This window comes from Podarcis erhardii, assembly GCF_964252035.2.
Source record: "Podarcis erhardii genome assembly, chromosome: 5".
In the NCBI taxonomy this organism is placed as follows: Eukaryota; Metazoa; Chordata; class Lepidosauria; order Squamata; family Lacertidae; genus Podarcis; species Podarcis erhardii.
Genome location: NC_138509.1, coordinates 2,559,052 through 2,847,409, shown reverse-complemented (window position 1 = coordinate 2,847,409; position 288,358 = coordinate 2,559,052). Strand labels below are relative to the sequence as shown.

The window sequence follows — 288,358 nt, the reverse complement described above, 5'->3', positions numbered from 1 at the left end:
AGTTCTGAAATCAGTGTCTGATGTCAATAATGGACTGGATGAGGGTGAACAAACTAAAACTTAATCCAAAAAATACCATGATACTCGTGGCCAGCAGAAAAGCAAACCTGGGTGAAGGGATTCAGCATGTCTTGGATGGGATTGAACTCCTCTTGAAGAATGAAGTTTCCATCTGGGATGTCTTCTTGAATTCAGCCCTGAACCTGGATGTCCAGGTTTGGTGGTGGCCAGGACTCAGAGCACTTTTGCATAGCTAAGATCAGTATGTCAACTTTGCTCATTCTTGGAAATGATGTGGCATTGGGGACACTATGACTTAGTTACATTTCATTTGGACCATTGTAGCAGCCTCTGGGCTGGGCTGCACTTTCACTGTTGCAGAAGGCCATTGAGCAGGGTTGATTACAGGGAACACGTCACTCCCGTGTTAGAATAGCTTCATTGGCTACTGGTCTGTTTCTGGGCATAAGTCAATGTTCTGGTTCCATTAATATACATTTTGGTAAGTGGTTTGTTCCTTTGTCTGTCTGTCTGTTTTCTATAGCAATGTTTCCCAACCGTGCCCCCCTTCTGACCATGTTTCCTTCCTGTGCCCCACATGGGCATAGCAAGGAGAGCAGGGGCTCAGATGCCTCCCAGTAAGTAAAAATCAATACAAGTCAATACAAATCTGAGGTTCTGACCCCCCCCCCAACAAAATCCTGACCTCCCTAACAAAAATCCTGACTATGCCCATGCCCCCTCCCATCCTACAGGTGGAAAGGTAGCTATTTAAATGTTTTGTTTGTAAATAGAACATCTTTTATATATAATTTTCATAATTTTTACAAAATACAATTATATAAAATGATAGAAACATAATGAAATATTGTTGAAGCAGAAAAACATAGAATCATCATTCTTGTGCAACCCCCTGCAATGTAGGAAACTCAGCTAAAGCATCCATGACAGATGGAGAACCAACCTCTGCTTAGAAACCTCCAAGGAAGGAGAGTCCACCACCTCCAGAGGGAGATCCATCTTCCATGTATTATAAAAAGTAAACAACACTTATTTGACCCCAGTTATTTGACCCCAGTTATTTGACACAGAGGGAGAAACCTACAGATTCAGTCCAAAAGGTGCACAGGGAGTTCTGTATATAGGGGAGAATTTTTAAAAGCAAGTGGTCCTCACTGACCTGGTGCAAAAAGATCTTGTCATCTGGAGGAGCCCTGGCTGCCTAGATAAAACACTATAGCTCCACACTCACTTACCTGGGAGCAAGGCCCACTGAACTCAGTGCAGTTTTCTTCTAAGTAGATGCAAGTCAGCAGCACCAGACAACCCCACTCAGCTAGGCTTTGAAGTGGATTTCACCCCACGGCTTCCAGAGCCAGGCCTACGCTGCCTATGGGCCCTGCACCCCTTGGCAACATCCGAAGGCCCTGATCCACTAGGCACTGAGGTGGATTGCAACCCACACCTTGCAGAGTCAGACCCACGCTGCCACCGGACCAAGCATTGGCGGCAGCAACAAGCAGCTCCGGCTCGCCCAGCCCTACCCATTGCCACCCCACCACCCCACTTACCTGACTTGGGGATTCTGGATCACAGGCCCTACTGGTCAACATGGGAGGCCCAGCAATCACCCTCTCCCTCCAGAAACAAACCAGGACTGCTCCAAGAAAATGCATGTGGCAAAAAGAAGCATTAGGCCCTGGTGGGTCACCCCCTTACCCACTTTTGATTGGCCAAGTGGATAGCCAGTCAATCAGGATTAAAAATAAATCCCCCCTCACTTCTCACTTCCCTCTGTGTTGTGGCCCCCATTTATGTGATTTTCACCTGGGGGCCCCCAGGGGGCCTTATGGCCCCCCGGTTGGGAAACGCTGCTCTATTGTTTCTGCTTCCTCTCAAGATATCATCACCAAACTTGGCACAGGGTTCCCAAGGTGGGGGCAGCAGTAATCATAAATGTTTGGGTGCTGGGCACCATTTTGAATTAAGATTGTGGACCAAAATGTGACCTTGCCCCTCCCCCCTTTTTTTTGCATAGGTTCAGTCGCCTCTTGAGATATTGTTGTCAAACTCAGTACAATGGCTCCTGAGGTGCAGGCAACAGTTTTCATCAGGCTTGGATGTGACTTCTGCACGAATATGGTTGTGCCAGGTACAAATACACAAACAACACCATCTGTTTTTTAAAAATCACAATATTTTGGGTTTCTACAAAGTCCTGGGCAGCACAGTAACATATAAAACCCTACATGACTTGACACCAAGCTATCTGAAAGACCATCGTCTCCCATACAAGCCTGCCTGGGTTTTTATGATATTTGGCAGAGCCCCTTCTTTCCACTCCACCAACAACAGAGGTGCATCTGGTGTGAACGCTCAGACAGCTTTCTTGGTTGTTGCCTCTAGGCTTTGCCTCAAGCAACATTAGAGACGTCGCCATTGTTTCACTGTTGTGGTGATGGCCACTACCTCAGATGGATTTTGGACTAACCTTACTTCTGTGCTTGTAACTTGTTTTAAATACTGTGTTCTAAAATCTTGTACCCTGCCCTGAGACCTTAGGGTGAAGGGTGGTAATAAACAACAACAATAATTTAAAAAACCAATGAACACCACCATTAGACAACTTCATGGAAGATAGACCTATGGACAGCCTATAGCCCTGGAATCTAAGTGGAACTCTTGATGCAGACTATTTCTGAATAAACCACAAGGAACTGCCATCATATTGGGAGAGAGCGATGGACCAGGTGGTCATCTGGTCGAATCCAAGTTCTTCATTAAATTCAACTCTTGTCCCTTTCTGCCCTGCTTGATTCCAGTAAGGGACCAAGGCTCAGCTGGATCCCTCAACTCCCCCAGCCCATGTTGGGCGGGGAGGACTAATGATGAGTTGGGAAAGTGCGGGGCGGGAAGCATCTGGGCCGCGCTGGGCTGAAGGGAGACGGGGGAGGGGATCCGGATTAATTTTCCCACCACAAATTCTCACTGCCCCAGAAATCTGCGCTCTGCAGCCAGTCTCCGCGAAGCGAGCTCTAAATAAAGCCTGCGCTTGTGTTTCCCCCATCAGCAGAGCTGCCTTCGTATTATTATTATACATCCATAGCTTTTGCCTTCGGACCTTATAATTATGTCACACTGCAAGGGAAACCACCAGCATCTGGTGTGTGGTTGAGAAAACTTTTGTTTCAAGACTCGGAACTATTTATAGAAAGAAAAAATTGGTGGGGATAGTCATTTCCTAAAGTTTTTCAAGAAAATACGGCTAGGTTTCTATTAAAGCGGGTTCTTCTCCTACACACACATGCCTACATATAGATATAGATATAAAAAATAAAGGCTCCCTTTTACAAAAGAGGGAAGCGGTAAGCAACTCGCTCCGGCTGTTTCGCTGCGCCCCGCGTTGCGCAGAGTCGGCAGCCGGAGCGATTCCATTTAATCCCCGCGAACAGCAATGCAAGCGCAACGCGGTTCCATAAATCAGACTTCTCTGAAAATAGGTGGCCAAGGCATATGTATTTCATTAAGAATTAAGAAGGAAGAAATAGACGCGTTTCTTTTCTGCCTTTCCTCTTTCCTTGTTTTTTAAAGGGTAGATTTCTAACTTGAGTGGGGATCGAGGGCGCGTTTCCCACAACAGAAGTAGAAAGCTGCAGACCCACTGAAGCAGACAGGGGTGGGGTGGGGTGCAGATGGATGGGGAGATGAATAATAGGCCACTGGTCGCTCGCACATGGGAGAGAGAAAAACAAGACAAGGCCACCATCTCCCAGAAGTTCCGCACTATATAGTTCGAGTCTATGCGTGTTTACACAGAAGTAGAGTCAATGGGACTTACTCCCAGGTAAGGATGCATAGCATTTTGCGACCAGAAAGTCCCCATTGGTTTCGATGGCAGTGACTGAGGAGGAAAAGCCCCAGTTCTCCAGCTGAAATGAACAGGTTTTGACATGCTGAGCTTTTTGACACATTGCGCTCCGGTGGGGTGGGGTGCAAGTTAAGCAAATGCTTAAGCCATAAATACGTTTCATGTGCCGAATGCAGCAGTGGGGAGTCCCCGGTTCAAATCCCACCTCAACTAAGAGCTTCTGTACACTGCAGCCCTCCGCGAGATCCTCAGCCGCCAATCCCCCCGGGGTCCAACAGGGCGCACTCCCAGGGGAGCCGAAAACTGCGCCCCTTTACTCAGCAATAAGCTCGTTGTATCTCTGCCCAAGCGAGACTTAGGCGAAGGGCACCGTTATTCTTTCACCATCGCCCCCTCCCCTAATAAAAGCAGCCTACCTGACACGGCTGTTGGCAGCATGGCTGGCATATTATGGGCGCGGGAGCACTTCGCATAGGGAAGCTGGAAGCTGGCCAAGCCTTCTCTAGAGGACAGCCTGAACCATCCTCATCGCCCTTGAACGCCGCACTGCACTGATGGAGCCCAATGCGAGATCCACTTGCTGGGCCTGAATCCGAGCTTCCTGCCTCAAATCAGCCTCGCTTCGCTCATTTTGAATAAATTAGTCCTCACTCCTCCAGGAAGCCTGACTTCGGAGTCGATCTCCAGCATCAAAATAAAGGGGCTTGCTTGGAGCTGGGGGTCCGTCCCTCTGCCCCTCGGCTCCCCTAACCTCCATCCCTTCCTGCACCCAGATCCTCATTTCCCAGATAAAATCGTTTGGTAACCTTCGCGATCCCGGTGATGTGGGAATGGCGTGCGCGTCTTGGCCTGAATCGAGAGGAGAGACGGAGCGAACCGGGCAGCCCTTGCGCGGGGAAAAAGCGAACGAGGGCGAGCCGCTCCAGCCAAGAGTGAGGGGCAGAAAGCATACATTTGAGTTCAGAGTTCAAATTTAAGTGCCATCTCGGTCAAGGAGAGCGAGGAGAGTCAGAAGGGTCTTGTCTTCTCGCTGAAACCAATGGGACTCTAACAAGTTTCTCTGCGGCCGGATCATGTCATAGATACAATACAATTATTATTTTTAGGGGGGATATGCCTGTAATTTAGGAGTACAGTATTACACTACCAGTTCCTCATCGCCAAAACTTCTGATAAGTACCTGGACATCAATACTTATCTTACTTTGGGGGGGGGGGTAAAATCTTATTTTGATTCAAACACAAACCCCTTGACGTCTAAAACCAAACTTCCTTTTCTTTAATAGAGTGGAATTGCAGCCACGCATCCCGAGTCACGCTTGTTCCGAAGTTAGCCCCACCACAATCCCATGGGACTTATGCCCGAGTCACTGTGCCTAGCGGAGCAACCCACTTAATGCCTTTGGGTGCTTCTCCTGTTAGCAGTCTTTCTTCAGGACAAGGAGCCCCAAGTCCCCGGCATAACTACCCGAAAGGAAGCCCCCCCCCCCCGCTTCTGCCCTCGCTGGCTCCGCCACCCGATCCCTCCTCACGGAGCACCTGTTCGCAGCAGCATCTCTCGCCGGAGCACCTCAGCCACAACCTTCCCCAAAAGCCTCTGATTCCTCTGAGGGCGCCTCTGAACTCCAGAGAGCCAAGCCTGCCGCAGGTAACTTGTTTTCGGAAGAAACTTTCTCTCTCACACGCACACCCCACTCCCGACAGCCCCCATACCTGCCCCCCCCCCTGCCTTGCAACCATCTTTGGGGCGCGCGTCTCTTTCCCCCACTTTCCCAGCTCCTAGAAGGCGCCCTTTAGGAAACCAGCAAACATCTAAGTAAGGGGTTTAAAAGAAAAGAAGTCTTGATCACTTACAAGTAACTTCCACTGGTGAGGATGAGGAAAATCTGAGGGTAATAGACTGAGAGTAAAACGCTGCGCGGTGAGAAAAGGATCATGGTCGTTATCCAGCTCTGAGCACTCTCGAAAGGTCTGTTCCTTGGCTTAGGATGGATGTCTTCCTTGGGGGACCACAAAGGGTTAACTGCTCCCTCCCCCGGTTGGTGTCCCCCCCCCCTCACTTTGGGTGGGAGGGTGTCTGGGGGGAGAGGCTCAGATGGGGAACTTGAGTTTGGATCCGGATTGGGCTGGGGGGAAGGAGCAAGAGAGGGGTTTGTTGGCTCAGTTTTGCTGCGTCTGGTTAATTTCCTGGGTGGTGGTGGTGCTGTCTGTCTGTCTGTCTGTCTGTCTGTCTGTCTGTCTGTCTCTCTACAGAGCGGTGGTCGCTGCTCCTCCAGCTCCTGCTGCTGCTGCTGCTGCTGCTGCCTCTGGCTCAGCTCCCCTGCCAGTCATCTCGCAGTGGTTGGAAGCTTGTTGGAAAGTGGCTTCTCTCGGCGGAATGATGATGCTCCCAGGGATTTGGAGGGCAGACTGCGCCTCTCTCCCTCTCTCCTCGCCAACTCTCCAGAGACTGCAAGCTGCCATTGGGCGAGCGGTGCCGGCAAACCGCCTCCTCTGTGTGTGTGTGTGTGTGTGTGTGTGTGTGTGTGTGTTGGTGGCGGCGGCGGTGTTGTAACGATGACAATGGCATGACACTGATCCGGCAAGCTGGAGAGCTCCCTTTCGGTGGCGGAGCAGCGCTTTCCAAATTGGCTGGCTTGAAAAACGAGCGCCCAAGCGCCGGGCAGGATGGGACGCCCTGACTTCCCTTTTGCTCTTCGCTCTTCGCCGTTATCCTGAGGGCAGCTCTTCAGCATCAGCCATGAGCATGGCACTTGGCAGAGGTTCAGGAGCGGAAGGGAACGAAATCTCTGCCCCACAGAGCTTACAATTCCTCTGCAATGAAAGCAATTCCACTGACCCTTTTATTTCCCTTCCCTCCTTCTTTTGAATATTTAAATATCCCGTAGAAGTTTAAATTAGAGACTCCTCGGGGAAGGAATCTGCCATCAGAAGCACTATATAAATAAATTTATAAAAGTATTGTTGTCGTCGTCAGTACTGCCAGATGTGACTAGCTTAGAAAGGATAGCTCCTGGCTTCATAACACCGCCAGAAACATTAAATGAAACCTTCCTGAGACAGACAGGGAGGTTCCCGAGCCACAAGGTGTTGTGCGTAGCCAGAGAGGGAGCGAGACATCCGAGGCTGCGCCATGGCACAATGCGGGAGCCCGGTTCAAATCTCGCTAACCACGCGTTCTTGGTCCTCCGCCAAGAGGAGGGGTAACAGTGGCATCGCTGCAAGGGTGGCTTCAAATCGCCTGAGAAGCGCCCAGGACAAAGTGCTTCGTTATCTTTGGCCTCCACTAAAATCGAGGCATGTCAGATTACCATTTCCATGCACTGTAACTGGCTGGGGGTCCTTCAGCCAAAACCGGCTGCCAAAGCGGCTCACAGCAGTGAAAATCTGCAACAGGAAAGGAGGGATTCCTCGGTACTTGTAAATGTGGCTGCCTCTTTCGGCCCCTGGGAGCTGGTAATCCACCACCAGGCCTGCTCCTCCATTACTCTGCAGACTTTAGAACAGGGTTGGGAAAGCCCTGACTGAACTCTCAACTCCCATCATTAATTGTTTTTTAATAATTGCACTTTTTCTATGTTTTTAGCGGGTTCTATTTTAGCTATTTAGGGGGAAAGGAGGTACACGAATAAATATAATCATCATCATTCCTGGCCCTTGGGCATACTGGCTCGGACTCATGGGATATATAAGGGGCGTGGCCAAGGGGAGGCGGGCAGCTGGCCCCCATCAAGTAAAAAAATAAAAAAATACTGAACTAAAAGTAGAAAATGGAGAAGGATTTTGACATTTTTCTGAGCGCCTGGGGTCAAAAGAAAGTAATTTAAAACAACTGTTGCTGTGACATTTCATTCCGAATCTGCTAGATGGAGCCAGACAGAGGTTGATGTTAGGTGGGTGTCCTGCCCTTGCGAACATAAATCTTGGCTACGCCCGTGGATTTATATACTAAGGACACCCGCAAGGTCCGCAAGTCCCCATCCCTGCTCTAGAACAGGGGAAGGCAACTTAAGGCCCGGGGCGGATGCGGCCCAAACACCTTCTCAATCTGGCCTGGGGACCGTCCGGGAACCAGCGTGTTTTTACATGAGTAGAATGTGTGCTTTTATATAAAATGCATCTCTGGGTTATTTGTGGGGCATAAGAATTCGTTCATGGTTTGTTTTTTCCCCCAAAATATAGTCCGGCCCCCCACATGGCCTGAGGGACAGTGGACCGGCCCCCTGCTGAAAAAGGCTGCTTTTTCTAGAAGAAAGCAGAGCCACAGCCCTGCTCCGAAAGGAAGGAAGCGTCATCCCTCGTGGCTTTGAATACCATCGGTCTCTGCAATCCTAGACTCGGGAAGATCCCTGCTCTCGGTGGTTTCACGAGGTGTGCCCGCTATAACACTGAAATGAAATTTGTCAAGGATCCTCCTGTAATTCCCCACTCCCCCACAAACCGTTTAAAGCTCTTTCCTCTTTATACATGGCACTATATAAAGAGGTGCGTGAACTGCCCCTCAAGCAGACAGATTAGATTAAAACAGAATTTTGGGGAACAGGACAGCTGCAGATATCGACTCCTTCCGTAGTAAAGCGTGGGGGTCTTGCCTCTAGTGTCTCTCTATATAAGGGTCACCGTTCAGAGAGCTTCGTTTACATTCCCCTGTTATAACCCTTACAACAACCCTGCGAGGTAGCAGGTCTCTCAGAATTCTCTCCTTCTGAGCTGAAGCGGAGAGGTTGTGGCGCCAGGTTGATGGCACCGGGGGAATCCCCCTTCCAGGGACTCCTGATTCGCAGCTCACCGTGCGAGCCTCTCCGTTCTGACTGCGGAATAAGCCTCAGGCAGCTCCACGGGGCTTTCTCCTAGGTGAGTGCGGTGGAGTCGTTAGTGCTGGACGAGGACCGAGTGAATGAAGAACTAAGTGGACCAGAATCAGTCATGAAACGCGGGGCTGGAAGCCAAGAGCCTGAGACTCAGTCACAGCAGCCCGTTAGCCTCAGCTCCCTCACAGGGTTATTGTAAGGATATAACAGAGAGGAGGAGACCCAGACCCGACACCCTGAGCTCCTTGCAGGAAAGGTGGGATGTAAATGGAATGGATGCGAAAGTATTTGGACTGCAGCCAGCCTTCCTCTCTTGGACAAAACCTGGCTCCCTCCCTCTACGGCCAGAGGAAAGCTGATTCCCAGAACTGCCTTTCCTCCATTTCTGAACTCCCCATTTTGATTCCTGGGCGGGGGGCGGCGATGCACGACCACCACAAATGGAGCGAGTGACATATCCCCGTGGACAACGGCTTCTGGCGACCCTCACCCCGTGCGACCCTCCCGGAGGGTTTTTAGCTGGTCGTTTGAATCCGGGACTCGGTCAGGACACCTGGCCGCCGTCAAAGCGGGCGTAAAACCTGAAGACTCTTTAATTCTAACCTCTCCCGACATAAGTGAATCTCCCAGGGGGCGAAATGTTAATTATTATTCTCTCTCCAAGCAGAAAGATTAAATTTCGTCTCGTCTGTCAGTGATTCCCCTCACCACCCAGAAACGGGATAAGGGGGTGTGTGCATATTTGCAAATATCGAGAAAGGTGGAAGGGACATCAGCCGTGGCTTCCCAACGGGCAGGGAAGGCAGTTTGGTACCTGAAGAGGGAGCTCAGCAGCCCCGCCCAAGGAGTTACTTGCCCCTTCTAAATCCCACGGAGACTATTTTTAATAGTTGCAAGGTACTTTGAATGAACTCAAATCCATCCTAAATGACCCAAGGGTCACCATCAAGGTCCTGTGCACTCTTACTTGAAACGGAGCTGGAACGGGACTGGCTTCCCATTGCTGGCATAGGATCGGACCACGAAGCTGTAATTCCAAACATGCTTATTAAGAAACGTCGCATTGGCCTCGGCCAAACTGGCTGCAGAGCAAACGCGTCAAAGCTCCAGCTGAACAATGAATTCACACGATCCTTACCGTCCTCCCTTCCTCCAGGGATCTCGGGGCAATCTGCAGGGGTCCGCCCTCCACAAAATACTGTACAATTGTTGCACAATTTTAGAAATTTCAGTTTAAAAAAAGTCAAAAATACCAGTAGCTTTTGATGAGTGGTGGGGACTGGCTTAAGGTAAGGAAGTTTTATGGTAGGGGAGCTAGAATTAAGGACCTCTTCCCCCACTCCAAGTGACGCGCAACCCGATCCTATGGAACTTTGGCTTGGAAGAGAACTCCATGCCAAATCAGCAGGATTAGGCTTACTCGGAGGTAAATTCCACTGACTTTAATGGGACTTTCAATTGAATAAGAATTTAGGAAGAGGAACAAACTCTCCTCCTCCTGCACGCGCACACAATTAGACCAAATCACACCAAATAACTGATCTGTTGCTTTCTTTAAAGAGAAAAACAAATGTCGGGAACACTTCGATTTTATGACAGCAGACATGCGGTAAGTTGAAGTGTCCTGTTTTAGCGGCCGAATTCTCTTCAAAGACTTGACAATGAGAGAGACCGATTTCGTGGCAGTCCTTTATTACTAGAAAGTGAACGTCTCGTTTCCGCAGAAATGACAGTGGCAGACGGAGCGTGTACCTGACATGCTGGTGCGATGAGCTGATACCGTTAAGACGAGCGAACAGATTTGTACATATGGGATCTTAACGAGATCTGGAGCTGCGCTCCAAGGCGAAGCCGGCTGGAAGTTTTGTCCTGTTTGATGGACAAGGGTATCCGGAGACCGAGCCTCGGCCCTCAACAGATTCCCAGAGCAATGTTCAAAAATATGTTCTTGCGTCACCTTCCGAAAGCAAGCTTACATTCTGCGTTTTGTTACTATTTTGGCATAGCCCTGAATGTGTGCAAGGGAACGCAACGAAATCCATTTTAGAAAGAAAACCTCAGGTGGCTCCTGTGGGTGTGGGTGGGTGTAAGTCTTTTTAAAGTAATAATAATAATAATAATAATCTGCATTGATCTGCCTGGTAATATTTATAAGCCTGTATCGTAAGGCTGTCATTCTAGACTAACTTGCCTGGGAGAAATCCCTGAGTAGGGACTATGCTCCTGTATAGACAGTGTAAGCCTGAAAGGTGAAGTGCCGCTGTTGAAAACTGTTGAGATCTGTTCGAGTGCTGCGACGGAAAAGAAGAGATACAATTTCGTTGGTGGATTCTAAGGCGTTGATCCCTTTAAATGATGCACATTGTGATTTACCCAAATTCCCACCAAGGCGGGCGAGGCGTGGAGCAGGTGGGCGAGAGAATAACCAAAAGTGGCGCCTCCCCCCCCCCCAGCCCTGATCATTTGGTTCATCCTGTCTCTAGGACTGCAGTATTTTAACCTGTGTGAGTTATTCCCAGGGCAGAAGGACGCGCCTCTATTGTATCTGGAGTCAGTCGGTCTGGAGTAAAGAGCAGAGGGGGCAGCCAGCTGCACCGGGCCCCGCGTCCTTCCTCCCTCGATCCAGAGTCTACTTCACCATCGCTCCCTTCCCATTCAGAACCGAATAGTGACGTGTTTCACTCCGGATTGCTGTTCACAGTGCTCTTCAGGGATTCCGGAAAGGAGTACCCTGGAAATGCAGCAGCCAATGGGAAATCAGAGTTTTTACTGCCTCTCTCTCTCTCTCTCTCTCTCTCTCTCACACACACACACACACACATACACACAGCGCTGTGAAATATATAGAGTTCATATGTGTGTAGGACTGAATATAGTTCTCTCTCAGAGAGAGAGAGAGAGAGAGAGAGAGAGAGAGAGCGCTATCTTCTCTTACACACACACACGGCTACCTGTCAGTATCTTATACACTCCGGATCTGTCCCTGCGCTGAAGATCCTGGTCTTCCATTCCGGACATCACCCCGCCAAATCTGGAGTTTGGGCAGGGGCCGCTCATCCAGGAAGACCGCCTGGCGAACTACTGTCTGAAGCCCATGAACACTTTCATTCAGCTCCTAGCAGGAGTATTTTCATGGAAAGGGAAGCCGCAGCAGAAACCTTTAATTATCACTGTTACTATTACTATTACTATTATTATTATTATTATTATTATTATTATTATTATTTCCATTCTATTACTATTACTATTACTATTATTATTATTATTATTATTATTATTTCCATTCTATTATTATTATTATTATTATTATTATTATTATTATTTCTATTCTATTACTATTATTACTATTACCATTACTATTACTATTACTATTATTATTTCTATTCTATTTCTAAAAAGCGTGGTGGGGGGTATCTATATTCCCCCTGGGGCTGCATTTAGCTCTTGTTCATCAGATGATGAGCAGGATTTACTACACGCCCCCTTCCCTCCTAAGAACAGGTCACACAGCCAACGCAGGGTTTCACCTTGCCTCCCTCCTGCCCTGGCCCCTAGGGGGCTTGGAGGGAAAGGCCTTGCAAGCCGACTTGAACCCACTATATTATTATTGGCATTGGCATTGGTATTATTTTATTAAAATTTCTATACCGCCATTCATTCGAAGATCACAGGGAAGTTTGTAATATAAAAAACATCGGAAATACATACCATAATAACAAACAACAACAACAACTCCCCCTTTCCAGGGAGATGACAATCTGAGCATCGCAACCGCGGTGGGCAAAGAGAGACAGAGGAAGGAGACCGGAAGCGCAGAGCCTGAAACTGGGTTTGCATCGTTCTGAATCTAACTTTCCTCCTCCAAAGCCAACAGGCTGACCCAGGAAATGGAGTGTTTAATAGAGCGGGTTTAACAGCGCGATTTATATTCTTATTTGTGGGAAATACGACTGGGTTCAAGGGAAGGATGCGGAGCCTGAAGTCACTGGGAAGTAAGGCTCTGCGACCCGCGACCCAAGATCCACGAGGATTTACTCTCGAGTAAACGATGAGAGGCTCGGGTTGCGCGACCGTGGGCTGGAGCCGGGAAGGTTCATAGAAAACTTCCGCCACCATCGCAATATGGAGCTAATATTGACCAGCCTTTCAGAGTTGCTGTCAGGAAAACGGAGGCCGTGTGGTGGGGTACTTTAGGGGTGCTAAAGACCAGCAAGGAATCCCTCCTTAAAAGCTACCTTTTCCATAAAACTGAGTTTAGGAAGGGGCAACGACTTTTCTCCGTCCTCATCCCACACTACTCTGACTTCTCCTTTCCCTTATCTCTACCAAAACCATTTAGACTGTAATCTCTTCATGGCGGGGGCCTATTTTGCACCTTGATGGAATTGCTCACTATTCCATAATACAATAATAATAATAATAATAATAATAATAATAATAATAATAATAATAACAGTTAATGAAATAAAGATGATTATAGGAGAGATCTTGAATTCATTCATCCATTTTGCTGGCGTTCTCCACCACAGCTGAAGGTCGAGACTGAACGCTATCTTCATCTTCACTAATTCCAAAAATATGGACCAAAAATATGGCCAAAATACAAAACTCACCCATACCTAAAACACACACTTCATTCTGCAAATCAAAGACCGAGGTGGGGGTGGAGTGTGGAATAAACAGGAGGATGGAGAGGAGAGAGAGACTGGAAGCCAGGCCATGCTGTATTATCATTTTCCCCTCTCCTTTTTTTGTATAGGGGAAAAAAAACTGGTAGAGGGAGGGAGAGAGAGAGAGAGAGAAGGAAAGAAAGAAGAAGAGGTATCACTGCATTCAAAAGGATATGATTTCACTGGGGTGGGGAGAATTGGTCTTTCCAAGGCTCGATGAAAGAGGGAATAATTGCCTCTCCCCCCCAGTCTAGCCTCCAAGCAGCCCGAGTCAATTACACCCGCTATTGTTTAGGGAAAGTGAAGGATCTTCATCTCTCTCTCCTAGGCTTCCTGAAGGATCTAGTGCTCTCTCTCTCTTTCTTTTCTGGTTATTATTTTTTATTACCGTACATTTGCAGTTGCAGACTAAAGAGGAGGTCATCATTCATCAGTATTCACCTGTCTGGGGCTCTGAATCGCCCTCTCAGTCTCACCTGCGTCCTTTGCAAGGAGGACGACACAAAGCAGCCTGCTCTCCTTTCTCTGGACTTCCGCGCGCCCCGCTTTCCTCGTTTCATTTTGCTCCCCAACCCAAAACGAGGGATAACAACATGGGCAAGGAACGAAGCTAGGAGAGAGAGATTTTTCTCTGACTCGCAAACTGTTTTTCCCAACTCGCCAGTATAGTTTCTGCAGCGGCTGCCTCCTGCTTTCTGAAGCTGCCCCGTCGCCTTCCCTGCTCCCTCTGGAACCCGCTTCCCACAGCGTGATTTCAAATATGCCAAGCCAGGCTGCGTGCGTGTCGCACAATACATTTCCTAGGGAATGACTGCAGCTCTTGGCTGATTCACACAAGCTTGATCCTTAAGTGATGCACATCAGGTAATGCACGTGTCAATTTGCATTGCACATATAAATCCAGGGGGAAAGCCTTTATCACCTGCATGCATCGCTGCCTGTTCTCCATTTAGCTAAAAGAGGGCAAGGGCAGATTCAGGTGCATCACTTGGTTTTTCCTTTAAAAGGTGACTGCACCATGACAGGTAGCAGAGAGCACTGTACTGAACTGGCTTTTTGAAAAACCATTTTCTTGGAAGCCATGTGGGCCTTTTTTCATACTTGCAAGTCACCACAATGTTGCAGACAAATAAATCAAGGACTAGTTTACACATTGCATGCTCAGGTTACTATAAGACTGACTGATGAATATGTGAATTAGACTTCACAGAGATAACTTTTTATTCACCTCAAACTTCATGCTTATCAGTGGATACAGTTCACACATTCAGTTTCCAATAATCAATCAAGTGTTGTGCTTGCTAGTTTGGACCAATTTTCCAATTGTCACCTGTTTGGGTGTGGTGTGGTTTTTCATTATTATTGATCTATGCTCTTCTTTAGTGCAGCATATTCTCCTTGCATGCCTCTCCCATGTATCTCCCTCACCTACAGTGACCTCTGCACTGCCTATGGCTCAATTTTCCGCTTAAATGGTGGAATTCCCACCAGGTAGCTGGCTGGGCTCATGACATTCTTTACTCTCTGAGCTCCAGACTCTCCTCCCCTCCTTCCTCCAATTACAGATACATGGGAACAAGTTGTAGTGAGAAAAATGAGTTTTGCACATGTTACAGTGCTATTAGTTCACATGTTTGAGTGCTAAATCTGTGTGATTCACATTAAGGTTCAGATTTCAGTGCGCTGGTCCTCTGTATCCTCCTTCTAAATGCTGGAGAAAAATTTGCCATCCAGTCAGTAGTTCAGATAAGATGCAAACATGTAGTAAATACATTTCTTCTCTGCTTGACAGAAGAGCACCCTTCTCAAATGGTTGTATCACATGCACACATATACGTTGGGTAAGTCGTCATCTGCAATCATAGAATCATAGAACTATAAAGTTTGAGGGGACCATGAGGGTCATATAGTCCAAGCACCTGCAATGTAGAAATCTTTTGCCCAATGTCGGGTTTGAACCCACATCCCCTGAGTTCAAGAGACTCATCCCACCCCGTGAAACTCCATCTGGATTCAATAGGAGCAACTACTTGCAGGCAGAAGCTGCAGTAAATAGTTGGGATGAACTCCCTGAAACGGAAGAAAACACAGGTGTGCGGGGGGAGACCTTTCTGTCTGGCTTTGTAATTCTTGGAAAATCCAGATTTCTGGACACACATATCAACTTAGAAGCCAAATAGAAAGCTACAACTGTGTGCCAATGTGTCGGCAATATGACTGATCATATTGATACCAGGAGAGGATATATTGATTGTATATTATCCTTCCTCATTCACGCTAGTGAGCTGGTAGCAGAGCACATTCCCCTGTGTATTGCAGGAAGCTAGTTGGGAGATTCGTTTGAATCTCTTGAGTTAAGCAATCCAGTCTGGCTTGTCCAGATTGGATTTGTTCCTGGTAAATCCCCTTTGTTCCCTCTTAAAAAGAATAAAGACACAACTGTCTTCTCTTAAAAGTAATAAGAAGTTTACTCACATTCAGTTCACAGTATGATCCTGAAGGCAAGCTTTAGCTTGTAGCTACAGAAGAGAGTGTGGGTTTATCCCATATGGGAATTGAGCCCATGTGCTGCTGACTGAGAGCCAGCAGACAGCAAAAGCATCAAGAGCAGCATCAAGAGAGAGGGAGAGGGAAGGTGGCTTCATGAACAGCCCTTTTACGGGGTCTCCCAGGGTCGCACCCATCTACCTGGTCACACGCAGGGGGGAATGTTCCAGACCAAGTGTCACAGGAAGTCCTCCTGGCTGGAGTAACATCCCCCTGTGTGTTCACTCTGGGCAAACAGGAAATGTTGTATTTGACTGCTTTCTGTGATGTTACATCCCATATAATTGACATAGATTTGGTAAGGCATTTTGAGAATTCTCATGCAAATGCTAAATATAAACTTTCAGAAAACAAAAAAGGAAATCCATTCACATTCAGCTGCAATTCATCAAAGGCTGGCCAGTCCTGAGATGTGCAGACATGTGTGAACTGTCCCTTAGCCCCCTAAAACAAAAAGAAGAGAGTTCTGGAACCCTTGAGATGCTGGTAGCATCCCTAGGCAAAGAGGCTACTTCAACATAAATGTATCTGATGCCTTGGGAACACAGTGGTGAGATGCAGCAGGATGAAGATGAGTAAGAAAGAGTTAGTTTATCTGGTTACTGCAAGAACATACTTTTGCAGTTGGCCCTGAACTGTTCATAAGTCGCTTTCATCTCTTTGATTATACAATACACAAACTAACCACCATCAGCTCTGGGCACACCAGTTAAATGCTGCACTTTGCTAAAGAACAATAACACAGTCTCAGAGGGAAAAAGCAACCCTGTGCTTAAACATCTCAGCATCTTATTTGGAAACAGGGCTGGCTCACAGATATTCATCACTTAATGACTGCATCATTGGGGGAGGGGTTCACTTGCAAGTGTGAGTGGTCTATCACAGGTATAATGCCATATAGGACCTTCATATCTCCTTAAAAAACAAATACACAAGAGCAGTATCAGGAAGTGCAGAACAATGGATATTCGTGAATGTGTGGACTAGTCCCTACAGCACCAAGGAACAGACGCAAAGTTAAAGAGAAACACATTTATGCACAGGAAAACTCTTTTCATCAGTGACATAGTCTAATGCATCTGAAGTGAATCCCATTTATCTCATTCAAATTTATTCCAAAGTATGAAACGTTCCCAGTGTAAGCAGAGCGTAGGGTTGGATGTACATCCATTTGAAATAATTGTGACTTGCTTCTGCTAAACAGCGTGATAGAGTTTACGGCAGGGTCAGCTGTTGTGTGGGCTCTAGACACCACTGCTCCCACAATGCTATCTGAGCAGAACACAAGACTTCTGATGTGGCAGGAACCCCATAAGACACAGAGACCTTTGGTTGAAACTTAGGCTCAATACAAACAAACCAGTGACTGAGAGCAAAATGTGACAGAGGATGTGTGGGATGTTTTTCCTCTTTCCTAATACTAGAACTTAGGTCATCCTATGAAACTGATTAGCAGGAGATTCAGGATAGACAGCATTTAATGCAGGTATGGAATGCATTGCCAGAGCCAGAAAATGTGATGACAGCCACTGAATTAGGTGGTCTCAAAGGAGTATAGGCACATAATGGCTACTAGTCATGATGGGAAAAGGAAGCCTTCAGGCTCGAAGGCCTTTGGATACCATTTGCTGGGAACCTCAATGACAGATGGCAGATGCCTTCGTGTCCTGCATGCGAGCTCTCTGAGGTGAGGTATCTGGTTAACCACCGTGGGAGAACAGGTTGATGAGCTAGGTCCACCTGGACTCTCTCTCCTTAAGTTCTTATTTGGCTTGGGCTTAAATTGGTGTGAGGGCCTGGAACATCTGCTCAGTCCATCTTCTTCATTCTCTCTTGTATTAGGTGCACTTTGACATGGTGGCAGCAAGAGATGAACCTTTGTCCAATATGAAAAAAACTGGTTCCTGTGTGCATGTTGGGCATTGGTCGGCTGCAACATCAGATGTGCTGCACATGTGGAATGGCTCCTCCCAAATCATAGGTGGAACCTATAGCTGCCTGGGATGTTTCCACAGGACGCGTTCACACATTCTGCTAGGGCCATGGTCTGAACATGAATTTTTCCACAAAATCAAATCACCAGAGGCATTTTGTGATTCAGCCCTTCCTAAAACTCTGTGTGAAAGTGACAGACTTTCAGAGAAGCCACAGTCCCTCTTTGCAGTCCCCCACACACATTCTTAGGTGCAAGCCTCATTGAACTTACTCCTGGCGAGAAATAGCTACAGCCCTATGTACGCTGGCAAGTTGAAACCCACATTTACTAGGAAATAAAGGCCACTGAGTTAAGCAGGGCTCCTTCCCGACTCCAGCAACTGTGCACAGGGTTCAGGTCCTGTACATTTACTTCAGTGTGTACAGGACCTCAACCCTGTTCAATGCCTGCTTTAACCCTCTTCAATGTGGCATAAATGAGCAGAAGATCAGGGCTGCAAGCTTCCAAGCCCAGACTCCCCAAGCAAGGTTACTCAGCTCAAGGAGGTCCTGCAAGAGAAATATGTGCTTGGTGGCCTATATCGCAGGGGCTAGTGCTTGGGAGAGAGCCCACAGCGAGACTTCACCCTCAGCTCATACGATGGCAGGGTCTGATGATTGTCAGTCGGGAAGGGGGTTCCGGGTTCGAATCCCGACTCCACCTTGAAGCGGCTCTGGCTAAACGGCTAGTCCAGGACCTCTCAAACTCGGGCCTTCAGCTGTTGTTGGACTACAACTCCCATTATCCCTGGCTAGCAGGACTAGTCCCTGGGCCCACACGCCCGGCCCCGCGACTGCGCCGCACCGCACCTGATCGCGCCATTCTGCCTTGCAGGGTTGGTGCAAAGCCGTCTCGGGCTTCCCTAAAGCACCTGCTCCAGTCTGCCAGCCCGACTGCGCCTTCGCGCAGCAAGCGCCCCCCGCCCCTCGCCCGGCCCATTGGCAAGTGAAGCTTCAAAGGGTCAGGATTGCAGCTCCGCACTCACTCTGTGCATTTTGGACCGTAAAAGAGAGAGAGAGAGAGAAGGGGGGGGGGAGGAATAATCCCGCAGCTATGCAAAAGGAGGGGGGCGGAATAAAAGACAGGGATCTTTAACATGCGGTTCAACAGGTAGAAACTCGGCTGGAGCAAAGGAATGTGGAAATACAACTCGCGGCAGGCAAGCAGGCAGGCAGGCAGGAGGGGGGAGGCAGGGCGAGCAGAGCGGCCGGCCTGGTCTGCGGAAGGAAAGCCCCCGCCTCTGCCCCCCGCCCCCCCGCCACTCCCCCCCCCGCTCTGCCCTGCAGCCCGCTGCCCCCCTCCAGGCGCCCAGCAGGTGCCTCCTCGGATCCCGTCTCGGGGGGGGGGGCGAGATAGCGACCCTGGCGCGGTGGGTCGAGGGAGGGCCGCCTCCGCCGCTGCCGGCCAGGGGCGGATCCCCCTCTCCCGGGGACGAGGAGGGATGCTTCGGAGGGTCGGTGGGGCCCGGCTAGCAACTGGGAGCTGACACCCCCTCCCCAATGCAAACACACACACATCCCTTCCACGGATTTTAATTGTGGGAGGAGGGAGACAGGATCGCACCCTCAGAAGCTTCCCTACACCCACCTCTCCGCTTCCGAGTTTACATTGCTTCCCAGGAAATGGGCTCAGGGATCTGGCGCTGGGCGCAGCCGGATCCTGCTCACGGGGCGGTGAGTCTTGCTGATCGTCGGGTCCGCAGGGAAGCAGCGATCCTATGCCCTCGCTCTCTCTGGGCAGGATGGACCCGCTCCGGATTCCGCGGGAGCGACTCCGGAATAGGCTCCCGACCTTAGGCTGCGGTTCCCAAGCCCGTTGCCGAAGGAGGAAGCCGGCTGCTCCGGAGTTAACCCCTGCGAGCCTGCAGCCTCGGCAGCTTGACCCGAGCTCTGCGTTCTGGGAAAGGGAGACCCACTGGGTTCAGCTGCTGGCTTTCCTCCCCAGTCAGCGTGCTCAGGAGGCTGCAGCGATCCTGTGCACCTTTACTCAGAAGTAAGTCTTGCCGAGTTCCAAAGGAAACGCAAGCTTCTTCTTTATGGTCTCACCCACAGTGTCTACCTTTACTCTGAAGAAAGTTCCTCTCATTGCAATGGCGTTTACTTCTAAGTAAATCTGTACTTGGAATTGCAGCCTGAGCTACCTAGGGATGTGTTGCTGGGTTATTGTTTTTAAAAAAACACACAAAACAAAACCACAGTTATTCAATCCCTCTTTTTCCTACACCAGTTAACAAACGAAACAACAATATGTAAAATGTCCCTTTTTGGCAGACTCAGGCACGTAGACCAGACAGTGCGCGACGCAGCAACGTTTTGCAAATTGCTGTGCTCACATGACCAGCGCCTCCAAACTGGTGGGAGGGAGGAAGAAATCGATAATTCTTTTAGCTGACCGACGCGCGGCTTGGATTCACAAGCCCTTTCTCTCTAAAGGCGAGCTCCGGGCTGGAACAGGCAGCAGACATCCAGGTCCCCGCCACCCCTTCCAGAGATCTCATATTTGGTGCCCGAAAACCTGCCTGCGAGTTTGCAACAACCCGTTTCCAGAAGCGGTGCAAAGAAGGGCAATGACTTAACCAACAAAATGCAGTATGTGGCATTGTTGACACACAACTTCAGAAACCTCTCCTCGGATCCCGACACCCCCCTCGCCGCCGCCCCCGATGCAACCCGGTCTCGTACTCACCCTAGTTTGACATAGATGACTCCGAAGCAGAGAAACACGTAGAAAATCCACTTTCGGAAGTTTCTGTGCATGATCTAGGAGGGCATGGAGTGAGCCATATAATATAAAATTGTGCGGGGGGAGGGGGCCGAGAGAGCGGAGCGGTCGCAAAAGGGATCTTTGCCGATTAAATCCCAGCAGCAGGAAGCCTTTGGGGGATTCCTCCAAAGACCCGGCAGGGGGGCACCAAGGCAGCGTTCAAACGATCGGCTCCCCCTGCAACCATGGGGGCCAAAAAACAACAAAGGGGGAAGAGAGAGAGAAGGGCTTTTGCATTTTTTTTAATTGCAAAAAGCAACCACATCGAGGATCGCGAGGGGAGTCTCCCGGAGAGGAGAGCAGGCGTCGCTGGGGATCGACTGCCTCGCCGCAGCCTGGAAGTTCAATGCGTTTCTACTTGTTCTGACTTCTCCAGGTAGCACCACGTATCTTGCGATCTGTAGCTGCAGGTAGGAGGATCTCTCGCTCTCTCGCTCTCGCTCTCTCGCACACACACTTCGCGCGCACACCTCCTCTGCTGCCTTTTGCATTTCCAACGCTCATCTCTCCAGTTCCACATACAAAATAAAGGGGAGGGGGATTCACAGATAATTATAGGGTCTGCAAACGAAGCATTTGTCTTCGGCAAACTTTTATACACACACACACACACACACACACAGACAGACACACTCTTCAGCAGACATAGTAACATTAAAAGCAAGCTAAAAACTAATCCTGGGTCTGTAATCCGATTAAAACCCAAACGTGCATCCCGATCCGTAGAAGGAAGTCCCACTGCTTTTATTTCATTTATTAAATTTGTATATCGCCCTTCATCCGAAGAGCTCACAGCATAAAAATACACAAAATGCATAATGCACAATAAAAAATAAGAGCAAGAACAAACTCCCCCTCCCACAAACTCATTTAAAATGATATGGGATGTTAATAAGCCCAGAGGTTGGTGGAAGAGGATCGTTTTCGCCTAAAGGAAGGCGTGTATTCCTGGAATCCGGAGCAGACCTACCTGTTAACATTGAGCTTGGTGAGGCTTGCTACTGAGTGAACATAGGAATGGGTTATTCAATCGAACAGCATAGTTATACACATGGGAAGTGACTTTAAAAAAAAGTGATTAAATTTACATATTTTTCATATGCAAATTCCATCAGTAAAAAAACTTAGGATGGGTGAAGACTTCCTTTGGTTTTAGAACCTTAAGGAGGCCATTTTTCTCAGGGTCATCACAAGAGTAAATAAATCATAGTCAATAAAGCATAATTATTATAGAGATGAATTAACCAATTAAATGTGTATCTGGTGGAAATCAACTTAACAATCCACTTTCAAAGCAATGCATGTGCAGGTCACAGTAGTCTTTGCAGGCTTGTGGGAGGGCACTTTGAAGATGGCACCTAATGCGCACCATTTTGTGGGATATCCAGAAAGAGAAATCAAGCCCAACATTTCCTGTTTGCTAGATGGGCAGTCAGAGGAATGTGGGGCCAACAGGGAGGACTTCCTGTCAAACCTGTGGGAGCCGCTTCCCCCTGGATAGAGATGGGCATAACTCATAAAAGGCTAGTGATGTCGCGCCCCCCCTTACTCTCTTGCCTCTTCCTTTGCTTCCTGCAATCTAGTCTGATCTCTCATACCTCATCCATAGTTCAGACTTCACTTTAATCTAAACTGCAATATGTACCTGTAACTGCAGCCTAAGCCTGCCACCAGATTGCTACTGAATGTGAACTTTGAGTAAACTCTATTTTATTCTATAAGACTGTTTTGTACTGTTATTGTTTTAAGTGGGATAAAAGGGGGGAAATACCAGGAAGAATCCTGGCTGCACCAAGGCATCCTGGTTGCTTCACAAAAAAGGCTGAAACCAGCTGAATCAACAGCTTCCTATCTTGCTGCAAAGGGATGCACTCTGCTGTACTCACAAACTTGAGCAAGGAAGGATAATATCTGAAATATCCTCTCCTACCTTCCATACACATCCCTACACATTTTTGTAAGTATGTGTATTAAAAATAGTTTGAGAAATCCACTGCCTAGTTAATCAGAGCATCTTTTTATTTCCTCATGATGTTATTTATTGATCTAATTAATTAATTAACAATTGCCTACATTGTGTAACCCTATTTACAGGCAACTCTCAAGCTGCACGTTTGATGCACGTGTGCCCATGCACCAGAAAGGGGGTGGGAGGAATGGAGCTGGGCAGGCCAATGTGCACAGTGACCCAGAACGTAACCCACACGTGGGGGTGGGTCCCTGTATTACCTTAACAGAATAAGAGGGACCCAGCATGAAAATAGAAAGCTGACCTCCTGCAGCCAGCCTTGCAAGTTCAGATTTGTAGAATGTAGCGTGTGTGTGTGTGTGTGTGTGTGTACCTACCTGCCTGCGTGCCTGCCTGCTTACCCTTAGCAGTTGCCCTACCTAACTGTTGATAGTATTTAATGCTGCTTCCCTTCCCACTGCTCTGGAGTGCAATATGGGGGAGCCAGGTAAAATACTTGCTTTATACAAATAACAGCCTGCTTCCTTGATTAATCAGGGGTCCACCTTTCAAATTAATCAAAAAGGTTATGATAAATTAACTGCTGCTTTTAATCCTCCTCTTTTCCTTCAAACCTTGGAATAGTATTTCTTCAATAACTATGTGTGAATGTGTATGCTTAGCTATTGCTTGGGCCTAATAAAGGCATTACTTCATTAATATATATTCTAATGGCCCAACACACACAATGTTCACATCATAAATCTAGCATGGCCCATTCATATTTTGGCAGGAGTCTGCACTTACAGGCGTCACCTTCTGTCCATCTGTTCACACTTCAGTCCATTTTCTATAGAAATAGAACGAGGGCTGCTGTAAACCATGACAATTCAAATTCTACACTGAGAAAAGCTGAAGTCCACAACCTCTAAATTAGGTAACCTGAGCAAATTTTAGTAATGCCTCTTACTTTTGTATCTGCTTGTCTGCAATGTTTTGTTGTTGCATAATCTGTTCTAGCTCTTGCTATCCAGGACCTCAGGCCAAAACTCAGCTTCCATCTTTCATCAACAAGAGCCCCTTGCTGTTATTTCAGCATTCCCTGATATACGCAAGTCCTTCCCTCACAATCACCTTGTCACAATCATGGGCATTTTGCTAACAAATAATCGAAACTGCAAATGCCCTCTTTCCAAAATGTCTACTATTTATGATTGCTATTCCTACAGCCTGCCTCACAACTGTTTCTGTCTTCCTAATCTTTAAAAATCATAATCACCATGCAACCTTCTGGCTCTCCTGAACATAGAATAAGTGGTATAATAAAGTGATTCCACTAAACACACACCCCAACACACACACACACAATCCTTGCTCAACACCTGCACAATGGCAGGAAAGGGATGGAAGGATTTGTGAGGGTCTACTCCACTTCTTCTCTTAGTGAGTGTGAGTATACCCAGAAGCAGGAAAGATCTGATGCCAGGGATAGCAGGGCTGTTGAGTGAGGGCCACTCCATTCTTGTTAGGAACCAAATTTGGAAAGGGTTTGTGTGGAGAGTGGTTGCCCAGACCATCTTGGGGGCATAATCTTCTGCTAAGTCTCTCTCTTTGTCTTCTCTAACCCCTTCCTTCCTTAGGAGGCAAGAGTAGTGCTTAGCATGGGAGGCAGATGGGCAACACTGCTGACAATGGACTCATCCAGGGGTGCCAACTTGAATAAAATATTGGGGGACAGCATGGGTGTACAAGGGGCAGCTGCCTGCCTAAATCAAGCAAATAAATAAAAATACTTAACTGAAGCTTGGTTCTGCCCCCTCCCCCCAAATCCTGGCTATGTCCATGGGGAGCAGATATGCCCCATCCCATAATTGATCATATGGCACAATTGGAATGGCAATGACCATTCACTTTGGGAGGGTGGCCCCCTCAAACATTTTATGGGGGGTGAAGGGACCTCACCTATAGGAGTTGGCTCCAGGACTCATCCACACTGTCTTTTAATGTGGACAGTCAGCATAACAGTCCTGCACCACCATTAATTTTCTGTTATACATACAGCATTCTCCTCCAAATCACTGCCTTCCCACACTTACCCGTCCCTCAACCCCAGTTTTCTTATACCAGGGATATACCAAAAAGGAGAAAGCGGGGGGGGGGGCAGGAAAGGAATGTGTTGGGAAGGCAGTGATTTGGAGGCGAACATCATATGGGACGCAAAGAATCCATCTGCATTGATGATATGAATGAGCCTAATATTCCTCCCACCATCATTGCACATCAGGGCTAATAAAAAGGGGAGTCCACATTGCTGCTTTAGGAGGGCAGGGGGGCTAAAGTCCCTTTGAGCCCAAAGAGACTTTCATTGAGTTCTCCCCGGACCCCGACTGACCCAAATGCCATGGTGAGACTGAAAATGTGTGCTTCAACAAGCAAACAAGTGATTGAGCCCTGAAACAGGATACATTACAGCAAAGTTTCAGATTTCCATCTCATTGGAATCAGGGTATAATAATACCATTCTTCAAATCTATGGTGCAACTGTGTACAGTTTTGGTCACAGTGCCTCATAAAAGATAGTGTAGAACTAGGAGCACAATTATTAATGGGTTGGAGCATCTCTCCTATGAGAGGAGGTTACAACTGTTTAGAAAAGGGGTGCATGTCTGTGGCGTGACACAACCATGGCGCATGTGTCTGGCATGGAGACAGTTGATAGGGGAAGTTTTGCCCCTCTTTCCTAAGGCTACAACCCAGGATCATGCAAGGAAGTTGAGTGGTATCAGATTCAGGACAGACAAAAGGAAGCACTTCTTCACACAGCACATTGCTAAACTAGGGAATTTGGCCTCCAGCCCTGGTGGCTTTAAAATGGGATTAGAAAAATTCATGGAGGATAAAGCTACTAGTCATGATAGCTTTAGTCTCCCTCCAGGATCAGAGGCACCATATCTCTGAAAACTAGTTGCTGGAAATCAATAGTGGGGGAGAGCTATGGTGCTCACGTCCTCCTTAGAAGCTTCTGCAGTGGGAAAACTAGAGAGGCCTGTGAGTTGATCTAACAGGGCTGATCTCATGGCAGCCTTTGCACATACAGCTCTGCACTTTGTGCTTCCCAAGCAATCTTCTAAACTCTACTGCTTGGCCCCTGTTTTGATGCTGCTGAAAAAGTTCAAAGAAAAGGTAATGGGAACTGTTGACTCAGCCAGAAGAAATGTAGTTTTTCATATAGAGCTTCCAGTTCTACCAGGTGGTTCAGCATTTCTTTCTCCCTGCTTCATGAGAATAGTACTGCTTTAATCCCCCTTTACAGCTGGGAAACTCAGTGACACTGGTTTGCTCAAGGCTATCCCAGAGTTGAGGAAAAAATGGTGCGTCATTCCAGATGCAAGCACAACTCTCTCTCCTAGAAACTACAATTATTCAAAGCTTTCTGCATATTTCTAACCCACTTCTCAACATTCCATCACACTCCAGTAAGACCAAGAAGCAGAACTTAGGGTGCGGCTATGTGGAATGGAAGTGGCGGGTCTCTGCAGAGAGAGTCCTGCTTGGTTTGCAGTGGCTTGCTCCAAGTTCCTTGCGATGGAACACAACTGATGGAAGAAACCTGCTCCAGCAAGTGAGGAGACCGGGGGCAAGGACATGGGAATAGCCGGGGGGCAGGTAAATTAGATAAATAAATAAAAATACTTAACTAACTGACCAGTTGTGTTGCAGATAGCCTGGTTCTGCTCCCCCCCCCCCATTGATCCTGATCTAATCATACATAACTGATTCCTTGGGGTGTGCAATTCACATTGGGGAGCATATGCACACCTATTCTGGAAAGAAACAGTACAGTAGGCACTTTATATGTAGCAGGACTGCACTTCCCCCCCCCCCAAATTGTTGCCATTTCATGTTCATATAACACTTCCTTGTAGCTATTCTGCTGCATCAGTTGTTCCTTTGGCCCCATTTTTTAAGCTGAAAAGAGCTTTCCCACCCTTAGATCTCACTGAGTAAGAGATTCTGTGGTGAACACAATAACACCATAGCACCACCCAGTCAGGTGAGTTTATGTGATAACGTCACAGAAGGCAAATGAAATTATGGAAGACTTGCACTCGGTTGGGTGGGCTGAAAGTCTTGCTTCACACACCAATAAACACCCTCATGTGAAATGGCAACAATTTGCAAAAAAAGTAGTGCAGTGCTGTTACATATAAAGTGCCTACTGTACTGTTTCTTTCCAGAATAGGTATGCATGTGCTTGCATGTCTATATAAGAACAAATATGTCAAGCTGGCTTAGAGCAATGGTGCATTTAGTCTGATATGCCCTCTCCAGCAATGATGAAAATTCCCTCTGTGCTCAAGTCCTTGTCACTCAGTATCTTAGAAATTATTCTTCAGTTCCACCTTCCACACGTCTGTGGACTGTATTCCGCAGTCATATGAATACCATGATACTTTCCCAAACTTTACTCTTCTTCCTGACTGTGTGATGATACAGCCCATAAGGCACCAAACTGTTAGCCCCATTGTTGGGGCAGCATGGGGAGAATCCACAGGGAGGTCGTTCCCATGGTACTTCTGCTAATTTAGGAATGATTCCTCAAGAGCCAAGCTGCAGTATCAGTAGATTCTTGAATAGCTCAGTCAGTAGAGCATGAGACTCTTAATCTCAGGGTTGTGGGTTTGAGACCCACATTGGGCAAAAGGTTCCTGCATCGCAGGGGGTTGGACTAGATGACCCTCGTGGCTCCTTCCAAGTCTACAATTCTATTATTCTATGTGATGCAGCTCTTACTGAATTTTAGCACTGGATTGTACCACTTGTAGGTGGAGTATTCACCCATGGGAAACTGGCATATTAGAAAGAATAATCTTACAATGTGCTTCTCCATAGTGTGCTAGTTTTCTACAGTATGTGCAGGGAGGGTGTTCTTGCATTCAGTCCTGGAGCATTCAGATATACAATGTCTGAAGTGTTATGGGGTAGAATATGTGTAAATCTTTCCATTTATTGTTGCTCTCTGTGTTTGTAGGGGGAAGTGCTAGCATATTCTTTAAAGGTCTGGTATTGTTCATAGGCCAGGGATGCGGGTGGCGCTGTGGGTTAAACCACAGAGCCTAGGACTTGCAAGCACACTATGTAGACACAAAGTCAGAAAAGCTAAAGCACAGAATGAACTCAGGCTTGCTAGAGAGGTTAAAAGCAACAAAAAAGGCTTTTATGGGTATGTTCGTAGCAAAAGGAAGAACAAAGAAACAGTGGGGTCACTCAGAGGAGAAGATGGTGAAATGCAAACAGGAGACACAGAAAGGGCTGAACTCCTCAATGCCTTCTTTGCCTCAGTCTTCTCCGATAAAGAAAACAATGCCCGACCTGAAGAATTTGGAGCAAATGATTCAGCAGAGGAAACACAGCCCAGAATAACTAAGGAGATAGTACAAGAATACTTGGCTAGTTTAGATGTATTCAAGTCTCCAGGGCCAGATGAACTGCATCCAAGAGTATTAAAAGAACTGGCAGATGTGATCTCAGAACCACTGGCAGTCATCTTTGAGAATTCCTGGAGAACAGGCGAAGTCCCGGCAGACTGGAGGAGGGCAAATGTTGTCCCTTTTTCAAAAAGGGGAAAAGAGAGGACCCAAATAATTACCGCCCAGTCAGTCTGACATCAATACCAGGGAAGATTCTGGAGCAGATCATTAAGCAAACAGTCTGTGAGCACCTAGAAAGGAATACTGTGATCACCAATAGTCAGCATGGATTTCTGAAAAATAAGTCATGTCAGACTAACCTGATCTCGTTTTTTGACAGAATTACAACCCTGGTAGATGAAGGGAACGCAGTGGATGTAGCCTACCTTGATTTCAGCAAGGCATTTGACAAGGTGACCCATGATATTCTTGTAAAGAAGCTGGTAAAATGTGGACTTGACTATGCTACCACTCAGTGGATTTGTAACTGGCTGTCTGACCGAACCCAAAGGGTGCTCATCAATGGTTCCTCTTCATCCTGGAGAAGAGTGACTAGTGGGGTGCCACAGGGTTCTGTCTTGGGCCCCGTCTTATTCAACATCTTTATCAATGACTTGGATGATGGACTCAAGGGCATCCTGATCAAATTTGCAGATGACACCAAACTGGGAGGGGTGGCTAACACCCCAGAGGACAGGATCACACTTCAAAATGACCTTGACAGATTAGAGAACTGGGCCAAAACAAACAAGATGAATTTTAATAGGGAGAAATGTAAAGTATTGCACTTGGGCAAAAAAAATGAGAGGCACAAATACAAGATGGGTGACACCTGGCTTGAGAGCAGTACATGTGAAAAGGATCTAGGAGTCTTGGTTGACCACAAACTTGACATGAGCCAACAGTGTGACGCGGCAGCTAAAAAAGCCAATGCAATTCTGGGCTGCATCAATAGGAGTATTGCATCTAGATCAAGGGAAGTAATAGTGCCACTGTATTCTGCTCTGGTCAGACCTCACCTGGAGTACTGTGTCCAGTTCTGGGCACCACAGTTCAAGAAGGACATGGACAAACTGGAACGTGTCCAGAGGAGGGCAACCAAAATGGTCAAAGGCCTGGAAACGATGCCTTATGAAGAACGGCTAAGGGAGCTGGGCATGTTTAGCCTGGAGAAGAGGAGGTTAAGGGGTGATATGATAGCCATGTTCAAATATATAAAAGGATGTCACATAGAGGAGGGAGAAAGGTTGTTTTCTGCTGCTCCAGAGAAGCGGACACGGAGCAATGGTTCCAAACTACAAGAAAGAAGATTCCACCTAAACATTCGGAAGAGCTTCCTGACAGTAAGAGCTGTTCGACAGTGGAATTTGCTGCCAAGGAGTGTGGTGGAGTCTCCTTCTTTGGAGGTCTTTAAGCAGAGGCTTGACAACCATATGTCAGGAGTGCTCTGATGGTGTTTCCTGCTTGGCAGGGGGTTGGACTCGATGGCCCTTGTGGTCTCTTCCAACTCTATGATTCTATGATTCTATGCTGATTGAATCCCCGCGATGGGGTGAGCTCCCCTTGCTCGGTCCCTGCTCCTACCCACCTAGCAGTTCGAAAGCATGTCAAAGTGCAAGTAGATAAATAGGTACTGCTTCGGTGGGAAGGTAAACGGCATTTCCGTGCGCTGCTCTGGTTTGCCAGAAGCGGCTTAGTCATGCTGGTCACATGACCCCGAAGCTGTACGCCGGCTCCCTCGGCCAGTAACGCAAGATGAGCACCACAACCCCAGAGTCGGCCACGACTGGACCTAATGGTCAGGGGTCCCTTTACCTTTACCTTATCCTGATGGAGGGATACGAGTGGTGCTGTGGGTTAAACCACAGAGCCTAGGACTTGCCGATCAGAAGGTCGGCGGTTCGAATCCCCGCAACAGGGTGAGCTCCCGTTGCTTGGTCCCTGCTCCTGCCCACCTAGCAGTTCGAAAGCATGTCAAAGTGCAAGTAGGTAAATAGGCAGGAGGTAAACGGCGTTTCCGTGCGCTGCTCTGGTTCACCAGAAGTGGCTTAGTCATGCTGGCCACATGACCCGGAAGCTGTATGCCGGCTCCCTTGGCTAGTTAAGCGAGATGCGTTCCGCAACCCCAGAGTCAGGCATGACTGGACCTAATGGTCAGGGGTCCCTTTACATTTTATTGTTTAGGGTTGTAGCATCAAGTCTGGTTATTACACAAATTTTTCAGCTCCTGTAAATTTAAATGTGGACAATTGGTACAGGAAACCAGTAAATTGCAGAAGCTGAAAAACTAACCCACTACAAGGGAAGTGCAAGGGAAAACCACCGGAAGCCTCTCCAGGCAATGTATGGTGGACCTTTATTATGTTTGCTAATACATAGACTACTGGGGTGGGGGTGGGGAGGAAGATCTGGAGCATGGAGAGAGTTATTGGAAGTGTTGAGAGGCAACTTATCTTTAGTTTAGTGGGTTTGCCTGGGGAAAAGCAGAGAGGTAAGCCTGGTCCTCCAAGGGATTTCTATACACAGTTTAAACTGCTGCTAATGCCTATAAGCGCCATATGCTGATCTCCATGGCCCGTTTGTATCCTTGAGGACATGGGCATGGATACCCAGAGAAGCTGGATAGCTCAGTTGGCTAGAGCACAGGGCTGGTAATGTCAAGGTTGCAGATGTGACAGGACAGCTGCATAGTCCAAGACTAGATGATCCTCAGGGTGCCTCCCAACTTTATGATCCTGAAACCTTTGTTTGTTCAAGCTTTCTTGTACTTTGCACAGAAGAAGCAGAGCAATTTGGTTGTTTTGTATACTTTTCTTACCTTTACATATTCTATGGTATAAATGAGGAGAATTACTTAAAACAAAAGAAGGTGGCATTTCCTCCTGAAGTGTAAAAATATAGTATCATGACAACTGTAAGAAACCCATATTCACTAGTATGTCAATTACAAGAAACACATATCAGAACGTCAGTAGAAAAGAAGTAAAAAAATAGAGATACCAGCAAGCCTTCTTTCATTATGGGACAGACATAAAATAAGACTGCCTATGAAAGTCTTTGTTCACTTTCAGAATGTAGTACAGATTTATGAAAATATGAGGAGAAAGGGGCTGTTTAGGTATATCCATTTTAAATGAGAACAATAGATTGAACAGTAAAACCAAACACAAATTAGGAGGCATAAATCTTCCTTGGTCTGAATTTTATCAGATTCCATATTATTTGAATAATTTTTGAGATCAGATATGCAGCTAAGAAATATGACCAGTTTTAGAGAGAATTTAATGAGAAGCAGGTTCTACCCAAAGCTTGTAAAATATTGCAACACTATGAATGTGAATTTGATGGGGTAAAGCATTTTAAAATGGACCTAAGATGGGAGAGACAGTAGACCTATGGGGCAAATATGAGGACACTTTGGGAGAACTGTCCACTCCATTTCATTGTTTCCTGCTTGGCAGGGGGTTGGACTCGATGGCCCTTGTGGTCTCTTCCAACTCTATGATTCTATGATTCTATGATTAAAGATGAAGAAAATTGCTGCAAGCTGTTAATGGGGTGAAATGTTACTCTACTATCTATAAGTAAAATATGATCAAGAATTTCATTTCAAATGGTTGGAATTGTCAGACAATTAAAAGTGTTTTTACTGAAGGGCAGGGAAGCTATGGAGGAAGATTTAAAAATGCAATGGAAAAATGCTGAACTATAAAATATGTTTTGACCCACTGTTTTTTCTCCTAAAATATGACAACAGAATACCCCTTAAGGATAGAGAATTAATATGTGATTATTACAGCAATAGTTGCTTGATATAAAATAATGGTGGCAAATGGAAACACTATCTTTGAAGGAATTGCTAGATAATTTGTAGGAGTGTGCAATAAACAAACCAAAAAACCAAGCCCCACAAAATTATATAAAAGTCACAGAAGGCCAGTAAAAATGATATTGATTCATTCATTTACAACTGGTGACATCTTATTCATTTTTATAATGAAGAGGTCACTAGCTTTTCTGGGCTCATGGTCCTATTTGCAAACCCGATAAACTGTTATGAGTACAATACATACACCACAATCATGCAGCACATGCACACATAGTGCAGCCAGACATGTACCCTCAAAAAAGTCATTTTGAAGTGAACGGAATATGGTTTTCAAGGGGCAATTTCCTTCTCTCCCCAGCAATGACACCACCAACTCATCAATTGGTCTCCATTCCAGTTAGGCTTTTGAGAAGCTTCTTTGAATTGTAATTGGGACATGAGGGTGTTTTTTAAGGGGTTACGGCTGAGGAAAGGAACTTCCCCCTCATCACCTGCAACCCTCCCAATTACTCCCTCACATTGCAGTTAGAGGGGGGATGGGACATTATATTGGCTGAAATATATTTCTTTCCCCCCTTCAAATCTAATTTCAGCAAGAGTCAAGAACGGGGAAGGGAGGGGACCCTGTGGATGTCAGGGAAGGCCTTTGCATGCATATCTGTGCCCATGGGCACCACACGGGCAACCCAGACTTTAATTCCAATCAGTTATAGACAGAAGCTTCCAGTTACTGTGAGTTTATGCATAACAGGCTGTAGCAGTACTGTAGTATGAATTCTCCAGAGCGGAGTAAATGACTGTGTTTGTAAGCTGCCAGGACAACAGATCTGTACACTGTTGCCATGTGTGTAAAGATCTGTTGTCTGTACAGATTAGTGGATTCTCTGGTCTTTGAGGTATTCTTAGGTTTCTGAGGTGACAGTGCCCAGGCAGGTAGCTGACTGAATCACACTGTTCACTTCTCTAGAGCTGGGGTGGGGGTAGAAGAGGCAACCCATTCTTACTGGTTTCCTTTCAAGTTTGGAAACCGTGGGAAGCATGGCTGCTACCTGGAATCTCCCTTCTTCCACCCATGTTAGACCATCCAAGGTTCTGCTATACAGACAAGTATATAAACAAAGGTCAGGAACAGGAACATTCAGGATGCAGGACATTCAATTACTGAGGAAAATTGAAAGAAACAACTTGAGAATATTAGAACTAATTGAATCCAAATATGCCAGATTTGTTTGTTTGGTCATTCCCTTTTTCACAAAAACAAAGGGCTTCAATCCCTAATGATGCTGGAATCCTTAGGAATTAGATCTAATGTCAAGGACTGGCTGGATGCAGAGGAGTGGTGGAAGGCACCAGCTAGAGAACCCCCAGAGGAAGAAGGCTCAGAGCCAGGGGATTGGTGGTGGGATGACAATGAGTGGTCAGAGGGAGAAGAGGGGGCAGATAAAGAGGAGGTGTCAGAAGCTGAAGGCGCAACAGGGTTTAGTGAGCAGGAAGAGTCTGGGGCAGAGAGCAGCCCAGAATCAGAGGCAGGAGAGGAGGGAGGCCAGGAGACAGAGATGAGGCAGGCTGCTGAAGAAGCCAGAGAGTCTTCTCCTCCTGCTGCGACTGGGTCCCCTCCCCACTGGTCTCCCCAAACACAAAAGAAGAAGAAGAAGAGTTTGGATTTGATATCCCACTTTATCACTACCCAAAGGAGTCTCAAAGCGGCCAACAATCTCCTTTCCCTTCCTCCCCCACAACAAACACTCTGTGAGGTGAGTGGGGCTGAGAGACTTCAGAGAAGTGTGACTAGCCCAAGGTCACCCAGCAGCTGCATGTGGAGGAGTGGGGAATCGAACCCAGTTCACCAGATTATGAGTCCACCGCTCTTAACCACTACACCACAGGTGAAGAGGGCAGAGCAACATGGGAATAGATGAAGGAGCCTGAGATTGCTTGTGAAGGATCCAGGGGAGGAGGAGTATTAGGGAGCAGAGGGAAGGGGGACCTTCAGTCCTCACAGCTGCCTCATTGGAGCAAGACCTTCTAGGAAGAGTTGCTGTGATCACGAGGCCTGTGCTGTTTTGGTTGTTTTGAATAAAAAGTTAACTTCACTGACACTGGTGGTTTTTTATTGTTGACCTAATCCTGACTTCGGCTCCTGACATCTAATATAGAGCTTAAAGGTTAAGCTTCTTTACTTAATAAAGCACCATTGGACCTACTAATGGGCAATGGGTAGAATTTTAGAGAAGCGTGGGACTTAGGTCAATTAACTGATGAACGCAAATGGAGCTCTTTATGTTCTAAACCCCACTTCATATCATTTTGGCTAAACTTCAGGAAGCCTCTAAAGGTGAGATGGCATGGGGCATTCCTACACCTTTCCAGAGTTAATGGCACTCTCTCAGCTTTATGCTGGAGAGGATGTGAGATTAACGGTGCTTTCCTCCACATGTGGTGGGAGTGTCCACCAGTTAAAGATTTCTAGACTGTTTGCCATTATGGGGCAACATCTTGTACCTGAACCCCTGTTAGCTCTGCTGTCAATGGAAAATGATATTAATTCAAATGTCAAGCATAAAGAGTTAGTCCTTTTTCTTATGACAGCAGTAAGACAAATAGCTGCTTCCAACTGGGGAAAAACCCCTCCCACCACAGAAACCTGGAGCCAATATTTGTGGAATATAGCACTTATGGAGCACTTAATTCACCATCAGAGGGTGATCAGAGGAATAACAAAGAAACATGGGTTTGACTCAGTATGCTCTTGATTTATATCATTTATTAACAATAAATGATAAGTGGTTGCCACTTATGCTGTGGATGTGAACTGAATTCATAATGTAAAAGGTTTTCATAGTTGCTGCCATGTGGATGCCTGCATACAAGTACAAGCCCCAGTATGCACATATATGTCTTGGAAGACACTTTGAGTTTGGTCATTGTTTTTAAAATGTTCAATAAAGTTTATACGGAAAGTTTATACTATCAACCAGTTATTAATTAATTAACAAGGCATTAAACTCATCTTGAGAAGAAAACATATACCGTATATGTCCTTTTGATTTCAGTTAAAACACACGCCCCTTTAGGATTCCATCCTTTGTTTATTGGGAATGTGTGCTATAAACAAATGTAAAGAAGGAATGTGCACTTATGGCATGAAGTACAACAGGAGGGCTAATCACATACTGAAATCTTCCTCAATGACATATCCGGCCAGATTGTGCAACTATCATTATGCACATATTAAGTACATGCTTAAGGGGGAAGCTGCATTGATTTCTTTTTTCAAAAAAATCATTTTATTAAAAGTTTTCAATATATGACACAGTTAAAACCAAACTGGTCTAAAAGAGAAATACTGGGGGAGGAAAAGACTACATAGCAAGAAAGGAAAAAATATAAGAGGAGAAGAAGAAGAAGAAGAAGGAGAGAGAGAGAGAGAGAGAGAGAGAGATGAAATAAATTAGTAATAATGATAATAATAATAATAAAACACACACACACATTCCTCTATCACCATTATATCCTAATCTAATCTTCAATCCACATACAGAGAAGGGAATTCTTTCAGCTGCATTGATTCCAATGCACAAAGCACATCTGTGTGTTCATTCCATTGTGGCAGCACATGGCAGAGATGCCCTACCTGGGACCTGGGAGTTTTATGACAACATTTGCAAGCATTTTAAATCAGACTTTTGTGGTATAATTTTAGACTACCGAGGGTCTTTGTTACAGTAGTTGAGCACTATGGAATAATAACGCCAGATATGTGATTCTTAAACTGACGGCAATGGACATAAAATGCTTGGCAAGGAATGTGATAAATGCAGTTACAATTCCTCCAGTGGTCGTCATCATCATTCATCTAAATTCAAACAGTTCTGTCTCATGGATTTCAACTGGACAGCTGTAGGTGTTTTTAAAAGAAAATAAATTGATTAACTGTCCGGCTTTGGCATGAATGATTAACTTATGCTCATTGAATTAATGAGTTAAATGTAAATTTATGCAGATAGATAGTTCTCAGTGAATGTTCTCTACTGAAGCTGCAGGAAGCTCTTTTTGTTTTTGTTTTTTAGGTTCTAAAGTTAGCTTATAATTTTACTTACTTTATCAAACCTTTATTAGGCATTATGGAAATAAAACCTTAAAAGAGAAAATAACATGTAAAAGCCTTAAAATATATATAAAAAGTTAGTCACAACAACAACTAACCTCTAAAGTTAGCATTCTTTCAGACTGCTATTCAAATAACTGCTATCGTTCATTTCTTCAGCTATCTGTGCAACATTTCCAGTAGCATACAAAGCTTTGTGGATCCCAATGTAATATTATGGAATACTCATAATGTTTAGGATGTGGGACTTTGCAGCAGAGGTAGGAAATGGGTGACTGCACTTGACGACTCTGAAACAGTCTCTTGTTTTGATCTGCAAACATAAACAGAAGTCTTAAAATAGGCTTGGGTGGATGAAGTAAAGGTGATTGAGATGTTTGGAGGATTGTGACAGGAGCAGAGATGGTGAGCAGAGATAGCACACAAGGGCTCTTATTTTCCCAGCAGCCCAAACTACGTAATTCCATCCTTCGCAGCCGAGGCGGGGCAGCGCGGAGTCCCGGAGAGGAGCACGGCACCATCTGGGGGCAGCAAACGCAAGCACAGGAAAGAGCATTCGGGTTTCATTCCTTAGTCGCCGTATTTGTGACCTCCAGGATAGCACTGCCATCTAGAGGTTAAGAATAGCAACAGACTTGAATTAATTTCCCCCTTAAAGAAAGGAGAATGTTTTCTCTTGGCTTTGTTTTGTCATCATGAGCCAGTTGGAGAGACACGCACACTCGTCGCTCAAAGACTGCAACATCAAGTGACAGCTTCTATGTGTGAAGAAGCCACTCCAGAGACAGTTTCCATACCATGTGCTAACATCTCCTCAAACATCAAGAGTCAGTACTACGGTGTGGTGTATGTGTGCATCAATAATATTTTGGGAGGAAATATGGTATCTCAGGGAACTGAAAGCTGAGGAAAACCTGTATTTATTTACAAAGCCCTGGACAACTTAGATCTAGGGGACCTCAGGGACTGCCTAAACTCATACTATACCAGCTTGATCACTGTATCATTTGCAACAGTGTTGTTGATTGTCGCCCCCCCCCCCCAAATTGGCAAGGTTCATTTGACATCAACACAAAACTGAGCCTTGAGTGCCATCAGCCCAGTCTTGTGAAATAAATATTCAGAAGGTGCTTTCTGCTTCAGCTTTTAAATTCCTGCTGAAAATGTTTCTATGCCTCCAAGCTTATGCAGGCAATTGAAAAAATATATTTCCATAAGTTAGTTGATGGTCTCTGGTTTTTAATTTTTTGGTGTTACTATTATATAAAGATATTATTGTGAACTAAGATATAGCAGAGTATAAATATTGGAATAAATAAATAAAATAAAAACTGCACAAGCACAATGCTCTGCATAGCAGTCATAAAATATGGTGCAATGAAGGATTTATAATTATAATGCATTGGTTCTACTTTGGAAATAATTAGTTAATTTAGTACTCAAACTTTTTTGGCATCTGCCTGTCTCAAGAGACAATGAAGTGCTCCTCTGGGGGTGCTCCAAAATACAGGGAGAAATTTTGATGAAGAAAATTTTGGAAGCATCCCTATTCTATTCTAAAATGTATCTTGCTAGGCCATGAGTAGTAGACTGTAGCAAGCTGAAACTGAAAGGCAGTTGGGATCAGAAGGCAACTAGAGGGCAGGAGCAAGAGAATGAGTCAGAACCAAAGAGCAAGACTAGAATCACAAGAAACAGCAGAGTTCTTGTTGCTTAAGCAATATCAAATTCCAGTAGTAGTCTCCCCTAAGCTTTTGGCTGATGCAATTGGTTTCAGCTTGCAGCAGCAATGGGTAAATGTTTCTTCAATCTTCTCCTAGCTTTCAATGTTCCTGTGCTGATGCTCACTCTTACTGTTCTCAGGAGCAAAGCAAGAGCAGGCTCAGGCTAACACAGCCACTCCCAGAATTTGCTGGCTTCAGCCTGTGGTTCCTGGTATGGACTCTAGTCAAAGGCTGCTAGCACCACCGGCAAACCACCGCGAAGAGACCTTTGCCTCTTGCTGTTCAGGTCACATCTCAGACAAACCCAGTGGCTTATGGACCAGTAGAGATGGCAGGAGACAAAGACACACTGGACAGCTACAAGCAATTTCTCCAGCCTTCAGCAAGAGGCTGCAGGTGTGTTTCTGGAGAACTATGGACATTAGTGGGGCAATGGCCCACACAGTTTCCACATAGTAAATGTGGGACATGACCACAACAAAGGGCTGTAACCACAGCAAAGACATCAGGCCTTGCCTCTCTCTTTCCAAATTATTTTTATTAATTTTTTGACATAATAATGGCTGCAGAAGATACTGAAAATACAAAAAAATCAAATAAAAACAGAATCAACAGGATCATGAGATATCACAAAGGAACTACTTTTATACATGAGACCAACAGCAATTTTAAATCAAGTAACTTATCATACACTGATTTCCTATTGTTGCAGCTATATCATTATTGATTTGTTTCTCTACTACCTTTATCACAGGAATCGGATGGCAATGAATCAAAACTAACATGGCTGGTTTATACAAGGCAGGTCATTTTCTATACTGAAGGCATGGGAGGTTTGTAAAGCAGCAACAGATCCAGAACATTGATGCCTGTTGCTAGTCATCCAGGATAAGAGGGCTATCTGGTTCTCAGTGGGCGCCATTGCTATTCTGAGAGAACAAGGGAGGTGTTCAGGGTGAGTTCCTACACCTCTTGTGCTAGAAAAATAGCACTGCATGATAAACAATACAAACTGGAGGTTAAAGTCTCTCTTTTCCCTCCCTACAACCGTACTCTCTCTCATTAATTTGCCATCTCTAGAATTTCCTACCAAAATTATGCATTCCATATTATTTGGAGTTAGATAGTTTTGCCACTTGAAGACAACCAAATCTCTTCCTCCTCCTTGGGCATTGCTCTTATTCAGGCCATAAGCCTGTGTTTGGGGTGTGCCACTTTAAACACAGAGAATAATATACTTATAGAATTGTACAGTTGGGAGGGACCCCAAGGGTCATCTAGTCCAGCCCCCTGCAATTCAGGAATCTCAGCTAGATCAGATGACCATCAAATGCATTTGAATACAAAAAAAAAAAATCCCTGCACATAGAAACTAGCATGTCAGGGCTAGCATCTAGTCATGACTAGAATATTTCTTTCATACATCCACCTTTCTGTGCAGAGGAAATGTCTGGGGCAACGAGTGAACCTGTAAGCCCCACAGTGGCCGTCTGAAATGGTGCAGCCCAGACACACGTTTTACCACTTCAGAGAGAACTAAGCTTTAGTCTGTTGGGGCAAAAATAACACACCCAGCTACCCCTCTCAAACAATCCAGCGTGATCATCCAAGTATCTATATATTTTGATAGGACCAAATAAGGCACAATGATAAATTCTAAGTAGACTGTGAAGAGCTCCAGAAGAATCTTACCAAATTAGGAAAACTGACAATTCCTGCTGCACATATATAGCAAGAAGTTATAAATGGGAAAAATATCCTGATCATAGTGGGAAACTGACTGATAACATCTGTTCATTGAGCTGCATCAGTGAAAAAAGGGGGGGGAATTATATATTCTTTAGGGATGATTGGGAATGGAATTCAAAATAAAACAGCAAGTATTTTAATGGCAGCATTTTAATGCCAAGATCTATTGCACACTCCAATTTAGAACAGTATGTACAGTTCAGGTTGCACCTGCCTAAAATGTAGTTTATAACTGAATTCACAAGGCTAGGAAAAGGAGAACTGAAACAGTTGGGGCATAGAACATATTCCTTTGAAGAAAGCCAGTTAGTCCATTGCATCTTCAAGCTGGATTCCAGACGGAATTTTAGTAACCCCTTTTCCCATCAGGGGGCAGTATACTCCTTCTAAAATTGCTGCTTCATATTCCTCCGAAAGGGTTCCTTCCAATATTCATGGTGAACTCTTAGGAGCTGACTTTAAGTTACCGACCCCATGTTTAAATTATTTTTCTTGTTTTAAAAATCCATTTTATGAGTTCCATTTTAATACTTTCTTTTTAAAAAAATGTATACTTATCAATAATATTTTGCTCTTTCCTAAACAGCACAAGAAAAATCTGGATTATTTGTTTCCTGTTAATCTAACTGACATACTAGAACAATGTGCAAAATTGTGTTGCTAAGCCTGGACACAGAAGGGTGTGATCTGCTTGTCTCCTCACTGTGGTGATAAAAGGCTCTCAGCATTTTCACATCCTCAGAGGCACTTCCGACTAGCTTCCAAGGCTTTTCTGGCACTGAAAATACATTTCAGATCTGGGTTGTGTTGAGATCTGGCTCAGACTGAATTCTGGATTTATCTTGACACCGTAATTAAAACAACAACATCAGTTTATCCGAGGTGTGTGTACAGCTGAACCATTTCGTTACTTGGCTGCCTGTTTATTTCTGCCCCACTGAAAACCCTTCCAAGTGGCACCAAGTAGACATATTATTTATTGGATTCATTGGATATGTAAAACAACACATTTAGTAGGACCAATTCAAAATGCAGTACGCAAGCTTCCTAATTATACAGAACTAGGGTTGCAGGGGGGGGGGGATTCAATTCAGTTTCTTTTTAAAAGCAAACCTACCTAATTCACATGTTCTGAAACAAAACAAGAACCGGAACACAGCTGTCCTTCAGAAGTCACACTTCTCTGAATATTTCAGTCAAGTAATGTGTACAAAAATGCATATACCAGAGTAAGCGTTCCTAAAAATGCATGTGTTAATGGGGGAAAAGAAGATAAAAATGCATTATTTTAGGAGAAATCACTTTGTAAAAAATTGTATATTGGGCAAAAGGGGGTGACATGAAGCTGCCTTGTATTCGTTCAGAGTACTGGTTCATCTAACCAGCTATTGTCTGCTTTGACTGACAACTACAGAGGGATTTAGCCAAGGCAAAGCAGGATCTGCACAAGGCCTCACAAGCTAAATCATGTCCTCCCTCAAAGAGGGCACGTGTTGTGGTGAGACGTGGAGACTGACCTCCAGTGTTGTGGGTGGGTTGGATTGGTTAGCCACAACACCCAATTGGCAGGTCCCTTGATGTTGGGTTCAATCTGGCCAATGGGACGCAGTCTAAATGGATAGAGGGACCTATATATGCCCATGCACGTGACCCAGAGCTTCCTCTTTCGGCTCGTGCATTCGGAACAAGCTGACAGCGTGTCCTTTGTGCAGCCGAGAGACTTACTTTCGACAGATCGTCCCAGTGATTTCTTTCCATTATTCTTCCCCTTTCGTTAATGCTTCCTTTAGTTTTCCCCTTTTGAGTTGTCCTCTCCCCCCCCTTCTCCTTCCCTTTTCTAGCAGGGCTTTGTCCCACAGGGGCTCCAGCCCCTGAGCGCTCCCAGTTGCGGGGCTTGCCGCTCCAGTCGGCTCCCCTTACAGCAGCTGGTGTCCCTGTAATTTGGCTGTGGCTGCAGCTTTGGGTTTTTTCAGCTAACGCAATTTGGGGAATTTGCGTTTGTCACTCTCTGGGCACTTTCGTTCAGTGCTTTGACTAGTTTCACTGCATCAAGAGTTCCCTCTCCATTGCAATATTGATTTCTGTGTGTCCCTTTTGAGGAAAGGATGGTTGGGTATTTGTCTGAGGGTGGGGAAACCCCCTTCTTTTCATTCCAGCCGCCATTTTGGGTTCCTTTTGCAAGGAGAGGTTCGTAATTGCCTAGTTTTGGTGGGAGCGCCATCTTGTTTTGGCGGGAGAGCCATCTTAGTCTGCCTGGGTCCCATTGGTATTGTGTGAAGATGACTATTAAAAGGAATCCCAGTCCTTCTTTCCCTTCTAAGAGCTTAATTAGAGGTCCATCTCAGTCACTGCGTTCAGCTTCGGCCCCTGCAGTCCCTCAGCTGGATCGCTTGAGCGCAATTATGGCTAATATTGGTTCAGCCCCTGCTGCTATGACTAGGTTCAATTCAGAACTTGAGTTGCTGGCCCAGCAATTTGGGAGGCAGCCTGATTCTCAGCCTGGCCCCTCCACATCTTCTACTGTTTTTGAGGCTCATGGTCTTTCGGAAGGGAGTGAAGGGAGCGAGGTTATAACCCTTCTGGGGCTTTGCTTTCCCAATTTCAGCCTTCCAGAATCCCAGTCCCAGCTAGTCCTAGGGGTCATCCTAGGAGTATGGGTGCTATGATACCTCAGGCCTTTCATTCAGGGCTGCCTCGTTCACAGTCAGCACCCCCAGGGTCTGGGAGCTCAGGGCCTCAGCCCACACAGCAGGTGGGAGGGGGAATTTTCTCCCAGCCAAGCTCCTCACATGTTTTTAGTTCTGTGCAGGTTCGGTCGGCCCTTTTGAGGGAGGCGCTCAGTGTCCAGTCTTCGAAGGAGGATCTCCCAGTGCCTAGAGTCCCTTCATCTGGTGGCAAGCAACAGAGGAGTCATTGCTCCAGATGCAGGGTAAGAGGCGCAGAGATGGCAATTCCTCTTCATCTACTGGTACGTCTTCTCAGACCTCTGATGATGATTCAGACACAGCTCTGGGTCTGTATTGGGGCCACAGTGAGGAGGCTTCAGGCCTTCCCTGGTCGGCATGGCAGCATAGAGCCAACACACACAGGGCCAGATACGGCCTTCCTCTGGAATGCTTGGATGGTGAGCCAGTCAAGGACGTTAAAGTTTCGACCAATGTGGTCAGGGATATTATTCCTGCGTAATCGGATCCTCAACGGTTGCTATGTTGATATCTTTCAGCTCCTTTCCCCTAATGAAGGCCCGGATAAGGATAAGCAGGTTGCAACAGGCAAGGGTAAGGCCAGCTCCCACAAGGTGGAAAGAAACTTTGAGAAGTGGCTTGATGCCTTTCAGGTATTTGCTGGGGTTATTTCTGCTGTGTATCCCAAGAGAAGTCTGCACCTGTGGATTTATCAATCTTTGGTGCATAAGGCCTTTGCATTGGCCGGAGAGGTGGCAGCTATAAGCTACGACGAGAGCTTTAGATGTCGGGCCGCCAGGATCCCTTCTGCTCAATGGAATCATAAGGATCTGGATGTGTAGACTACTTATGTCTCACCTAATTCTGAGAATAAATCCACTGAGCAGCCAAAATCCAAGCAAGACGTTAAGAAGCCAGGGAGGCGCCTTTTTTGCTGGGAATACAAGAAAGGGTCCTGCCAACGTCAGGGTTGTAGGTATTCCCATGCTTGTGACAAGTGTTTTGGGGGTCACCCTGCCACTTCATGTGGGGCCAAGTGGCCCTTTTGTGGGGCAAGGAGGAGCTCCCAGCAGGAGCAGAAGGGAGCCTCTCCTCAAGCAGCCCGTGATGTTAAGGGATATCTTACTGACCCAAGCTCGCACCCCCATTAAGTGGCCTGCCTTGAGGGCATGGCTGCGCAACTACCCCGACATGGGAGCTGCCTCATATTTGTGGCTTGGATTTTCAGAAGGCTTTAGTATCCCAGTGGTGTTCCCACCCAGGGCCACGAAAGTTGAAAATCAAAAATCAGTGAGAGATGCCTGATAAAGCCAGGAAAAAGATCAGGAAGGAACTATCGTTAGGAAGGATGGCTGGGCCATTTGAGCGCCCTCCTTACCCGGATTTGCACCTTTCCCCATTGGGTGTGGTGCCCAAGAAGGCCCCTGGGGAATTTCGTTTAATTCACAATTTATCTTACCACGGGGTTCATCAGTAAGGTTAAGCAAGTTAAGGTCTACTTATGAGTCAAGACTCTTTGTGGCAGCATTTTCAATTGCCTTTTTCGGTGCACTGCGTGTGGGCAAAGTGGTGCTGGAGTCAGCACAGGGAAGGGCTCCCAGGGGCTTGCTTTTGCAGGACGTTCAGCTTTCTGATGCTGAACTGGTGCTAACTATTCGAAATTCCAAAACGGACCAGCTGGGCAGAGACACCTTGATGAGGCTGCCTGCCACTGGTGAGCCTGGCCCTTGTCCAGTGAAAGATGTCAAGAGATATTTGTCACTTCGCCCGCCTGGAGATGGTCCCTTCCTGGCTCATGAGGATGGGTTCCTGTTAAGGAGGCATCAATTGCTGCAGTAATGCGCAAGGCGCTGGCAGCGTGTGGCCTGCTGGCCAGTGAGTTTGCACCTCATTCTTTCCGCATTGGTGCAGCTACTACCACTACGCACTGGGGCCTGTCCATCAACAGGATCAAGGATCTGGGCCGCTGGAAATCTAACGCATACAGGGGTTATATTCGGATGCGGCGCTGAGGTGTAGTTATTAATGCTGTTTTGTTCATTCCTAAGTTCATTCCCTGCACGTCTGGATAGTCAGGCACAGCATTGGCCACTGGGCTGGCAGGAGGGCGGCGGATCTGGATTCGGATGCAGGCTTGGATTCCTTGGCCATGTGTGCATTTCCTGGGTGTCCAGATAAGGAATGCGTTGGGAGGAGCTTCTCCCGATGGTGCAGGCGAAGGTGTCTGTGGAAGGCATGCCCGCGGTGATGGTGGTGCAGCTGGGTGAGAAGGATTTGCCGGAAGCTCCCGGCTTGAGCCTGGAGACCTGCATGCAGGAGGACTTGGAAGAGTTGAATGCAGCTCTTCCTGCACGCAAAATATTTTGGTCACAGCTGTTGCAGCGACATGTGTGGTGTGGTAGCCGATGCCCAGCTGCCACCGAGAGGGCCAGGAGGCGCGTGCAGAGCGTAGTGGCCAAGAAGGTTCTGGCCTTGGTCAGGACAGTGATCCGTCACTTGGGCATTACCTTCCGTGATGCGTCCCTTTACAGGCTTGATGGGGTTCATCTGTCTGTAATTGGGAATGATTTGTGGCTGACCTCCGTGTCAGCGGGGTTAAGGGATTGGTTACAGGTGTGAGTGGTTGGCAGCGAGTGCGGTGCTCGTGTGGCGGATAGGCACTGGTTCAGGTGATAGGGATGGAAGAGCGGTCTCGCCATCCCTATGTGAAGGGTATTCTGTTAAAGGAATCCAGGGACTCAATGCCCGAGAGGGAGTTGTGCCCGTGCCTGAGTCCAGGGGGGCACCTGGGTGATGAACATAGTCTGTTCCCGGCTTTTCACTTTCCGAGGTGTTCACCCTTGGCTGACCTATGCTGGTGCCCGGGGTCAGTGCTGCCTGCAAGGGTGCAGGGAGCTAATCGAACCAGAGCCTATGCAACCACTCACATTCTGTGATCAATAAAGTTGTGGCCTAAATTCTGCCAAAAACCAAAACTAAAATTTGAGTCAAGTGTGAATTTATTTAGGCGGGAGGTCTCTGGGTCTGAACATGCAAAACAGGGATCCCTGAAGCATTTCAGCAGCACCTCAGCAATCCAGACATTTTTGAAAAATGCTGCAGAGAAGCTCCTATAAAAGTGAACCTATGGGTGCAACTTTGCTGTTCCACTAGTGGAAGCCGGAGCGAGGCCTCCTGCTAGTGCAGTGGTGTTTCCCCTTCTCCCTGCCCCACGTGCCCCTCATGCCTCCCCCAAATCTGGAGGGTCCAGAGATCACCCAGAACAGTGTGCAGGAAGAGGACAGGACAGGGGAGATTGTTCCATCAGGCAACCTTGTGGCGATGAAACAATCTCCTTTGTAATATATTTAATTCCACCCAATGTCCCTAAGCTTACCATAGCAGGGGACAGTGGGAAGGGGCAGACACAGGGAGCAGCTTTTGTGGAGAAGACTCTGCCCAGTGACCTTTTTAAAATCACTATTATTATTTTTATTCATAATTTAAGAAAATAAGGGAAAAGAGAACAAGATGAAATAAAATTAAAGGAGGAGGAGGAGGAAGAGAAAGCAACAAATTAATAATAAGAAAAGTAATAATAACAGTAGACCCCCGTCAGTTCACCTGGCTGACCAGGTGGCCTGTGTGTGCAGTCGCTTGTCCTGGTGCCAGTTGTTGATGGGCAACCTCAGGCTTCCTGCTCTCCCTCCTAGGGATTCTGCATCTTGGACCAGACAGCAGTGCAAACAGAAGACCTGTCATCTGTCAAGTAAGACCCTGGACCACCCTCAAAGCCACTAGAGGGAGTCACTGGATGGTGCAGGTGGTATATAAAGCCTGGGAACTAAATATTAAACATGTTGCAGTTAATACTTCAGGTTTTGCTAGGGTATATTGAGTTTTGACAAACGTAACAGAAGCTGTCGCCGCCGCCACCCCCCCCCCTTTTAAGTAAAATAACTAACTTCAGACAAAGCACTCTTTTTGTGTTTCAACTCTGTCTGCAGGAGCAACAAAAGATGCTGAGCCCCAGGTAACTATTTTGGGGTCACACTCCCCTGTTAAAAAGTCAGTAGCCAGGAGGTGGTCATAAATAACTTTATATATAGTCCCGTAAAATCTGAATGAGCTGTTGGAGGGGCAGCCAACTGTACATTGCAGAGTGGAGAAGCTTCTCCCATTAAAAGGGCTCCCATCCTTGGTCTCTGAGCGGCTGCCAAGAGAGCCTTTCAAAGGCAGCAGCACCCGCCCCATGCCAATGCGTGGAGGGCATGGGCTTGGTCTTCAAAGGAATCGCTGTCTCCTGCTAGCTTTTCTATTAAAAGTTGAGGCTGCAGTAGCAGCTGCTGGGGGTGGGGAGGGGGGGAAGGGAAGAGACTAAGGGAAAAAGAATAAAACATAAATCAGAGGGAATGTTATTTACTATTTGAACGCCTTCTCTGGCCCATCCAAATGGGTGGAGGTGGGAGATTTTTCATTTTATAAAGATCTCAGAAAACCCCAATATTTTTCATTTAAGAAGAAGAAAGAAGAAAGAAGAAGAAGAGCATGTATTCACAAAATAAGAGCAAAGACATCCAGTGACAAGAGCAAATTCTAAACCTTAAAATGGTTTAAAGAGCCAAGATCCTTATGTACATTCTTATGTAGCTTTTCATCTCAAACTGTCTGCCTCCCTTCTCTCAGATGTCTTACCATTGTGACTGATCTTGTTCTAGACCTTAAACAGCCAGTCCTGGGACTTCTGCATGCAGAGTGCATGCTCTGCCGCTATCCTGGGAACTAAGGTCCTACCTTCCGAGGCTGAACCTTCACTATGTTGCCACAAAAGCCAGCCTCCATAACCTCAAGACTGGGCCATGTGGGAGTGACGCTGGATGGCCACTGGAAGTGTGTTTGGGTCTGGATAGGGCCTGGATGCGAGTGTGCTGGGAGAGGTCCTGACTTACTCTGCATCCACAGTAAGGCCCGCCCCTGTTGGGACCACAGCAGGGCTAAAGGGTTAAATCCATTCTCCCACCCACCCACCACATGCCCCATTTCTACTCTGGACTGCCTTTTCAACAAAGAAACACACACACACACACACTGCCTAATTATGTGCTAATATAAGGTCACCAGACGTCCCTGTTTCCCAGGGACAGTCCCCAGATTTACAAATCAGTCCCCTGACAAAATCCATCTATTTAGCAGGAAGTTGAAAAGCATCCCCAAATTCATTGAAAAAAATCTGGTAACCTAATGCTAATGTAACATACAGCTTGGCGCTTTGTCTTTCCTCACCTTCCCTTCTTGTCTCCTTGTTCATCCACTATTCCTGTGTTGCCAAAGTAGACTGCAATATAAGCCTAATTGTGTGAATATGAGTTCCAGATGTATGGCTCTGTCACACACTGGGGTAAGCAATCTAGGATGGGCCAGGAGGAGGCTTTGTCCTTGAGTCATCACCTACCTCTACTTTTCTCACAAAACCATGCCAGGTTGCATTCACTACAATTGTAGAGGGATGTGTGGACTGCTTTTCCTGTGAGGACTAAAGCTGTTTCTTGCCTCTGTTACTCGCTGTTTTCACATCAGTGAGATAGGGGGTGACTGAATGGGGTCACACCCCTTTCCTGCTCCTGACCTGCATAGGTTCAGTGTCCCCTTGTGTGAGCATTAGCCCATGTGCACACAAGTTGTATATAAGCATAGGCCCTCTCCATTTGATCAGGAACATTGTGCAAGGCCCCCAGTTGGGTGGAGAGTCTGTGATAAGCATGCATGCTCTACAGGCATAAGTGCTGTTCAGAAGGGGGGCACGGGGTGCTTGAAGGTTAGGAGCCGGGACAATGGACATGGACTTGCTCCACAGCATCTCCAGTGGGACGGAAACGTGATTTTGTGTACCCCAGTCCTCATGGTGCACAATTCCTATAAAGGTAAGAACAAAGCGACCAGAATACCCTCTAAAATTTCAGGGTTCCCTAAATATTTCCCCCCAAAATATATACCCATTTATCTCTCATCGTAATCTTGGGAGTTTTAATTGCCAATCATCAGTGTGAGAACTCCTTCCCTTGCTGTGGCCTTGACTTCCCCCGGTCCTGCCTTTCCCAGGAAACACCAGCATGCACTTAGGCTTCAGCTGGCTTCCAAATTTGTTTTCCCCACATTAAAATCTCGAGGGTGGCTGTGTCTCCATCTGGAATCCTGTTTTCCCTTCGGTCTCTCTCTAGTCATGTAGGCTCAGGGGTGAATAGCCGTCAGAGCAGCTAGTTAATTCTGCTCTCAATACTCTCCCTGAACAGGCAGACACGGATGTCTGGCTGCCCAACTTTCTCTACCCATCTGTTCACATGGCATGGTGCCCGGTGAGAGGCTGGTGAGACCTTTGTTCTGAGGGCATACAAAGGAGGCAATAACGGATTTAGAGGGTGCACATGCAGAACAATGCAAGTGTCATCTCTTCAGCAGGAAGTCCCTTTCACTCAGATGATTAGTGGGGCTTCCTGCCGCGTCCTCCTGCAAACCTGCTTGCGAAGAGGAGACAGGCAGAATTGTACTGCTTTGCAAGCTGTGAGGGTTTTGTGTTTTGTCTACAGGTTTCAGTCCTGGCCAGTGGTGGTGACACTTAAGCAGATATACAACCATATCATGGTGAGGATATTCTTTTTAAAAATAAAATTGAAAAACGATACTATCCAGAGCCATGGTTATCAGTGAATTTCTGCCACAGACTGTTGCAGAATCTACCACATATACAAGATTATGAGTAGGCATGTGTTTGGGGTGGGTACATATTCCCCCTCTCTTTGCGGCACATACGATGCCCACATATGTCTGATGCTTAAACCTCAAAAAAGCAGATAGGTTTCCCCCCTCCTTGCAGGAAGATAAAGTGGCAGGAAAAAGTTCCATCTGTTTAATCTCTTCAGGTCAGCTGTTATTAAAGCGCAGGAGCAGGGCCTGAGGAATGGTGGCAACCCTAAAGGCAAGAGGGATGTGGAAGCCAGAGAGGGCTGCTCTGTCTTTCTGAGACGCAGAACTGGGCCATCTTGCCGTGTATAATGCTGTGATAAGCAAAGCCATACTTGGTGAACCACAACCACATTTTCCACCTGTACTCCAAGGAGCTTCTTGCAATCCCGTTTTTGTTTCAACCCCCCCTGAACAATTTGTTCTTATAAGCAAAATGGAACTCTCCACTGGGTGAATGGGAAATAAACTGGCCAATTCAATGTAAGGAGGTGTAATGCAATGCAATTGGAGCAATAAAATATATGAATTTCACATATACACTAATGGGGTCAGAACTGGCAGTGAGTGACAAGGAATGAGATATTGGGTCAGAGTGGAGAGCTGAATGAAGACGTTGGCCCAGGGTGTGACAGCTTTGTAAAAGGCCAATTCCATGTTAGGGATCCTTAGGAAAGGAACTGTAGATAAAACTTCCAGAAACGTAATGCTGTTGTACAAATCTATGATGCAACCCCACTTGGAATATTGTGCACATTTCTTATCACTGGACTCCAGAAACAATATTTCTGGAAACTATTTGGAAAAGGGCAGTTCAAATAATGTAGTGGATGAAGCAACTTCCCCCTGGGGAAAGGTGACAGTGTATGGTGTGTTCAGTTTAGAGAAAGGGCAAGTAAGATGAGACACGACAGAGGTATGTATAATTATGCAAGGCATGGAGAAAGCATCAACAGAGAGGCATTAGATCAGGGGTCAGCAAACATTTTCAGCAGGGGGCCGGTCCACTGTCCCTTAGACCTTGTGGGGGGCCAGACTATATTTTTTGGGGAGCGAATGAACAAATTCCTATGCCCCACAAATACCCCAGAGATGCATTTTAAATAAAAGAACACATTCTACTCATGTAAAAGCACACTGATTCCCGGACCGTCCGTGGGTGGATTTAGAAGGCGATTGGGGCCTTAGTTTGCCTACCCATGCAGATGAACAGCAGGCAGAGAAGAAATTCCATTAAAAAACAGAGAAATTCTACTAAAAACATTTGAAGGACTTTTTTGATCCCCTAATGAGAACAATAAATGCAACCATTAAAGAAAGTGGGATCCCTGACACTTGGAAAGAAGCCACACACACGCGCGCACACACACGCGATAGATCCCCGTACCCCCCAACCAATAGTGGACTCTTGGGGCGGAACTGCAGCAATAGCCTCCTGGCACCACTGCCCCTGACCAGGAGTGAGGAGAGGTCAACAATGTGCAGGCTGCGCAGGTGTGCTTTTGGGAGGGCTGGATATTTTGGGAGAAGCATAAACTGATGCTTTCTAAAGCATAGGACATTAATTATTATGAGAAGCATATAGATCCAGATTATGTAAGTAACTCCCACAAAAATGCTTTTGGAAATATATTTGGTCACATATACATAAGCATTACTGTCTACATTCTCAGTAGAGGTTCCTATCAAATTATTAACATAATGGCATTTGACTCTAGTTAGGTTAGCAAAAATGTGTAGGGATAATTGCTGGAAGCAGAGGAGGAGAAAGGATTTTTTTTTTGTCATGGTTGGTGGACTTGCCTAGAAGCCAAACAGTTGTGGCCAAATAAATAAATAAATAAAAATCAGTAAATCAATACTATTCTTTAGGCTGACATACCCTAAGACTCAAAAGTCTACCTATCAATGTCTCTCAAAGTATCAGTTCCATAACATTGATTACAGTAATTATAGTGGCTCAATACTGCAGGCCAACTAGAAGAAACACACCTATTCAAAAACAGCACATTAAACTATGAGATCTAGCAATACTAAGTAAAATTACACGGACCCTGTAGGTCAAGCAAGGAAGAAATCAAGCAAATACTTTTGAGGAGGAATTGCAATCTTTCAGGGCAGGGATGGTCCATGTCAGCGCCCCCAGAGGCCTTTCCTGGTGCCCACAGGGTCCTCAGCACCCTAGCAGAAATTAGGCTTGAAACAAGTATCCCATTGCAGCTAACAGAATAGTTTGTCGTGTGTGCTTGGTTGTAGGATAAGTGTGGTGCCCACAACAGTTTCTCTAATTTGCAAAATTGTTCACTGACCCCCCCCCCCAAGGCTGGAGATCACTATTTTAGAGTGTTATTGACCACTAAATGAAAAAGCGGATTGTGGCAACCCTCTCCCCTTGCTATAAGCTAAAAAGAAGAAGAAGAAGAAAAATGACTTATTTTCCTCTTTTCTGTTTTTGTCTCTTTTATTTCCATTTTGTTTTGCTCTCTGCAAGACATTGGATGCTATATATTAAATATAATTTACACAACAAACAGCTGAATCACAAAGATTAGGTATTTAATAGGTTCCATATTTAAATTATGTCCATCATTTATTTAGCTGAAGTTGAAATGTGATCTGCTTCTTTTTAATATTTGTACAACAATAAGTTTTTCCATATTGTAGGGTAGTTAAATTTTATTACTTAACAACTTAAGATTACTAAACAATTTCAGTTAATATTTGTAAAGTTGATTACTGTTATTTTTCTGTGTTCTAAATTATATGTATTACATGTACAACCAATGTATTTTTTAAAGGAGAGGACTATTCCAATGGGACATCTATCCCACTGAACACCAGGGGGCACAAACTTGATCGTCCGGTGGGGTGTCAAATCCTATGTTAATTCAGAAGCCTCCAGTTACCGCCTAATGCCCTTCATGGTGCTCTGGCTGCTGCTTGAACTCTTTCCTGCTCCTGTTTGGAAGGCAGGGGAATTATTGTGATGCAATAATATAGGCTTTGCACTTCAACCTAAAAGATTAGCATCCAGAGCCAGCCCACCAAGGGGGCGGGATGAAGGACACGTCTCAGGCAGCGAAGCGGAAGAGTCGGCGCCACCCCCCCCTCACCACTTGTTTCCTGTCCCTCAGCCATTAGGCCCAGTTCCAAATACCAGCACACAGAAAACTAACAGGCTGTGGAGAAGACTAAGCTAGAAGCCCTGTCCTTAACATGCTATTTTTCCATGTTGATTTTTTTAAAAATTAAAATGGAGGGACAATTCAGTCATATGAGCCCCTTCCTACAGTATCCTGGAGGTTTAGCACTTCTGTGGAGGTTTAGCACTTTTGCTTTCCCTCCACAGGAAGCCTGTTCTCATTTTAGTTGGCGTAATGTATCCTGTATCTGTTTCCAGTCTAGTGGCGTAGTGTGAGGGGTGCCAGTGAGGCCCCGGGCGCACAGTCTGGGTCTGTGTGAACAAGGTGCTCCCTCCCCCCAGAGAACCCCATTGCGTGCCCAGCTTGCAAGAGGGCTGGGGAGGGGAGGGTGAAGAGCCCCCTCCGTGCCCGCCCCGTGGCAAAGGAAGCTCTTCATCCTCCAAGCCCCACCCCCACCCAGTGTGCGAGCGCCTGCCTGGCAGTTATGTGGGCTGAGGAGTGTGGAGGGGGAAGAGCACCCCCCATGGGCCGCCAGCAGCGAGGGCTGGGCGGGGGCACCCATCCTGGGCACTGGCGAACAAGGCCCCTGTTCCCGTCTTATAATTATCTTCTTCAGGTGACTAGATGGTGACTAGAGCCATATTCAGTAGGGCAGACCCAGCAGTGCCAGAGGTCCATATCAGCACAGTTACCTCTGGGAGTTTGCTGTTGATCCCTTTGCTGTTGGGCTATACAGAAAACTGTACTGAGACATTTCCTTTTAAGGAGCAGCATTGCTGTTTTGTGGTTTCTCCCTCGTTTTCCATGCCAAGTTTGCCTGAAGCAACTACTTTCATTCACACAAAACAAAAGACCATCTGAATGACATATTCATTAGTATGTGAATCATTTCACTTTCCCCACAAAGTAAACAAAGTCATGTGCAGGCTTTTCTCCTATATGATGAAGGAAATATCTGATTCCCACAAACATTGTGGGAATAGCAGGCCTCCACAAACTGTGACCTGCAAAGACAAGTATAGTCCACCTGCTATGTCCAGCAGCCCCTGCTCTGTGTGTGTGTGTGTGTGTGTGTCTGTCTGTCTGTCTGTCTGTCTGTCTGCCTCTGTGTGTGTCTCTCTCACACAGTTGCCACAGTTCACATATGTAGTCAATAGACACTATATTTTAGATCCATACTTAAAGTATCTTAGCTGTAAACCAAAATATATGTAAAGTGGCCTATAGATTCAACACAAAAAGTCCCAAAGCAGTTGGTATATTTGCCTGCACATGAAACTGACAAGATAGTCAATAAACTGTCTTGAGGTTAATGAGTTTCAACACCATGGAGAACATCTGCTCTAGACAGGGCAAGATTTTAAATTTGTCTCTCAATCTGACACTGGGTATGCTCACATTAAGGGATTCTACACATGGCTGTAATCTGCAAATGCCTAGTGTTGTATCAGGAGCCATTTGTAGCAACAACCTCAACCTCTGCAATGGAAATGGGGAGCTGCCATGCTGGCTGGCAGAGTGGGGTGGGCTTTAACTCCAGATAACTGGCGGGGTGGGGGGGGCAATAAAATTGCTGGAGATCTACATTCAAGCATTGGGTGAGAGGAGTGCAGAGGCTCCAGATTCAGCGAGAGAAGAAAAAGAAATAAAACCAAGGTAAAAAATAGAGAATCCTTTTGTAAAAAAAATCACAATTAAAAAAAAAGTGGTGCAGCAAAGTGCCCAAGAGTGAACTACACACAGCCAAGGACTCAATAGGTGGCCTTAATTGTGTGTGCAGGTCCTTTTCTCCAGGCACTTTTATCCATTCCTGACTCAGGTCAGATGCAGGATGGTTGAGGGTTCAGGACCCTGTTTTTGAAGCAAGACACACATCCCATCCTGCTTTATATGTAAATAGGGCAGATGCATGAATGATGACTCCATTCCATCTGGCATGTCCCTCTGCAGTATGTTGGTCTGCCCCTCTCAAACGCCCATCTGTAACATGGGGGAAACAATACTGGGCAGAGCCTGTGCACTAGCAAGATGCTGTACATACAGTGTGTTAAGTATAATTGCTTAACTGTACATTGAAATTGAAAACAACTCTGCATGCATACTGCTAAATGCATAGCATGGAAACTTCTACTGTAGCTAAACAAAGGTGTTGCAGAAAGCCTAACAGATTGATAATTATCTTAGAATGTATCTCTGCTACTCTGTCATGAAGTGTTTAACTTTAGATCACATGAGAAAGGTATTCAGTTGCAAATATCCATTTTGTGGGACTTGGCATTTGTAAGAATTTAAATATAACAGGACTAAAGCTACTTGGCATTGCTAATCTCTACATGTTTACTCAGAAGTAACTTCCACTATACTCAATAGGACTTATTCTTAAGTAAGTGTCTAAAGCAGTGTTTCCCAGCTGGGGGGCCATATTGCCTCCTGCCCCCCCCCGGATATTCCAAGGGGGCCATAGGTGAAAATCACATAAATAGGTGGACACAGCACGAGTCTTGGGGGGCACAGAGGGAACTGAGAAGTGAAGGGGGGAAATCCACCCCAGCATCTAACCGAGTGGGGTCATCTGGTGCTGCTGACCTGCATCTAGTAAATAACTAAGTGTCTACTCAGAAGAAAACTGCACTGAGTTCAGTGGGCCTTGCTCCCAGGTAAGGGTGTATGGGCCTTTGTGTTTTATCTAGGCAGCCAAGGATCCTCCAGATGACAAGATCTTTTTGCACCAGGTCAGTGAGGACCACTTACTTAAAAAAATTATCCCATATATACAGAACTCCCTGTGCATCTTTTGGACTGAATCTGTAGGTTTCTCCCTCTGTGTCAGATAACTGGGGTCAAATAAATGTTGTTTACTTTTTATAATACATGGAAGACAGAGCTCCCTCATGAGGTTCTGGACTCTCCTTCTTTGGAGGTTTCTAAGCAGAGGCTGGATGTCGATCTGTCATGGATGCTTTGGTTGAGTTTCCTACGTTGGAGGGCGTTGCACTAGAAAGATGACCCTTGAAGTCCCTTCCAGCTCCAAGATTCCATGCTTTTCTGCTTCAACAATATTTCATTATGTTCTTATCATTTTAAGTAATTGTATTTTGTATACATTATATAAATTATAAATAAAAAATGTTCTATTTACAAACAAAATATTTAAATAGCTACCTTTCTACTGGTAGAATGGGGGAGGGCATGGGCATAGCCAGGATTTTTTTAGGGGCAGGCTTTTGTTGGGGGGGGGGAGAACCTCAGATTTGTATTGATTTTTTCTTATGGGGGGGCAGCTGCCTCTCGGCCCCCCCTAGGCTATGTCCATGCAGGGGGCACAGGAAGGAAACAAGGATAGAAGGGGACCACAGTCAGAAAAAGGTTGGAGGGAAAGTTGGTATAGAGGAATGTAGCTTCAGTTAACTTAAGCTAAGTGTATCTGACCCAAAATGACACATGTCTTCAGGAGCAGATCTACTATTAAACTAATGAAGCTCAAGCTTCAGGACTCCTAACCCCAGAAGGGCCCCAGAAATGACTTTAGTCCACATTTGGGGTCTAGTAGACCCAATCTGAGTCACTCAACTCAGATTGATCAAGTTTTCATTGTATATATTTCAATAATCCCAAAGTTTGAAAGTCAGTAGCACAGATGTTGTAAGGGTGTGGTGATCTGTCATGGAAGAACCCCATTGAAGAAGAGAACAGTGGTTACCTAGAGCTTGTTGCAAAAGGGCCCCCTTAACAGCTCCAGCTTCAGGGCCCCAGAGATGTAGGTCCACTACTGCATGTCTTTCATAGGAAAAATGCAGAGACAAAACTGCTTCTTTATCATTTTATTCCTAGAAAGCAAACCAGGTTCCCCACTGAGCTGTTTTAGATCTTTTTAACCTCTCTCCCCTTGTTCCAAAGTCTAGCCTAAAATTATAAAGTTGGTTTCAATTTAAAATTCTCATACATGTAAGTGAGTATGGAAATAAGCAGTGGCTTCCATACTCTCCCATGCCTTTACTCTAAAATAAAGGGGCGCAGGTGACGCTGTGGTCTAAACCACTGAGCCTCTTGGGCTTGCCAGTCAGAAGGTCGGCGGTTCAAATCCCCACGACGGGGTGAGCTCCCGTTGCTCTGTCCCAGCTCCTGCCAACCTAGGAGTTCAAAAGCACGTCAAAGTGCAAGTAGATAAATAGGTACCGCTCCAGCGGGAAGGTAAACGGCATTTCTGTGCGCTCTGGTTTCTGTCACAGTGTTATGTTGCGCCAGAAGCTGTTTAGTCTTGCTGGCCACATGACCCATGAACCTGTCTGTGGACAAACACTGGCTCCCTCAGCCTGAAAGCGAGATGAGCGCCGCACCCCACAGTTGCCTTTGACTGGACTTAACCGTCCAGGAGTCCTTTACCTTTTTTACATTTTCCCTCTAAATGTATTGCCATTCCTAAAGTTTCCAAATCATAACCATAGTCATTACCACCCTCAAAATGTTATATGTTTTTGACTTTTAAAAAACAAATTCAGTCATTAAATCAAACAGCATATTTTCTCAAGAGGTAAACCTCACAAATCAAGGAGGTTGTTTGCTTTCACAAAAGGGGCATAAGACTAAAATGTCCACACCACCAATGTGTCCTGCATACACAGAAAGGCACGAAGAACAAAATATGCTGTTCTTCCATGCATTTCAGGGGACTGTATGTTCCACACACCCTCCCAAGAACTTTGTGGAACAAGTTAATCGGAGGTGTTTGTGACTGGCACAAGGCCATCCCGTGAATGTTGTGTCCAAACTGACATTTGAACCCAGATCTCTGGAGCTGACACCAAACACTCCTGGGGTCAGCAGCTGAATGTCTCTGGGCCAAGTCCCTCTCCCTCAGGGATGCCAACTGCCCACCAGTTGCTGGTAAAGAGGAGAAAGTGACATCCATAGTCACAGAAAGTCCTGGGTGGGCCAAGTTAGAGTTCATGTGTTAGCCTAGTCACTCCCCAAAGTGGGGCTTCCGGAAAACTAGTTGTTAAGAAGGGCTGTACCTTCTATACACCATGTTAGACCTCAGTGTAATTGGCTGAATCCATGTCCTGGGATTCTTCTGCTCTGTCTTGGTCTTATGCAGGGGTCGGCAAAATTTTTGTGGCTTGGGCCAGTTCACGGCCCCGCAGATGCTGCGAGTGTGAGTGCGTGCTTGTGCAAATGCTATTTCCGGTGCAGAGGAGATGTGCACAGCTTCCCATTGGCTGCAGGAGCTTCCTGCAGCCAATGGGAAGCTGGCCAGCATCGTGGAAGGGGGTCCCCACTCTGCTCTGCAGAGTGCGGTGCACGGGAGCTGACGGAGCGGGTGGCAGGGGTCCCTGAGTGGGCGGCAGGGGTCCATGGGTCAGTTAAATGACCCCCATGGGCTGCTTGTGGCCCATGGGCCTTAGGTTGCCAACCCCTGCTCTTAAGCTCTTGAGCAAGACCCCTGCTCTTGAGCAAAGAGGGAGCATTTCCTATCAATGTCAGGGGAAGGGGAGACAGACAAGGCCGAAGAATAGAGCTGTCTTCCAGACCAGTGCCGACTTTTTTCCAGTTGAAAGGAAAACATCAAGATGTTCGTTTCAATATAACATTAACTCCCTCCCACCCACCCCCCTTTGAGAGGGGTATTCCAGGCTCATTGGCAAGTGACTAGAAGGAAGAATTTATAGTGTTGGCCTAGGAGATTTGTTGCTTGTTGTTTTTGTTTATCCACCTGTTTTCTGACTCCTTGAATAACTTTTCTCTCTGTCTCTCTCTCCCCGAGAAAGACAGGCGTGCAGTTACTGAAACAAGTTGGTACTGTCGAGCATCTGAGACCCCCTCTTTGTTTCACTGCTTGTGCGTTAGGTGGGTTTAGTGGCCAGATGCACTGAAGTTTGCAACAGACAGTCCTTAGACCATCTGTGCATTGTTTGGGTGGGTGGGGGGAGTGGACGAGTGGGGGGCGTGAAAGAAAGGCTGTTTGTGCAAGTCGTGGGAAATCTAGTGGCTGGCCTTGCCAGCATGCTCTATGAATTGAACTAATTGAAGATTAGGCTCGAGAGCTGGCCATAGCTGAGGGAGAGGATAATCCTTCATCAGTCCCAGTCGAAGGCCAGTAATTGGAGCTTATTGCAGGGCGGGGTTTCCCTCCAGTGCTGAAGAAACTGAGAAGCTTTTGCTGTTTAACTATGAATTCTCAACAGAAATTGAGGTTATGGGCTCTGTGCATGTGGAAGAATTTAAAGCAAGGGGGGGGGCCTGCAAGAGGGGAGAAGTGGGTGGGAAGCCTAATGCAATTTTGATAGTCTAGGCTCAACTTTCAGAAAACAAAAGAAATGAAGGCTTCTTTTGTTGCCCAAACCAACATTTTTGCATACATAATGAGCCCTTGGGTTGTGTGTAATTAACCCTTAAACCTGTCTCCAGGAATTTGTGTGTTTTAAAAAAGCTGCCTAACCTTAAAATAGGAGGCATTACCCCACAATCAACACAGGGAGGGAGACTTTAAAGGGATGCTAATCTGCTCTTGCTACATTTTCTCTGCCTTTAGATTTATACTGCATGTGATGTTCTTATTACTGGTATTCACATGAGTGGCTGTTTCAGTTCAGGACAGAACAAGAACCTTTGCTGGGACTCCATTTATTTGAGCCAAAAACTCCAGTAATTCTGTCACAGAATCAAGCTGCGGCATCAATTTAGTTGCTATTACCAGTGCTTTTTTTCTGGGGGTACGCAGGGGGATGCATACCCCTAAACATTTTGTGAATCCAAGTTTGGCCTCATTGAGGGGCAGTATTTCAATATGAGTAGGAAAATGAGAGTACACCTAAACCTTTTTAAAAGAAAAAACACACTGGCTATTACAGATGTGCTTTAAAAAAAGCTTTATAAGGGGGACGGTGACTCTAGCTCTCCAGATGTTGTTCGGTATCAATTCCCAACAGCACAGCCAGCATAACCAATGGTCAGGGATGACAGGAGGTGAAGGTCAGCAACAAGTGGAGGCTTACGGGTTCTCTATTATTTTATAAGTAAACCTTCTAAAAATAAGAATGTATGGGGAACTTAAGATTTGAGGTTACACTTTTTACTGGCCAAAACAAAAACACAAGAAGATAATATGGGCTTATGATATCTCAGAATTTGTTTTCAAACATCAGTGGAGCAATGCAATGGATATGCAAAGTCATGATTGGAAAACATTATTGTGACTTTCAGAGGATTTTTCATTATGCTGAAATGCTTATATGTAATGGTTTTATTTTGATTTCATTTTACTGGCATTGCAGGGTTTGTTGTATTTGTATTCTGTTTTTACATGTTATGCTAGAAACCACACAGTGATGACCATGGAATGAAGGGAAGTCAAGAGATCTGGTTAATAAATAAAATAAAAACTACCCAATAGCACATTTTTTTAAGGCCCTCTGAAAGAACCATTCTAGGTGGAGGCCGGGGGGGGGGGGGCAGCGGGATTGTGGAAGAGGCAGCGTCTCGATACTGCTGTTAATACATCTTCCCCCACTTCAACCTAGCAGCATAACTTGCGAAGGCCCAAATAACTTGCTCAGTTTCAAGAGCTGGGAAAAGCAAGGTTTCCTTCTCCTCCTGGGATTGTTGATTAAGGTTAGAGCACTGTCAGTCTCCCAGCTGGAGAGACCTTCCTAATTTAGCAAAGGGAGCACACTTTGAGACACTGTCACCACTGCCAGGCAAGGAATGTCCAAAGTGAGGAATTAACTCTTTTTTTGACAAAAGTACACTTACGTTAGGAAAAGGCATGTCCGTGAGTCCTAAGCCTCTCAGCTATTCCTAGGTTTGCACCCAATGAGGCCCCTGCAGCAACAGAGAGGCCTGGCCCCAAACACAACTTATGTCCCTTCCCCACCTGAGCTGCGTGCAAAGACTCCATCTCTGTGTCCCCTGTTTCTGTTCCTCCCACCTCAATCCTCTCCTGGAGCAGTAAGTGATGCTCCTTTGAAAGATAAATCCTATGTTTATTATGTGTTATCTTCCACTTCACTTTAGAAGTGAAGGCCTGTTGAAGAAAGGCAAGGTAAGACTATTAAATGAATAAACCAGCTAGCCAGTAACTCTTTTCAATTGCATCAGGCCTGCCTGGCCCCCCATGAGTGAAAAGTTTATTTCCTTAGTCAGCAACTAGAGTTCCTTGAGATGGGACTGAGTGTAAAGAGCCAATCACAACCATTTAGAAAACAGAGCGAAGACTTTTGTGCTTCGACTGGGCCACTTCACCACAGCAAGAGATTCAGAGTTTCGTCTTCAGTCCACCAAAGGGCATATATTGATTCTATATGTTGCATTGACAGCCAACGGCTTTTTGTGGAAATTTAAATAGGAATAGGCAAATATTGTTTTGACTAATTTCAAATCCACTTCAAATTTAATAGGTTTGAGATCTGAACAGGTTTTGTTCTGTGTTGGGAACTGGGACTTGGCCAAAGTGTATCTGTACATTTAACCTGAACTTTCCAAGCCAAGTACGGTACATATTGGTTTCTCATTATAGGTCATTTACATTTCTTTATGTTTCCCGTTGCCTTCTGTTCCAGCTGCTTCATTGGCAGCAAATTTCGGAATAAATATGTCATTAATTTCCTGTAGGACTATGTTATGTAGCTCCTTCTATGTGATCATATGGGGGGAAATGGTAGCAAATAGCATAGTGAGTGGTTGGGAACTCTTTGATAGTTGAAATTAAGCATGTGAAGAGCTTAACTGGGAAGACCCACATTATTTGTTTGTTTAAATTTGTATACCATTCTTCATTCAGAGATCGCAAGATAAAAATACAAAATTAGAACACAATGAAAGAAAACAAAATAAGCCAATAACCCCCTTCCCACAAATACATTTAAAAGATTGTTTAATCAGCCAAAGGCCTGGCTATAGAGAAACATTTTCACCTGATGCCTAAAAATGTGTAAAGAAGTTGCCAGGAAGGCCTCCCTGGGGTGAGCACCCCCCAAGAGGGAAGCCACAGCAGAAGAGGCCCATGCTTGTGCCCAGGGTGCCATGGGGGGGGGCGGGCAGAGAGGCCAGTTAATGAGGAAGCAAGACTGGAATTGGCACAGACAGTAACACATTGATCCACCATCTGTCTTTCATATGAACTATTCCAGAGATGATTCTGAGGCCCTCATAAATGTTCCCTCACCAATGTAGGTCTGGTTGGTGGGGAGGAGGGAATACTTTTTTTGGCTGTGATTTTTGCTTTTAAAATGAGGGTTTCCCACACCACAAATCAACTGAACACCTCATTGCAGAAGAATACATAGAATATGAAGTGGCATAGATTAAGAAGGAAAGTTTTACATTTCTACATCCCTCAGGATCCTGTCATGCTACCAGACGTAAAGCAGGGCTAAGATTACACAAAATTATTATGGAATGTTTCTCTGCTAAATTTTCTCCAACATTTTTGACTCTTGATTTTTTTATTAGCACCAGAAATATTTTCTGTATTAGGACCAGCTAACGTTTCAATGCAGTATGTGAACTTTTGAGTTACACAGAACTCTTCCTCAGGCTTTAAAAAGGGGGGAGATAGAGGGTGTTTATGGTTAAGTGCATGGCCTTAAGCTCATCTGCAGTTTTTTCCTCTCTTCATGGAAATGAACTGTAAAGGCTGCACCTTGAGTAAAGGCTTTTGGGCTAGGCAGAGGCATGCTGGGACAGAGGCACAGATGAGACTATATCACTTTGGAAAAAGAAAAGGAGAACAAGCTGTCTAACTGATACTTCCATAGGTGTTCATAAATCCTTACCCACCAAGCTAAGCATAGTTCACTGGGCATGTGTTTTGGCCTGGTATTATATTGGCAACACCCCTCTTTTCACACTGCTGGGTAGGCAGGTGGCCAAATGTATCAAGTACATACCCTCCAACATTTATCTGATGAAAATAGGGGCATCCCATTCCATAATGATAATTTTACTATTTATATCACACACATCTTTCCCCCCCAAAATAATATTTATTACTTTTTAAAAGAAAAAGGACAGAAGAGAAAAAACAAAAGAGAAAAAGAAAAAAAGACAATACAAAAAAAGACAATACAATACAATATATAAACAATACAAAACACAACCTAAACCCATTAAACTAAACACATTAAACTAAACTAAACCAAACCCACTCCCTAACCCTAACCCTAAATAAAACAAAACAAAACAAAAACTATTAAATAATAATAATAATAATACATCCCCCCTTTTCGATACTCTTTCTTTCATTCCCTTGTTTCCTCGACCTCCTCTCACCTCCCTTTTTGTATTCCACTTCTACTAGTTATTTCAGCAAATCCTTTCCATCTTTCTCTATTCTCTATCATATTATAAATAACATATTTTTTAACCTTATTTTAACATTAAAACTAAAATACTTATATATGCTTAGCTCCTTATAACATTTCTGCTAAATCCATAAAATATCAATCCACCATTTTTCTATCACTCATTAATTTTGCGATATTTCTATATATAAACTTTAAATTTTCCAATCTTCTTCCATCAACTCTTCTCCCTGGTTTCGGATTCTGCCAGTCCTTTCCGTCAATTCCATATAGTCCATCAACCTGGAGATCTTATGTCCGAGGCTCTTAACTTTTTTCCAGGTCCCTTCTGCAGATCTTCTTCATATTCTTTAATGCTAGAGAGCAAATCTCGAGAGAACTCCATCCTAACAATACTTTTATTCCTTCTGGACAATTCAGCCAAATTTCCATAGTTGAAGCTAGGGTCTATACAGTGTTTCAGGACGTATTTCAAGATTCCTCCAAATCCAAAGGCCCCCAAAACTTCAATCTCCTCCAAATCCAAGTCCATGTCCCAAAAGTCAATTAATCCCTGGATAGAGGGATCTTTCCAACTTTCCTTCTTCAGTCCAAGCCGGGTTCCAATCCTCAAAATCTGGCTTTTTCTAGATTCAATCATAAAAGACCTCAATTTATAGTCCTCAATTTGCTTCTGTAAAACTAAGGGTCCCGCTTGTGTTATTTTAGGTTCAAAAACAACGACTTTCTCCTTTTCCTCCACCATTTGTTCTGCCAGAATATGTTCCTGTGCCAGGTCCTGAATTATTTCTGTGTTGGTGCTCGCTTTTTGTCTCAAATTAGTCACTTTCTGTTCCAAATTATCAATTTTAAAAGTCATGTCATCTGTCTTTTTATGAAGCTCTTCTAGCAAATAGTTTATCTTACATAATGCAGTCACAATAACTTCTCCTATCAACATTTGTCCAAGGTCAATCTCTGGCTCTCAGAATCCTTATCTTGCAGCTGGAGACCTCCTAGTTGCACTCCTATAACAATTTCAAAGGCTCCCTCTAGAGGGAAACAGTCTCCACTTGTATCAGTTCTTTCAAGCACAACTCAAGCAATAAACATAGTTTCGATTTTCAGTTACTTTTTCCTCCATTTTAAATGCAGAAGAGGACAATGGAAACAGTATCTTACTCTTATTTTAGCTAGCTGTCAAATCCGTTCTGTCAATAAACTTTCCCCAAACGTCATCTGGCAGCCCGTTCCCAGGTTCGGAGCTGTGGTAATTTGATTTTCCCCTCACTCCTACAGGCTTACTAAGTTCAAAATTTCCCCCCCTCTTCACCTGCTTCCAAGGGGGGTTTTGTATTTTTAACCGATGGAGATTTAATCCTTTGTCAAAAGCTTTCAAAGACTTTAGCTTGTAACGTCTTTGCTTCAGTCTATTTACAAAAGCGGAAGGTGGACTTCCTGTTTATGACCTTCCCGCTTCGGCGCCAAATTAAGGTATTTAAAGATCCAATTTTCCGTTCTACTCACGGGTAGTTGTTTAAAATCCAATTATCCACAGGAAAAAGTCAGCGCTCTCCAGCAACAGCAATGCGGCTTCACTCCGTGAAAGAAGCAGTTGATTCAAAGCACCACGCCACTCACCCCACGTCGCTCCGGATCCCCTAAACAGGGTTTCCCCGCGAGTAGGGGAGGCGCAAAAGGTGCCAGCCGAATCCCAGGTTCACAAGCTTCTCCCACTTGTGATTTCAATGGGTCTCCACCTTCGCCGTGGCGGTCAGACCCTGTTTTTCACGGAGTAAGTTCCTCCCGATCGGAGGAGCTCAGCAATTGCCGGAGGCGCCAACCCGGAAGTCCCACACACATCTTACTGGGTTGCCCCAGCCACTCTGGGTAGCTTCCAACATACAAAAAACCATAATAAAACATTAGACATCTAAAGAACCTTCCCTATACAGTGGTACCTTGAGTTACAAACGCCTCAGGTTACAAACGCTTAAGGTTACAAACTCCGCTAACCTGGAAGAGTTACCTCGAGTTGAGAACTTTGCCCCAGGATGAGAACGGAAATCGTGTGCCAGTAGTGCAGCGGCAGCAAGAGTCCCCATTAGCGAAAGGATGCCTCTAGTTAAGAACAGTTTCAGGTTAAGAACAGACTTCTGGAACTAATTAAGTTCATAACTAGAGGTACCACTGTACAGGATTGCCTTCAGACACCTCGCGGGTTGGATAACTCAATACCCTCCATCAGGATGCTGGGCGAGATGGGCCCATGGACTGACCCAGCAAGCTATTCTTACCTTCTTAGTTTCTTACCCCCCTCAGAGCTACAATTCCCAGCAGCCCTTGAAAAACTACAGTGCCCAATAAGCCATGTGTTCCCCAGCAACTCGTGTCTCTGGTCTTGCAGACTGTGTGTTGCCACCATGACTGGCAGCTGTTGACAGCACTCACAGGTGTAAACATGCAGACACTCTCCTCTGCAGGCTCCTCACACATTAAAAGCAACATCACTATGAAAACATTAAATACTTAAAAATATCACTTCCCTACATGTAATAAATTAGCATGTCAGAGATTTTTTTTATGTGTGAGGCATTCAAAGATATATACCCACAGTCCCAAATTATACCACCTCATTCTGCAAGACCTGTACAATGGATTGGCCTACATATTATTTTAAAATGCTTTTATTTGCCCTTAAAAATAAAAAAAATAAAAGAATCTAGTAAAAGTGCATTTAAATAGAACTAATAAAGTGTTCAAGGTTCTTCACATTCATTATTATCATCATTATTTTTCTGTAATCCTTACAAGGTAGTTTGGTTGGCTCTGTATTATTAAATGAGGGGTTGAGGTTGAGAGACAATGGCTTCACTAAATCTAGAGGGTTTTCAGGTGAAGTAAGATCTGACTGCTGTGCTCCTCTCCTGATATTTTACAGCAAAACAGTTTGCCAGCCCTGATAAACAAAAATGCTCAGACCGTGCAGTTTCACAGGATCACTAAAATGTGACAAATAAAATTGTGTCTGCTACATACAAAGGTTAATTTATTCACTTCCTTGTTAAAAAAGGAAAGGAAAAGAAAGCAGCTTTGGGAGAAGCAAGAAGAAGCAGAGAGGAAGTGGTATTTAACTCTTGGAATGGGAAAGTCTGCAGTTCCTCCACGGTTTCCCCACCTCACAGATTTTCAAATGTGAGGAAAGCAGGGGGAGGGAGGTGTTTTGGAGCAGAGAAGAGGCCGTGGGGGATGGTTTTGCTACAACTTTCCCCCTCCCTGTTTCACACGGTCCCCACTGGAAGCTTTTTGTGTGGGAAAAGACAGAGAACAAGTGCCACTGATTGTGAGTTTCACACATTACATGCGTACATGTAAAGCCTGGTTTAGCTTAGAGGCAAAGTTTGAGTTTACAAAATCATAAACTGCATGGAAAGAAAGCATCAAACACCACTTGTCAACTTCTCACATAACAGCAGGGCCAAATTCACCCACTTGCCAAGTTGATTGGCAGTTAGAAGGAAGTGCTTCTCTACACAAACAGGAGATGATGACTGCCATCTTTGTGTCCTGCTAGTAGAGATGGGAAAGAAATTTGATTCTGCTTGTATTTTAATAAGAAACTACCTCATTCACACTTCTTGAATCAAAACGTGAACTGAAACCCAGCTGTCCTTCAATATTTGCACTTCTCCAAATTTTGCAGTGCTATTCTCCAACCACTCTTTACAAAAATGTGTATGTTGGGGGAAAGGGTGAATATGAAGGCATATATTTATGAAAAAAAGCATACAAAAATGCTGTATATTGTGGGATTATTTTGGCAGTAATGTGTACATTAGTCAAAACTGCATACAAAAATGTGTTCATTAGGAGAAATTAACACAAAAATGCAGATTGTTGCGTAAATGTGGAGAAATAAACTCACATTTGCAAAAAAAAAAGAAGATACCAAGAGAACCTGAAGCTGGCACATTTGTCCAACCCGACATGCTCAGGACCCCTGGGAAGCTGACCTGACTAGCTGTGGCTGGAAACAGAATCCTGGACCACAACAATATTCCCCCACCTGTTGCCCTCCACATACTCTGGAGTACAACTCTCATCAGCATCAATCAGCATGCCTGTGCTGGATGGGCCTGACGGGAATTACAGTGTGTGTGTCTCGTTGACTTATGACCACACACATGCTCATTGCCACGGACTTGGAAGTGGCCAGAAAAGGGGGCATAACGAGGTAGGGCATGGATGGGAGGGGCTTATGCATACAGGGGAGCATGGGGGGGCAGGAATGCAACATCTGGCTAGGGATGACTAGACTAGATGGATCTTGGTAGAATCTACAAAGCTCTTCTTCTGTTCTTAAAGCATTCACAGTCCCTGCATTTTATTGTGCGTTATTGCCAGGTTCCTAAATGCCAGTATAAACAGTTACTGGTACCCTGTATAGAGAAATAAACCAGTATATTTCACTCTGGTTAAGCTGAAAAAGTTAGATAGCTAAACACTGTTTATTTAATCTCCACACTGTGCTGAGTTAGAAATATGGGGATAATTATTGCATTCAAAAGTTAGCGCTCTCTGCTTCAAAAGAAACAAATGAAAGAACATATGGATTTCTTTAAAACTTCTCTTTGAAATAGTTTAACTTCACTGGGCTAATTTACAAGCAGTTTTAACATATGAAGAGTTCATTTCAGGACATAAGTTTTCCTGTGTGTGTGTGTGTTTTAAAATGTCTTCCTGTGTAAATCATGGGGGGGGGGGGGAGAGAATTAGGCGCTGGACTCTGATGCTGTTGTATTTTGGCATTCTGCCTCTTGACTGTTTTATTGTCTACTTTGGCTGGACTCAAAGTTCCAGTTAGAGTTGCCTGCCAAAAAGAAAGGGGGGAAATGTTAGGTCCTTTAAGGATACTGAAAAATAAAGCCAGTTTTTAAATCTGCCACGTCCTGTAGGCAAATAAAAACCAAATCTCTATGGAGCTCAGACGTTCTTTCCTGTTCTCCTTTCTGGATTCCAAGTAGGAATAAAACCGTTTTCCTTTGCATCAAGTAAAAGGGTTCAAGTGCCTCACAGCTCTCTTACCATGCATGCCGCCCCCTTCCCCTCATTCAGTCAAGTCAAGGTGCAGATTTACAGCCTCCAGTGGGAAAATTATTCGTCAGTTCAGGTTTTTGCACATTTTAAACAAGACAAACAATGTAAAATCTATATATCACTCTTGCACATCTGAGCTGCTCAGTGTGGTTTTGCTCTCAGGCTATTGCCATATAGGACGTTAAACCTATAAATGCTTCAGGGTTTTTAAGAATTATGAGTCCAATCCTACCAACAGTTAAGCACTTTGAAAGCCCACTGATTTCAACTGAAATTTCTCCTCACTGAAATCACTGGGGCTTAAAAACTGTCACCTTTGCTTCTTTGTTACCTTTGTTTGATTATGACCTTTCTTTTATTACACTTCTGTAAGGAAGGAGGTGAAATGAACAAAGTCCCAAAACATAGGGTCAGGGGTACTCAAGGGTACGCAGTTCCAGCACCTCATTTGTTCAATATATATAATTTTCTTGGTTTACAAAAGTACACACCTTGTCTCTTTTTTCAGGTTGTAGTCCTTCTTACAAATCAGTTACATTTGCTGTGAGACATTAGTGTTGAATACAGTATAAGGTTGGGGAAGTAGAGGGGGGAGGGGGAGGCTTATATTCTTTTGTATGGTGTCCGTGTGGGGTTTTGTGTCAGCGTCAACTGGGTAAGTTCTCTTTCTATTCGTTTATTACATTTCCTTGGTAGTGAGAGGTATTGGGGGCCAGGGTGTGGGTGGTTGTCTGTGGTTGTCTGCTGTGAGGTTTGCATTTACAAGCGGGGGGTGGGGGGGCCTTGTTAGGTCAGGTAAGCCAGATTGATTCGTATGCTGTTGATGGATTCTTGTCATTGTCTTGTTGGGCTGTGTATGTGATAAAGGGGAGCCATACCCTTCTTCTATTTGTTCCCATGTCACTTTCAATTTATTGGTTAGTTTTTCTAATAAGGCTGTTTCCCATACAATTTGATACCATTGGTTCGTGTTTACTCCTGACAGGTCTCTCCACTGTCTGACTATGAGGTTTCTGGCTGCTGAGAGTAGGTGGGTTATAAACTCTCTATACTGTGAGTGGTGATTATGATCTTGGAAGATGTTCAGTAGGGCCAGTTCTGGGTGAGTTCTAATACCTGTTTAGTTATTTTGCATATCTCTTGTAGTACTGCTGTCCAGAAGGGTTGGATTTTAGGGCATTCCTACCACATGTGGAGGGATGTGCCTGTGGAGGTGCGGCCCCTCCTTGGTGAGGTTCCTGGGCGTATCAGCGCCAGTGTCTGTGGTGCTAAGTACCACCTGTAGGTGAGCTTCAGCGTGAGTTCCCTTCTTTTGGCTGATATGGACTTAAAGGGAAGTTTAGACCACATTCTAGTCCATTTGGTGGGGTTAATTTCATAGCCAATGTCATGCTCCCATTGTTCTTCGATTGCGTCAAGGGGGATTGTGGGATTCTGGAGCAGTATTTTGTACATTGTGGATGCCATCCCTTTGCTGTGTCCCTCTGCTGTCAGGAGAAGGTTTTTGAAGGTGCTCCAGGGCCTAGTGGCTGCTGATTTTACTGCTGGATTGTTGAAGAAGCGTATAGTTGACAATGTGTTAGCCAAGGTATTTGGGTGTCCCCTAGTTTGTCTTGTATTTCTTGTGTTGGTATGGATTTGTTGTTTTTGTAGAAGTCTTTTAGGCAGTGCAGGCCTTCGGCTTGCCAGGTGTTTATCTGGAGGTTTTGTGCTGTGTGTTGGAATAGTGGGTGTTAGGCCAGGGGGTTAGTGGGGATGGGGATAGTTTGCCTACTTTTCACTTCCTGTCTGAATCTGTTCAGTATTGTGGGGATTTTCTTTAGTTTGTTTTGGAGAAATGGGTGTGCTGTTGTGGAGATGTTTCAATGGTGTCTCTCTCCAAGACCCGTCCAAGACTCGTTTTCTAGAATATACGGGATTATGTGGTATACTTGGTTGCCGATGTAACATAATTCTATGTTGGGGATTCCATATCCTCCTTCTGAGGAGGGGAGGTGCAGGTATTTAGGGCTTATTCTTGGCTCTTTGTGTGATAAAATAAATGAGTGTAGTTTTTTCTGCCACTTCTGGAGTTGGTTGGAGGAATCCAGATTGGGAGGATTTGGAATCAATAGGTTAGCTTTGAGAGAGTGATCATTTTGATCATGGCTATTTTGTCTGAGAAGGTGAAGTTGGCACGGTTCCATTTCCTCAACTAACTGTTGATTTGTCGCCACAGGGGCTTGTAATTGTGGAGGTATAATTTGCTGAGGTTTCTGGTTATTTGAACCCCTAGGTACCTCAATTTGGTGCGGCAAAGTTTTATCTTTGTGATGTTGGTGAATTCCTTTTGGGTATGTGTGTGTGTGTGTGTGTGTGTGTGTGTGTGTGTTTAAGCACATAGCCTCAGTTTTTGCAAAGTTTACTTGCAGGCCCGACCCCATTGTGGATGTGTTGAGTTGCTGTGTTTATGGGGTCTGGTGTCGTGACCATCAGGTTGACCTGCGACCCTAGTTTATAGGTTTTACCTTTTATTTCCACACCCTTGATATCTGGGGCTGCTCAGAGTTCCAGGGCCAAGAGGAATAGGAAGGGAGACAGTGGGCATCCTTGTCTTGTGCCTCTTTGGATTGCTATGGTATTGGAGTCCATATTGTTAATTCTGCATTTTGCTTAGGTTTGGGAGTAAATTTGTAGGAAGTTGGGCCCAAATTTCATGTTAGTTAATACTGCTAATAGATATTTCAATTCTAAGCAATCAAAGGCTTTAAAGATGTCTAGGGACCTGATCGCTAGTGGGAATTTGGTCCTTTTGCTGTGTTCTATCAGATTCAGTAGTTTCCTCCTGGGGTCTGTTACGTTGCAACCAGGAACAAAGCCTGCCTGGTCTGGAGTGATAAGTTTGTGTAGGAAGATCTTTAGGCGATTAGCCAGGATTGATGTGACTATCTTGTAGTTTTGGTTTATCAATGAGATTGGTTTGTATGATTCTATTTTGAGGCTATCTTTGAGTGCTTTGGGGATAGAGACTATTTTGGAAGAGGCCCAGGTTCTGGGGATGAGGGCCCCTTTTATGATGTTGTTAAATAGGCGGGTCATGTAAGGCATCAGGGGTTCTTTGATTCCCCCCCCCCCCTATAATTCTGCTGTACAGCCATCCGGGCCTGGGGCTTTGTGTGGTTTCAGGTTTTTGAGTACTGTCTCTATTGCCTCTGGGGTGAGAGGGCTATCCGTGAATTCTTGTTCCTCTGCAGATAAGGTTGGCATGGTCAGCCCTGCTAGGAGTCTTCTGATTTCCTGTTCAGGTTTAGTATCATTTAAAAAATAATAATTGCCTGCTTTTAATTTTTATTTTCTCATTAAAAAATTGCCTTCTCACTATTACTATCATACATCTTATTTCTATCTTTTATTTTTTAGATTCCAACACCTAGGCAAGCTGGTGCTCAGCTGAGGAAGAGTCCTTTTTGCCCCCCCCCCCCCCCCGTTCAACTCCGGAGGCCTTCAGGCCTTGAAGCTTCACTGGGCTGTCGGTGGGGTGCTCCCGGTCTCAGCGGAGTTGAGGCCAGTGGGAGGGGGGTAGAAGTCCGGCACCTCTTTTTGTTGTTGTTAAAAAGTGTGGTACGTAGTTGTCAGGCCTGCCGCTAGGTCCCAGCTCACAGAGGACCAGCGCCCAGTGGATGTCATATACAAAAGTCTTTATTGAAGTTTAGTTTCCATTTCCAAGCTCTGGGCGCGCAGACCCACGTCTTGACGCTAGACCGGCTAAGTTCCCTCTGACTCGCTGCTGAACCCACACCAGTTTAAGATTCTAGCCTTGCTCCACCTCCTACGCTGTTCTTTCCTCCTCTGGGTCCTTCTGCCCTCTGATCTTACCTCCTTCCTGGATTCCTCTGACGCTGACCCCCCTTGGTCTTCCCCTTCCTTCCGGCGGGCTTTAGGACCTGGCTCCCTATCAGGACTCCCTGCTGTGCCGCTCTCCTGTACATTTGAACTTGGCGCGCGCGCCCAGCCGGTAACTTTCCTTCTGACCGTTTCCCCGCTCCCTGATGTGGGCGTTGCCAAGCCTGACTCCTCTCCTCCCGCTGGAGATGAGAACACTGGTCCCGACTCCTGGGACTCCCCCTCCCCACTGCGCTCTGGTGGAGAAGCTGGTCCTGATTTCCAACTGCTGCTCAGGGACTCCCCGCTGGCCCCTCCCTCCTGGGGCTTCCCCCCTGGAACCCCCCTCGCTCTGGCCATCGGTGCTCCCTTCTGTGAGTCCTCCGATTCGCTAGAGAGGCTTGTGGATTGACTCTGCCCACTGTCACTGCCTGCTCCCCCTTCGTACTCCTCCTCCTCACTTTCAATTTGCTCACTCTGCTTTGCCTCTGCTCCTGAACCCCTGACAGTAGTGTAACAACTTCATGGCAAGTACCAGCACCTATTTTTCTTTTTTAAAAAAGAAGCACTGGTGAGTGGGGACACTGCTCTCCTGCCCTGTAGTTTCCCAAGATGGATATTCTGCTATTGCATCCCAAGGCAGGGAACTTTGGGATTTTACCTTCCAGGTTTTCAGTGCAGCAGCCAGAAACCACAGCACACTCCACCTTGCTGGTTCAAGAGGTCCATTGACCCATTGACCATCCCAATGAAGCTGCAACACTTTTGCAACAGCACAAAAAGAAAAGAAAAGAAATGCATCCATTTCACTATGGAGAACTGGTCCCGCGACAAAGTTAGCATATATTGTGCCCATACAAGGTGACCAACAGAGATAGAACTTCATTGGATGTATGTCTCTCATACATCTTTCTCATTTAGTTATCACATTTATATCCTGTATTTTCCCCAAGGTGGTCAAAGCAGCCTATGTGAGGTGGGGGAGCGGCTGGATGCTATCCTTACAATAACCCTGAGTGGTCCAGGGGAACTTTGTGGCTGAGTGCACATTAGGTCTCCCTGATCTGTCACACCACATTGGCTCTTGTATATTAAAATGACAAATGCTGAATGATATTCAGCTAGAACTGAAACAAATATCGTTGCCACAAAATTATCTTCAACATTCTCCTCTTTGAAAATCATGGATAGTAAATCCAATAAGTATAAAAAATATTCTTATACACCTTAGAATATATATATTATTATATATGTTATAAATACTAACATAGCCCTAGGCTACCTGTCTTGAACTGGCAGAATTTTGGGGAGGAACAGGATTTCGCTGAGAGGTGCAGCTGGGACTGGGTCACACGGGAGCAGGCTAGGGATGGGGAAGGAGAGGTTGTTGTAGACAATACTCACAGGGTGACAGAAGATGATGAGGGCGCAGGGGGCAGTGCACAGGAAGCCGAGCAGCGGGACCCAGAGCCAGAGAGGCCCCCGTCCCCATGAACACGACAGGTCCTAAGACATAGGGAACAGCGGGCAGAGCACTCCAGGATGCAGAGTCAGGCCAGGGCCTGCAGCCCGGTTCACTAGCTGGCCAGGTGGGGAAGGAGGCATAGACTCCTCAGCTGGGGCAAGCTGGAGCAGGCGAGGGTCACATGCTTATCAAGCCCAGATGCTGCAGTCAGCAGACACAGTATCAGAAGGCAGCAGAGCTGAGGGGCTGTGGCTGCTAAACTGCTGACATTAAGGGATCTTGTCTGGGATTCGCCTTGGACCTTCACAGGTTTCTACTTTGAGATTGCCTGCTGAGCTACTTACTGCTTACTTGGACTGACTCTGGACTGCATTTCCTGACTTGGCTTGTGTGGATTGGCATCTGGGACTTGGAACTTCGTCTTGGCACACTGTCTGCCAGGTAGGCCAGGGGATCAGGACACTACCTCACCTTTGAGCTTCAATGGTTCTCATTAAACCCATAGAAGGTGCTATGAGAGGGAACTGATAAGGGATGATGGATTTCCTGGTCGTCTTGTGCATTTGTAAATTAAACCTTGGGTGACCAAAATGTCATAAGTCTTCCCAAAGTCAAACTCTGGCAAGTGCAGCCTGCAGAACTTCTCAGTGCTTGGGGAATGGGGAGCCTGTATATTTACTTTCACATGTTATGCCATTGTTCCCCAATCTGGTGCTCTCCAGATGTTTTGGGCTAAAGTGCCAACTGTTCTATCCTAACCATTGACTATGCTGGCCAGAACTGATGGAAATGGTAGTTCAAAACATCTGAAGGGTGGCTGCTTGGAGAAGGCTGCTTTAGGCACAGAAGGAGAACATTCTGTTAGACACAACAGTGGTCCAAGGGACAGCTCAGCATCCTGGCGACTGCCGTCCCCTCCAAGTTGTAGGTCAACCTGTGTGGAGTGAGATATTGGGCAGGGGTTGCAATCTGGATTTAAGAGGGTCAGGATTTCTGCTGGCAGAAATTTCTTCCACTTTGATCATGCCATGTAAGTTCTGTATAGATACTTTGCTCAGAATTCATGCTGGTTCTTGAGACGTTGATCCGTTAACATGCTGAGGCTTCCCTCTCAGCCTTGTGGTTCTCCTTCTGTGATTTCAGCCAGCAATTGGAAAGAAGTCTTCAGTGCCTTCTTAAACTTCCTGCGACATTCCCCTTTGCTCCTCCGGGCTAATTTGGCGATTAGGAGGGGATTTAGGCTAGGAGTCCTCCCGGCTTGGACTGCATGCCCTGACACTGCTCCTGCCTTTAGGAGGCTACTGCTCAGTCTTCTGTTTCTTCCCTCAGAGTTTAACGCATATATCAAATTTTCCTGGCAGGAACAATGGCTTTTGCTTTAAAGGGAGTGGGGAGCTTAACTTTGTGTTCTCTAGAAGCCTGCATGCTCTTATTAGAAATAAAAATTTTAGTCTTTCAGGTAGAACAGAGGGAAGACCAGTAGGGTTGCTCCTCGCTCATAACTGTATGGCCTGGTCCCATTTCAGGAGCAATATCCATAATAATGAGAAATGTTATGAGAAAAGTTTACTTACACAGTAGGTTTTTTTTCTGGGAAAAATTTTGTCCAAGCAAATTTCAGTCACCATGGTGACTGCAGGGGAAAGGGACTGTTTTTTAAAGGAAAAAAAGAAATAAGAAAATTCTACTTACAATTAGTGGCTGGATGGTATGGAAGATATACAGTGCTCTGTGATTATGTATGGTGAAGCAGCCTACCATATGTAGCAGATGTTAATATTAAATTATTTATAGGTACATGTTCAGCAGAAGGGACGCGGGTGTCCTGTGTGTCTGGGCAAAGAAGTGAAAAAGCCGACACGTGTGCAAAACAGTTCATAGCTAAGGCCTTCTCCATGCCACCACTTTGTACTACATCATACCAGGTAAATTTCAACAAGCCTAACCCACTCCTAGTATCAGCCTGGCTGGGGGGAGGGTATCAGGTGCATAATGGGAGCAACTCAGTGCTTTTTTTCTAAAAAAATGTTTAGGGGTACTCTCATTGTGACTCAAGAAAATCACTGGGAAAGGAAAGGAAGCCACCATCGGAGGTGGTAACAACGAAACTGATCAATCACTGTGCTAGATTCCAGCTCCTACTTCACACATTAAATGCTTGCTTCCATCTGTGACTCAGGAAACACCATGAGAGGAAATGAGGCCGCCATTGGGGGTAGCAGCGGAACTGATGATTCACCGTGCTAGAGAAGAAACTAACAATTTTAAAATTTTAGTTTCTTCTCCCGTTAGATTCACAAAATGTTTATGGGTATGTGTCCCCCTACGTTCCCCCAGAAAAAAAGCACTGGAGCAACATCACCTTGCCAACAAAGGTCCGTATAGTTAAAGCCATGGTTTTCCCAGTAGTGATGTATGGAAGTGAGAGCTGGACCATAAAGAAGGTTGATCGCCAAAGAATTGATGCTTTTGAATTATGGTGCTGGAGGAGACTCTTGAGAGTCCCATGGACTGCAAGAAGATCCAACCTCTCCATTCTGAAGGAAATCAGCCCTGAGCGCTCACTGGAAGGACAGATCCTGAAGCTGAGGCTCCAATACTTTGGCTACCTCATGATAATAATAATAATAATAATAATTTATTATTTATACCCCGCCCATCTGGCTGAGTTTCCCCAGCCACTCTGGGCGGCTCCCAATCAGTGTTAAAAACAGTACAGCATTACATATTAAAAACTTCCCTGAACAGGGCTGCCTTAAGATGTCTTCTCATGAGAAGAGAAGACTCCCTGGAAAAGACCCTGATGTTGGGAAAGATGGAGGGCACAAAGAGACGACAGAGGACGAGATGGTTGGACAGTGTTCTCGAAGCTACCAGCATGAGTTTGACCAAACTGCGGGAGGCAGTGGAAGACAGGAGTGCCTGGCGCGCTCTGGTCCAGGGGGTCACGAAGAGGCGGAAATGACTAAATGACTAAACAACAACAACAACAACACACCCACAAAGCAGCACCCAGCAAACGGAGCCGTCCTGCTCTTTGCAGTGTGGTCACAAGGAGGAAATGAGATGGAGTGCCGCCTTCCTCTGCCTTCCTCCTGACTGTGTGTAGAACTTGCATCTTATGCTTATTTTACAAGGGCTCTGTGGAATATTCATTGCAGTCAAACCAACAAATCATGTTTTGGCAGATAGGCACATGTAGGGGCTGAGGCTCGTAGGGATCACTTCCCTATTGTGGCCTGAGGGCATAGCTATATATCTGCTGCTCCTTGCCTGAGCACACCCCCACCCCCGCTCTTCTCCATCATACCTATGGCTACAACATTAGAACAACTGCAAATAGGAGCTCAAGCTCAGACTCCATTTTTAAGCTAGACCTTAGTACCGTATGTCTTAGTAACTCAGTCTTCTCCGATAAAGAAAACAATGCCTGACCTGAAGAATTTGGAGCAAATGATTCAGCAGAGGAAACACAGCCCAGAATAACTAAGGAGATAGTACAAGAATACTTGGCTAGTTTAGATGTATTCAAGTCTCCAGGGCCAGATGAACTGCATCCAAGAGTATTAAAAGAACTGGCAGATGTGATCTCAGAACCACTGGCAGTCATCTTTGAGAATTCCTGGAGAACAGGCGAAGTCCCGGCAGACTGGAGGAGGGCAAATGTTGTCCCTATTTTCAAAAAGGGGAAAAGAGAGGACCCAAATAATTACCGCCCAGTCAGTCTGACATCAATACCAGGGAAGATTCTGGAGCAGATCATTAAGCAAACAGTCTGTGAGCACCTAGAAAGAAATACTGTGATCACCAATAGTCAGCATGGATTTCTGAAAAATAAGTCATGTCAGACTAACCTGATCTCGTTTTTTGACAGAATTACAAGCCTGGTAGATGAAGGGAACGCAGTGGATGTAGCCTACCTTGATTTCAGCAAGGCATTTGACAAGGTGCCCCATGATATTCTTGTAAAGAAGCTGGTAAAATGCGGTCTTGACTATGCTACCACTCAGTGGATTTGTAACTGTCTGACTGACCGAACCCAAAGGGTGCTCATCAATGGTTCCTCTTCATCCTGGAGAAGAGTGACTAGTGGGGTGCCACAGGGTTCTGTCTTGGGCCCGGTCTTATTCAACATCTTTATCAACGACTTGGATGATGGACTCAAGGGCATCCTGATCAAATTTGCAGATGACACCAAACTGGGAGGGGTGGCTAACAGCCCAGAGGACAGGATCACACTTCAAAACGACCTTGACAGATTAGAGAACTGGGCCAAAACAAACAAGATGAATTTTAACAGGGAGAAATGTAAAGTATTGCACTTGGGCAAAAAAAATGAGAGGCACAAATGGGTGGGTGACACCTGGCTTGAGAGCAGTACATGTGAAAAGGATCTAGGAGTCTTGGTTGACCACAAACTTGACATGAGCCAACAGTGTGACGCGGCAGCTAAAAAAGCCAATGCAATTCTGGGCTGCATCAATAGGAGTATAGCATCTAGATCAAGGGAAGTAATAGTGCCACCGTATTCTGCTCTGGTCAGACCTCACCTGGAGTACTGTGTCCAGTTCTGGGACCACAGTTCAAGAAGGACACTGACAAACTGGAACGTGTCCAGAGGAGGGCAACCAAAATGGTCAAAGGCCTGGAAACGATGCCTTATGAGGAACGGCTAAGGGAGCTGGGCATGTTTAGCCTGTAGAAGAGGAGGTTAAGGGGTGATATGATAGCCATGTTCAAATATATAAAAGGATGTCACATAGAGGAGGGAGAAAGGTTGTTTTCTGCTGCTCCAGAGAAGCGGACACGGAGCAATGGTTCCAAACTACAAGAAAGAAGATTCCACCTAAACATTAGGAAGAACTTCCTGACAGTAAGAGCTGTTCGACAGTGGAATTTGCTGCCAAGGAGTGTGGTGGAGTCTCCTTCTTTGGAGGTCTTTAAGCAGAGGCTTGACAACCATATGTCAGGAGTGCTCTGATGGTGTTTCCTGCTTGGCAGGGGGTTGGACTCGATGGCCCTTGTGGTCTCTTCCAACTCTATGATTCTATGATTCTATGATTCTAACTCAATTAGCATTTTAAGCCTGCCTGCACAAATCTGCTGAATCTGCTATTCAAGATGTATACTGAGTGAGTAAATGTTTTTTCTACCTTTTACAAGACTTGTTTCTGTGTGGTTATTATTTTAAGGGAGAAAAAAGGAGATAATACCAGGGAGATCCAGTTCACCTCAAAGCATTCTGGATTATTAATACCAAAAGGCTAAAACTAGCCTATCTAATCCATCTGACTGGGTTGCCCCAGCCACTTTGATGAAGAAAGGATAATAAGGCAGGATGGATTCATTGAAGTGTCAGGAAATCCTAGGAGGAAACATCATGCTGTCTGTGAGGAAGCTGAAGCTTGGGTGTCATTGGACCTTCCAACAGGACAATGATCCCAAGCACCCCTCAAATTCCACCAAGGCTTGGTTGCAGAAGAAGTCTTGGAAGGTTCTACAGTGGCCATCACAGTCGTCTGACTTGAACCCCAATGTCTGGTGAGATTTGAAGAAGGCAAATGCAAGAATATTATTGAACTGGAGGCCATTGCTCATGCGGAATGGGCTAAGATTCCTCAGGAACGCTGCCGGAAGCTGTTGTCTGGCTATGCATCAGGTTTGCAGCAGGTCATAGCAGCAAAAGGCTGCTCTACTAAGTACTAAAGATGCTTGCCATGAAGGGGTTGAATAATAGTGACACTGGAGAAGCCAGTGTAAGTTGCAATTTCAGCTGAATTTGAACCTGAAGCATCCATTGTGTTGAGCTATTTCATTTTTAAAAATAATAATTTTTAATTTTTCCATTTTAACAATCCAATCAAATCACATTAAATATTCCAAATTATACAAATATATATCATGAAGTCCAAATATTTTGACAAATTATAAATTTTTTGTTGGGGGTTCCCATGCTTCAAGTTCAGTGGCGTCCAATCATCTCATATTTCTGCTGCTTTAAGTGTCCACTAGTCCCATCTTTAAATCTTCTTGTTATTATCCTTCGTTTTTCATAGCCTCTGAGTTGTTTCCACAGGCGAGCTGAAATGAACAATATTATGCTTCTGTGTGAACTTTGTATGACTCCCCCCCCCCTTTTTTTTTTTTTTTGCAGCTGATAAGTCTTTTATTTGCAATATGTCCTCACATGCTGGTATTTATGCTGAATCCATCCCAAAGTCCTTCTCGGATGGCAGACGCCATCTTTCCTCAATTCCGATGAAATTGAATCTAGGCGTTTGCTCATTAATTTTCTCCGACAGGTTGCACCAAACATTAGTCTTTCCAGGGGAGGATTGCCAAATCAAACTTAAGATACTGATATAATAACAAAGTAAGGGTTCGCCTCCACCTATGACTATTAATCTCTGCAACACAGTCTGTCTCATAATGGCGGATCCTGATTAAATAGTGCGTCACAAGAGAGTCTTTTATCTTCTTCCAAATATTCTTCCAGGTAGTATCATAGTAGAAAAAGAAAAAGTTTTATCCCCCCTCCTTTCCGTTCCATTTCAACATACCGGCTTAGATGTTATTCTTTGATGTTATCTTTCTTCCAATCCGTCACTCTTAGCATCTCAGTGGCTGGCTTAATTAGCAGATAAAATACCCTTTCTTCACTCAAAGCATGTCCATAAATCTTATATCCAATCTTTTATCTTAAGAAATGGAACTTGGAGCGCTCATAGAGACAGCGTCCAGGAGATCTGAGCTCACTTGAGGGCTTTCCATCCAGTGCCCTCACCCCCCCTTCTTTTTGAACTCGGGGGTGGTTCGTGGGCAGCCGCAGATGAGACTGCATCTTCCCTTCCACCGGGAAGAAACCTGGGAAGCTGATTACTCCCATCTCAGCCTCTTAATTACCTCATGTGAGCTGGAGAGATGGTATTGTCGGCCATCTTCCGTGGCGCCCCTAGCGGAGCCCCCGTGTTGAGCTATTTCAATCGCTTTTGTTTGATTTGCTCATTGCAGACAGCTGAAATTTTGATAATAAACACAATTTACAGTGGGGGTTGAATAATTTTGATTGCAACTGTATATACTGTCCTAGTATCCATGAGCATGATGACCAGCCTAAAAATATTTTTAAAATAAAAATAAAGAAAAATATGTGAAGAATTGGCTATTATTTATTAAATGTCTTTACCACCCTTCATCCGAGGATCACAGGGCAGGTTACAATATATATACTTCCTTTTGTAATTTCTGAAGCTATTGCCAATAAACTTAATTGGGTACACTTGGATTCTAGTATTCTAGGGAGGAAGAAACATTTATTTTTATCAGAAGTTTCCATACTAATTGTAATTGTGTATAATATGTTCCAGCATGTTCTTCCTTGTAGTGCCCTCTCATACCCGCCAACATTTCTCAGATGAAAATAAGGGCATTCTATTCTACACCAGGAAGCTTTTCCCGCGGTTGATCTTGCTGCACACATAGACATCATGTATGGTACATCTGTCACCTTGAGCCAGTTGCAACCTCTCCACCGAACCTACCTCACAGGATAAATGGAATGAAATAAATTTTCAGAGGTAAGCCGTCTTAAGTCCCTGTCAGGGAAAAAGGCAGGTAACAATAATAACAACAAAAAAAAATAGAAATTGTCAGAATGATCAGAAACACACCAGAGAGTAAATCCTACTGCACTCAGTGGGATTTACTTCTGAGTAAAAATGCTTAGGATTGCAGTATAAGGCTGCCCAGTCTTTACCCAGTTACCTGGGAGTAGGTTCCACTGAATACCGTAGGACTTCTGAGGAGAGATGTAAAGGCTTGCTGTGTAAGGCTCCATTTGCGATAAGCTTCACATATTTCCTAAGTAATGCTGAAACATTGCAATTGAAGAGTTTAAAGTGAATTAATGACATTTTCCTTCAAAAGTATAGGAAGGGCTTCATATGCCAGCTTCACCATTTCCTTCATTTGAGGCTAGGACTTTATTTTCGGTTTAAACAGGACTCTGTTTTTGCACCTACAAACACAAACACACCACTTTCAATTGTTGACTGTGATGGGGAGGGGAGGAAAAAGGAAAACTGGGACATTATGGGATCAATCAGAAACTGGGGTGGCTTCTGTAATTCTGAGACTGTCCTTGGAAAATTGGGACATTTGGAGGATCTGCACCCTGAAGTGGGACGCACAGTGGTAGATCCACTTCTGCTTCCAAAATTCTTGCTGGTCAGGGCAGGAGCTGGTGGGGGGAGGGGCAGAGTTCTTCTCTTTGCCTGTGTCCCCCCCCCCCCCTTGCCAGAATTCTCAGTCTGCAGGTGTAAGGTTAGTTACTTCCACAAGCAGCAGCTTTCTGCCTGTGAAGTGATCCACTTCATTGCTGGCACAGTTCTCTGCCAGAGGAGGTGCAGCAGTTTTCCTTCTGAACCTTCTCCAGCCTGTGGATCTGGGGCCTAGAATTGCATTGCTTACAATACAATACGATAATTTTTATTGTCATTGCCCCATGCAGAACAATGAAATTGAAAATCTACATCAGACATTCAGAAACCAACAAGCCTGCTATCCCAGCTATCCCAGCCTGGTTAACCCCCTAAAAATTCTGATACCCCATAATTAAATACAATATACTCCCATAGAGACTACCTTACACTGCGTTTAAAACCTGTGCTTATCAACCTGTGCCTGAATAAAAATGCTCCAAATGCTTTGGCCTTTCTTCATAGGGAATCGCCCCTCTCCCAGCTCTACAACAGCATTATAGAGCATAGTCAGACCACAGAGTTGCACAGTAGCATTAAGTATTATTTTCAGGCCCTTTTATTATCATTACTAAGGTTGAAGTTTGTTTGTTTAGTTACTGCATTTTAGACCACTCAACAGCAGAAGCTTCTTTGTTAAACCAAAACAAATAAAATCATAAAGCAAATACAGATTAAAGTCAGCAACTGTAGGTAAAGTTATGATAGCAAAAACCACATCAGCTCTGTAAAATTCTACAGATCTGAATACTTTAATAAATATCTTTAGTCACTAAAAGTTTTTAAAGTTTAAAAAGCCTGGGCCCAGAAATGGACAGGAAGCCACTGCTAGTGAAAAAGCACTGGTTTCATATATGACCATATTCTGTTGTCTTGTGGCCCTATTCTGGACCAATTGAAGTGTCTGGAGCATTTTCAAAGGCAGGCCCATGTATGATGCACTGCTGCAATCCAAGTGAGAGGTTATCAGCGTGGATAACTAGAGGAAGGCTGGTGCAATATACGTATCAATCAAGTACTACAGTTCAATTTCCCTATGTTCTGAGCTGGTTGGGTGAGCGCTTGGATTGTCCCCAGACCTGCTGGCCTCCAACTACAGTGACACCAGCATAATTGAGCAGGCATGGACCTCTTTCTGTTCCATCTGCCAAACAGGCAGATTCCCACCGGGTGGCAGCCTGCAAAAATCCCCCAAATGGGTGAGGAGTGGGCAGGTCTCAGCTGGCCCAAGATCGGCTGTATCCTCAGTCAGCCACAATCACAGAGCCAGCTCCAGGTTTAGATTACACAGTATCCTGGTAAAAAAAACACTCTGAGACATAGAAGCTGCTCATTCTCTCCAGCAACAAGACTGAGGATGAGTGCAAGTCCTCCAGAACAAAATGAACACCACTTAGCTGGCAATCTGCCCATTAACAGTACCTCCATCTTAATGGGATTGAGTGCCAGTTTATTTGTCTTTGACGGGTATGTTACCATGTCCTGAGACCGATTTAAAAACACCATCATCTGGATTTGATAAAAAGGAGAGCTTCAGCTGTTCCCTAGGCATATATTAGTGACATCTTGCAATAGGACATCCTTCAGCAGCTTCATGTAGATGCACTACCACTGCGCAACCATACAATATTTTCTGCAAACTGTTCCACTGCTGTATTGAGATATTTCCTTAGGTAGCCACCACCAGTTCAAACTCCAACAAGGCAAGTTTGGGATTTTATTCATTGATTCATTTTTACTATTTAATAAAACAAGATTTCTAAGCCGTTTACACAAGTTACACAAGTTAAAATCACAAACAAAAAGTAAATGCACAACGCAAAATCAAAATATCACAAAAAGCTGATAAAACATTAAAATAGAAATACTGAGCAGTGTCATCTGAAAGTTGAGATAGTGGGGTGTGTGTTTTTTTGTTTTGTTTTTTATGCCAATATTTGTCACAAATCTAATGGAAATGGCCCTTGGTGCATTTTTGGCCCCAGTTCATGTCTGCCCTGTGGGTTGTTTTGCCCATTACACAGCAACAAGCCACAACCAGTCAGGGCTTCTGATGAGCATGTACATAGGTGTGCTTGAAAAACAATAGGTTGTACAGCTAGAAATTATAATATAAGAGGCGGCCCTGTTAGAAGTAACTCTCCAAGACCTTAAGAGGTGTTTCCCCATCCCATAATCCGAGACCCTTTAAGGAGAGATGCCAGGGAATGAACTTGGTGCCTTTTACAGGCACAGAGCCATAACCAGCAGGAAATTTTTGTTAAATGAGAAATATAATATGACATCTAGTTCAGAGATCTGATGATGTGCTATGATGGAGAAAGCACAAGGCATTTTTAAAATTCCTGCACCTGCCTTCCCCTCATCCCCTCCCAACAGTGCAGAGATTTTTAAAATATTAATGGTTCTGGCAATAGCAATTTATCTGCTTATCATATGCTGCCTTCTCTGTGCCATGTTTAAGTAAGTGTAAAAGCCACTTATTTCCAGTAACATTAATTTTTTTAATGGATTCATTTAGGGTCATGTATTTCAGCAAAAATAGATACCTTTATTTCATTTCGCACCCAGCATGTCGGCTGTTGTAACATTTGACCAGTTATTAATCAAGGAGCTAAAAGGTTGACTGTTCCAATTGAGATACATTAGCTTGCATTCAATATTAATAGCTTCTGCCAATATTTATTTTGCCCATTATTTAAGTGGCTGGTGTCATTAATACTCCAGTCTTTCACTTGATGTCAGCATTTTGAAGCAAAGCTACTGGGAGTGCAGGGGGCACGAGATGGACTGAACTCCACCTGTGGACCCACCTGAGTGCTTGGGGAATGCATGGAGACTCCTTTGGCACTGCCCTTTGTGGGGAGTGAAATCCCCATAGTGGGTGCTATGCGGCCACCATGGTTTCCTTGAGTGTCCTTGTCCTTTCCTTCATGGTGACTGCAGAACCAAAGTATCCATGAAGGTACTGTCCATGTAGAGCACAGAATCACACTAATGGCTGTTTTGTGTCATGTGGAGATGACTGCACTGGCACAAATAGATTTAACACACATATGTGCACACAACATATTCAGAGGCATGCCCGTCTGCTTGCCCATGGTTTGGGACACCAGCTGCATGAATGACTGTGCCCGATCCTCTCTGCAATAGGAGCGCCTGGGTGTGTGTGTCAAACATTGGGAATCTTCACTTGTGTTTAACCATGTAGCTTAACCCCTGCAGCACATACATGATGTTCTGTCATGATCTTTGTGTTGAAGCCTTTTGCAGAAACAGAGTCGAGAGACCTACTCATCTATACAGCTGCAAATAAAATGTTTTCACTGTGTTGTGAAGTGCAATTTACAAATGTGAGCTATGGCAAATTCAATATATTTTTCAGAACGTTTTTTAAAAAGCATTTTCACAGTGTTTTTTTGTATGTGTAGATTCCACCCTAGTGCTGTGTCCACAAGTGAGAGCCAGAGCAAATACTTACAATATTGTCTTGTTGCATGGATTGCTTTGAATTGAATGTTTTTGGAGAGAAATAAGATTTGGACTATTCCTTGAATTTTAAGGCTGACAAGATACTGGAAAGCATCAAATAGATTTCGCAGGTTCTTGAATCAAGGAACAGAAAACCTGCAAACCCCTCTTTACAAGAGTCAAAAGCATACCCACCATGAGCAGCAATTATTTCTACAGTATATGAAAAAAGTGAACTATCGTTTATCTCTAGTCCTTATATTTCTCCCCAAGTCCCATAGAAAGCTTTGTTAGTACTCTTACGAATGCAACTGTAATATGCCTGGAAGCCTCAACTAATGCCTCATCGTTTAAAAATCCTTGCAGTTTGAATTGGAAATGAAGAAGCCTAATGCATTTTGCAAACGCTGCTTTTCCACACTGAGCTGCTGCTAAAGCAGAGCCAAGAGAAATCATATGTCGACCTCTGTATCCATTCTGCTGTATTTCAAAATATATGAACTGGAACTGTAGGCGTCTCTGATTGGTTGGCCATGAAAACATAGAATGTGAAGGGGGGGGGGCTGCGATCTCCCACATTTGTACTGTATGATAGTTGTGTAATCCAATTTTATGTACTGCAGTAAAGCAGTGCAGAAGATGCTGCCTGCCAGCAGATGGCACCAAAACGGAAAAAGTCGGCACAAAGTCAGACTACAGTGGACAAAAGGCTTCAGATTTCTAGCGCTCTTAGTTCCACTAGCCTGTTTTTGATATGCAAGGTAAGTTAGGAGAGGGTTCGGTGTTCCTCAGTGCTGGACTGCGTACATCTGTCACGTACTGTGTAAATGTAAGATTTCTGGTGATGATGACATGTGGTTAATTTATAGTAATTGTTTCATACCACTGTGCTTTCTTAACAACTTCTGTTTCAGATTGTATAATTTGCAGAGCAATATCCATCTCTGAACACACTCACACACACAACTTTTGGTAGATACCCAGAGTAAACTGCCCTAAGGTGATCTCCCCCCCCCCCAATGGAATATAAAGTTGAGCCTCTCTAGATTTTAAACATGCTAATAATTTAAGGCTGCATGGTTGCAATTTTAATTTATTCATTCATTTATTTATTTACACTGATACTGAAGCCTCGGTAGTTGCAGATAAGGCCACTGTGAGCAAGTTGCTAAGAACTGTACTGTACTCATGGCAAACAGACAGATTTGTACATGATTCATTTTGTGACTGAGAAAGGTTGGATTGCACGTTCAGATGTGTGTGTTGCAGGATAGCATATTCTTGCTTTTAAAATCAAACTTTTTCCAGTGAATTTTACATTTTAAAACAAGGTCTGTGGTTGGCTAATTTGAACTGTCACCCATTTCATATTATATTCTGTGCTTAACTGGCAATAATTTCTTCCAAACTAACATTTATTTTCTTTTAAATACAGGATCAAAGCAAGAGAAGGTACCAGGTGCCAGTTATTATAATTCTTGTCCAGAAATAACACAAAAGGTAAGGAATTGGCTTCATATCTAATCTGTTTTGGGATTTATTTATTTTTCAAAAACAAAATTTAAAATTAGACTTTGAAAGGCTTTCTGTTTTTGACTAGATAACTGGCACTTTTTCTTAAACTGTTATCTGCTACATAAATTGTATTCCAAATGTGTGGTTAAGTATGTACCAGATATTGCTATGTTTCCTGACATTCATTGAAGTGTGGAGTGTGGAGTATGGAGTGTGTGTGTGTGTGTGTGTGTGTGTACACACATATTTTAAACCTTATTGAAAAGATGCCAGACATTGCCAGCAAAGGAGTAGTGGCTAGTGAATCTTCATCGTCATACTGATTTTGGATCTTTTTGCATATTTCTTTAAAAATGTTCTTTTTCTTGCCCTCTTTTACCTCTCCAGCAAATATTTTAACAGTTGTAGTAGCAGCATAACCCCATCCCCCCCCTCAAAACACCAGCCAGTTTTAATGATGGGCTCCAGAGATCTTTGATTGCAATAGCCCAAGGGTTAGTTCAAATATGTCTTTACTCAATGCAGAGCCTGTTTGTTTCGAGAATTATTGAAGGCAAAACATCTCTCAGTGATCAGAAACAGAATCTTGAATTTGCAGATGGTGCCTGGAAGATGCAAGGAAGGGAAATTGCGAAGGCCTTGTGTGTCGGTGCCTTGAGTGGACACCACACTGGGCAAGTCTTTAGTTAGGCTGAAGATAAGAAGCTGGCAGGGCCCCACGCAGCAGCATCCGTCATATGGCACATCCTTCTAAGAGGCAAAATCCTTTCAGTCAAGTATTTTCTGGGGTTAACTTGAAACACTGCATATCGATGCCTTGCATTACTGAGAACCTGGAACTTCTAGAGCAAAAGTCATAGAAGTGAAGCAGTTCTGTCAACCTAGTTAATGTAATTAAGGAGGTTCAAATCCGGGCCAAGTTATCTGCATTCCCTACATAGCATCTTGGTCTTTTTTGAATGCCATTATTTCATCAGGAATCCATCCAGGCAAAAAAAAAATGCAATTCTCAGGAGAACAGATTTGCATTAGCCAGGGTTATAGCGCAAACACAATATCTAACCAATAACATTTTCCCCTTCCATTTTCAAGGGGAAATGTTCCTCTTTTTAGGATGGATTTCAGTGTATCCTTCAGTACAAGGAGGGCAGTTTTCCTAAGCAAGCTTTCCTGGGGGTAAATTTCATTGAAATTAGTAAGATTTACTTCTGAGTTAATGTGGTTAGATCAGGCCATACGTTTCTGTGGGAAAAGGGGGGGGGGAGATTGTAGTGAGGTAAAATAATATTTTTTAACATGAGTAAATGACATCAGATTGAACAAAATACTCATTGCTTCCACTGAAGTCTTTCTCAAAGCTTGGGTTAACAATGAATTCATTCTCTATGAGGTTTTCACTTGCAGTAAGTTATTTTTTAAAATTTTACAATTAAAATTAATAATTTATATTACATCGTGTTAATGCAGACCAGACAATTGCAAAAGCAGATGCACAATCCATTCTGAGATAATAGAAAGCCCCCTCCACTATCTCATTGAATTGAATGAGAGAATTCAGTGCATCCAACAGTGGTTTTGATTTAAAACAACTATATTTTCTCTACTTTGGTTTAGCATAAAACTTGAGGCAGCTGTCAGTTTCTTCCCTTGTCATTTGAATTTATAAAAGAAGGAAGAGAAAACTTTGCGTAGCTTTGAAGTGTTTATAAAGCATTTAGCTTTAGCACAAATCTAAACAAATGCACAGCGCAGTCTGTTTTTCCAGTTCGTAAGAGCTGAGCTGGGGGAAATCATGTTATTTGATATGTGATTACTCCAAATGACAAGAAAGTATGAAAACAGCAAAAATAAGGTTGCTAGTTTCAATGTATCTACTTTATGCACTAATCCTAACTTCATTACTTATGTGGAGACATGTCATAGGCAAATGACTATTGATCTCTAAAGCAACAGTGTCTACTGTTCTTAAGACATGTTTTAGGAAGTATGCTTCTTTTCACAACAGTTGAAAATGTTAGCTCCTCTTTACATGATGCACAGTATTTACAGAGATCAATGCATTAGATTAGCAAAGGGGAATTTAAGCAAAAATGATACCGTAGTAAAATAACATTCATCACACGTAGGGGTTGAATATTAATTTTTTAGGTTAGTTATTGTATATAGGCTTATTCCCTCTATAAAGATGATTCTCCCATTTAAATAAGGTTTTATATTTCTGAAGAGTGTTTTGCAATCCTGTGCATAATTACATGGGAGTAAGTCCCACTAATGCCAAAGAGGTTAACTGCCAAGTAAACATGTACAGGCTCAGCTGTGAGGGCAAATTAACAACCTGTAAATGCAGCTGAAAATAACTCATATACAAGATTTCAAGTCTCTGTATTTTCAGTTTATTTGTTTTTACAGGTCCAAAGAGATCTGTTTTCTTAACAGGTTCCAGAGATCAGTTATGAACTAGAGATCTTGTTCATTTACAGTTTTAATAACTATTATGTTGCATAATAAAAGCATGGTGCTTTGCCCTCCAGAAAATTCATCTCTTTTTCGTTAGGTAACATTAGTGTAACATTTTTTGTATTATTTTCAAACGTAAAAACTTGGAAGCCTTCACTTCTGTATTCAGAGAAATCATTTGGTAAATGTGAATGCGGATGCAGTTTCAATAGCCTCGTGAAGCAACTTTGCAAAGTAAGAGAAAGCAATACTAGTAAGTACCAGTGAAGTGTGTGTGTGTTTGTGTTTTAAAAGGGGGAAAGCTTAAAACAAATAGGAATGTGGTTGACTGTATAAAACCTGCCTCCGTTTTTAATTAGCAAATAACACCTCTGAGGGAAAATGCTTGTCTTCTACTTTTCTTTATAAATCTAAATAATGTAATGCTTTCATATTTCAACCTGAAATACAGTATGGAAATTGATATGTACAAAGTTGAGGCCTGAGTATATAATTTCTGCATTTCAAACTTCTTGTTTTCCATAGGCAACAAAACAGAAAACATCAAATAAACTCATCCCCTTTTGTTCAAAAATAATTACAATTACCCTACCCAGTTGCTTACTTTAATTTTGCTTCACTTCATGTTAAATATTTAGTTAAGCACTTTGCCTCCCATTGATTTCAATGCTGCCCTTGGTTTTCAGGTTACTGGTATCTAGTATCAACAGCATTATTTTCTATTTTATATCGTTACAGAGAAATAAGAATACTGCAGTTGTGCGCATTTGTGTGTCTTGTTACTGAATCAGTATCTGTGCAAACATTCAAATAAATAGACACACGCACAGGTTTTGTGATGCCTTAAATGCTAACCAGTTTTAGATATATTTGATGCATCGGATGAAGTGGACTCTAGCCCACAAATGCTTGTGTCTCATTAAATTTTTCAGTCTTTAGGGTGCCACAAGACTTTCTGTAAAAGCCAAGGGCTGCAATTCAATGCATATTTAGCCTAGGCTCTGGGGCGAGGGTCACTAGCCCATCACCCTTGGGTGCAATGGCATTCTTGAGGCTGTCTCCTGGATCCCATGGGTTTCTGAGCCCCCCTCCCTTCTTCACTTCAGCCTTTGTCATGAGAAGGTGAGACTGGATACATGTTTTCTTTCTAAGAAATGATGTCCCTTCCCACATCCCCTGTCAGTTGCAACCACTTTTCAAGGCTTAGGTTGGCACCTGAGCAGCTGCAGAGAGTGAAGTGACCAAGAGGAGAGGAGGGAAAGGAGGAGAGGGTAGAAAAAGGAGTGGTGTGGGAGACGGAGACGGAGGGGAGGGGATGTCACAGGAGCTGGGACAGAGGGGGAGCAGAGGGAGGATAAAGTAGCAGCTGCAGTAGAGAGAAGTGGGTTGGGCCACTCTGCTTACCTGACCTCCCTCCAGCGAAGGGAGTGGTGGCAGCGGCGGCAAGTTGTGCTGGCAGGAGCACCAGATTGACTCCCCCGATGTGTGTTTACATTGTGCCCACCTCAGTCCCAGTATGTGGCAATGACTGGAGGGAGGTCAGGTAGGAGGCACAGCCCTGCAGTGTCATCTTTTACTGAGTAGCAGGGGGAGAATGGACGTATTTGCGCATGCGCATGCGCGCGTGCACACACACACACACACACACGTGTGTGTGCACACATACTGGATCCATTAAAAGTGATCCTCTTGAAATTGCGCCGGTTTCCCACTACCACCAGAACCATCAGATTGCAGATCACATCTGTCTCCACTGCTGATTCATAAAAATTGTAGATTTGGTGCTTTCCCGTACTGCCGTGGTGCACAGACATGGATCTGCATCACTCAGAGATACTTATACATCCTCATAGTTGTTTTTACAACGGATCTGCTCAAAACCACTATCAAATCATAGATCACCTCTCTGCACACAGATATCCTCTGTGACACATGAAGATCTGTGCCTCGGATCAACATTTTCCTAGTGGTTGCAAGCATTGGATATGTAAATTTAACACTGTAAACTTAATTTTGTACAATCGGGCAAATTCAAGAAACTCTGTTTTAATTCTCCTCTATCCAACTTTTACTGAAACAATAGTTGACAACAGAACTCTGCAAGTGAAAGGGATGCAGCTTTATGCTGTTCTCTGTAGTCCTTGTGGGCTTACATGCCTTAATAAATTACTTCCAGTTTAGGGGTTTAGACTGAGCTGTTTGTGTTTTTCCATTCACAATATATTTCCAACAAGTGTAGCCAACAGAGACTTTGGTATTTTTCATTGTGAAATAGTTATGGAACATGCTTTCTCCCATGTGCTGCATCTTGACCTCTGTCATGAACCAAGGCCACCATCGTAAGGATGGAACTAGAAAGGAGAATAGCAGCTCACTAAATCCCACTTCCTGTCACGATAACAAGAAGTTATGAGAGCACTTTGCAGGATGACACCAATGTAATTTCCATTGCCATTCCTGTTCCATGTTATCAACTACTGGTCAGTACTGGGGAAGCACAGCCCCACTTTCTCTCTTGACATATTTGTTAATAGAGGGGGCGGGGACATCCAAAATGGGCTTTCCCTAAATATAGGAAGTAAGGGCAAAACACAGCAGTCGATGCTGGGAAGTGATTGGTCTTCATCCCATAGCAACAGAAGAAGGCAGGTTGAGCAACCTGGGTTGAGCAACAGCAGCCATAGAATGAGGCAAAGCCAGCCACAATCATCTACACCACTTTTTAGCACACATTTATGAAGCAGGCAAACTTCCTCGCATTCACTGTCCACTGTCCATGTTCAGCCATAGTTTTAGCCCTCAGGAAAATGTGTAGTTGGATTTTTTTAAAAGAAGAAGAAGGATAGCACACCACCATTAGAGCAGTTTCCAATGATTTCTTGTTGTGCAGAAATAGGATGTGTAACTTTCCTCCTCCTTCCTGTCCCTTTGCCTGAAATTCCAATATATCTCTGTATGAGGAACTTGTGCATTTCTTAGGCAGGAGGGATGCAAATACCACATTTAAGACACAAGTTAGAGGTACCTGGCCCCTAGTCCCCCTGCCCGGACCCTGGATAGACAGGCCTCTACAGTGGTGATGCCAAAGATGTTCTATGTCTCACACATTGCCACCATCCACTGCCCCCTGCAGGATACAGGTCCTTTTCCTGCTCCACCCTTCAAAATTGTGACCATTTTCCTTGTATAAAAGTAAATGGCAAAAATAGAATTTGCTGGGAAAGGTCTCTAACCAAGAAACTTTCTCATGCAGGAATAAATTATGTATTCTGTCTGTAGCCCCTTCATAAAGCCTACAGTAGAAGCACACACAAGACACTCTGGTTGCAAGGACAGAACCTGGCCTTGAAGGTAACTTTAGCAATTGTGCCATCTAGGATCTTGGAGGGTAAAATATTAAAACATGCAAACAAAATCTCTACATAGGCATTTTTATATTTTTTTAAAATAAGGCTCAGTTCAGAAAATCATCTTACCTTTAAAAGTTGACATTTGCCTTCACTTTTTCCACTTTACTACTCTTAGCCACTCAAATGTCAATGGCGCTGCCCATTCCTCCTTGTTGTAACAGCTGTGTGGTGTCACCTCTTTGCTTCTCTTCCTTCAAACCCAAATGAAAACCCTGCATTTCCTGTGTAGCTTCACTTTAAGCCACTAGGGCCCATCTACATGGAACAGAAACATACACAACAAATGTTGCTGCCCCATCGTCTGCTATATCTGTAGTACTAGTAATAGTAACAGTAGCAGCAGCAATATATAATTACACCCCACATTTTCCCCAATACCTCATGGTAGCAAATTTATCTCCTTTCCTCTGAGGGTTAGGCTGAGAGATAGTGACTGGCCCAGGATTATCCAGTGAGCTTCATGGCTGAGTGACGATTTGAATCCTGGTCTCCCAGGTCCTAGACCAGCACAAAATGGTGAATGTTTGTGTAGTGTTTTGCACATGAAAGTATCGCTCCGCTAACTCAAGGACAGCCTGGGTTTTGGTCCTAGGGCACCCCACCTCAACCAATGTTGCTACCAAAATTGAACATTGCTACAGAAATTGGCTAGAAGTAATAACTTTTAAGATCCACTACTTTTGGCTATAAGCTTGTTTTCCTTTCCCATATAAATCCATGAGACTTAAGTGAGTCTAACAAGCTGGATTGTGTCTATAATGGCCTTTCAGGATCAGCGAAGGTCGGCCTCATTCAGCCTTCCATTTCTAGTGGTGACTAGCCAGATAATCTGGGCACTCAGAAACAGGACATGAAAGTGATCGACTTTCCCCTGTGGTTTGTCCCTAGCATCTGGTAAGCAGAGTAAATGCCGCCTCTGTGCATGCACAACCCATTTAGCAATCATAGCTAATAGCTGTTGATTGCCTCATCTTCTCATTCATTTTAGGGGGATTAATTTGGACATGAGCAAGCAATTCCAAGAACTGTGCTCTTTGTACACAATCCAAAACACTTTTAATATTGAAAATACAGAATAGGTGTGGAATGATAGATAAAGATATGTTTTCTTTACATTTGCTTTTCACGCCCTTCACAAACTCCCTCAAAATTATTATTTCTCAGAGGCCACAGAAGGAAAGTCGATGGTTTAAAAAGCCATAAACTAGACCAAAGTGTCATATGGTCCATCTGAGGCTGGCAGTAGACAAAAGGTCTATTTATATGATGAGAAAGGGGTCCTAGAAGACAAAGGCATGCAGTGATTCTGATGGCAAAATAAATAATCAGACCACTAAATAGATCAAGCATCTTACTCCTACAACAATTATACCAATTCAGTCAATCTAGTGAGATTCTGAGTCGACTTTGTAGAAGCTCAGTGTCAAGGGAGGACAAGCAGATATGTTTGTCTGGTCCAGTGAGACCGTTAAAGATGCACCAGGCCCATCAAATGTTGTTCAGCTGACAATTGCCACTGTTAAAAGTGTGGTGCCTATTTCTCATGAAATTTAAGAAGGTGCTGTAAGTCTGCGTTCCTCAGTGCACACAGAAACACATTGCACCTTCCCTTGGGACCCTTGTCAGGTCTGCCAGTGACTGGGATGGAGGGGAATGTGGTCCTCCTCACTAGGCCCACTCTCCTCCATGTGGAGTGCCTTACTTTTCTCCATAGGAATGTAGGATTGAACTGCAAGAAAACTGGAGAGAAGCAGCTGCATCCTCAAAAATCTTTGGTTGTGGGAGAAGTCTATTGCCACCAGAAACCCTTAAAGAAACATATCTGTGATTCCTATTGCTCCCATGCCAAAATGGTAGAATCTGCCCTCGCAAGAGGATCACCCCAGCTATCATTCTGAAGTTTGTTAGGCTCCTGAAAACCCCTTAATGTATCTGCCTACAGTTTTGCAGGCTTAATCCAGCGTGGAGGGGTTCTGCAATGCCGGCATATTTCATTGATTTCTATGAAAAGTGGGGAGGGCTCTATAGCCATTTTTTAGATTCCTCATTATAGTGAACAGAGAAAAACATAGCTTCATTGTTAACATATCTAATTTAAAAAAATTCCTTCCAGTAGCACCTTAAAGACCAACTGAGTTAGTTCTAGGTATGAGCTTTCGTGTGCATGCACACTTCTTCAGATACACTGAAACAGAAGTCACCGGACCTTTCTATATAGTGAGAAGGTGGGGAGGGGTATTACTCAGAAGGGTGGTGGGAATGGGTGATTGGCAGATAGCTGCGATGAGCCTGTTGACGACTCTTAACGACTGCAATAGGTCTAACAGGAAAAAGCAAGGGGTGAGAAGGTGAAAAATGGTTCCAGTTACAGATAGGTAGCCGTGTTGGTCTGCCATGGTCAAAACAAAATAAAAAAATTCCTTCCAGTAGCACCTTTTTTTATTTGGTGAAAAATGGCTTTGTCATGTATAATGAGATAAGAATCCAATGTCTTTGTTCAAACCAGGTCTCTCCATAGTTTTAAGTTTGGTGATAAGTTGCAATTCAGCAGCTTCTCTTTCCAGTCTATTTCTGAAATTCCTTTGTAATAGAACAGCTACTTTGAGATCTTGTATAGAATGTCCTGGGAGATTGAAGTGTTCTCCTACTGGTTTTTCTGTCTTGTGGTTCCTGATGTCGGATTTATGTCCGTTTATTCTTTGGCGTAAGGTCTGGCCTGTTTGTCCAATATAGAGAGCTGAAGGACACTGTTGGCATTTTATGGCATACACAATGTTAGACGATGAGCAATTAAATAGTCCCGAGATGGTATGTGTGATGTTGTTGGGGCCTGTTAGACCTATTGCAGTCGTTAAGAGTCGTCAACAGGCTCATCGCAGCTATCTGCCAATCACCCATTCCCACCACCCTTCTGAGCAATACCCCTCCCCACCTTCTCACTATATAGAAGGGTCTGGTGACTTCTGTTTCAGTGTATCTGAAGAAGTGTGCATGCACACGAAAGCTCATACCTAGAACTAACTCAGTTGGTCTTTAAGGTGCTACTGGAAGGAATTTTTTTATTTTGTTTTGACCATGGCAGACCAACACGGCTACCTATCTGTAACTATATCTAATTTAGTTCTGAATAATGAGTTGAATTGGAAAGATATAGAGCAGCTCCAAAACAGTTTGGGCTGCTTCCAAACCCACAGTAGATTTCTGTGTTTGTATTGTGATGACTTCTTTTGTAATCATGCAGTGTCATAGGATTGTAGAGTTGTAAGGGCCCTGAGGCTTCCCTAGTTCAACCTCTTGCGATGCAGAATTTGATTTATATATCCTCCAGCAAAAACTATTCATTTGGTTCAGGTTCAGTTTAAGTGATAAGACATCTGCTTCTTCTGTAGAAAAGCACTGAAGCCAGTCTCTGCCTCATGTGTTAAAACTTTAATTCCATATGTGTGTGTGCGTGCTAATAATTAGAAAGGTGATTCATAATAACATTTAGCCATATTGTGTCTGTACTTCACATTCCGAATGACTTCTGTATCCATTTTCCTCAACCAGATTTTTATGCTTCTTTAATGCCAAGGCTTGCAGTTTTAGAGAGGAATTAAGTAGCATAGGATACAAAAATGTCTTCAGTAATTATTCCTGACCAGCATTTTGGCTCTAAAGTACAGTACAGTAGTACCTCAGGTTACATACGCTTCAGGTTACATATGCTTCAGGTTACAGACTCCGCTAACCCAGAAATAGTGCTTCAGGTTAAGAACTTTGCTTCAGGTTGAGAACAGAAATCATGCTCCAGCGACGCGGCAGCAGCAGGAGGCCCCATTAGCTAAAGTGGTGCTTCAGGTTAAGAACAGTTTCAGGTTAAGTATGGACCTCCAGAAATAATTAAGTACTTAACCCGAGGTACCACTGTAATGATCTCAAATTGTACTGCCCACAGAAAGTTTGTCTGCTAACAAACCAATGGACCTTTTACAGAACTGCTGTGTGTGGTAGAGGATTCTGAATTCTTTTTCAGAGTACCCACAGACAGTTTAGGAGGTATAGTCTCCAGGTTTCTTGGGCCTCATCAAAATCCTGTGTGACCTAGAACATACAAAATATTATTCTGCAGCAACATTTTGCATTTGGGGCCTATGTGTCTCTGAGGGGGCAAACCTGTGCCTGTGTGTTGTTTTTTCCTGACGCGCTAATTTTCTATTTGGAAGGATTTACTTGTATGTAGGAACATTCAATTGTGTGCCATCGCCTTTCACTCTGAAATGGTACAGCTGAGACATTGTTTTACTACCTCAGTGAGAACTAGGACATCATCTCTGACCATAAAGAGCATTTGTGTTCACCAAACTGTCTTTCAGAGAAATTTAGCTGCCGTTGCTAAACTTCTCATTGAATAAATCTTAGTAAGTGTCTAGGGAAATCCTGTGTTCTTTGGAGTACTGTTTAAAATCCTTGCAATGCCCAAACAGCATTATTTTTTTGTCATGGAGGTAAAAGTCCACTCAACTTGTTTCAGTTTGCTAGGCTGCACTGTTTCTCTTATTTGTTTCATGGTACTATTTTTACTATATTATATTTAGTGATGTTCTAACTATGTTAGCCAGTCTGAGCATCCTTGGACAGAAGAGCAGAGTAGAAATATATAGAAATAAAAATGATGGAAAAAGATTTGTGCTTACAAGATCCATTGCAAATGGGCAAGGGTGTTTCATTTTGCTGCTTCATTCCATAAAATTCCGGTGGTTTACAAGTCCTTCTCCATCCCTGGGATGGGCAAAAGAAGCTGAAGAGCTCGCATGGTGGTGTCGCCTGTGTGCAACCTGAAGCTGACCCAGGAAATGTCAAAGGCAGATGAGGCAAGAGGGAAGAAGTTCCATGCAATGTCAATTTTCTTTTCGGTAGCTTGAGAGAGAGAACAAAGACCAACTCCCACAAAATGGATATTTGCAACTGAAAACCTTTCTCATGGGATCTAAGTTAAACACCACATGAAAGCTAGCAGAGATACATTCTAAGTTAACGTACTTAAGAACTTTTAGGCACTCTGCTGCTCTTGCTTAGCGTCAATGGAATTTTCCGATGTTACACCTCTAGCAATAGCATTTCAATGTACAATTTAACAGTTATACTTAACATGGATGAGCCCTTGGATAGGCTTTTGATGGTTGAGCTAAAGCACATGTGTAATCTTGATACTGTAGGTTATTTACACTGACATACAGTTCTGATATTCTGTGTTAATAAGAATTTTATCTATTAGCTTACCTGAAACCTGGTTTAGAACTTGCCTGTGGCACTTCAACAGCTACAGTGGCTTTATGAGAAAATATTCACCAAGCGTTTAACAGGGGACAAATGCATCCACTGTCATTGTGCACTGAATACATTTCATTTTTTAGCATCCGTCTCTACTGTGATTTATATTTTTATCACACTTACAGGATCGTATTTGAACAGTTCAGTTTGTTCCCATCAGCAAGGTTCCTGGAATAAAAAACACCAATCCCTGTGCCCTTACCTTTTGGGTCCATCTAATTCCATCTACATTTTAGCAGTCTACAGGTTTCATTGTCGAAATGTAATGCAATAACTGGATTGTTGGGCTTGAACTTGGGGTTCAGATTCCTAGCCAGGTATGAAGCTCTGTGGGTGGCTTTGGACAAGTCAATGTTTATTACCATCATCTACCTCACAGAGTTGACCTGGGGTCTATGTAAGGAAGAAAGCTAATACTACTTCTAATGAATGGTGGTGGTTAATAGACAAGAATGAATTATGTACCACATATGCAGTGGGTTCAGATGAGAGAGAAAGATGGCTATATAGTTTGAATCAAATATTTGTACAGTGGTACCTCGGTTTACGAACTTAATCAGTTCCGGAAGTCCGTTCTTAAACCGAAACTGTTCTTAAACCGAGGCTCACTTTCCCTAATGAGGCCTCCCACTGCTGGTGCCCTTCCACCGTTCGGTTCCCTTCTTAGACTGAGGTAAAGTTCGCTAACAACTTCCAGTTTTGTGGAGTTCGTATACCGAATAGTTCGTAAACAGGGCTGTTCCTAAACCGAGGTACCACTGTACTTGGGAAAATCTTGTGTTTCAGTTATATTTCATGCACAATGTCCATGTGTAGTTTGGTTGACAAGAATGCAGTTTGCGTAGTGGTTAGCTCAATGAATGTGGGTTGTTCTTTCACATGCTTTCTGTAAATAACACGTTCGGATTTACTATAAGAGGCAATAACCTGATTCAGCAAACAAAGGAAGAGCAGGAACAGAAAATTCTTTCCCAAGCAGTTGGGGTAGTCTTGGATGCAAGATAAATACTGTACCTCTTACATAGCTTGATGGTCACTCACTATACCTGATCTGTGGCTGCATTATGGCTCAGTTGATTCATGGGGAATTTGAGTGAATGTACAGAGTCTATTTAGAAGAATAGCTTATGCAGGCCAATAACTTTGAGGTCTTGGTGGAGACAAGCAATTTTATCCTCAAAATGCTTTGCAAACAAGTCACAGCGAGCTACCGTTGGTTCTACCACCTCCTTGGGCTGGTCTGTAAAAGGCCCCATACATCCCGGAAAAGCTCTGCTGGACGACATAATGAGGATGGTCTTCACTGCCACTAGCTAGGTAAGCTCGATAATGAGCCCTGACCAGTGTATTCATTCAGCTCTTTCCTCCACTTTCCTAAAATGAAGTCTTTACACATCAGTGAATCTCTTTTTCATGATACATCAGTACTTGCAGAACTTCTTAGGAATGTTTAATTCATAGTCAATGAAAACTGAATGTGGGAAAAGAAAAATATCCACTAAACCTGTATGCCAGGAAAAATCTAAGGAACTTATTGCACACACACAGCATAATATTTTTATTTTAAGTTATGAATAATATATGAATAATAAAGAATGTTAAGTTACAATCAAGAGAGCTTTATTACATTGCAACACAGATTTTTATTAGAAGAGGTATTTGTAATTAGATCAAATACTTTTTAAAATGTATCGCTATAAGTCGGGATCAGATTATATGGGGATAACAAGGTAAAGGAGTCCCCTCAGGAGTGACGAAGCAAGTACTGGCACCGTTGAGATGTGCAGATGGTAGGTGATGTCCAGCTTATCACAACTTTTGCATTCCCCCCCTTCACTTTTTAGTTAGCTGAAGCCTGAGGTTTTCTGATGTGTGCGTTGTCAACCCATCAGAAAATAGCAAGTAGTTCAAAGCAGCTGGTGCACGAATTACTTACATGTCACCACCAGTGTCTGCTATTTAGCACAGTGTCTTTAGCTATTTTAACTGCCCCCACCCCAATGTTTCAGATTGGTCTATACCTCTGGATCTTCACTAATACTCATATTTCTTCAGAACAGAAAAAGGTGTAGATTCCTTTAGTCAGCCTGGACAATGTCACACTGCCTCCCTGCTATGCACGCTGCCTTTCTGTTGTCTGTCCAGCCAGGAGCTGTGAGGATCAGGCAGTTTATGATTACAGTATTCTGCAGCCTACTGCAGCTTGCCCGTGTGAGATCAGAATTTTCTAACATGCTGATAGCGTAGGAAGAGGATTAGTCTACCGTATGTAGATGACAAACAGACTCACTGTGCATTGATAGAGCCTCTTCCTTATTGCTGATCTCAATGGAATGTGGCATTAGTTGGGACAGCTTGCCCAAATTACTTTCCTGTTCCAGTTGACTTTCTGATTGTGTCTCTTTTCTGCCCACCCTGGTGAAGCAGGAGAAAAATCTGGAGAGATTCAGTCGTTCAGTCATACACTTGCCCAGCGATATCTGCAATATTATAGATTGCTTCCTGTGGCCTATTGTATTGACCATTAAAGAAGATGTTTGTTGGCTATGACTATGACAGAATGGATAACCTTTTCCACCCTGGGGCAGTAAATGCCTTCCACGTGTGACACCATAATAAGCATTATTTTTAGGCATGGCTATAGCTGGCCAATATGGTGTGTCCTTCTTGAAAACGGACTTTCATGCTCCCTCCTTAGTGATTTATACCATACAGCAGGGAGGACATGAAGTGCAACATGTTTTCCTATTTGTACTTGTAGCTCTAAATGAGCATTTTGTAATTTGCCACTTATCTTTAAGATTCACAGATAAAAGTGTCAAGAATGCTAAGTTGCAACCCCCAGATCTGGACTCTGTGCCACTGGCTCACACAGGCAGGATAGATCTGCCTGGCTATGTAGCCGCAAATGTTCTGGCTCATTACTTGAAAGAGCTCTGTGGTGCCTGTGTATTGCTGATTCAGTAGTTGGGTTAATACTCTGGCAGGTGGGGGGGGGTGGAGGGGGGAGAGAGATGATAAGAAAAACTGACTATAATACCCTGGAGTAGATGAGGTCATTGATGGATATGATGAATACTAATATTAGGTGACTGCTTATGATCACATCTTCCCCAGTGTAGAAGCCATGATTCAGCTCTGCCCTGCTAGGAGTTGGGTGGGTGGGAGGCAGATATTATTGAATCCTAACCATAAAGTGGGTTAAATCATAATTGGCAGTTGGCCAAGCTGCTCAAGGTCCCAAATAGAATTTATAAAAGGGTTTTAAAGCCGGGAAAGGAAGCTCTGAATTTATGCCAAATCTACATTCCTGAAACAAAAGCTTCATACATTAGCTATGTGTTTATTTAATAAGTTCTGAATTTTGGTTATGCTGTGAGTGTATGAGGGTGGGCAGACTTAATTGGTATACACCCTTGAATGGAGTTGCCACATAGAGTAATATTCAAGTGAATTTGGAGGGGCTCCTACTATAATGCGGGGAGAGGGAGACCTTTTTTCAACCTGAGGGCTACATTCACTTCTGGGTAACTTTCTGGGAAGGATCAGAGGCAAGAATGGGCCAAGCAATTTATCTTTGTACAGTAGGCTAGTTTCTTTTCCCCCTCGCACACCCTTTCCGTCCTCCAGAGAGGGAAGCGAGAGTTCATGGTCACTTTCTGGCCAGGAATAAAAACCTCAAGGCTGATCCATCTACCTCTGAGTTTCACAGAATTCCTGCTGCTGCTTTCAGTCTGCTCCGCCATGGGTCAAGGAAAGATTGTATTGTAGGAACCAAACCAGGGCAATCAATCCTCAGGTGAAATGTCTGAGGAATTTCAGGGAGAAAGCAAAAGAAGAACAAGAAGAGGGGCAAGCTCTGAATTAGAATTTAATATAGGAAAGAGATGCAGCACTCCACATATACATATACATATCCATTTCTACTTATTATAGACCATTTGTTTGCTGCACATTTACTTTTAAAAATGTAAATGTTTTTCTTAATATTAGACATTTTTAGGGTAATGGTGGATAATGAAAATGGCAACTCGGTTTGCGGGAAGTGAAGAAGAGGCAAAAAAGAGAAAACCATGTTATGGAAATTGCCTTAAATCTCTCAGGTGCAACCAGGACAGATCCTAATCCTAACCTCAACTCACCTGAAAGTGATTCCCATTGAATTCAATGAGTAGGATTTCACTCTGGTTGTAAAAAGAAGAACTGGTGTGTGTTTAAAAAGAAAAAAAATGTAACTGAAATGATATCAGATTAGTTTTTGAACTACTTTAGAATCAGAGAAAGAGGAAATCAGACACAGGGAATTTTTATTTATATGTTATGAGACTGAGATTTCCTGTTACAACACTTAGCCATTGTCTTTATTTTGTTGCAGTTGTGAATTTCTATTGTTCTTCATAATGCTGCTGTTAGAATTTATGATGGTAAAGTTTCCCAAGGAGCGTCATATAAAGGTTGATTCATCAGGAACAAGGGGAGAGGAATCAAATCAACCTTACTCAGTGTAGCATGGGAGGTGCAGGGGGGGCCAGCCGCACCGGGCGCAACATTTTTTGGGGGGGGCGCTCGCACTTGCAGCTCTCTGCCCCTACCTGGCTCACTCACTCTCTCTCACTGCAGTGCTGGCTGTGCGAATCCGATCCGAGCTGCCGGGTCGCCGCCCACTGTGGAGGGGGAGGGTGCCAGGCGTGCGGTGTGGTGCGGAGCGGGGAGAGAGCGAGGGACAGACTATCTGGGGGAGGGACAGTGCAGCGGCCGCCCAGCGCAGCATTGAGCGCGGGAGAGAACCACACCCGACCAGCCCAGGCAGCAGCAAGAAGAAGCTGGCAGCGGCGGCAGGTTAGGGGTTAGGGGCGCAAATTACTTGCCTTGCCCCGGGTGCTGACAACCCACACTACGCCGCTGACCTTACTCAATGGTTGAAGTGGGAATGAAAGCCTGTAACGGGGCGGGGGGGTGCTCTGAATTACTTCAGGCAGCAGTGGCATAGCGTGGGTTGCTGGCGCCCGGGGCAGGGCAAGTCTTGTGCCCCCTAATGGATTGGGCAGCTGGGGTGGAGGCGCGTGTTCCCCCCTTGGGTGCTTTTCTGCCTCCCTCACTCCTTGGTGGAAGGTGGCGTCACCACCCTCCCCCTCCATCCCTCTCAGCCATGCAGGTGGTGGCGGCAGGCGGGGGGGCAGGCTGGTGAGCACCTGTGCTGGGAGAGCTTGGGGCTGCCCTTGGGAGCATTGGCTGCTGGCCATATCCCCCCCCCCCGCCACTGCTGCTGCCGGCAAGACCAGCACCAGGAGCACTGAGTGGCGCTGCTGCTCTGACTGCAGTGACCCTGGTGACTCAGCCTCCGCTGCAGCCTCCTTCCCCCCCCCCCCCCTTGGGAGCAGGCTCCTCCCCAACCTACGCTTTGGGCACTGCAGCGTTCCCCAGGGCCTGCTGCCTGCATCCTCAGCACCTTGCAGGCTGGGTGAACCCTCAGCACTCGGCCAGCCCGGGACAGGCAGGTGTCCAAGGAGAAGGAGGCAGTCCTGAAGCTGGCCTGCCCATGCCTCCGGAAAGCTGCGGGAGCTCAGCAGGGAATCTGTTGTGGGCATGCCTGGTTGCACCCCTCTCAGGATTTTATGCCTTGGGCCACAGCCCCCTTGCCCCCCCCCCCACTCCACTGCCAGGAGAGCAGCCCCTGAAATTTCCTCCTTAGGGGTGGGAGGAGGCCAGCAGTGCCTCCTATTCGCTGCATGGAGGGGGGGGGCTGCTGAGGAGGCGGCTCATTTGGCCTCCAAGGAGTGTGCCACAGCTGTAAAATTAATTCTCATCTACTTTACAAATAATCTTTGTGAAATACTTTGAACACTCAAAATTGCTATACAATTGCTAAATATCCTCCTCATCCTTTTGAGAGTAATTTAGAGTTGTGGGCATTTTCTAACAAATTACCTCCCATGTGCATTTTATGTGGTAGAATAGTGTACAGGGCTGGTACCACAGGGCTCTTACTCAGACATTTGAATGGACTCATTGCACCCATAGCTGAGAACCTTATCAGATGTGCCCTGGAAGGTGGATTGTTGGTGATTTGGAATCTATCCTTGAAGATTCAGGATGCTAATCTTCACCCAGGGATTCCCTTTTACCATCTTATCACATTTTACCTTTGGGATATTGGGAGCCAGTAACTCATTCTGCTGCACCCTCTTCTAGTGTTTGAAGTCATTTCTTGATGCGCAGTTGCATGCTCCCAAATGAATAGAGCCATTCCGCTTTTCCTATCAATTCATAATTATTTATCACAGCTATAGGCAAACTATTCTTCACATTTGGTTGAATAATTTAGTTTAAAAATTACTTTATAGACCTATCAAAAGAATTATTAGTTGATACCATTTGGAGAAGCACTGTGACATATTTTGGGATGACCTTTTTATTATTGCCTTCCGGGCATATTACACAAAACTGATTTTGTATTTGGAATTATTTTGCTAACAAAAACTATGTTATCTTTGGGATAGGCAACTGGTTGTCCACGTGTCCAATCCAGCCAACATGGGCTTCCGTTCTGGCTCCTGCATGATCTCATTAGGAACATCAACCAATTTCTTCCAAGCCAAGATCCAAGCTAAGGGCTCTTTAGCCCATTCCCTTCGTCTATGAACAGCAACATGGGCTCTGACAGTATTCTCCTCTCTTGTACTCCAACTGCTTGCCCTTGCGTATGAGCCAAGATGTGGGGATGAGCAGCAAAGGTGTAGACCAGGGGTTGTTAACCTGGTCCCTACCACCCACTAGCAGGCATTTCAGGATTCTAGGTGGGCAGTAGGGGGTTCTAGGGCACAAGCTGAATCCTCCTTCCACCGAGCGCTGGGGGGTGGCAAGGAAATTTTACCATCAAGGGGCGGTAGGTATAAAAAGGTTGACTACCCCTGGTGTAGACAAAAAAGGACATTTCTGCTAGTGCTCCAGCTTCAACTTGTGCTCACACTGGGGAGGAAAAAGCTTTTACTTGTGGAAGAACCGATGCTGTTTGCCCTTTTGTCATTGTTTAGTGCAGAATGTGGTGATTATTAAAAAGCAGTTATCAACCAGGCAAGTCTGTCTTACCTCTATGGCTACTTGCTATTCAGTGGTGAGAAAAGCTATGACTTCTGAATACTCTCATATCCACAACAAAGGAGCCATCTCCTCCTTTGTAGACGGTCACCTATCACTTTCATCCTAGTCTGTATGTCTCCCCCCATCCCACAAAAACCCTTCCCATAAAGTATCTTCATCTAAAATTAGCGAAGGACAATCAGCATATTCACATTAGATGAGCATGCAAAATCTTTTCACCCAATAAAATATGACTATGTAGTATTCATTTTGCTGATATATGGAAAAGTTGAAATATTTTGCAAAATTAAATAGTAGTAAATTAAACGATATGAAGACACAGCTGAAGAACTGTGTCTAGTTTGGTGATGTATTTTGTTTTTCAATCTAATCATTTCAGATGATGGTCAGTGGGTTCATCTGCACGTGTAAGTAGTTAATTCTGAACTTGGTTTTATCATTTGCAATTTTCGCTCCCTCTCTGTTGTGTAAAGCATTTATTAGCACTTGAAGGGAACACTTTGTCATTTACAAATGGAATGATACATATTCAGTGAAGGGTCATGTTTAATTGGAAAGGGAGGAGACAAGCAGTGAGGGGTCCAAACAATGTCCTCCATCATGCAGATTCGATAATTAGCAGAAATATGCTGGCAAATTGTGAAATGGGGGCAGTTATGTGAGATGGACCAGCATTTTGGCATACTTGAAACATGCCTGCAAGTGTAAACCTCACACAGTTCATGGTCTGGAAAGCTGATTTTTGGACACCGAACTTAAGTTAGTGTTACCTAAACTTCTGAAACCTAGTGCACAACACATACACACTGATTAAAATTGTAAGCAGGCTTAATTCACACATGAAAAGATTATTCAGAGAGAGAGAGAAATGAGAATAATGGGCAGATATATACCTTGCAACTGCAAAGAACCCAGTTAATATTGTCAAGCATTGAAAATTAACCTATTGTGCTGGATTCAACTGCTACCCAGTGTCTCTTAATGCTTTGATTCTCTCTTGCTCCGCTTCTTACAAATATACAGGGCAACCCTGTATTTCACTCTGTGCATGCAGGAAACATATTTTCTGAGTTGTTGTTTTCTATTCCACCTTTTATCTTACAGGAATCCAGGGTAGTTTATAACATAATAAAAGAAAGCCCAAACAATCCAACAATTAAAATATTAAAACCACATATATAAACAAACAAAAAACCACCCAATGTAGGAAAGCATAATCAGCGGTGAAGCTTCTGGTAACCCCCCCCCCCACATACCCTTCAGGGTAGTGTCACCAAGTGAGGTGGCATTGATGCCCTATGGAACTTCCAACAGGCCAAGACTGGTAGCTGAGCCCAACATGGTGGCTTAATTTTTCAAGGCTCACTTCAGCCTCCGTTGGAGCACCTGGGGTGTTCTAGTTCTGGTATTCAGTTTGGGAATCGTAGGCTGAACAGCAAATGCATGAAATTAAAAAGGTAGCTTATTGTACAAAAACCTTAAGTCTTCTGACATAGCTGATATTTGCTAAAAGAAGCACTTTTGGTTTTATTTATATCTTAATTAAAATATTTATAACCCCACCCTTCATCTGTAGTACAGATTCTTTACAGATACCAGGGCAGTGTAGGCAGTGGCGTCGCAACGGGGGGGGGGGGGCGCCCCAGGTGCCATGTCTGCGAGGGTGACAAGAAGGCATGACTAAGCCACTTCTGGCGAACCAGAGCAGCGCACGGAAACATCATTTACCTTCCCGCCGGAGCGGTACCTATTTATCTACTTGCATTTTGACGTGCTTTCGAACTGCTAGGTGGGCAGGAGCAGGGACCGAGCAACGGGAGCTCACCCCATCACAGGGATTCGAACCATCAACCTTCTGATCTGCAAGTCCTAGGCTCTGTGGTTTAACCCACAGCGCCACCCACGTCCCTGCTCCTGGGTGTAGGAGACGTAAAATGAACAAACTGTACAGTCATCAAATATAAAATAATAAAACATGTAATAAAAATAAAAGTTGGTAAAAGCACCAGCACTAGAGCAGGTTAAACAATTGCTCATGTAAAACCCTTTGAGATATTTAAAATGTCTGGGCAAAGAAGTATGTCTTAGCCTGGCTCCAAAATGATTACAGGGTTGGCATGAGACACACTTTTGGCGGGGAGGGAGAGGTCCACAAAGAGGGCACAGCTACAGAGAAGACTGTCTTGTGTCACCAGATTGTGAATTTCCCTTAATGATGGAACATAGAAAAAAGCCCCCCCCCCCCGGAGTTCTTAAGGCACAGGCAGATTGCTATAGGGAGAAGCGTTCTTTCAGGTATTTGGGTCCCAAAGCATCTAGAGCTCTAAAAGTAAGTGTCAGCATCTAGAATCGGTCTGTGTTATGTGACTCTGCCTGCACTGGTTAAAATTATGGCAGCTGTGTTCTGTAGTAAGTGAAGGTTGAGATGCCTTCAAGGGCAGCCCTTGAGCAATACATTACAGTAACCCCATTGGGGGGGTTTCCAAACCATGGCTCCTCTTAGAAATACCATCCTTGTGCAGGAATAGTTGTGGCTAGTGAACCAGCTCAAGCTGTTAAAATGTGCTTTGCACCACTGAGGCTTCTAGTAGTGACAGTGCTGGTTCTAGGATTACTGTGCCCCCAAGACTACATGTACCTTTTCCTCCAAGGGGAGCAGAAGACCACTGAGAGCAGGCCTTACACTTGATTCTCAGACAGAAGGACCAGCTGCCCACAGCATTTCTGCCTCCTCAGGATTCAGCTTCAGTTTATTGGCAGTTGATTTCCAAATCCAAGCAGCAATGCAACACCTGTACAGCCTCACTAGACTCAGATGACAAAAAGAAATAGAGATGAAGATCATCAGGATACTGATCCTATCTTAGCAAACCATGCAAATCTATTAAAACAGCTTTTCAGCAAGAGTTTAGTTATTTATGTTTCCATAAATAGCTATTGGCACAAGCAACTGACACCACAACAAGTTTAATAATCAGTTGTGTATGTTTGTTTTATATTAGGAACGATTTGTGCAAAAATAGGCAGAGGGCATAGTATGTCAGTTTATCTTCAATATGTGAAATGCAGGGAAAATACCAGCTGGCACAAGAATATGGTCCAGGTGAATGGAAGCCAAGAGGGAGGGGGGAAATGGGTGGCGAGTGTGGACAGCTTGAAGGGCAGAGTTTGAGAAAACTAATGTAGTTAACAGCATCCTTGGTTCTTAATTGTCACGATGGCATTTGTTACCATATAGGTGTGTTGGTGTGAAGTCTGCTGGGGACAGTGCCTGCTCAAGTGACTGCTCACTGAAGTTGTCTACCTGCCCTCCGCCAAGTCACATTGAAGGGAGAGATAGTCACAGTGCCTTCTTTGAGATAGTTGCATCTCCCTCCCCCAAGGTAGCATCAGGGAGTGGCTTGCCCAGTGGGGTGGGCCCACAGCAATAGCCCCCTGGCAGAAGCACTGCCATTTATGATAGGGGAAGGGGCATGAAAGTGGCAAGGTGGGTGTTGGGCAGATACACCTATGGGACCACTCGGTGGGCTCCACTGGTGGCGCCTTCACAACTCAAACCTTGCCACTGCCTCACCTTCCCCTCCTGGTAAGTAGCAGTGACACCAATAATAATAATGCCCCACCCATCTTGCTGAGTTTCCCCAGCCACTCTGGGCAGCTTACAGCACAACATAATAAAAACATCAAGCATTAAAAACTTCCTGATACAGGGCTGCCTTCAGATGTCTTCTAAAAGTTGTGTAACTCTTTTATCTCCTTGACATCTTATTGGAGGGCATTCCATGGGGTGGGTGCCACTACCAAGAAGGCCCTCTGCCTGGTTCTCTGTAACCACACTTCTTGCAGTGAGGGAACTGCCAGAAGGCCCTCGGAGCTGGAACTCAGTGTCCGGGCAGAACGATGGGGGTGGAGATGCTCCTTCAGGCTGTTTAGGGCTTTAAAGGTCAGCACCAACACTCTGAATTGTGTTCAGAAACATACTAGGAGCTTACTGCCAGGAGGCTATTATTGCAGTTCCGTCCTACTAGGCGAGCTACTCCTGGGTAGCACCTTGGCAGAGTTGTGAACTTGTATCTTGTATCAATAATATTGCCACACTCAGAATAAGGTTTACCGAGAGAGAGAGAGAGAGAGAGAGAGAGAGAGAGATTAGTGTTACATTATTTGATGCATGTGTTTTCAAAATTCCAGGCAATACAGATACAATTCATCAGAAAGAAAAGAAGATATCAGTAAAGCTTTATAGGACTCTTTTTTAGCAAAAGGAGGGGGCCGAGTCTGTTTTGGAACACGGTAGAAAAGTCCAAGTGAGAACCACATAGTAATTTAAGAAATACAGTAGATTTTAGACTTATTAGATCATTTGTGTGGGATAGGATCATGGTATGTGCATGTTTTGCTACATGTTTGGACTGGGTTCAAAAAATTCCTTTATTATTTTATTTATGATTTTCAATTTTATACATGTCAATAATTATATAATCATTTTATCATTTCAAAACTTATTATAATAATCCTGCCAATGTTCTTATCTGTTTACAATTTATTTGTAAATAATCAGTAAACCGTTTCCATTCTTTTATAAAAAGTTTGCTATATTGATTTCTTATTTTTCCAGTAAGTTTCGCAATTTCTGCATTTTCCATAAGTTTTTGTATCCATTCTTCCTTTGCTGGGACTTCTACTTCTTTCCATTTTTGAGCAAGTAACATTCTTGCTGCTGTAGTAGCATACGTGAATAAATTTCTATACAGTTTGGGTAGTTCTGTCCCTATAATTCCCAAAAGGAAAGCTTCTGGGGTGTTTGTTTTTTTAACAAATGTTATTTTAAACATCTTTTTCAATTTATTCTTTATCATTTCCCAGTAACCTTTAAGCTTACTACAAGACCAGCACATATGATGAAAAGAACCTTCTTTCTATTTACATTTCTGGTTTTTACTTTTTGAAATATGGCAACCCTAAAAATAAGCACTGAGACAAAGTGCTTTTTAAAATAGTTTACCCTTCTTCCTCCCAAGCACTAGGGTTAGAGAAGGTTGGGTGAGATTCCAGCCCTGGATTGGAAGCTGGATCTATCAAGGAGCAAAGTCCAGCTTTCCTCCTCTGCCTCACCCTCTTAAATGGTTTTGTTTTGCATTTTTGCAACACTTGGGAGGCAGGCCTTTGTGCTTTTTTAGAAAGTGTTTTGAGTTCTGGGTTGGTCTGAATAAATATGGATTAATTTGACGAAATTCAGAGCTGCCTTGACCCACTTTGAACCAAGTCCAGTTGGCTTGTTTCGGTTCAGAATTTGGATTTAATCCAAAGAGGTTGCACAACTCTCCCTGCTCCTTATATGGAGAGTTTGGAGAAATTTTTCTGTTTGAAAGAATGTGAATTGCTTGGGTGTATAATTTTATTTTATCATTATTTCTGTGTACATAGGCTTGGATATGGTGCTTGAATGGATCAGTGTACAGTTCAGTTCATTTAAAATGGTATATTATGCTTCATCAAGTATTATACTTTGGAAAATTCCATAGTGACTTGCATTCTGATGCCATAAGTGTTTGTTGAGTCCATGCTTCTTAACTGAAAATTAAACAAATAGCTGTTACTGCCTATTTTGTACACGCACCTGCATTTATCTGAACAGAAAGAATCAAATCATTATACGAATGAACCCAGGTGCACAGAGTTGAAATGTTGCTCACTCAGAGAATCCGTTCAGCACACCTGAATGCATTTGCAAGTGTAATAATTTAATAAACACCTTTAACATTAAGAAGTAATGACTTTTAAATATTTTTTACATTTTTCAATGTTGCTAAATTACTGAGTCTAGGGTTTACAAATTGAAAGAGGTCTAACAAGAGGACCATAGTACATAATGTAACTAAAATCAAGAGAGCAAGAGACTTTTGAGTGACTGGAGAGCAGTAAAGTTGAAAAAGCAGGATTCCTGGGCAGAGATACTTCATTTACGAGATAATTTCTGTATTCCTGTGAACTTTCCCCACAAAATGGTGCTCAAAGCAGTTCAAAACATATCAAATGAAGAGTGGTAAAGACAATAGTCAAAAAGCATGAGCACAAATCCCCATACTATTACCAAATAAATGCACCATTAAAGAATTTAAACAATTCAGTACAACTGAAGCAGCATGTAAAACAAGGCAAATAAACTGATCTACATGGCAGCACGAGAACGGGCCTTCTCTGCAGTGGCTCCCCGTCTGTGGAATGCTCTCCCCAGGGAAGTTCGCCTGGTGATTATACACCATTAGGCACCAGGCAAAAGTGGTCCTTTTTAACCAGGCCTTGGGTGGACCTGATCAACATCTCATAGCCTTTTAAAATGTGGTTCTTTTGTTTTTATTTAATTTAATATACTGTGATCCTTTTATGTGAATCGCCCTGAGACCTCCGGGTATAGGGCAGTACAGTGGCACCTCTGGTTGGGAATGGGATCCATTCCAGAGGCCCATTCGCAACATGAAAAGAACGCAACCCGCGTCTGCATGTCTGCGCATGCGCGGGTTGCGATTTGCCACTTCTGCGCATGTGCATGACGTCATTTTGCATGTCTGCGCATGTGCGAGCAGCGAAACCTGGAAGTAACCCTTTCCAGTACTTCCGGGTCACCGTGGGACGTATCCTGAAAGAACATAACATGAAGCAGACGTAACATGAGGTATGACTGTATATAAATTCAATAAATCATCATCATCATCATCATCTAATCTAACACCTTAAAACCAAACGGGGAGAGTTTAAAGCCTAAGAGAAATGGCATACAGGACCTTGGAGGCCAAGCCCATTATTCCATTCTGAAGTACTGGCATGGGGTTTGCCACTCTTCAGCTGCACACATTAGATGTTAGCAACCCTTTGGTCTCTCCTCTCAGCCCCTTTCCTGCTCTGTGCACCTGGGAGATAAAGATTGCCGCTCCTCCTCCAAACCCCACATATGCTTGCATTTCACCGCAAGGCAGTCTCCCCCCTCCCCAGCATTGCTTCATATTTGCAGACACTTCTGTTTTAAAAAAGACCCTGAGCTTGGTTTTTCTTTCTGGGCACTGTCATGCTGTCCCAGTGTGCTGGGCCAGCCTCTTGTCTTTCCCTGGCATGCCCACGCAGGCATTTGATGCAAAGAAACGTGAATGAAGAAAGATGGCTGTTCCCTTGTAAGATTGTGGTTTCATGTCTCAGTCAAGTGCTTTTCTAAAGCTGTTCACCCCCACCCCTCCTGCCCCAGACCATGTATTTTGCATGCGTGGGACAGTGGGCTATTGTTAGTCTGTGAGACACAACTCCGTCTCAGAGCCGTTCAGGAGTAGCTTGTGAAGCAAGTCAGCTTGATTTGCATTTGTTCCAGTCACAAAGGTTTATAGGTCAGTGGAGGCTGGCTGGAAAAAAAAATCACCATGCTTTTGCACCATTCTTCTATGGTTGTCAGGAATTCAAACAGGCTGGTTTGTATATTTCTTCTCGGCCATGAATATATGATGGCGCAGTCTGGAGCTGCTTTGTTCCTTGGGAGCTTGGTACCAGCTGGGACTAAGATGGAGGACATGGCTTGATGCCAGCCTGCCGTCCCGTCCCCCCCCCCCCGCTTCTCTGCCTCTCACCCTCTTCCTTTTGCCCATACTAATCTGCATCTGCTTGGATGTCAGTACAGCCAGAGACAGTGAGAGGGCACTGCTCACCTGTGTGCTGTGCCTCCTACATTTCTTCTCTTCTGAGAAAAGAACCCAGATGAATAAAAGGCAACATTTGCCGTTTTCATTGGGAGCTTTGCAGGAGCTTAATCTCCATGCTGTTGTTGTCACTGTGTATTTCAGTTCATGCAGGTTTAAAAGCTGAACCGGGGGCTGCTTAGCTATGTAGGAAGAAAAGCCATGCTTCTGTCTCACAAGCCAGATAAATAGCACGTTTTATTTAAGGCATTCATTAATTCAGACAGCCTTTTGTTTTTGGCATTGGAGGTGGAGGAGGAACCCCTTACAATACAAGATTTTTGTGGAATATAATGATATAAATGTACCATTTATATAATGGTGTTAAGTTTTGCTGTGTTGGATATAGAGGGTTCCTAGATAGAAAGAAAATATATATTTTAAACATTACTAGACTTTAATTTTAGATAAAGCAAGAGGTTTTGAAAGAAAAATCTGCAGTTTGAAACTGTGAAGTGTCACACAGATTAAAGGAGACCATGGCAAGATGCTATCCTATTAAATGCTGGCAACTCTGCTTCCAGGAGGCTTAGCCTGAGCTTGAAATGCATTTTGCATTGGTTTTGATGTCAGATCGCCCTCCCTCTCCTGAGTTGATGAGAAGATCAGTTTCAGTTGCAAAAACCAGTTCATCCCATAACTGTCTGAAATCTGCAGTCCAGAGATTTTCCTTACAGATACCTGAAAATGTGCCAAGCATGGTGTTTTAATGCCTCTATTTAAATGCAAGCGGTGATTCTCCCATTCTGAATCTACTTGAAAGAGGCTTTCTGTAGAATATGAATTGTTTTCCAGCCAGCGAGACTTCACTTGGTAGGGTGGCTGCTTCTGTAAACGAGTGAGACCCTGGCTGAATATCACATTGATGCCTCCATTTGAAACGGCCAGGGAAACCCATTTGAATATATGAATCGCTGCCAGGTTGGCACTGCCTTTCATTCACAGATTAGAATTCAGCCCATGTCTTTAACTCTTCAGCTGCACAGGCTGCAAAACAACATTGCCCTAAACAAATGTTCAGGTACAATTGCTTTATTCTCCTGCTGTCTCAATCAGGTCCTGTTACACTATTCACTTAGGAACATGCACCATTTACGTATTTAATACACATGCAAACAAATGCATCATAACTTTTTAAAGGATCAAACATCAGATTCTGCTATTGAAAAAATACAGTTCCCAATTTTGTTATTGCTTTTTAAAATTGGTGCTTTATTTTTACAGTATTTTAAACACACACTTGTGTATGTGTTACTTTATAGTCAGACTGCAATATTTAGCAGATTAATCAATGCCTAGCATAATCCTATACATATCTGCTCAGAAGTAAGCCCCACTGAGTACAGGAGCACAACCCTGTTCTTGCTTGCCTTGGAGTGAGTCCCGTTGAACGCCGTGGGACTTACTTTGAGTAGGCATGTATTGTATGGAACCCCATGATTAGTTGCTGGATGCCAATTTTAATCAATGAAATGAGGTTAAGGGCCGTCTTGTTAAATTTTTAAAGCTATTTTGGTAGTGTTGTATAATGCAATAGAGAAAAATGAAAATTTTAAGAGATGGCATTTTCTTGTGATAGTAAATTGTAGCCTTTGTTTATTAAATTTTAAGTTGTGTTAAGCTTTCTTCAGTCTCTCAAAAAGTGCTGATGTTTAGGGATTGGTAATGTACCAGTTTATTTACATTTCATGCTTTTAGTGACAATGTGGAAAATTAATCAAAGTAAAAATAATGTTGGTGAACGTTCCTAGTTATAATTACTTCAATGCAAACCACTTGTTTTAATGTCCTTATTCGCTCTCTTATCCATCAGATCTACAGTAGTAACCTCCCATAACAAGCCCATAACATTAATTTCTGCCAAATGATAAATAATGCAAGTTATTGATATGTTGATATTAAGAATTCCTGCAGTGGTGTCCAAACTTTTTTCAAAGAGGGCCAGATTTGATGAAGTGAAGGGCCGTGAGGGCCGACCAAAGGAAATAAACTGCCACAGGAGACGAATTAAACCAACCGGCGGGCCGGATTAGGCCCCCGAAATGGACTTTGGACATGCCTGCTAGCATCATGAGCAGCAAATTCTCATAAAATATGTATAAATGGAGAGCGGGGTGATATAAAATCGAGAGGGTGAAAGAATGCTTGGATTGTGCTAAAAATACATTTTGTAGCTATGAGACTGAAATTTAACTTATAAACTTATTGGGACTGGGACTTATATGCGTTTTTATAATATTTTGTAAAGCAATGCATGCATAATGCTAATACTAATGATGTGACAATATATTGTAGCTAATTAGTTAAACTATAAATATTTGATTTGAAATAGTGACAGTACAAAATAAAAATTGTTTTTAAGAGTAATAAATAATAGTATGACCCAGTCAAAATTAAGAACATATTTAGTCACACTACAGTCAGGTGGAGAGTTATATATTTGCCTCTTGTTTGCTATGTTGGCCCTGATGCAGCCTTCTATTGCCTCCCCCACATCCTCAAGCTACAGAGTGGCCTGGCGGTGGCTTTGTGAACATGGTTTTGCTGCCCATCTGTGACTGTGCAGGAATTAAGGTCATGGTGATATAAGTCGTCATGGCAGGCCAGCAGACCTGTCCGATAGACCACAAGTTGTGGAGGCCGGAGTTAAATTCTGTCATTTCACCTTTTCTTATGGAGATCTCTTAAAACACTCTGTTCTGTGGAACATATCTGATTTTGGTCATGGTGGCATATATCCTGCTTTACAGTCCTCAATTCAAAGACATACTCTGCTTGATGGCCTGTCCAATCCATATCACTGTAAGAACCATAAGAATGGAATTCAGTATATTCAACAGTTAATATGTCAATGGACAGTACCATAGATTGAATAGGCACATAGGTCATCTGGTTATAGTCTTCCCAATTATAGTAACAGATATTGTACTTCTGTTTAAATTTTAGTACTGCTTTGATGCATGTAAATTAACACATACAGTCATACCTCGGGTTGAATGTGCTTCGGGATGAGCGTGTTTGAGTTGCGCTCCACGGCAACCCGGAAGTAATGGAGCACGTTACTTCTGGGTTTCGCTGCTTGCGCATGCACAGATGCTCAAAATGATGTCACACGCATGCGCAGAAGCGGCGAAAAGCGACGCGTGCGTGTGCAGATGTGCTGTCGTTAGTTACATTTGCTTCTAGATGTGAACGGGGCTCTGGAACGGATCCCGTTCGCATCTAGAGGTACCACTGTATATATTACGCAAAACTGTCCTCCTTTTTGATGATGGGTAGCTGCCATAACATTTGGTGGGGTGGGAGCACTGATCTCATCTTTCAGCAGTGCCGCTGTGGCTTACTAGGAGGGGTAAGGTCGGCATGGTGCAAACACATTGGCAGGATCAGTGGATTGGCTCTGCTGGTGCTTTTGTACTGTGCTGACCTTGAAGGCACCTCCCTCCTTTCCCTCCTGCTAAGCCACAGTTGGCAATGGGCAGTCAAGTACATGCCCTTGCCCCACTGACCACTAATGGCCACTCTGCATGACCCACACTCATTGGAAATCAATGGGAAGTGCAAAAGAGCCCTTCAAGAATTGCACTGTGCTCTCCAGTGAAACTTGTGTAGGAGCACTTATTGCTGGATTCCACCCCATGTAGCTGATTCGTGCTTCTTTTTGACATAATTGCACTTTCTTCCATAGGAAGATATAGGATACAGAATATTTCATCTGCTGTTGGAATGCATTATGCATTGTTGGCTGTTTCTGAGTACAATATCAAAAAGTTCTAGGAGCAGCTATCCAGGGCTTGGTTTCCTTTGAATAGGAGAGCCCTGGAGATTTACAGAGTCTTCATATATTTGCTTTATTTACAAATATAATACAAAGCATAGTTTGTCAGTCCTAGAGATTCCCGGAGAATAAACTGTGCAGCCACATACCCCACCCCCTACTTCTAAGGCTGCCCCCCCCCCAGTTTCCTACTAACTCCAGCCAGCAACGCTCAGTCTCAGTCTATGTTCATGCAATTGACAATTTGTATTTAACTCACACAGTCACACACACACCACCCTGCAGAGCAGTATATCTGACAAACCGCCTCTGCAAGTAACTTGTCTCGTCAAGAAGCATCCAGATCCATTAAAGGAAGATCTAGGATGGAATTCTGCACCCTTTGGGAGTCAGCCCCATTCAATGCAGTCAGGCCTACTGCTGAATACTATAGAATTATTCTGCATTCCAGGAGAACCAGAGCAAGACAAACCCAACACACCATGGTATTACCATATTTTGAGATTAGAGGAAAACAATTTGTAAAAAAGTCTGCTATTCCATTTTTAATTTTGTTTAGTTTGAAGTCATATGTACTTTCTGTGGTTGGAAATACTTTCATAATCACAAGTGTATTTTAGGGAGCTGGAGGCTTTAGATGCTGCATCAGATCAAAAGAAATCTTAGACTGTGATCCAAGCATAGGCAGACCTTGCTTTCTTCTCACATTTCCCCCCTTTACATATTTCTTTTTTTATTCTTAATGGCTTTTTGAGGCAAAGGAGGGTGTTAATTGTCCAATGTAAACATGATATTGATATGATTATAAATCATATTTCCCTCTCAAGTCATGTTGACTTTATCATAGAAGCAGCTTTTCTTGGCAGAAATGGGCTCCTAGAGCTGCAGATGATTCCTGCTTATTGTGCACGATATGCAAAGTTAATAATTTTTTGCTGTTAATTCCTTAAATAAAACACATATCTTTTTATCCACTCTGTTATTCCTCAACCCCAACTGAAGCAAAGCCTAACTAGGTATAAAAGCATTTTCTGCTATCCATACCTCTCTCTTTCCTCCCCTCCTTTGTTCTAGGAAGGGGGCATGATGAAGCACCCCCTCTCTATGCTGGTCTCTGGCCTTTCCTCCACCTGAATGGACAGGACACTACCATATGGGGAGCCTCCTCCGGTTGTAACCAGTGTAAGGCTCAAAGTGGGACGCTTGAGGAATGGACACGGGGTGGCCAAGTATCCACTGTAGTCTTGGCCAGCCTGTTGCCTAATTCGGGCCCCTCTGCTGCGGCCGCCTGGAGGTTGTGCAGCAAGAACTGTCCTGACTTCCTCCCCGGCTGGCAGACACCAACCAGCAGGGCTTGGGATGAGGTGGTGGCTGTGCCACTGGGATCGCTTCCTCTCTTTCCTCCTCCCCAGGCAGGGTTAGGTTTGCTCTGCTGGTCTACTTAAAACTGGGAATTGTTATGACTTAGTATTTTTCCCTTTTCATCTACAACTATCGCTTGCACCGTTTCAGCTTTCAGTGTTGTAAGAAGAGGTTTTGCCGGGGAGGAGACAGGATTCTTAGAAAGATAAAAAGTCATTCTGTTCATATTCAAAAATGGCAGGAAAGCCTTCTAAAGAGCATTGGTTGCATACCCTTCAACATTTCTCTGAAGAAAATATGTGGTTACATTTTAATACCTCAAAATATCCAGAAATATAGATGTTGCTAGATAATAACTTGCTCAAAAACATGGGGGTGGGGGTGGGGGTCGGCTTCCTGCCTTTCCCCAAGTGATGTTTCAATGGAATGAATCCATTGCTCGGTGGTAGAGCTCATATTTGGCAGAAAACAAACCTATTTTCTCTTACCTATCTCTTCTAAAGCACTAGCATCATTTTGACGTTTTGCCTTTTGGGGAGAGGTTGCGTGTCTAGAAATCAAATCTTTGATTGATACTTTTTGACTGTAGTGCACATGTGCGCAAATGTGTGCTTGTGGACCCAAAATGGCAGCAGATAGCTTCCCTTCCACCCTCACACATGTGTGTGAGTAGCAGCTAAGTAAAGCCAGATCCACTGTAAATTGAAACGTTTAGTCGAACACCCTTGTGGTGGTTGTCTTTTTTAACAAAAGTAAGCTGCTATTTTTAGTTTGATAAGCAACAGCCAGAAAAGCATATTTAGTAATGTGTGAGTGGAGGAGGAATGCCCTTGCATTGGTGTGAAAATATGGGTGCTATAACTATCCAACTCATGCACCCCATTTTTTATATATTAATGCCAGAGCGTTAAGAGGATGGAGGGTGGGGTAGGGCAGAGCCTGAGATTTAACAGAGCTTCTGCCAGTCAGGTAAAGCAGTGCTGGATTAAATGGTCTCCCTCAAGGATCAGCAGATCCCCTTAAGTCTGTCCAATCTCATTTTTCTGGCAATCATAGATCTATTTTGTCCTGCTTTGCATTTTTTAGTATGCATTGCCCCCAAAGTATGCATTTTCCAATGTGCTTTTTGTGTGTGTTAAAAACACATTTTACATGCACTTTAATCATAATGTGCATATTTTTGTGTGCACCTTTGTGCACCGAAATTGCATTGCAAAATCCAGAGATGTGTGTCATCTGATTGGGAGCTGTATTCTGATCCATAAGCAAGTGTAGGGCTGCTGCAAAAAGCGGGCTGAACAAGGTCCTCCTCCACCAACAACTGACTCAGAATAAGGTGACTGCGTACACTCATAGCTCTGATTAACCTTTGCTGAATTATGCTCATTAATAATAAAGAATACACATATATACAGCAGCGCTTTTAGGAACACTTAGGTTGAAACATTTATCGCACAGTAAATAAGGTAATGCTGACTATCAGGGTGTTTTTTTAATATTGTGCTTTTTTAATGTAGTGCTTTCTCCCCTTCATCTAAATCAAGAATTTAATAAACTAGAATAGAAAAAATATTGTTTTCATGACCGCATGGAACATGTATAAAAAAAATACAAAGCACAAAACCCCAGACATTCAATTCATTGCACGCAGACAGGTTCTGTCAGTTGCCAACCTCTTTGGGAAAATGTTGAATGGAAGGTGAAATTGCAGACAGAAGCCATTTGGATGCCAAAACTTCAACTGGGTGCTCTGGAATTAGCATATCCGTCTGGCCACCAGTGCCAAGCTGTAGTTTTTATGGTGTTGATAATCGATGGGCAGAGGAGAACAACAAAAGACGCTCCTTGCAGTTGGTTGGCAGCAGAAAACAAGTGGTGAGAATGAGGGAGGGGGGAGGGAGAGACCCAAGAGCATTTGTATGCAGTCTGCTTGGGAAAGACTGGGCTGCATTGAAACTGTGTTTGTGTGTGCTATGGGGGTGACTCTGGTGACACCACCATCGACTTTATTAGTCCTGTTTCTTTCTTCCTAGAAGAAACAATTAACTCAAGTTTTGTTGCAGCAGCTAATGACCATTAGCCAGGTGGAGTGGTTGTGTGCTTGTGTGCGCACATGTGCAGGCATGTGCACACTTTACATTGTTCCAAAAGCAATGGAAGCAAAGAAACAAGTCATTGATTTTAAAAACTGATTAATAAAAACACAGAGTATATCATTCCCAGGGAAATTCTTAATCTCAGTAGCACAGACCAGTACATTTAAGCCTCCATGGCTTCAAAGGAAATGCCGTATTTTTTGCTCTATAAGACTCACTTTTTCCCTCCTAAAAAGTAAGGGGAAATGTGTGTGCATCTTATGGAATGAATGCAGGCTGCGCAGCTATCCCAGAAGCCAGAACAGCAAGAGGGATCACTGCTTTCGCTGCGCAGTGGTCCCTCTTGTTTCTTCTGGCTTCTGAGATTCAGAATATTTTTTTTCTTGTTTTCCTCCTCCAAAAACTAGGTGCGTGTAATGGTTCTAGGGGTTGCTCGTGCGTAAAATCGACGCCACACCTGGCTGGGTTGCCTGAGTGAACCCTTTCTGTCCGGACAGCCACTCACCCGTGGCTGTCTCCATCGCTGGCAGAATCTGTCAGTGGGCGTTTCTTGAACCTCTTCCAGCAAAGAAGCTCTTTGACGCCTAGTCTCCGCCTACTCTCCCTGCGCGGAAGCCTTCTGCGCAGGGAGGGTGTGGGCAGCGGAGGAACTGTGCTCTCCCCGCTGGTCCCCGGTGAGGAGTCATGGAGCCACCTTGCCGATTCCCCCATCTGCCCCCCTTCTCCACTGGTGCTACGCTGATTTCCTTCCCCAGAAGATGGGCTGCTTCTCTCCCTCCCGGGACGCTCTCCGGAATCCCTCTGGAGCCCTCCCTCTCCCTCTGGCTCCGATGGCAGTTACCTGACAGTGCGTCTTATGGTCTGGTGCATCTTATAGAGCGAAAAATATGGTAGTTTCTTCCAGAGAAATCCAATGTTTAAATTCAGCTTGATTGTGATTTAGGACTAAAACTCTCACTAACATATTTCTGTTGGATTTTACTTATTGGATATTATGTGTGGCCACTATAAAAGAAGCTGTTGGTGGATTTTTCTAGAAGCCTTTTTCACACATAAACCAAACATTTTTTTAGAGTGTGTGGTTTACCTGTTGACATGTAGAACATTTTTGTGCTTCTGAACCTGTTGGCTAGCGTCCCATGCAGTTTTGGGAGGACAATGGGGTTGGGGAGGAAAATCACTGGATGTCAGTATCTGTCATGTATTTGCACACCTGAGTGCCTTCAAATTGTGTCTTCTTTATCACTTGTCACAAAGCACAGTTCACCGCAGCTTTCCTTGCTCATTCAAAGCACTCTTCCCTTTGACCGCAGAAGCTGGGTAAAGGGAGACACAGGATTAGTGGTAGAAAGGGGTTGCTGTTGTGACACCCAGGGAACCAGCTAAGACTGGAGAAAGGACAATAGTTGCCTCTCCCCCCCCCCCCGCCACTCCAAGTGTTTAAGGTGACATGATTGAGTCATAACTGGCACACTTTCCCTGCCTCGCCTTCTATACTTCTAGGCTGTGCTATACACAATTGACCTGCAGGGCTGAGCAGTACTATAGGATTCAGGCATGTAGTTCACAGTTGGCAAAGAATCACAGAGACTCTGTCAATTGGGAACTATGGGCAGGAATATATTTCCATTATGCAACACAGCAGTATCAGTGCATGACATTTTCTTTAAGCTGTTCCTTTCCAGAAATAGTTTCTGTTGTATTTGAGAAAATATGTGTTTGCCTCAATAAGCTGCCGTGTTTCCGGTGAACTTTGAGGTTCCTTCCATCTTCTGTTCCATGTGTCTGATGCAGGTTTTACAGCAGCAACTGCTATGAGTCCCATGGCAATCAGTGTGTCTACATGTACTTAACAGCTCATGCCCAGTATTCAGAGTTTCATGTGCAAGTAAAGTTCCTCTTGCTGTCAACCTATGAATGGCTAGAGTTTGTCTGTTTACCTTCTGCTCATAGGAGTGCACAGGCCATGCTTCATTTAAAACAGAGAAAGTGTTCTCACCAATGTGCAGTCTTTTACCAGTGTACTTGTGCATTTGTGTGCATTCAAGAAACACTGCAAAAGCAGCGTATGTACATAAAGTTTATTTTTGTTTGGCATTTTACCAGTGCACAAGATTGGTAAAAAAGGTAAAGGTAAAGGACCCCTGACAGTAAAGTCCAGTCACAGACATCTCTGGGGTTGCGGCGCTCATCTCGCTTTACTCGCTGAGTTAGCCAATGTTTGTCCTCAGACAGTTTTTCCAGGTCATGTGGCCAGCATGACTAAGCCACTTCTGGCGAACCAGAGCAGCACGTGAAAACGCCGTTTACCTTCCCACCGGAGCAGTACCTATTTACCTACTTGCACTTTGACATGCTTTCAAACTGCTAGGTTGACAGGAGCAGGGACCAAACAACGGGAGCTCACTCTGCTTCGAACCGCCGACCTTCTTGATCGGCAAGCCCTAGACTCAGTGGTTTAGACCACAGCGTCACCTGTGTCCCTACAAGATTGGTAGTATTACACAAATGAATCTTGATGCAATTCTACATAGATCACACTGAGGTTGTTGTTGTTTTTGCAGTGCTTTTTCGCAGCACACACATGTGCATCGATATTGTAGAGGTAAAAATATGGTCTTCACCAAGGCTAGTAGTAGCTGTGGGAGGGGGGATTTTGATCAGAGAAACAGGTGAGTGAAAGGGGTTAAGCCTTCACCCACACAGTACAGTATCCCTGGTCAAATTAGCATCAACCTGCAGCTCCTTTGGAGGGATGAAAAATACATCAGATCTTGTAGTATGTAGTTTGTCCCTTATTTTGATTCATCTATGATGTATCACAAAATTCAATAGGAGAACATAATACAGAAGAACTTCATTTTTTTTTATTTTTTTTTGCTTAAATATAGCCTGTATCATTAGCCCTGGTTCTTGGCTATACTTTTCTTGGGACAACTGTTCTAAAATTGTACTTTCCATTAGAGAGTGTTGATATCAATAACAATATAAATAGTTCCTGGCAATGTAAAAGAAGCACACACACACACACACACACACATTCTTATTTTGCATTTTTGTGCAGAATGGTTAAAACAATAAAATGTTAGCTATGCATCAGTGCAGAAGATAAGTAGTCATGCATAGAAATGCAGGTAACATAAAGATATGCAATTAGAGCAACTTCCAGAAAATCTCAGGCATGAAAACTAAGTGGTGATACAGGCTAGAGAACCTGTTGCTACAAGCAATGGTTTCCATGGAAACAAATGGTTTCCAGCATGTAGAGATGATGGAGTCATATTTTTCAGATAATAGACAGTCATTCTTTTATGCCATGTGCTACAAAAAGCAATTGCTGAAGAGTCTCCACTACAAATCAATGCCTGAAGTAAAATTTAAAAAATTAAAAAATGAAGAAAGGTCCTACAAACACTGCTCATCTTTTAGCCTCACCATTCCTTTTTTATTATTCATGTCCATTTAAGGCTATCCCTCCTATCCTTGGCCATGCCCCTTCTGTAAATAAATGAGTAATATTTCTAAGAAATTAAAAACCTTACAGACTATGATGGTATTCCTGGACCATCATCAAACCTTGTGACAGCACACTTCACACCTGACCTTACCTTCCCTGCTGTAAAGAATACAATGGAATAAATGATTGTTCATTTCGGGAAAACTGTTTGCTCCCAGTTTCTTTCCATCATTCATGAAATAGGCAATGGTATCAAGCGACCCACTGTGTGAATAACATCTGCCAGTCAAGAAAATAAGAAAAGGGTTTACTGCTAGATACCACTCTCTGTCCTGTGTGTGTGCAGCTTCTAACCTCTGTTGAAAAGCCTTCAATGAAAAAGAGTCCACTACCTCCGGAATAAGTGGAGGTTCTAAGGGGCAAGGCCCATCTTGGAGAGCTCCCATTCATTTTTATGGGTCTTGCGAAAGAAAATCATCTCATGGATTGTGCCTATGGCTCAGATCTGCCCATTACTCCCAATAGCCCCTTGATTTGTCACCCGACAGCTGCTTCCACTAGTCTCGTGGTCAGAGAAACTGTTCTGGTTTCCTCTTCTACACTCTATAGCCATTGCTCTGTCTCTATACTGAGAATATCAGATGATAAAAATATTTGTATTTTAAACATGGTTTGTAGAGATGAATGGTCTTTTAAGTGTGTTCAAATTCCACTGTATTAACAAGCATCCAAAGATGGTGAGCCTACAACCCTATGCACACCTACCTGGCAGTAAGCTACAGTGAACACAGTGGGACTTACTCATGAGTAGGATCAGGCTGTGGCTGCACAAGAGCTCGTGCAAAGCAATAGTTTAGAAATGTCAGAGAGGTGCATAAAAGCATTAGTCACACAAGATTATACAGTTCAATTGCAGCCACTTTAAAGGAAAAAAGTGGAGGAGTAAAATACTTTTGAGTAATTTGTGACTTTAATTTTGATTAAACCCACCTTTTCCTATTCAAATACAACGAAAGAGTAGATTAGCTGGAAAATGATGTTTTCCATCGTAACTTGTAAGTTAGGGATGAGTAATCCCCAGTTTGAGGCATACGCTTACAAAAAGAGCCCACCAATTTTGGCAGCAGTGACAAAAAAGGGAAAGGATTTACACTGCTCCCAGTACGTTTCCAAGCACAATTCAAAATGTTGGAACTGACCTTTAGAGCCCTAAACGGCCTCAAAGGCCCAGTATACCTGAAGGCGAGTCCCGCCCCCATATCATTCAGCCTGGACACCGGGGTCCACCTCTGAGGGTCTTCTGGATGCTCTCTCAATGCGAGAACTGAAGCCACAGGGGATGAGACAAGTGTGGTGCCCACCCTGTGGAACATCCTCCTGTCAGATGTCTTTTGTTTAAATTAGTTTTTCCTTTATTACTCACAAGTATATCTTTACATCATAACTTTACATCTTACAATTATACATATTCTTTTTTTCAAAGTATGTTCATAAGTATTATCATAGATCTACACAAAAAAGAAAAAAGGTATAATTTTAAAATCGTAATATTCCTCATAAATAAATGACTTCCCGTCTCTTCCATTTTGTACTAATAAACTTATTGCCTATATTTGTCCTATGTCTTTTTATTTATAATATTTTCTTATCTATTGATTTTCCTTTTAAAATTGTTATCCACAGAAACTACTCAAAGGCCGTCACCGTTTTCAGATTGCAGCAATTACTCTTCAAGTATTCCTTAAAACAATTCCAATTTGCGACAAACTCCTCTTTGGATTTATCTTCGATTCTTTCTGATAAGTAGTCTAACTCCGCATGCTCTGTTAGCTTTTGTATCCAATTATATCTGGTGGGTACAGACCTGCTTTCCCAATGTGTAGCTATTATAACCCTCGCAGCTGTGGTGGCATACAGAAAGGTTTTCCTGGTTTTGGGGGGGATATCCAAACTAGTAATACCTAATAAGAATGTTTCAGGGGTTTTTTTTTTAATATTCCCTCCTGTCAGATGTCAAGGAAATAAACAATTATCTGACTTTTAGAAGACATCTGAAGGCAGCACTGTATGGGCTGGGAATAAGAATAAGAATAAAGCATTGAAAAACTGTCAAAGTCACTTGAATCAGTTTACATCTGAGAATCAGGATCACCTGGCTATCTCCTGATATATCTCCACCCAAACATCTTCTCCTCCAGCACAGTCAGCCTAATCTATTTGAGTATCTCCCGCTCTTAGCAGATTCAACCCTATTTTTGCTTCTGGCTCCAGGAACACGAGGCCACCTCTTTATCTTTCTTCCCTTTCTGTGACATCTTTGGTAGAACTTGTTAGAACTCTCTATGTGCTAATACATAGTATAACCGAAGACATGTTCTTTGGTTTAACATTGCCTCCATCTTGTCCTCTCCCTCGCTTGCCTCCCTGGTGTCACATTTTAGACTGTAAGTGTTTTGGGGCAGGGAAGTCAATAAACATATGCAGCTCTCAGCTATATCTAATAAAACTGGTGATTCTTGCAGTGAAGAGGGAAAAGAAAACAAGATTTTGTTGTTGTTTTTACATTAAGGATGTTCCCAAATTCCATCCAATATCAGGTTGGGCCCATGGGTTTCAGTTAGAGTGCACTGATTTCCAGACTGGACACAAGTAACATGCATAGCAGGCAGCCTAAATCAGTTGTTCTGCCCATCCTGTGTTGCAACGTACAAAAATAAGAGGTAAGAAAAGAACAAGGCAAGAGTGACGAGGATCTAGGAAGGCCTCCTCATGGAAGAACCTTTACATGCTAACTTGGCAGAGATTTTCAAGGTATGGGAGTATATCACAGAGCTAAAAATTCATGAAGTTAAGCAGTGACAGTGAGAAACCTGGATACTTGCCGTTAAATTAACTGCAGTTAAATTAAAAATTCAGAAAGGTCTGAATTTTACAAATTGAATAGCAGCTGGTTGATGGTGTTGGCAGAGTGGTGGTGGCAGTGCTGGGGTTACCTCTTTTCTCCCATGCTATTTTCCCACTGAAAATCGCTTTGCCTGTGCTGCTATTTTCTCTGTGATTGGAAGCATGTAGGTAATTACTCTTTCTAATAGTATTATATAACAATATTTGTTCTATACAAGTGAGCCAGCTCAAGATGCTCATGAGGATTAATCAGATGTGATCCAAACACAGTAAATGTTGTCTTCTTTTTGGAAATATACTTAATTGGAGAGACTGAATTATCTTGAGAAAAAATGAAACAAGTAGTTGCAAAGAACTTTGGTTTGGAAGATAATAACAGCCTCTGCAATTTGTCACTTATTGCAATTAAGATGTCATTGGATCCAAGAACACAGGGAACAAGAGAAAAAATATATTTTGTATATCTTATACATATTTGCCTCAGCCTGGAGGATAATAACTGGACATCACTCAGCTAGGACAAATGCCACCCTTCTGAACACTCTGTCCTCCTCCGTGTCCCAGAATTGCCACCTTGGCTACCTTTTGAAAATTCAGATTGGTCAGAAGCCTTGCCTCTCCCCTTCTCCCTCTCGGTGTGCTTGGGAAGGGGGAAGGGAGGGGTGTTTTCTGCTGCTTAATTAACCATACACTGCTCCGCCATTTAAATATGGAAATGGCAAGCCATCCGCAATTATTAATGAGCCTCCAGGCTGTCCTGTGGCGTTTTGAAGCCAAGGCTTGCCGGCCCCTCAGCACCTCACGGGCAGCCTCTCCCTTTTCGTTCTTAGGAAGCGCTTGCGCGTGTGAAGCACGGAGGGGTCTGTGTGTGTGCGTGTGCGCGCACCCTCCGCCCGCCGCCGCCGCCCAGGCCCCGAGGAACCAAAGACAGACAGCTTCCCCCGGCAGAGCGCATGACTGGACCATTTCCCTCATGTCTGTGTTTTCCACCACGCTGAGGGGAGAGGGAGGGAGGGAGGGAGGGAGCCTAGAAGTGTGTTTGGGTCCAGGGCGAGGCCAGCCAGCAAACTTCCGAAGGGTCGGGGGGGGGGCGGATTTTCTGCCCGGGTGACAGCGCCGCCTTGGCCGCCCGCCCGCCCGCCCGCCCGCCAGGTTCCCAGCCCGGGACGAGGCCGGGCGGCCCGACCACCCTGCGCCTCGTGGCGCCCGAGACCTTTGAGGAGGAAAGAGCCAGGCGCGGGGGGCGGAAGAGGCTGGGCCCGCCCGCATCTGCTTAAGAGGATTGCTCATAGGTGGGACCGGGTGGGGGGGGGGGAGATGCGGCATTCCTCCCCCCGCCCCCGCCCCCCCCCGGTCTGATATGCGAACATCAGGCTGTGTTTGCAGGCTTGGAAAAAGAGAGGCGGCGAACAAAGAGCCGGAACCTGCGAAATGGAGAGGAGGAGAAAACGAGGGAGGAATAATCAGGGGGGGGGTTCGTGTTCATAAGCTGAATACTTTAAAGCTTCAAAGCCTGAAAAATAAAATAGAAAAGAGGCGGGGAAAGGCAGCCGCGGAGAAGCCCGAGCTTTTTCCTCTCTGCAGCGGCCCCGGTGGGGGGAGGGGTGGAAAGGTGAAGGTTGGTGTCCTTTCAAGGGGAAAGCAGCGCCCACAGGAGACGGGGATTGGAGTTCCGGGGGGGCGAAGGGGCTTTGCTTTTGAGTGCCGGGCCGAGTGGCAGCTCCGAGGCCGAAGGCTGGCAGGGAACGGGGGGGGGGGGCGGGCGGGCGGCGACGGAGCCCAGTTTTCTCACTGCAGCATTTCCTCCCCTTCAGAATGATACCAGCTATATTATATAAATCCTTGGAACAGTTGTAAAAACACACACAAATAAATAAGCATTTCAAAAACAACCACAGCAGACTTAGCTTATTGAAAGCACTTTTTAAGAATTCCTGGTGGGAAAATCCCAACGCTCCTGCTTACATTTATGCAAGGCAATTTTAACCTTTGTATCTTAAATGGCCTCCCCTTAATTTATTGACTTGCCCTTTCTTTTCCCTTCCCTCTATAAACCTCACATGAAACATAGTGATGGTTTGAATGCAGGAAGTTATAAAATGAAAGATATGATTCAGAAAAGGCAAAATCCTAGAGGTGTTTACTTTGAACAAATTAAGTACAATAAATCATAGTGAGGGCAGCCTTAATGAAAGTACATCTTCTCCTACATTTTTGTCAATACATTTGTGTTTCAATAAGCATAATTTTTAAAGAAAATGCCTGCTGTAGGAGTATCTTGCATCACAGAAACTATATTAATGTTTTGAATGGTAGTAAAGTTACCATGTTTTAAAAGGGTAATCTCTTGTTGCTGCATTTTTAAATAGAGTATTTGTCTAGGGATCTTATAATGGATAAAATAAATCTTAGAGAAATGAGATTTGTTTATGATGTACCTACAGAGGAGAGATACTGAAGGCCTTTCAAATGACCCTTAGTATAAATGGAGTGAGGTTATTTATGAAAATGAACCTAACAACATTTTGAAAATTATCAGTCCTAAACAATCACACAAACTGAATAAGTCATTTTACAAATGGGGGAAATATTGTTAATTCATTTGCTAGATATACAGCTATTTGGTAATAATAACTTTTGACATTCCCTTACATGATAAGGGACCTGCTAGTATTTGTTTGCATTCAGTATCAGTTTGGCTGCATATGGAACCACTACAGATTTGCAATCCACAGAGAAATGCAACCTAGATAATGTTTTTCTTCCTAAATTCTTTTTTAAAAAAATAGTATTTATTCAAATTTTAAAAATTACAAAGATAAAGAATAAAAGGACAAAAAAAGAAAAATAAAAAAGACAGAAAAAACACAATTGACAAAAAAAAGGAAAACAAGTCAAGCCTTTACATAACTTTCTTTCTTTTGCTTATTTCCTTGACCTCCTCACGCCTCCCTTTTTTGTATTCTAGTTCAATTAGATGTTTCAGCAAATCCTTTCCAACTTTATTTTTATCCTAATAATTTATCTTAATATACTGTAATTCTCGTCTTTCACCAATTAAAAAATCAATTTTAACCTAATCCTTTATATCATTTCTGCTAAAACCACATTACTTCATTCCAACAACCTTCTAACATTCCTTAATTTTACAATGTTTCTGTAAATAAACTTTAAATTTCTTCCAATCTTCTTCCACCGACTCTTCTCCTTGGTCTCAGATTCTGCCAGTCATTTCCGCCAGTTCCATATAGTCCATCACTTTCATCTACCATTCTTCCCGGGTGGGTAAATCTTGTGTCTTCCAGTACTTTGCAATGAGTATTCTTGCTGCTGTTGTGGCATACATAAAGAAAGTTCTGTCCTTCTTTGACACCAATTGGCCGACCATGCCCAGGAGAAAGGCCTCTGGTTTCTTCTGAAAGGTATATTTAAATACCTTTTTCATTTCGTTATGGATCATCTCCCAGAAAGTCTTAATCCTTGGGCATGTCCACCAAAGGTGAAAGAATGTACCTTCAATCTCATTACATTTCCAACATTTATTTTCGGGCAAATTCTATCTTCCTAAATTCTATCCATTTCAAGCGTGGTGAAGTCCTGGACTTCTGCCATGACTTAAAACCCATCTGTGCTGATTTTCAAAATAGTTCACATATATTGTTCATTGAAGCTTGGGTAAAAAGATACTGGTGACCAACTTGTACCGTAGGTAAATCAACTACATTTGGTTAGAACTGAAGGCAATATAAAACTGTACAGTAAGTTTGCTTCGGAAGGTGCTAGGATCAGTTCCACGAGGTAATTAGTTACTGTTTAAATGTGTTGCTATGAGAAAGTAGTACAGGAATGGTTAGGATTTTGTATAATCTGGTGGTCTTCATCAGTTGCCTACTATTCTTCTTCTGCTATTCTTTGTATCAGGCCTTTATTGATCTATTTAGGCCATTTCTGATGTCTGCTTATTTTATTTTATTATGAGTCCAATTTATTGTCTTCAATGGAAGGCTTGCAGCACCTGAAAAAAGATCAAAACAGTATCATTATGCAAAGAATGCTGGTTTAAGGAAGGGGCTAGGTATGTTATAAAAAAATTATTTACTGGGAAAGCTATAGTGCCCTAAGCCCCTTTATGTAAGACATGTAATTGACATATGAAACAATTAGGAAGTACTGGGAGAAGGTGATCATTGATGCCATTGTTACGATGATACGCATTTTAATGTTTTTATATGGTAAACTACCCTGTGATCCTTGGACAAATGGTGGTATATAAATTCAATTAATAATCATCATCATCATCATCATCATCCAGGGCTTGGGGTATTCACAAGCTAACCTTTTAGCCTGCCCCAAATTAGCTTTGCTGAGTATTTTCTCAGGCAGCCTTGATAACGTTTTGCACAGGCCCAATAATATCCCTGTGGGGACGCACTGTCTTACAAGCTGGCAAAACACTTGAAATCTGCAGGCACTTTGACCCTTTCATTGTGGGATTTAAGAATCAGAGACAGAATAATTAAGGGAGAAACCCCCTACAATGTGTAACCGGTCTAGCCAAGCCAGGTGTGTTTTTGTCAAATGATTTTATAAAACATGACACACACACCCAATGCTAAATATGCTTATCTCTTCTCTCAGCAGTTATCAATAAACTTTTGTAAAGGTATCCTGCTAGATAAAGTGGAGCTATATATTAAGAATTCAATACAGTAATTTACAGACAATGATGCCTATAGGAGGTCTTGCCATAAAACCAAACAGAGCCCCATTTTCTCTCTTCCTTTGTTTTGGGGAATGGGAAGGCCTCCCACACTCTCCCATTCTCTCCCCCATCTCCCCTTGGTCAAGGATTGAGATCTCAGAACTGCACTACATCCTAGTCTTTTTTGGTATCTCTAAAAAATGAAGACCATAAATAAAGAGAAAGTTTTTTAAAAAATATATATACTATAGTTATGTAAACTATTGCTTCTGACTGAATCTTGCTGATTTTTAATATCTGCAGATTGTATCGATTTGCAGGAAAAAAAGAGTGCAAACTAGAGAAGGTTAATGCAGAGAATGATTTTCATTGGGTGACTGCTATTTATTCGATTGAACAAAATCAATAATACATTCTATAGAAACTCATTGAACTTATCCTTAAACCCTATTCATTCCAGAAGGCACTGGATTGCAGCAAGAAGGGATTATTAGAGCCAGATGCCTAAACTGGATGCAACCATCATTGTATGTTTTAGAGTGATACACGGAAAGACCATGTATTTTCTGGGAGGTAGCTGTTCTGGTTCCTTTGCAGGAATCGCAAGCAAGGTGTTCAATGCTTGTAGCCTGAGTCATATTTTAAATAATAGGTAACTCCACTGATTTCCACTCCCCACTGCATGGAGAAATACTGGCTTGCAGTGCTGCAGGCCCTTTTCCAAACTGAAGATTATTTTTGAAAAGTACAGTACATTAACATTAAAATACTTGTGATTATTTAGGATATTATTGACAACACATTCATAATTCATGCTAGATAAGCAATTACTTTAACTGTTGAACATATTAATAGCACTGTAATAATCAGTGAATGTTTGCAGCATTAGATACCAGCTACATAAAAAAAGCAGCAGCAGAAGGATATTTTCCAAACTAAAGAATAATAGTTTCCTTTGCTGTGCTATGGAATGCTGAATATGCAATAATGGCAATATTTACCAATTATGGTATGATAATGAAGAATGTTTTTGTTAAAATATATCTGAATTAACACATCAACATATAACATCCATAATTTTCATGAATATTAGACTTGAACAATATAGCATGTTTGCTCAAAAAAGAGAGAGATGAGCTGAGATATAGAGCAAGAGATGGCAAAATATAAATTCTGCCATCGCATATTACATTTTTATCATTTTGGAGATCTAAAATAGAAATTGATTTAAGTGAGCATAACCAATTTGGACATTATTTGTACATGGAACCAGTTCTTGCATATACATATTCTTTTTTTTTTGTGCAACTGAGCTGATGGAAGGAGAGAAACATGTTGACCCTTGTAAGGGTGATGCAGCAGAGCCCACTGCCGCCTTAATTCAGTGTACAGTATACAGAATTTTGCTTAATCAGCTTTCTGAAACATTCACCTAAAAGTATTCCATGCTTGTCAGTATATGACAGTGTTAGTACATACAAAGGAGAACATTTCAAAAGTAAATCTTAAGGTGATAAAATATACAAGGGCAACCTCATTCATATCCTTATAGGTAGTGTGGATTTTCATCTAAATAGGATAGCATGTATGAAGTTGATTATGGAATGCAAATAATAAAATATTCTGCTTGGTGACAGTTTGTGTTTAAAGTACTTAAAGAGGAGCAGGCATGGTTGTTAAATAAACCCCTCAAAGTGGTTTACAAACATATAAGACAAGAAAATCAAGGAAAAAATATGGCCATTCTGTAAACCATACAAAAGTTAAAATACTAAAACAGGTTAAGATTACCTCAACTTTCTAAGCATCTGGCTAAGCTTGTCTAAAGAAGAACGTTTTTAGCAGGCACAGAAAAGAATACAGTGGCAGTGACTGCTTGATCGCAATAGGCAGGGAGTTCCAAAGTGCAGGCACTGCCAGGCTAAACAATCACGTTCTTACAAATGCAGAATGGGCATTATGTGGCACCTGTAGTGGTGCCAATTCTACCAATCAAAGCAGCTGAGTGGGTACATGTGGGGTAAGGCAATTTCATAGGTAACCATTCCCAAGTTGTTAAGGGCTTTATATACAATTATACTGACTAGCTTGTGATTAAATAGCAAAGTCCCTTACCCTGCAGAAGTGTAGTGATTTCAAAAGACGGCCTTAATTTAAAGTGGTATTTATCAGCAGATATAAATGTCATTCAAGACAGCCCTTCCAGCTAGTTTGACCAACCAATGAATAATACTACTTCCTTGCAGTAAACATACCTGGAATTGAATCTTATTGAAACCAGTGGAATTTAATTCCAAGTGAAAATGGCCACAAACCATTTAAAATATTCTGTATTAAATGGCTTGTGGTAACCCCATAAATCCTATCTTTAACTGTAACAACACCAAAAAAAGCAAAGCCAGTGGTCTTGATTCATCATTATACTGTAACAGTTTACCTACTTGCAACAATAGAAAAAAATAAACTGTTTCTATTTGCAGCAGATTGATTAACTGAAATTTCTACAAAGCTACAAATATTGACACATACTTCCCAGGTGAAGAATGAATGCATATTTCAACATAATATTCCAAGTAGTATACTATTCAGTGAGCATGTGATTTGAGGAAGGGGATTCACTTTGTTAAAAGGAAATCGTTGTGTGGTTATGCATTTTTTAAAAATATCGTTACAAATGTGCATGTCCGCACTGAAGAGGCAGAGTTCACAAATTTCAAAAAGTATATGAAATAAGATTTTAAATAGAAAAGATTCACAAAGTAGTGTGGCATCTCTTTGAGTAGAGGAATTCACCACTGTTTGCCTTCAGGGACCAAACTGTTATTCTGGCAAGCAAATTAAAATTTCCAAAATATCACTACCATATTGAGAAAGAATGTTTGGATCCCAGACTCAGGATGAAGTTTTCTGTGGAAGCAAAGAACACCAAAATATTGGTGACCCGTTATCATGAAATTAACGAATGCAAATTAAGTTATGGGATAATGTGGTGTGTGTTTAACTCAGCTAAAAGTCTTCAAATACAGTCCAGTATAGATATCAGCATGCTTGTTACATTGGATGCATTTGCGCAATCATATCTGGCTTAATAAACCAGAAACCAGAATGCACATGACAGTCACCATATGGAGGTCCTTCATGTAAACAGAAAAATGAGCCAGGAAGCTGCTTCATTTACTATAGCTTCCTGTTACATGTGAACCAAGATCTATGGTTAATGGCTTCCAAACAAGCTGCAATAAAAAAGTCAAGCCATTAAAGATAGTTCCTGGTCCTCATGTAACAGGAACCTACTGTTTTTTGCAAGTTCCTGGTTTGTATTACTGCTCACAATAAAAAGTGGAGACAAACGAGAGCAAAGGAGCTGCATGTAAATCTCTGCAACTTGTGCAGCAATTTGGAGTGGATAAATGGCGGTGCAGGGAAGGGATAAGCACATACTATTCATTTGAAGCTAGGCTGGGCTGAGAGTCACTCTACAATTTTGCAGAGATATTTGTCTCTTTTCAAAACTGCAAATCTGTTTTCCATACTTTTCCAGGAGCCTTGAGGATTTAGCAGAAATGTCCAATTTTGGGGGGGGGGGGCGGCGGATTTTGCGCTTACTTTGTTAATTGTATGAGGTGGTTGAATGGGCCGTTATTGTTCTGCTCTTAAAGCCCTATAAATGCCCCATGCCTGTTCTTAGTGCCACAAAAGTCTCTACCTGCCACCTCCCAGCCTGGCCCACATCCTGGAACATCCATTTTGCCATACAATAGGCCCCATGTGCACGATATATCTAAACCACTTTAAGCGCTCAAAGAACCATGGGTACTGTAGTTTGTTTAGAGATTTTTAGGAGAGCCCTTTTTCCTCACAGAGCTACATTCCCCAGAGTTCCCTAGAAAAATGAGGAGTTTGTTCAACTACTGTAGGAGTTGTAGCTTTCTGAGGGGAATAGGGGTCTCATCATCATCATCATTTATTTATACCCCACCCAATCTGGCTGGGTTTCCCCAGCCAGTCTAGGCAGCTCCCAACAGAATATTAAAAACAGAATCAAACATTAAAAACTTTCCTAAACAGGGCTGCCTTCAGATGTTTTCTAAAAGTCAGATAGTTGTTAATTTCCTTGACATCTGATGGGAGGACGTTCCACAGGGCAGGTGCCACTACCAAGAAGGCCCTCTGCCTGGTTCCCTGTAACCTTACTTCTCACAGGGAGGGAACCGCCAGAAGGCCCTCGGAGGTGGACCTCAGTGTCCGATGTGGGTGGAGACACTCCTTCAGGCCATTTGGGGCTTTAAAGGTCAGCACCAACACTTAGAATTGTGCTCAGAAACAGAAATGGTCTCGGTGGCCATTCCCAGTCACCAGTCTAGCTGCCGCATTCTGAATTAGTTGTAGTTTCTGGGTCACCTTCAAAGGTAGCCCCACATAGAGCGCATTACAGTAGTCCAAGCAGGAGATAACCAGAGCATGCACCACTCTGGCGAGACAGTCTGCGGGCAGTCTGCGGGCAACGCTGAACAGTCCTACAAATGTTCCAAGTGGCTTGCTACCACTTTAGATGCAGTGTGTGCCATCCATGATGTGCTAGTGGACTGGAACCCAGGAGGCTGAGGCCTTCACACTGTTGCAAGCATGCTTTCAACAACATTTTTAAAGAGCCCAGTGTTGAAATCCACCTTCCAATTTCTTGAAAGTTTTCTTCCCTCGTTCTCAGGACATTTTAGAATTCCTTTAGAATTTGGGCAGGTGGTGAGCTTGGAGGTTACCTTACCATTACAAGGTGGCTGAGGGTAGTGTGAGTATTTTTGCTTTCCAGCAAAAATTTCACAAGCACTCTTCAGGCTTTAACTGAAGTGTGGGAACCCTGAGAGTGCAGACCACTGGTGAGATGATTTGTAGAAGGAAATGAAGGACAGGCACAAACACCGGGGCCACCCTCAAAGCAGGGGAGGCAGAACAAAGACTGTCACCTAGAATTTCACCAAAATATTCCACCCCTTTTGATAATTTTTTACTGCAGTTTATTTTCTCATTAACTGATGGAGAATGGATGAAAGAATGCAAAAGAATTTTTTGGTACAACAGTAGTTTTAAGAGCAGAGAGCAAAAAAATAAAAATAAAGATTTGACCATTTGCTACAGCCAATGAGTACAAAATTTCCCCTCCCTCAACAAGTTCTGAGAAATTTTAGATACCAGTACATTATCTCAATTTCTTCTTGCTACTTGCTTGGTAAATCATAAACACCTCCTTATTCCTTTTCCAGGCAAGTTGTTCCACCATATTACTCACAGCCACCACTCACAATTTAATACATATAGATAATAATAATAATAATAATAATAATAATAATAATAATAATAATAATAATTTTTTGTTTATACCCTGCCCTCCCCAGCCAAGGCCGGGCTCAGAGCAGCTATCGATGTAGATTTGGGTTAATTTTCCTTGAGGTAAGAAGATAGATTATTTTACTGAACACCTTCTTTTTAATGTCTTTTTGTATTCTGATCTGCTGTTGCCCCATCTCTATTCCCCCTCTCCCCATCAACTGGGGCTTATTTCTCAGTTATTATGTAAACCTAGCTCAGGAGTCAGCAAACTTTTTCATCAGGGGGCCGGTCCACTGTCCCTCAGACCTTGTTGGGGGCCGGACTATATTTTGGGGAAAAATATGAACAAATTTCTATGCCCCACAAATAACCCAGAGATTTACATAATAACTGAAAAATAAGACCCAAGACCCCTCAGCCGCTAAGAGTAGGCTCCTATGCTTTACTGTTATGAAGCCATTTAATATGTGTCATATTATGATTTGATGTGGCTGTTTGCAGGAGGAAAAGTTAGGTGAGGTACACTGGGATTGAATTTAGTTGGCCTCTTGTAGGGAAATTCTCGCAACAGTGAAAATAGAATGTGAAATATTCTGGAGAGCCAAGAGCCTTAATTCTTGCAGAGAGTCTGGGCATATCCTTCAATTTCTGAAGATTTCACTTTTGTGGGGAATCTCCAACATCAGCTTTAAGGAAGCATTTTTATTTTATTCATTCAACAAAATTTATATGCTGCTTGAGTGTGTGTGTGTGCGCGCGCGTAATCCTCTGAATGGTTTACAAATATATAAAACAATTTGTTAAAATTATCAATAGAAACCATTAAAAGCAAGCATTTAAAATATTCAAAAGATATTTAAAGTCAATAATAACTAAAAAGAAATAAAACACATGTAATTTCTACATATCTTGATACGTTGCTTTGAAAAAATGTTTTAAGTAGGGAGTGCACACAGTGGAGGCACCTGCCTGATATTAAGAGGGAAGAGTTGCAAAGCTAAGGTGTTGGCAAACTAAAAAAAGCAATTTCTTGCCTGCACAGAATTCATATTATGTGGCTCCTGTCACAGCAGCAGTTTCACAGATTGAAGTGGTTGCCATATTGAGATTTATTTATTTATTTATTTATTTATTTATTTATTTATTTTAAATAAACAACTTGGATTTATTTTTACTTTTAATTGAAGAGTGGTATAGAAATATTTGAACTGAATTCCAGTCAATTCAACAATTCATAATTGAAAGGCGCTTCCATATCATCCTGGAGTATTGGAACAGACGAGGCAGGGTTCTTGTTTCATCCGTTCATTCTACACAAAAAATCACCTCTGTTATTTAGAAACAGGAACCACTTCACACTGCGATCCCAGTGCAAGATCTCCCTGCTCTGTCCTGCACTGCAGGGCACTGCTTAGCCCTCTCCCCTGGAGTTAAATGGCACTGACACACAGTCCAGAAGCCTTGCTTCCCCTATATCTGGGGGGGGCAGGAGCTTCAATGTTTCCCAGCCACATGCAGCAGGCCCCAAACACATAGATTCTGCTGCTAGACTTCAACAGGCCACTGCAGATCTGTAGCTCCTGGCTAGGGATTACTGGCACGGCTCATTTCACTTGCAGAAACAAACCTGGGCAGGAATGGGGTAGTGGGACCGGCAGTCGACCAAATCCAGGTGTGCCTGGGATTCAGGACTTGGCGCTATTTCATGCTGCGCTTGCCACTGCTTCCCTTTATTGGAAAATTGTGGATCCAGGTCCCAAACGTCTATTTTTTTACCTCTATGCAGTTGTATGGCATGCAAATGATGACAAATTATTTTTGTGTAACCAATGTTATCAGTGAATTTTTCTTCAGAATACATATAAATTTAAACTAGCCATTAGTGTGAAGTTAGAAGAACCAAAAAAATCATATTGCAAATTGCTCTGTTTATCATCATCATCCTATTTGTATTTTGAAAAATAAGAATGTAGGAAAGTATAGTCAGAATATGTTTTTCTTAAAAACTGTAAGTCACCAACTATTAAAAATGAATGTTTCAGTTATTTATCTCTCCCTTTTAAAAATCACTTAATTTTGTGTGCTCGCATGTGTGTATATAAAGTTTCAAAAAAACAAAAGTCAAATGATTTTGGTGGCTAAGGAGGGCTGCCACTTGTCTGAGCTGAGGATATGACCCCTTTAATCCTCTTTAGTTAATGTATTGGTGATCTTTACTTAGGCAAAGTAAACAGTGCTGGTCTGAACAAAGAGGAGGTCATGCTTCCTGCATTACACTCTGACCCAGAGGTCATGGCCTTTGTTCGCTTCTCAATAGGAATTGCTCTCCGAGGGCCACCACAAAATGGATAACTAATTTAGGCACGTGCCAGCATAGAAAGGCAGAGCATCAGGATTATATAATTTTAAACACTTCAATACCCAACATTTACACCCACAAAATTGAAGTAGGTTGTTGTTAACATTCTGTGAAAAATACTTTAAACTAGTTTTGCTAGATTGGTTGTTTGCAAAGTTTAATTGTTCAATTCCTCACTGTGATTTGTCAAAGATAAACAATTATATAATAGTAGTTTCTGTTTGGAACACTGAAATGTGTGTGTGTGTAATATATATATATGTAAAATTAAAGCAGCATAAAAACCTGAACTATGGTGCTTTGCAATTCTACAGAACATAAGAAAAAAAAAATCTAAAGAACAAAATTTTATCCTTATATACATATAGAATTAGTGTTAGCTGTTTATTTTTCCTGCACATATGTGATCCAGACAGTGAAATACATAGACAACAAACAGTTCAGAAGACATTTACATTATTTTTAAAATAACAAAATACTTTCTGAGTGAAAAACTAATATAACATATATTACATAATATAACAAATTACGTACATAGAATCATCAGGGAACCTACAGAATGTAGGTTCCTTCCAATACCGCATTATCAAATTTATACTTGTATTATAATAACCTATTTTACATACTTCTTCACACATCTACAAGTGGATCCCAGTGAAGGATTTCCTGTGGGGTGTGATAAAATAGCTGATGGAAATCTAGATAAACCACACCTTTTATTTTGAAGTCTAATATCACAATCTTCCACATTTGTTCCAAACTGAGGTTGCTTCCAGAAGACCTGTTTTTGAACATTCATCCTGATTTGTTTTCAGGAAGATTATATGATATCAGCTGTATACAGAGCATTCCTTTCTATGATGCGCTGTCAAGCGATTGCCACGCCATACTTTCCTTACTACAGAAAGTCCAATCTGAGAGGAGAGTGGGTTTATTCTGCAAGAACCAGTAGTGGTTTAGTGGGGCAGATTGGAATGGGGCAGCGTTGCTCACCTGGTTTCCCAATGCAGGTGACTCCCAGAAATGAGAGGGTGGGGGGAGCACAGCAGACGGGACCAACCTCTGGCCTCCCTCACCCCTCTGTGTTTGGAGGCCAGGTGAACGCTACCCCGCCCTGATCTGCTGGTAAGAGCCCCCAGCCCACTTTCATTGATCGGTGCAAAATTGCCACTATGTGATTAAATTCCAAAACAGTCTGGAAAGCAGAGTCTGAGACATATCTCTAGTACCACGGGATAGAGACGGTTCTATTCAACTGCTGTTGGCTCCGATTTTGTCTCACCAAGCAATAGCCAGAATTTTTTTATTCTATTTGGTAGTATAAATAGAACCTCAAATGTACTAGCTAATATTCTCCATTTCAAATCAATAAATACTGTATTATGAGCTATAACTTGCTGTTCAGCATGCAGAATGTAGAGTCTTGACATTTAATTAGTGAGGTTAAATAACAGAAGTAGGATCATATTGGAGGTCTCTTAACCACCTGTGTTCCCATTCACATGAGGAGGCAAACCCAAAATGCAGGTGCTGTGGAGGAAGGGGAGAGGCCATGTTCTTCAGAGGCTTCACTTGGTTTGCTCACAGCCTTTGCTGCCTCGTGGCCCATCCAGCAGACGAAGGGCTGCTTAACGGCATAAATGATTAGTTTGCGAAAAGATGAATGTATTGAGGTTTAAGAGCTCTTATAGTTTGCATTGATAATGCTGAATGATAGTTGTCATATGCAATTATAAAACTACTTTTTTAAAGGAAGTCATTTATAAATATATTTACAGAGCTGTTGATTTAATTGTAGCCATTTGCTCTGAAGAAATGTTGAGAATTTACACAACAAAAGGCTTATAGCCCTTTTAGTACTCAGAATCTGTTCTGTTTAGAAAAAACAAAATGCTTAACTTTCAATATATTACTGGTTATCTCTTTTAAATCCCTCTTCATTTCAACTTATTGCAGTCCTTGGATGAAGGGGAGTTCTATAGTTTCACCAGCATAGTGAATAAAGGATTGAAACAGAAGATTTCCCAGCATTATGATAAAAAATGCTTTGTACAGCATATTTTTAAGAAAGTAACATGCAGAAAGAAAAACTACCTGCATGTGATGTAAAACAATACGTCTGTTCAATCATTTTATCCAAAACAAGAAAATGCAGCAGAAGTAGAGACTAATTAAAATTTATGATAATTACAAGCAAAGGAAAAGCAACGTATACTTGGCAACTGTCTTCTTGGATATATGCAATATAAAAGTGACTACTTTTTTACACTTGCATTTCTTAGGCAGTGGGACATTTCAGTTATTTGCTTTTTGAATTTAGTTTGGACAGGGAAATAGAACCACAAGCTTTGGTTTTTCCTCAACATTTCGTAAAAAAGCAAAAGATATACTTTTTTGAAAAATGCTGGGGCGGGGGAAGGTTGTGGAACCTGCTTTACTTAAGAGTGTAGAAAAACCTGGAAATATTTATTATATTCATTTTAAAGTTGCAAAAATTATTCTACTGTTAAAAAGACTCTGTGATGTGAGTACGCTTTATCTGGCACATAACCCCTTTTCTTTAAGAATTACTTCTATATATAAAGTGCTTAGTGCTCCATGGCACAAATTTGGAGTTCTGAAAGGGTCTGATCTTTCTATGGTTAATGTAATGCCTTCTTTTACAAAAAGGAGTCCCCTTTGTATATTTTGATGCAATATGTAATATAGGAGGAGGAGTTTGGATTTGATATCCCGCCTTTCACTCCCCTTCAGGAGTCTCAAAGCGGCTAACATTCTCCTTTCCCTTCCTCCCCCCAACAAACACTCTGTGAGATGAGTGGGGCTGAGAGACTTCAGAGAAGTGTGACTGGCCCAAGCTCACCCAGCAGCTGCAGGTGGAGGAGCCGAGACGCAAACCCGGTTCCCCAGATTACGAGACTCTTAACCACTACACCACACATAGAGTATTGATGCAATGAAGCAGACCACAGACAATATTATTTAATTAATATTTAAAGTTTTTCTACCTCCTTTAGGGTGTGTCCTCTCCCTCCTGCATCAAAAAGGTTTTGGTTTGGTTTTGTATGTATTCTCTTAACTGTCTCTGTATAATGGATCAGCTTCCGACTTATAGTTTTGGTGACTTTTTCCTATACCGTTTTCTTGACATTTTCAGAAGCTTAACAAGAAATCTTTTGTCACTGCCAATAGCAATTGTTTTATGTGGTAGCCTAAAAATCAAGAAAGTGACAAGCACAATGAAATTGCATAAGGATAATTCTGTCATAATAAATTGCAGACAAGTAAATCTGTAGCAGCAAAAATAACCGCAATGAAAAGTCCCGATAATAAATATCCAGCAGCTTTCTGAAGTGGCCATACAGTTTTTTTTGTTTTTGTTTTTTATGTTTGAAGAAAGTAAATAAATAAATTAAAAGAAAGAGGGGGAAAACTGCTTTCTGCTCAGGGCATATATAACTTACCCTTTTAGGTGACCACTTTATGCATCTGCTGACGTGGCCTCTGGCCCTTTCCCGAGTTTCCTCATTAGTATTGCATCAGTATAGCAGGAAAATAGATTTAGCCTTATGTCTTATAAAAAGACTCATAATGACATTATTAAGAATTTCAGCTTCACTGAGCCAGTTCTTTTCCATAGTCTCATCAGTTGTACTAACAGCAATGTTGTTCCAACTTCACTTAGCCACGCAGCATTTTCACGCAGTGCTCCATTGTCCGGACAGGACTCAAGTCCTGCTGAAAATGATCACATTTTGGTTGAGGCGGATCAAAATGTACCTATGTCTTCACAGCTACTGTGACATCCCTTTTGTCGAGACAGGACTATGTCTCAGCTTTTGCAGCTGTGTGGAACATCACTTAGAATAGCTTTGCATGATATCTCCCCACTTTTTCATTTCGTAGGTACGTAGAAAATTATAGTCAATATTGAGTAGGAATATGGGTTCCAAAGTCATTTGACATTTCGTGCAGGGAAGGAAATCAGATACATTTCTAGTGAGGCTGTGCCCTTCTGCTGGAGGGAGCATTTCTGCTTTGTGACCTCCTCTGTCTGCAGCCTCCCGTTTCTTGGACAGTCTCTTCAGCAGATCCCCTGGAAGCTGCTTCATTTTGGGTCAAACGTTGGTCCATCCAGCTCAGTGCTGCCTCCACTGACTGGGTCTCCAAGGTTTCAGGCAGGAGACATTCCTAGCCCTATCTGTAGATGGCAGAGATTGAACCAGGGACTTCTGCGTGCTGAGCTACAGCTCTTTCCTAAGCTTCATGGAGGGCTCAGTGAGGCTGTAGACTGAGTGAACTTGCACCCTTCCAGCAGAAGTGGAAGTGTTATCCACTCTTGCAACTGGATCTTTGGATCTAAGACAGGCTTCCTCAACCTCTGCCCTCCAGATGTTTTTGGCCTACAACTCCCATGATCCCTAGCTAGCAGGACCAGTGGTCAGGAATGATGGGAATTGTCTCAAAACATGTCTCAAAACATCTGGAGGGCCGAGGTTGAGGAAGCCTGGTCTAAGATATTGTGGCGCAATGGGTCAGTGCATCTGGCTGTTCACTAGAAGGCTGGTGGTTCCAACCCACCCAGGAATGGCTGCCGGCAGAATTCCTGCATCACAGGGGGTTGGACTAGATGACCCCAGGGTCTACAATTCTGATTCACATGATCTTAATCAATTATTATATTCAATTAGTTAGTTTCATAACCTGCCTTATATTACATTACCAGCAGAACCTTAGGTATTTTAACTCTGAAATGAATCTCACAGGTGGTCAAAGGTTACTCTCAAGTAAATGTGCATAGGATTGTTCCATTGAAATGAATGGAAGCTCTGAAAAAGCAACAAGCCACTGTCATGCTCTTCGTGTACAGCAGGGCTCCCATCAATCATGCTTTGAACAGCTACCAAATTCTCTTTTAAATTATACACATAACATCTAGTTGTTGTTATTTTTATAAACTAGCTCGTATGTCATACCTAACCTAAAAGAACTATTTTAATAGATTTCTCAGAGTGATTTTAAAGAGCATTTATTTCTACAGCACTTGGCTTGGTAACAATAGATTTTTAAGCCCTTAGCAAAATGTTTCTGCTTATATTCAACTTGTATGCACACCCTGGGAAATAAATTGCCATTTTTACTTTCTTAAATGAGACATTAGATATTAGTATTGTCAACTGTTGTTTCAGCTCTGGAAAAACCAAAAAGTGTGGTGTTTACTCATTTGTATGTAAGAAGCATTACTGATTTTTGTGGTGGCCATAAAAATGTAGGGGGCATATGTTTTTATGGACTTACTTGGTAGTTCTTACTGAGGTTGAAATTAAAGTTGAAGAAGTGAAAGAGTATGTATGTGTATGATTGGTTGCATTATTATCAGGTTAACAAAATGTTTAAAAAGGACTTAAAAGAAAGAGGTTATGAGGAAAAAGAATCGAAATTTCAAACAGAAATAATAAACAATGAAAATAAAATTTTGTCCAAGATGTATAAAATCTTGCTAGAATGGTATACAAAAGATGAGGAAGTTAAATCGGTTATGATACACTGGGCCAGAGATTTGGGTTATAATATACAGTTTAATGATTGGATAAAACTGTGGAATGAAAGTATAAAATTTACGGCATGTACTGCATTAAAGGAAAATGTTATGAAAATGATTTATAGATGGTACATCACACCTGTGAAACTGGCAAAAATGTATAAAACATGTAATAAGTGTTGGAAATGTAAAGAAAAAGAACATTTTATCATATGTGGTGGGATTGTAAGAAGGTGAAGGGCTTCTGGGAAATGATATATAATGAGATGAAAAAGATGTTGAAATATACGTTTGTTAAGAAACCAGAGGCTTTTCTTTTAGGAATGGTAGGAAATGAAATAAATAGAATGGACTGTAAACTTTTCCATATGCAGTAACAGCAACGAGAATATTATTGGCCCAAAGATGGAAACAGGAACAACTGCCGACGCTCGAAGAATGGAGAATGAAACTGATGGAGTATGCTGAACTGGACAAACTAAGAGGAAAGATCAGATATATACAAGATCAAAAATTCATTGAAGACTGGGGAAAATTTTCAGACTATCTGAAATGTGTATGTGATGAGCAAATAACGCTAGTGGGATTTCAAGAAGTTCTGTAAATGATAGAGGACTATTGTATTGATGAAAACTAAGTGTGTGAAGGTTTATAAAATGCAATATAAAATTAGGAAATGTGTATTAAAAAAATTTGAATAATGGATGATTGTCAGAGAGGTTGAAGGAAGTCTAAAAGAGAAAATATGTGATAAATTTAGATTGGATACTATAAATGTATGTTGGAAAATTTAATAATTTTTTTTTAAAAAAGAAATTAAAGTAGACTTCATTATACAGGTCATACAGTTTCCTTTGCCAGATCTAAGGGGAAACAATTTAAATATACTTTTCTTTCAAGGTTGCATCCAAAGTTGGCAGATAATTTGTATTTGTGGGTGAAACAACAAATCATTTTTCATCTAGAATTAGGAATCACGTGTGACAGAAGTTGAAGCCAACCACATGGATCCAGACACTGAGCAGAACCCTGCTCACCCAATAGGGCTTTCTGCTCAAAATGCTCATCGACTCATACAAGACATGTGTGAATTCAATCCATAGCCAGTATATATTAAACTTTGGGATCTTCCACAATACTGATGGGGCTTGAACTTGTTAACTATTTTAAAGCCATTTTGCATTCTGATCACTCTAACAGCGGACACACTATATTTAAATAAATATTGAAGATAGCAAGTACTGATGATGACCCTTGCACTTTAATACCAAGGCCTCTCACATTCAATAACTATGAATTAAATATCCACATAAATGTGGCAGTACACAAGCTCAAGTAATTTAATTTATTGGCCACCTAATTAATCAAAGACAGATGATAAATAAACTAAATAATTTTAAAGCTATGGCAACTCCAAAAAATCCAAAATGAAGTGTTTGCCTTAATATTTATAATCCTTTAGGTTGTATATCTGTATTTTTTTAGATTACAGAATATGTAATGTGGTTAAAGTTAATGTGTTTTAAAAAGAGGATAAGCAAAGAGAGGTTTTGTCTAAGTGGTTGAACCTGGCATTTGCTGCAAATCTGATGGCAAGGGGAAATATTCTTAGTATTAGATTTCCTTTCTTTCTCTCATGTATAACCATTATTAATTTCAAATTAAGGGTTTTTGGGGTATTTTCTTTTCTATTATTTTCATATGCTTCCATTAATGGGAGTGAAGAGTTTGAGAGAATTAATATCACCATAGTGGAGACCTATTCTTATTATACATCCATTTGCAAAGTTATATTTGAAAATATATTATTGTAATTTTCCCACTGTATATAAACTATGGTTATATATTGCATAGCTTGTTTCCTAACTAAAAAAAAGCAACCAATTAATATTCGCCGCATTTCTTTATTTCCCCCTCCCTCCCACAATGTTTTGTAATGTACCGTATATTGTGTTATAATAAAAATGTCAATGTGTTTCTATCTAACATAACACAAAGAAAAAGCAATATATGTTGGTCTCCCTTGACAGAATATAAAGCATTTTGGCTGTTTAGTAAATATGGTTTCTTAATTGATCAGAAAGATATTTTGATCACTACCTGTGCAGAAAAACTGCATGTGCCTATACAGAGGGTTAAAAAAAAACCTAGTAGCCTGCTAAGTTTGTCCTTGTGTGTGTGTGTGTGTGTGTGTGTGTGTGTGAGAGAGAGAGAGAGAGAGAGAGAGAGAGAGAGAGAGAGAGAGAGAGAAGTCTCTCACACACAAATCCAGCCAAAATTAAGCACTTTTAAATCTCAGTTTTGGGATCTCTTTTGCTGGAGTCAGTACTTGGACTTGTCTGTTTATGGGGGTGCAGGCAGAGTGAAGGTTGAAGCTAGTTGTAAAAGAGTCCGTGTTATAATTCCCTTCTAAATGGGGATTAAACTATTTATTGAAACAAGGTAATAAAACTTGCTCCTTATTCATAAGCAACACCACTGAAATGAAAGAGCCTTAAGCCCAGGCAAGAGCATTCAAGTTTGTTATCACAAATTTTAGAATGAAAGCCTCATGACACATTAATATACGGTAATACTGCATATAATGTAAGTGTATCAACCGATTTGTATTATATCTTTGTCAATGCTTCCATTTTTAAAAGTTGAAGAGTCCAGAATTTGGTACTTTGTATAATTAACATTACTTACTGTGATGAAGGCTTTTTAAAAACATTGCAGTTGACTTACTGGTGAAATTTGAAATAGGTTGGTCTAGAATGAACTGAGAAGAACTATTTACAACCTGCAGTTCTGAGCAATTTTCTGAACCACACAGTTTTTAACACATAGCACATGTTTATTTTACATATTTATTTATATTCTGTTATGGTTCAATGCATAAATATTTGTAATTGCTGAAAGGAAAATAAATGTGCAAGTTGCTTAAAAATAATTTTAAAATAATATTTTTTGCTATCAGCCCTATTGCGTCATTTTTTTGAAGCAAGATTACAATTAGTGGGGAAATTAATTGGCCAGGCCCAGCTTGTGTGTGCATGTGCCATTATTAGGATGATACACAAAATTCACTAAGGAAAGATTGTAAATTTATAAGATTTTATTTATGTAGTTTTCGGTTTATAGATCACTGTGTTTCAAATATTAAAAGGGTTTCAAAAGTACTTGTCAAGTATTTCACCATGCTTATCTTCTTTAGGCTGCTATACACAATTGGCTGGCAGTAAGCTCCACTGAACTCAACGTATAGGATTGTATTGCTAAGTGCATCAAACTAGGGTAGAGTTCTACTATTGTATAACTTTTGAACTCACAGTGCTTCATTTTTAAAAGGAAATAAGTAAAATTTCTACCTCAAAAATAAAAGTGAGAAAGGCAAAAGCCCACATCTTATAGGCAGGAATGTGAACAGATGCAGAAAATCCTAAAAACAAGGATGGGGGGAATCACATCCAGTGTATTTAATGGAGGGCTGATGTTGTCTCATGCATTCATTCAGCCTTTATTCCCATAATTTAGATAATTAAATCATAAAGGGGGGGGGGGTCCTAAAACATTGGTAATCCAGACATACAAAAGATTCAATAGCCAACATTAAGTAATATTAAGTAACTTTAGATTTGACTTTTAAAATCTCTGCTAAATATCCTGAAACCAATCTCAGTAGTTTCAAGAATACCATCCCTCAACAAATATTGCATTACAAATTCTTTACAAGTAGATACTTTAAATTTCAAAGGAGTCACCGTTAGGTGTCTCCGAAGAGTATAAAAGAGAAGGCAGTCCAAAATTATATGGTATATTGTATCTGGTGTATTCATACCACAAGAGCAAAGTCTTTCTGGAAGGGTATTTTTTGGAACCTTCCAAACAGTACAAATGGGGGGGAATGCATTTAAATGGGCTAGCATAAAAACTCAATGATACAAAGCGTTATCTAAATTATAAAAATTAGTTGGGCATCATTCCATGACAAGGCTGAACACCTAAGTAAGCAGATGAGCATACAGAAGGCTGAGAAGGGTAAAGTTTTTGAAATACATAATTATTGAACCTATATTTATTTATTGCCTTATATGGGGAATAAAATATTAAAGGAAAAGCAAATGTTTTGTTAAATATTAGCATAATCTTAGATGTCAGTGACGGGACTGCCATAGCAACAAGCTAAGCATAACAACAGTCACGTTAATTCTTATCACGTTATTTTAGAATTACTGTCCAATACACTGAAAGTGGCTGTTTTGTTTTGTAAATAGATACTAATGAAGCAGCTTAGTAAATGACAGAATATATAATGTGTCGTAAATATAGCAAGTATTAAAAATGTAGCATTGACTTTCTTATATATCAATGGGGTTCAAATGTGCTGCAGTGAAATGAGTTTTGATACAACATAATGCAAAGTTAAAGCAATGTGAAAAGATGAAGGTAGTATTAAGAGTAAATATATGAAATATATTTATTTTTATCTTAATTATATGGTATACCAAATAGCTCTTTAAACCCATGAATGTTAATATCCAATGTTAATAGCCAGTGTGTGTTGATACTGAGCAGATGTGAATCTTTACTGCTTTAGATTTGCTGAAAATGTATTTTAAAGTAAGCTGTTCTGTCCCTCCCCCATTTTTTAAAAAAGGAAAGTAACCTCTCAGTACTCTGTGTTTAATTCACTAATTCGACTAATTCAATGCACTGTTATTTTTATTTTTTATTTTTTATGTGGAAACAAATTGTGTGTTGAGGGGCGAAACTTTGTTCTACATCCGAAGTATCATTTATATAGGTTTACCAGTTCGGTGCCAAGTTCCCTATGAAATAAGACAGTTAAGTCCTATTGAAATTGATGGGAGCTGAAGGAGAGTGCTACAGTTTCCTCCTTCCTTTCCATGGTGGTTGTGCGGATTGTGACCATAGTGTAGTGTTAGAAACAGCCTTATGTGCTGCACTGCCGTTCTCAGCTGTGCTTCATGTCTGATGGCTCTTTCGCCACCAGATGCATCTCACATAAGGAAATACAGCACAAGTAAAAACATGTGTAGCTAATTACATGTACAAGAGAATATTAAGTATAGTAATTTTGTCCTTGTGTCACCCAAAATCTCAGTATTAAAAGACAGCAGCATTTAATATTTGCCATTTCAAGTGCCATATTGAAATTAATCATTTATGTAGTTTTGATTTATGAAATAGGAAATGTGTCTTTCCTAGAATATTTCAAGTCTCTATCAAGAGTTTTTAATCCTTAAAAATAAAAAAACTGTTGTGTTTTAAAAATATATATATCCTGAACAGAGACAGACATGAAGAGACTAAGAGACATTTTTTTAAAAAATTGCTTGAAGTAAACATTAAGAAAATGAAAAACAATAACCCCATAATATGGCTCACTGACAAAAAAACAATTACTAAATTCTCTGTCTTTTTAAAATTCTCATACCAGAGAAGATTGCTTCAGAAGTATCCAGGTAATTATTTTCACTTTCCAGAACCATTTAAGTGTTGGTTTATGTCATCTCCAAAAGATAAAATCATACAATAATTTAGAAGGAATGTATACTTCACATTTCTGTTTCTTACTGAATAAAATCAAAAGTGAACTTGCCACCATATGCTCCCATGATTAATATAAACAAATAAAAGATAGATAAAATGTTATTGTGGATCTAGAGCTAGTAAAAGTTTTAATTCATTTGGGTGGGGTTTATATCATCTCGCTACTGCATTTTGCATCTGAAAATATAATTTATTAGTGGCAGATAACCAGCATTTAAGATAATATTACAAATCTGTGTCAATGCAGAAATATTTTATAGTCTACTATATACTTGATTCATGATTCTCTACTTCAGAATAAATAATGGGAAATGAGTGTTAATTGAATAGGTGGTTTAATGGTTTTATACAATTTTCGTATCATAGTATCTCAACACAGATATTAAAAACATTCGTGTTTCCTCTCCATCTCAAAAGCAAGACCAGCAGCACCAGCAGCACCAGCAGCAGCACCAAAGCAAAGATGAGACAAGGTCCGTGGGAAGCCAAATTTTCTGAGACACTTTCTAAGGATGGCAGGTGCCTTTTTAAAATGGCCAAATGTGGACAAAGCCGGGGGGGGGGAGGAGAGGGAAATTGGCATGTATTGCAATATTTGTAACTCGCTGCTCTATATACACTGTCAGGCTGCAGTTCTAGTTAAGACAAATAGGCTGTTTTCCCTATACTAGCTGTTAGATAAGATGCCCACTAGACTAGCAGTGGTTACAATGTGAACTTTGCTGTTTCAAAAGAAGCTTAAATATAGACAAACTATGTAAGTGGACAGGAGACCAGATAATTTCAGTGCTGTGAAGTTCTAGTACTTCTTATGAACTTGCATTTGGAAAAGGGGATTAGCTGTGCTGTTGCCTGCCTATGAGCTGTCAAGTAAAAGGCAAGGTGGACAGTATCCCAGAAGTGAAAAATATTTTGAAATAAAGCAAAACTATACAGTTGACTTCTTCCAGTTGATATATTTTCCTGTCAGTTCTTAGGAACAAAAGGTGCTATTTCTAATGAGAATTTTTCTCATGGCAAGTACATGGGCAAATATTTGTCATAATCCTGTCAGCAGAATTTGAAGAGAGTTGAGTCAAAATGAAATGATGGCAATTCTACATCCAGGCAAAAGCACCGGTCAGCTTCCCTAACTGCTCCCTGAGGCTGCAGTCCTGGGCCATTTTCTGAAGAGAAAGTAGAGTTGGTTTGGCAAAGTATCTTCATAGAAGTCTGAGATTTTGTGCTCGAATATTGCAAGGCATCCTTTAAAAAATGTGCTGGGTAATTGAGCATTATAAAGCTTGTGCGTATCTGTGTGTATGAGAGAGAGAACCCATGCTGATTTACAAATACACCAATAGGGGGGAAATCTATCTATGTATCTATCTATTTAAAATATGAAAGTGGGATTTCAATTGGTTGATTGAAATGGTGAGATGTGACGCAAAAGGACACTTGGATGGGTAGAAATGCTGATGTGTGCCAAAGCAGGCACACCAAGAAATATAGTTGTTGTTGTTGTTGCTGTGTGTGTGTGTGTGTGTGTGTTTGTGTGTCTGTGTGTGTGTGTGTCTGTGTGTGTCTGTGTGTGTGCGCAGGCCTTGCACTTTCTTATTTGCTCCCCCTTTGACTGAATATCTCAGGGCTGAGATACGTGTGATGGGTCGATCTAGTATCTACGAAGCAGAAGAGAAAGCAAGCCATTGCCAAGTGGGGTGGAAGGGGTTGCCCAACACCTTCTCCCCCCTCCGAAGCGAGACGACGTGCGTGTCCAGTCCACTTTCACGTGCCCGTCTGTCTCGGGCCAGCAGCAGCTCTGCAGACGGGAGGCAGAAGACCTCGACCTGCCCGCCCGCCCGCCCAGGCGGAGCTGCGAGTCAGAGCCCGGGCCGCCAAGAGAGACAAAGGGGGGGGCGGGGGGCAGAGCTGCCGCCCCGGGCAGGGACACATTCACACGTGAAACGCAACGCCCGAAGCAGCAGAAGCCAGGAGGGCGCACGTTGGAAATGGAAAAGGAAAGGCGTAGAAGAAGAGGAGCCCACCTTCGTCCGGCGGCAGCGCAGAGGCCTCGGGCGCAGGAGTCGGGGGCCGAAGTTCGCCTGGTCGGGGGGGGGCGGAGGGGGGGGGGCTTCTCGGGCAAAGGGAAGCTTCGCCTCGCCGCGCTCGGCCCCGGAGCCAAGGGGGCGGCGGGACATGGGGCAAGCCCCCAGCGGGGCCGGATAAGAGACAGGGATACATTAGCTATCTTTCAACGCGTCTTCCCTCATATATTTATATATATATATATGGAGGCGGCAGAGGCGTCGTTTCCTCGAAGAAAGGGAAGGATGATCTGTGCTTGGCAAGTCGGCAGGAAGCGTCACGCGAGGGCGGGTACCGAAGGGCCCCTTCCCCAAAGTACTTGGTAACCAGCGAGGGGCTTTTGGCCCGAGTCTCTTCGGGGGGGGGGGGGCGAGAGCGGCGAGTCTCCTCAGGATGCGCCCCCCCCCCGCCCGTCTCGCCCCTTCCCTCCAGGCGCGCCCGGGGCAGCTGCTGCTCTTCCCGCCCCGCAGTCGAGCTGTCTCGCCCAAATGCGGATCGGCGCTTGACTCGCTGCCCAGCTCGTTGCGAGGCCCGCGCAGCTGCTGGCGAAGGGGGGGGGGGCAGCAGAAGCCAAGGGCTCCCCCCGCCTCTCCCCCCCCCCCGCCCGTGGCTGCCCCGATCCCCCCTTCCCCGCCTCGGGCGCAGCTTCTCCAACGGGGCCTGCCGACGGCCTGGCACTGCCAACCTGCAGCCCGTCCCCTCCCAAGATGGAGTGAGGGTCTCCTCCGCGGGCTTGGCGTGCCTCTCCCTCTTGGGCACCGAGTCGGGGCGGGGGGGGGGGACCAGGCGGAGGAGGAGGCGCCTCCCAAGTTGAATGAAGCCAAGCGCCTTCTGCAGCATCTGGGCATGTCGTGCTCGCGCGCGCGCGCGCGCCTGGTGCAGGTCTTGTGTGCGAAGCCCCCCCCCCCCAGCCCCAGATCCCCCTCGGGCTCCCTTCTTTCTCTGCCTCTGCACCAGTCCTCCCCCCCCCGCCCCCGCCGCGTCATAAACACAAGCCCGCACTGGGCTGGCAGAAGAAGAGCAGCTCTTGCTGGCTTGCAGGGGCGGCGGCGGCCAAAGGCAGGCGAGCAAAAGCGAAGGGAAGAGACCTCGGGGCGCTGCAGCTCGGGCGCAAGGAGTCCTCTGTGTGTGTGTGTGTGTGTGTCGGCGCCCCCCCCCCACCCCGCGCGCGCCCCCGAGAGAGAGAGAGAGAGAGATGCATATGTGCGTGAGTACGTCTGGGCCGCGCCTGCTTCATCCTGGGCTGCTTCCGCCGCCGCCGCCGCCGCGCGCTCCGTCTCGCTCGCCTCGGCCCGATTGCGCGAGTCGAGAGAGAGAGAGAGAGAGAGATTCCTTCGCCGCTTGCTTCAAGGGCCGCCTCCCCTTCAGATGGCCTTCCAAAACTTTTCTATTATTATTTTTAAAACATGGCCAGAAAGGACCACTGCTCCCCTTCCCCTTTGCTGTATTTTTAACCCCTCTTCCCCCTCTTACAGTATTTGGAATATTTTTTCATCTCCTTTACTGCACTTTGCTTTGAGGTTTAAGTACTCTCCCAAACCCTGCTGTTTTCTCTCGTTATCTGGGGGTTTGTTTCTTTTGACCAGCCCATCAGGATTTGCGTAGTTTGCAAGCTATGAAAATGTGATATTTTAAAAATGTTTTTCCTTTTCTGAATAGAATGCTGGTGCATTTCTCCTTCCTCCCCCCTTTTTTTCTCTCTTTTGGATTGTCTGGAATGTATAAGAGAATCTCCTGTGTGCGAAAGGCTATTCACCTGCAGCCCTTTGAAAAGTTAGCCTGATACAAGTAGAAATATTTACATGTTTTGGTTGCCCAAGCATCCTGGCATTTTCTTCTGCTTCTCATCCTCCACCCTAATGGAAACACAGGGCTGGTGCATTAAAAAATGCTACCTCCAGGACAGGTGCCAACCTCAAGGTAAAAAGCAGTAAAATAGGTGATAGAAGGATGGGGGGGGGGAGAGCAGACTGAATCAGGAATTACAAAGTCTATCTGAAATTATGATTGAATTTTGCCATCCATAATGGGTGAAGGGAAAAGTTGAAAAGATACTTTTTCTGCATGCATTCAAAAGGGGTGAAGAGACTCTTTCTTTCTTTCTTTCTTTCTTTCTTTCTTTCTTTCTTTCTTTCTTTCCTTGCCTACTGAATTATTCAAACTGTCAGTGGTGAATCCAGGGACATTAGCATGCACCAGGCATGCTGTTTGTCTGTTTGCTAACATTCTTCATTCAAGACTTGTTAACTGCCAGACAAGCTTAACACGCTCCTCTCCTCTCCTCTCCCCCCTTTCCTTTCTCATTCTACCTCCCTCCCTCCCAGTGTCTTTCCTTCTCTCTCATGCCACCCCTCTCTGCCTCTTCTATTGTTGTTGCTGGGAGCTGGCAGCCAGGGGGGCAGCGGTGGCAGGGGAAAGCATGTGGCTGCGAGGCTGGAGCCCTGTGGTTGCTAGGTAAGGACCGCCTTCCCATATTTGCCAGGCCTGTGTGCACTTGCAAAATCAAGAAATGCCACGGAGATCACCGAGTGTCTTCCATCTGCTTCCACAGGAGACCACAAGAGAACTGCAAGGTGAACACACTGTCGTCCTCTCTCTACTTCTTGTCCTTGTGGCTGGATTCCTACTCTTCCACGGGTAAGAGTCAGTCCCTTCCTTAGATGCTTCTGATTAATACGTCGCAACATTTCACATTTAGCAGCATTCACAGCAGAGTGGGGGAACAGAGTAAAATTGCCGAGAGGAAAACGAAGTTTAATCACTCAGATTGAATATTGGTGGATTGTCCTAGGATTCACTAAGTTAGACCACCTAACCAGCAACATCTTCATTGGCCTAGCCGGGTCTCAGTCCGGCTTGCTAAAAATGACGGCTTTTAGATTTAAGGATGTTGTGTAGTTACTGGTTGTTGTTTTTTCCAATTTCTGTGCCTATCATTTTCATTCTATCATTTTGTCAACCTGATTTAAAACCAGCAACCTTCCATTTTTCAGAAAATCAGATGCATGGTTTGTTTTTGAATGCAAATGTTCTAGGTCTTGTGGCAGTTTTGGTTTTGGTTCACTGACAAGTTTTCATGAGTGGTGTGTTTCCTTACCTTTTGGTGCGTAGGTGGAGGTATACATACATGATACATAAAAAATATTATATAGATGATACGCCTTTTTACCAGAATGGCACTTTGCAGAGATATGGCACTGAATCAGATTGTGTAGTCTGTTCTGATTTTTATTTCACCATGCTTTCTCTTGGAACTGAGCATGGGACTGGAAGCTTTATATTCTCCCTTATTGTGAGGCTTTGCGTGTCTGTCTGGTGCACGCTCACATGTATCGAGGAACTGATAGGCTTTTAAAAAATGACAACATTTAAAACTATATTCTTTGGTAAAACAATTCAGTGGCAATAACCTTTGCCCAAGTAGCGCAATGACATGTATTTAGGCACATCTGTACCACACGTTATTTGATAAGGAGAGGGATTAATATTATAATCATACATTTTACATTATTTTTGTAAAATCCCCAGAGGAATCTGAAGTATGTCACTACACTATGTATACATATTGCGTCTATGGCCAGTCATAATATATGGATGTCTACTTTTAAATTATTCATAACAAAAGCATTTATGCAAATGCTTTTCTTTTTCTTTTTTTACTGGAAACCAATGTATACATCAAAACAACATGTGGATATGGATGCTCTTTTGATGAACTTGACAGTCAGCCAGTTTGGCAAACACAGTACATTTTAGATATATTCATACTGTGCATAAGCTGAACCTCTAATATGCTTAGTTTTATTCATATTCCCAATTAAAATATGCATAGATAAAAAAGAAAGTATTGTTCTTCGCTAAATGAAAAAATACTTTGATTGAGCTTTCGTTTTTGATGTCGAAGCTTCTTCCTCTTTTTTTTTAGACAAGCGTGGGAGATTTCAGTTTAGCCAAGGAGGAGAATGTATTTCATTGCAATACATCTGCTTGTGTATCTCCTAAATTTAAGTACACTTTAAAAAATAGGTGGGGTTGTGAAATTGCAAATACGTAGAACATATGAGGATGGCAGCCATGTAGTAGCTCTTGTGGAGAATTGTTTAATGGTAACAGAATGTAAAATGCAAATAATAACATCTGTATCTATAGCTGGTGTGTGTGTTTATGCCGATAATCTGAGACCAAAGAGATAAAACATTCTGGAGGAAATACAGCATTGGTTTCTTCATAGTTCAGAAAGGCCTATGCCTTCCCCAAACAACCGTAATAGAAGTGTAGGTATTAAATCGCTACCACTTTTTAGCATTTGTACTTTCAGTAAATTGCATCCACGTCCAAGATTTTTATGGCTATTTTGTTTTTGTGTTATATGAAGAAAAGTTATTGTGGATACTGAGAGTAATTTATTATGTTGGAAAATCACATTTGAAAGCATACTTAAGATAATATTCTCTTTAAATTAACTATGGGAATTTGGGGGGATGTGAGAGGAATTAAATTGGATAAATTGGTAAGAGATGAACAGAAACAACATGATTAGGTTATTTACTCTTCTGCAATTTTCATACCATTGTAAAGTAAGTACTTGCAGAGACGGTGATCCTTCGCCAAGTCAGTGGAAGAAAGGCGTATTGAAATTCATGGGAATAATTTCAGGGAGTCTTTTTAGGACTAGAATTCTAGGTTAGTGCCAAGACAGAAATTATTAATGCGTGAGTGTGTTCCTGTAAAATATAGCATGTACGGTGTGTACAGATAATAATTGTGATATTTAGGTGTTGAATATTCTACAAATAAGTTGGGATTTTACCTTTCTTGTCCTGACTTTGTCCTTTTCAAGGGTTTGGCAAGGAAATACGGTGTATCCAAAAAGTATTTCCTTCATGAAAATCTACCAGCATTGCAGGTTTTGCTGTACCAAGTACTAAGCAGGAAGGGATTCCTTATTTAAAAGTAAAATTCACACCAGAGCTAGATAAAGTTGGGAGTCCTGAGCTCCTTTATATGCAATATAGCCCTACTGAAGTAAATGACTCTGTCTATCTGCGTATAAAATTGCAGTCAAACACCTCAGTGAAGCACAAGTGATGCAGCCTTTTTTACAAACCTGAAATCCCTCTGATCAGCAGTTTTGGGGGACAGGAAGGACTGGAATGGCTGATCACCAGGATTTTAGCTTTTAAAAATCCACGTGTGGGAATTACAGGGGCAGCACCCAGCCCTGCACATGGCTTGCTATCCAGCCTGGGAGATGTACACAGAATCCTTCCTATCATGGCAGAAGCATGTTATTAAAGGCACTACGATATACGTAAAAAGCAGAAGGGCAACCAGCAGTAAAATAAAATGAGGCCTGAAGTGACCACTTCCTAGAAACAGACAGATTATGGTTAGATAAATAACCGCATGTGAAGATAATAGATGAGAATGGATGTCCTGAGAGCCTTCGTTTTCTTTTAGAAAAGTACTATTTCCTATTACACAAAGTATAATGGAACTGTAGTTAAAAATTCAGCAAAAGCATTGGGGGGGGGGGAATAAGCAAGATCAGGGTAGGTGTATCCCCCCCCCATAGTACATTTATTTTATTTTTGAAAAATGCGCAAAACAAAGAAATAACGTACAGTAGTACCAGAATTTCCCCACATTTAGTATGCACAAATATATGCATACTAAATGTATATACTAGATGTATATACTATTGTACATCATCTATATATTCAGAAAACATAGATAACTTTTAAAATGATAAATGGAATTCTCTTTATTATCCACATTTTTCCTGCAAAAAAAGTTCAATTTTCTTAAAAATTCACAACTTCTCAAATACTTTTGCTTAGCCTCTGTCTTATCTTCACAGGATTCTTGTTATTATGGAGGTACCTTTCTTCAGCAACAATGCTCAAGAGTCTTACATTCACACCCATAGGGTTTCTTCTTTAAGATAGACTCGTCGTACTCGCAAAGGGGGTGTATACAGAGTAGGTTCGTGGAGATCCCAAATACATAGCAATCAGGTATTGTGATGGAAAGGGGAAGATGGGAATGTGCTGCCACGTAGTAAAATGTCCATGTGAACTGAGTTCAGAATAGTGAGCCTTTCCCCTGAGAAGGAAGTTATCATAGCATCTTCTGGGCATTCCATGATCATATCTTGCCCTGGTCATATCCTGATGCAGCTACTGGTAATAATGAGTGGGTTGGTTTTTTATTACGCTATCTGTGTGAAAGTGCAGCCATGCATTGCTAGGTTAAAATCTTACTCAATTGTATTTTGTAAAGCTGTATCTGACTGGGCTGGGTTGAGGAAACACACACATTTTACAATGGAAAGAGGTATTGACACCCAGTATCCCAAGAGCTGAAGGGCCTGATTGTAGCGACATTGAATTCTGTGTATGCATACACACAAACTGCAGATTAACATAACGAGAGATCCTTGTTGAAGATGACATACTGGGACTGCTATATTAGGTGTATTGATAAAGCTAGGTAGATGTATAGTAAGGAGTATGCAAAGCTAAAACTGTGATTGAAATTTGAGAAACGCTTGAGTTAGGCCTTGAATGACTCCAGCATTGAGTGTACAGTCAATAGATAACCCAGTCTTTTGGGTAGATCAAAAGCTGCATTTATATGATTGAGAAATTGGTATTAAATGCTCAGATTGGGATCATTAAGCACTAGTAAATCTTGGCTTTCTGTAACAGTTTTTAAGAATAAAATTGTAAGTGACAACAGTATGTTAAACTGCCTTCCCATTTACTGGGGCATTAGCTCTTATACGTAACAGAGGTAGGTAGCCAGCATGGTGTTCTCTAGATATTGCACCACAGCTCACATTATCCTTAGGTAACATGGCCAGTGGTTAGGGATGATTGGAGTTGTAGTTCAGCAATACCAGGAGGGTACCACATTGTCTGTTCCTTCTCTACAGCATCCTCGTCACAGATCTTCAGGAGAAATTTTGCAGAGTATCCCATGAATTTTAGTATTTAGACAGGCTTGGATTGGAAGAGGCAGGCATTCTTTTGCTGTGACGCCACAGCTGTGGAACTCACTTCGTCAGGAGACTTGTGGGGTCCAGTTTTTGGTTATCTTCCACAAGATAATGAGGATGTTTCTGTCAGAAGTCATTATTCAGAGCAACTATGTTTTACAAAATATTTTGCCATGGTTTTTATTAATACTTTATTTTGTTGATCTGTGACCTGCCTGGAGAGTATACATTCTAGAAAGGTGGCTTAGAAACATAAATGATAATAATAATAGATACCTTGTGGTAATTTGCACCCTTTTGCAAGCATTCTTTGTGGCTTCTGTTGAATCATGGTTCAGTTGAATCCATGCCTGTGTCAGAAAAACTAAGTCAGACAATGTAGGCCTTCACTTTGTAGTTAATAAGGGATTATATGCACAAGAGAGACAGCTGAAAGTGGGTTCCCTTAATGTTTTAATTTTTTTAAAAAATCCTTTTTTAACTAGTGCTGTAATTGTTTTATTTCCTACTTTCTATCCTACACTATCTTTCTCTGGACAATTCCTGTGGATTTGATTCCTTTTAGAAGTGTATACACTGGCCTAATACAGATGTAAATAATAGTTCCCAACCATACAGCACAGAATCATGGTTTAGGTCAGTAAGCTAAGCTGTGAGGACATATATGTATAGAAAAGCATCAGTGAAACCTTCCCATCACTTTATACGCATATATATAAAGTATAGTTTGTGTGGTGCAGTTGTTATCCTTAGCCATGGTCACTGCAGATCGTTTGTGTACCAGCCATAGTTTTCAAATATACAGTTGAAACTTGGAAAATTAGAATATCGTGGAAAAGTTCATTTATTTCAGAAATTCAACTTAAAAGGTGAAACTAATATATAAGATAGACTCATGACATGCAAAGCGAGATATGTCAAGCCTTTATTTGTTATAATTGTGATGATCATGGTGTACAGCTGATGAAAACCCCAAATTAACAATCTCAGAAAATTAGAATATTAAATGAAATCAGCAAAACAAGGATTGCAAATAGACCAGTATTGGACCTCAGAGAAGTAGAAGCATGCATATGTACTCAGTACTTGGTATGGGCCCCTTTTGCATCAATTACTGCCTCAATCCGGCGTGGCATGGATGCTATCAGCCTGTGGCACTGCTGAGGTATTACGGAAGACCAGGATGGTTCAATAGCAGCCTTCAGCTCTTCTGCATTGCTCGGTCTCCTGTCTCTCATCTGTCTCTTGGCAATGCCCCATAGATTCTCTATGGGGTTCAGGTCAGGTGAGTTTGCTGGCCAATCAAGCACAGTAATCCCATGGGCATTGAACCAGGTTTTGGTACTTTTGGCAGTGTGGGCAGGTGCCAAGTCCTGCTGGAAAATGAAGTCAACATCCCCATAAAGCTCATCTGCGGAAGGAAGCATGAAGTGCTCCAAAATCTCCTGGTAGACGGCTGCGTTGACCCTGAACTTAATGAAACGCAGTGGACCAACACCAGCTGATGACATGGCTCCCCAAATCAACACAGACAGTGGAAACTTCACACTGGACTTCAAGCATCTGGCATTGTGTGCCTCCCCATTCTTCCCCCAGACTCTGGGTCCTTGGATTCCAAATGAGATGCAAAAGCTGCTCTCATCAGAAAAGAGATTTGGGGAGTACCAAAACCTGGTTCAATGCCCATGGGATTACTGTGCTTGATTGGCCAGCAAACTTGCCTGACCTGAACCCCATAGAGAATCTATCAAAACATCTTAACTAGAGTAGAGCCAAACTGAGGGAACCATTTTGCAAATGTTCTTTATAATGCCTTCCCACAGCAGGGCCGCTTTTTGACTTTCTTCTTTTCATATGACTCAGAAGGACATGGAAATGCTCCCTGGGCCCAAGGGGCTGAACTGCTGATCCCTGCCTTGGCGTCCTGCTGCGCTTCCATTGGCTGCCCTTACAGCACAGCAGAGCCAGGGCGCATTGGCCTGCACACCTCAACCACACAGGGCCCTGTTTCATCTTGCTGAGTGGAGAGGGCAGGAAGTGAAATAACCGCAGTGTGGCACACTATGATGGCAAGAGTTCGCCTGGTTGTCTGAATAATATAAAATCCATTTCGCCGTGAGGCACTGTGACAACATCTCCTTTATGACATACCATGTCCCCTTTAAAGCATGCCTTTTGCCCTGAAAATATTTTGGGGTGAGAATTCCAAGGTATCGTTAATCTTAACATATAGCTCTGAAGACTTAGGATGGGCCGCGCCAGCATGCAGGCTTTCAAAATGAGAAATTATGTGTACTTTGAAGAGTTTGGAATGAGTATTGTATTGAATTTAAATTATGACTCAGAAAGATGCACAACAAAGACCCATGCAGCTTGCCATCCTTTTTTCTGCTGAGAGACATTAGTAAGCTTTTTTTTTTGCTAAGAGATTATAGCATGCTTTGATTTTCTTTTAACGTTGCTTTTATTCTTGTTATCATTTGCTATATGTTTTTGTTCCAAGCTCTCTGACATAAAGACATGTATTGGAGCACTCCCATCCACTTAGCTGCAGTTTAAGGGCTTCTTTATAACATAGTTAGATCATCTTGCAACAAACACAGTATTTCACTTTGCAAGACAGAGTTTTTGTGAAGGGAAGAAAATAGGTATCAAAAAATTTATTTTGACAAAACAGTTCATTCTTGCTATTCTATAGTTTTAGCAGTGTCAGCCACATTTATGTAGGATTTGCGTACTTATATCCTATTCCTCAGTAAATTTCCTAGTACGTAAGACCCATAGATTTTAAGGGAGCTCATTTCGAAATGAAGGGCTTGATCTCCTCAATCCCTTGCTCTCTCCTTCCCCTCTCCAACTTCCCTGCCAGCTGATCTATGTGCGGAATTTCCTCTTCCTGACTGGGCCCCTTCCACATTCGCACAGCTGCACACAACCTACTCACCTGGGATAGGCGGAAATCATCCCCTGGCAGGCACAGGAGTGGTGTACGTTAAATAGTAAAAATTATTCTGAATATAGCCGCAAATTATAAGTAGGGATGAAGATGCTGTTGTTGGAAAAAATACTGGTTTTGTATTTGTTACTTTTCTGAGTTTCAGTGTTTAAGTTCCATAAAAGTTGTTAGGGCTTTTGCAACCATTGCCTTATCCTAATTAACTATGGCTAATAAGGTAAAGTCAACATAATGAAAGGGAAATAGTTGCAGAAGCAATGTTCATATGTTATGTGGCAAACCAACTTGCATTTGTGTTTCAAGTTGAGCCGTACATTTTTTGAGACCATGATGTTGTTTTTCCTACGTTACCATATATTTCTAAATACAGTATCTAATTTAATAGGAAATAATGTGTAATTCATAATTAAAATTGTAATTCATCACAAGCTAAAGTTATGTATACGTGTAATTTCAGTTCCCTCTGCATAGCATTATTGGCAGGTGTCATGATATGGAGAATAATAATCAATTTAAGATTTATTTTTTCTTTTAAGTAGGAATTGTGTTATGTAGAAGTCATAAATAAATGTAAAGCACAAAGTAAGCTACTAAAACACTTTACATTTTGGTATTTAATTGGCATATGGTGCAGAATGATATAGAATTATCTATAATTATCATTGTCTCTGTTTTCGAACCACAGTCTGTTTTCTGTGTTGTATGAAAAGAGTTTTAAGAACTATACCACAGTCCTACAATTCAATATTATGATATAGTACATATTACAGTACAGTGGTATCTCGGGTTACAGGTGCTTCAGGTTACAGACTCCGCTACCCCAGAAATAGTACCTCGGGTTAAGAACTTTGCTTCAGGATCAGAACAGAAATTGTGCTGCGGCGGCAGCAGGAGGCCCCATTAGCTAAAGTGGTGCTTCAGGTTAAGAACAGTTTCAGGTTAAGAACGGACCTCCAGAACAAATTAAGTTCTTAACCTGAGGTACCACTGTACATCTTTGCTGCCCATGTTTTTTTATAAAGTCAGCAAATTTTGCTAGTCAGTTACTCTTTTGGTAAACCACAGCATATTACATTCTCAGGCTCTAATCCGAAGTTTCTTGTGTCTCTTTATTCCGTTGAGTTTTAATTGGACTAATACATTATTGTAAAGCAAAAAAAATAATTAAGCACAGATGTATGATATCCATAAATGCAGGGATCCAAGTGCAATTTCGGAGCTTCATGTCTGGACCTGTGTTTTGAATATCTGATCACTATTTTTACTAATTGAAACAACAATAAAATGTGGTTTTAGACAATCTTGCCTCCGCATTCTTGTTGTTAGACTTTGCCCTATTAGCTAGTTATAGGATCTGAGATGTTTGAAAATAGGGAGAAAACATATTTGAAGGATAAAGAAGTTGTGTGGTCTCAAGGCTCAAGAGGCAAGTGTACCATGTTTGACATGTTACATTATTTGTAGTTTAAATTGCCTTATTTTTATTTGCTTTTTGACAAAAAAAGTTCTTCAAGGTAGCTTAGAATGGCAACCATAAAATTCCACACGAAAAATAAAGATACATTACACTGCAATACAGAGTTTCATTTATGTTATTTATAAAAACATTTTTATATAGCTGTAATGGTTCTAGGGGTTGCTTGTGCGTAAATCGGCGCCACACCTGGCTGGGTTGCCTGAGTGAACCCTTTCTGTCCGGACAGCCACTCGCCCGTGGCTGTCTCAATCGCTGGCAGAATCCGTCAGTGGGCGTTTCTTGAACTTCTTCCAGCAAAGAAGCTCTTTGACGCCTAGTCTCCGCCTACTCTCCCTGCGCGGAAGCCTTCTGCGCAGGGAGGGTGTGGGCAGCGGAGGACCCGTGCTCTCCCCGCTGGTCCCCGGTGAGGAGTCATGGAGCCACCTTGCCGATTCCCCCATCTGCCCCCCTTCTCCACTGGTGCTACGCTGATTTCCTTCCCCAGAAGATGGGCTGCTTCTCTCCCTCCCGGGACACTCTCCGTAATCCCTCTGGAGCCCTCCCTCTCCTTCTGGCTCCGATGGCAGTTCCCTGACATCCACCTCCTCTCCAGGACCCCCTCCACCCCCGGCGCGATTTTCTGCTTCAACCTCGTCTCTTTCCTCGGCCGACGATGCGGGGAATCCCCTGAAGGAGCTGTCACCATCCTCTGAGGATTCAAAACCAGCTTCCCACCCGCTCAGATCTCTTCCCGCAGGGTGGACCTCCCAGTCTGATTCTTCTCCCTCTGACACCTCCCCTCCCTCCTCTTTGGAGGCAGGAAAACCCACAAAGTCCCCTTCGTCGTCTGTGGTTCCAAATTCTTCATCCAAGAATCTCGCTAGTGGTTTTGGCTTATCCGGGAACAAACTATGGAATTCTTCCACCAGATAGCCGTCATTGATTGATTCAGCGGGGACCCACGTGTTTTCTGAGCTGGGTTCTTTCTCCCAAGCTACCAAGTACTCCACCTGGCGACCTCGCCACCTTGAATCGAGTATTTCTGTGGCTTGGTTGCGGTGTTCCCTCTCCTCTACCTGTGGGTGGGTGGTGACTCCTCCCTCCCGCCCCGGAAATTCCCGCCCCTCCCTGTACGGTGAAAGTAGGGACCTATGGAACACCGGATGTATCTTCATGCTGTCAGGCAACTTGAGTTTGAATGCCACTGGGTTCACCTGCTGTGTTACCTCAAAAGGCCCCAGCCACCTCGGCTGCAACTTCTTGCACCCTCCCTTTAGGGGTAACCCTTGGGTTGACAACCACACCCGGTCTCCCACCCTTATGGCCTCCCCCTCCCGACAGTGCTTGTCTGCCTGCCTCTTGTAAATTTCCTTGGCCCACTCCAAGTTCATCTTGAGTTGCTGGTGCAAGGCCTCCATTTCTTCTACAAACTGCTCAGCCACGGGTACACTCCATCCTTCCTCCCCCCTCCCTGGGAAGGCCCTGGGGTGACACCCATAATTGGCCATGAACGGGCACATTCCCGTGGACACATGTTCAGCGTTATTGTACGCAAATTCAGCCAAAGCTAGTTTCTCTACCCAATCGTTCTGTCTCTCGCTGATGTAGCAGCGTAGGTATTGCTGGAGTATACTGTTCGCTCTTTCTGCTTGTCCGTTGGTTTCTGGGTGCCTCGCCGTCGAGAAGCTCACCTCGACCTGTAGCAAGCTCATGAGCTTCCTCCAGAACCTGGAAGTAAATTGTTTCCCGCGATCCGAGATTACCCTCGAGGGAGCCCCATGCAGTCTGAAAATGTGATCCACAAACAATCTGGCTATCTCCTCTGCCGTTACCGCGTGTGCGCAAGCTATGAAATGGCACATTTTTGTCAGTAGATCGACTACTACCATGACTGCTGTCTTCCCCCTTGACTTGGGCAAATCTGTCATAAAATCAATGGACACCACCTCCCAGGGCCTTCCTGGTGTAGGTAAGGGTTCCAGTAACCCTGCGGGGGCAGCCCTCTCCCCCTTTGCCCTTTGGCATCGGTCGCACCCTTGTACATATTCCCGTACGTCTTCCCTCACCTTTGGCCACCAGAACTGCCTGGTGACGAGCAGCATGGTCTTGTGCTATCCAAAGTGCCCAGCTGTTGGGTTGTCATGGAGTTGTTTAAGTACCTTCCCCCTCAAGGTCTCCCCCGGTACATACAGTGCCCCCTTATAGTACAGTAGCCCTTCCTTTTCCTCAAACCCTCCATGGTCTTCCCTTCCGTCCCGGAGTTCCCTGATTTTTGCTTGAGCAAACGCGTCGTCTCTAGTAAGCCCTGCCAGTTCTCGTTTCCCAACCAACGCTCCCCCCCCACACCCATCGGTTCTCTGGGAACACGTGTCAGATCTCCGGCAGTCCCTCTCCTTCCATGTACTCTGGCTTCCGGGAGAGAGCATCTGCTCTTATGTTTTCCTCTCCCGGCACATATCTGATCTCGAAGGAAAACTTGGAGAACTCGTGGGCCCATCGAATCTCTCTGGTTGAGCACTCGCGCGGTCCGCCAGTATTCCAAGTTCTTGTGGTCAGTACAAACCTGGATCTTGTGTCGTGCCCCTATCAACAGATGTCTCCATTGCCGAAACACCGCATAGATTGCCAGCAGTTCTCGGTCATACACTGTGTAGTTTTGCTCTGACTTGCTCAGCTTCCTTTAGAAAAAGGCACACGGCCTCCAGCCCTGCTTGGCCCCGGGCTGCAAAAGGACCGCTCCAACGGCTCTGTCGGATGCGTCCGTCTCCAGTCTCATGGGCTTCTCCAGATCAACGTGTAGGAGCTGCTCTTCTGAAGCAAATGCCTTCTTCAGCCTTTCAAAGGATTGCTGGGCACTTTCTGTCCACGCGAACTTCTTTTTGCTACTGAGACAATCTGTGAAGGGCGCTGTCAAGTGAGCGAAGTTCTTTATGAACTTCCTGTAGAAGTTGCTGAACCCTAAGAACCTATGCACATCCTTCCGGGTTTTGGGGGCTTTCCATTCCAGCACTGCCTTCACCTTGCCTGGGTCCATAGCTAGGCCCTTGTCTAACAACTTGTACCCCAGAAACTCGACCTCTTTGGCGTGAAATTGGCATTTTTCCAGCTTGACCCACAACTGATGCTTCTGCAGTCTCTGTAGCACTTCCCTGACGTCTCTGACGTGTTGCTTCTCATTGTCCGAATAGATTAAGACGTCATCCAAAAAGGCTACGCAATTCTTGTACAGCAGGGGCCCCAACATGTGGTGCATGAATGCTTGAAATCAGGCGGACCCCGATTGTAATCCAAATGGCATGACTAGGTACTCAAAAGCCCCCAGGGGGGTGAACATGGTAGTTTTCCATTCGTCCCCCTCCCTTATCCTAATCAAATTGTATGCTCCCCTGAGGTCCAGCTTGGTAAAAATCTCCCCCTGCCTCACCCGTGTTAAAATGTCGTCAATCCTGGGCATTGGGAAGGTCACGGGTTCTGACACCAGGTTTAAGGCCCTGTAATCCACGACTAATCTGGGCTGATTAGTCTCTTTTTTTGTCCACAAAAAACACTGGACTGTCCCCCACCGCCTTTGATTCCCTTATGAACCCCCTCTTCAGGTTCTTGTCAATAAATTGCCGCAACTCCTGCATCTCCTGGTCGGACATGGCATACAGCTTACCCACCGGCAACTGAGCCCCTGGGAGTAAGTTGATTTGGCAGTCAAAGGGCCTGTGGGGGGTAGTCTATCAGCCTCCCTCTCGCTGAAGACCTCCTTCAGGTCAGCATATTGTGGTGGCACCTCCCCATTTTGTTCCACGGCCAGCCCAACCACCCTGGCCACCGTCATTCTTGGGTTCTCCCCTCCCAGACAGTGTCCTAAGCAGTAAGCTGACCCAAAGGTGACTGACCGCTGATGCCATGACACTACTGGATCGTGCAGTGCCAGCCAGCTCATCCCCAGTATTATTGGGGGTCCTGCCAGTGTGGCCACGTGAAAGGCAATGGTCTCTGTGTGCCTGGAAATCCTCATTCGCATTGGCGGGGTCTGGTCTGTCACTCCCCCCCCCCCAGAAGTTCCCTGCCATCGATGGTGGTCACCTGCAAGGGAAAATCTAGAGGCAACAGGTGGAGTTGGTGCTCCAGAGCGAAGTCTCTGCTGAAGAAATTACACGAGCTGCCCGAATCCAGCAGTCCCTTAACTTTGACCGGGTGCCCATTCGGGAGTTCTAGCACCACTTCTATGGCTATAGCTGCCTTGGGGGGGTCAGGCTGGGGCACTTCTATTGGTTGCTGGCCTGGCTGCTGCCCCTGCTGGTTGGCAGCCAGGCGTTGTCGTTTCCCTGTGCCTGTCCTTCCTCCCCCTTCTCGTCGTGGCCAGCAGCCCCCACCATCCCTTGCCAGGCTTTTCGTTGAGGGCAGACCTTAGCAAAATGTCCTGGTCGTTGACAGAGGAAACACTTCTTGGTAGTTTTCCACTCCTTTCCCTCCCTTTTACGACCTTCACCGGAGTTTGAAACCTCGCGCGCGCCATCAATTTCCATCAGCTCCGCCGCCTGGGAAGGCTCCCTCGGTATCTCAGGAATGCGGTAGTCATGGAAACGTTCCCCTCTCATCTCCCACTTCTCCTGAGCCCGTGCTTCCTGGCTTACGCCGATTGCCAGCACAGCCTTTGTGAGCTCATCCATCGACCGTGGCCGGGGCGCTCGGAACAACTCGTCTTTCACTTCGAGTGACAGGCCTTCCTCAAACAACATTTGTATCGGTTCAGAGTCCAGATCCCACCTGAGCCGGTGGACTAACATCGCAAAATGCGACCAGTAGTTTCTGACGGACTGGCTCCCCTGCTTGAACCCCATCAGTTCTCGCCATGTCACGCTTTGCTCCACCTCGCTGGAGAACATCGCGTCCATTCCCTGGAAGAATTTCTTAAGGTCCTTCAAGGCAGCATTTTGCGTCGCCATTAGGGGCCTGATCCATTCGCGCGCCCCATCCTGCAGATGCCCCACAATGTAAGCCACCCTCTCCCTGTCATCAGCAAAGTCATCTTTCTGCAGTTCCAAAGCGTACTGCACTTCCGTTCGGAAGGCATTGTAGTCTTGGGGCTTTCCACCAAACTTGTGTACCAGCCCAGGTACCTTCCTTGTGATGGGGGTGGGTCTGACCTGTGCATCCTGAGCCCGTCTTTCGTCCAGCCGCGCCGTCAGGATAGCTACATGCATCTCCAAGTCTCGGTTCCTCTCGACCAGACTCTGCACCGCAGCTGGTTGCTCTGTCTCTCCGGCTGTCCCTGTTTGGCTCATCGTGCTGCCTCTCTGGGGCTGCGCACAAGCAACGTCAGTGACTGACGGATTGCTGTAATGGTTCTAGGGGTTGCTCGTGTGTAAATCGGCACCACACCTAGCTGGGTTGCCTGAGTGAACCCTTTCTGTCCGGACAGCCACTCGCCCGTGGCTGTCTCAATCGCTGGCAGAATCCGTCAGTGGGCATTTCTTGAACTTCTTCCAGCAAAGAAGCTCTTTGACGCCTAGTCTCCGCCTACTCTCCCTGCATGGAAGCCTTCTGCGCAGGGAGGGTGTGGGCAGCGGAGGACCCGTGCTCTCCCCGCTGATCTCCGGCGAGGAGTCATGGAGCCACCTTGCCGATTCCCCCATCTGCCCCCCTTCTCCACTGGTGCTACGCTGATTTCCTTCCCCAGAAGATGGGCTGCTTCTCTCCCTCCCGGGACGCTCTCCGTAATCCCTCTGGAGCCCTCCCTCTCCTTCTGGCTCCGATGGCAGTTCCCTGACAATAGCTATTCATTTTAAAAAATCAGAGCCGTTTAGAAAAATCATACAGAAAACCACATAATAAAAACCATATTGCCAGATCTTTTGATTGTGCTGGTGCTGAGGTGCAGGGAGAGATCCTGAGATGCTGTGAAGATGACCCAGTGCCTGGTGGGCCAGGAGGTGGCTGGGACTGGATGATGGTGGTGGAAAAACGTGAACGTTCCCAAGCCAGGCAAGAAATGACCTGTCCCATTGCTTCTCCTTTCGTTCTCTGAGATTGTACTCCTCCAACGGCATCTGCAGATCTTTAACAGTGGCAACCATGGTACAATGACATCCAAGAGAAACAGCACCAAAGAAAACTTCAAGACTGGTACTTTAGAGAAGCATCACCCCACCCCACATAGAGACTGAAGCTTTTTTAAAAGCACTGTAGAAGAATGGAGGGTGATACCAAAAAATGACATGAACCTCTGAAATTTGCTGTCTGAAATAAATTATTTGTGTTGCTTCACGTTCTAGAAGCAAGTGTAGCAGCAAAATAGTTCTAGTTGGTGACTTGAGTAATGTAGGTCTGCAACAGTGTTAGATAGGAAAGCTGGGAGCTAAATGGCGCCTTAAACCAAGGTAATGGGCGCAACAACAGCACACTTTTTATCACAAGAATACAAAGCTCAAAATGAATGAACTGCAGCTGAAACCTTATGTTCATTTTTCACATGGTCTGGTCCTGATCTGAAGGCTTCAAAAAACAAAGCCATGCTTCCCCTGCCCGCCCCCCTCATATTCTGAAGAGGGTCTCTTCTCCAGTCTTCAGAGAGTCGCTGGAAGTGGGGAGGCAGAAAAAATGTCCTCCTTTCCTTCCACACTGCAGATAAGCCCTGGACTCTCCCTACCGCCCCCTTTCCTTTGAAGTATGGTGTGCACAGAGTCTCGGAGGCATGATGCCTCTGGCACTAGAGAGCATAGAATTGTGGAGTTGGAAGGGACCCCAAGAGTCATCTAGTCCAACCCCCTGCAATGCAGGAGTCTCAACTAAAGCATCCATGACAGATGGCCATCCAACCCCTGCTTAAAAACCTCCAGAGGACTTTTGTTTTCCTTGAATTCCTGGTCAGCGCCTGGCACTTCCCACTTGGAAATACTTAAATCTAGTTCTGCACTACACACCAGATACTCTAGGAAGCTCACAACCATGACAAGACAGCCACACCAGCAACTAGCATTCAGATATATACTGCCTACAAACACAGAGGTTTCTAGGTAGCTGTTATAGCTAATAGCCACAACAGACCTTTCATGAACATGCCACACACTTCCTGTTAACATCATCTAAGCCTGTAGCCATCATCACATCTTGTGGCAACAAATCTCATAGTTTGACTATGTACCGCAGGGGCAGATATTGTGGCGCACCCCATATTATGTTGTTGGACTACAGTTCCCATCAGCCCCCAAACCTGATGGCTTCAGTTGGTGGGAGTTGTAGTTCAACAGCATCTGGATTGTACAGGGTGAATAAATTTGTGCCTATGAATCTCCCACCATTGTGCTTCATTGGATGACGAGTGTTACGGAAGATGCGCAATGAAGGCGATCCCCTCCCTGTGGTTGTTAATTGGCTACATTCATTAAATGCTATGTGAGGTATATTTACATTGCAAGCATATGCATGTCTACGCAGAAGTGCACCCCGTGGGATTCAAGCGGACTTGCTCCCAAGCACATGTGCGATTGCAAACCTCAGGCTACCAGCCTATTCACTGGTATATCCCGCTGAAAAATCCCACTATGAAGTTGCAATGGATACACACTTTACTTGGAAGTCACAAGGCTTCCTTTCTGAACAGGCAGCTCTGGAGCTGCACTATACACAGATTGCAAAACAAAAAGGCTCCCCAAATGCAAAACAAAAGTTACCCCCCAAATGCCTTTTTGTGCCTGCCAACTTCTCAGCCACACAAGACTAGCCCCGACCCCGCTCATTCTCCCCATTGCTGTCCCCCAAGCAGCCCCGACTTCTAGCATCCCTCCCCGCAGGCGCCTCGCAAAGTTTTCTCCATCCCCCGTGGCGAGGCTTCCTCCAGCGGTACCTGCCTCTGGGCCACCTCCGAGTCCTGATAGTACTTTGCGGCCAGCAGTTCTGCCACCAGCGCCAAGGCCAGGCCCAGCCGGGGCAAACGCGGTGGAGGAAGGCACTGGGAATTCCCTCTGCCGGCCTCAGCCTCGCTCGGCGCCGTTTCTGGCAGGACTGCAGGTGGGCCTGGGGGCTCCCCTCTTCTCCCCTGAACATCGCCCGCTGCCATGGCCGTTTCGGGCCCTGGACTCCTGGCCTGGCACCCCTGAGAGCCCGGTGCCCTGGTGCCCCGCACCACTATGGCCTATGGGTAAGACGGCCCTGCCCGCTGCTATGGGAAAGTATGCCTTAGTTTAAGAACGCTTTGGTTTAAGAATGGACTTCCGGAATGGATTAAGTTCGTAAACCAAGGTACCACTGTGTTACAGCAGGGGAACTACACTTGTGACCATCACTTTTGACAGCTGCTACACTTTCAGACTGCATTCAGACAGTCCTCCAAACCATAACTGGAGGACTGGGATTTGAGAGCTCCTCCTTTCCCTTTCCTCATGCTCACAACTGAGTATATTACTTTCTAGCCTTATCAAATGCTGCTATGTCTAGGTCAACGAGCAAGTTTTAAGCAAGCCCTCCAGGCCAAGGCTGCAAACTTTCCCCATGACTGACTTCATGGTTTGGAGGATGGTCTGAATGCGGAATTAGTTTAGTATCTAAGCCGACTCAGACACTTGCTTACATATTCCCTGATGGTTTTCTTTTTGCCCATCACAACAGTTTGTATTGTGATTGAGTTAAGTGTTTTTTATTTTAATGTTCCTGGGTTTTCCCCCACCTAATTTGGAGTACTATACGTCTCTAGTTTTACATTTAATTCCTAAGCAGATTTCCTTGGAAGTAGGTACCTTTGAATTATTTTAAAATGTATTTAGGATCACAGCCATAAGTAGGTAGAAAAATATAACTGGAATAAAGTAAGTTAATAAGATTGCCCCAAATTTGCCTGTTTTCTTGAATAATTCCATTTTTATTTCAGACTGGTACTATTGCAATATCTGTGGTGAAAAATTATACAGGTCAAAATAGAGAATGTGGTAAACTTGTAGCAGTTCCATAGCTTTGCTTATAGTTTCAAAATGTGTAGGAATTGCATTATCTGAAATGAAATATTTCTGCTCTATCCAAATGACTAGTTAAGGTCAGCATGATAAAAAAAATAGAAAAATCAACTAAAAAACTGAACAATTAGCATTTTTAAAAAGACATGCAGTTTCACCTTTCTTGCATAGCTTGAAAGCATTATTTTAAAAATTAACTTACCTTGGCATTTGTGCAACATTCTGACAGCTTAATCACAAAACAAATTTCAAAACAAATAGGCACTGTCTTTTATATGGGGTCTCTAAATCCCTAGTAATTGATACCAGACCTTGGTAGAGAGAAAGAGTTCAGTTCCCACAAGAGAAGGTTTTTCACAGCTACCTCACACAGAAGTAAAAGAGAAAAGTTATTGTCTTCCATAAGTTTCCGCAGCTGATCTTAGGGCCTTCAAGGTATTCCTTGTTACTTCAGTATAATACTCTGCTAGAAATTTAAAAGAATCACTTCTTTTTTCAAACTCATCATCCTTGGAAATTTTATAAAGGAGTTAGTTCCTAATTTCTCGGACTAAAATGTCAAACCATAGAGATATAAATAGCACAATAAAAGCTTTGTAGATGGCGCAGTAAACATTAGAAATAATATTTGCTATCATACCTGTTAGAGTATATTTTGAACTGTAGCCTATTTATCTACAACAATAGCACAGATAATAATATGTCATTAAAATAATTTAGTGCTTTTTTTTAGAACTCTGGAGCATATTTTTTAAAAATGTGGCAGCAAAATATTGTTATGGATTGAGGTTAAAACAAACAGAATAAATTTGGAAAAGTAAAGTTTGAAATTAAAATATGTACTGCCTGTCTTAAATTGAGATTATCAGTTATTTTTATTTTTTAATTAATTGGATTTATTCTTCCCAAGCCCTTGGGATGATGTGGGCATAACAATATGTTAATTATTATGATGCTTCCTTCTCTACCAGCAAGGATAGAAGTTTCTTCCAGAAGATGCACATGCTCAGGGTTGTATTGTAATGCACTCTATATGGGCCTGCTACATAGAGACAACACTGTAGTTAGGTGATTGATGGAAAAAGGCTATGAACAGCACATAACTCTTGCACTCAAAAGCTTGTACTGGCCGCCCATGTACTATCAGATCCGATTCGTGGTTCATGTATTAATATACGGGCAGCGGCCATTTTAGACATCTCCAGTTGACATGCAATCGCTGACGCATGGGTCCTGTTGGACCCAGAAGAAGGCAGAATGTGGGTGAAATAGGTCGGGGGGTGCTTATACATGCTCTGTTGATGGGAGGGGCAGGAATGGTCGGCACCTGTATATGAACAACTTGGGGCCAGGATATTTCAGAGGTCACCTGATCCCTTATATGCCTGCCCAGTCACTGAGCTTCAAAGACATTATTATTAATAATAATCTCCAATGCCGGTACTGCTCAGCTGCAAGTGGGGGGGTCAGAGGGAGGGCACTCTGCACATGCTCAGAGGCATGCAACTCTTTCCCAACGCTAGCGTCATTGCTTGGGCACCAACGAAGACGTTGATCATAAGCGGCCCACAGATTTTGGGAATGGCTTTGCAAGGTCAGCAGAAGAATGCTGATTACAGGTGGGCTGGAGGCTCTTGCTCCTAAGAGTGCCTGCCATTTCTACCTTCCTCCAGCCTGTGGTTGATCTCTGCTCACAGAGCAGCGTTTCTTGCTGCTTGTCCACCCTTTCGATGAGCAGCATGACCCCTCTTCCCTCCATGGCTGCCCTTCTGCAGCTCGCCACCACACTCTCTGGCAGGAAAAGGGAAGGCTGCCGTGAGGCATGTCCAGAACAGCAGAGCTCCTCCGGAGCACACTTGCGCCATCCTTTGGACATGCTCAGCAGCAGAGCTCCGGCCTTCACTTCATGCTTGCTGTGGTGCATGGAGCCACTCGAAAGGCTGAGAGAAGAGGGTTTCGCTTGGGGAGACCGATGTGTCACTGCCCTTCCCTCCCGCTGCTCTCACTTGCTGTTGGATGTAAAGATCAGTGCTTTTTCCAGAAAAAGAGTTGCCAGTACTGTGTACCATTGGGTACGACCAGAAAAAAGCACTGATGATGATGATGATGATGATGATTAAACTGAATTCAGGTTTTGTAATTGTAACTGATTTTTATTTTCATTTTTTGTACACCCATTAGATACATTTGTGATTAAGCTGTATATGAATTGTCAATATAAAAATAAAATGAGTGGCCTCAAGTGATCTGCCAACCTTGATTTTCAAGTCACTGGGCCAGATCCCAAGCCCTTGGACCTGGTGCACCTGGTACATTTCTGTATTTTAGCCTCAGAGGGGCTCAGCAAAAGTGCCTTGGAAGAGTGACTACTGGAATGTAACGGCAGGGAAGGAAGCTCACTGCTCCTCATCTGTGCAACCATTTTTTTGTTTAAATCAACTCCAGGTTTCTAATTTCTGCATGATTATTGGTACACCCAGGCTCAAAGACACACAGATCTGCAGTCACCACATCTGGTTTATTGAAAGCTGTCTGGAGGGAAGGAACTGCTCATAGCAGTTATGGGGCTTTGCTTGCTTAATGTTTCTGAATTTATATTAACAGTTTCCCCCCAAATTATTGTAGCTAAAGACATGTCTGCATGTGCAGATTGACGCATGATATATAGAACCTGTTTTCCCATGTGGCAGAGATAGAAATGTGTAGAATATTCCCCATATTTTTCAGGGATCAAAAATACAATTTGGAGTTGTGGTGGTGGTAGTTGTAAAAAGAGAGAGAAACATTTCCTGAAATATAATTCCAATAACATATATTATTACCAATAAGGTGGGAAAGGATTGTTGGAAGTATAGAAGGAAACCCCCCCCCCCCCCAGCATTCTGGCAATGGAGAGCCCTTGAGAACAACAAATATTCCCTCAAAGGAGGAAGGCAAGGAAGCTGTGAACAATGAGAGTAACAGCATGTGCTGGTGGAAGAGAGAGAGAGAGAGATGACTTTTTGCAAGTTTCTTTGCTTTGAGTTTACCCTATTTATATTGCACACAGTATATTTATTATATAATTTTGCAGGAAGGTTAACTGACTTTTGATGCACCTAGCCCTCATCCATCTTTCAGGCATGGGTTCAAAACAATCATAGCCTCTCTGGATTCAGATAACAGAGAAATAGAGCTGGGTGTCATCAGCATATTGATAAAAACATGCCCCAGATTTCCTTAGGACTGTTTCTGTGGTTTCTATAGCACAACTGCCAGAGGGCAGACACAAAATCCCCAGTGCGATTCTTGGTCCTGTGAGTAGGAATGGAGCCACTGTAAAAGAGTACTACAGGCTCACACAAACCATTCAGGAGCATAGAGTGGTCAGAAGCTGTTGAGATAAAGCAACTGGGTGACATGCTCCATCCGTCTCCTGGAAGAAGGTCATCAGGGCAGCCAAGGCCATTTCGGTCCCAAACCCAAGCCTGGACCCTGTGCTGATGTTAAGGGAACTGAATGTCATTCATTTGCCTCCTATGTTAAGGGAACATCATCAGCATTATCATCATTGATCAGTAAATACATCAATAAATAAATCATTAAATGTTTTAAGGTAAAATAAATATGAAAAAGAAAACATATTTTAAGTCATCCTTCATGCTTGTTTCTCACACCGAATGGGCATAGAAGGCCAGAGTTAGATCTTCTGCAGGTATGCTGAGTAACTAATAACTTTATATTGCATCTTGCCAGGGTCATTTCAATCCCTAGCACTTCCTGTGCTTGGGGTTTTGTGGGTGTGGGTGTGTGGGTTGGTTGTTTTTTTTTTGTTGTTGTTCTCTCAGTCATTTCCATAGTAGTAGAATTTGACCACAAAAGCTGAAAGAGCAAAACCACAAATGGTTCACTAAATTGAGGGCTGAAGCATCATATGGCAATTCATCCCTTGTCATAGCTGAAGACTACCTGGGACGTGGAGTTGTAGAAGGATGACACAAAAGTTTTCATTGCTGTCAGGTTGCATTTGATTCCATCAATCATTAAGGACAGGCTACTCATTTTTCCAATCTTCTGTTCACATTTCCCCTAATATAATGGATTTTTGTATGCTATTTTCACCAAGATATGCATTTTATTACATATTACTTGGCTAGCGAACTGCATTATAAAATTTGAAGAAGGACCAGTTTCAAAGGATGGCTGGGGTTCAGTCTGGGGTTCAGGCCTGCAGAACTAAAGGACTCATGAAGTTGAGAAATGCAGCCTCATCAGCTGTATAGTTTGCCAAGGTCTGACAATCTCCTGTTTTTTCATTCTGAGGCAAGTAGAAAAACTAATTTCTCTACCCTAGAGACCATGTGTGGTGATGCATGGCTTGGGGGTGACAAGTTTTACAGTTCTGCTAAAAATGAACATAAATATGTGTGTGACATCTTAGGGCTGGTCCAACACATGCATTGAACCAGTTACAGATAGGTAGCCGTGTTGGTCTGCCATGGTCAAAACAAAATAAAAAAATTCCTTCCAGTAGCACCTTAAAGACCAACTGAGTTAGTTCTAGGTATGAGCTTTCGTGTGCATGCACACTTCAGTGTATCTGAAGAAGTGTGCATGCACACGAAAGCTCATACCTAGAACTAACATGCATTGAACATCAGTCTACTTGATGACTCAGAGCTGGCAGGCTTGAAAGCAAAAGATAAAAATTATATGGTTCTCATTTATGAGGAGTCACACATGCAAGCCATTAAAAGACAGGCAGTGTGAAAAGCATAAAATGGTGGTGAAGATCTGGGTTGTGTTTTAATAATTTGTGTACAGAGCACAATATTTTATAGTGTTGTCCTTAATTTTATCCCATATCTCCCCCATAACATTCTCCATCAATAAAAAATGAAAATAAATTGCTTTAAAAGATAAAAATTTTGAAATTATCATGGATGGGGTGTAGAGTTTTTGTCACATTTGTCTTTCAGGGTGGCCTTCATTCTGCAACTCATCTCTCCAATTATTTATGTTCTGCAGCCTTCCTAGGTGCCTCCACTTCCTTAAACAAAGCTCTGATACCTTCAATTTTGCTTTTAGTGGGAACCCATGGAGGCTGCGTTCCTGACTGCTGTTCTTTTTTTATTCTAGTGAGCTCTTGTTTTACTTTCAAAGAAATTTGTGCATATTTATTTTAAAATTGAAGGAAAGACTTCTTCTGAAAGTAATACCAGTGCACACAGTCATCTCAGGCACTCGGTGTCTTCCCCAGCTTCAGTTCATGCCCAGGGGGAAGATGTGATGACCTAACTCCTCCCATGAGGCCTTTTCAGATTGAGAAGTGAAGTCAGCCAGGAAGGCTGCAGAGCATTGGAGAGATGTTCAGTGGAATGAATGTGTGCACACCAAATGGGTGCTATGCTAAGGTATGTTCAACCCTGCATTTGCTGAAATTATGAAGAAATTCCAATGGCAGCAGGGATGGAAAGTGAAGCAGTTCTGCAGAATAAGAAAATATTTGAGGACAGGTTTCAGCACAGCACCAATATTTTGGCTGCAATCTGAAGAAGTGTGTGAGAGCAAAGGGCTGTGCCCAATAAAATGCATATGCCTGATTGTGAATGTGTTGACAAGGACAAACTCAAATCAAAGAAACTTGCAAAGACTTTATTTACAATGTGCAGATAAATGCACGAGGCACATTATGTATGTTTATTTTATAAATACCAATAAATGTGACAGCCCATGCTGTTAGCTATTATTAAGAATTCCCTTTCAGGCATTAGAATGCCAGACCAACACACATACCTTGTTTTCTATGTGGTTGTGACAGATGCAGGTAAAAATGCACAGAACTGCTTCTTTTGTGTCTGGTTTGGTTCTGAGTTCTAGGCTCTTCACATACTGTGAAAAATATATCTCTACCACAGACTTAAATGCCTACTGCAATGAACTGACAGACCTGCACTTGACATGGAGGTTTGGGTCTTGAATTTCCGATAATAGCTTTATGACTCTTTCTTTTGCCAAATCATGAATTTCAATGTTAGTCTTTTGCATCATTGTAATGTTGACTCTTTTAGCCCAAAACAGCTGAAGCTATCTGGTCCTTGTTAAGGATTGTGAGTTTTATTGGTGCAGAACTTTCTTGAACTTTCTCGAAAAACACGCTTGCAGCTGTTGTTTATCTGTTTAGTCACGCGAGTCTGTGGGACTCAAGGTCACTGCTCGGCGGCAGCCAATATATCTTCTGCCTGCTGAGCAGTTCTGTATCAGTCCTTTCTTTCTGTTTTCCTCTCTGTTTTTACTTCTGTAACTGGACACACTCTTATGAGCTGAAGTTTTTGTACCTTACTGAGGATCAATTTTTACACTTTTAAGCCTCCTCACTAAACTATTTCTGAAGAATTCTGCCTGTGTGCGTATTGTATTTGCACTCTGCACAGGAGATGGATCCCATGCGTTTGCTACTCTGCTGCTTTCTGCCCATGCACTGGAGTTGCTGTATTCAGGCATGGAGACAGGGATGCCTGGATTTGCACCAGCCCTGTCAGTCCTTTCACAGGGAGAGAGAATATACATTAGAACATACAGTCATACCTCAGAAGTTGAATGGAATCCGTTCCAGAAGTCCGTTTGACTTCAAAAATGTTCAGAAACCAAGGCACGGCTTCCAATTGGCTGCAGCAGGCTCCTGCAGCCAATCGGAAGCTGCGGAGCCCCCCTTGGGACGTTCGGGTTCCAAAGAATGTTCACAAACCGGAGCACTCACTTCCGGGTTTGCGGCGTTTGGGAGCCAAAATGTTCGACTTGCAAGCTGTTTGGGATCCAAGGTACGACTGTAATGCATTTTGCACACCCGGAGAAGAAAAAGAAAGACAGAATTGATATCTGCATATTGAATGTTCTAAACAGAGTTGTAAAATTGGGGCAGGGGGAATAAGATTCATAATTGATTGAGAAAGGGGGATATTAAAACATACCTGATTCTAGTACATCAGATCTAACTACATAGAATCTGATGCAACACCCTGTTGCTTTGTTTGAGAGCTGCACACCCACCACCAAGGGCCAACAGGGTATGAAGAGTTTCTGAGTTTGGGGGATCCATGTAAAACAGTAACTGTCCTGACCACCTATGCCTATTCTGTTCACCCCTCAGTAGATAGAGCAAAACTGTTCCGTTAAGTAACGCCCATGAAAATATTACATGTCCAAATTTGCTAATATAATAGCAATAACTACCTGGGGGCTGGGAAGCAACATAAAACATAAAACACCTATGTCCAGTCCTCCTTCATTTTTTCGCACAAACATTAATACTCATATCAGCAATAATATTAAGGTGAAACCCTTTCTGTGAACAACATTTTGCTTCATTTGTTACTTCACAATCAACCTCCAGCTTTTCAAGCAGTCCCTGTAGTTGTATTTGAGAGCCATTTGGTTTGCAATGATAAGCCACAGGGACGTTTATCTCCCATGCTATGAAAAGTTTATCCTACTAATATCTGCTGGTCAAGCTGTGTTGAAGGCACAAGAGCGGGCAATGCTGGATTTTCTTCTGGTCAATTGGCAGCCCTAAAGATTATGCAAAGTTGGCTTTGACTTAGCAAATAGGGTGAGAGGGCACAGGAATGGAGGTGGTGCAAGAGAAGAGTAATATAGACAGCAAAGTTCTTGTACACTGTTTCAGCTTAGGGCCTCCTGGTCTTCTTTCCAGGCAAATGGTTGCCTTGGGCTCAATTTGTTCGTGATACTGAAAGGAGATGGACGGCAGCAAGATAATCCCACAGGTAAAAGCATCCTCCTATCCTGCAAGTGTACTTTCTTCTCCTCACCCTCCTTTCTGTAAACACACCTTCTCAAGGCACACTTGCTCATAGAGGCAAAGTCAGCAAAGAGAGGAGTAGAAAATTAAGCTGACTGCACTATAGTGCTAGAGATCATACAGGAGAATTATTCCATGGTTATCTAGTCTGTATATAACACCTAGCGAAAGCAAATAACCAAGAGCGTTAGCATTTAAGCAGTTTTAAAATACAGCAGTTGGGAATTACTCAGTTTCTCTTGTAAAGCAACTGTTACGTTTATTTTATTAATGATGAACTGTGATTTGATCCATGGAATAAGATGATATTTTTGTGGGAGAGGAGTCAGACATCAGTTAATTAACCATGGGGATCAAATGATACCATCCTTCTGTCCACTGCCTCCTGTGCCCACCCTTTGGACTCCTGTCTGTCCCTGTAATCTGGTCCAGAAAAGCATTAGGTATAACCTACAAACCCTCAAGTGCCTAGGGAACTCAGATACCTCATTGAATGCCTCTTGCCATACAAACCTACTTGGTCATCCTTAGAGACCTGCCTCCAAGCAGTGTTAGAAAATCGGATATATAAGCTAGGCTAATATATGGCTCCTTAAACCAGGGTTACTGTCGCCAAAACAGAATGCCTAGTTGCCATTTTTGGGCCAGACTGCTCAAAAGTTGTATTTTTCAATATGATTTTTTGGTTCCTGGAATTCATTCCGATTCTGCAAATAAAATATAATGGGTAGAATTCTACAGGATGTGTTGCAAGTGTCAACAGTCAATATCCAACAATCCCAGGCATGCATCTCCAGATGGAGGAGATGTCAGGTGCCATCCTTGGTCACAAGTAGCCGATAGCCAGGTGCAAAGAGTGCCTGGTGAATTTTGAATGCTGCCTCCAAGTTCCCCCCTCCCCCAGCAGAAGAATGTCACGTGGCAACAAGAGAGAGGGCCTTCTTAATGACACCCCCCCCCCAGCTTATTGAATGAATGCTCTATCCAAAGAATCTCACCTGGTGTTCACATTAACATATTTTTGGTGCCAGGCTTTTGAATGATTTTAAACATCTTTATTGCAGTTTCTATTGGCTATTTTTTAATCTGATCAATTTGTGTTGATGCTGCTGCTGCTGGGGAAATGGTTCTGATTATTGCAGTGATTCTTTATAATAGCAGATTGTGTTGTGTTTTTTATATTTCTTCTCTTTGACAGATTGCTGTTGAATTACTATTTGGTAGTTGGCTTCAGGCTTTGGTGCAAAGTGATGAATTCATTGACTTATTGTTAAACATTGGTCTTTATTGAGCTTTTGTCACTAAGGGCAAGTGACAAAGGGTTCAAGCCGCATAGTGCACATCAATCACCAGACTTTCAAATCATAAGTAGAATCATAGAATCAGCAGAATTAAGCCCATGACTTCCAGTTCATTTAGTTCATCTTCCTCTTACTGATGAGCTGTAGCCTATCCCCTGCTACTATCACGTCCAGCCACTTTGTTAACTCGGAAACTAACTTTCTGAAATGCATTACTGTTTCCACTTTATTGACACATACATACAATGTTAGTCTTTTGTGATAAAGATAAATGTGTTTGGCACTGGATACTAACTTTTAATAATCTTTTCATTACAAAATGGCATGAGTTTTAGTAGACAGCAACCTACTTCATCAGTTTGTTCTTTTTGGTCCTTTGAAAAGGAACTAGCTAATGCCAGTGCCTTGGAGTCGGGACTCTGCTTGCACCCATCCATTCCTATTTTTAACATCTCTTGTGAAGAAGCCTAGTAGTACGGAATCTGTTCACAATCACAGCAGCGCCTTGGTTGTCGAACGGCTTGGCTCCTGAACAAATCAGCTCCCAAATGCCGCAAACCCAGAAGTGGGTCAAACCGACTACCGGTATGGATTAAGTTTGACAACCAAGGTACCACTGTATTCTAATAATAGTAGGGAAGTGGATCTTTTTATACCTGTTTCTGCTCTCCCTCCATTCCTTCTTGATTAGCAAATTGTTCAATAGATGACTGGGTAGAAACATAAAGTGAGGCTTGTGTATTACAGGCGTTTTCCATGTTTATCAGACTTGTATAGGAAAAATGTTTGATACAACCTGTGGTGCTGCATTTAAGAGGGATATTGGACATCATCCTCTATGTGTCCTTGAATTGACATTGAGGCTGCAAGGTTGTTCTCCTACAACCTTGGTGTAGGAGCAGATACTAGATGTTCTGAATGTCATTGTGGAATTTCTCCCTCCTAGTAATCTACTCCTGTGGTCACACAATACGGAAAGGCAAATCTGTGCTTTCCACTAGCTGTACACCCAACAAGGACCTCTTGATGTCTTTTGGTCTTGTCAGGTGAGCTTGTATAGGATGACTTTCCCAGATGTCAGCCTTGGAAAACCAAACTATTCCATGCTAGGAAAATTTGGAAGGGGATTGAAAACAAAACTACTAAAATCATAATGTCACCATGCAAAGCTGTGGTGTGACTGCACTTGGAATACAATGTACCACTCTGGTTAGAATATTGTAGAAAAGGCTCAGAAAAGAGCAAGGTGATCAAGAGGGATGGAGGAAAAGTGGCAGGATTGGGGCCTTTTTAGCTTGCAGACAAGGGAAGTAAGAGGTGACATTATAGAAGTTTATAAAATTATGTATGGTGTGGGGAAAGTGGATAGAAGCTTTCCTCCCTCTCATTAGTAGAACCCAGGACCATCCCTTGAAAGTGAATGTTGGAAGATTCAGGACAGACAAGAAGAGGAACTTCATCTCAGTGCATAATTATGCTATGAAATCCACTCCCTCAAGATGTAGTGGTGGCCATCAACTTGAATGGCTTTAAAAGAGGATTAGACAGACCCTGGCTACCAGCCTTGATGGCTGTGGTCTACTTTCAGTGCTTCTGTACTAAGGTCCTGCTTGGGGGCTTCTCATCTGGTTGGCTGCTGTTAGAGGATTCTGGACTATGTGGGCCTTTTGCCTGACTCAGCAGGACTTTCCTCAGGCAATATTTGATCTTTAAAATGTTTCTTCATATATTTCAATATGAGTTTGCTGAGGTTCACCTTCCTGAGTCAGGAAAGACAGCATCTCTCTGTGTGATATAGTTGTCTGTCTGCACAGGCAGTTTTTATATGTGCAGTTTTTTACACATACAGTTGTAACATGTGAAGTGGTCCTTAGGAGTTTGTTAAGTAACTGAAGAATATGAAATAAAGGTATGGTGTATACTTTTTTTTATTTAAGATCCCCAACTTTAATAATTAATGTTAAGAATAATTGCAATAATCAGCTGTATACATCCTGAACATCTTGGTATTAATCATTTCTGTTTTTACTTATTAATTTTGTACTTTCCTATTGATTTTATCTTTGTGTGTATATGGAAAATTTGAAATAAATATTTTTACAATGCCTATTTGGAGCTCCAGCTTTATGTCAATTTGACTTTTAATTAAAAAGGAAAGTTGGTTTTTCTGTGAAGAAAACACCATAGTAATTCATTTTCAGATCTCCCTACTGCTTTGATCCCATTTTTGTCCTCAGGCATCAGTGTGGGCAGGTGCTAATAAATGCTTTTTACTGTATTGGCAGTGCCAGGTGCTGTACCTCTGTAGAAGTAAGATTAATTTTCTATTTCTGGCTCTCCTAAACCCTAACCCTGCCATCCTTTCCGTGTAGGCTCCCAGATTCACCCACAATGACCTGGTTGTGCTGAGCATGTGCTGTTCTGAAAAACACATTTGTTTGAATAATATGTAATAATTATTCTAAGTTGAAATGTGGAAATTATTTTCAATAAGTCTGGTGTGAAATCAAACATTAAAAGTGTGTGTGTGTGTGTGTGTGTGTGTGTGTGTGTGTGTAAATAGGCCTGGTTTCTATTTTTATCTCTATACCACAGATCCGTGGACTGCAGGATCTTGTATTTAGTGCAGAATTTTGTTAATTACTGCACTGTTTTAAAAAATAAGAAAGTTGCTGGCCCTTATAACTGCAGCAATACACTTCAAAATGGGTGGCAGCTGGTGAATAAAATTTTCATGAATTGAGGAGGGTACATTTCAGTGCCAAATGTATCTCATTTTGCTTCCCATAAATAGAAAAGAAGAATATACAGTGCAAAATAAAATAAAAAGCATTGCAGTTTTGCTCGATTTCCATGGAATTCCTGTTGTGGAAGTTGAATTTCTTGGGCACGTATTTTTTTATTCTTTAGTATGGAGTACAACAAAGATATCCTTCCTTCAGCAAAATGCAGGAAGTGCATCTGGGTATTTTAGATTTTTGTTTATTTGTTTGTTTTACCACCCTTCATCCAAAGGTTTACAACATAAAGACACAAAATGTGAAATACATAACATAACAATAAAAGAACAATAACACACACATAGACACACTCATTTAAAAGGCCATAGATTGTTTTAACACTCAAAGGCCTGGTTGAAGAAATAGATACAGAACATATTATCTGCATTTCCGTGGGCTAAACTAGGTGATCCAACCCTACAATTCTGTAGAAAAAGATATAGTTGTAACTAAGCAAAGTGTTTATCTCCATCTTTGGTCTGTTCTCTGAAGACTTAGAAAGCATTTGGCTGACTGGTGCAGTCAGTGTAATTGCTAACTTGCTGTTGCCAATAGAAAGAGCACATCATCCTAGCATAGGAGCAGTGCCCACTCCTATGGGAAGTTGTTTTGTGTGCAGTAGAGGGCCCCCCCCCAATGTGTGCACCCCACTGAGCCAGGCAGTGTTGTTGGGGCATCTGGGTACCTTGCAAACAGAAACATGTAGCTCATCTGCATCAAGGCGAAAGGTAACTAGGGATCAGGAGCGCAGACTTTCCTTTCCTGAGAATGGCCTGGGGGACTAAGGTGTGCATATGTACTCATGCTCTAAAGGTGGGGGGGGGGTTGTTGCTCCTAAGAGGTGCAGCAAGGCCAGGCCATGTCCCATGCTGGTACCTAGACCAATGTTTCAAAATTTATTTTTTCATACTAATTTTGGTATTGTTTTATAGTGCTAGTTTAAAATTGTATATAACTTTTCGCTGCCCTAGCATGAGAGTACATTTGTGAGGCTAGAAAGCAGAGTAAGAAATGCAAAAGTGAATATGTAGATTCCAGCGGAGTAATATGAATGTATTAACAAGAGTTGCACTTAAACTATGCAGAACCAGTTTTATATATTAAATTTTAAAAAAATAATATTTATTGCTTTTAAACCTTACCAACAAGAAGAAAAAGAAAAAGAGAAAAAAGAAGAAAAAACAGAAGAAAGAAAAAACAATGCAATACAATATATAAACAATACACCACACAACATTAACGCATTAAACTAAACAAAACAGAACAAAAACAATTTTAAAAACATACATCATACCATTTCAATGCCTTATCTTTCATTCCCTTGTTTCATCGACTTCCTCTCACCTCCCTTTTTGTATTCCTCTTCTATTAATTGTTTCAGCAATTCCTTTCCATCTTTCACTATTTTCTATCATATAAATATCTTAACTTATTTTAACCTTATTTTCCATTAATACTATAATACTTATTTATGCTTAACTCCTTATAACACTTCTACTAAAGCCTTATAATTTCATTCCAACATTTTTCTAGCACTCATTAATTTTACCATATTTCTATAAATAAACTTTAAACTTTTTCCAATCTTCTTCCACCGTCTCTTCTCCCTGGTCTCGGATTCTGCCAGTCATTTCCGTCAATTCCATATAGTCCATCAACCTGGTGATCTTCTGTCCGAGGCTCTTAACTCTTTTCCAGGTCCCTTCTGCAAGTCTTCTACGTATTTATACATACACTTTACTTTGTCTTCTGCTGATCTTGTTCTTAATTTCCTTTCTTTGATGCTGAAAAGTAGGTCTCGGGGGAGCTCCAACCTAGCAATGTTTTTATTTCTTCTCGACATGTCATACACATCTCCGTGGTTAAAACTAAAATCCAAAATGTATTTCAGGACGTGTTTCAAAATCCCTCCAAATCTGAAGGTCTCCACAACTCCCATTTCCTTCTGACCCAGGTCCAAATCCCAAAGGTCAATAAATCCCTGCATGAGATAATCTATCCAACTTTCCTTCTCCAGTCCAAGCTGGGTTCCAATCTGACTTTCTCTGAATTCAATCATAGAGGGCAACAACTTGTAGTCATCAAATTGCCTCTGTAAGGCTGGGGCTCTCTCCCTCTCCACTTGTATTACTTTAGGTTCAACAACCACAATTTTCTCCCTCACTTTCTCCACCATTTGGCATGTCAGAGTAGATTCCTGTATCGGTTCCTGAATAGTTTGTGTGTAGATGTTCACTTTTTGTCCCAAATTAGTCACTTTTTGTTCCAAAATATCAATTTTAATATTCATCACATCCGTCTTCTTATGGAGCTGTTCCAATGACTGACTTATCTTGCATAGTGCAATCACTAAAGCTTCTTCTGTTGACATTCTCAAGCGATCCAAGGTCAATCTCACGGTTTTCTCTTGCAGCTGGGGATTCCACCAGCCCAACTCTTGTAACAATTTCAAAGGCTCCCTCTAGAGGGAAACAATTTCTGTTTGTATCAATCCTTTTAAGCACAGTTCAAGCAGTAGAATTAGTTTCAATTTTCAGCTACTTTTACTCCTTTTTAAACGCAGAAGGAGACAATGGAAACAGTGTATCTCTCTTATATTTCTCAATGAACTTTCCCGAAAACGTCAATCTTACTAGCAGTCTGTTTCCAGGTTCATAGCGGTGGTGATCCAACTTTCTTCACTCTCTCCTGCAGGCTTACACCATCCAAGATTTCCCCCCTCTTCTCCTGCCTCCAAGGGGGGTTTAATGATTTTAGCCGATGGAAGTTTAATCCTTTACATAGGACTTTCCAGGACTTTAGCTTGCAAATTCTTTGCTTCAATCTATTTACAAAAGGGGAAGGCGGACTTCCTGTTTGAAACCTCCCCGTTTCGGTGCCAAATTAAGACGCTTAAAAATCCAATTTTCCGTTCTACTCATGGGTAATTGTTTAGAATCAAATTGTCCACAGGAAAGAGTCAGCGCTCTCTGACAACAGCAATGTGGCTTCACTCCGTGAAAGAAGCAGTCAATTCGAAGCACCGCGCCGCTCACCCCACATCGCTCCGGATCCCCGAAACCGGGTCTCCCCGCGAGTAGGGGAGGCGCAAAAGGTGCCAGCCGAATCCCATGTTCACAGGCTTCTCCCGCCTGCGGTTTTTAGTGGGTCTCCGCCTTCGCCGTGGCGGCCAGACCCTGAATTCCACGGAGCAAGTTCTTCCCGATCAGAGGAATTCCGCCATTGCCGGAGGCGCTAACCCGGAAGTGCAGTTTTATATATTAAATTAGAGATGTCAGCAAAGTTCTCCAACCCAAAATTTGAAATTATACTTGGGAGCTTATAAAAGCACACCTCGGGTGAGAGGCAAATCCTGAGATTATTCTTTAGCTCAGATCAAAATCCCACCTGGCAAGCAATTCTTCACTCTCCCCATCCACCTGGCACTTGGCCCTTTCCCGTTCCCCAAACCCATTTCACCCCCGTCTCAAAGCACATTGACCTCTAACTTCTTCCTTACCTTTAAGAAGCAGCAGCAAATGCCGTTGCGGCAGGTCCTCAGGAGAGCTCCCTTTCCCTTGTTTATCCTTGTTTATATCCAGTTCGGAGAACTGAGGCTTTGTGTGGCTTGAAACAAGGTTATTTACTCTTTCATGTAGTACCTTATTTCCTTGATTTGCTGTGTCTGCTTCAGAACACATATCTTTCACATACCGCAGAAGATGGAATAATCTGAAGCAGACAGTAATATTTGAGAGCTCTATACAAGAATAACAATAATGCAAGACAATTGTCTTATCAAGTTATTACATAGTTATAAAGGAAATAAAGAGCAGCTAAATTATTTATTTAAAATATTTTGTTATAAAACATTTATCATTCTAGAAGAAAAAACAGTTATCATTAGTTTTTACAATTTTCCCATAATTCTCCCCCCCCCCCCTTGGGAACTAAATTTAAAATCCCCCAGAAAAATGTGGAAGGTAAACCTAATTTTCCAATCATTTTCATGCCACCACCCAGACCCTTATATCTATACTTCCCAGTAAAGTTTTTACTTGCACACCCAAACCTTGCACTTCACCCCAGGCCTTACCAGCTAACAGGCTATATGCAGATTATCCGCAGAGCTCTCCTTGTTTTTGCTGTCTGTCTATCTTGGTAGATCACACGTGGAAGGACCACTTCACAAACACTCACGGCAGTTGCCATAGTGGGAGACATTAGGAACTGAATTCATCTCAATTTGCAGTCTGCCTCAGGTACCTAGACCATCCCCAGATTTCATTTTTTGTCACATGACAGTGTAGCCAAGAGATGGAATCTAGGACCTGCCTTACGGTTTTAGAATGCCACTGTTACAAAGCTTTATCGTGAGCTCTTTTTCCAATTTTTCTAAATTTCAGAATACAAGTTAATCTCATTTCTATTATTCTCATTTATACTATGTCTTATCAGGTTTCAGATTCCTCCCTCCCCCCCAAAAATTACATGTATTCAGATTAATTAGCTGCATCCAGTTTATGAAGAGCCTTGCCAAAAAAGTTTCATTCCCAAGCAAGTAATGACACAAAAAACATATGTCTGTTCAACATAGCATCCTAAACAGGAAGGTGGGCCTTGTGGCCTCAGTTCCAAAAGGCAGGAAATGATGCTTCTATTCCTAGCTTCATTCCCACTTTCCTGTGTGACCTTTGGCAAGTCACTCAATCTCCCCATTTATCTGTTATGCTAAGTGTACAGTTGTGATAATTATATCTCATGTGGGCAATATAGTTGTGGCAATTTAAATTGCTGAAAGAAAAGTGCCTAGGTAAGAATTTCTACAGTGGCACAAGATATCATATGCTGATGTTCTTTTCATTGTAGAGCCAAAGATCTTACACATTAAAAAAATTATATATCAGTACCAGATAATGCTGCTGAATTCAGATCAATAACCTTTCCCTCATTGAATATGACAATGCATAACAACAACAAAAATTAGGCACTTTCAGTGGGAACTCTTCCACAAGCAGAGAAGAGGATTAGGATGCAACAGACCAGATGTTCCAATAGGACGAGGAATACACCTAATAGTGGGGGAGGGGAATCCAAAGCATGGCTGGAAGCAAATGAGCCACGTCAGACCCGACTGGGATTCCTCTTCTGTGAATCTGACTTGGATAAATCCTTCTTAACTCCCAAATAATCTCTAGCCAGCTTGCAGTGCGTTTTTGCACATTGTCCTGGGTACTATTTCAAATATTGAGGAAAAAATTAAGAAATGAGAATCTAATTTGTGGTCATCAGCTTAACTATTTCTGGTTTATGACTACAGTCATACCTTGGATCCCGAATGCCCTGGAACTCGGACGTTTTGGCTCCCGAACATTGCAAACCTGGAAGTGATTGTTCAAGTTTGCGAACGTTCTTTTGGAACCTGAACATCCAGTGGGGCTTCCGTGGCTTCTGATTGGCTGCAGGAGCTTCCTGCAGCCAATCAGAAGCCATGATTTAGTTTTCACATGTTTTGGAAGTCAAACAGACTTCCAGAACGGATTCTGTTTGACTTCCAAGGTACGACTGTATGTTGAATTACAACTTGCTCTTTCTTCCATAGGCTTGCCTTTCTTAGTATATAGTTTTGCTTTTTTGGCTATCAAATAAATAAATGGCTAGTATTGCAGGAATAGAATCAGAAATTTTAGATACAGTTTCTTTGGTTGCGGAAGGAGAAGTGCCAGAGATGACTAGAGGCTCTTCTAAAGCCAACAACATGTTTTCCTGTTGCACACTGCCCTGTGATCGTCAGATGAAGGGCTGTATGCAAATTTAATAAATAAAAAAATAAGAAAGCTTTTCTCCACAGTCAGTACGCAAAGCAAGTGGGCTGTGGAAGGAGAACCGGGAGCTCTGTCCCTCCTTTGCCAGCACACTCACTCAACCTGGAGGGCATTTCTGGTCACCAAGTGGTTAAAAACAAGATGTTGTTGTTGTTTACTGAGCCGGTTGGTGTGCAGATAATTTCCTTTGCACTTAATCATCCGCTTATATTTCCCAGTGCCAGTCTGACATTGTTAGTCATTCTTCTGGATGTGTGTGAAAAGCACACCCCCCCCCAGCAAACTAGCCATCAAATTATGTCTTCCTCACTGAAGGCAAAATTGAGTACACCTGTAATAACAGTGCAGTAAAATACTGTCCACCTATTTCTGGTCTGTGCTGCTTTCCAAGCACTCAGAGAAGCTGAAGCCCGTGCCCCAGTATATATCGTTTTCTATAAAATAAGTGTGTTATTGTTGTGAAATCTTAAATATGCCTGACTGCATTTCCTTACAACCATTTCTTACCACCCCTCCTCTTTCTGCTATTCATTACCCTCGTTTCTTCTTTCTTTCTCTCTCTCTCTCTCTCTCTCTCTCTCTCTCTCTCTGTTTTCTTCTCTATTGCAATGGTGGTTGGAGCTCATTGGGACTGGTAGGGTGGAAGATAGGGGGGGTACTTGGATCTACAGTGGTACCTCGGGTTAAGAACTTAATTTGTTCTGGAAGTCCGTTCTTAACCTGAAACTGTTCTTAACCTGAAGCACCACTTTAGCTAATGGGGCCTCCCACTGCCGCCACACGATTTCTGTTCTCATCCTGAAGCAAAGTTCTTAACCCGAGGTACTATTTCTGGGTTAGCAGAGTCTGTAACCTGAAGCGTCTGTAACCCGAGGTACCACTATAGTACCAATAACAAGTATTTTTTTTAAAAAAGAAAAAATTGTGCCAGTACTCTCCATGAAGTTGTTACGGTAAGTGCCACACTTTTAACATGGGGGGGCAGGAGGTGCCGGTACTTTGTATCCTGGCGTATCCCCAGAAAAAAGCACTGCCAATAACTAATTCTAGTTTTGTCCCCATCCTCCTCCCTGATGAGTTCTACAAAGGTAAAACTGAGTCTGAGGAGGAGGGAGCTGGCGGGCAGTCCCAGCAAGAGGGCACACACTTGGAGACGGGCTGAGGGCAAGCTCAAGCTAGTGAGACATTGCCCCTTTTATCCAATGTGCCAGCCTCCGCTCTCTTGTTGTCAAATGTTAGGCTGTGTGCTCCTTGGGGCATGGATTTGTCCTTTTAAAAAGTTGTGTGAGAAGGCCAAGATATTTGGTGAATATGTCAAATCCAGGTTATGAGGGGGCCTTACAATGCAGATGCCTCCCTCCAAACATTTGCGTTTGAGGGATTTTGTGTGTAGTTGTCTGAGACAGTAAGCAAATAAAGCACAGGTCTGATTCTGTGCTACAGCCAGACCTACCAAGAGGACCACAAACCCTTGCTGGTTGCAGCTGAGAAACACTTCTTTTTCTAAAGCCACCTTGTGAGCTTATGGGGTAGATATACCGGTAATTTGAACTGGATATACGAAGCACATCTCTTCATACGTTAAAAATATGAAGGCTGTCTGTGGGATTAAAGGGGCAACAGGTGAGACTTCTGTCCCCATCCCCAAGGTTGAATGGCTTTCTCCCCTGCCTTGGGATGTGCCCGGATGTCTGCCAAGGGAAGTCCTACACATGTAGACCTCTGTGTGAGTAGAGATCCATGGGAGGAGCTGGAACCCCGATTGTAGAAAGCTGTAGCTCCCAAGGAAGCCTTTGCAAATATCCATGTTCCATGCATTAATGTTGGAAGGAGCAGAAGGGTCCATGGTCATTCTAATGGTCAATCTAATGGAGCTCCTTAATGTCCTGATTGCATGAGGAGGCCTGTAGTTTCACACTGCAAAGCTGGAGGTTTTGGTATAATTTTATTTTATATAACCTCAATCCCCACCACCACCCATCTGCATTTAGAGATGCTCTTGAGTCCTCTAAAGGGTTTTATAAATCCTAACTATGATTATTATTCTGTTCTTTCAGATCACTCTGGTATGCCATTAAACATTGCTAAATGCAAACAAGATATTGTGATATTTAGATTTGTGATTTCTGTTCTAATGACAGTTGCCTACAAACAAAAAACTGACTGACTAACTTGATAGTCATGGTGACTTGATAATTGATTGCTGGGGGCATGAACTCTGCTCCCTCTTCTGAACATTTTTAGCTATCATGCCAAATAACTGTTGATGAATATCATCCATGAGTGTATCTAACTCATTTCTAAAAGCCATTTAAGTTGACATTCAGCATTATTTTGTGATATGGCATGCTCATGAACCTTTGAACTGTTCATAGAATGAAATGGTCAGCAATAAAATGTTCTCAATTCACTTTCTATGAGGAAAGGAAATGGTGAAGGTTTTGCTGGAATAAACTCTGCACACATATCTTAAAGCTTAGACAGGCTCTAGGCTGAGGACTAGGAAGGTTAAGGGAGAAGAGTCCTGTGTTTGGAGGAAGAGGGCGGAATCGGTAGTGAGATACAGGAACCTAAAGAAAAGTTAAATGAATGAACTGGAGTGTTGTGGGAGGGGAAGTGGAATAAAGAGGAGACGCGGAGCTGAGGAAAGGAGTGGGGAATAGGATTGGGCACAGAGCCAAGGTGAGTGCTAAATGTTCTATATAAAAAAGAAATGTGCTGAAGTTACACAGGTGAAACTGCATGCCACCTTACCTATAAAGCCCTAAATGGCTTGGGACCTGGCTGCCTTCTCATGAACCAACCCACTCTCTTCATTTGACATAGGAGTGCCTTCAAGTTCCCTCACCATCTGAGGTAAGACAAATGGTAGCAGGTCAGAAAGCAGGTGTTAAGAATGCCCTTCCTGGAAAAGCTGGCCTGGTGTCAACTTTGATGCCTTCTCAACACTGGGCAAAGATGCTCTTTTTTCATTTGCTCAAGCAGTCAAACATGTATTATAACTGTTTTTAGTTTTGTCTTTGTACTCTGCTGAATTTATTGACTTTTAAGGCTGCTGTGGTTTTAAGGTTTTAGATGGAGTTTTTATGGTATTTCTTGTCTGCAACTGTACATTGCAGAGGAGTCTTGCACTGAACTGCCTATAAATAGGTTGGAATAAATAAACAAACAAACAAAGCAAATATTAATACAAAACATTGTGTTGTGCATCTAATAGGAGTTTCCTCCTGCTGCTTTTGCACAAAACAAAGACCCTTATACTTATTTGATCTTCCTTCATTTTTAAAAGGAGGAGGCTGCAACAAATACTTTCTCAAATGACATAGGGCATCAAAAAATGTGTCCACTGTTGTGTTATCTGACATGGAAAAAATTGCTATTTTAAGAGAAAGCAATATTTTGTAGCAGTCCCTGTAGTAAGACACTTTTAATTTCAAGTCCACCAACACACATCTGAAAGGAACGGGAATATATTGCATCATGTTACATTTTTAGAAAGGGCCTTATAATCACAAACTCTCCATGTAAAATTATTGTGAGGAGAATTAAAGTTAAGCTGTGATCCTCAAAGAACTTAGCATCTACTGGGGCATGAGCGCTATGACTATTATGAAGGTCAGCCATTTTTTGAAACTAGAAGCAGGTGCAAAAGCATAAAAGGATTGCTGAACTATTTTGAACATGACAAAAGGGGGTGAGATGGAATGTGTGATTGACTTGGGCTTCCTGTTTCCTGCATCCTCAGTTGGGGCTGAAATTGAGCTATCACATTTCAGTGCCAGGAATGGAGGGGGTGAGATGACAGCGTACAATATGAATTGCAAATGAAACAGAGAAGCTCCAAGAAGTGCACAACAGTTGTGCATAATGGGGACCCTCCTCACTTTTGGGGGGGGGGGTAATCTTGCAAATCACTCTGGAAAAGTTTGTGAATTCCACAAGCCTTTACCATTTGTGCTTTCATCCCTTTTGCAGTGTTTGTGTTGTGTTCATTCTAAGAAAAAAAATGAGAGCTCATCAGCATAGTCTAATTCTAGTGTGCGAGGTGTGGGGAGTCCAGTTTAATGCCATTTTACTCAACAAAAATGCTGAAGCTGACAAAGACCAAGGGGACTCTGCCATCACACTGTCATTCAGTATACCTCTTTGAACATATCTAAAAAAGAACAACATAGATATTTGTGGTAGCAAAATACGCCTTAAGGGTCTAGCAAATCTAGTTCTCAAGTGGCAGTTCAATCAGTAATCATTATAAAGGATCATACAACGATCAAAAAGGCACCTAGTTAGTAGGAGTGAACATTTTTGTGAACATGGCCATTCAGTGGAATAGGAGGGCAATGTTTAGAGACAAGATGTATATGTGAAATGTGTCCCTATTTCATCTTTCTAGCATTCTGGCATCACATGTCCTGGGCATGTCTCAGAAGGCAGATATGTAGTTTTAGCCATGCAGATATTGTTGAGTGTCATTATTGTCTGCAGTTGGTTTGCTTGCACAAGATCTTGAACATTCTGTCACTACTTTCCTCCTTGATTGATCTGACAGTAATGTTGAGCTGCTGCTTCTTCAGAACATTAATCAGCAACAGCAGATTTGTGGCTTTCACTAGGACTGAGCCAGCGGTTCTCCTGCTTGAAATCTGGAGGATGAAAGTTGCTCCAAAACTTGGGTGGGGGTGCTCCTCCAGGTAGCTAACTGGAAATGCTGCTGTGTGATGACACATTGCCATTCTCTGGGAATTGTGGGAAATAAAAATGGTAGTTGCCAGTTATCCGGGAGAGCCACTGTAGGCATGGCCCACATTTTTGTTCCAATAATAATAATAATAATAATAATAATAATAATAATAAAATTGATACCCTGCCCATCTGCCTGGGTTTCCTCCTTCCCCCCAAAATTCCACTGCCTGCAACTGGGACAGTGAACAGGGGTGCCAATTTTGGTCAGTCCTATGTTTGTTGTTGTTCTGTTGTTATTATGGTTATTATTTATTTATACCATGTTTTTTCCCCTGATGGGACTTAAGGTGGCTTGCATATAAAAATTAGAACTAAAAATGTAGGAAAAAACATTAAAAATAAGTCAACATTGTTAGAAGTAAAACTATATACAGTGGTACCTCAGGTTACAGACGCTTCAGGTTACAGACTCTGCTAACCCAGAAATAGTACTTCGGGTTAAGAACTTTGCTTCAGGATGAGAACAGAAATCGTGCTCCGGTGGCACGGCAGCAGCAGGAGGCCCCATTAGCTAAAGTGGTGCTTCAGGTTAAGAACAGTTTCAGATTAAGAACAGACCTCCGGAACGAATTAAGTACTTAACCGGAGGTACCACTGTACATTTATAAAACCTATTAAAACCATGCCAGTAATTACACTAAAAACAGCACAGCACCAGCCCTTTCATTTAAAAAAGCAGCCTGTTGCCAAAAGCCTGAGGGAGCCAATCTAGCTTTTCCAGGGAGGGAGTTCCAGTGTCTGGGAGCAGCCACCAAGAAGGCCCTCTCCCGTATCCCTACCAAAGTGTAGATGTTAAGTTGTGGGTGAACATATCAGACGACACAGCGATTCTTCAAACAGCTCTTGTTTATTCACAGGCCAGAACAGAACTGAACTGAAGGGTTCAGCCAGCCTGCTTATATAGAGCTCCACTAGAACGCAACATTAACCATTTTCTGTAACTATCCAATCACTGAACATCACTTTCAATCCCTTATTTGCATATGCTGACTTGAGTGAAAACAGTATCCCCCTGCTGGCCCAGGGTGAGAACTTCAGTACATAACAGTAGACTTGCACATAGTGGCCAGCTTCCATTTTGATTTGCAGTGCTCGTTTGGGGCCTCTCAGATGTATGTAAAGGCAGGAAGCAGGTGTGGGGAATGCTGGCCTGCAATGATGCCCACCTAATAGGTGCTGGAACCATGCTCCAGTGCGCTCCGGCTGAAAAAAGCACTGGTTATGAGTTATCAGCATATTCAAGTTCACAGACATTAGGTCAACATCTGCAGCCTCATGTTCATCCTATCTGCAATATGAAGGTAACAGTTCTACCTTTCCTACAGGCTGTTGTATGGATTAGGAAAATATGTAGGGCTAATTGAGGAAGAAGGGGCTTTGTTTTTAGGTTTTGTTTCTTGCAGACTTTCAGGAGCTTCAAAAAGCAGCCTCCCCTTTCTGAGGCTGTTTCAAGGATTGCTACAAAAGCAGCAAAACTCTTTATTCATTCAGAATGAGGACAATGATGATCCAGGTTATGCTGATCTCATATGCTGTTTAGCCCTGGTATAATAATATTTTCCAATACGATTCTCGGATTGGCTTGGAATTAACTGCCCACGAGGCTATTCCCAGCCAGGGGGAAAACAGCCCCAAAGCAGCAGCCAATAGGGGAAGTAACGGAACAAGGTAAGGAGAGATGTGGTGGAAGATGCTTTCTAACATATTCCGAAAGCACTGTTTTGCCTCCAGAACATCACATGTTAATATTCTGGTGAATACTTGGTTCTACCTATATAAATAGTAACAAGTATTATAAGGTGTTAACAGTGGTGCAGGTTAGGTACCAAGAGAGTGGATGATTGGATTTTCCATGATAAATTCCATTGAAGTATTTTAACTTGCATACTTTCCATGCAGTTGTAGTTCCTGAGCATTAATAAAGTTCTTCCTAAACCTTTTAGGTCTTGGGCTGGTGGGGGGGGGAGCAGCTGTGTCCTCTCTAACTCTGTAACATCTGTTTGATAGAAGAATGTCAGTAAGGGAAAGAAACAAAATAAAAAAATTCCTTCCAGTAGCACCTTAAAGACCAACTGAGTTAGTTCTAGGTATGAGCTTTCGTGTGCATGCACACTTCTTCAGATATCTGAAGAAGTGTGCATGCACACGAAAGCTCATACCTAGAACTAACTCAGTTGGTCTTTAAGGTGCTACTGGAAGGAATTTTTTTATTTTGTTTTGACCATGGCAGACCAACACGGCTACCTATCTGTAACAGTAAGGGAAAGATCAGCAAGGGGAAAAAAGACAATTAGATCCCCAGGGTATAGATGTGCAAAAGTCCTCTGGTCTTATCAAAAAAACTCCACTTCCCTTGAAATCCCACTGGTATTTTGCCTGAACCACAGATTAATTTTGAATTTTATTTTAGGTGAAATTCGAGGACAGCCTGGGACAGTGCTCATCCCAATAAAAGTTGCTACATCCATCAAAACCCATTTTGAATTTTCTTGAAATCCTTCAGGTGGTTTGCCTGAGGAACAACGCCCAAATTAGCTCTGAATCTAATTTTAAGTGACATTTTGATGGCAAGTCTCTTCTAGGGGAAGACAGATTAAAAAACTTTTCAATACTAGAATTGCTAACAGAATGCTTGAAGTTAGTATATTTTTATTTTTACCTTATTGATTACTAAAACAAAAGAGAAATAACAAGCAGTATCTACAACCTCCATACTTTTAAAGACACTAATAAATTTAATTTTGGCGATACAATCTATAATAATTTGCAGGGCCTTTCTTCAAGATGGCATTCAATTTACATCAAGGCAAACAATTTGTAACATTTTAAGGGAAGTATGATATTGTTTAGACTGCCAGTGAGGATTTTGTCTCCTGTCTAGACAATGGGGCGGTTTCCTTAAAACGTTAAAAATTGCTTCCTATTACCAAAACCAAAAAGCTTCTTTCCACATAATTGACTGTCTCTTTTGTGCCATGCTACAACCAGAGCTTTTATTTTGGTCTAGAAATGGCGGGTATTGATTGCTTGCTAAACCCACTTAAAAGCAGCTTCAATTGGCACAATTATAATCCATTATAAAAATGCAGCATTTTAAAAACATCAGCCCTAAAAACAGATAAATTTAGCTGCCTGCAAGTTGATTTGGTGACATATTTATGAAATTGTTCATGTGCTCAGGCCTTTTTTACAAGTTTTAATTTCAAGCTATACACTTCCTTTGAGAAGTTTCTTTTGAGCATTTCTTAGAATCTGTTGACTGAAAATGTCAGAGGAATAGGCTCTGCTGTGCCAAACAGAGAGGGAGCCCTCTTTTTCTTTCTTTCCTTAATGGCCCATCAGGTTACTATTGGGGGTTTCTTCTGCCTGTGGCTAAAAGGAAAGTTTGCAGTTTTGGATATGGGTGAAAAGGCTGATAAGAGGTTTCTTGCTGGCTTTTAAAGATCCATCTTTTAAAAATGTTTTTATTAAAGATTTTATTGGGTTAAAGAAGTACATACATTGTCTCTATTTTCAGATTATAAAGTGTTTTTTTACAGATCAGTTATATGCGATATGAGACTTTAATGTTATATACAGACTAAGGTTGAGGAGAAGAGAGTTGGAGGGGGGAGAAAAGAGGGGGAGCTGCTGCTTGGGAGGGAGGAGGGCCTCCTAGGGGTTCACACACTTCCCACATGCTCCACCTGCACTTTGGTAAATGTTATAGAAGTGCCACTACCCCCTCATTGCCATCTCCTGCAGGGAAATTAGCCTGGTAAAGCTTTTTTTTTTTATAAATATTTATTAAAGTTTTTAAATATAAATGCACAAATAATAAACAGTCTTACTTCTATCACAGACATAATTTCATCACTTCTTTGGGCTCCCTCACGTCTCCCGCTCCCATTTACCTCGTTAAAAGTTTTTTCCAAACAAATTATCAACTTGTTTACAATCTCATGTCCACTCATTCAAATATAATCTAGCACTTCTTCCAAAAAATTTTATATTTTCTTTAGTCTCACTTATCATCAAATTTCAAATCTAATTTAGTGGTGGCCAGTTTTTTATAATCTAGCATCCTTCTTAGCATTCAACCAAATTACAATGTTTTTGTAGATACTTCTTGAATTTCTCCCAGTCTTCCTCCATCTTCTCTTCTCCCAGGTCACGGATTCTGCCAGTCATCTCGGCCAGTTGCATATAGTCCATCAGTTGCATCTGCCACTCTTCCAGTGTGGGTAGATCTTGAGTTTTCCAGTTTTTTGCGATGAGTATCCTTGCTGCCGTTGTTGCATACATAAAGAATGTTCGGTCCTTCTTTAACACCTTCTGGCCGACAATACCCAGAAGGAAGGCCTCTGGTTTCTTAGTGAAGGTATACTTAAATACCTTTTTCAGCTCATTATATATCATTTCCCAGAAGACCTTCACCTTAGGGCATGTCCACCAGAGGTGAAAGAATGTTCCTTCGTTTTCTTTACATTTCCAACATTTATTATCAGACGAATGGTATATTTTGGCAAGTTTAACTGGGGTCATGTACCATCTATATATCATTTTCATTACATTTTCCTTCAGAGCATTACATGCGGTGAAGTTCAGCCCAGTGGTCCACAACCTTTCCCAGTCCTCAAACATAATGTTATGCCCAATGTCCTGTGCCCATTTTATCATAGCCGATTTAACCATTTCGTCTTGTGTATTCCATTTTAACAGCAAGTTATACATTCTAGATAATACCTTAGTCTTTGGTTCTAACAATTCAGTTTCTAACTTCGATTTCTCCACCTGGAACCCTAACTTTTTATCATTTTTAAAAACTTCTTTAATCTGAGCATAATGTAACCAGTCTCGCACCTTATCCTTCATTTTCTCTAAACTCTGCAATTTCCAATTGTCTCCATCTTTTTCTAATATTTCCCAATATTTTGGCCATTTAGCCTCCATATTGGGTCTTTTTAGGGCCTTAGCCTCCAGAGGTGAGAGCCACCTTGGAGTTTTATTTTCCAGTAAGTCTTTGTATTTTGTCCAGACATTAAACACTGCTTTCCTGACAATATGGTTCTTAAAGGCCTTATTGATCTTAACTTTATCATACCATAAGTATGCATGCCAACCAAAAGCATTGTTAAAACCTTCCAAGTCCAACACGTCAGTGTCTTCGAGAAGTAGCCAGTCTTTTAGCCAGCAAAAAGCTGCGGCTTCATAGTACAACTTTAAGTCTGGCAGGGCAAAGCCCCCTCTTTCTTTCGCATCTGTTAATATCTTAAACTTAATTCTAGCCTGGTAAAGCTATCCTGGAACTCCTTATATCAAGAACTTCTTGAATAGAAAAGAAAATTATAAGCTGTTTGAAGTTGAATGCAGATTTGTCTCATGCACTTTTTGATCATTCTTTTGTACGATCTTATTTGTTCCTTTTCACCAGTGTTTTAGATTTTTCTTCCTTTCTATTTTCTTCCTTACATTTTATTTTTCAAGTCAGAAAAAGCAAAAACAAAACAAATGAATACTGAATATAGTTTGGTTTTGCAGAGTGACAGAGCGCTGTGTGTGTGTGTGTGTGTGTGTGTGTGTGTGTGTGTGTGTCAGTGATCGGATGATCACTGAGATCATCCGAGGAGACTGTTGTTGACGGTGCCGCAACCTGCAAACTTCCAGCTACTGGGCCTGCTTTGTGTTGGTGCCTGTCTCTGGGATGTTTTCCCTGCCTGCAATATGGGAATATCCATCTCTAGTGTGTTTGACACTTACTGAAAAGGAGACTTGGAGAGTTGGTCCTGGTCTCTGTGTGTAACATCCACCCAGGGAAAAATATCTACAGCTAGAGAAAGGAGTCTCTGAGCTTAGATAGGAAGACGGTGTTGGGTGTCTTGGGAGAGCATTCAGACTGAGTTGGAGCCAGGAGAAGGCGAAGCTGTGAGGATACTGTCTCCTTGGGTCTCCTTCCCGTCAGGAGGGGAGAGATCTTCCAGAAAGAGAAGACTCCCAAACCAGGCAAAAGGGGGGCGTGGGGATCCCCTGGGTCTGTTAGGCTGCCAGAGGCATCTCAGGAGTATGACTGATCAAAGGCTTGGAAACGGACAGAAAGTACCACCTCCTTGTTTAAGAACCAAAGTATTAAGCTGTAACACCTACACAACAACTAAGTTTAGGAACTGAAGTGAAAGAAGTGGAAATAAACTTTTGTCTAGAAACCTGTAACATCTCACTGAGGAGTAAAAACTGAATTAAAGCAGCTGACATTTAAAAGAAGCTGTGCATTTATTACCTTCTTTAGAAGCCTGTATCATCCACCTGATTAAGTATAATTATTAACAAGTTAACTGTTTCCTGAAAGACCTTATATCTCCTGACACATCCTTTGTTTTATCAACTTCGTTCTGTAAACTAAATCTTTCTTATTTGTCAAACTTCTGCCTGAGTCTCCAAGAATCTAAGTGTACTCTCACACAAAACTCATATGTTAACCCCTGGTGGTGGTATATACAGAGGTGAGATTTGCTTCAATTGGTGGCAGAGAGGGATCCACTACAAATTGGTGGCAAAGGTTTGATCCAGTACAGTATCTTTTGTCCAGTCATTTTCTGACTGTTGATTGCCGGATCATTCTTGTTTTTTTTAGTGTTTTGTAGTCTTGAGTAATTTATTCTTAAGAAAATGAAAGTATTTGATGATTATATTGCTTGTTTGTGTGCATTGAGTTGCTGCATGTTTTAGAGCTCTTGACTATTGTTTTAGAGTTTTTGAGTTGAGTCCTTATTGCAGGGCCTGGCAGGCTTGATAAGGGCTGCTGCTGCTGCTGCTGCTCAGCAGAGAGGGCTTCCTCTTTTAAATTATTTTTATATCCTTTTATATTCTTTTTTAAAAGTTCTTTAATGGTTTTTAACAGGGTTGTAAAGGCACTTGATGGGATGTGCCTGGGAGGAGAGGAGCGGGAGAGAGCAGGGGGAGGCCCAGTTACAGGGGTTCTAAGTAGGGGGAGGTCTGGTGAGGGAGGAGGGGCAGGCTGGGTGGGGGGCACACAGCCCAGGCAGTTAGTGACTGTGCCGTGTGCCAGCCCCTCCTCCAACCTGGGGCAGCCCTCAGGTCTGCGACTGCTGATGTTGAGCGCCAGGGCAGCCCAGAATAAATCTCCCTCATCCATGATCTGATTATGGATGGGGAGGCTGATCTGGCATGTATGACTGAAACTGGGTGGGTGAACATGGTGGAGTTGGTCTCACCCAGCTGTGCCCACCTGGGTACTCAGTGCAGCATCCGGCCAGACTCGAAGGTTGAGGAAGGGGCGTTGCTGTAGTCTATAGAGATTCTCTATCCCCAGCCTCTCTATCCAGTTGGGGGGGAGGGGGCTAGAGTGTGTGTTCCTGGCATTGGCCAATCAGGACAGATTAGGGATTCTGCTGGTTTACTGCCCAGTAGTCTCCCTGCTGACAGAGCTGGTCTCGGAGGCAGTGTTGGTGTTGAGGACTCCCAGACTGCTGGCTCTGGGAGACTTCAACATCCATGTCAAGGCAGCTGGCTCTGAGGTGGCTCAGGAATTCATGGCTGCCATGGCAACAATGGGGCTGTCCCAACATGTTACTGGCCCAGTGCACATGGCAAGCCACACTCTAGACTCTAGATTGGCCCGAGGTTGATTTGAAAGTGGGGGACATTGACATCAGTCCCTTGTCATGGTCAGAGCACTTTCTGATTAGATTTAGGCTTTCAGCACCATTTCCCATCCGCAGAGGAGGGGGACCTATTAGGAAGGTCCGCCCTCGGAGGCTGATGGATCCAGTGGGATTCCAAACGGCTCGGGGGGGCGGCGTTTCCAGCTGATACGACTGGAGCTCCTCTCGAAGCCCTGGCTGACCTCTGGAACACCCAAGTGCCTCGGGCCATTGACACAATTGCCCTTGAGTGCCCTCTCCAACTTCATGGAGCCCAATTGGCCCCCTGGTATACTCCAGAGCTTAGGGCGAGGAAACAAGCTGGGAGACATCTTGAACGCAAGTGGAGGAAAGATCCGAATGAATGCAACCAAACACTAGCAAGAGCTCATTATCGAGCCTACTTAGTGGCAGTGCAGGCAGCAAAGAAGGCATACATTGCTGCCTCCATTGCATCCTCATCATGTCGTCCGGCAGAACTTTCCTGGGTTGTATGGGGCCTTTTATAGGCTGGCCCAGAGGAGGTGATAGAACCAATGGTAGCTGTGACTTGTTTGCAAAGCATTTTGAGGATAAAATTGCTTGCATCCACCAAGACCTTCACTCTGCTGTTATGTTGTTGTTGTTGTTGTTGCTGCTGTTGTTGTTGTTTAGTCATTTAGTCATTTCCGACTCTTCATGACCCCATGGACCAGAGCACGCCAGGCACTCCTGTCTTCCACTGCCTCCCGCAGTTTGGTCAAACTCATGCTGGTAGCTTCGAGAACACTGTCCAACCATCTCGTCCTCTGTCGTCCCCTTCTCCTTGTGCTCTTTCCCAACATCAGGGTCTTTTCCAGGGAGTCTTCTCTTCTCATGAGGTGGCCAAAGTATTGAAGCCTCAGCTTCATGACCTGTCCTTCCAGTGAGCACTCAGGGCTAATTTCCTTAAGAATGGATAGGTTTAATCTTCTTGCAGTCCATGGGACTCTCAAGAGTCTCCTCCAGCACCATAATTCAAAAGCATCAATTCTTCAGCGATCAGTCTTCTTTATGGTCCAGCTCTCACTTCCATACATCACTGCTGGGAAAACCAAACTTTAACTATACGGACCTTTGTTGGCAAGGTGATGTCTCTGCTTTTTAAGATGCTCTGCTGTTACAGCAGATGAATTTCATGGGGTGTCCAGAGCACAGTCTAGCCCCATTGTGTTGGATGAGTTTCAGTTGGTAAGGCCTGAGGATGTGGACAAGGTGCTCGGATCGGTTAGGGCAACCACTTGTGCCCTAGACCCTTGCCCCTCTTAGCTGATAAAAACCAGCAGGCTGGGCCCGGAAGGTGATCAACTACTGGCCAGTTTCTAATCTCCCTTTCCTGAGCAAGGTTTTGGAGTAAGTGGTTGCAGACCAGATCCAGGCGCTTTTGAAAGAAACTGATTTTCTGGGTCCATTTCAATCGGGGTTTAGTCCCAGTTTTGGCACAGAAACTGCTTTGGTCGCCCTGTATGATGACCTCTGTCGAGTGAGAGACAAGGGAAACAGGACCCTGTTAATTCTTCTCAACCTCTAAGTGGCTTTTGATACCATCAACCGTGGTATCCTTCTGAAGCAACTGTCTGAACTAGGGGTGGGTGGCACCGCTTTGCAGTGGTTCCAGTCCTACTTGGACGGTCATTTCCGGAGGGTGTTACTTGGGGAATGCTTTTCAGCCCCCATGTTGTTTAACATCTACATGAAACCGCTGGGTGGGGTTATCCGTAGGTGTGGAGTATGTTGTCAGCAGTACAGTGGTACCTCGGGTTACATACGCTTCAGGTTACAGACTCCGCTAACCCAGAAATAGTACCTGGGGCAAGCACTTTGCTTCGGGATGAGGACAGAAACTTGGTGGCAGCGCAGCAGCAGTGGGAGGCCCCATTAGCTAAAGTGGTGCTTCAGGTTAAGAACAGTTTCAGGTTAAGAACAGACCTCCAGAACAATTTTTTTTTAAACTTTTATTTTGCTTTAAACAGGTACATATAAATATAGACAACCAAAATTACAAAGGAAAATTCCTTAATAGTAATGGGGGGGGGGACTTTAACAACTACAAAAAATGTCAAAGTACAAGACACAGAACATAAGCAACTATGGAAAAGATAAAAGAAAAGAAAAAAGAAAAAAAGAAAAAGAAAAAGGAAGATGAGCCAAAGCAAGAAGGCTATTGTACACTTCCATCAGGCTCACAACAGATCATTATTCTTATCAATTATCTCTATCTGCATTCCAAAGGAATCCCTCATCTTGGTATCAGGGAACATTTCTCTATGCGGCATCATTCTAAACATAGCCAGATCTTTCTTGCTGAGCCCTTGTCCCCTAAATAATTATTTAAACATTCCCATTCTTCTTTCACCAGTTTTTAAGGTTTATCTCTTATTGCATCTGTCAGCTTTGCGAGCTCCAAGTACTCGCACAATTTGACTACCTATTCCTCTTTAGTGGGTGTATTTTTATCTTTCCAGTGTTTTGCCACTATAACCCTTGCTGCTGACGTTGCATACATAAATAGCCTAGTTTTGTTTTTGGGAATATTATCTGAAACCATTCCTAGTAAAAATTCTTCCGGTTTCTTGCTAAATGTAGTTTTTATCAATCTCTTTATCTTTTCATAAATCATGTTCCAAAATCTTTGTATCTCTAGACAGGACCACCACATATGGTAGTATGTTCCTATCTGTTCCTTACATTGCCAGCACTTGTTATTTTTGCAAGCTTTACAGGGGTCAGGTACCACCTATAGTACATTTTCATAAGATTTTCCCTTATAAGGAAACAAGCCATGAATTTTATATTTTTAGTCCATAATTCATTCCAAATATTGGGTTTGATCATATGTCCCAGGTCCCTCTCCCATTTTACTGTAATTTCTTAGATATCTTCCTCCTTTCTTTGCCAATTCAAAAGTAGTTTGTACATTTTAGAAAGTATCTTTTGATTATTATATAAAATATCCTTCTCTAGACAGGATTTTTTTTGTCAAATCCTTTGGGTCTTTTATCCTTTTCAAGGGCGGCTTTTAATTGATAGTACTCCAGCCAGGTTATTCCCTTCTGTTTCAATTCACTTAGGCCCTTTATTTTCGGATCACTACTTGTTTCCTCTACTAAATCCTTATATGTTAGCCAATCGCTGTTCATATTTATCCTGTGAACCGACACAGATTTTTATAGGTCTGCCTTCAGTTAGTGCAGAATTCAGCGGCCAGGTTGCTCACCGGAGCAAGACGGTTTGAGCATATTGCACTGATCCTGGCCAACTGCAGTGGCTACCAATCAGTTTCCAGGCCCAATTCAAAATGCTGGTCTTGACCTATAAAGCCTTAAACGGCTCAGGACCACAATACCTCAAGGACTGCCTCTTTCCATATGAGATCCAGACCCTGAGATCATCTTTGGAGGCCCTCCTTCGTGTGCCCCCTCCTTGAGAGGTCCGGAGGGTGGCAAAATGAGCATGGGCTTCTCTGCAGTGACTCCCCATCTGTGGAATGCTCTGCCCAGGGAAGTTCACCTGACACCTTCATTATACATCTTTAGGCGCCAGGCGAAAATGTTCCTTTTAAAGCAGGCCTTTGGTTGATTTGATTGACATCCTGTGCCCTTTTAAAATGTGGGGTTTGGGGGTGTTATTGGGTTGTTGTTTTTAATTTGATTATGTGTTTTGTGATTTTATATTTTAATTTTGTTCTCTGAACCACTCTGAGACCTCCAGGTACAGTGTGGCATATAAATTCAATAAATAATTATAAAATAATAATAATAATAATAATAATAATAATAATAATAATAATACCACCACCACATCTAACTATTATATATATGGTAAGCAGTCTGTAAGAGACACGGGTAGCACTGTGGGTTAAACCACAGAGCCTAGGACTTGCCGATCAGAAGGTCAGCGGTTCGAATCCCCGCGACGTGGTGAGTTCCTGCCCACCTAGCAGTTTGAAAGCAAGCACGTCAAAATGCAATTAGATAAATAGGTATCACTCCAGTGGGAAGGTAAACAGTGTTTCTGTGCACTGCTCTGGTTTGCCAGAAGCGGCTTAGTCATGCTGGCCACATGACCTGGAAGCTGTACGCCGGTTCCCTCAGCCAGTAAAGCAAGATGAGCACCACAACCCCAGAGCCAGGCACGACTGGACCTAATGGTCAGGGGTCCCTTTAACTTTACCTTAAGCAGTCTGTAAGTTGAATATACACACATAAATAGTAAAATAAACAGAGGATCTTCTACATGCACTGAGTTCTGGGTCTTCCCATCCTACAGATGTACTGGACCTACATAGGAGCCTTATAGCTAACCCTTCCATTGGAAGTAATGACCAGTTATTCTGCCCATCCCCAGCTTAGCTAGATGGGGAAGGACGAGGAAGGAGCTCAGTTTGTCCCCCTCTCTCTCTCTCTCTCTCTCTCTCTCTCTCTCTCTCACACACACACACACACACACACACACGTATATGGAAGGGAATGATAGTTTTCTCCTTGTTATTTGGGCTGAGCTAAATTTCTCAACTAAAATTACAACCCTTCTTTAGCATTTTGAGGGTGGGGCAAATTTTGAGGGTGAGGACAAAACACCCCAACACTCCTTAGGTATCTCACCCCTGCTGGCTGCCAAAGTTTCTCAATACCCCTAGAATGCTACATTAGGTGTAGTGTTTTTTTCCAGGGACATCAAGGGGAATTAAGATGTCAGCCAACAGCAACTAGGTCTGCCATCAAGTTTCATCCTCTTTCTTGCAACCTCAAAATTGGCCCATCCTACAAAAATAGCCAACCCACTCCTCTTTTTCACTGCTCCTGAAGGGGGTGAGAACATGAAGGGCATTTGAGTTAAGCTCTACATGAATAGTTCTCACAGTTATATGAGAAATATTTTTGTAACTTTAAAGAAAATTCTTTTTTGTTGGTTTTATGAATTTAGCTACTGTAAGTCATCCCACCTCAGGGGCAATCAGATGCAAATGTTTTAAATCAGTAAACCATTACAAAACCTGTTTAAGATTGTCACATGCTCATCCCATATCTTTTAATCCAGTTGTGGCTAGTGATGTTAAATTCTTGAGAAAAATCTTTTGGATGATATTCTCAAGGATATTCTCAAGGATATTCTCAAGGATATTCTTGATTAATGAGAATATTAGAGAATTTTCGTTTAAAATAGGAGAATATTCATTTTAATGCATTGAAAATGATATAATTTTAATGTATTGAAAATGATATAATTAGTTAATATACATGTTTATTCATGGGTAAACTTGTTCAGATGGTAACCAAAAACTGTACAGGTATTTATTCAGTGGGGCAATGCGGTGAATTCATATTCTTTGATTTTTTTGCACCAAACTTGAAATTGAAAATTCAACGTGAATGACTCAGGTTAATCACTAAGCCTGCCACTACCCGTCAACTTGAAACATCAACTGTTTAAATCAAGGCCACCTCACATGCTGTTACACATAATTGTGTAGCCCTAGGTACTTTAAGTCTATAAAGCATTAAAGCTACTTTCTGTAAAAAAAAAAAAAAAAATCACACTGTATGTCCAATGGTATAGAATTGCTAAGAATAAGGTCACACCAAAATAGAAAAAGGCTATTACATATAGTTGAAATACATACGAATTCAAATGTTCATCAAATTAAATGAATAGCATTTTAAAAACTTTTTTTAAAAAAAATGTTTTCCGTATCTCACATTTCAGAACTGCCAGTGGTGAATGACACAATTCCCAGTAATGTAACTAGATCAAAAAATCATTATTCATTACTTACACTGGCTGTATCACAGCTTGACTTATTATTTACTAGATTTTTTTAAATGTGGGTTGTAAAACTGGTTCTTACATTAGAATTTACAGTTTGTGGAGAATATTCTCTGGATAATTTTCTAGCAGAGAATATTCTCAAGAATATTCTCACATCACATCACTAGTTGTGGCTGTGGAAATGGGAAAGACCACCTTTATTTTTCATGTATTTGATGCATTTTCTGATGCTTTCTTGTACACTAAAGTATCACATATCGGATGGCTTACAAAGTACCTATATTCCTTCGAAATAAACAGTATCTGACCTCTGGACTCTGGAAGACTATCAAAGATCTTGGCAGCACATCAGACAGTCTCTTAATATAACTTTCCAGCTATTTGTGGAAGTCCATCTCAGTTTTACGGAGGGGTGGGGGCCGACCGGGCTAGAGAGAGTTGGGGGTGGCAGCTTAGATTTGCATCCTCCTTCCGGAAGCCATTTCGGCCACGCAGCCCATTATGCATCTTGGTGCCCTTTTATAACTTAAGGACCCATTTGCAGATGTAAAGTAGATCCACAAGGAAAGCCAGAGCAAGTAAAGAAGAACAAAGGTCCAAGGTAAAGTACAAGTCTTGCCTTGCTGCTGCATGTACATTTCATTTCAGAAAACTGCTGGCTTTTTTTAGTCAAAGGGATTGGCATAGCTATAAATGTTAATTTAATTTTTCTTTATGAAGTGGTAAAGCAGATACCAATTCACAGCTGAGTATTCCCCCTGACCACTTACAGAACAATGTTAGTTTCCTTGGAAGTACGTTTCACAAACATTTTTTCTGAAAGGTGAAATAGGATTCTAAAAATCTGGCTTCATTCCCAAGGAAGCAGCAATACTCTCATTACAAAACTTTCTGTTGTCAGCCCAGTTTATCTTTAAATTGCCAATGTTTAGTAAAACTTTTTATGTAAAAACTAGCCACAATCTCCTGTTTATTTTAGTAAGAGATGAACATATTCTTATATTAACGTTTGCAGGAAGGTGTTAAGTGCCAGTTCACTTTTTTATTCAGGCACTCCTAGAGTACTACAACAAATGTTGATATTTTACTTGCTTTCTTAGTTTGAGGTTGTTGGGGTTTACTTCTTACACAATGATTTATATACTGCAATTTCGTGCTTATGCACCAGTCTAGGCAAATCAAAATCATACAGCTTTGTGTATCTTAAAAGGAAATTAAATGCTATTCCTGACTTCATTGACTCAAAAGGATATTGCTCTTAGTCTGAGGTTTCAGTTAGGTTTTTTTAAAATGGAGATTGTCACTTGGTACTAAAACCTTGGGTGGACAAAAGTGTTCATTGGAAGGGAAAGCCTAGGAATTGAAATAATAATAATAATAATAATAATAATAATAATAATAATAATGGTAAAGGTACCCCTGCCCGTACGGGCCAGTCGTGACCGACTCTAGGGTTGCGCGCTCATCTCGCTCTAGAGGCCGGGAGCCGTCGCCGTCTGAAGACACTTCTGGGTCACGTGGCCAGCGTGACGAAGTTGCAGCTGGCAAGCCAGCACCAGCGCAGCACACGGAAATGCTGTTTACCTTCCCGCTATAAAGCGGTCCCTATTTATCTACTTGCACTTAAGAGTGCTTTCGAACTGCTAGGTGGGCAGGAGCTGGGACCGAACGACGGGAGCGCACCCCGCCGCGGGGATTCGAACCGCTGACCATACGATCGGCAAGTCCTAGGCACTGAGGTTTTACCCACAGCGCCACCCGCGTCCCTAATAATAATAATAATATTTTTTATTATTTATACCCTACCCATCTGGCTGAGTTTCCCCAGCCACTCTGGGCAGCTTCCAATCAAGTGTTAAAGACAACACAGCATTAAATAATGCACAACCCCTCTTCAAATTTTAACAGAGGTGATGTTGACTTATGGCAGTGGAAAAGGCAGGCTGGGTAACCTAACCTAATAGTCTGACCAAGAAATTCCTTGAGGCAACAGAAATTATAGAGTTTCCAAGCTAATTGGAAAACCCCTCAAGGGGAAGCTCAGTTTCCCCCGCTTTCCCACCCTAACCCCTTTGGGCAACAACATTCCTTTCTGATATGTGGGGACAGTGGTGCTCCCTCTGATTGTCGCCTATTTTTCTGGTTCCATACAAGTGAATGAAGCAAAAGTATCCATTCACTTTTATGAAGCAATGAAAGGGACTCTTAATTCGGAAGACCCTAGGGGAACACAGGGACGCAGGTGGCGCTGTGGGTTAAACCACAGAGCCTAGGACTTGCAGATCAGAAGGTCGGCGGTTCAAATCGGTCCCTGCTCCTGCCTCCTAGCAGTTCAAAAGCACGTCAAAGTGCAAGTAGATAAATAGGTACCACTCCGGCGGGAAGGTAAACGGCATTTCCATGCACTGCTCTGGTTCACCAGAAGCGGCTTAGTCCTGCTGGCCACATGACCCGGAAGCTGTACGCCGGCTCCCTTGGCCAATAAAGCGAGATGAGCGCCACAACCCCAGAGTCGGTCACGACTGGACCTAATGGTCAGGGGTCCCTTTACCTTTACCTAGGGGAACACAATAAGTCCTAAGACTTACTTTCATTGATCTTAATGGGAAGAAGAAGAAGAAGAGTTTGGATTTGATACCCCGCCTTTCACTCCCTTTAAGGAGTCTCAAAGCGGCTAACATTCTCCTTTCCCTTCCTCCCCCACCACAAACACTCTGTGAGGTGAGTGGGGCTGAGAGACTTCAGAGAAGTGTGACTGGCCCAAGGTCACCCAGCAGCTGCAGGTGGAGGAGCGGAGACGTGAACCCGGTTCCCCAGGATTACGAGACTACCGCTCTTAACCACTACACCACACTGGCTCTCAGAGGACTGAGTATATTCTTATTTTCCCATTGAAATCAATAGGATCTTAAAATGCTCAGCTTCTGGCTTGATCACAGCTGGTACATATCTCAATTCAAACCTTTAATCCATGTAGCTGGTATATTTGGCAGTATGTTGTTGCAACCCTTTTCCATCACGCGCCAGTACTTTAAAGCCAATTAAAGATCCAACTAAACGGAGAACCTCTGCTTCTTAATGGTGGCATAGGAGGGTTTTCTCCAGGCAAAGTGCTTTTGCAGTCAGCGCCTCCCTGCCTCCCACATTCCACGCCAGAGCAAGAGCCAGGTACTAAGATGAACTGCGAGTGAAGCCCATTCCCCCGTCCCTGGGGGGGATTTGCAAGGATGATTTACCCTCTATCATCCTTGTTTTTCGTTCACTGACAATCCATTGCTGTCGTGGAGGCTGCCTCCATTAAGGCAGGTGGGCCCAGAAGTCTAAGGGGTGAATAATTATATGTGTGTGGGGGGGTACCTCCTGAGAAAATCCATTTAAAAAGCAATTGTACCAAATGGAATTGTGAAAATAATAAATGGGGGATTTTGTCTTCCCTCAGGGAAGGTCCTAGACTCCTTAGGGCAGACCCTCCAAGTGTCCCTATTTTCCAGGGACATCCCTGATTTAGAGAAGCTGTCCCAGTTTCTGATTTGACCCCAGAAAGCAGATCTATCATCGCCAGGGCCAAGGGCCATGACACCTCCCATTTTTTCCATGCCATTGTCCAATGGAAGCACATTTCGAAATATGATCTGTGTAAACCAGTGTACCTTAGTTGCTACTCCTTGCACGGTGTTCACAAGCATGCATCTCTTGCTGCACTTTACTTGGAATACTTCTCTGCCCTAATAGAAGGCTGTTGACAGGCAAGTCTCCCATATCTCAATCTTAGAAATGATTATCAAATGTGCCCTCCCTCTGGGTGAACAGCAGCAACACTCAGTGTCGGGAACCCTGATGCACAATGTTGCCTTGCCCAAGTCACCGCGCTGACCAATGCTAGATATGCCCAGACTTTTGCAGGGGCCTTTCTTAATAACTTTTCACTGGCATGCTCATGGTTCTCCCTCCTGTTACAGTGGCACACCACTTTGGAACAACCAGTTTACTAGAATACCTCTTGCTTGGAGATATCACAGTGCTGTGTTTTCCTACATGATGTAGCTTGCCTAGATTCACCTGGTGAGTTTGTGGCTAAAGTGAGGAAAGATTTCAACTTGAAATTTAGCCTTTATACTGCACTTCATACTCTTGGGCTTGGTGCTATAATTGCGTGTGTTTTGTATGTCGAAGCTGTGCAGGGACATGGGCAAGGCCAGCTTGCCATATGAGTTCTGAATTTTCAAACTAATCTACTGACATTTGATGTCACAGGGATCCTTAAGAGACCATTTTCCTTTCCTTTTGTTTTTTAAATGAGCTATTGCATTGGAGGGATGCATTGCATATGAAGGGGCAAGGGTTCTTCAGACTATTACCATCTCATTCCTCTTATCCTTCTGATGTGTGGGCCAATTAAGTGATTCAAGAGCAATTGGTTGACAGCACGCGCTCTCACATACATGTGGATCATTATCATATAGATGTTTTGTGCCCACAGCCTTTGAATTTAAATGAAGTGAAACTGTAAAATGAATAAATAAAACATATGTTTTAAACTATGCAAATAGAGAAGTGTAATGTTGGCAGCATACCTCAGTAGCAGACCTGAGTGACTCACATATAAAAGTGTGGTCATGTGAAGTTATGTGGCACTATCGTCATTATTCTGCTGATTCACCAAATCGTTGTATAAAAGACTTCTAATTGGTTTCATAGTTCTGTTCCAAACTCATTTCACAGATTTCAAAGTGGCATTCAGGTGTATGGAAGTAGTAATGGGCTGCTCGAGGGTTATTTACATCTGGCTCTTCAGAGGAAGACAGGTTTCATGTTGACAACCAACATTACCCTGCCTAGAACTTGTGAACTTACTTATGTTTCCTAAGCAATAAAAATCAACACCTGAATCCATCAGGTAACAATATTATTTCCCCATCTTATAATTAAAAAGGATGTTAAATACATTCAGCTACTTCTACCAGTAATGTTTGTAGGCCTGTCTGCTCAGCTGGAATAACTTCTGCTTGTGTCAGCAGTTAAATTTGGTACAATTTCTAAAGATTAAGGGATTACAAGCAAACCCATCTGGCATGCATTACATTTTCCAAGTCAGACATTGCACTACTAAAGATATTGGCAAATTATTTTTTAATTATTATGTAGGGGAAACAGGGCTGAATTTTTAAAAATCTGTTTAAACAGTAGGTTAATCAGCTAACACACAGGAGTGGGGCACCTGAGGCCCAGGTACCAAATGTGGTCTTCCAACCCTCTCTGTTTGGCCCTCGAGGCTCTCCCCAGACCACACACCTCCCTGGCCCGGCTTTGCAACCTCCTCGAATGCTTTTATGTGACTGGAATGTCTCCTTGAACTCTGTCCTTTGCTTGCCTGAATGGAGGATAGAGAAAGGTGTTTGCGTGTGTGTGTGAAAAGTAGCTTACTGGAAAAGTAACGTGTACATTTGTTATTTACCCACTTTTGTTTCTGAACCCAGCCACCACTGACATGTGGCCCCTGAGAGATTTCCCAGAAATGTCTCTCAGGTTTCCTCCCCCACCCCCACCCCCAGAACTTAAAACTTGAATCAATTTCAGTTTGCAAAGGCAATTTTGATCCTGCATAGGGGCTGCTGTGTAATGGCACACCTGCTTGCTTTTCGCTAGGTAATGCACACCTCCTCCTCCTCCTCCTTCTTCCGTTTCTGATATATTTTCTGTTATAAGGAATGAAAAAGGAAATATTAAAAACGAGCTTTTTAATAACTAAAATTATCTTTAGTTTATTAAGACCTCAGTACTGTACAGCGTACACACTTAAAAAAGCTTCATTTGGACTTACTTCTAAGTAGGCATGTACAGAATTGCACTGTAAATTGTATGACATGTTGTTGTTGTTTATTAAATTTCTATACCACCCTTCATCCGAGGATCACAGGGCAGTTAACAATATGAAAACACAATAATACATACCAAAGCAACAAACAAAAACTGTATTCCACCCTCATTTTAAAAGGCTATATAAAAGCAAAAAATCTGGGAGAAGAGGACCGTTTTTGCCTGTAACAAAGGCGCCAGGCATGCCTCCCTGGGGAGAGCATTCCACAGGCAGGGAGTGACTGCAGAAATTCTCCCTCTAATATCTCAGAAAGCACCTAAGTTAAGCAGTTGGTAATATGCAATTATCTTTTAAGTTAACTGATTTAGCATCTATTTAAAAGACAGTTAAATCATCTCAAAACCTTGGTTATAACCTGAATACTTCCTAGCAAAAGTTAGTTTTCATGACTTCATTGAAATCAGTGCAGTTGACTACAGCTTAGCTTAGTTGCAACTACGTTCTGTTGTTTTCTGCTGTTTTGGGTTGCAATTGCAACTAATATTTGCCACAACACACACACACACATCTGTATATATTATAATGCACATTCCTTTGAGTATTATTAACAGTGACTCTTGTCAAGAAAATATTTTTTCCCCTGAAGTTACGTTGCCATATTCTAAGTATAAGCAGTCACTGATCTTTTCCTGCTTCTTTCAGAACTTCATAACCACTTGTAAAAGGTGGAAAAGAAATAGGCAAAGCTGTAATTTCCAACATATTATAGATTAAAATGTTGTAAGCTTTTGAATCTGTAAGGTCTTCATCAGACTTGTGTGGAGTGGGAAAAATAAAACAGATTCATTTTCATATATGGAGTAATTTCTGTAAGGTCCAGGATCCAGGTATCAGGGCTGGCCCAATATATTTTGGCACCTAAGGTGAACCACAAAATGGTGCCTCCCTCCCTGCCAGGAAAGAAGGGGTGAGTGAATATCTGCATCAGGAACAAGGGGGGGGGGGAATAAAGATCTACATCAGAATCTGCTGCACCTGTGGAGCCTGCCACCCGGGACAGTCTCCTCACTTTGCCTCATGGGTGGACCGGTCCTTGAAGAAAGGAAGTAGGCTAGGGCTGCAAATGTTTTTGGCATTTGCTGTGAGGGGGAGAGAGAGCTCAGTGAGTATGGGGAACCCTGCTTTCTGCAGTTGTATCTGATCTCCCTCAACTTCCAGGCAGTGCTGAACTGAGAAGTGCCTGAGCTCTGGCCTATCAGGAAATTATAACCATTGACTTTGGAACAGGGATGACTGGGTCACTCTGTCTTTTCTCCACGTCATTTCTACATAGGAATCCATGTGCAGTGTGTGATATTTGAATTGATGTTAAGTTCTGCCTAAAGTAGTTGGTCTCCATGATGCATCATTGACGCATATAAGTCTTCACTGGATGCTTCAGTGACGTGATGAATATCTTTGTGTCAACAAGCCCATGAGCCATTGTGAAACAAAAATTCAAATTTCAGCACCTTGAGGTCCTCCCCCCATCTTTGTTCTGGTTGTTCCAAACACTAGCAGTGACAGTGATGGCATTGGTCATAAATCCTTTGCTGTCATTTGGTTGTTGTTGTTGTTTAGTTGTTTAGTCGTGTCCGACTCTTTGTGACCCCATGGACCAGAGCAGGCCAGGCACTCCTGTCTTCCACTGCCTCCCGCAGCTTGGTCAAACTCATGGGCGTAGCTTCGAGAACACCGTCCAACCATCTCGTCCTCTGCCGTCCCCTTCTCCTTGTGACCTCAATCTTCCCCAACATCAGGGTCTTTTCAAGGGAGTCCTCTCTTCTCATGAGGTGGCCAAAGTATTGGAGCCTTAGCTTCAGGATCTGTTCTTCCAGCAAGCACTCAGGGCTGATTTCCTTAAGAATGGAGAGGTTTGATGAATGAAATGAAATGAAATGTTTTTAGAATCGTTGGATTATTTTGATTGTTGTTAGCCGCCCTGAGCCCAGCTTCGGCTGGAGAGGGCGGGATATAAATAAAATTTATTATTATTATTATTGCAGTCCATGGGACTCTCAAGAGTCTCCTCCAGCACCATAATTCAAAAGCATCAATTCTTTGGCGATCAGCCTTCTTTATGGTCCAGCTCTCACTTCCATACATCACTACTGGGAAAAGCAGAGCTTTAACTATACGGACCTTTGTTGGCAAGGTTATGTCTCTGCTTTTTAAGATGCTGTCTAGGTTTGTCATTTCTCTTCTCCCAAGGAGCAGGCGTCTTTTAATTTCGTGACTGCTGTCACCATCTGCAGTGATCATGGAGCCCAACAAATTAAAATCTCTCACTGCCTCCATTTCTTCCCCTTCTATTTGCCAGGAGGTAATGGGACCAGTGGCCATGATCTTGGTTTTTTTGATGTTGAGCTTCGGACCATATTTTGCGCTCTCCTCTTTCAAGATTCCCCAAAATGAGTACATTGAGACATTCTACCAAAGATAGACATGCATCCCTTTGTGCTGCCCACATCACTAACATTTTGGGGAAGTTATTTTTAATGTACTAGCTAATTATGGGGGGTATAATGTCACTAGAATACTATTTTGAGAATGACTTCTTTCAACTGTGCTGAAATTATTCATTCTAGGGTCACCCCACTCCTTCTCCCATTTGGACTCATCTCTTGTATCCCCTATATCGCACTTTAGGTTCTGTAAATAGCCAGTCACAGGATAAAAGTATTCTGTATAGTTTAGGTGTCAGTCCTCTCATGTTGACAACTCTTGAAAGTACAAGCTCATCAAAATTGGTGACAGCATGGGTGGCTTGAGCCTCTATTTCTTGTCTTGATATGAAATCAGTGGTTTGCCTCAAGACTCACCAGTTACACCCTAGGGTTCCAGGTTTCTCCTGCAATACTCTTTCTTCTAATTGGCTCTGAGTTCTAGTAAAAATCAAGTAAAAAGGCAGAAAGGTAAGTAGTGGGGTAAACAGGGATATTGGAAATGCAAAACTTTTTGTCTTGGATTTGCACACCTTAAGGGTTTACATATATCACTTTTTTTGTTCAGGTAAGACAAGTTTGGTTTTTTTAACAGCTTTTTAAAAAAGTATGTAAGGTAAGGAATGTGTTGAACAAGACAAAGCTGGACTGTTTTCTTTTTTATCATTTTTTTTTTCATTTCCCCATTTTACAAATATTATCACACAAATACATTCATACAACAAATTTAAAACATCAAATCCTCGACCCTCCTCCCCACTTTCTGTGGTTATTTATGTTATATATTTTATCACTGCATATCCAGTTCATACCTAATTAATTTATCTTTTATATTCTATTTAAGTTATTCTCACTACATACTTTTATGTCAATCCTGCTAATGATTTAAATTGTTTACAATAATTCTACAAATAATCAATAATTTTTTCTCCATTCTGTATTAAAATGTCACTCTTCCTGACTTCTTAATCTTCCAGTAAGTTTCACCATTTCTTCATACTTCCAACGGTTGTTGTTGTTGTTGTGAATCTTCCTTGGTTGGAACCGTTTCTTCTTCCTACCTCTGGGCATATGTCATTTGAGCATCGTGGTAGCGTACATGAATAGCTTCCTTTGTTCTTTGGGTACCTCTGAGCCTATTATTCCTAAACTTCTGGTTTTTAAATAAATATTATTTTCAACTCATTTTAAAATCATTTCCCAGAATGTTTTGTCACCACCTTACAAGTGCACTATATGTGAAAAAGGTACCCTCTTTCTCCTTAAACTTCCAACAGGTATCCGATTCTGACTTCTACATTTTTGCTAGTTTACTAGGTGTGAGATACCATCTATATATCATTTTCATATAATTTTCTTTTATCACGTAACATGCTGTAAATTTTAGCTCAACGTTCCATAATCTGACATTTCGTTATGTCCTATATCCATTGCCCAGTGTATAATTGATCACCTGTTCATCTTTGGTTTGCCATTCTAGTAGCATCTTATTCATTTTTGACAGAACTTTATTATTATTATTATTATTATTATTATTATTATTATTATTATTATTATTATTATCTAGCAGGTCTCTTTCTGGTTGGGAAGTTTGAGTCATACCCATTTTTCTTATCCAGTTTAAATACCTCATTAAGCTGATAGTATTGCAACCAGCTTCTTACCATTCCTGCAACTTCCTCAAACCTCTTTAATTTAATCTCACCATCCACTTCTGTTAATAAAATTCTAAATGTTACCCAGTCCTCTCTCATATTCCTTTTTTTAACCTCTATGCCTTGTATAGGCGAAAGCCATAAGGGTGTTTTCCTTCCCATCAAGTTTTTATATTTATTCCATAGTCTATACATTTTTTCCTGATTACATGATTCAGGAAACCTTTATGCATTTTAGTTTTTCCATACCACAAATAGGCATGCCAGCCAAATTTATTATCGTGACCTAGATCCAAAACCTGTGTGTTTCTCAGTGTCAATCACTCCTTTAACCAGCAAAAACAGGATGTCTCATAATATAATCTTAAATCTGGCAGAGAGAATCCCCCTCTTCCTTTAGCATCTATCAGAATTTTGTATTTTATCTGTTAAATAGTGGGTAGACATAGCAGACGACGCAGCGATTTCTCCAAAGCAGCTCTTGTTTATTCACAGGCCAGAACAGAACTGAACAGCAAACAGCTCAGCCGGCCTGCTTTTATAGGCAGCCGGCTGTCAACAATGTAGCAACAACAACCCAGGGTTTCCCACCTAAAGTAACTGACGTGGACCTGAGTGAAAACTATATACACAATACTCCTGGTGGCCAGGGTGAGAACTTCAATACATAACATTATCCTTGTCCCCCATCCCTGGCAGACAAATCTAGAAACATCCTTTTGCCATTCTTTAAAGCATCCTGCATTGCTGATTGCCAGAGCTGTTTGAAATAAAAATAACATCTTTGGTAACACATTCATTTTTATGACTGACATCCTTCCCATTGATGAAAGTTTCATCCTTCCTCATATTTCAGTATTTTTAAAACTCTTACCAGATTTTAATATAATTATATTTAAATAAATTAATACTTCTTGCTGTTAACCATATTTCTAGGTATTTAACCATTTTCTCTGTTGTTAGACCAGTACTTATCTGTAGTTCAGTTTTAACATTTTCTCTCATATTTTTCACCAACATTTTAGACTTAGTCTTTTTTAATCAGATACCTGCTACTTCTCCAAATTTTCTGATTCCTTCCAGTGCCTTTGGGGTTCTTCCCCAGATATCATCTCGTGGGCTGGGTTTTCTGAAGCAATAAAACAGTCCTGTTGCATCTCGCTGAGTGTGGAGATATCCCAGGGGTTCCAGGCACTTACCCAGCAGGGTGCAGGTTTCCTTTTGGAATGAGGGACTCTGGAGGCTGTGATATATGATTTATTTATAGGTATCTACAATGTGAGCCTGCACTGCAAGGGTTCACAGCCCTAACACCCCAAAAGGGTCTTGTTTCTCCTGTGCCCGCAACATTGAATTCAAACAGAGATCTGGCATGGATTCAAACCGAGGTCTCTGGCTCTGCTTGCTGTTTTCCTTCCTAGGCCACATCACTGCTCTCAGCTTTATTCCTCCTCACTATTTGCAAGTTGCGGAAGGAGCCCTGCCCACTGTGGCGCTGTCTCTCACGGAGCTCCTTCCTTGGTTCTCTTTGCACTTCACCAGGAGGCTAGCCTGACACTTGCTGAGTCCAGGGATTAAAGAGTTCTGGCACCCATCAACTCATTAACACCACTAATATTCTTTTAGCTAGTTCTAAAGGCAGACACTCCAGATGAACTTACCTCTTTCTTTCTCTCCCATTTTTTTCTTTTCTTTTCAGCACCCTCAAGATATGTGGGCTCCATTCACTGCCACTCCCTGTTCCAAGTTTCTTTCAGCAAGGCCAGTCTACATTTGTTAGATGATCTGTGTGGTACTGGGTAAGCAAACTGTACCTTTTAGATCAAAATTTACAAGTTATTAAAATGCATGTTGTCCTAGCTGTGTGGAAGCTACTTTTTCACAATACCCTCCCACAATGTTTAAATTTCAATGCTGTATTTTTAAAGGAGAAATTTTTTTGGATATCAATGTTTTCAAAGAATGTTTTTTTTCTAGCTACAGTCTGAACAAGGAAAGAAGCAAAATATTTATTTTACCTGTTTCAAGCTACCATCCTAACTTTACTGAACTTGGAATTAAATCAAACTGAAATTCCTTCAGAGTAATGGATATAATGGAATTGATGTCCTGCAGTTGCTTAGGTACCGCAAGGATGTGGGGCGGGAGGAAACACCCAGCTTGGGTAGGAACTGGACTCCCATCATACTTCTCCTGGCTTCTCCTTTATGTGCTGCAATGCTTTGACCACTTCTGCTTAGCTGGGCATACAGAAATGGAAGAGGGGAAGAAGGCTTCACCTCTTCTCTGTGTCAGGTGCAGGGGTATAAAAACTTTAAAAGGCTGCTTCTCACATAGGCGTGTGGAGCAATTATAAGCAGTAAAGAGCCTTATTGCGTCACAGTGGTGATGAGATGGGCGCATAAGCTTTATATGGGCGCATTACATGTTACCCTCATTTGGCTGAAGTGTAATACCAATGCAACTAAATTATTCCACTACCAGTAATGTTAAATGTTGTGAACTCAAAAGAAACTTTGATTCTGTAGGAGGAAACAGTATTTTAATTTCTGGAGAAAAGTGAGAAGGGGTTTGGGGGAAATAGTGAAATAATCTAAGGTAAGCATCAGTTGGTGGTTTTAAATCTGTGGTGCTATACTAGGGGGTTTTTTGCGGGGGGGGGGCCTGTCATGTTAAAATTAAATATATCGAACACATTTTTAATAAGAAGTAACATTTGATCTGTTTGTTGCTATGAAAAAAAAACAAATGAGTGGCCTTTATTTGGCTTTATTGTACTTGGCCAGCTTTACTGCTTTTCTTTTGAAAGGCAACACGCTTTCTGAATGTCAAGTTAAAACATTCATTACAGGACTTGAATAAAATGCCAAATTTAGTTCCACATAATATTTCCTTTTGCGTAAATAGCCACTTGCCTGATTGCTTCGGGTGAACAGGAAGTCTCACCAGGTGACCAGGCAAGGTCATCCAAGAGGAAACTTTTCTTCTGTTTTTTAATCTAGGTTGTCCATGATTTGGAGAAAGATCAGCATCATAACATCTACAACCTACATCTCTGTGTTTGGGGGGGGGGGCTTTCTGGAAAGTGAATGACGGGAAGTGGGGTGGTTCTAAAGGATTTTAGCTCAGATTTGCTTCCCAAACCTACCCCCATGGACCCCTTAAAAATTGTTAATGGTCTTGGTGGACCACTTAATGATTTTTCTGCCTGTTATTAATGCTGTATGATTTTAATTGTGTTTTTATTGCTTATTTTATTTCTTTTATTTATTTCTTCTATATTTTATTTTATTATATTGCATTTTGTATTCCATTTCAGATTGTAATCCACTAAAAGGCAATTTAAGAAATTAAATAAGCAACAAATTTCAGTTAAAAAATGAATGTTAATATTTACTGTGGACATACAGTGGAGCCCTTGAATGAAACTTATGGATTACTGGTGGTCCCTGGACCACAGACTGGAAACCCCTGTGCTAGAAAAACCTGTTACCACTCCAACCCTGGTTCTATTCTGCTTGAGGACATACTGCTGTCTGTTGAATTCAGCAGAGCCATAAAGTAGCCTCTTTCCTGAAATACTCAGGTGCATAGCATGTGCAACATGGCATTGCTTGGTCAGGGTAGCAGAGTGCCCTCATACAGTAATCAGAGATGCAGAGACTAGATCAGAACTTTCCCAGAAATTGGGAATGGATTATTTGTTGTCAGAAGTGTTGAGTTGGTTACTTACATTCCCCCCACCTGCGTCTGGAACCTGGCAGGTGGAAGAGTGGTTGAGGGAGCAAAGGTTTCTGGGTAGAGCTGTAAGGACCACTTCCTGGAGAGAGTGCAGTTGCACTCAGATCCTGCTTGTGGTCTTCCTACACACATGTGCTTGGCCACTGTGAGAACAGAATGCTAGACAAGATGGGTTTTTGGACTTATTGAACCCTGCTCTGAGAATCCTTACAATACCACCTTTTAACCAATTAATTTGAGTCAAAATACTTCGTAATCTAAAGATGGAACCCATGAATTGGCTAAATCTGCAGCTCTGGTTGAAATCCACAGGATTGAGTTGCATCCTAGAGTGTGTCAAAATCCCAAGGCAAAGTAAGAGTTGGACAAATATGAGTGATAGTCATCTGCCTCCATATTTCTTCTTGACTCTGTGATGTTCATTGTGTGTTGATAATTCTAAAGGTGTCATTGGCCAACAGTAAACCACACAATGAAGCTGGAGTTAACTCTTTATAAGCAAAAACACGATCTGCACAGAATTGGTGGAGTGTCAGGCCTAATAAGCACAGCAACTCATACCTGGTAGGCCTTGCCCCCATGAGGCAGCTGCTGAGACGGAAGATCCCTGCCTCTCCACAGCTCCTAAAGTCCCCTCCTCTCCAGGGCTTTCCCAAGCAATTGGAGACTGCACTTGTGTGAAGCCCACCTCTCCTCTTTTCTAAATTTGTTGGGATCCTTTCTGATGTTGTGTGGCTCCAGTATACAAATTTAGGAGAAGGATCAAGAGAAGCAAGCTGTGTCAAAATATCACTTTTGTCTGGGGGAAGTTTAGTTTTAAGGAAGGCATAAAAGGGTTGCTTAATATTAATTCATTTTTATTTAGTTTGGGTGTTGAATGTCTTCAAGATTCACTTCTCAGTTAATCTAACAATAGCTTGATTTTTTTAAAGAAAAAGAAATATTAAAACTATTATTTTAGTTGTCAAGGCAACAATGCTTACATACATGATTATGAAAAAGATTTATATAAAATGGCACATTAGGTCGTTATGGTAACTCCAATACTTTGAAAACACCAAACTGCCACTTTGGAGCATTGATCGCCCCGCCACTCCCTGGCCAACCATAGTGACAGCTTGATTTGCAGATCGGTTTTGAATATGGCTTAACTTGAAATTTTTGAACCTGATATGGTTTTTGAGGGACGAACACAAACTCTGTCCAGTAGGAACAATCCAGCAAAGGGCAGAGCCTCGGGAAAAAGGCACCAGACCAGTTTGGGAGCAGAAAATGGCACCCGGTCAGTCAAAGTAAGACCATGGCAGCGCCGAGTGCCTTAGCCGTAGAGCTTGCGGGACAGACAATACAGGGCGATGGCTCAGACAGCCAAAGAGAGCTGAAATAGCTGAGCCTCATTTGTTCTGGGAGATTTTATTCCTCCTAGAGACCCAGAGAAAGAGAAATGTCAGATCAGGACCTAACGTGACAAACATACAACACACACACATCAAGCAAACTTTTCTCAAGAGGATATTGACCTTTAGTGAACTTTTCTATGAACCGGGGTTAGGTTTCAGGTTTTGTTGCATTTGGTATTACAGGGTTTGGGGTTTTTCTAACAAACACAAAATGCAGACTGTAATCAACATAGTGGCTTTAGAGATGTTCCATGAGCTTTGAGGGCACAATGCCAAACGCACAGGCTCTTAAGATTTTGGTAGAACTGTGCATGGTTTTCCCACCTGTTGCCATAGCATTCCTGGGGGCTGCCAGGAGAGATGGAATGCTGCAGAAGTATTGTCTAAAGGAAACAGATACTTTATAAACACACAGGGGCACGTAGTATGTTTAAAGAGGGCATTCAGCAGCTGGAGTTCTTCAAGGAGTGTCTCCTAGAGTATTTGTAGTGTGCGGACTACCACTATAGAGCACAGCAAAACAGCATGGAATGGATCCTCTTTCTTGGTTAAACCATTACTTCACTGTCATGGGTTTTGCCCCTGTAATTTTGCCTCACGTAGCTAAAAATCATTTATAGTGGTACCTCTAGTTACAAACTTAATTCGTTCCAGAGGTCCGTTCTTAACCTGAAACTGTTCTTAACTAGAGGCATCCTTTCGCTAATGGGGCCTCTTGCTGCCGCTGCGCCGCCAGCACACAATTTCCGTTCTCATCCTACAGCCAGTTTGGTGTAGTGGTTAAGAGCGGTGGACTCGTAATCTGGTGAACCGGGTTCGATTCCCCGTTCCTCCACCTGCAGCTGCTGGGTGACCTTGGGCCAGTCACACTTCTCTGAAGTCTCTCAGCCCCACTCACCTCACAGAGTGTTTGTTGTGGGGGAGGAAGGGAAAGGAGAATGTTAGCCGCTTTGAGACTCCTTAAAGGGAGTGAAAGGCGGGATATCAAATCCAAACTCTTCTTCTTCTTCTTCATCCTGGGGCAAAGTTCTCAACTCAAGGTAACTCTTCCAGGTTAGTGGAGTTTGTAACCTGAGGCGTTTGTAACTCGAGGTACCACTGTATACCCCACATACCTTCACACATGGTATTTTTAAAAAGTTGTTTGACAGTTTTTTTATGTCAAGCACATGGCAAGGTCCCAAGTTATGCAAAGTCACAAGTTATGCAGGCCTGCTCTGACATAATTTGCAAACTGAATGCTTCCAGTGTGTCACAAATCTAACTAAACATATATTTTCTATATTTCCTGTTTTCTGTATTTGAATTCAGCACCACCCTCATCCTAACCCATTTTGACATATAGGAGGGTAGATAACTTCCCACTCTACCCAAACACTTTTTAAAACACTGTCCTGGTATTTTCCTTTGAGGGAATAATTCAAAACAGCTGAATCTTTAACCCTGAAATTTGACAAACACACAAAGTTTAATCGGTAGCATGTGGTTGCCTGTTTTTTCCCCAAAGGGTTGAGACCTTGGGCTCTTTTGGATCCCTCTATTCTGTACATTTCTTAACATTGGACCCGACAGTGATACAACTCTGGAACTATGTAATTTTTATGTTAATTTGTAATGGTTTCCTTAGTTTATATGTTTTCAGGCTCTACTGGCCTTAGTTTATATGTTTTCCCATGTCAGGGAAACTGCCCGATTGCCTGCCCTGGATGGAGTTTCATTCATCCTGAAGGAGCAGGTATGCAGTCTGGGGGTGTTTCTGGACCAGCTCTGTCACTGGAGGCCGAAGTAGCTTCAGTGGCTAGAAGCACATTTAGCAGCCGTACCTGGAGTGGCAGCTCTGACCGTTCCTGAATTGGGAGAATTTGGATACTGTGGTTCAGGCAGTGGTGGCTTCAAGGCTGGATTTCAGCAGTGCTCTTTGTGTGGAGCATTCCTTGCACTTGATCTGGATACAGCAGCTGGTGCAAAATACTGCAGTGTGGTTGCTGACAGGAGTGAGACCCTGTCAGCATATATCACCTCTGCTCAGAGATTGGCACTAGCTGCTGATTTGTTACCAGGCAAAGTTGTGTATCACTATTGATACAAAAAGCCCTTAACAGCTTGCAGGGTCATCTTATCCCATCTTTGCCCAGTCCACCACTTCAGTCAGCAGAGCAGGCACCGTTACAGGTGCCACACCTACACTTTGGAGCTCCCTGACTATTGACACCAGGCAGGTGTCTATTCTTTTCAGCACCCGCTTAAAACTCCCCCCCCCTTTTAGGCAAGGCTATCCAGACATGTAGAAGTTGACATGTTTGAATCTCTTCTTAGTTTACATGGTTCATGCTGGGATTGGGCTCATCCAAAGGGCAGATCAACTGGCTGCTACCTAGACCTTTCTGAGCTGTTGGCCAAGGCTGTGCCCAGTAAGCTGCCCATGAGCAGGTGGGAAAGACTCCCTGAGGGGTCTCTGCTGGCCCCTCTCTTAGCGCCCCCCCTCTGCCTTTAGGGTCTCCCATATACTCTGACAACACCCCCCTCCGCTCTCTCAGCCCTAATTAAAAGTTCCTCCCCTAAGGCCAATAGGCATTTGGAGAGCTACCTTGGAGATGAACCACATCATTTTGGGTACCTCTAAGCGCAATTCTTGAATGTAAGTTAAAATACACAGCTCTCATGTAAGGTCAGGGAAAGCCCCCCCCTCCCCGTATGTGTTTGTCCTGAAATCTTAGCAGACGGAAGCACCTACCAAAGAAAGGGGTGGGGGTGGGAGAGGGAAAGTGTGGAGGAAATGGCTGAAGCACTTGGCACCCCATTCCCCCCCCCCAAGGCTTTGCTCCTTTCCTTTGATCACCATACTGCTTGGATCTTCATACTGTATTTCTTTATATTGTATTCATATTGTATTTCTATATTGCATCTTTTTCTTAGAAGACATCTGAAGGCAGCCCTCTGTAGGGAAGTTTTTTAATGTTTAATGTTTTATTATGTTTCTATATATGTTGGAAGCCGCCCAGAGTGGCTGGGCAACCCTGTCAGATAGGCAGGTATTACTACTACTACTTCTAATGGAATAGGATGTCCCTATTTTCATCAGAGATGTGTTGGAGGGTATGGCATGCGTGTCCACAGTGTGCATGTGGAAGGCGAGGGGGCTCCACATCCTCTTTTTTGCTCTTCAAAATATTGCAACCCATTAAGGATGCTATCCTATACTCACTTACCTGGGAGTAAGTCCCACTGAACTCAGTGCACCTTATTTTGAGCATAGATGGGATTGCGCTATAAGGCACTTTAAAAATTTGACTCACAGTCCCTGGGTTGCCCTGGCCATTCATGATGCATGCTGAATTTCGGTATATTTTTATATGGGCATACTGGAACTTGGGCCAAACTTACCAGCGTTGTGAGTAAAACATGTAAATTTGCTAAAATCAATGTTGCATAGATGGAACATCCTAATTAAGTACAGAAGCACTCATAGAAAAAACACTGAGGGGAATATAGAATATTAATCTTTAAAATCAAGAAACACGTTAGCCTGGTTCCCAAACTATATAATTTCCACACTGTCTCCTTGTTGGTACTGAAAGATAGGCTCTCTCTCTTTTTCCTTTTTAATTGTGCATTATTATTACTTGTCTTTCCCCCTCTCAGAAATAAATAAATCGCCATTTTGTGGCTGATTGATGACTAACAAAGACTGTGAGGAATAGAAAGTAAACTGTGGCATGGAAGGCATTTCAATGGGAATACAAGATTGGTGTGTTTTGTTTAGCCTTTTTATTGTTGCTGACTGGCTGCCTTTGCAAACGACTTTACAGTGTCTGGAAGGAGTCCAGGCCCAGAATCTGAGGAGCCAAACTTGGGCAAGTGCCACCAACGGTTCTTTTCTTTTGGCACTGATGTGTTCCTGGCAAGAAGCAAATACTACAGAGAGGCCTCTAACTCATTTCTCCATCAGAGCCGCCTGAATGTACAGAGACGCTAAACCAGCTGTGCTTTTCTCTGAATATTACCTGCAACCTTTTGCTATGGAGTGCAGAGTTGGAGCTGCTAAGGATTTCTCCCTACCAGTCTTGATAATTGATTACATGGTGAGATGGCAAACTCCCCCATATACAGTGTCTGATCCATTGTCACTGCAGGAAAGTTCACATTTTCTATGGGCATTGCTCTATCCCTTCCTCTCTCCATATTGTGGTGGATTTGTGACACGACATTGCACACAAAAACACATTCACACACTCAATCACCATATACTCTCCATCAATTTCTTTTTCTTCTTCCTTATCTTTTAAAATGCAAGACATACCAGGCAGCACATCCATTGCATTAGCAATTCATATTGATCTTTGATCAAATTCTAATTGCTTCTTTTATCCCTTACATGGTATTTTATTGTATTACAATTTGAATTCTATGGAATTAAATTGTAATACAATATAGCAGGGGTGGCCAACTCCCAAGAGACTGCGATCTACTTTTTTATGGCTACAGGGCCTAAGATCAAGGGGAGACAAACAGGTCGCTGGGGAAACAAACAGCCTCACTGAGTGAACTCCTCTTCCGTTCTGCAGATCGTGCAACAGTGGAGGGTGGGGCAGGATTCTGTTTTACCAACACAAAGGAAAGGGACCCAGCAATCGACAGTGATCCCTGCCCCACAGGGATCTACCTGTAGATTGCGATTGACCTGTTGGACACTCCTGCAATATAGAATAAGTAATAAAAATATAATTAAAATCACACCACATCTAGCACAGCCATATTTCAGTTGCTACAATAGGCAGAAAAATCATAAAGTGGTCCCTGAAGGCCCTCGGCAATTTTCAAGTGGTCTATGGAAAAAGAAGCTGCTCATCCACTGAGATAGAGTAAAGCCTTTGTCCTAACACTAGAACTCATGGACATACAATCATAGAATTGTATAACAGGAAGGGACACTGAGGGTCATAGAGTCCAACCCCCTGCAATGCAGGGATTGCAACTAGATCATCCAAGAGCATCCAGCCTTTGCTTAAAAACCTCCCAAGGAAGGAGAGTCCACCACCTCTCATGGGAGTCCACTGTTCAACAGCTCTTAGCGTCAGAAAGTTCTTCCTGATGTTTAATCGGAATCTCCTTTCTTGCAACTTGAAGACATTGGTTCAGGTCCTACACCCTCCGGAGCAGGAGAACAGAAGCTTGTTCCATCTTCCATGGGACAGACCTTTACATATTTGAAGATGGTTATCACATCTCCTCTCAGTCTTCTCTTTTCCAGGCTATACATACCCAATACCCTCAACTGTGCCTTATAAGCAAGGCTGAATTAACCATTAAGCAAAATAAGTTTGTCCTTAGGTCATCTAGCAGTTGCTCCCTTACCTTTCCCGCCCTGACTTGGCCACAGTGATCCATGCGACGGTCACCTCCAGGCTTGACTACTGTAATTCGCTCTACGTGGGGCTGCCCTTAAAGCTGTCCCAGAAGCTCCAGCGGGTGCAGAATGCTGCAGCGAGGCTCCTCATGGGGTCCCTGCCATGGGAGCATATTCACCCAGTGCTTTTCCAGCTGCACTGGCTCCCGGTGGAGTACAGGGTCAGATTTAAGGTGCTGCTTTTGACCTTTCAAGCCCTTCACGGCCTAGGACCCTCGTACCTACAGGACAGCCGCTCCTGGTCTGCCCCACGGAGAGCCTCAAGGTCCACAAATAGCAACACCCTAGTGGTCCTGGGCCCTAAGGAAGTTAGATTGGCTTCAACCAGAGCCAGGGCCTTTTCAACTCTGGCTCCGGGCTGGTGGAACGCTCTGCCTCATGAGACCAGGGCCCTGTGGGATCTGATTTCTTTCCGCAGGGCCTGTAAGACTCGATGGCCCTTGTGGTCTCTTCCAACTCTATGATTCTATGACAGAGTTGTTCCGCCTGGCCTTTGGCTTGGAGCCAATTTGATTCCCTCCCCCTCTTTCTTTTTTCCTTTCTCCTCCTGTGATGAGGCTGTATTTTAATATTTTAATGTTTCAATATTTTAATGTTGTATTTTAATCTTGTTTTTAAGTCGTATTCATTCAACTTGTTTTTATTATTGCTTGTTAGCCACATTATTATTATTATTATTATTATTATTATTATTATTTAGAGAAGGGGGGCACCACAGTAATTTTCCATTGCTGGATTTTAAACATTAATGGTCACAAATTGCTCAGCTGCGTGTTCATTTTCTCAGCTGAAGTATACAGTGGTACCTCGGGTTACATACGCTTCAGGTTACATATCCCTCAGGTTACAGACTCCGCTAACCCAGAAATATTACCTCGGGTTAAGAACTTTGCTTCAGGATGAGAACAGAAATCACACAGCAGCGGAGCAGCGGCAGCGGGAGGCCCCATTAGCTAAAGTGGTGCTTCAGATTAAGAACAATCTCAGGTTAAGAACGGACCTCCGGAACGAATTAAGTTCTTAACCCGAGGTACCACTATATTTAAAATCCCAACAGAACAACTGTGCAACAAGGCAGGCAGGATGCCTTATCTCTACTAGGTAGAGGCAGAAGTGTTATGTAGGATTAGTTTTGAGGATGTGATCAAAGACTTTGCAATTAGAAAAAGGAGGATATTTTTTTCAAATATAAAGTGGAAGTATACAAAACTTAACATTATTTTCCATCTTACTGTAGGTTTTGTTTCATTTAAAAAAATACAAAATATGGTTTATTATTGTTTATATTTTGATTTAGATATATATGGGGGCACCAAGTGTTTAGTGCCTCTAAAGGTCTTTATCTAGCTCTTCTCATAAGGCTTGGTTTCCAAACCCTCAATCATCTTCTACACACGCTGCAGCACCACGATGTCCTTCTGACCACACTCAGGGTTGCCATATTTCTAAAAGTGAGCTTTTGTTGAGTTTTTGGGGGGAACATGTCTCCCCCCAAAACTAAAGTCTTTTGCAGCATTTTTCTTTTTAAAAAATCACCCTAGTTGCCATACAGCCAGGTTTTCCTGGACATTTTGCTGAGTCAGCAAAAACCTGCATTTTGACAGTCCAATTCCTGGATGTGTGGCAGCCCTATTAGTACTATGACTTCCTATGATCAGGACACTAGACTTCAGTTGATGCAGCCTAGAATAGCTTTAGCTTTTTTTGCTGCTGCATCACACTATTGACTTATGTTAAGCTCGGGGTCAACAAATACTCAGAGATCCTTTTCCCATGTTCTGCTGGCTCCTGCAGCCAATCGGAAGCCACACCTTGGTTTTCGAACGGTACCAAGAGTCGAACAGACTCCTGGAACAGATTAGGTTTGACAGCCAAGGTACCACTGTTTGGCGAAGATTAGCACGTGTTGAAATGGCTTGAGGGTTTGTTGAAATACAGGCACCATAGAACTAAGGGACTCTTGAGTGTATATGAAACTCTTCCCATTGTAGGACTTTTACTGCTGTATCAGACCCAGAGAGGAATCAGGTCATGGAAAGAAGAGCCCTTACCAGTCCCTTCCCCTTCACAGCCTTCCCACAAGTGTGGATCATCTCCTTGGCTAGTATTTGCCCACTGTGCCCCAAGGAGTTTACAGTTGATTTCCTAACACCTTTGACTTTGAGGTTAGAAAATTTGGAACACAACACCAGAGACAGCCCTACTGCGACACACATTCAGTTTCTTCTCATTATTAAGTAGATAGCTAATAAACAGATAGCTGTACTTTTTATCAGTACAGTCATACCTCGGGTTAAATATGCTTCAGGTTGAGCACTTTCGGGTTGCATGTGCAGACGCTCAAAATGACGTCCCGCGCATGTGCGGAAACGGCGAATCACAATGCGCAGGCGCGGGTTACGTTCGCTTCAGGATGCAAATGGGGATCCGAAACGGATCCCGTTCATATCCAGAGGTACCACTGTATATAAATCCCGTCCAACAATGTATGCAAAAAGTTAATTTTAGTTGCTTGAAGCTTGTTCTTATAAATAATTGAGAGTGACAGTGCTTTAATACAAGAGAATTTGAATGAGGTTGGGGTTTGTTTGTTTGTAAGCATAGCATTTCCCCACCCCAGTCTGGAGAGTGAATAGAGGACTACCTTGATGTTAAGAGTCTTGTTAATTTTATGGCCCATTTTCACATGGAGATCAGCTTTTATTTTCCGCATCTGCCTTTATTCTCTGCTCCATCATCAGTAAGGTTTACTGAGCAGAAACAGTGGGAGTATTATGGGAAGAAATCTAATCAATGCAGCGCTGAGGGACAGTCCTTCAAAATTCTCCCTCATGGCTGTGTGCCAGATTGGAGGTCATTGTGAGGTTATCCTGTCTGACTTTCACACAAAAAAACCCATCCAACTTCTCTCTGTGTGTGTAAGAAAGAGTGCTGGCAGTCCGTGTGTAATAGAAACCTTGTTAAAATAAGTTCCTAATATACATGCACCTGTTATACCACCCTCCCTAGCACAAAAGCTGTGTTTCCTATTTTAAACGCTTTGCATGTCCGTCTGCATTCCCGCCCGTCTGCACTTGGTCTGGTGTGGTGCAGCCAAAGCACTCGAATGCCAGACCTCCAGCGAATGTCCGAGGGGTGCAGAAAGTTGCCGCAAGCAGATGTCCGCAAACCTTGCCAAGCACTAATTTTCATGTCAGCCAGTTTGAAAGCTTCACTGGCTAATCCACATTTCATGATGCAGAAGAGACACCACATAAATGTGTGGCCTTATTAAGTATGTATTTCTTTCAGAGGCCTGCCCCTTTATCAGGTTGCCATGCGGGAAAGTGCGTTGACAGAAACTGATGTGGCAGATTTAGGGGCGGGGGGGACTGTTAATAGAATAACTTATTGTATTTTTCGCCCCATAGGACACACCAGCCCATAGGACGCACCAAGTTTTTTGGGGGGGGGGGGAATAAAGAAAAAAAAATTATTTTCCCCCCCAGCGCTTGTGGGGCCGGCAGCGGGGAGAAGCGCTCTTCTCCCCACCGCCCGCCTGTAGACCAGGTCCGGGGACAGCAGGAAGACGCGCTGCGCCTCCCAGCTGTCCCCGGAGCTTACGGGGCAGGCAGCGGGGCGAAGCGCTCTCCTCCCCGCCGCCAGCCTGCAGACCAGGTCCGGGGACAGCGCTGCGCCTCCCCGCTGTCCCCGGAGCTTGCGGGGCTGGCGGTGGGGAGAAGCACGCATCTCCCCGCTGTCAGCCTCCAAACCACATCGGGAGACAGTGGGATAGCGGCATTCCGCCTACCCGCTGTCCCCCGACCTTGTGGGGCTGGCGCTGCGGCTCTCCTGAAGCCTGGAGAGCGAGAGGGGTCGGTGCACACCGACCCCTCTCGTTCTCCAGGCTTCAGCGAAAGCCTGCATTCGCCCCATAGGACGCACACACATTTCCCCTTCATTTTTGGAGGGGAAAAGATGCGTCCTATAGAGTGAAAAATACGGTATGCAAAAAGATCTTTTTCCTCATGCAGTCAGCTCTCATTCTTCTCAAATTTTAAACATTTGTCAGATCCTATACTTCCATAGGCTGTTACCTTGTGTCTGTGACTAACGTAAGTTGCCCAGTGGTGAAATTTATAACCCTCTGTGAATAGATTAATCTCCCTTTCAACCAGCAATAATTCAACATGGTTACAGAAACGGGCCCTAGTTCAGTAAATGTACTCTTAGTACTGCCATTCCTTTGCCAAAAACTATCTACAGGTCTGCCACAACATGCCCCACCAAGGCAAATGCAGCCCACCAGTCATATGTTGCCGTCTGCCAAGTGCTTGACTGTTTTCTCAGTCCAAGGCAGGCTGCGTTGTGCCGGGTGGGTCACAGGTTGTGCAGACCTGACCTAAAACAAAATTTAACATTGTGAAAACACAGCATAACTCCTCCAGCAAGGGAGCACAGAAGCCAAAATGAAATTGGCCATTAAAAAGCCTTCCACTTTTTAGAGAAAAGAGCCTCAAGCTGATGTCAAATGAGATTTAATTTTTAAAAAGTATAAAAAGCCCAAGGAGTTTTGATTAAAAAGTCTTTCCTGGGGCAATGAATTTTAATGATATTTTCTTAAAGAGAAATTTTTAGATGGTTATCTTTCCATATCTCAGTCAGCACCAGTTTGAAGCTCCTGTCCCATGTGTCCCTCTCACCTTGGAGCCGCCCCTCCTCATTTTTGTTTCCCTGGTTCTTTTAAACTTTCCCTTTTAAAATATGTGCACAGGAAGTGCTCCAACCTTGGGAAGAGGAGACAACTTTCATCTTCTCTAAACTGGACTACCAAGGTGTTTACCAGAAGGAAGAGGGATACCTGCTATGCTGAGCACTTTTGTGGACTCACTGCTATCGACTCCAGCATTTGAACCCTGCTGGTAATATCTAAGCTGCCTTTTCCTTTTTGATGGAGGTTGGTCTTCAAGTTGCCTTCAACATCCTCAGCCTGTACTCAGCCAGCCCTCACCTGCCTGCTTACTGACACCCAGCCCAAGAGGTAGTGGCACTGGCGCTCAGCTTCCTCCTCAGCGTTGCCATTATAGAACTTTGCACCAGGGACAAAACTAGAATATTTGTTGTTGTTGTGTATTAAATTTGTATCATTTAAAATTTATAGGGCAGTTCACAACATAAAAATACAAAATACATAATAAAACAAAAACAAGCCAATAAACCCCCTCCCACACACACATTTAAAAAGCCATAGAGTGTTAATCAGGCTGGTTGAAGAGATGCGTTTTCACCTGGCTCCTTAAGATATGTGATGAAGGTGCCAGCTGAGCTTCCCTTGGGAGAGCGTACCATCAGTGGCAAGCCACTGCAGAAAAGGCCAGTCAGTTGGCTCTGGTTCCACCTCCTGTTGGCTTTCTGCCTTTCACTCAGTCCCAGTAGGTGCAGCCACCACTGTTTTTGTTTAACCCTTGTACATGACGCTTCCAGACAGGGCCCTTTATATATTGCAAGATCCATTTTGTCTGTGTGTGCCTAGCCTGTTAGCTCCCATACATTCCCATTATTTCAGCCATAATATTCTTTACTGTTCCACCACAAGCCATCCATAGCAGTGGACAAAGTTTGATTGCCTCCCATTCAGAGTGAAGGCAATGCAGAAAGGTTTCGTAGTGGGGTTTGGGTGTGTGTCCTGCTTTTTGCCCTCAGGGATGTCATGTGGCCACATCTCTGTGTTGTGCTGAAAAAGAAAGTGTATAGTTGGCTTGGAAGTTGCATAACTATTTCCTATTGGTGTTAATGTCTCTATGTGGGGCGTGTGCACATGGCACGCTGATATCATGCAGCCCCAGGCCCCCTCAATCACAGGGGCAAGGCAGTGAGCATGGTTGTCTGTCTGGTTGGTTATAAGTCATTTTGGAGTGTCCTGGGCAATATAAAGGGGACTAACAAATTCAATAAATTATAATAATATCACAGTTGTGGACAAATACAGAAAACTGAAACAACACAAAGGGAGGTGTTTTGCTATTTTAAAATCTCAGAAGCCCAACTTTTTGCATCAAAAATATTTCAAAAATAGCCTGGAGCACTAATTTGCTTGTGTAGCACCAGCAAGTACTGTATAGCACAAAAGATGAGCCTCAGGCAAATGAGATGGGGTGATGAGTGGAGACAGAGTAACAGAATATTGAACTTCTGTATTTGAAACTCCTAATGACAAAGAATCTAAGAGGTCTGATACACATTGTATATTAAACTCCCCCTTTCCTTTCCCCCAATTGCTATAGCACCACACTGCAGTACATTGCACTTCTTGCTAAAACTGTTTTCTAATAACTGAGCTTGAGGCATGGTTGTTATAGACCATTACTCAATTGCTCAGCTTGTTGACATGCATTGAGTCATCTTAGTGGTGGGTGTCAACCCCAATGTTTCTTCTGCTAAGAAAGCACTGGTGACTAGTATAACAAACCACACAATTTGTATGGCATAATCTTGCAATCACTTTCCCTGTGACAGACAGCTACCATTTCCAGGAATCAGTCTTTTGCTCATGAGTAATAGCTATGAACTCTATTCAGCATCCTGGTTAAACACAGGGAAGGAAGAATGAGCCTGAGCATGCTAGCTCTATTCCCTCATTGCCTTCCACGAGTTCAGGAGCAGCTGTATGACGTGAAGAGCCTGCTTCTACTTGGTTAGGCTCCTCATGTTATGTAGAACCCTGCTTTCCCAAGGAAACTGTAGAAGACTCTACAGGACCTGGGTGCTCTCTGGGTCCAGTAGCAGCCAGTTCCCACTTGAGAGCTGTGTACTTCCTTCCTTGCATGGTTTTTTAACAAAGACCCCAAATGCCTGAATGAGGTTACCATTTCTGAGATCTGTCTTCTGTTCATAATCATACAGAACATGAGACTCCAAAGTGGAAGCACTAGCCCTTCCCAATTTACACTAGCCCCTCCCAATCCGGTACCTTGCTCCCAAATGCTGTTGGACTCCAACTTGCATCAGCCCCAGCCAGCATAACCAACAATCAGGAATTGTAGTAGCACAAAATATTTGGATTGCCCCAGGTTAGAGTAAGCTGCTGTACACACGGCTTCTGTCTTTTGTGCAATCTAGTAGGATGTTTCTATGAAGTCAGAGGAGGTAATTTTATTTTCAAGCTTCAAAAAGCAGTGCTGCACAAATAAATTATTGCTAGTCTTACTGATTTAATCTATTTAAAATTTGTTGGCAAAATGAAATTTCATTTTTAATTTCATGGTAGGCTAAATCAGGTGATACCCAGTAGAACTGCACCCACCCACCCTGAACATTTTTAGTAATTGTACTGAGATGCTTTTAGTTTCGTCATGAAATTTCTTATACTTTTCACTTCTTATTTTGCTTTAGGCAACATTTCAGTGGTAACACTGAAGGATGCCCTTGTAAAATATATTAGATGCAAGGTTTTGTTTTGTTTTGCTTTATACGTGAACCCAGTGGTGTTTGTACATACCTGAAGTGACAATGTAGTTAGTGGGGGAAAGAAATTATTTCAGTGAGGTACTAAACAATTAAATGTTCATTTAAAACTCTATGGGACCAAACTCATTCATTCTCAAATATCATTTTAGGCTTATAACAAACAAACAGGCAGAAAGGAAATCCATAAGCTTCTCACAGCAGGAAAAGGGAAAAGCCTGCAGAATTGTGTCACATAATTATGAAAAGGGTTCTTTTCATAATCTGGTTGTTCATACCATCAGACTGTAAGATTATATATCCAGCAAGCTAAAGGAGTGACAACGATTTCCATTAATCCTAAAGATAATCTTTTAGTATCTTTTTGATGCACTGTGTTAATAAAGAGCTACAAGCTGAAGGGCTTGGACTAAAAAAAAAAATTAGGAACACTGCCTTTAATATCACATTCTAGCAATAATGGGAGTTGCACATTGCATACTTGGGTTGCACATTTGGTAGTAAATGCAGAGATGTAACGTAAGTAAAAATGAAGCTATATTGATATATTGGCCCTACTCCATTGGTGTTGATGGAGTGCCACAGAATGGCAGTCCCTTGGTTATATGGGTGATAGTAAAGGGATGTCCTCAGGGACACACTTGGAGTCTGGGCTAGCTATACCTGTGCCCTGTCCCTGGTGTCCTGAGGCACCAAGAATCAATCCTGCATAGCCCCACCCTGGCTTATTTTTCTTGGCCACACTAGAGCCCTATTCAGACATTCAAAAACCATCAGCACTAACAGTGTGAAGGGGTAGACTGGAGCCCCCCCTTTGAAATTATATAGGTTACTTTTCTAGAGGTACCTATACAGCATATGCCATTTTCATTCCAAAATCATTCCCACGAAAACACAAGTATGAAACGGAATCCCTCTTAGTTTTACCCGCTCCAAATCAACTTTAAAGGCAACCCAAAAATGAGCAACAGCCCCTGCATCTGTCCTTCTGATATTTGTCTCGTTTCTTGCCAAGGGGCACTTGCAGAAATATTTGTGCTATTTGCATACAAATTTCAACAAAACAATAGGAGAAATGGCATTAATCCTTTTTTATCACTCCGTGGAAAAGGCTGCTCTCACAAGAAAACCACTGCAACCATCCTTTTGAAATACAGCAGGATTCATTACCTCAGAAAGGGTCGGTGTGCCTGCAAATTTTATCCAATTATATCGGGGGGGGGGGAGTTCAGTTTGTTTGTTTCTTTGTTTGTTTCTTTGTTTTAATCTCTATAGCTGTAAAAGGGGATAACAGAAGAGTTTTATTCTTCTGGATTGGGATTTGGACTTAAATCTACTCAGGCAGTCTACAAAGTACCTCAGACTGAATTGGGCTGTCCCAAATCAGAGTCCAAACCAAATCGTGCAGTTGGTGCACACCTCTACCTCATGCATCCAAGTGTCGAGTTGGGGTTTCATTTTGGGGATATGGATAGAAATGTGAAATAATAAACTAAAGCTAATATTCACTGTTAAAGAAAGGTAATGTTGAATAATTTCAGACATGATCTAGCACACGTTTGACTCCAACTGAAATCAGTAAAATTACTGAATTTTTGGCTGGAGTCTGCCTCTTTTTTATTCTGTACCAGCATAGTTAAAGCATGCGCGCGCACACATATTTGCTCTCTTAACTCTAAACTCTACAAGTTTATATTGTCCCCAAACTACCTCTTGCGAGTGAGCTTTTTTAAATTGCATTAATTTCAGTGTGACATATTTAAGCATACACACTGGAATCCATGAGTTTTTGAAATGTTTTAACTTCAACTGGCTTGTACTCTCAGTTTTCAATACTTTGTGCAATATTGTGTCTTAATCCTGAGCTGAATGTTAGGTTATTTAGGAAATCTTGGTAAGCATTGGGAGAGTCTAGGGTACGTAATTGTTCACACTTCTCTTTACTTACATGGCTTTTTCACAACCCAACCCAAACTAAGCATTTTGAAATCCCTTTGGTTTAGAATTGTTGATATTCAAGCCTAACTCCTCTTAAGTGTGTTTCCCTGGACATGCTTGGAAGCGACCACATTATTTGAGAATCCTGATAAGGCAGAGATTGCCCATGTAGCATCACTCAGTTGGGCTTATTTGTGCCCCTAGTGGACAAAGGCAGGGGTAGCTTTCCACAGTGTTTTTTTCCTAGAAAAAGAGGTGCCGAAACTCACCATGAACTCATTCTCTTAGGTATCCAAACTGAGTTAGAATCATAGAATCGTAGAGTTGGAAGCCCTGATTGGTGAAAATGTGGCCTAGCAGCCCCATAAGGCCTTGTGTGAGCACTTTCAGGGGCCTACTAGCATCAACTGACTCAAACTTTGGGCAGCTCGTCTAGCCACTGAACACTTCTTCCATAGCATGTGTCTGTCTCACATCCTAATCTGAATGGACAACACAGGTGCTCACTCCTGTATCAACAGGGAAGGCAGGACAAAATCAGCAGATCTACAAGAGGAATCTACAAAACAAATTCCTTCCAGTAGCACCTTAAAGACCAACTAAGTCAGTTCTTGGTATGAGCTTTCGTGTGCATGCACACTTCTAACGTAGGAATCTACGTTATTCCTACTCTGGGTGGAGAACCACCTCAGTGGAACACATATCTAGGAGGTCCAATACACAAGCACACTGTACTCGGGGGAATGGACACTACGCAAGGCAGCATCTTGACATTTTCAGCGAGCCCCAGGTCCATTTGACATAGACATTAATCACAGTGCATCTGAGGGAGGGACTAGCTTTCAGGTGCATTGTTTCTAGTTGCCTTGAGAAAAGGGTTTAGAAAAATGTTAAGCTGAGAGGATGAAATTATTTTTTAAAATGGCATTGGCAAGAGTGCAGTCAAGGCAGATTTTTCTTGGGTGGGGATGGAAATTACTAACAATATTAGTTTTAGTTGACAGACAAGGTTGTAAAGACATAGACTGGGAAGTCCAACCTCTGCCACCCTCACCTAACCCCCTTTCTTGGTCCATCCCAAATTCTGGCCCCCAGACAAGTACTTGCAACTTAAGAGTTGGGCACATAAAGACATGAGGTTCATGCGACATCTGTATAACAGGGACTGACCTATATAACTCCAGGCAAACTTGAAGCTCAGCTTTGACCCCTGCCTGTAATATGGTTTCAGAAGGCTCAGATTTTGTCCTTTGTGCAATACATTTACTGAACAGAGAGTCCTCCGTGATTGTTAATGCTTTTTGACAGTCTACGTTTCTCTCAGAGAATGAGAAGGATTATCTCCACAATCTGTCAAATGCCTTTAAATATGGAGTACCGGATGGGGGAGAGGCAACTAGTTGAGTTGCAACTAGAGACAAAATATGACATAGAACAGAAGTCGAACAGAGAGTTTATATCCGAACCCATCTTTTTTTGCGGTTGTCAAATATGAAATCTCAAAACTTGCCAACTATCAAAATAGCAACTATCATTTGCCTTCTATATGACAAACTACACTAAATAATTTTGGGCTTGTTCTACCAAATAATAATACTTTTCCATCTCTAAAAGTCTGTTGAAACCATTTTTAATGTTTCTTAATTTTTGTAATGTGATTTCCATAGATTATAGTAATCCTCTAAATAGAAAATCCTGTAGGATTATCTGCATTTAGGCCGTTTTTCTAGGGTTTCAGTTATAAGTGTTACATCTGGTTCCCAAACCTTATTTTTGTTTTAAACAGGATATGAGATTTGCTGGGTATCAACACATTTGTTTGAGAAAAAATTGTTTTAACAGTTACAGTCTCACCTGTGATTGGAAAATTATGGGGTATGCATATTTTTATATACATATATTTCTTTAAAATGTTTATATCTAGAATATTTTATATATTTATATTTACAAAATTTATATTTATAAAATATTTATATTTATCACAATGATCTCAGGGCAGAATACAATAAAATTACCTTTCCATGAATTTGTTCCAATAACCTAGTATATTGGCTAAATCTCTTCTTTTTTGTTATGCCAACTAAGTAATTCATCTCTGCACAGTCAAAGGTCCTATAGATGTTTAGAACGATCTATGTTTTTTAGTCTTCCTGTAATGATTTCTATTGTATTAGCAGTTCCCCAATAGAGTTTTGAGATTTGGCAGTGAAGGACAAGGCCAGCAAAAATAGGATAGATGTATTAGCTCAGTATTTGCTTTAAAAGGTCAACTAAAAGTGCTATAAATAATTTATAATAATGATTAAATAATGAAATTGGTCAGTGTGATTAATTTTTAGAGAGGTCCTAGAAGGGTTTAGGGATGACTACAATTTTAGAACGTTGCCATGTTCAGGGCAAGGTAGTTCTTCTAATATGCCATGAAAAAGCCCTGCCAGATAAGGAAAGGATTGAGACATTTATAAATAAATGAGCTATGTAACCGTCTGCATGGTTGTCAGCAGGTGAGGCACTCCTCATCCACCAAATCCTAAATTTACGTGGGGGTTACGTTCCAAGGCACTGTGAAATTGCATATAATTTTGACAAAGCCTGAAAACACCCTCTAAACCTCTGGAAAACCTAGAAAAGCTCTTTTAAAAACCAGCAGCCCTACCAGACAGGCAGTAATGGTGGCAGTGGTGGCACTCAGTCTTCCTCATAATTGGCAGACGATTTGCAAAGGCAGTAGCCCGGTACGGCAAAGACTGGGTCAGATGCACTTGTAGGGCTGGTGGTGTCTTGCCATGGAACATGATGGTGGGCAGATGGTACAGATGGTCAGGACATGCTTGGGGAGCCTCCTGGTCCACTGATGCAGCTTCAACATGGTTGCCTGAGTCTTCTTGCACAAGGTACTGTCATCGATGGGGATTCATGTCCTCCAGCCACAGGTTTAGTGCCTCATGTGCCTTCACCAAGGCCTCGTCCTACACAAGGCTGGGACCTTGGCAGTTGTAGCTGTACAGGTACTCGCTGTCCGTGATGCTCGGATTTTCTTCTCCCATATCTTAATGGAACCTATGCTGGACTCTTTCCTGCCAAACTTGCATGCCGCAACACACACACTCATGCAATCCTGTAAACAGGCTATCACTTCCTATTTTTCTACCCGCGTGTGCACCACTCGCTGCCTCTTGGGTTTTTTATCACCCAAAGAAAATAACAGTGCTGTGCATTTAGGTGCCATCTCAAAGAATGGCTCAAAACCCCCCTCCAAACTCTGCCACTATCACCCCACCCAACCTCCTTCCTCAAACACAAACTCACCACAGGCCTCAGTGGTCAGTGCAAGGGCTCTTGGGATTGCAATTGCAAAGGCCTTTTCGCACCTTTTCTGACTGCTTTGCACCTCTTCTGGGGCTTTTTAGTGGTTTTAAAATTCTCTTCTGGGTTTGGCGCGATGCACGTATATTAAACTTATGTAAATGGGGGGCTGCCTGTACATGCACATCTCATGAGTCAACAAAAAGTGTAGCGTGCTCTTTGAGACCATTCCTAATGAGAGTGGCTGTCAGACTTGGGCTCACTACTTTATTTTGGAGGGGAGAGCCTTCCTAGGCCAGCAGGCAGCTCAGATAAATGCTGCTGCTTTTGATCTAATGGTGCTGCTTCTGCAAACGTTACAAGGTTTGGAAATTTTAGAAATACAATGAGAATATAACCAAAAAAGCTGTGGTGCCATTTTGTGATAAGGTGAGGAGCTTGGGGGTGCTACTGGACTCAGCCCTGCATTTTGAGGGGCAGACCAAGAAATGAAACCAAAAGTAACCCAGCAGAATAGAAAGCGCTGACAAGGTTTTCAGGAAATAGGTAGCAAAAGGATTTCTTGTGAAACAGAAATTTAGCACTACTGTTTTGATTGGTTTAAAGAAAGGCACAAGGGTTTTCTCTATAAGGTTGCTAGAGAGAAGGTAAAGAACCAGAACTGTTTCTATTTGTTTAGCTACTTCAAAAAGCAGAAGACATGTACTGAAGATACTATTTCATCAGACATCATACAAGTTGTTGTTGTTTACTCGTGTCCGCCTCTTCATGACCCCCTGGAGCAGAGCACACCAGGCACTCCTGTCTTCCACTGCCTCCCACAGCTTGGTCAAACTCATGTTTGTAGCTTCGAGAACACTGTCCAACCATCTTGTCCTCTGTCGTCCCCTTCTCCTTGTGCCCTCCTTCTTTCCCAACATCAGGGTCTTTTCCAGGGAGTCTTCTCTTCTCATGAGGTGGCCAAAGTCTTGGAGTCTCAGCTTCAGGATCTGTCCTTCCAGTGAGCACTCAGGGCTGATTTCCTTCAGAATGGAGAGGTTTGATCTTCTTGCAGTCCATGGAACTCTCAACAGTTTTCTCCAGCACCATAATTCAAAAGCATCAATTCTTCAGCGATCAGCCTTCTTTATGGTCCAGCTCTCACTTCCATACATCACTACTGGGAAAACCATAGCTTTAACTATACAGTGGCAATGTGATGTCTCTGCTTTTTAAGATGCTGTCTAGGTTTGTCATTGCTTTCCTCCCAAGAAGAGGCGTCTTTTAATTTCGTGACTGCTGTCACCATCTGCAGTGATCATTGAGCCCAAGAAAGTAAAATCTCTCACTGCCTCCATTTCTTCCCCTTTTATTTGCCAGGAGGTGATGGGACCAGTGGCCATGATCTTTGTTCTTTTGATGTTGAGCTTCAAACCATATTTTGCACTCTCCTCTTTTACCCTCTTTAAAAGGTTATTTAATTCCTCCTCACTTTCTGCCATCAAGGTTGTGTCATCTGCATATGTTGTTGATATTTCTTCCGGCAATCTTAATTCCGGTTTGGGATTCATCCAGCCCAGCCTTTCGCATGATGAATTCTGCATATAAGTTAAATAAGCAGGGAGACAATATACAGCCTTGCCGTACTCCTTTCCCAATTTTGAACCAATCAGTTGTTCCATATCCAGTTCTAACTGTAGCTTCTTGTCCCACATAGAGATTTCTCAGGAGACAGATGAGGTGATCAGGCAGTCCCATTTCTTTAAGAACTTGCCATAGTTTGCTGTGGTCGACACTGTCAAAGGCTTTTGCATAGTCAATGAAGCAGAAGTAGATGTCTTTCTGGAACTCTCTAGCTTTCTCCATAATCCAGCGCATGTTTGCAATTTGGTCTCTGGTTCCTCTGCCCCTTCGAAAACCAGCTTGCACTTCTGGGAGTTCTCGGTCCACATACTGCTTAAGCCTGCCTTGTAGAATTTTAAGCATAACCTTGCTAGCGTGTGAAATGAGTGCAATTGTGCGGTAGTTGGAGCATTCTTTGGCACTTCCCTTCTTTGGGATTGGGATGTAGACTGATCTTCTCCAATCCTCTGGCCACTGCTGAGTTTTCCAAACTTGCTGGCATATTGAGTGTCTTTTTCCATGGGGTTGTCTTTGTCCATGGAGTTTTCTTGGCAAGGATACTGGAGTGGCTTGCCGGTTCCTCCTCCAGGTGGATCACATTTGGTCAAAACTCTCCACTATGACCTGTCCATCTTGGGTGGTCCTGCGCGGCAGAGCTCATAGCTTCTCAGAGTTCTTCAAGCCCCTTCGCCACGGCAAGGCAGTGATCCATGAAGGGGATCATACAAGTAGCAGCACCCAATATTTCTGACTCAAAAGAGACAGAAAGTACCCAGGTACAGGCAGGGCAGGGCATGAGGACATCCCAAATGAAAATAGTCAGGCAGTACAGTACTGTCAGTGCTGTACAGCTTGAATGACAGAAAAAAAAAAATAGATATAGGGAGCTACATATTGAAAGCAACTGCACTATCAGATGTGTTACTGGACTCCTACAGAAAGTTATGACTTCAGGCATGAAAGTACAGTTGCAAGATTATTTCACCATGCATAGCTTTCTAAATACTCTCCTTGGTGACTATGATCTACTGCTTTGAAAGGACCTGTATGTTACTGCATTTTATTTCCCCAGCCAGTCATATGAGGGGTACAGGTCATATTCATTACCAAAGTTTGCACCAAGAACAAAGACGTCAGTTGTTCTGTTGCTTGCAGATACCAGTCGGGCCTAGTTAATCTTTCTCTTCACTTTGCTGGATGGGTATTGTAGGTTTCCAAATGCTTGATACAATTCCTTCTGATCTGTTTTTGAATGAAAGACTGGAGCAAATATGTCTTTTTATGCGGTTAGGCTGTAGACACTGATGTAGTTTTTGGAGGCGTGTTAGGGCTTCTCCATACAACCTGCTTATTATGCATTCAGATTGCTTATGCTTTTTATGCTTTTCAGATTGCTTATGGTGATTTTTTAAAAATTTTGTACAATTTATATGTCTTCCTTTGTGTCGTTCACTCATTCCACATTTTTCAGTGCATTCTCCCATAACTTTCCTACCTGCAGAAAGCCATTTTTATTTTTTTTTATTTTTATTTTTTTAAAATAATTTTTATTAAGGTTTTCCAAATTAAAACAAATTAGATCCAATTTATAAACTTTTTCCAATAACTAGGACTTCCCCTCCCCACCCCCTCATGTATTCCAAATCTTCCAAATAAACAATTAGGTTCAACAAATTCTTATCCCCAAATTGCAATCATCCTCCATTACCCAGTTTAGCGTAATTCCCATCCCCCTAAGCTCGATCTATTCCCTTCCACGAGTTTCCCCCTTTAATACAAATAAAAAACAACAACATAAAATTAAATAATAATTTTACAACCTTTGGATTCCAACTTTCCCTCCCCTTTTTCCCTGTTACGTTCCTCCTAGCCCTCCATCTCTAATATCTTCCTGGAGTTCCCACATTACATTAAACACACATCCCTCTGATTCTTTGCCAGTCTTATTAATTGCGAATGTCCAATCATTTAATTACGAATGTCCAATCCTAAAAAAAAGTCTATCGAGAAGAGGGTCCATTTCTTCTATCCAGATTTTTATATCCAGGAGTAGAAACTCCAATTTTAATTCCATAAGCTTGTCAAATCTGGATATCCCAAATGTCCCCTTTCCCATTTCTGTCCAGTTCTTGTTGTTTCCTTATTCTTGTCGGCCATTCTCCTCCTTTTTGTTTCTCTGTTCTCCCACAGAAATGTTCTTTCTCCAAAAGTTTCTAATATCCCTGCAGAGGCTTGTTGTTCAGGAACAAAACGTTACATCATGATCCTTTCATTTTCCAACAGATAGTTCCATTGTTTCCTATAGTGTGTAGACCTCTGTAGACAAAATAATGATCCATTTCTGCAGTTTCCCAAGAGATTAAAAGTTCTATTCAACTGCACAAGTTTCCTGTCAAAAACACATGCAATATCCCTCAGCTCCTCTAGATGGATTCCCATAACAAAGTTCCCTTCCAAAACCCATCCACCAGTCCGAATAGCTTGTTTATCCTTATTTAGACAATTTGAAACAATTTATACTCAACTTATATCAAATGTAACCGGCAAAGTCCATAACCAAGTCTCTGTTACATTCTTCCGTTTTGACAGCTCCTTGACGGCTGTCAAAACCTGTCAAAACCTCCGTTACTCTTCTCCAAGCATTTCCACGTACTCTTCTCCAGGCATTTTCACGAATCGCTCCAGGGATTCCGGGGGGGGTGTTACTTTTTAATACAAATTCCACTTTTCTCCTCCGGCTCAATCTTATAAATTTCCCTCGCGAAGTTGTTAATTCGGTGAAATTAGGTTACTCTCGATCTTAGTTATCCATTCCTTTGTTTTGGCTCTTCTACAATTTAGGGGGGGCTGACTTCCTTTTTTCCACCTCCCCCGTTCGCTCCAAATTTTAAAAATTTGTCCCCTTTTTTTAGTCCATATTCCAATTTACTCACGGGTTCTTCTTTTAGATCCGAATTTTCAATAGAAGAAGTCAGCGCTCTCCGCCGGATGGCATGCGGCTGCGCTCGGCAGGGATAGCAGAGAACTCAAGCACCACGCTTCTCCCCGGCACCCGATCCGGAGCCTTTAAAAAGGCTCCTTCACGAGTCGGGAGGGCGCTAACGGTGCCAGCCGAGTCTCCATGTCCACGGCCTCCTCTGGCCGTGGTTTTTAAGGGTCCCCGCATCGCCGGTGCGGTAGGACCCAGCCCCTGCCGAGCAGACTCCCTCCGGAACTCGGAGGGAGTCCGCCATTCGGCGATGGCGCCAACCCGGAAGTCCCAGAAAGCCATTTTTAATGCATTTGTTGCATTAGGGCAAGGTAGTGCTTTAATTAACTTTAATGGCACAAGCCTTAATTTTCAGGATGTGCTTGAATAATTTTATTTTTGAGGCACTCTTTTTAAAAATGTTTTTATTAAAGATTTTGTGGGGTTACAGAAGTGCACATATTGTCTCCATTTTCAGATCATAAAGTCCTTTCAACAGTTCAGCTGTATTCAATGTGAGACTTTGAGGTTGTATATACAGTATAAGGTTGGGGGAAAAGAGGGTTGGGAAGAGAGAGCAAAGGTGGGAGAGAAAGGGGGTAATAAACTTTTGTTCTTTTACATGGTACGTGTGCAAGGTTTTTGTGTCAGTGTCACATGGGTAGGTTCTCTTTCTATTCATTTATTTCTTTTCATTGGCACTGAGAGATTAGGATGCCCAGGGGATGGTTAGTTGTCTATAGTTGACTGCAGTGAGTTCTGTTTGCCGGTGGGGTGGGCTAGTTGGGTCAAGTTAGCCATATCAGTTCATATGCTGTCAGTGGGTTCTTCTTGTTGTCCTGTTGGGCTGTGTGTGTAATAAAGGGGAGCCGCAACAGGGTGAAGTCATCCTCTCTCTCTCTTTTTTCACTCCCGTGTTAGTTTCAGTTTGTTGGTTAGCTTTTCTACTAAGCTGTTTCCCCTACTAATTGGTACCAGTGTTTCATGTTCACTCCTGATAGGTCCCTTCAGTGTCTAGCTATGATGCTCCTGGCTGCTGAGAGTAGATAGGTTATAAGCTCTTTGTGGTGTGAGTGTGTGTTATTGTCTTGGAAAATATTCAATAGAGCTAGTTCTGGGGTGGCTTCTAAAACCTGTTTAGTTATTTTGCATACTTCTTATAGGACTGATGTCCAAAAGGGTTGCATTTTGGGGCAGTCGCACCACAAGTGGATGCATGTGCTTGTAGAGGCACAGCCTCTTCAGCATGTTTTTGATGTTCCTGAGTGTTATCAACACCAACATATATGGTGTTAGGTTAGATAAGTTTCAAGGTGAGTTCCCTTCTTTTGGCTCAGATGAAGATAAAAGGAGGTTTAGACCACAGTCATTGTTTTTTGATTGAGTCCCCTTGCCATGTCCCTCTGCTGTCAGCAGAAGGTTTTCAAGGGCCTAGTGGCTGCTGTTTTTACTGCTGGGTTGTTTAAGAAGGCATGCAGTTGACAGTGGGTTAGCCGGGACGTTTGGTTGTCCCCTAGTTTGTCTTGTATTTATTGTGTTGGTATGGGTTTATTATTTTTGTAGAAGTCTGTGGCAATATAAACCTTTGGCTTGCCAAGTTTTCATTTGGAAGTTTTGAGCTGCATGATCGAATAGTGCAGGGGTCTGCAACCCGCAGCTCCGGAGCCGCATGTGGCTCTTTTACACCTTTGCCGCGGCTCCGGGGCGGATACTAGCGAGGGGAGGAGGCCCAATGTGCACCCCAACACTCCCCACTATGGCGGGCGCTGTACTGGCTGTGACGTCACATGGGGGCAGAGCGTGCGTTAGTCACGCACCATCCCAACATCACCTTCCCGCCCGCTACATTGTAAGGGGCATGTACGCTGGTCACTGTTTTGAAGGGGAGTGAAGAACACACACACAAAAAAGGTAACTTGTTAATTTAACGTTTATTTCTATGAGGAGGAGTAATTCTGAGGGGTCAAACAAAGAAATAATAATAAAAAGTGACAAAAAAAATATTTTTATAATGACGAGTTTTGCGGCTCCCAGTTTTTTTTCTTCGGAAACGGGTCCAAGTGGCTCTTTTTGTCTTAAAGGTTGCAGACCCCTGGAATAGTGGATGGTGGTCCAGGAGGGTTAATGGGGATGGGGCTGGAACAGTTTTCCACCTTTTTCCTTCCATGCTTTAAGCATGGTCTGTGTGAACCTTTTAGTGTTGCGGGGATTTTCCCTAGTTTGTTTTAGAGGAGTTGGTATGGTGTGGTGGGGGTATTTTCGATTGTGTCTATCTCCCTGTTTCTTTTCGTCTTCTAGGATGTATGGGATTATGTGGCACATTTGGTTGGTAATGCAGTATAGTCCTATACTGGGAATTCCCCCATCCTTCTTCTGAGGAGGGAAGGTGCAGGTATTTGGAGCTTATTCCTGGCAGTTTTTTCTGCCATTAGCAGAGTTGGGTTGGGGAAATCCAAATTGAAAGGGTTTGGCATAGGTAGGTTAATTTTGGGATGGTGATCCTTTTGATCATGACTATTTAGTCTGAGGGGGTGAAGTTGGACTTCAGATATTTATTAATTTCTTGCCACAGGGGATTGTAGTTGTGGAGGTATAGTTTGTTGAGGTTTCTGGTTATTTGTACCCCTAAGTATCTGAATATGGTGCAGCAGAGCTTTATTTTTATGATGTAGGTGAATTCTTTTTGGATATGAGGGAGGGTGTTGAAACATGTAGCCTCAGATTTTGCAAAGTTCACCTGTGGGGCTGACACCATTGTGAAGAGTGATTGCTGTGGTTGTGAGGTCTGGTGTCATGACCATCACTTAGTTTATAGGTTTTGCCTTTTATTTCCACTCCCTTGATGTCGAGGGCTGCCCAGAGTCAGATTGCTAGGGGTTCCAGGGCCAGGATGAATAGGAAGGGGGGCAGTGGGCATCCTTGCTTTGTGCCTCTTTGGATTGCTATGGTATTGGAGTCCATATTGTTAATTCTGCATTTTGCTGAGGCTTTGTAGGCGGTTGGGGCCAAATGTCATGTTGGCTAATACTGCTATTAGGTATTTCCATTCCAGACAATCAAATGCTTTGAGGATGTCCAAGGATATAACTATCAGTGGGAGTTTGGTTGTTTTGCTATGTTCAATCAGGTTCAGTAATTTCCTAATGGGGTCTTTTATGTTGCGGCCAGAGACAAAGCCAGCCTGGTCCGGGGCTACTAATTTGTGTAGGAAAATTTTATGCAGTTAGCCAAGATTGATGTGAATATCTTGTAGTCTTGATTTATCAATGAGATTGGGCAGTATGATTCTACTTTGAGACTGTCTTTGACTGGTTTGGGGATTTTGAGGCACTCTTTGTGTGCTAGCAGTATAATACAATATATTAGAAACTTGGCAACCCCAGTATTTTGGAGATGAGACAAGCCATTTGATTGTGACTCTTATCTTCTCAGCTACATACTCTTGAAATTTTGGTTCAAAAAAGAGCCCCCTCTGATCAAAGTTTTTAAAGTGTAGTATGGGGATAGCCAATGCAATGCCTTCCGTAAGTTGTTGGACTCCATCATCCCTGACTGTTATAGTCCATGCTGCCCAGGACGGATGGGAAGTTCCAGATGTAGCAGATGCCGAGACCTTTGAAAACAACAGAATGGCTGAGGCAACCCAGTTAGAAGGGCAGGGTTGAAATAATAAAATTATTATTATTGCCTTACTATTATAGCTTCAAGGTACTGTAGTTAGCATTTAGAGTAGATCTTGGACACCTCAGATTGCATGTTGATATGGTGTGTAATCCAGCAGTTGTGTCCTGAACATGAATGGAAGGGAAAACCACAGGCTGGAAAGCAGGTTTTAGTACACATAATCATGTATTGTAGGCTAGTGAAACTTTTGATGGTGTTTTCAGATCTTTGCCTGCTATTCCTGTATACTGTGAGTCAGAGAGTGTGTGTGTACATGTGTATTCACCTGACTCATGACAAGTTTAAACAGATTTCACGTCAAAACATTTTTTTGCTGATGTAGCACATTGGTGCATTGAGCAGCTAATTGCTGCTCATTTGTTTGTAAGATTGTTTTATGACACCTAGTGGCCATTGTGCTGGTATTTCTGACTGTTGTAATTATTACTGGACTCATATTCTAGACTAGGAGTTTTTACTCATAGTAGTTTTGTACTAGTTGGTTTCGTGCAGTTTATGGGCTAAGACTGAGCTAGTTGGGAAGTCCAGAGTTTGACTCCCCCTGCTATGAACTCTCTAGCTGGCCCAAGGCAAGCTGCTTTAACTCTACTTCTGCCTCTACAACTATGGTATAGGACTAAATATACTTGCTTGCTTTGCTTGAAATGTGCTATATTAATACTATATTACTGTTATGCATACTACATGTTTTCAAATGGCAGGAGTCCAGGAGGGAATTTCCAGAAAATCCTGACAATTCAAATAAATGTAAAAGCCAAGTGAAAGTAAATATCCTGTAGGCACCTATAGACGTTCCTCTTTAACCAGACCTTTGGGTGATTATCATCTGATGCCCTTTTACATGTGTTGTGGAAGCGGGGGAATATTGATTTTTGTTAAGTATTTTGTGCTTTGTATAATATAATTTTATGCTGTAAACTGCCCTGAGATCTACAGGTATAGGCCGGTATGCAAATTTAATAAATAATTATAACAACGCTAATAATTCTCCTTTCCATCATCTACAAGAAACAGACATATATACTGCCACAAGTGTGAACAGTGAAAGCAACTCTAAACATTTCTGTAATTTCCTGCTGGACATCATAGAATCTTAATTTTCTGACTATATTTATGCTATAGGTGGGAAATGCATGAACATTTTACTGTTATTTGTTTGTTTGTTTGTTTGTTTGTTTGTTTGTTTATATATATATAGCATGGAGAATGTATATAGAGCTTTACAGAGAAAGTGAGACAGAGGCAGATACGGAGAGAACAGCCCATTCTAAGAAGTTTGCATCCTTTTTTTCTAAAACATATAAATGTTCATATAAAAACAGGCACTCATTATCATTGTTATTAGAAGAGAGAAAGTTTCATAGATTCCTAGAATCTTAGAGTTGGAAGGCACCCAAGGGTGCCTTCTCTCTCCCCTGCAATGCAGCTAAGGCATCCCATGACGTTTGGCATACGGCGATTGGGTATAAATAGTTGGAAAGAAAACTGCATAGATGGAGAACAGTCTACACAACAGTAGCAGTTTTTCTTTGTCCGCTTATTCTATTTATGGGTTTTTTCCTCTAAATTAAAATTATGAGCAGAGTTATGAGCAGAGCAGTCCTAATCCCTGGGCTGCCTTGCTGGAGGGGATTGAGGTGCTGCAGAGGTCTTCCTCTGCTGGGTGGGCTCTGCTGCCACAGAGGCTCCAGATGTGCCCACTCAAAGTGCTGCAGAGCACACGCCACCACAGGCTGCGTTCCCACCTCCTGTAGCCAGCAGCAGAGAAGGACCATGCCTCTGATGGAGCCAAGGCTGACTGATTTCCCACTGATTTCCCTAGTCAGCTGGAACCAGCAGGGCTGTGGACGCCACAGAGAATCCACCTCTCTAATGCCAGCTGGGTGGATGCTTAAGAACTTGGAGTCACAATCAAAAACAAAGCAAAAGAGTAACAGTTCAAAAATGAAAACTGTAGTTTTAAGAAGCTGAAAAACATTATCCAGGAAGGAATGATTTAAAAGGGGGGGGGTTGACTTGTGTAGCCGGAAATACTGGAAACTCTGAGCACTGGAGCCCTTCTTTTGAAAGGCAGTTCTGGAAAATGAGGCAGGGTTGCTGGTGAGGAGGCTGTGCCCATATCTCCTGCAGGCCTCATAGAGCAGTATGTGGGACCTCAAGACCAGGACCCTTCCTGAAGACCAAAGAGGGTCACGGCCTCTTTCTTTAAGCTGCTCTTTTTGATTCTACTATTAGTAGCTGGGGGGGGGGGTACCCAATCCATCTTCATGGCTGTGTGCCACATCCCTGGTTAGCAAACCAGCAGCAGCGCTTGAGATTGGAGCTGGGATTGTCTTCTTCCCATCACCATCCTCCACTTGGCCAGTTGATTGGTGCCATCACCAGTACTATGTGCACACATCCCTCATCAAGACCACTGAAATTAAAGAGAAGTTAGTCACTTCTGTGGGGGCAGCTTCTGAACAGGAAATCCTGTAAAAGGTAGCGCAGTAAAGTGTACCTTCAGTTCTGAGTCGAGTTTCCATTTTTCCGTTCTTTTCTTAGCAGATCGTCGTAACGGTTCCCTTGCTACTTTCACTTATGTAAAATTAGAGCCCTCAGCAAAAGCATCATGAATAATTGACACTGAGAATAGCATGCTGTTGAGCACCATGGCAGCAGCGATCTGCTTGCTTTCTGACACTTTGAAGCCTTTGTTTCACTCCATTAATGAAGGTTTAACTACATAAAAGCTTTATACTGTGAGTTAAAGACACACATACTCCATTTCAGAGCAACAGAATAGCTTCTTTAAAAAAGGGAAATCACTGGAAAGCAGAATCCCTAGTGCAGTTGAGTTACAGTCATGTCTCACAAAGTGCTCTTTTGTTATATGCTTTGCTGGCTCTGTGCCTCCAGGTGGATGGATCTCAAACATTTGCACTAGGCCCAAACACCCCAGGGTTTGCATCCCTTATTTCATCTTGCTCAGTACTATGGTCCTGTTATATGTTACTTCTTACTACCAGGATGCTGTGTTATTTTAAAACTGCTGTGTGGTGAAAACTTGATAGATTTGGAAATAGCAACTTATATAATTAGCAACTTGAAGGCAGCAGTCCTTGCTAGGGGGCAGTTCCCACTGTACAGAGTGTGGCTTTCTTATGAGTTTTATGCATTGGGCTAGATAAATAATTTAAATGGTTTCTCTAACTCTTTCATAAATCTTGGCCCGGTTTCATTCATGGCCAACTGGATATCCAAAAGGTGTGTGACTTCTACAAAATTGTCTGAAACCTCTTCTTAGTCCTCGCTCTGCTTGGCCCCTTTTTTTCTTGTCAGGTAATGTACACAAAGCCTTACTTTGAATTGTTATTTAAGGTGATTGTTTTTCTTCCTCAATACATTTCCCATCTCTCTTTCTTTCTCTTCTCCCCTCAGGTTTCTTATCCATCCCAAAAATTGGCTTGGTACCGCTTTCGGAACTCAGACCATCTGGTAGCCATCACAGCCTCCTGTTGAGATCATGGAAACTGGTTCTGCCATGCTGCTGCTGCCACTGCCTCCGTCAGCTGCACATGTCACATTTCAGCACCATGTGGCAGTGGGCATAAAGCCCACTGGCACTAACACAGCAAAGCAATGCAGGAGCACAGGTAAGAAGGCCATGGAAAAATTATAAGGCCCCAATCCAGCCACAGTCAAGTACTTCTGGTTTCACTGAAATCATTTTCACTGATTTCGGTTCCAGAGCTGAGCACGTGCTTTAACTCTCGCTCAGACACATTTGTACATGCATACGCAGAGAGAGAGAAATTGGTGGGAATTTAAAGCTCTTATCTTCGACTGGATTGCTCCCCATTTAAATCCTGTCCCATTTTATTTTGAAACAATCTGCTTCAATAGACTGGGTATAAGGAATTATTCTGTGTGAGAAAACGGATAGAGGGTCTTCTCTCTGGGGCTTTCAGACTCTAAACTCAACTAGCCTCTCTGAATCCTATCTTGACCTCACAGAGCTAGACCAAAGGAGCCTGGCTCTACTTGTTCAGAACTATGAAAGGCCCCTTCTTACAGGCAAGGGAAGATGGAAGAGATTGAAGACATCAGGGTTTGGATCAGACTTTAGTAGTCCCTCTGCCCCCAACACTGATTTGAAGTTTTGCCAAGATTTGCTATAACCCCTGCCACCCTTAGGCCCCACCCCCACCCCAAACTGCTGCTACCAGTTGACTTCCCCTGGACATCCTCACCAAAGTGTAGGGTGACACTGCTTGGGTCCCATCCACTGCAGGTAACCACTATGATGTAAAGGTAAAGGACCCCTGACAGTTAAGTCCAGTTGCAGACGACTCTGGGGTTGCAGCGCTCATCTCCCTTTACAGGCTGAGGGAGCCAGCATTTGTCCACAGACAGCTTTCCGGGTCGTGTGGCCAACATGACTAAACCTCTTCTGGTGCAACGGAACACCAAAACCAGAGCAGCGCACGGAAACACTGTTTACTTTCCCACCGGAGCAGTACCTATTAATCTACTTGCACTTTTTTGCATGCTTTCGAACTGCTAGGTTGACAGGAGCTGGGACTGAGCAATGGGAGCTCACCCCATTGCGAGGATTCGAACTGCCGACCTTCTGATTGGCAAGCCCAAGAGCTACTCGTCTGGTGCCGGCTTACTTGGAGGAGTTTGTCAAGACGCATTTGGACAGCATACCTACCACATGATGGGTTCCCACTCCAGGTGGTTGTTGATGATGGTCAGGCAAATACCCTTGATCCCTTCTAAAATTAACCAAGATGACACTAGACTTACTTTTGCATATTACAGTGTAAGAGGTTTTAACATTGGCACTATAACTCATGAGATGCATGCATGTATGTATTTAATATGCCTGGTATAAGAAATTTAAATAGCAGCCATGGGAGGGCTGGGGAGGGAGAACTCAAACACACACACACACACACACACACAAACACACACTGGTGCAGCAGTCTTGATGGGGGAAGGAAATTCCCAATGCTGCTGCCCCGCCCCCCCGGGCAGGCTGGAAGCTGCCATTGGCTGGTGATTTTTTTAAAATGAAAGGTTGACAGCTCTGTTTATGGCCATATAATTATAATTTTTTATGAAGCTTCTGATCCTGGCAGTTGTTATCCTTTGGGGTTGTATATCTCTCCTACCTTAAAACTGTCATTTTTCGTATTACATAACAAAAATAGCTGGCTTGGTGCCTTTTGAGGAGAGACTGTTGAGGTGTTTATTACCATCAGTCCCCCTCTCCCAAAGTGCAAGGGCGTTGTTCACTCAGCACTGAAACTGCTGGGAATGGAGGTGGGGGAAGAGTATCGGCTTTCCTGCTTTGGAATGGATCTCTGATGGACTCCGTACGTGCTGCTTTGGTTTATTAAGCAACATTTTAACCAGTTAAAATAAATTTACAAGCACTTATAAAATCCCAAAAGTAATTGGTTTTCACCCTTGAGCAAAAACATTTCATAACAGGCACATTAAGCATTAATGTAACCAAACCTTTTTATTGTTGACAACCACAGGACAATCATGTGTAAGACTAACAGTTTGTAGTTAATATTTATGATGGAGCTTATGACTCACCTGTGGAGCAATTAAGTGCTGCTCTTAAAGACTGAGGTTTGGGATTTTTTTACCAAAAAAAAAAAAGTATTTTCTGCATGCCCATGTGAATCTCCTGCAACTTTAGTACATTCTTGCTTTAAACGCTGATCTTTCTAAACATTGTACCTTATTCTGCTGAACGGATAACAGACATGTTAATTATTGTTGAGTTTATTCTTCTAAAGACTGTTGTATGTCTGGGTCAGACCGGATAATATGAGTACATCAAAACAGCACATTAAACCCCAAATTATCAGATCAGCTGAGGTCAGCAGATGAGACACACACACACACCTGTGGGTTACAGTACACATTATCAAAAAATGTGAGAGTGGCAACCCCGTGTCAAGAGCCATGTATCAAACAATAACATGTTAACTGACTGGGTGTCCTTGAGACTTTTTCCCTGTCCTAACCCTATATCATTGGCGCCTGTCGGCCGTGGCAGTAAAATTTTATCAGGATACTACTAAATCATATTTCATGATTTCATATTGGGGCAGCCCGTACGCTGTCTTGCAGTGTTGTTGGACTCTTTCCATCATCCCTGTCCCTGGGTCTGATGGGATTTTGACTCCAACAACATCTGGAGGGCATCATATTGCCTGTCCCAGTGTTTCTAAGCTCTGGGATGGAATTTGGCAGAGGACTGTTATTTTTTATCTAGCCCAGAGTTTCTCCTAACATGTAATTCTGCCTTGCATAATGCCACACAAATGGTTCTTCATGTTTTCAGAGGGTTTGGTCCTTACAGATTAGGTCAGGCTGACATGGAGTCAGGGTGGTGTAGTGGTTAGAGAGTTGAACTAGGACTGGGAAGGCCAAAAAATCAAAGCACCATTTGGCCATGAAGCTCACGAGGTGACTTTGGGCCACCCACATTTTCTCAATCTAACTACTTCACAGAATTGTTGTGGAGATAAAATGAGAGCTGAAAACTATGTACACCTTGAGCTTCCTGGAGGAAGGATGGAATCTAAATGTAACAGATAAATACCATACACATCTGGGAATTAATGAATCATTAGAGCAATCACTGCATTGGTCATAAAGAAAGATGGGATCTTTTGACACCTTTTGTTTGATGAATTGTGTTGGCACAGTAGCATGCCTTGATAGTTGCATTGAAGATGCCTTTATTAAGCAGTAGAGCACAAGCTTTGCACACAGAAGGACCCAGATTCAGCCTGTGCTGTCTCCAGTTAAAGGGTATCAAGTAGCAGTACGTGGAAAGACTGAGATCTTCCAGAGCAGATGCCAAAATGGGAAGATAGAGGTAGACAAAATGGAGCGTTAATGTATGCATTAGTTTTGGCCCACTATGGTTCTGGCATCTCTTTCAGATGCTGAACATAGTCTTTAAAGCTTGCTTCTATATGAATTAATAAAATAAATTCAGGGTGACTTGTGTGGGGTGCCATCTCAGTTGGGGCATCACAGTGTTCAGAAAATTATCAGGCCCCCTGCCTGATATATTATTAAGAATGGGTTTTGTGTAGCCTCCAGTAGGTGAACAACACCCACTGACCAAGCCTGGTGGTGCCTGGCCAGACCCCAACAGCTCCATGCCCTGTGTATAGAATGCAGGATATTAACCCGTGTTAGTCATACATAACATACTTTAAGTTAAATGTCAGGTTATAAATGATAAAGATGGACTACCTGGATTACTAACAACAATAAAAGCTAAAGTATGATGGTTATAAATGTGGAATTTGTAGAATATTCCTAAAAGATTGTATTGTGTCTAAACTAGTAATGCACTGATTAGCAACACCATTAATTCTTTCCCCCTCTAGAGATCTTTTTTGTCTTGCAGGTTACTATGATTCAACCCAGGGATTTGTTGGACCTCATCTGCATCAGAGTGAGACTGTCCTTTGGGGTGAGGTAGTAGGTTGTATAGTTTTAGGGTTATACCCTGCCTGTCAGATAACTATACAATCTACTGTCTTTCCTGAAGTGGCTGTGATAGCGGCACAGGACGTTCCATCACCGTATCAAGAAACAACATCTGTTACTGATTCAGCCCATCCATTGACCTCGTTGAGCCAAGGACATGATTCAAGGGCTTAACACACCAACCAAATAATGTCCTCTTACTGAGTTGTACTTGATAAGGGTGGCCTCTGTGTCTAGGTGTACACATTTTGACTAACCAAACAGTATGGTCTTCTTTAAAATGTTTTGCAAAAAAAATAACTCTTGTGGAAGAGAGCATCTTTCTTTAGTACAGTAGTTCCATAGGAAGTTTGCACAGATCACAATATCCTCCAAATGTAAATTACAGCACTATTTGGCCACTAATGTTGAGACAGGAATAGACCCATTTGGCAGGAGGCAGTGAAGAAGAGGAGAGGGCCCATTTGGTTATTATCACAGGGTGCTACAATGTGGCAGCAGAGGTAAAGTATGGACCAAGACCACATGGTAGGAAAATCCCACACAATAGACCTGGAGTGGTGACTCATGAGTGGAAGCAGAAGGCATTGCAAGGCTGCTGCTAATACTGAGGAGTGACTAGGAGGTGGGGAAAGGGCTGGTGGACATAGGCAGGAGAGCATGATGCCAGTTCCGTACTGCAACACCTGGAGAATGGCCAGCAGCACTAAATACAGGTATAGCCTAGTGGAATGAGCACCATCATCCCCTCTTTGGCTCTGTTGGATTCCTTGAACAGCAACCCCTGGTTGTCACCCAGTGGAAATGGCAGCCTTGCCTTTCACTTCAAATACATTTATGCATCACCACATGCAAGACTCTCTCTCTTAATTGTGGAAGCAAAAGCCAAGAAGTAGCTATGTTCTATCAACGCCACCCAGTGCTCTGGCAGGATGAGGTAGTAGGTTGTGTGGTTTCAGGGTAGTGATTTTGCCCCAATCAGGAGATAACTATACAACCTACTGCCTTCCCTGAGGAGCAGCTTTGCAGCTTGCCCAGAAAACCCATTTCACTTTCAAGTAAACAATCCATGCAACAGTCCTCCCAAAGTATCTTGAGAACTGTATGATTATGCTGGGAATTCTGTCTTGGAGAACCACTACCCTCACCTAAAAATGCAGTTCCCAAGGACAATGTGACTTTTAAGCCAGCTTCAATCTATGAAATGGGACAGTATAAATTAGAGAAGATGATACAATCATCTCCAGAGTAAACCTTTATGTGAAAATAGTATTATTTGGGATTTTATATTTAGAGTTTATATAATTCTATGCCTGTCAATTAATTCATATTTTAGAAAAAGTTCTGATTTATCTCATAAGTTCAATAAAATGTTTTGGGCTGTAAAAAAATTGCCTTAAGTGTCAATTGAGTGGAGTAAAATTGTTATGTTCTGAAGAGTAACACTTTGACCCTCCTATTCAGCATATTTGCAAGACCGCCACTTGGCTTACAAACAGCTACAGTGGGTGTCACTAAGTTGTCAGGCAAGGAATGTCCAGGGTGAGGATTTAACTCTTTACTGTCAAAAGTACACTTACAAGTTTGGAAAAGGCATGTCCACTCGTCCTGCGTCTCTCAGCTCTCCATAGATGTGCACCCAATGATGCAGTTGCAGGAATGAAGAGACCCCGCTCCCAACCTCAGCTTATGCTTCTTCCCCACCTGAGCTGTGCACAAGCTTCAGTCCTCTTTTGCTCCCTCTTACTGAGGTTGGAAAAATAAGGCTCCTCTCATTTAACCCTGTGAAGCAGCCCATGATGCCATCTCTTTCAATGCTGATGACCACAGGCAGCCACACTTTAAGCACAGGTGATTCAGGTCCTACCAGACCCTTGTGGTGTGTTTTTACAGGAGGCTGAGCCATAAGGGATCTTTCGTTTCTGAAACTAACTTAGTGAATGCATGTCCTCAGGTACATAAGCCTACAAGCCATGTTTTACAGAAATGGAATAACTGCTTGTGTTATCAGCTTCACATCTGCGCATAAACCTACATATGTAAATACTAGTAACTGAGTTTGCCAAATGGTGTTTGCAGAAAGTGGGATGGTGGTGGGTGGGAATGCCACAGGTTTGCAAGCAGCACTCAAATTCATTTCTAATAGTCTGTGAGGGAAAAGGTACTTGCCTCACAACCTCCTTTGAGGCTTGTCGATTTACCAGGTGTGAAATCTGGATCAGTTCCTGAAAATTTTGCCTGTCTCTAATGGAAAGCTTGGGAAGAGCTTTAGTAACCTTATAGCAAGTTATTTAACTGGTTGGGAGGTGGGGGGGGGGGGGAGAAAGAGAATGGCCCATTGCCCACCATCAAATCTGGTATCTATTATTACTGTTTATTAAAGGTGCAAGATTTTATCCAGGCCTGCCCAGCTTGGGACCCACCAAGCAGCATACAGATCACCCATTATGTGTGGCAACTGAACTTACTGTGTTTCCTGTTTGCAAGAGAATGCTGTTAAACATCAGTCAAACCGCAATACTTTGCTGTGTTGCTGGAATTGTCTTGGTGGTTCATAGGTTGATCAAGCCTACAATGGGAAACATTTTAATGGCTCTCATCCAGCCAATGGAGCTACCTCTTTGCCTTTCCTTCCCACCAGGGCACAATGAAGGAAGCACAACCTGTGACCTATCAAAGCACACATAATCCACCATCATGGTAGAACAGGATCTTGACAAACCTCATTTTTATGTCTGTCAGAGACTACAAACAGATAGGTAGCCGTGTTGGTCTGCCATGGTCAAAACAAAATAAAAAAATTCCTTCCAGTAGCACCTTAAAGACCAACTGAGTTAGTTCTAGGTATGAGCTTTCGTGTGGTATCTGAAGAAGTGTGCATGCACACGAAAGCTCATACCTAGAACTAACTCAGTTGGTCTTTAAGGTGCTACTGGAAGGAATTTTTTTATTTTGTAGAGACTACAAAAATAGGGGAGTTGCAAAGCCTTTGGCAGGCCACAAAGGATGGCTTGTGTTCAGCTTCGTGGGTTTCCCAGATGGAGGGACAAACAAACTGCTTGGCGCTGGCCATCCACCCCCCCCCCCCCGCCTTGCTAGAAGAACTCCCCTTTTAACCAACAGATTCATTGTAAGTAGCTCCCTCCAGTCTTTGCCAAGCGTTAGAAAACAACATTTATTGTGATCCTTCTATCTTGGAGCATTAAGTATCAGCAACAAAGTTTCTCTCGGTTGTTTCTGACAATCAGCCACAGAGTATTCAGATAAAATTGTCAGGATTGGAATTTGGATTCCCTGTAGGCATTCAAATAGCAGCAAATGAAACCAGCAGCAGAGTCTCTGAAAGAAGAAATGCATTAAGAAGAGACATCAAACATCAGCAGGAGAATATGTGGAATTTCAAAGTATTCATTTACAGCAGAAATATCTTATTTGCATTATGATGCATTATTTATTGAAAAGCACTTTGAGTCTCTGTGAGAAAAGTGAGTGTAAAAGCTTTCTCAATAAATACAAATAAATAAACATTTTCCATCACGGTCTGTGTTGGAGGCATCCAAACGGGTGATACCAATGCATAACCAGAGCAATGGCAGCATTCTTTGATACAGTTTGTGCTCATTTTTAAATGCAGATTTTGAAGGCTAGCCTATATTTTAACTGGCAAAACATGGGGCGACATAAGTTCTGAATGTTGGCCCACCAAACCCATGCTCATATGCTATTTTTTGGAAAACCTTGGTAGATTTCTCTTGTGACCAGGCAGGGGAAATGCACTGCTATCTGAGCAGGGCAACAATCTTCACCACCACTTAACTGGAAGTAAGTCCCAATGAACTCAGCTGGGCTTGTTTCTGAGAAGACGTGCTTAGGCTGGCACTGTAAGTAAGCTGAGCTGTATCTTCCCAGTGAGAAATACGGGGAGGCTCCTTTCACTTCTTTGCGGACACAGAACAAGTCAGTCCATGATGCTCCCCTCTTCCACCAGCTGACCGTTCTGAAGACTCGCTCAGAATTTCAAACAGGAGGATTCTATTTGAAGAGAATGGATGAATGGAAGCAAAGAGCTTTCATAAGCATTGCACAAAATGAGGTGATAGACCAGAGTGGTAGAATTCTGGGATGTTCTACTTCAAACTGCAGGGAACACATTTCTGAATGCACCTGTATATAAAGCACAAACACAAACTCCCAACAAGCTGAAAACTTGGCAGAGATATGTTAAACATTTCTCCCACAATAAGTTAGATGTAATGAACACTTGGAAGAATGAGTAACACATGCTGTATTTAAAATCAACACCTTGAAACAACAATACCTAGCTTTGCTTATCCCTTAGCTAGAACAATTCTCACACAAAGCAGTTGTCATCACATCTAAAATATTGATGCTACTTTTGTTAATAAGGCACACCTGAGTCCCTCAAATTCTATCCTATACTATCAACATCAGGGGTCAGCAAACTTCTTCAGCAGGGGGCCGGTCCAGTGTCCCTCAGACATTGTGGGGGGCCAGACTATATTTTTGGGGGGAAATCTGAACGAATTCCTGTGCTGCACAAATAACCCAGAGATGCATTTTAAATAGAAGCACACCTTCTACTCATGTAAAAACACGCTAATCCCCAGACCATACACGGGCTGGACTTCGAAGGCGCTTGAGCTGAATCCGGCCCCCGGGCCTTAGTTTGCCTACCCATGCTCAACATTGTCACACAGGGATGCGTACCTCCTGCCCACAGGCCAGATGTGACATGACAGCTGGCTCAGTATGGCCTGCTGGACTCTTTCCCCAGGCCATGGCCCCTAACTGGCTTCATTCCCTGCTTTTCTTAGTGTTCTGTGATTGCCAACAAAGGAGAGCATGCTATCTCTGCTTCAGCAGCACAGTCTGATTCCATAACTGGCTTCTGCAAGAGTGAAAACACTTTCTCTGCCAGTATGGAAGCCAAATGTGCTGGCAAAGTAATGAGAAAGTGCTCTGCTTCGTCAGGCCAGTCAGGCTGGCAAAGACGGGCACCTGATCCCCACTCGGTCAGCCCACTGGTTGCAAAGAGGCGGAAGAGGCTTCCTCTGCAGGTATGGATGCCAATCAAGCTTGCAAGACGGACAGAGAGAGCACTGCTCCAGCAGCACAATATATCTGGCCAGTGGGGAAGAGAGCCCTCTGTTCTTGGCCAACTCGCTGGGTTTCTGTGCTGTGTGCTTTTTCAGGTGCAACACAGAAGCAGTGTGTGAGAGAGAAGGTGTCTGTGCCTACGGGGGTTTGGTCCCACACACTTGGGGCCTGGCCACTTTCTACCCAATGGAATGTGGCCCCAGCAATAGGAATAAATTATATCACTATTGGCCCCAACCCATGCAGGAACAGAGTTGGTTTTCAATGCCTCGGTTAAACTTCACTAACAAGGGAGATAGATCCACCATACCTGTGAGGGTTTTTCACCACTTTTTAAAGTAAGTGTTTGTAGATCAAATTATTTTAAGCAATTTTCTTTGCAGCTATTTTTGCCCGACTTTCTTAAATAACTCATTTGTTTTGGTACAAAGTAATGGCCAGTATGCATATATGTTAAAAGAAGTAGTGCTTCTTTACCCTGGGAGCTTACAGTGAAGCGTAGGTAAGAAATAAAATAAAATAGTAGTAGCATGCACATCCACTTACTATTAAAGGTAAAGCGACCCCTGACCATTAAGTCCAGTCGCGGTTGCGGCGCTCATCTCGCTTTACTGGCCAAGGGAGCTGGCGTTTGTCCACAGACAGCTTCCGGGTCGTGTGGCCAGCATGACTAAGCCGCTTCTGGCAAACCAGAGCAGCGCACGGAAACGCTGTTTACCTTCCCGCCGGAGTGGTACCTATTTATCTACTTGCGCTTTGATGTGCTTTCGAACTGCTAGGTTGGCAGGAGCAGGGACCGAGCAACGGGAGCTCACCCCGTCAGGGGGATTTGAACCGCCGAATTTCTGATTGGCAAGCCCTAGGCTCAGTGGTTTAACCCAGAGCGCCACCCATGTCCTTTACTTACTATTATGCCCTGTCTAATCTCTACCACTTTAGACTGCATATAGGGTTCACGTTTAGAATTTCCTTCCTGCTACAACTAAAAATCTCTCCACATAGAAAACTAGCATGTCAGGAATACAGTCTATAGCCTAATTTCATATGGAGGAGTATCCCAAATCAGAATATTTATCTTTTGTAAACCACTCTGAGGTATTTTTTCAATCAAGCAGTGGATATATCTTATGAAATTAAATAAATATATCAATGTATCTCACAGCAAGCTGGCTTAAGGTATGTAAAGCTGGCAGTGCAGCACTCACAGCTCCAGCATAAGAAGCCAACAATATTTTTGAAGGCATGCCCTCCAACATTTCTCCAATGAAAATAGGGACATCTTTTTCTATTCTTATTATACTATTTATACCCCACCCATCTGACTGGGTTGCCCCAGCAACTCTGGATAACTTCCCACATACATAAAAACATAATAAAACATGAAACATTAAAAAGCTTCCCTATACAGCGCTGCCTGTAGACAGCTCAGGGCTCCATACCCCCCCCACACATTTTGCTGATGAAAATAGGGACATCCTAAGGAAAGCAGGACATTCTAGAATCAGATCAGAAACCAGGATGGCTTCCGTAACTCTGGGACTGCCTCTGGAAAATAGGGACACTTGGGGTGTCTGAATGCTACTCCTGACTGCACAACTGGTAACTCAACAGGCTGAATGCAATCAATGTTTTCTGTCTGTTTGGGACTTCTGGGGAACTGCAAAGCACCTGACATTCTGCAATCCAAGACTTGCAATCCAAGACTGCAAACTGTAGAAGCCTTGTCTTCTTCCACCCGCACTGATTCCCTTCTTTGGGCTATGGATGTCACCTTTTTCAGTCCTGTGCCCTTAAGCAGCAGCTTGTAATGCAGAAATGATGAGGATAAAGTTTCCCTGGTTAATTTATCCCTATGCCGGGAAAACCTTCACCTATTAAATGTCTGCACGTCAGATTGCTGCTCAGGGTGCAGCAGCAGGATACTTAGATTCACTGCTACTACAGAAGCACATTTATTACAGAAGCAGAGCAGTTACAAAACCATCCACTTGATATGCATGCAGAGACACCTACTGGCTGATTTAGTGTTGTTGTTTTTCAAAATCCTGTGCAAACATTGCAAGACCCCTGCGGGATCAGGCCAAAGTTCCATCTAGTCCAGCTTTCTGTTTTCACAGTAACCAATGAGATGCCTATGGGAAGCCGACAAGCTTGTGATTCCCAGCCTTGGAAGGAAGCCTGCTCCAAGAGCAGAGGCAGAACAGAGCCATCATGGCCAGGAGCTGCTGATAGCTCTGATAGCTCTGTCTTCCATGGCTTTCGCCAGTCCTTTAAGAACATCTCCCTATAATCCTTTTAATGGAGCTTTGCGTATGTGTTGTTTATGACTGAGTAATTTGAATGATTGGACAGTTGTTACCTCTGCATTTGTTTTAGATTTATCACCCTAAAAGCTTTCAAATAAATTTGCACAAATTAATGCCATATCACTTTAACATTTTAAAATTAAAATATACCAGCTAAGAGCAAGAAAAAATGCTGCACCAGTAGCTAGTTAAGGCAGGCAGACAGACAGACTTTTCCAAAGGTACTTCCTTGTGACTAGGTGAGAGTTCCAAAAACCAGTTTGGGGGTTTGATTTAAAAATACTGCACCCTGCAGTATTAGTTAGTGGAAACTGCAATCCGTGCTCCAGTAACTGACACCAAGTTGGAGGGGTTTATGCTTGTCTCATAAAAATGTACCTATGCATGAATTTATATTGTAAGAATTGATTGTGTGAAATGCTTTGAGTTGTATTTTCTACATTAAATGCTTTGAGATGCCCATATGAATAGAAATGACCAACAAGTCATACCCTTTTCACTACCTCACACCTTTTTTCACTAAACATTTTGTACCATTTAGTACCATTCCAACCTTGCAATTATACTTGGTTCAGCTAGCATCCCATAATTACTTTATGCTGTCTCTTTTTAACCCTCGGCAGTTGAACCGAATCCATTCCGGAAGTCCGTTTGACTTCCAAAACATTCAGAAACCAAGTTACGGCTTCTGATTGGCTGCAGGAAGCTCCTGCAGGCAGTGGCGTAGCGTGGGGGGTGCCAGGGGTGCCGGCCGCACCGGGCGCAACTTGGGCGGGGGGCGCACTCGCACTAGCAGCTTTCTGCCCCTACTAAAATCCACGGGTTAGAGAGCCCGCGCTCGCTCGGCTTGGCGAGGAGGTCGCAGAAGGGGGAGAGCAAAGCCGAGCGAGCGCGGGCAAAAAAAGGAGAGGAAGCCGGGCGGGCGGGCGGGCTGGCTGGCTGGCGGGGGTCTGGCTGCGCCTGCTGCTGCCGTGGCCGCTGCTGCCGGGCTTTGACAGCTTGGCGAAGCGGAGGGAGAGGAACATTATGGTAATTGCGGCTCTCTCTCCACTGGCCGCCTGGGTAGTGAGCCGAGCCGAGCAGGGAGTCTGGCGAGGGGGCGGGAAGAGACTTTCCCCCCTTTTTTCCACCTCGCCTGGTCAAAAAGGAGAGTGGAGTCTCCTCAGGGCGCCCTCAGGCAGGGCAGGGCAAGGCAAGCAGAGCGAGGAGGAGAGAGAGGGGAAGGGGGGGGAAGCAGCCAGGAAACGCCGCGGTGTGGAGGGGGAATCAATTAAGGAGAGAAAGCGAAAAGCCTTGGAGAAAGGGAAAAAAGGAAAGAAAAGAGGCAGCTCTGGGAGAGCGCGGGGGAAAGAGAAGCCTTGCTGCTGCTGCTTGGGAGAGTAAATTACTGTACTTGCCTTGCCCCAGGTTAGGGGGCGCAAATTACTTGCCTTGCCCCGGGTGCTGATAACCCACGCTACGCCGCTGCCTGCAGGCAATCGGAAGCCGCAGAAGCTGCGTTGGGCATTCCAGTGAACATTCACAAACCAGAACACTCACTTCCTGGTTTGTGGCGTTTGGGAGCCAAAATGTTCGAGTTGCAAGGCATTCAGCTTCCAAGCTACAACTGTATTCATTCAAGTGAAATGTTTTTATATTTGCTGGAAGCAGCCTAGAGTGGCTAGGGAAACCCAGCCAGATGGGTGGGGTATAAATGTTGTTGTTGCTGCTGCTGCTGCTGCTGCTGTTGATAAGCTGTTCGGGGATTACTAGGTCAGTGAGGAACTTTTGTCATTGAACCACACCGTGTTTTGAGGTTCTAAGGCCACAGTCCCAAGCTCATTTGCTTAAACTTTGCTCCAATTATGTATCAGACAGATGAGGTTTCATTTTAAGAGTGAAGGGGGCACTGAATCAACCCCTCCTGCTGCAATTTACCTCCCTGCAGCCCCCCACCCCCAATTGAGCTATGTTCTTATTCTGGAGCCCCATTGAAATGGGGTCAGTGGGAGCTCTAGCAACTGATTACAATGATATAAGCCATGAGAAAGTTCAGTTCCCCTCAACCAAGCGTCCCGCTGGGTCTTCAGATCACCCTGACTTATTATTGACAAATAGGTCTGCTGTGGCCATGTGTACTTTGAGCCTCAGTCACTCTCAGCCCTTCTGCCTCTTCCTTCTCTCAGCCCTTCTGCCTCTTCCGACAGAATTACAAGCCTGGTAGATGAAGGGAACGCAGTGGATGTAGCCTACCTTGATTTCAGCAAGGCATTTGACAAGGTGCCCCATGATATTCTTGTAAAGAAGCTGGTAAAATGCGGACTTGACTATGCTACCACTCAGTGGATTTGTAACTGGCTGACTGACCGAACCCAAAGGGTGCTCATCAATGGTTCCTCTTCATCCTGGAGAAGAGTGACTAGTGGATACCACAGGGTTCTGTCTTGGGCCCAGTCTTATTCAACATCTTTATCAACGACTTGGATGATGGACTCAAGGGCATCCTGATCAAATTTGCAGATGACACCAAACTGGGAGGGGTGGCTAACACCCCAGAGGACAGGATCACACTTCAAAACGACCTTGACAGATTAGAGAGCTGGGCCAAAACAAACAAGATGAATTTTAACAGGGAGAAATGTAAAGTATTGCACTTGGGCAAAAAAAATGAGAGGCACAAATACAAGATGGGTGACACCTGGCTTGAGAGCAGTACATGTGAAAAGGATCTAGGAGTCTTGGTTGACCACAAACTTGACATGAGCCAACAGTGTGACGCGGCAGCTAAAAAAGCCAATGCAATTCTGGGCTGCATCAATAGGAGTATTGCATCTAGATCAAGGGAAGTAATAGTGCCACTGTATTCTGCTCTGGTCAGACCTCACCTGGAGTACTGTGTCCAGTTCTGGGCACCACAGTTCAAGAAGGACACGGACAAACTGGAACGTGTCCAGAGGAGGGCAGCCAAAATGGTCAAAGGCCTGGAAACGATGCCTTATGAGGAACGGCTAAGGGAGCTGGGCATGTTTAGCCTGGAGAAGAGGAGGTTAAGGGGTGATATGATAGCCATGTTCAAATATATAAAAGGATGTCACATAGAGAGAGAAAGGTTGTTTTCTGCTGCTCCAGAGAAGCGGACACGGAGCAATGGTTCCAAACTACAAGAAAGAAGATTCCACCTAAACATTAGGAAGAACTTCCTGACAGTAAGAGCTGTTTGACAGTGGAATTTGCTGCCAAGGAGTGTGGTGGAGTCTCCTTCTTTGGAGGTCTTTACAACCAGAGGCTTGACAACCATATGTCAGGAGTGCTCTGATGGTGTTTCCTGCTTGGCAGGGGGTTGGACTCGATGGCCCTTGTGGTCTCTTCCAACTCTATGATTCTATGATTCTCCCAACTGAAAGTTTCCTTTGTTCATTTATGAAGCTGAATGACCTCACTGGGTGGAATTACAGCTCCCTTTCGTCACATAGTGCTGTCTCTGTTATTCTTACTGTGTTCTATAGATTTACGATAGTTTTTAAGCCTGGCAGTACATGATGAAATATGATGTTTAAAGAAAAAACCCAACAGGCCAAATGACGTTGATGTGGTGGAAGCTGAATATAATATAGTGGTTTAGCATTTCCCTTTCTTTCTAGGCTTCAATCACTAGTAGGCTTTAGCTGTTTTTGACAGCTCTATCTGATAATCAGACACACAAAGATAAATCTCTAATCAAGCAAAAAGGGAAAGGGAAAGAGAGAGTTTTCAATGCTGCGTTTTCATTTTTTGCTCTACAGATACATTTTATAAACCTTGAAAAAGCAGTTCTAGTGCAGAGTGCCTAAGCACCCACCCAATGGCTACAATAGTTTATCTCCTTGTTTTATTCCTAAATAATTGCTACTGGAATAGAAGTAGGGAGCCTATGTGCTCTCCCAAAATCCCTGGCTTGGGCTAATAGGAGTCCAACAAGATCTGGAGGGTGGAAGATTGCCCCTCTTACACACTGAAGGGAACAAAGCCAAACTCCTCTCCCTTTCATTTAATGGAAAATGTTTTCACCAATTCACATATGAAGTTACATATGAAGACATATAGGATCAGCATGCATAATAATTATACCGACGATGGATTTTAATGGATTTCTAATGAAGCTGTTGGGAGTACATTGGCCAAGTGACCTACTTTACAGAGGCAGTCCTCTGTTTGAAGGTATCCTTTATTTGAATGGTTGCCCAGCCCAAGTCCAGCTTAAAGAACCATAAGAAGGGATAACGGGAGGCCCCTGGAATTGTCCATCCACAAAGTTTGCTGCGTCTGATCAGCAGATGGAGCAGGGCCAGGCACACAGGTCACCTAGTCGCTGTCTTCTCTGATATGGTAAGATGTATTTCTTTCTAAATTATAGGAATTGTTTCCAAATTTGTATCTATACATATCAAACAGCATATACAACTTTATGCTATTCATTGTCTTCTTTTGGTGATGCATAAATGGCACCATAATTGGGAGTAAGCAGTTTGCCTAATAAAATCTATGCCGGAAGTGTATGCTCATCATAGAAGGGGAATAATTGTAATATACAGCTACTGACTTACATTTGCGTGCATGAAAGGGTTAACCTGAGCCTTGAGTTCAAGTTACCAGAGTGTGTGTAGTTTGGCAGGCTCACAGCAGCCCATGCTTCCTGGAGCAAGCAAAGAAGGAACCATGTGACTTGGCTCCCAACTCAGAAAATGCTGTAGGTGAACTGAATTACTCCAAAAGGAAGATTTTTATAGCCTGCATCTTTGCACAATCCTTTTTGTAAGGAAACCAAGTTCTTTTCTTTTAAAGTTTTTTTTTACAATCTCCCCCCCCCCTTGTTTTACTGCCTGCAGTTAGAGATCTGTTTGCAGTAAAATCTGGAATCTCTGTGAGTAAAACATTCACTTATTTGCAAAGCTAAGTGTCTGTGATTTATTCTAGCCTAAGTATTTTTGTGGGGAACATTTATTTAAAGGTGGATGAGGGCAGATGCAAATCTAACCAAGTTTTAATGTGCTTAGAACAATCACCATTGTGCTTAGTTCTGCTACTGGACAGTAGGAATCTCTCTTCCAAACTTCTCTCTCCAACAAGAAGGTATTAGGAATAAACAAGAAGCAGAAACAGATGGCACTACTCTGAGAGAAGATGATGCAGCAGCTTCAGGATTTTAGGCACCACTAAAGGTGGCGGAGTTGGCTGTGCTAAAAGAAGGGTAGCTGCAGCCAGCTACAGCTTTCTGGTTAAATTACCTGGATTATGTATATGTTCGTTTCATTCATACTTTACCATTTTGCATGGTATACCCTAGGTATACCCTGAAAAATGCAGCATATGTGGAAAGGCTCTCAAAGGCAACCTTGAGAAATCACTTTTAAAAGTGACAGAAAGAGGAATAACCTTTAAATCATGCATCTCTCTCCCAAAGTTGGCTGATCTGGGAATATGTAACAAGTCAATTACTAGGATTCCCCAACCTGTAAATTTGGTGGTTATTTAGTTCTCATAATGTTCTCACCTTTGCAAAGAAACAGCATTAAATGTTGGTTGCAAAGCTCTACTTACCACCTCAAAGATACAATTTGTTTGGAATTGACATTGGACTGCTCCACAGTTTTCCACTGTGGTCAACTTTTCAAGCTGACCTGGCCTAATGTGGGCTGACTTTGTGTCCCTGGTGCCAGACTTTCCCCCCTTCTGCTCATGCCGTGAGCCATCTGTTCAAATTACTGTTGAAAAAGTACCAATGTGAAATATTGCAGAGAGAATATTGTGAACAGGAAGTGGGTTTCCAGCAGGGTAATTTATGTACTTTAAAACTGAAAGGTATATTATCCTTGCTTTAACAGACATCAGTTGCTTTTTAAGCTAAAACCTACAGGTATTTTCTCCCTGAGGGGCAAACAGCATTGAGGACAATTTTGATCAGGAAAATGACATTGGGGGAAGGAGGTTTTTTAAGAAATAATTTCCCTGCTACTTCTAACAGCACCCCCCCCCCCCCGCTCCATTTATATTTGTTCTTAAAAGTCAGGAAATGTTAACCCATGGGCTCTGAGTAGGGAGCCCTTATCAAAATGTTGCTGGTGGTAATTACAGTATTAAGAAAAGGGCATTTTGCATATGCTCACAGTCACTTCTTGGTGCTTTTTATCTTCTATTGCTGAGACCCGGCACCAGATCCTAGGCCTTAAAAGGGTTTTGGGGAGCTTTTCAGCAAATGGAGAAACACCACAAGGGTCAATTTTTAAGGCACCAGTTGTCACCAACTCTGGATTTGGACTTCAGCCTTCCCATGCACTGAAGTGCCTGTGTGTGGTCATTTTATTACTTATTTACTTAAAATATTTGTACCCCACGTTTCCCCATACATACAGTGTGTCTACACATGCAGGTATGTCTATACAGTGCAACTTTTAAATAGGCCAGCTATGCAGTATATCCAACCCTGAAAGTGAATGCCCACTTAGAAAATCAAATAGTTTCTTTTTTTTATGTAACAATATCTTACTTAGCTTGATTTTAAAAATGTAAGCACCTTTCAGCAAAAAGCGATTAAGCCTGTCAACATAGCACCAAAGACACAATAGTTAAGTCATATAAACAAACCCTAGAAACCAGCATTCATAAATGCCATCCAAAGCATGCCCATCCACAATCAAAGCTCTCTGTACTTTTTTATGACGTATCTGCAGAGATGAGTGAAGGTAGCTGCATACACATGGTGAGGGCAACACCCTGGCTTTAAATCCCCACCAACCATGCCTTTGGCCATGAGATATTGGCCTGTATTCCAGACCTTCAAAAACAGGGCCACTTACCAGAAGAGAGTCACTTTCTGAGGAAAGCCATATAATGAGAACTGATACATTGGTTCTCCTCTTATAGATGAGTAGTACTCATGTGACACAATAAACACATTCAACCACGATTTATTGGTATGTGAAGGAGCCTGAGGCGTGCTTCCCTCTCCTCCTCCAGTCCTAGACTTGTTAAATATCACAATCACAACAGGGGCTGAAAAGAAACAGGAAGAGGGCACTGGCTGGAGAAGAAGCAGAGTCGGCCACTCAGTAGCCCCACTAGGCCCTTTGCCTCAGAGGTGCAACAGGAAGGATAGAGGAGTTCCTTTGCCAACCACCACCATTTACCACAGCAGGACCACAACTGCTGCTTTGTCGCTGCAGCCAAGGGAGCTCCTGTGGGACTCTCCAGGAGTGCCAGGGCCAGAATGGCAAGCTCAGATGAAGGGTCCTTCCTCAGTGAGAGGCATTCTGGGTGAGGTGGACTCTGAGGGGACCTGTGGTGCTGCTACTTTGCTATGGTAACTACTTTTAAAGTCTGAGTAGCAGACCATTAAACCTTAAAGTCAAGTGTCTGTTAAGCTTGTGGGATATGCCCCATGGACAGAGTGACTGCAGAGAGGATTATAGAGTTATCATTATTTATGATGGAATCTCAGAATAAGTCATTGTTAGCTTCCAATGGACACTGCTCAGATAGTCAAGAAAACCTCTCCTGATAACATGTGAAAAATTTAAAACAAAGGGCTTGGTAACATAAATGCTGTTTGTTATTGTTCTGTTTTTTAAGAAGCTGCTCTTTTTTCCCCTGCTTCCCCCTCTCAATTTCTTCATTTTTTTTCTGGCAATCTTTATAGAAAAAAATCTCTTCATGCATCTTTCCCTCTTGGCTGTTGTAAATGTTTCTGTTTTAACTTTATTCTCCTTTCCCTTTAAGATTTCAGCTGCAGAGCTGCTCATTTTCATGTCAGTCCTTTCTGGAGTCCCATTTGCAGCAGCTTTGATATCAGCTGCAAGCTTCTTGGTCTGCTCTTAACTTTGCAGGCAAAGAGCCTTTTGTGAATGAATTAAACAGCATGAAATCTCAAATGCTGGAACCGGATAACACTCTGGGACAAAAAGCTCAGAAATGACATTTTCTAATGGAAAGAAACAAGAATGGAACCAAGGTGCATCTCTAACACACATACACACAAGAATTTTAAATGGGGGTGTAGGGGAAGCCTATTGTGGAAGGATTTCGTGTTTTGGGGAGATAGGAGTATTGGTATGTACGATACTTCCTCCTTGCTTCCTCCTTCCACATCTTAAAGGGTTAAACCCTCGACTCTTATGCATTTTGGGTTTGCATTATTGTCTTGATTTTCTGTTTCTGCTTCAGGGATAAGTGCCTGCAGCTGAAGGTTGAGTGGCTGCCCACAGTAGTAAATCTGTAGGATTAAATACCTATGCTGGTCCTGGTCTATTAGCTTACCTCCCCTGGCCAATGGTGTAACATCCCTCACACCACCCCAGGAATGGTTTCTGGGACAGGTATGAGGCTTCAACATAGGCCAGGTGCTTTGTTCTGGCTAGTTGGAGTCTCTCCATTATTGTCTCTGATAACTGAAGTGGGGATTATTTTATATTGCTTATGCTATGTTATACTGTTTGAAAACTGCTTCCATGGCTTTTTAGTCTGTGTTTAAGCCTGCTACTTAATAAAAGCACTGAATTTCTCTCCACTAGTGTTATTGCGATTGAATAAAAAATAACTATTGCATTTGGTATTGGGCAAAGAAAGCATTAGGATATTTTGTACTGTGTTCACTCAGAATGAAATGTGAGTAGGAGGCTGCATGCAGAATGCTGTATGACAGTGGTCAGCAACCTGCGGCCCATGGGCCGTGGGCGGCCCACGAAGACCGTTTTACTGGCCCATGAGCCGCCCATGAACCCAGCCGCCCTCTCGGCGAGTCCCCCGCATGCTGCGCTAAACAGGCACGGCCTGGGGACTTGCTGAATGGCACCGGAAATCGCTTCTGCGCAGGTGCGATTTTCAGCGTCTGGGCATGCACAGAAGTGATTTCTGGTGCCGCAGACATGTGCAGACGCGATTTCTGGCATCACGCTACGCCAGTCCGGCCCACAGACGATCTCTGTGGGAATGATCTGGCCCATGGCCGGTAAACCTTGCCGACCCCTGATGTATGATAATGAATGTAATGATCTTAAGAAAAAATGTTGATATCATTCCAGTAAAGGATTTAGGCTGTAATCCTATACAGATTCATCTGAGGAGATGTACATAAGGCTGCATTGTGAGTTTATTCATTATTTTATTTACATATTGGATTTATTGCTGCTAAGTAACAAAAGTCCTCTGAGTGGCTTACAGTCTTGATCACAATGGGAGAGAGAATTCCACAGCTTGGGTGTCATAATCAGAAAGGTCCTCTCCCACTATACTTAATGTTAGGTGGTTTAAAGAAAAGGATTAGATATGTTTAAGGAGGGTAGGTCTATCAATGGCAGTTTGCCATGAAACCTAATTGGAACTTCTGTTTTGAGTCTACATACGTATGAAAGCAAGATGTTTAGGACAACCAAGAGGGGAAGGCCATTACTGTAATACCTTGCCTGTGACCTTCTCACATGAACACTGTGCTGATAGAACAAAGCAGTCCTTATATTTGGTGCAGACCATGTGCGTTGCAAAGTGTGCTCTTACTGGTGGTGGTCCAAGATAGGGTAGGGGTTCTGGAGTAGTTTGGCAAAGAGCTATAGTTCACATGTATAAAATCCAGGGGTAATCAAAGACATATTGCTGCTGCATGAGGCAGACAAGACAACACCCTCACTCATACCAGGTACAAAATAAAATCACACTGGCAGTATTTTACTTCAACACTGTGATGGGGCTGTATCCTCCAATGTACCTCACAGCAGGCAAGCTTAGGGTATGTAAAGCAGGCTGTGAAGCACACAAAGCTCTGTCTTACAACCTCTTGCCAATGCTTCTCAGCTGCTTCTTCTGGAGGTGCATGCCTCCCTCTGCCAAATGGTAGGGCTGGCCCCGGACAAAGCCCTAGCTTCAATATTGTACTTTTATATATGTTGGAAGCCACCCAGAGTGGCTGGTGCAACTCAGTCAGATGGGTGGGGTGTTGTTGTTGTTGTTATTATTATTATTATTATTATTATTATTATTATTATTATTATTATTATTGAATAGGATGTCCCTATTTTCATTGGAGAAATGTGATCTCTGTCTGAGACCCCTACCAGTCAGAGTAGATATTTGGCAGTTGTGGGGAGAGACAAAATGAGGTGGTAAGAAAGGGCAGCACTGATTTAGAAAGGGGAACATACACATTGTGCTAATGAATGCTTCCCAATTTGAAAAAAATCCTCTAGTTCACATGTTAATGCCAATGTAGCTAATTTACACTTCCAAACCCAATATGTGAACAAAAAAACAGCTATTCCACAAAACATAGGCTTCTTTCAATTTTGAAGTTCTTCAGTCCAAAAATATGTACAAAAATATATCTATTAGGGGAAAGTATTCTACTTCTCTTTAAATCCCTAATGTTCCCTCACCTGAGCAGGAACTTCCAGAACTTCTCTTCAGCTGAAATTTGGGGGGCAGTCATAAATTAGAACTGTTTGCGTGTGACATAAGAAAACAGACCTAGAAAGATTTGTGTTCACCATTTTGCCAAATGTAACTTTCAGCCACTAGGTGGCAAATGCTCCCTTCTTTCTTAATTAAAAATTGCTGATTGTATACTGTACTCCTGTTACAGAATTGCAGGATAGTAACTTCTGTGGAGGCGAGAGTAGATGTTTTGCACGTCACCATGCATGGGGTGGTTCATTCTTCCCCAAGGCAGAAGATTATCCATGGGAAAGCAGATCCAACTGCCTTATCTATGTTTTTTTTACCCCGAGAAAGACAAGTTTAAAACATAGCAGGACTTGCATATACCGTATTTTTTGCTCTATAAGACTCACTTTTTCCCTCCTAAAAAGTGTGCGTCTTATGGAGCGAATGCAGGCTGTGCAGCTATCCCAGAAGCCAGAACAGCAAGAGGGATCGCTGCTTTCACTGCGCAGCGATTCCTCTTGCTGTTCTGGCTTCTGAGATTCAGAATATTTTTTTTCTTGCTTTCCTCCTCCAAAAACTAGGTGCGTCTTGTGGTCTGGTGCGTCTTATAGAGCGAAAAATACGGTACTTTGTCTAGACAGCTGCAGCAGTTGCTGTTCTTGCCACCCCAGCCCACCCTGCATTATTCTACTGCAGCCTTATTTCAGTCTGTGGCGCTGAGCTACCCAGGATGGTGTGAGTGATGTGGGACTCAGTAACAGGAAAACAGCAAGGCAGCCCTTTTCCCTGGGTGGGCAATCAGAAATGGAAGAATTAATATATTGACAGGATGTTGACAATCTGGTGGGCAGAGGGGAGCAAAGATAAGAAGAGTGGTTTTCAGTGTTGCTTCCAATGCTTTTCTCAAGATGTTAGTGGAGGGTGACATAGCTGTTAGTTTATTTTTCATATTTAATATGATAAAATAGTAGTTCTAAGAACAGTAGTGCAGAATAGCACAAGGGGCAAAAAAGGAGTGGTGTCCACTGTGGTCCCCTTGCTACTGGCTGACCTCTGCCTCTGGAAGCCCTGGGGTGGCTGGAGGGGAGGCTGGTGGGTGGCCGTTTGGAACTGACCTCAGTTACATTACTCTACAGTTTACTCACATGTAAGCATGCAGAGAACCCTTCCGGTTGGAATAAAGTGTACAATACATTAGTTGGATGAAAGTGCCTCAGGTTTATCACTCATATAATCCACATATTATATCTGAAACCTGAAAAAGACTGTGGAAGTGAATTTACTTTTGACTGACTATAGTATTTGCATATAAAGTGTCTGCATGGAATAAAGGTTTTTGCAAGAGTTGTTTATGTAATGGAATTTCTTCAGTTAAACAAGAATAACTTAGGTTTATGTTTATACAAGAACTCTATTATTATTATTAAATTTGTATACTGTTCACAACATACAACTGGCAGCATTGGGATTTTTAACATTTAGTCAATTGAAGTGTTGGTATAGTGACTCCTTAAAGAACAGGTTGTTTACCTGTGAGTGCAAACATATATATGGGTATTTTAAAATGTACTAACCCGAAGCTCAAGGAATAATGTTGAGTATAGACAGAGATTAAATAAAGCATATTCAAGTTCAAATGCTCACATTTACCATTATTACCTCATTCATGTCTCCGATGTCTTTAGCTTTCAGTACAACAATTATTCCTTCATTTAGATGTTAAAAATTGCAGTGCAAAGCAAGATAATTTAAAATTTTGAATTGTAGAAATAAAAGTGGTTTAATGCTGAAATGGCTCAGCAGGCAGGAGACATGTAATTTAAAAATTTAGCACTTGGTTTTAAGTTTCACTAGTGACTTGGAAAAATTAATCAGAATCATCTGATCAGGCCTTTCTCACACAACCTGCTTTAAAAACAACAACACCGCAATAGTTGTCATTCTTACTTCAGAGGTGCATTCAGTAGCAATGAGCAATAGTCCTTTTACTTGACACCATGTCAAGTTTAAGCAATACACTTACATATTATTGAGTACTACTCCAGTTGCTTTCAAAGGCATGGTAAGAAAACATAGTCCCTACGTTTTCCTCTAGAGTCCATACTTTCATTATTTACACAATCCTTTTTTTTAAATAATATTTATTACTTTTAAAACTTACAAAAAGGAAAGAGAAGAAAAAAGAAAAAAAGGGAAAAAACAACAAGAAAAGGAAAAAACATTACAATACAATATATAAACAATACAAAACACAACATTAACCTAAACAAAACAAAACAAAAACAATTTAAAAACATACATTATACCATTTCAGTAGTCTATCTTTCATTCCCTTGTTTCATCGACCTCCTCTCACCTCCCTTTTTGTATTCCACTTCTATTAATTGTTTCAGCAATTCCTTTCCATCTTTCTCTATTTTCTGTCATATAAATATCTTAACTTATTTTTACCCTTATTTTCTATTAATACTATAATGCTTATTTATGCTTAACTCCTTATAACATTTCAACTAAAGCCATAAGATTTCATTCCAACATTTTTCTAGCATTCAGTAATTTTACAATATATCTATTTCTGAAAATAAACTTTAAAACTTTTTCCAATCTTCTTCCACCATCTCTTCTCCCTGGTCTCGGATACTGCCAGTCATTCGTCAATTCCAAATAGTCCATCAACCTGGTAATCTTCTGTCCGAGGCTCTTAACTCTTTTCCAAGTCCCTTCTGCAGGTCTTCTTCATATTTATACATGCACTTTACTTTGTCTTCTACTGATCTTGTTCTTATTTTCCTTCCTTTGATACTGAAGAGCAGATCTCGGGGAAGCTCCAACCTAGCAATGCTTTTATTCCTTCTCGACAGGTCAACCAAATCTCCATGGTTAAATCTAAAATCCATAAGGTATTTCAGGACATGTTTTAAAATTCCTCCAAATCCAAAGGCCCCCACAGCTCCAATCTCCTCACGACCCAAGTCCAAATCCCAAAAGTCAGTAAATCCCTGCATGAAGGGATCTATCCAACTTTCCTTCTCCAGTCCAGGCAGGGCTCCGATCCTCAAAATCTGATTTTTTCTAAATTCAATCATAAAAGGCCTCAACTTATAGCCCTCAATTTGCCTCTGTAAGGCTGGGGCTCCCACTTGTATTACTTTAGGTTCAACAACAGCAACTTTCCTTCGCCTTCTCGACAATTTGCCCTGTCAAAGTAGATTCCTGTATCAGATCCTGAATAATTTCTGTATTAATGTTCACTTTTTGTCCCAAATTAGTCACTTTTTGTCCCAGGTTAGTCACTTTTTGTCCCAAGTTATCAATTTTAGTAGTCGTGACATCTGTCTTCTTGTGGAGTTGTTCCAACGAGTGACTTATCTTGCATAATGCAATCACTAAAGCTTCTTCTGTCGACATTCTCAAATAGTCCAAGGTCAATCCCTGATTCTCACAGTCTCTTATCTTGCAGCTGGTTCCCCCAGCTCAGTTCTTATAACAGTTTCAAAGGCTCCCTCTAGAGGGAAACAGTTTCTATTTGTGTCAATCCTTTTAAGCACAGTTCAAACAGTAAATATAGTTTCAATTTTCAGTTACTTTTCCTCCTTTTTAAACGCAGAAGGGGACAATGGAAACAATATATTTCTCTTATTTAGCTAACTGTCAAGATACGTTCTATTCACAGCCAATGAACTTCAAAACATCAATCTTACTGGCAGAACCCTTTCCAGGTTCAGAGCAGTGGTGATTTAATTTTCAACACTCTCTCCTGCAGGCTTGCGTGATCCAAAATTTTCCCCCTCTTCTCCTGCTTCCAAGGGGGGTTTAATAGTTTTAATCGATGGAATACCAGGGAAGATTCTGGAGCAGATCATTAAGCAAACAGTCTGTGAGCACCTAGAAAGGAATACTGTGATCACCAATAGTCAGCATGGATTTCTGAAAAATAAGTCATGTCAGACTAACCTGATCTCGTTTTTTGACAGAATTACAAGCCTGGTAGATGAAGGGAATGCAGTGGATGTAGTCTACCTTGATTTCAGCAAGGCATTTGACAAGGTGCCCCATGATATTCTTGTAAAGAAGCTGGTAAAATGCGGACTTGACTATGCTACCACTCAGTGGATTTGTAACTGGCTGACTGACCGAACCCAAAGGGTGCTCATCAATGGTTCCTCTTCATCCTGGAGAAGAGTGACTAGTGGGGTGCCACAGGGTTCTGTCTTGGGCCCGGTCTTATTCAACATTTTTATCAACGACTTGGATGATGGACTCAAGGGCATCCTGATCAAATTTGCAGATGACACCAAACTGGGAGGGGTGGCTAACACCCCAGAGGACAGGATCACACTTCAAAATGACCTTGACAGATTAGAGAACTGGACCAAAACAAACAAGATGAATTTTAACAGGGAGAAATGTAAAGTATTGCACTTGGGCAAAAAAAATGAGAGGCACAAATACAAGATGGGTGACACCTGGCTTGAGAGCAGTACATGTGAAAAGGATCTAGGAGTCTTGGTTGACCACAAACTTGACATGAGCCAACAGTGTGACGCGGCAGCTAAAAAAGCCAATGCAATTCTGGGCTGCATCAATAGGAGTATAGCATCTAGATCAAGAGAAGTAATAGTGCCACTGTATTCTGCTCTGGTCAGACCTCACCTGGAGTACTGTGTCCAGTTCTGGGCACCACAGTTCAAGAAGGATACTGACAAACTGGAACGTGTCCAGAGGAGGGCAACCAAAATGGTCAAAGGCCTGGAAACGATGCCTTATGAGGAACGGCTAAGGGAGCTGGGCATGTTTAGCCTGGAGAAGAGGAGGTTAAGGGGTGATATGATAGCCATGTTCAAATATATAAAAGGATGTCAACATAGAGGAGGGAGAAAGGTTGTTTTCTGCTGCTCCAGAGAAGCGGACACGGAGCAATGGTTCCAAACTACAAGAAAAAAGATTCCACCTAAACATTAGGAAGAACTTCCTGACAGTAAGAGCTGTTCGACAGTGGAATTTGCTGCCAAGGAGTGTGGTGGAGTCTCCTTCTTTGGAGGTCTTTAAGCGGAGGCTTGACGACCATATGTCAGGAGTACTCTGATGGTGTTTCCTGCTTGGCAGGGGGTTGGACTCGATGGCCCTTGTGGTCTCTTCCAACTCTATGATTCTATGATTCTATGATTCTAAGTTTAATCCTTTGCAGAAGACTTTCCAAGACCTTAGCTTGCAGCGTCTTTGCTTCAATCTATTAGCTTGCAGCATCTTTGCTTCAATCTATTTACAAAAGGGGAAGGCGGACTTCCTGTTTAAAACCTTCCCGTTTCGGTGCCAGATTAAGACATTTATAGATCCAATTTTCCGTTCTACTCACGGGTAGTTGTTTAAAATCAAATTGTCCACAGGAAAAAGTCAGCGCTCTCCGGCAACAGCAATGCGGCTTCACTCCGTGAAAGAAGCAATCAATTCGAAGCACAGCGCCGCTCACCCCACGTCACTCCGGATCCCCGAAACCGGGTCTCCCCACGAGTAGGGGAGGCGCAAAAGGTGCCAGCCGAATCCTACGTTCACAGGCTTCTCCCGCCTGCGATTTTTAGTGGGTCTCCACCTTCGCCGTGGCGGCCAGACCCTGTTTCCACGGAGTAAATTCCTCCTGATCAGAGGAATTCCGCCATTGCCAGAGGCGCTAACCCGGAAGTCCCATTATTTACACAATCCTATTGCACTTTAATTATTGATGCATACCTGTAGATTTTGGATTAAGGAATATAATGTAAACAAATAGCAGCTAATATTCTTTTCACTGGAAGAATCCTCTTTGGAAAAGGACCTGGAGCTCCCCAAGGCAAATGTTAGGGAGCAGCAGGCCTTGTCACTGGACAACCAGGCAGCGAGGGTTCAGACATCATGGCGCCCCAACCACCTTCTCAAAACACAAAGGGTCCCTGTGCAGAATCAGAAGCAGAGAAGTCATGGAGTCCAGCAGATCACAGATGCCTAAAGGTACAGGCTTAGTCAGCTGCCAAGCATCCTGTTGCCTGCCTGAGGGACAAAGACTCTTCACAAGTAAAGAGCGACTCATGATTAAAGTACTACTCTTGAGTAGGCCAACTCCTCAGGCAGGCTACACAACCTGCTACTTGCAAAAGGTAATTTTAATGTGCATAAGATGCTATGTTTGCGTGCATTGTATATGAAACGTAGTTGAGGTTTGAATTCATAGAATGTATGTTTTGCTGTGGTCTAAACCACAGAGCCTAGGGCTTTCCAATCAGAACAATAATAATAATAATAATAATTTATTATTTGTACCCTGCCCATCTGGCTGGGCTTCCCCAGCCACTCTGGGCGGCTCCCCCCCCCCAAAAAAAAAATTAAAATACTCTAATACATCAAACATTAAAAGCTTCCCTAAACAGGGCTGCCTTCAGATGTCTTCTAAAAGTCTGGTAGTTGTTGTTCTCTTTGACATCTGGTGGGAGGGCGTTCCACAGGGAGGACGCCACTACCGAGAAGGCCCTCTGCCTGGTTCCCTGTAACTTGGCTTCTCGCAGTGAGGGAACCGCCAGAAGGCCCTTGGTGCTGGACCTCAGTGTCCGGGTAGAACGATGGGGGTGGAGACGCTCCTTCAAGTATACAGGACTGAGGCCGTTTAGGGCTTTAAAGGCCAGCACCAATACTTTGAATTGTGCTCGGAAACGTACTGGGAGCCAATGTAGGTCTTTCAAGACTGGTGTTATATGGTCTCGGCGGCCGCTCCCAGTCACCAGTCTGGCTGCCGCATTCTGGATTAGTTGTAGTTTCCGGGTCACCTTCAAAGGTAGCCCCACGTAGAGTGCATTGCAGTAGTCCAAGCGGGAGATAACCAGAGCATGTACCACTCTGGCGAGACAGTCTGCAGGCAGATAGGGTCTAAGCCTACGTACCAGATGGAGCTGGTAAACAGCTGCCCTGGATACAGATTTGACCTGTGCCTCCATGGACAGCTGTGAGTCCAAAATGACTCCCAGGCTGCGCACCTGGTCCTTCAGGGGCACAGTTACCCCATTCAGGACCAGGGAATCCTCACACCTGCCCGCCTCCTGTCCCCCAAGAACAGTACTTCTGTCTTGTCAGGAGTCAACCTCAATCCATTAGCCGCCATCCAACCTCCAACCGCCTCCAGACACTCACACAGGACCTTCACCACCTTCACTGGTTCTGATTTGAGAGAGAGGTAGAGCTGGGTATCATCCGCATACTGATGAACACCCAGCCCAAACCCCCTGATGATCTCTCCCAGCGGCTGCATATAGATGTTGAAAAGCATGGGGGAGAGGACAGAGGCACCCCACAAGTGAGAGCCCAGGGGTCTGAACACTCATCCCCCACATCACTTTCGGAACACGGCCCAGGAAGAAGGAGCGGAACCACTGTATAACAGTGCCCCCAGCTCCCAGCCCCTCAAGACAGTCCAGAAGGATGTTATGGTCGATGGTATCAAACGCCGCTGAGAGATCCAGCAGAACTAGGAAACAGCTCTCACCTTTGTCCCTAGCTCGCCGGAGATCATCAACCAGTGCGACCAAGGCAGTTTCAGTCCCATGATGAGGCCTGAATCCCGACTGGAAGGGATCCAAATGGTCCGCTTCTTCCAGGCATGCCTGGAGTTGTTCAGCAACCACTCGCTCAATCACCTTGCCCAAGAATGGAAGATTTGAGACTGGGAGATAGTTGGCCATCGTGGCCGCATCTAAAGATAGTTTTTAAAGAAGCGGTTTAATAATCGCTTCTTTCAGTGGGTCTGGGAAGGCTCCCTCACAGAGAGAAGCATTCACCACCCCACGAAGCCCATCGCCCAGTCCTTCCTGGCTAGCTTTTATAAGCCAGGATGGGCAAGGATCAAGGAGACAAGTGAGGAAGGTCAGCGGTTCAAAACAACCCAGACAACCCTGGGAAGGTCAGCGGTTCAAATCCCCGTGACGGGGAGAGCTCCTGTTGCTCGGTCCCTGCTCCTGCCCACCTAGCAGTTCGAAAGCACCTCAAAGTGCAAGTAGATAAATAGGGACCGCTCTGGCGGGAAGGTATACGGTGTTTCCGTGTGCTGCTCTGAAGCAGCTTAGTCATGCTGGGCATGTCTGTGGACAAACACCGGCTCCCTCGGCCTATAGAGCGAGATGAGCGCACAACCCCAGAGTCATCTGCGACTGGACCGAACAGTCAGGGGTACCTTTATCTTTACCTTTATGTTTTTCAGAGAATTACAGCAAGTGCCCCAAAGGTGCTTTTACAGCTAAAGGTACATAAAGAGGATGGAGTCTTTGTTTCAGTGTTTATGTTAATTGATGACTCAGTGCTAGAAGTCTCCGTCTCTCTCAGAAGCTGCCAGCACATTGAAGAAGAAGCTTGGTTATCTGAATCTCTCTCTGGGACCAGAGAGAGGCTAGTAGTTCTTGGACTATATTACCAAGTAAGATCTTAAAGAAAACTGGACTTCATTGCTAGTTGTTTAAGAACAATGTGTTGATTTGCATTTACAGCACTTTTTGGTCACAAGTTTAAATACAGTTTGCAGTAAAACCCTGGGACTCTTTCTTGATGTGGAGGGCTTATTGATTTGTACTCTGCACAAGGTCCAGATCAGGGCATTCCTCTCACACTGCTGTGCTCTGGGTGGGACTCCGAAAGCTGAGAGGTTAAAGTTTTCAGTTGCTGGAGCCAATATCTGTACACCAGCTCCCTGCTGAGCCTGGTGAACTTAGCATGTTTCTGAACCTTGCTCTTGTGTTTTGACTTTCAGCTGCTACCAGACCTTGCTTTTTGTGTTAACCCAGTGAGTAGACTTGGAACTGCTGCATTTGACTATGAGGGGCACATTTCAGGTGTCTGTAGCATCTTTCCTACCCCTCTAATGCATGGTACTCCTTTTCAGCAGCCTTCTTAGAGAGGAGAGCTAGGATTGTCAGTGTGTTAAATACTAACTTCAGAACAACTTAACTGGAAAAAAGATCCTTACAAGGCTACACTGCCCTTGAATGATCAAATGCTGACTACTTTTATTCATCATGTAGCAGTAGCCCATAAATTGCAAATGGGGAAAATTTAACTGCCTTAAATTCTATTCGTGTACAGTGGTACCTCGGGTTACATACGCTTCAGGTTGCATACGCTTCAGGTTACAGACTCCGCTAACCCAGAAATAGTGCTTCAGGTTAAGAACTTTGCTTCAGGATGAGAACAGAAATTGTGCTCTGGTGGCGCGGCAGCAGCAGGAGGCCCATTAGCTAAAGTGGTGCTTCAGGTTACGAACAGTTTCAGGTTAAGTACGGACCTCCGGAACGAATTAAGTACTTAACCCGAGGTACCACTGTAGTACAAATGTTATTTTTCTTGGTGAGGGGGAAACTTCAGCATCAGCCCTCTAAACAGGCAACTCACATTAGTTGGAATTTTACTACAAAAAGTTAAAAATGCACACCAAGCAGACATTCTTTTGCATATGGTTTGGTATGAGTTTGAAAAATGTGTTCCAGTGATTTTAAAATCCCCCACATAACAACATTAATCCTTTCATCATAGGGTTCCTGCTTCTGAATGTGGTTAAAACTGTGTCAGTATCGAGAGGATTATTAAGTGCACCCAACCTACTTTGCAAATGTTTAAATTGCCAGTCTGTATTAGGATGAGTGTTGTATAGTAACCACAAGTAAAATATTAACAGCTCAAACTTGTAAACACATCCTGACTTTTGTATCCTTTGACAAGAATCATTATTGAAGTAGAGCATATTTTTATTCTTTAAAATGGTATCCTATTGTTCCATCTCGACTGATGCTGAAGTTAAAAAGCAATCCTAACTTCACTGCTTCTAAATTTAGGCAGCTCTGCTATGTACTTTGAACCATTTGTTTATGTCCTGATCCACCTAAGGTGATTGTTAGGCGAGTGGTCGCAGATTCCATGTTTTGATTGGGAATCTGTATTATAATTAAATTAGGAAGCAACACAATTAGAACTGGTTTAAGCTGAACACTCAGCTGCTTCTTATTGATCTCAGCCCTTTCATGGTGCGATAACAACTATACAGTTCAAAGTACATCACTAAAGCGCAGCCGCGCTCTCTCTCTTACATTTCTATCCTAGCTTTCCTCCAAAGAGCTCAAGGTGAGATAAATTGTTCTCCTTTATTTGTATCATTACAACAACCCTTTGAGGTAGGATAGGCTGAGAGACTATGACTAGCCCAAGATCACACAGTGACCTTGATGGCTGAGCAAGGATTTGAACCCTCTTCTCTCTTGAAGTCCTGGTCCCCAGCATCCTAGCAACAAGGCCACACTGGCTCTCAGTGGGTAAAAAAGGGCCAGAAGACCAGATCTGTGGTGCCTCTCTCCCCTAGGGTTGCAATTCCGTGGGTACAGTTTGCTAGAAAGGACACTGGGTGGTTGAATGGAGCTAAGTGAACAACCGTTCCTCGCTTTGCTGTTTTCTATCTCCTCCCTCTAAACTTAACTGATGTTTTGATGATCACTGCATATTTGGTTCTGGCCATGTCCAGGTTCTGGTGTTATTTTTGCAAATCATATAATTGGATCTGGTTCTGTCAGTGCTGGTCTCTTGGCTGGAAGTAAAGGGGAATGAACCCAGCTCCCTTTCCCACATCAAACAGGTAATGATGTCTTTCACAGGCAGCCAATCTTCATGAGTAGATACAGTGGTGCCCCGCAAGACGGACGCCTCGCAAGACGGAAAACCCGCTAGACGAAAGGGTTTTCCGTTTTGGAGGCGCTTCGCAAAACGAATTTCCCTATGGGCTTGCTTCGCAAGACGAAAATGTCTTGCGAGTTCCTGCGGGTTTCCCCCCCCCTTCCCCCCTTTTTCTAAGCCACTAAGCCGCTTATCAGCTGATCCGCTAAGCCGCTAAAAGCCGCTAAGCCGCTAATAGTGCTAATCCGCTAATCCGTCAATGGGTTTGCTTCGCAAGACGAAAAAACCGCTAGACGAAGAGAATCGCGGAACAGATTCTTTTCGTCTTGCGAGGCACCACTGTATCCAGATAAAGTACATCATAGCTGGAATGGGACCATCACATGGTTAAAACCTTATACTGTACAAAATACATTCTAGTGTTCCAGTATTAAGTTGGCATGCCTTACAGATATGCTTAAAATCAGATATCTGGTTTGATTAGAAGTTGGCACATCATAATGTTAAGCTCATAATTATCCTAGAGTTTGCACTGAATATACATTGCCAAATATTTCTTCTAGCAAGTAGGGCATGCAATTTCAGTGGCGCCTGTGCGAGGCCCAAATTCAGCACCCTTCTCACCTTCTGTTCTGCTCAACTCAGAGCAACATAGTGGCGCCCCCTCCCCCACCTGCTTGGTGCCCAGTGGGGGGAGACTGGTAGGACTGGTTGCAGAGTGAAGTGCTTCTGTTCAGAATACTCCATTCCATTCCTGCATCAGGAAAAGAGTACAGAGTTCTGCTCACTTCATCTCAAAAAAGATATTGTGGAACTGGAAAATATTTAGAAAAGGACAAACAAAATGATCATGGAGATGGAGCAACTCCCCTATGAGGCAAGGTTACAACATCTGAGGCTTTTTGCTTAGAGAAATAGTGAGTAAGAGGCAACAGGATAGAAATTTACAAAAATTGTGGATGGCATTGAGAAAGGGGATAGGAAAAAGTCCGTCCCCCCAGAACACTCAACCTCGTGGTGGACATCCAGTGAAGCTGAATGTTGGAAGATTCAGGACAGATAAAACAAAGTCCTTCTTCATGAAATTCAGTGATATTATACCTGTTGTTTTGTTTTTGTTTGTTTGTTCTGTTTTTATTGTTGTTATCTGTATAGGTATTTGTATGCTTTTATTGGAAATTTTAATAAATATCATTAAAAAAAAAAAAAAAAGAAATTCAGTGATATCCCCCAACTTGTTACAGATAGGTAGCCGTGTTGGTCTGCCATAGTCAAAACAAAACAAATTCCTTCCAGTAGCACCTTAAAGACCAACTAAGTCAGTTCTTGACTAAGTCACCTTAAAGACTTAGTTGGTCTTTAAGGTGCTACTGGAAGGAATTTGTTTTGTTTTGACTATGGCAGACCAACATGGCTACCTATCTGTAACTGGAACTATGGAAGGCACCACATTGAGCCGCAATACCAAGAACTGACTTAGTTGGTCTTTAAGGTGCTACTGGAAGGAATCCCCCAACTTGGGAAGCTTTAAAAGAGGATTAGACAAATTCATGGCGCAAAAGGCTGTGTTCTGCCTCCGCTGCCTGAATACCAGTTCCTGGGAATGGCAGGAGGGGAGAATGCATTTGTGCTCACATCCTGCTTTCAGGTCCCCCATTGTGGCATCTGGTAGCAGCATCTCTTGCCACTTGGCTGCATTTTTTGTGGGAATGTTCTGGGGTGCAGGAGAGGATATATTGACTAATTATATCCTTATCCAACTTGTACTAACAAGTTCCCAAAATATCAGCAGAGTTTATAGACATTCCCCTTTAAGTTCGCAACGGTAACGCTTGCACAGGTTCGCTAGAACCTCTATAATAATTACTCTGGTAATTTCCCCTTTGTTCCCTCTTAAAAATACAAGACGCGACACAGTCTTTATAAAAGTATAAAAGAGTTTACTCACGTTCTGTTCACAATATGATCCCAGAAGGTAGGCAGGCTTAAAAAGGTTACATGTAGTTAGAATCTATCTTGTAGCAAGATAGTACTGTCCTCTCTTGGCTGGGAGCCAAGAGGGCATGTTGCTCCTTCAGAAGATGAAGATGGCAGAGAGGCAAGAGGCAAGAGGCAAGGGGGAGAGTGGCTGCCTGCCCTGTGCTTTTATCATTACCTGCACAGGTGAGGCCACACCCACCTCTGGTCACATGCGGAGGAAGTCCGTCCCCAGGAAGTTTACCTGCTTGCTGGACAGACATCCCTCCCCATGTTCTAACATGTACACTCTAGGAATGTTGTCATTGACTGCTCCTGTGTTTACATCCCACATACCCCTTCTCAGGCAATACAACATACACAAAACATAAACAACTTTATTCAACCACCCAGAGTCCCAGCTTGACACGTAGATTCTGGAAACTCTCTCTTGGTAGGGGTTTCGTCAGGATGTCAGCAGTCATCTCTTGGGTGCTGCAGTAGGATAGTTCCACAAGTCCATCCTGGATCATCTGGCGTATGTAGTGGTATTTAACCCCAATGTGTTTTGTTCTGGCCAGGAACTTCTCACTCTGCGTCAGCTTCAGGCAACTTTGATTGTCCTCTAGCAAGCTGACAGGCCCTTTTCTCACCAACCCAAAGTCCTTTATGAGTTAATCAAGCCAGGCGATCTCTCTGCAGGCTTCTGTTGCTGCAACGTATTCTGATTCTGTGGAAGATAATGCTACACAGCTCTGTTTATAACTGCCCCATGAAACAGGTCCATCACCAAACATGAAAACATGACCACTTGTTGATTTATAATCAGCATTATCCCCAGCCCAATCCGCATCAGTATACCCAACCAACTTAGGGTCTCTGACGGCTGGTAACCTTAATTTACAATTCATGGTACCCTTCAAATATCGCACCACCCTCTTTACACCTGCCCAATCATGCTCAGTGGGAGAATTCACTTTTCTGCTAAGAATCCCCACAGCATTAGCTAAGTCAGGTCTACATGTGGTAACTAAATACAAAAGTTTACCAATCGCCGACCTGTAGTCATTGTTGTCTGGCAACTGCTTCGAATCCTGCTGATTCTTCAGGAAGTCAGTAGCCATCGGTGTAGCAACTGGATGTGCGTCTTGCATCTGCATGTGCTCAATTAGCTCGTGGATCTTCTGTCTTTGGCTGAGAAGAAATGAGCCGTCCTCTTCTCTTTCCACCTGGATCCCGAGGTAGTACTGGACATCTCCTAGCTCCTTGACCTCCACCTCTTTGCTAAGGTGTTTTACTATCTGTGTATAGTCTTTCTCACTTGCTGTGGCAATAATCAGGTCATCAACAAATGCTAAGATATATGAGAATTGTCCATTATTTGACTTACTGTACAAGCACTTGTCAGCGTCGCCTTGCTTGTACCCAAGTTGCGTCAGCATTTTATGCAACTTCTGGTTCCAGGCTCTAGCAGCCTGTTTAAGTCCATAAAGTCCTTTCTGCAGTTTGCACACTAAATGTGCCTCATGTGGTTTCACAAAACCTTTAGGTTGTTTCATATAGATTTCTTCAGAAATCTGCCCGTGTAGAAAAGCGGTAGCAATGTCTATGTGTTTCACTCTCATTTTCTTGGAGGCTGCAATGCTCAAAAGCATTCTTA

At 43.1% G+C, this 288,358-nt stretch overlaps 3 long non-coding RNA genes across 5 annotated transcripts; 2 read left to right on the top strand and 1 right to left on the bottom strand.

Annotated features, from left to right (window-relative positions):
- Nucleotides 1-85,155: 85,155 nt before the first annotated feature.
- Nucleotides 85,156-140,641, top strand: LOC309341735. 2 transcript variants are annotated; one of them, XR_014156548.1, is made up of 3 exons: nucleotides 85,156-85,196; nucleotides 85,871-85,935; nucleotides 139,895-140,641. It is a non-coding gene; the product is annotated as an uncharacterized lncRNA (long non-coding RNA). The 2 variants fall into 2 exon arrangements; XR_014156549.1 differs by lacking the exon at nucleotides 139,895-140,641 and adding an exon at nucleotides 86,549-87,109 and having other exon boundaries at nucleotides 85,181-85,196.
- LOC309341733 lies at nucleotides 129,109-151,165 on the bottom strand. The gene is made up of 2 exons (XR_014156546.1): nucleotides 151,061-151,165; nucleotides 129,109-129,564 (listed from the first exon to the last, which is right to left on the bottom strand). It is a non-coding gene; the product is annotated as an uncharacterized lncRNA (long non-coding RNA).
- Nucleotides 151,166-152,433: 1,268 nt separating this feature from the next.
- LOC309341726 lies at nucleotides 152,434-257,658 on the top strand. Of its 2 annotated transcripts, XR_014156539.1 has the most exons (5): nucleotides 152,434-153,020; nucleotides 153,655-153,737; nucleotides 218,963-219,062; nucleotides 252,173-252,387; nucleotides 253,299-257,658. It is a non-coding gene; the product is annotated as an uncharacterized lncRNA (long non-coding RNA). The 2 variants fall into 2 exon arrangements; XR_014156540.1 differs by lacking the exon at nucleotides 152,434-153,020 and having other exon boundaries at nucleotides 153,033-153,737.
- Nucleotides 257,659-288,358: the final 30,700 nt, after the last annotated feature.